Raw genomic sequence first — 288,358 nt, forward strand, 5'->3', positions numbered from 1 at the left:
CCAACAGCACTTTATAAGGATCATACACCATGACCAAGTGGGGTTTATCCCAGTAATGCAAGGATTCTTCAATATATGCACATCAATCAATGCAATACACCATATTAACAAATTGAAGGAATAAAAAAAATATGATCATCTCAATAGATGCAGAAAAAGCTTCCGACAAAATTCAACACCTATTTATGAGAAAAACTGTCCAGAAAGAACGCAAAGAGGGAACTTACCTCAACATAATAAAGGCCATATATGACAAATCCACAGCCAACATCGTTCTCAATGGTGAAAAACTGAAACCATTTCCTCTAAGATCAGGAACAAGACAAGGTTGCCCACTCTCACCACTATTATTCAACATAGCTTTGGAAGTTTTAGCCACAGCAATCAGAGAAGAAAAAGAAATAAAGGCAATCCAAATCAGAAAAGCAGTAAAGCTGTCACTGTTTGCAGATGACATGATATTATTCATAGAGAATCCAAAGATGCTACCAGAAACCTACTAGAGCTAATCAATGAATTTGGTAGAATAGCAGGATACAAAATTAATGCACAGAAATCTCTTGCATTCCTATACACGAATGATGAAAAATCTGAAAGAGAAATTAAGGAAACACTCCCATTTACCACTGCAACAAAAGGAATAAAATACCAAGGAATAAACCTAGCTAAGCAGACAAGAGACCTCTATGCACAAAACTATAAGACACTGATGAAAGAAATTAAAGATGATACAAACAGATGGACAGATATACCATGTTCTTGGATTTGGAAATGTCAACATTGTGGAAATGACTATACTACCCAAAACAATCTACAGATTCAATGCAATCCCTATCAAACTACCAATGGTATTTTTTTCACAGAACTAGAACAAAAAATTTCACAATTTGTATGGAAACACAAAAGACTCCGAATAGCCAAAGCAATCTTGAGAAAGAAAAATGCAACTGGAGGAATCAGGCTCCCAGACTTCAGACTATACTAGAAAGATACAGTAATCAATACAGTATGGTACTGGCACAAAAACAGAACTATAGATCAATGGAACAGGATAGAAAGCCCAGAGATTAACCCACGCACATATGGTCACTTTATCTTTGATAAAGGAGGCAAGAATATAAAGTGGAGAAAAGACAGACTCTTCAATAAGTGGTGCTGGGAAAACTGGACAGCTACATGTAAAAGAATGAAATTAGAACACTCTCTAACACCATATATTAAAAAAAAAAAAACACTCGCTAACACCATACATGTAAAAGCATGAAATTAGAACACTCCCTAACACCATACACAAAAATAAACTCAAAATGGATTAAAGACCTAAATGTAAGGCCAGAAACTATCAAACTCTTGGAGGAAAACATAGGCAGAACACTCTATGACATAAATCACAGCAAGATCCTTTTTGACCTCCTAGAGAAATGGAAATAAAAACAAAAATAAACAAATGGGACCTAATGAAACTTAAAAGCTTTTGCACAGCAAAGGAAACCATAAACAAGACAAAAAGACAACCCTCAGAACGGGAGAAAATATTTGCAAATGAAGCAACTGACAAAGGAGTAATCTCCAAAATTTCAAGCAGCTCATGCAGCTCAATATCAAAAAAAAAACAAACAACCCAATCCAAAAATGGGCAGAGGACCTAAATAGACATTTCTCCAAAGAACATATACAGACAGCCAACAAACAACCCAACCCAAAAATGGGCAGAAGAGCTAAATAGACATTTGTCCAAAGAAGATATACAGACAGCCAACAAACACATGAAAGAATGCTCAACATCACTCATCTTTAGTGAAATGCAAATCAAAACTACAATGAGGTATCACCTCACAGCAGTCAGAATGGCTATCATCAAAAATCTACAAACAATAAATGCTGGAGAGGATGTGGAGAGAAGTTAGTAATTTTTAAATAAAAGTGGAATTTTATTATGTCTCCACATGGATATTTGCATCTTGTTTGTGATTCATTTTGTCATTTTAGAAGAAAGAAATTCTTCATTAAATAATTGCAAGTACTCTTAATTTTATTTATACATTTGAGTTGTTTTATTCTACTTTAAAATTATAAAAATCATTCAATTATAATTCTACTTTTGATGCTACCCCAGAGATTTTCTATATAAAATAATGAACAGTTTGACAATGATTTCTTTCTTAATTTGCATCACTGAGGATAACTGAAGAACAGCTCTTTAATATTAGTGTAATTTATTTGTTATGCCTCAGAGGAACAAAAATGTACATTGTTACATATATTGCATTTCTATAACATGCTGCTTTGAATGAGGCTGTTTAGAAGATATTATGTATCATCCAAGGATGTTTTCTGAATATTTGTGTCTGTGGGGGAGGGTAGAGACAGTCAAGGCAGGTGTTGGTAGTCTCAGCCAACTGTTTGTCAAATGGCTGCACACTTCTATTTAGATTCATAGCATCATCTTAATATTCCCAGATACTTTAATGAGTTTTCAGTCTAATTAAATGTACAAGTTGCAGAGATCATTGGATGCCAGATTGCCGTGACTGGCAACAAGCTTTCTTTGTTCAGAGTCACATTTTACATCCCCTAAACACATCCATTTTTGGTAGCTTCATTATAGATGAAGTTGGATTTTATTTCAATTAAATAACTTACAAACTGTGAAAAAAACCTAAGTATACAATTAAAATCTTCAGGAGAGCAAATGTAAACAAAAGAGAGGAAATATAACAGTATCAAACAGGCAGGAAAACAGATGGAAGAAATGAAGAGTCATCAAAGTTCGATATTAAAATTTCATGCTGGAATGTCAGACTACTTTTGATAGTCACACCATGGTGTGACTACATGTTACTTCCATCTCTTGGTGGTGATTCAATAACACCAAATATATTTTTGCTATTATTTTAACAAGGTTAAATGATGCGTATTTCATTGTATGGTAACTTAGGTTAGAAGTCACTTTCGAAGCATCTTTTAAAACCAGCTGGAAAAATCACACATTTTTAACCATAAAATAGCTAAAATATGTCTAGTATTTTTTACATTTTAGGTTATTGTTTATACTTTCTCCATTTTAAATTGTTCTGGGATTGCCTGTGTTAAAAATAATTTATCATTTGTTTTCTACATATCGATATTGTATTAAAGATAGCCAAGTAGGTGCACATTCATCACAGGGAATCTAAGGAGGCACTTTAAAGTGCCTTGCAACAGGTATCTTGTTTCCATATTTCTCCTCAAATGCCAAGTTCATTTTTAGCTTGTCTCCTAATCAGGAAGATACACGCGGGAAACAGGATAAAATGTTCTCCATTGCCTTAATGTGCTCAAAATAAAAGGAAAAAAAAAGAGAAAAGAAAAGAAAAAAAAGAACACACAGAGAAGAATACAGGTCATAAAGGCACAGTATTTAGGTCAGCAATCTGTGGAGAGAGCCATTTCCAGGTTATAATGCCATGGGCTGCAGGGCTTTTGCAGAATGTATCAGAGGGAACAGAAGGTTTTAGGAAGGCAATTGAAAAAGACAGTTTAAAATGAACTTTGATCCACCTCGTAACAGATAATGAGAAATTTTTTTTCCAAACAGAAATAAGGATTCCAATTAAAAAATATCATGCCCAAGTACCAGGGTTAAACTAAGTCAGTAATATTCACATGAGGATCAGCAAAAGACAATCCCAATTAAAAAAGGAAGATATCTTTAGAGAAGGAAAATTTATTATATAAGAGCTTTATTATAGGTTGTTGTAAATAAATATAATTTAGCTGTATGTTACTGTTTATTTAGTTTTGCTGAAGTGTAAGGACTGAAATATTCTAAATTAATCATTTCTGTGACCTTTACAAGATTATTTTTTTTCCATTTCTTGGTGTGACACAATGATAATCTCTATCCATTGTGTTGATTTTCACCTAACCCTGTTGTAGGGTCTTTTACCATAAAAAATTTTTGAAAGTTATATATGAACAAAATAATTTTCAATTGTCTTATAGGAGATTCATTCTGTAGAAAGGAGACAACACAAGCTGTCATACATGGAGGAATGTCATGACCTACCATTTCCCTCTCTGTAGAAAAAGTAAGAGAGAACCATCTTTTGGAATCTGACCACAGGAATTAAGAAGATTCGGCAATTAATACTGGTAGAGTGCTCAAAGATTCAGGCGGGAAGGAAGAGGGATTAATGAAAGAAGAAGAAAGAGTAGGGGAGAAGGAAATTTCATCTATTCATTCATGGCTGACTCTTGTGTCTGCAAAGGTTCAAAAGTGCCTATCAGAAGGCTTATGTTCTTTCTGGTAATGATTTCTTTACTCATGTTTTGGGTAAGGCTCCAGTTAACAATGCCAGGCAGTACTATATTTTAAAGAATTCTTAGTACAAACTACGTTTCTCATTTTCCTCCTTTTCCTCCTCCTCAGAATATTAAATCAGGTAATCAGAATCTATGAAGGAACAGATTTGTATTCAGATTTAATTCTCACCGAATGTATTTAACTGAGAAGATTCGAAATACTGGCGCTAAAATCAGCTGCCCTTTATTCACCATCTACTAAGTTTCAGACACTGTTTTGAGTGCTTTGTATTTATTATTTCATTTAATACTTAAAAGTTCCCTGGAAGCATGTATTATTTTGCCAACTTTACTAAATAGGAAAGTTGCTCAGAGCTATTCAAGTTTACACAGCTGGAATGAAAATTGAATTCAGGTTTCATTAACTCCAAAGCCCTTTCTGTTAACATCACACACACACACACACATACACACACACACACACACACATGCACGCACGCACGCACGCCAGACTCACAACACATCAGATTTGACAACTGCCTCTGCCCTACTGGATCGTACAGCATTATTTTTAAGCCCAACTATTTTCCTCAAGTAGCATACATCACAGAATGTTATGATGGATTGTACAATACAAACCACCCCAAACATAAAGATCCCTGAACCTGCTCTTTCTGAATTCCTGAAATTCATCCATATTAGGAAACAGAAAGGCCACTTTGTCTTTTTGTCTTAATACTAAATAAGTATTCCGAAACTTTTGCTACTCCTGGAATTTCTCTCCTTCTTGAATCTTTTTCCCTCAGCTCCTGGGATACCACTATCTGTTGGATGTTTCTCCTACTTCCTGGGCTCTCCCTTTATTTAGTTTTTTGCTAGTTAACTTTATATTATTCTGGAAGCACTATCCTTGGCCTGATACCTCTACCTCTAGACAGCCAATTCCTGATCAACAATATTTATTTTCCTGGCCTCACCTAATGATCCTGATGTCTTTATCAAGTTATGACACAATTCTACTTTATATTCACTCAAAATGTTTTCGTTCAACACTCATTCATGCAATAAATTTTTAGGAAGATACTATTGTGTGCTAGGCACAGGTGTTGGCTCTGGAAGCAAGGAGCCACACACCTGCTCTCGAGAAGTTTGGATGTCCCATTGATAGCTCAAATTTATTATGTTCCAAATCAGACTCTGCCACTTTCTCAGGAAATATTTTTCTCTTATGTTCTCTACCTCAATAACTAATTTGCCATTCATTCATATTCTTAAGTTAGAATCTTAGAGTTAGTGTATCACTTAACTTACACATTCTATCATGTCAATAAATGCTACAGATTCTATCCCTCACTATCTCACAAATCCCTTTTCTCCCACAGCTACAGTTCAGACTCTCACCACTTCTCATGTGGATTCATCAGGAAAAGCTTCCTCTATCTCTCAGGTGGTTCCTGTGTTATCTGTTTTCCACACTAATTCTACAATGACCTTTCTAAAAAGCAAATTTGATCAGGACATTTCCCTGCTCAAAATCCTTGGGTGCTTTCCCAAAGCTTTCAGTGTAAAGTTCAAACAGCTTAGCATATAAAGCTTTACCTTATTTTCTCTCTTTAGATTGATTTCTCCCTTATATACAATCTTATATGCAATCTTTTCATACTATATACAAACTGTATCATGCAATTTCTCACTTCTGTGTATTTGTGCATTGTCTTGTTCAATTCAAACACAGTCACTTTATAAAGCTTTCTCTGAGCCCATCTTGATACGTTACAGAAATCTCTGGCATGCTTCCTTTTGCATTCAATTCACCTATAAAATCACTTTTGCACTGTGATTTAAGTAATTTATTTGATTATTTTACAGTTTGAATCATGAGTGTGTTGAATGCATTTGAGAATTAGAAAGTCAAGTTTAGGAATTTTACTTATATTTCTAAACCTATCACACATCCTGGGCCATGAAATCCATTCAACAGGTACTTGATAAAGTAATGTAAGAAATAACTGCACTCCTGATATGTGCTGTGCAGTTAGTCCAAGGTTTCATGTAAGAGTGGAACAGACTTGAAATTAAGTACACATACTGTTTCAGTTGGTGTCGAAGAAAAGCTTTTGAATAAAGCAATGCCATGTAAAAAGGAACAGACACAAAGATAAAATATGGAGTAATAGACTAATCTATTGAGAGATGGTGCCCATAGCTAAATGGCATGAAATGTGCAGTGGGACGGACAGATGAGATCAAATGTAATGAAAATCCTTGGAGATTGCTTTTTCTTTCTTTGTTTTCTTCTTCCACCATCCTTCTTCCTTCCTTCCTTTTTTCTTTTTCTTCTTTTTCTTTCTTTCCTTTAGCCGTTTCTTTCTATTAATTCCTTCTTTCCTTTTCTTCTTTTTCTTTCTTTCCTTTCTTCCTTTACATTTTTTTAAGACACATAAAAGAAGCCCTCAAAAGTACAATGTTTTTCCATTCCTTGATATCTAAGCTTTCAGTATTTATACAGTCATTTCTCTAGTCCATGTTGCCTGTCCATTAGCCCGTGTGCAAACATTTATTTACTTTCTCACCTGATTCACACAAAATGCAAATCTTTACACAGAAACTGAAATGTGGGGAATGCTGTTTATCCTGCTTGGTCCTGTTCTACTGTTACTTATTATGAATCAAATCTTGAATTCAGACTATATGGTCTTCTGTTTTACTTTGTTTCCTTTTTTCTGTTATGTGGATTATAACTTTAACTTGCCCTTCAAAGGTTCTTTCCTTAATTTTCAAGTGTTAGTATTTTGAGGCTGCTTGTATATTTATACCTGGTCTCTTACCCAAGATTAAGTTTTCTTTTTCTTCCTCTCCTCCATAACACTACCTTACAGAACACAGAAAGCTAATGTAGCATGATGCCTAAGGGCACAGTCTATGGAGCACGACTATCTTGGTTGGAATAATGGTTCTGATCCTTACATGATGTGTGACACTGTGGAAATTACTTAACATTTCTGTGCTGCAACAATAAAATAGAAATAATAATATGATCCTCATAGGGAAGTCACGAGATTTAAAATATTTAATATGTATAACACACTTAGAATAACTTTAGAAATAGAGTTAAGAACTAATAAACTTTATATTTTAACACTCGTTAAAATTATCACCTCTTGCCAATGACAGGAAGACAAAATATATAATTTTAAAGACATGTGAAGTTTATTTAAATACTTAGAATTTTGTACATTCTAAGTGTTCAAATAAACACTTGGTAGTTTATTTAAGAACACAGAACTAGGTTTGATAGTTCTGTTTTCTTTTTACATAAGCTATAAAAGTTTAACATTCTTCTTAAATGGTCTTTATACTTTATTGCTCATTAGTTGATTGCCAATGCAATAGCATTTTTCTTCACCATCATGAGTGACAGGATGTCAAGTGCAGGCATTTCAATACTGATGAAAATGGTCAATTATGCATCTTGATGGCTAATGAGCCCTTAATCAACAGTGCTAGAAGGTTTATGTGCATTCTATTGACATTCATCAGCACTCCCCAACACCCTGATATGATTAAGCATATATCTATATCTATATATATATAGATACATATTTAAAACAATTATTATTGGCAGGGAAGTAAAAGTCTCATAAGTTTGAATTTATATTTCTTAGAAAATAAATAGGTTCTATATTACTTATTCTTGAGTACCTGATTTTAGATATTATATAAGAGCTTAGTAATATTTTACTGTCTTCTATTTGAAGCAACTTTTTGTTAAGCAAGAGGGGCCACTGATAATAAGCAATGTCACGTCAATAATCACATTAAATGTAAATGGTCTAAATGTTCCAGCTTATTATGTAAATTGTTATAACTTGCAAAGAGTATTTTGACCTGGAAAACAAACATTTTGACCCAACACTTAAAAAGCAGAGCAAAAGTGCAATGCTATGTTATTTTAATTGACACACCTGAAAATTAAAGATAGCAAAAAGTTGAAAGTAAGAAGGTTAGAATAGAATTCAGGGCAAATAAATCCTGGGTACATATCCAAAAAAAAAAAAAAAAAAAAGAAAGAAGACACTAATTTGAAAAGATACATGCACCACAATGTTCACAGCATTATTTGCAATTGCCAAGATATGGAAGCAACCTATGTGTCCATCAACAGATAAATGGATAAACAAGATGTGAATAGTACTCAGCCATAAAAAAAATTAAATTTTGCCATTTGCAACAATATGGATGGACTTGGAGAGTATTATGCTAAGGAAAATAAGTCAGACAGAGAAAAATAAATATTGTATGATATCACTTATATATGGAACCTAAAAAATAAAACAAACTAGTGAATATAACAAAAAAGAAACAGACTCACAGATATGGAGAACAAACTAGTGCTTACCAGTGGGGAGAGGGAAAGGGGGAGAGGTAGGTTAAGGGTAGGGGATTAAGACATACAGACTACTATGTATAAAGTAAGTAAGCTACAAAGATACATTGTACAACACAGGGAATATAGACAATAACTTATAATAACTATGAATGGAGCATAACCTTAAAAATTATGAATCACTATGTTGTACACCTGAGACTTATATAATATTGTGCATCACCAATACTTCAATAAAATAAATAAACAATAATTTAAAAAATTTAGTTGCCATTAAAAAAAGAATTCAGTGCAAATAATAACTAAAGGCTAACTTGCATAGATACAAAATTTTGTGGAATTGCTCAAATTATTTTGGAGTTTTGTTTTTTTTTGTTTTTTTTTTGTTTTTTTGTTTTTTGCCGTACACGGGCCTCTCACTGTTGTGGCCTCTCCTGTTGCGGAGCACAGGCTCCAGACACACAGGCTCAGTGGCCATGACTCATGGGCCCAGCCGCTCCACAGCATGTGGGATCTTCCCGGACTGGGGCACGAACCCACGTCCCCTGCATTGGCAGGCGGACTCTCATCCACTGCGCCACCAGGGAAGCCCGGAGTTTTGGTTTTTAAAATTTGATTTGAAATTATGTAAAAATATGAGTTATTTCTTTAAAAATGTTTATATAATAAAACTATCCTTAGTTAACTATTTAGTTTTTATTTTTCATTCAGTCATATATATCAAAAAATATTTCATTTTCTTTACCTTTGGTACAACATTAGGACCTTCCCTCTTTGAGATTATATACAGATTTACCCTTTTAGTTTTAGTGCTTTCATGGCTATGTGGTTTATATTTTATGATTAAACCATATTGATTTATTTCTGTTTATAATAAAAGACATGCTGTTTTAATTTTATTGTTTTCCACAAATTATAGGACAGTCATATCAATATCATATATTGAAAATCTATCCTTCCCCAACTGATATATATGTGTGTGTATAACATATATTATAAAACCATATTAATTATTAAATACTAAATACACGTCAGTGTTTACTGACATTGTATACTACTATCTGTTTCTACACATTTTTACATCTCTTGTTTCCATCTATACATTTCAACACCAATATCACATTTCTGTTATTTTTTTACAGCTTTATTGAGGTTAATTGATACACAAAAAAATTGCATGTGTTTAATGTATACAATTTTTTTTTTTTTTTTTTTTTTTTTTTTTTGCGGTACGCGGGCCTCTCACTGCTGTGGCCTCTCCCATTGCGGAGCACAGGCTCCGGACGCGCAGGCTCAGCGGCCATGGCTCACGGGCCCAGCCTCTCCGCGGCATGTGGGATCCTCCCAGACCGGGGCACGAACCTGAGCCCCCTGCATCGGCAGGCAGACTCTCAACCACTGCGCCACCAGGGAAGCCCTAATGTATACAATTTGATGAGTTTGGACATTTACATACACTCATGATACCATCACCAAAATCTGTCACCTCCCAACGTTTCCTTGTGTTCCTTTGTTTTTGTTTTTGTGGTAAGAGTACATGAGATGTACCCTTTTAACACATTGTTAAGTAAACAACATCTTATTGCTAACTATAGGCACTATATTATTCATCTTGCATAACTGTAACTTTATACCCATTGAACAAAACTCCCTATTTCTCTCTTCCTCCATCTCCAGGCAATGGCCATTTTATTTTATGCTTCTACAAGTTGTACTATACATCATCTCACACTTGTTAGGGTGGCTATTATCAAAAAGACAAAAATGACAAGTGTTAGCGAGGATATACAGAAATTGGAACACTTGCACACTGTTGGTGGGAATATAATGGATCAACTACTATGGAAAACAATATGGAAGTTCCCCCAAAATTAAAAATAGATGACCATATGGTCCAGCAATCCCACTTCTGGGTATTTATCCAAAACAATTGAAATCAGGACCTTGAAGGGATGTATGCACTCCCATGTTTATTGCAGCACTATTAGCAAATGTCAAGATATGGAAACACCTCAAATGCCCATCAACAGACAAATGGATAAAGAAAATGTGATATGAATCTACGTATTTATCTATCTCTATTTCTATCTCTACCTCTATTTACCATGAACTGTCATTCATCTTAAAAAAGAAGGAAGGCTATCACTGACAACAACATACTTCACAGTATATTATTCTTAGCAAATTGCTTTGCATCCTTTTTATTTCTTTTTACTCTTCCTTGGTATATTTTTGAATATAAATTTATTTAATTTTTAACATAATACTTTGGCATACTGCCTTTTCCCAAGATGACTGAAGTGTCATCTCTCATCCAATATGCCTCTCTATAAAATTACTACTCCTCCTCACAAAGTATTGTATAATCCTCTCCCCTTGAATCTGAATGGGTTTTTAAATCACTTATAACCATCAAGACGTGTCAGAAATTATTCAATACAACTTCCAAGGACAGGTCATGAAAGACAGTGAAGCTTCTGCCTTTTTAGTTGAAATACTGGGATACTCATGATTTGAAGCCTTAAAGTGTCATTCCAATTGCCATGATCTCATCATGCTCTTAGGAAGACCAAACTAGCATTCCATAGAGAAAGAGAGAGGCTGCACTAACCACCAGCTCATCCAGCACCCAGACCTCACCATTACTCCAGCCTTAGCCACTGTTTGACTGCACCTACATTAAATTCCAGGACATGGCCATCCAGGTAAACATTTCCTGAATTCATGATCCACAAAAACCATGAGATATAATAAAATAATTGTTTTGTTTTATGTCATGAAATTTTCAGATTTGTTATGCATCAACAGCTAAGTGGAACAGAAGTGTGATAACTGGAATTAGGCATCTGATATAAGAGAAATAAAAAATGTTGGCACATAGGGCTTCCCTGGTGGTGCAGTGGTTGAGAGTCCGCCTGCTGATGCAGGGGACACGGGTTCGTGCCCCGGTCCAGGAAGATCCCACATGCCGCAAAGCGGCTAGGCCTGTGAGCCATGGCCGTTGAGCCTGCACGTCCGGAGCCTGTGCTCCGCAATGGGGGAGGCCACAACAGTGAGAGGCCCACGTACCACAAAAAAAAAAAAAAAAAAAAAAAATGGTGGCACTGCTCTTGAAACTGGATGGTTGATGAAAATTAAAAAAAAAAAAAAAAACCTGAGGAGGCTGTTGGTAAAGACTTGGAGGTCAGAGATGAAAATGTATGGAACAATGGATAAAATGAGACTTAAAAAATACTTATAGCTTTCCCTTAAATTATCAATCATTAGTTTAAGAATTTGATATCCAATCTGATTATAAGCAATGGATGGCCCCATACACACAGCTTGAGTAATTTTATTTTTAAATAGTTTTATCAAGTTGTAATTTACATACTGGAATTTTAAAAAATAAAATAGGGAGGAAGGAAGACAAGAAGGATGAAGGGATGATTATTTTATCAGGATTGAATCTGTAGATCAATTTGGGTATTGGTGAAATTTTAGAAATAGGTCCTTCAATCTATGAGCATGGAGTGTTTTCCAACCCTCAGAAGCAGGATGAAAAAAACAGGAACATGGAAGTGGCAGCTTCTCATTTTAAGAATATATTCTGGAAGCAACAATTCTTTTGAGTTGCCAGTATTGTTCAGAGTTTGGCTACTTGACCTCATCTACTACAAGGGAGACTGGGAAATGCAGGCTTGTGTTTGGTCTGCATTACTTGCATTTTATTAAGCTACAAACTGGGCTTCTGTGACTAAAGTAGAAGAATATATATTCATACTGTACAGTAGGAGTCTCTGCCTCCTTCTGTGTAGTACTGTTTTACGGAATCAGGCAGGGAAATCAGAATCATCTTCCTTCAGATTATTTTTGAGAAAAGCCACCATAGTGTGATATTACTCATATGTGTTTGGAAGGAATAAATGTTACAATCCATTATTAAACTATTCTTTCCTGCCTTTTATTACATTTCTTGAATGTTCCTTTAGTATACATCAAAGGATGAGTTTCCTGTTATTCAGGATTATTGGAAATATTTAGCATTTTCCTTCATGCTTTTCTAGCAAAAATAATTTGCTTCAATGATTTTTATGAAACATTAACAATCAAGTTTAGTTGCCTGATTAGCTTTATATTATAATGAAAATAGTTATGATTTTGTTTGCAAATATATAGAGATAATAAAGAAAAATCATAATTATTTATAATTATATTACAAAACATTTCATTGAAAAGTAGGAAGTTTCCATAACTGTGCTTTGGGGAGGAACATGGAAATGACAAATTTATTTTTGGTTATGCTGAGTTTGAGATGTTAATAATACATTTATTTGGAAATGTCCTATAGACATAGAACACATATTTGAAGTAGAAAATTGAGGCTCAAAATAAATGAGATTTTTGAAAAGCAGATAGCTGCTCTGAATGATTTTAAATCTCTTGATCTCTGTGAATTATATCTTAAGATGCTAAAAGTACTTTCAGTTGAGCCTGATAACCTTTTGAGAGATAGGCAATAAGTTATTAAACTGGAAGTACCACAAGTTAATATGAAGTAAATGAAGTTGTGACTCCACAAAGGAGAAAAACATAGTTTTTTTTAAAATTATTATTATTATTTTTTTTAGTTTCTGCTTTATAACAAAGTGAATCAGTCATACATATACATCTGTTCCCCCATCCCTTCCCTCATGCATCTCCCTCCCTCCCACCCTCCCCATCCCACCCCTCCAGGCGGTCACAAAGCACAGAGCTGATCTCCCTGTGCTCTGCGGCTGCTTCCCACTATCTATCTACCTTACGTTTGGTAGTGTATATATGTCCATGCCTCTCTCTCGCTTTGTCACAGCTTACCCTTCCCCCTCCCCATATCCTCAAGTCCATTCTCAAGTAGGTCTGTGTCTTTATTCCTGTTTTACCCCTAGGTTCTTCACGACATTTTTTTTTTAAATTCCATATATATGTGTTAGCATATGGTATTTGTCTTTCTCTTTCTGACTTACTTCACTCTGTATGACAGACTCTAGGTCTATCTTTTACAAAACAATCCATCCCAGGAAAGGTTATCAGGTACATTGTTAAAAGGATAATTTTTTCATCTTTAAAAATGCAATTAGAATCTTGAATCTTAAAAAGAAAAAAATAAGTGATTATCAACAGGAACAATAATAGTCATAACAGTAACATTATTTTGGGGGAAAATCACAAGGGAAGTGAAACACTAGCAAGACTGGCATTGAGGATATTCAATGCAGCAAAACAAGAGAGAAACATCCTGGGTCTCTGACACACCTGTGAGGTGAAACAGCAGCTGACTAAACCATCTTGAAAAAGAATTTCTTACTAGTCACTAAACATGGATGGGCTGAATGGAAATAACATGCCTCTGTATGTTGGCATGTGTTGTTTCTTAGGTAATGGGTCCCGGTTTTCACACAGCAAATTCCTATATATCCTTTGGATGAATTCAGGCATTGTTTCTTCCATGAGGGATTATTTAACCCTCAACCTAGGAAAACACCTTTACCACTCTCACAGCACCACACATAGGCCTTATTTTGGTGAGAACTTGACCATTTGCTTGGGACATTTGTTTATTTTGGTCATATTCATTTGCAGTGCCTAGATTTAGAGGGCAGGGACTTTGACTTTTCATTTTTGTCAGTAGCTTGAAAAAGTACTTTGCTGCTCTGTTGATGAAGAAACATGGAATGTGAAAGAAACAGCGATATTTTAGATTAAAAAAATCAAAGGACTTTGAAAAGTAAGAATTGAATGTCACGATAAAATGAAATACCAACAATTTAAAGGCATGTACATATATACACAAAGCAGAAAGAGCACAAGAACTGAATAGGAAATATATTCCTTAATAGCAGTGCTTATGAAAAAGTAAAGAATATTTAACTGATTTTAATCTCAAAATACTTCAACTGTGTAAAGTGAGTATTGCAATTCTATCAGTGTTTTAGAAACATGTCCATAAAAATTGTTTAATTCATCAAAATATTATACTTTGGTTAGAATACATCTAAATTGTTTAATACTTTATTTGATATTTTTGAATTGGTATTACAGTTATTTAGTACAAGCATCAAAAAGGATGTCAACAGTGGAAAGATTTCTGAATCACAATCCCTAATCTTTTCATTTTCCACCCTTCCCAAACTCTTCCTTGAGTTTCCTTATGAATATACAAGAAAATGTTATTATGGATTATCAACTCCTCCATTTTGTTTATACAAAAGTACATATATATATAAAACACATACACCTTGCTTGCTTTTAATTAGAAATATATTTTAGAAATAATCCCATCTTAATACATAAAATCTTTGTTATTTTTACGGCTGCATAATATTCCATTGGGTAGATGACTTGAATTTTATCCAGTACCATATTGATAAACATTTTGTTTCCAATTATTTGGAGTTATAAATGGTAATTTAGTAAAAAATATTGCAAATATTTTGTTTCATATGAAGTCACATAATCATGTAAGATATTCTTAGATGTGGAGTTTCTGAGTCACAGTGTGTGTGGGAGCATTTGTAATTGTAACATACACTATCAAACTGCCCTCTTAGTATCCATAAACATATTTTTGGTGCAATGCACATATCTTTGTATATTGTTCTATTAGGCTCTTGGTCATTTATAATCGTTCTGTAGAAGCTTCCAGCTTGTTCGAGAAAGTAATCTTTTTGGGATACAAGTTGCCACATTTTTGCCTTTTGCTATTTGTCTTTTTTAATTGTGTGTGTGTGTGTGTGTGTGTATTCCAGCTAGTTAAAAAAATTAATTAATTTTAGTACATGTGGTCTGTTTTTCAATCTTTTCATTTTAATACAAAACTTTATCTAATCAGAATAAAAACCTTCTGTGTTTTCCTCTAGCATTTTTGCTTCATTGTCTATTTAGATTTTTGATCTATTTGTAATTAATCTTGTTGTATAGTTTGAGTTATATGTCCAACATTTTTCTCCAAATCACTACTCATTTTTTACAGTAGTATTTAGTCAACTGTCCCCCTATTCTCATTGTTTGCAGATGTTACTGCTGGCAGAAACAGTTGATGCTCACTAGGTAGTCCAAATGTTTCCTTATATATTTCAGTCAGCTTTGCTATTTGGCCAGGGCCATATCTGTTTTTGTGTCTAAAGAGAAATACACAATTAGAATAAGTATCACTTTTAAGTAGGAGGTAGTTGAAAGCTGGTATACCTTACCCATTCCTCCTTTCTCATTTCATGCTAACTTCAAATGCCACATGTTCCAAGTTTCAGTTCCCAGGTGGCCAAGCCTCCCTCCGTCTACCTAGACCTCTGAGTAAGCATGCATAACAGAATCTTACCAATACAAGCTAGCCATGTACTGTAAGCAAGAGATTAAACCACTAAAGTTTGAAAGTTAATAACAGCAACACAGTCTCTCCTGCATGGAACACTAAGCACTATTTAGCATATACTAAAAACTCATGGATATTCAGACCTATTTCTGGATGTGTGTCACTGTGAGGAAAGAGATACCAAGATAGCTCTGGAGACCCTTTCCTTTCTCCTTTTTTAATAGCTTAACAGAAAACTGGGGGCAGGTTAGTTCAAAGTAGGAAAATGCCAATAGCATAGAATTCTAGAGTCTTTTCGACAAAGACTACTTTTTCAATCTAGGAGCTAGAATTTGGAAGCTTTTAGATATTTATCACTTTCCTTTTGTATACTAAGAGGTTTTTAAAAAATAATATTTGGTCAAACTGATGATATTAGTGCCCAAGACTGTGAAAGTATATTCTTCATAATAAAAATGATGCATCTGAAGTTTAAGACCTCCACCCTTTATAAACACCATGAATATTTTAAATATCCTTATTTATATTGAATTTTTCTAAAAAGATCAGTGATTAACATTAAGATTATTCTTCTATACATGGTTATAAATAAGTTGATTTAACCAATTTTGGACAGTTTTTGCATTCATGCCCAAAATTCATACTTTGAATTATGTCAGAGAATTTTAAAGTATATTTATCTGCATACATCTATGGGATACTAATTACCTTGTCTCCTAACAAAAAAATAAACCCAACTTTGAAACAAGGTGAACATCTTTAAATCTGTAGCTTAGAGTACTTGTTTTTATCTGATTTATGTTGTGAAAACCATTGAGAATTGAATGTAAGTTAAGTCAGTTTCCAAAGGGAAACAAACAAACAAAAAACTCTCAAAAACCACTGTACATTATTTCAGAGTTCAAAGATTCTATTAAACCCATAAGAGAGGCTTCTTGCCTGACTTTCTCCACCTGTAAAGTTAGGATAGCCACAGACAGTTCTCGAAAATATTTTGAGAAGTCCATGACACAACAAATCATGTTTGAGATAAATGTAATTATAGCCACTTCAAAAGCTAGAATTAAATCAAATAATATATATAAAACCTTTCAAAGAATCTCCGGGACATAGATGTCAATAATTATTATTATTATTTTAATAGTAAAAAATTCATAAGCATTGTGTACAAACTGAAATACTTTTTTAGGACAAGCACCAATATAATACGAAAACTTTAAAGTTATTTTTAAGTTTTTAGATGTAATACAGGTACATAATTTAAAAACATATCTAAAAGTTAAAAGGGGTGAAAATGTCAATCTGTTTTTTTTCCTCTCTAAGTTCTGGTTGTTGTATTCCACGAAGGATAAATATTGAGAAATTAACCTATAACGTATAACCACTCTTGTGTTGTTCAGATCGTTGTTTTCCTCCACCCTCAGTACTGTCTGTAACATTGATTTCATTCAAAACCAAATAAAAGACTAGCCATCTTTCTAAAGTCTCTAGCACAGACCTTTGTACTGGGGAAAATGGAACAAGAGAGAATACGGAGGTCATAAAAAGCTTTGCATCACTTGTTCTAAGGCTGATGGTTGAGAATCATTGGTATAAAAATGAAGAGTGAAACTGTTTATACATTGGTTTTATGTTTGATTTTAAATTATATTAGGTGTGAATGTTTTATAATTAATGATACTTTTATATATTCTTCCAAAATAGTGATTTGTAATGATGGTTAATATTAGTAAGGACAAAATAAATCATGTTCCACCTTGTCAGTGTCTTTGTCTTGCTTCTTTAAGTGGCTATCACTGTTCATTCCAAAATTTGGCCATTGCCAGCATTTTTAGGTTGATTTGATTTACAGCATCTTCTGCAGTTATATAATTGCTCTACTCTTGCCAACTATTATAAGATTCATCTTGTGCCTGTACTCTTAATTTGTTCTGGAAATTAGTTGGCATGAGTTTCACTCCTTTATTCTTATTTGATAATTTTCCAGATTCATCAACTAACTTTTTGCCTGCATTTTACTAAGTCCACTTTACTTTTTTGTTTTGATTTTCATGAACTTTATAACTTTCCTGTGAAATGTTCTACATCTAACTCTACTTCATTATCTGGAAGGAATTCAAAGCGTGAAAGATTAACTTATAAATTTGAATGTTGTTTCCATTAAAGGCTAATGATTATGTTTTAAAATTTTAACTGGATTTCATAGGTGTTTTTGCTTACAATACTTCATGCATTATATATATATTATATATTGCATTTATAAAATTAATGTAAAATATATGCCTTGTATGTAATATGTATTTTAACCTATCTATAAATTTCCTCTTAAAAACTAATTTTAAAATAATTCTTATGCTTCCTGTCTCAAATTTTTTTGCACAGCATAATTGTAAATCATTGATATACTACACTCCTAAAATATATATATATATATATATATACACTACACTTCTTCTTCCTCAATTTATATGTAATAACTGTTATTTATAAACTCACTTTAATAGTTTAGATTACTCATATTGACTTTCTCCATGATCAAAAAATGCCATATATATTCTAACTCTGTGAACACATATACATAGATTTTTATATTAAATTGATATACAAAATATTACCATATCATAATACTTTTCTGTTATTTCTTTTCTCATTCATCAATAACTGTTATTACTTTTCTCATATTGACAAACTTTTGCTCTATATTCCTATTTTGATATTGGCCCCAAGATACTTATCAGTATACAATGAAAATATAATTGTCCAAGTGACTATTATTTTTAATGTAACTGTAGAAGATAACAAATCATAATCAAAACTTACTTTATTTCATAAGAAATCACTTTAAAATGAAAAAATAATCAAAATTGTATATTATTTTTGAATTTTTCCTCATGAGTCAGATCTACTTAAAACAAACAGGCAGTAGATGGCAAAAGTTAAAACTACAAAATCTAGTGTAATAAAGGCTTCATTTTAATCCTGGCTCCATCATTCTTCAGCGGTAAACCACTCTGTCTTAATTTCCCTCGCAGCAAAAAAAGAACAGTAATAGAATCCCATCTGGGTTATTGCAAGAACAAATGGAAGTAATACATGTGAAATGTTGATATTGGTACCTGGTACCTAATTAGTATCCAGGGAATCATATTGGGTTGGCCAAAAAGTTTATTCTGTTTTTTCCGTAAGATGAATGAACTTTTTGGCCAACCCAATACTATGCCTATAAATTGTTACTAATAAATTGTTGTTATTCCTTGGATGGTATTAGAACAAGAGAGGTTACATGGTCCAAATATTAAATGACTACAAATTCTGATAGTCTGATGCACTAACCACACAATAGAAGCACTGGTGTTAATGAAGGAACTGTTAGTTTTAAGCGAAAGTATTGGATTGGCCTAAAAGTTCGTTTGTTTTTTTTCCATATCTTACGGAAAATCCCGAATGAACTTTTTGGACAACCCAATAATTTCTTCCCTAGAGATGATCCATAAATATTCAGTTCTCATAGTTTCAGTTGTCCTGTGTCTCTTGGACAGTACACAGATGGACACTGTCCAAACTTCCTTGTCTCATGCTTACTATTCTTGGATCCCACGACTTTAAAACTTCATCATACATTTATTTCTTGGATTGATAAATTCACTCATTCATATCCTTAGTCAAACTTTACTGACGTGAGAACCATTCTGTCTCTTTTGACTTTGATCAGATATATTATTTAAAGTTGATTTTACACTTTAAATCTTAGAGGAAATCTCACTTTTCTATCAAGTTTTCCCATCATTCCCACTAAGTTCAGGGACCACACTTATGGTACTATCAACCTGTGCAGCTCATTTATCTCCTTAGTACATAACACACAGCTGGAAATCCAAACGTCCTGACACAAAATACGTTCTTTCTGGACATAATTACTGATAAACAATATTTTGTGTAAAAAATTTGTCAGTTGCTAGTAACATTTTGTTAGTTAAACCAAACTAAGCTAACTTTCTTCTGTTGGAACTATCATTAGGCAATTTGGTTTTGTTTCTCCATTTAGATGCTTATTTTCCCTTCTACTTACTTAAGCACTTCATATATCTTGATCTACCCTTCTGAAGCATGTCTTTTATATCCATTTTCCTCTGAATGATTTATCTATCATACAATGTGTTGTAGTACTGGTGATTCTATTTTATTTTCCAATTTCCTGACATACATTATAAATGAAATGTTTTCATAGTTATGAAGCTATTCATTCCCCATCCTTGAATTTATCAGTATTCTTTAAAGATGTAGCAGGCAGTGTGACAACTGGAATTTTTCATCAAACGTTTACTTTGTTTACCCATATGTGAATAGCTAATAAAGAATCTCAATGCCCCTTCAAAGTAGCTTATGCATAGCTCTAAACAGGCAGACTTCCTCATCTTGTGGACATCTGGTTCTATGGCCTTTTACCTAATTTCAGGAAGAGAAAAGTATTTGGCCATAGGTCAGTTTTTTGTAAAACATTAGTTCAAGGAATTTAGATGAGTTTACCAATAGTTTGGCTCCAAAATAAATATAAATTCTCATGAGTTCATGAGGAACCAGATTAAGTTACCAGACTAGAAAAGTATAAAAGGTAAAATGACTTCAGAGGTGATGGCTTTCCCAAACTGAGGTGGTCTAAACTCATCTACTCCTGTGTCTTCTGACGTCTTGCTGCTGGGATTTGAAATAAGTCTGGATTCAAAGCCCAGTCTCTAAAACACTTGTTTATATCTTTCTCTAATGAGATCTTACAAATCACAATCATTGAAAAAAATCCAATAATGTATGTGATAATAAATAAATAACATCCAAAAATCAATGATTTAGAAATTAATAGTTAATAAAATGAAGCTCATAACAAAATGACATTAAAACTAATATCCAAATTACTTCTTTGATCATAAATTTTAGTCATTGAACTTTTCCAGAAAGCCATCAATATCCTTTAACATTTTATTCATTTTGCTAAGTAACTGAATTTGTTTTTTTTAACAAAATCATAATTTTTTTCTTTTTAAATCCATAGTTATAACTTTTTTACTCATTCTTAAATTTACCCAATTTAGTTTCCTCTCCCTTCTACATTTAACCTCTGCAATATATCTATATATTATTTATGCTTTACTTAAACAAATTTACAGTAAGTTTATTGCTTTTTTATAATTTTAAAACAACCCAGGGGAGGAACTTCAAGAGGGTGGAAGAGTAAGATGTGGAAATCACCTTCCTCTGCACAAATACATCAGAAATACATCTACATGTGGAACAACTCCTACAGAACACCTACTGAACACTGGCAGAAGACCTCAGACCTCCCAAAAGGCAAGAAACTCCCCACATACCTGGGTAGGGCAAAAGCAAAAAGAAAAAACAGAGACAAAAGAAGGGATGGGACCTGCACCAGTGGGAGGGAGCTGTGAAGGAGGAAAGGTTTCCACACACTAGGAAGCCACTTTGCGGACAGAGACTCTGGGTGGCAGAGGGGGCAGCTTCAGGGCCACGGAGGAGAGTGCAGCAATGGGGGTGTGGACGGCAAAGTGGAGAGATTCCTGCACAGAGGATCAGTGCGGACCAACACTCACCATACGTCCTAGGAATCCCACTACTGGGCATATACCCTGAGAAAACCATAATTCAAAAAGTGTCATGTACCAAAATGTTCATTGCAGCTCTATTTACAATAGCCAGGACATGGAAGCAACCTAAGTGTCCATCAACAGATGAATGGATAAAGAAGATGTGGCACATGTATACAATGGAATATTACTCAGCCATAAAAAGGAATGAAACTGAGTTATTTGTAGTGAGGTGGATGTACCTAGAGACTGTCATACAGAGTGAAGTAAGTCAGAAAGAGAAAAACAAACACCGTATGCTAACACATATATATGGAATCTAAAAAAAAAAGAAAATGGTCAGAAGAACCTAGGGGCAAGATGGGAATAAAGACGCAGACCTACTAGAGAATGGACTTCAGGATACAGGGAGGGGGAAGGGTAAGCTGGGACAAAGTGAGAGAGTGGCATAGACATATATATACTACAAAACGTAAAATAGATAACTAGTGGTAAGCAGCCGCATAGCACACGGAGATCAGTTTGGTGCTTTGTGACCACCTAGAGGGGTGGGATAGGGAGGGTGGGAGGGAGGGGGATGCAAGAGGTAAGAGATATGGGAACATATGTATATGTATAACTGATTTACTCTGTTATAAAGCAGAAACTGACACACCACTGTAAAGCAATTATGCTCTAATAAAGATGTTAAAAATTAAAAAAAAAAGTTTTGGATTCATTTATCATTTCCATAATTTTATTTTTATGTTTTTAAGCATTTCATTATTTTTGGCTTTTAGATTTAGTAATTTACATTTCTAGAAAGTTTCAAGCTTAACTTGTTATTTTTCTAATATTTTTAAAGTTTCATAAAAAGCTTCTTTTCTTTTTATTTTCTTAAATAATAAAGTCATTGAAAGCTAAATTTTTTCCTGTGAGCATATTTTCCCATAGCCTTTCATTGAAATGTTCCTCTTTTCATTAGTGTGTGGAGAGATTATAATTCACTTTGAATTGCTCCGTTGACAAAAGGATTATCTAAATGTGTATTTGTTAATTTCTAAGTATATAAATTGTAATAATTTGTATTATTTATTTCTAATTTTATTGATTTATAGAATGTGGATTTTTAAATGTCGAATTTTAAATATTTTAAAGATTTTCCTTGTAGTCAACTATAAGCATTTTTATCTGAAAATATCTCTAAGATACTCCAATTATATGTTTGACTTTTTTGTATCTAAATTTAAGAGTATTAACTTTTGGCTTGCTGTTTCTTATTATCTCTTGGATTGCCCTTTATTTTTACCCTTCTATAACATAATAAGTGTACTCACTTCAATGCCAAGGTTTTGCAGAAATAATTGAAGTACTTGTATTTTCATGCTATGTATGAATTTCCTACTATGAAGTTTTTTCCTGTTTCAAGAATGTTTAAAAACCATGGATAACCAATTTTCATACAATATCTCAATCATTTCAAATGTATATAATCACTTAGATTAAAAGGTTGGTTTCTCATTGCAAACAAGTTAAAACTATTTAATCAGATTTTAACATCTCTACCGCTTCATTTCTTGATTGTTTATTTTTTGAGTAGTTCTATAATAGTTTCCTCAAATTGACATGCAGATGACACGGTCTTCAAATCCTTGTATACCCACATGTATATTTATTTCACCATGTGAAATGTGTTTTTCATGTATTTTTCTATATTAAACTATTTATTGTATACTCTTTTATTTAGTTTTTGTCCATAATTAGTTTTAGATCAGTAAGAGAATAATAATTTATAATTGTAAAAGCTTCCTGTTGAATTTTTTATTGTTGTGAAAAATACTGTTTTATCTCTAATAATCTCTCGCGTTTAAGTACATGGATATTATCATAGTTACAAGTAGGTAAATTTTTGTTTGCTCTGTATCTTTTTTCTTTCTACTATTGTTTCATTTCTCAGTCTCCATTCTCACTAATTCACCTTTGGGTCTCAAAATCCTACACTCTGATTTACTTTAGTAAGGTTCTTTTTTTTTTTTCTTTTTAATCTTACTGGATCTAATATGTAAAACAAGTATTTAAAATTTACCACATTTGCATCCATGTATTTATTCCTTCAATCATTGTTTACTGAGAGTCTAATGGCAAGATTTGAGTGAAGTAGTGAAAGTGATTATTTGGGAAGTAGAAATGTTATCTAAAGCTTTTTGTTCTTATTTGAGATCAAATTACTCATCAATAACCAGCATAGTAGGGCAGATAAAAATTATAGTTCATAACAAGAAAAGTCTAACTCTTCAATGATCAATGATGTAAATCTAAGTAACAAGATTCCTTTCTTGTTTTAGGAGCTTCATGTAGCAAAAGTACTTTCGTTTAAATATGTTTTTATTGTTATCTCATTTTATATTAACAAAATTGTATCAACATTTCAAAACTTGATTATTTTATAATAAAACCCTATTCGTGGAACTATACGATTCTGTTGATTAGTTTGAGTCTAATTTACATTAAATTCAAAGCTGTTGCTAGAATGTATGAAAAAGTTTCCTGAAGGGGTCCATGAAATCAACTTTATTGAAGCATTTATAGTACTTATTTATATGCATCTGTTTAAGATGGCTGGAGGCTGAAAGAGACTAGAGATCATAAAAACCTTGTGTTTATCTAGAGTATGCCTATTTCTAAAATAAAGGAATTTATAAATACATTTTTGGTGTAAATAAAATATTTACTGCTTCATCAAATCGTTTTGGCTTTATATAAGCTACATGTCACAGAATCCTAGGAAAACAAGAACAGGAAGAAGAGAAAAGTACTGTCTATACTGGCAATGTGAATTCTTAACAGGCTTTCTAAAGTCTACACAATTTTAAGAATTCAAAATCAAGTATAAACTTATAACCCTAAATATGCATAACAAATTGACCTTTACAAATTAAAAAGCAGGAACAATTATTTTCTGTTTATTTTCCTGCAACTGATTTCCATATTGACCATCTGCCATTTATTGGAAGCTTTTTTTTTCTTGGTAACAGCTTATTTGAGATATAATTCACTTATCATATAATCTACCCAACTTAAAGTGTACAATTCAATGGTTTTCAACAATTCACCAATTTAAAGTGTACAATTCACTTTTTTTATGTATTCACAGAGTTGGGGAACCATCACCACAATCCATTTTACGACATTTTTGTCACCTCAAGAAGAAAATCTGTACCATTTGACTATCACTGGCAAATTACCCTAAGCCCCAAAGCCCTGAGCAAATATTGATCTCCTTTCTGACTCTATAAATGTGTCTATTCCAGGTATTTAATATAAATTGAATCATATAAAATGTGCTTTTGTAACTTTCCACTTAACATGATGTTTTCAAGATCCCTTCACGTTGTACTGTTTTTATGGTTGAATATATAATATTCCTTTATATACACATATCACATTTTGTTTAGCTATTCATCAGTTGGTGGATACTGGGTTGTTTTCACCTTTTAGCTTTTAAGAAAAATTCTCCTAGAAACATTCATGTACAAGTTTTTGTGTGGACATATATTTTTATTTCTCTTGGATATATATATATATATATATATATATATAGCTGGGCCAAATGGTAACTCTATGTTTACTTTTTGAATGAACTGCCCAACTATTTCCAAAGTGTCTGCATAATTATACATTCCCACCAGCAGTTTATGAGGGTTCTGATTTCTTCGCATCCTTGCCACCATTTGGTTTTACCTGATTTTTTTCTTATAACCATCCTGGTGTGTGAACTGGTATCTCATTGTGATTTGGGCCTGCACATTTCTGATGGCTAATATTTTGAGCATGTTTTCATATGTTTATTGAATATTTGTATAGCTTATTTGGAGAAATGCCTATTGAGATTCTTTACTCATTTTTGGATGATTTGAAGATATTTAATAATACATATTAACATGTATCTTAGACAAAAATTGCAATCCACCAATAATATCTCCTCAAAAGTTATACTTCTAACCTTTCCAAAATGGGTAAAACTTTGAAAATTAACACTACTTAATAAATTTAATATGAACAAGGGTCTATTTTACCAAAGAAAGCAGAATATGAAGTTTTAAATTCAATGATGCCTATTTAGAAGTAATCTCACATGATTTGGTCTTTTTTACGTTTTACTGAGGTGAAACTCATATAACATAAAATTAACCATTATAAACTGTACAACTCAGTGGTATTTACTACCTTCATAATATTGTTCAACTACCTCCAACATCAAGTTCCAAAATATTTTCATTGCCCCAAGAGAAAACCCCTACTCATTAAACTGTCACTCCCTATCCACTAATTCCCCAGCCTCTAGCAACCACCAATATGGTTTCTGTCTATCTTTATGAATTACATATTCTAAATATTTCACATAAGTGTAACAATACAATATGTGACAACTGTTTATAGATTCTTTGACTTAGCTTGACTTTTTGAAGTTTATTCACATTGAAGCATGTGTCAGTACTTCATTTTTATGGTTTAATAATATTTAATTGTATGTGTGCACCCCATTTTGTTTATCCATTTATCCATTAACGGGTATCTGAGGGTTTTGTTTGTTTGTTTGTTTGTTTGTTTTACCTTTTGGCCATTGTGAATGGTGCTGCTATGCATTTATGTCTGGCTTTGGTACCAGGGTAATACTGGCCTCAGAATTGAAAAGTGTTTTCCCCTGCTATTTTTTGATGAGTATATACAGAACATGTATAAATTCTCCTTTAAGTATTTAGTAGCATTTACTAGTTTAGCCAACTGACTTATCTCTGCATATAGTTTTTTAATGATAAATTCCATCTTTATTCTTTTTATAGATCATTTTAATTTTTAAAATATTTTTCTTGAGTCATCTTTTGTAGTTTTGACTTTCTAGGAATGTATCTATTTCACGTTAATTAAGCAATTTATTGACCTATTGTTTCATTAAGTTTAGCAGTAGTGTTTAGTTTTTCATTTCTGAGCCTAGTAATCTGTCTTTTATTTTTCCTTGATCAATCTAGTTAATGTTTTGTCCATTTTGATAATCTTTTTAAAGAAACAACTTTGTTGTTTTTAATTTTTCTTGGTTTCTATCCCATATTCTCTTCTAATTTTTATTATTTCTTTCCTTCTGCATATTTTAGGGTTAGCTTGCTCTTCTCTTTCCAGTGTTGTAAGGTGGAAAGTTAGGCTATTGTTTGGACATCATACTTTTTTTTAAATATAGGAATATACAACTATAAATTTCTCTGTAAGCAAAGCTTTCTCAGAAGTCGGTTTTGTTTTTTGTTTTGTTTGGTTGGCTGTACCATGTGGCTTGCGGTATCTTAGTTCCCCAACCGACTGACCAAGGATTGAACTCAGGTCCATGGCAGTGAAAGCGGGGAGTCCTAACCACTGGACCACCAGAGAATTCCCAGAAGTTGGTTTTTTTAATGTTATATCTTTATTTTGTATTCATCTCAAAGTAATTTCTAATTTCCCTTGTGATTTCTTCTTTGACCCATTGGCTATTTATGTGGGCTGTCTAATTTCCTCATGTTTCTGAGCTTCCCAATTTATTTTTGTATTGATTTCTAATATAATTCCATGTGCTTAGGGAAACTATTTTGTATTACTTCAGACATTTTAAGTTTATTGTTGTCTATTTTAAGACCTAGCTGTGTTAATCATGTTTTTGTTTGTTGTTTTCTGTTTCTTTTTAATATATATTTTCTGTCTTCTGATACTTTGACAATTTAGGACCTTGCTCACTTGGAAAGACTCTCCTCCCAGGGGTACCCAGTTCCTAGAGATAGTAAAAAACTTTCTCACTCATGTGCTTTTGCATATACAAACCAAACGATCCAGAGCCCAAACCCATCTACTTCTTTGATTGAACTCTCTATAGGTCACTATACACATTCCCTGATCACCCCAGGGCTGGGTATCAGACACTAGGGACAGACTAGTTTGTTTACCTTGCCTCACCCATTCTTTCCCACATAAACCACCATAAAGATTTGTGCCTACAGTTCTCATCTCTCTCTGTCTGCTGTGAACCTCAGGGTTTTCTCCTGTGGCCCTGCAAGATATGGCGTGTCCCCTCCTTTTGAATACTTTGAGTAATAAATTATCTTTTCAATGGCAATTCTCTCCTGATTCATTGGCATTACAATACCACAAAATTTTTTCTTTAATGCACTATATTTTAAATCACTAGCATATGTTATAAGGAGTATGTTCCATGTTCACTTGAGAAGAATATTACTTTGCTGTTGGATGGTGTGCTCTATTGATGTTTGTTGGATCTAATCAGTTTACAGTGTTTTCAAATCTTCTGTTTTCTGTTGATCATCTGCCTAGTCTTCATATCCATTACTGAAAGTTGAAGTATTGATGTTTCTAATTATTATTGTTAAAATGTCCATGTCAACTTCATTTCTATCAGTTTTTGCTTCATGTATTTTGGGGCTCTGTATTTAGGAATGAATATTTTTATAATTGTTATAGCTTCCTGATGTTTTGACCCTGTTATCATTATAAAATGTACCCTTGTATCTGTAAAAACATTTTAAAATCAAGAATGTCTGATATTCATATAGCCACTACAGCTTTCTTTTAAAAGCTGTTTGCATGATATATATCATTTTTTCTGTTCTTTTACTTTCCATCTATTTGTATCTTTGAATCTAAAGTGTGTCTCATGGAGATGGCATATGCAGAATGCTATCTTTTTTGAATCCTTTTGATCTCTCCCTTTTGATAGAATTGTTTAATCAATTTACATTTAAACTTATTATTAATATAATTTAATTTCTCTACCATTTTACCTTTTATTTTATGTTTTTCACATGTCTTTTTGTGCGTATGTAACCCTCCCTTACTGCTTTATTTCCAATAAGAGATTATTTTCTAATCTGACATTTTCATTTCTTCTATCATTTTTCATTATTTAGTTTTGAGTTATTAGTGATTTCTCTAGGGCTACCACATAAATCATATCAGATTCTGTTTCAGATTTATTCTAATGTGATACAGAAATGAAATGGGAGTATTAATATACATATTTCATCTATATATATTTCACCCTCAACAATATATTTTTATAATTATTATTTGTACAATTTTACGTCTTTTAAAGAAGCTAAGTATGGACAGCAAGTTTATATTTATAGCCTTTGTAATCTTAACTAGTTGCCATTTCTGTTTTCCTTCATTTTTTTCCTGTGGGTTTCAGTTACAATCTGGAGTCATTTACTTAGCCCAATACTACCTTGCTTTAACCTGCCTCCTTTGTGCTAGTATTGAAAAATATATTATATTTTTATATGCTATATGCTCAGCAATATTATGCACATATTATTTAATGTAATTGTTTTTTAAATCAGCTAAAAGAAGAAAGGAGATGAGATATGCATTTACCATGTCTTTTATAATTGCATAGTTGTCTTTATCAGTGCTTTTGCTTTTTCATATGGATTTGAATTACCATCTGGAATCACTTACAGAAAGCCTGAAAAACTTCCCATGGAATATTTTGTAAAGTGGGTCTACTAACTGCAAATTCACTTAGTTTTTGTTTTTCTTATAATGTTTTTATTTCACCTTCTTTTTTTAAGATGTTTTTTCTGGATATAGAATTCTTGATTGACAGTTTTTTTTTCTCTTTTAATATTTTGAATATGTTATCCTACTGCCTTCTGGCCTTGTTTCTGATGATAAATAAGCCTCTATTCTTATTGGGGTCACTTAGAAGTAGTCATTTTTCTTTTGCTGCCTCCTTGTTTTTGGCTTTTAGCATTTTTACTATGATGAGTTTGTTTGTGGACTAATTTGTGTTTATCCTACTTAGATTTTGGCAAGCTTCTTGGATGTATAAATAATATTTTCATCAATTTTTGGAAGTTTTAAGACATTCATTGCATATTTTTCTCTCTTTTCCTTCTGGCATTCCCATTACATGTACACTGTTGTCTTTAAGGTACCCAGCATTTCTCTGAGACTCTGCTCATTCTTCTTGATTCTCTCTCTTTGTTCTTCAAATTGCATAATCTCTACTGAACTATCTTGAAGTTAGCTGATATTTTCCCTGCTGTTTAAAATCTACTATTTAACCCATCTAATGAATTTCTAATTTCATTTATTGAATTTTCAACCTCAGAATTTCCATTCAGTTTTTATAATTTCAATCTCTTTATATATTTGATAAGACATTATCATATCTTCCTTTATTTCTTCTATTTATTTATTATATTGAAGTATAGTTGATTTACAATGTTGTGTTAGTTTCTGCTGTACAGCAAAGTGATTGTTATATATATATATATATATTTATTTATTTTTTTCATATTCTTCTCCATTATGGTTTATTACATGATATTGAATATAGTTGCCTGTGCTATACAGTAGGACCCAGTTGTTTATATATTTTATACATAGTAGTTTGTATCTGCTAATACCAAACTCCTAATTTATCCCTCCTCCCCCTTTCCACTTTGGTCATCATAAGTTTGTTTTTTATGTCTGTGAGTCTGTTTCTATGTAATAAAGAAGTTCATTTGTATCATATTTTAGATTCCACATATAAGTGGTATCATGATATTTGTCTTTCTCTTTCTGACTTCACTTAGTGTGATAATCTCTAGGTCCATCCATGTTGCTGCAAATGGCATTATTTCATTCTTTTTTATGGCTGAGTAGTATTCCACTGTGTATATGTACCACATCTTCTTTATCCATTCATCTGTCAATGGACATTTAGGTTGTTTCCATGTCTTGGCTATTGTAAATAGTGCTGCTATGAACATTGTGGTGGACGGGTCTTTTCAAATTAGAGTTTTCTCCAGATATATGCCCAAGAGTGGGATTGCCGGATCATACGGCAACTCTATTTTTAGTTTTTTAAGGAACGCCCATACTGTTTTCCATAGTGGCTTCACCAATTTACATTCCCACCAACAATTTAGGAGGGTTCCCTTTTCTTCACACCTTCTCCAGTATTTATTATTTGTAGACTTTTTGATGCTAGCCATTCTAAGTAGTGTGAGGTGATACCTCACTGTAGTTTTGATATGCATTTCTCTAATAATTAGTGAAGCTGAGCATATTTTCATATGTCTGTTGGCCACCTGTATATTTTGGAAATTAAGCCCTTGTTTGTCACGTCATATGCTAATATTTTCTCCTAGTCTGTAGGCTGCCTTTTCATTTTGTTTATGGCTTCCTTTGCTGTGCAAAAGCTTGTAAATTTGATTAGGTCCCATTTGTTTACTTTTACTTTTATTTCTTTTGCCTTGGGAAACTGACCTAAGAGAACACTGCTGTGATATATGTCAGAGAATGTTTTGCCTATGTTTTCTTCTAGGAGTTTTATGGTGTCATGTCATATTTAAGTCTTTAAGCCAGTTTTGAGTTTATTTTTGTGTATGGTGTGAGGGGGTATTCTAACTTCATCGATTTACATGTGGCTGTTCAACTCTCCTAACACCACTTGCTAAGGAAACTGTCTTTTCTCCATTTTATATTCATGCCTCCTTCGTTGAAGATTAATTGACCATAGGTGTGTGGGTTTACTGCTGGGCTCTCTATTCTCTACCATTGATCCATACATCTGTTTTTGTGCCAATAGCATGCTGCTTTGATTACTGTAGCTATGTAGTACTGTCTGAAGTCTGGGAGGGTTTTGCCTCCAGCTTTGTTCTTTTCCCTCAGAGTATCTTTGGTAAGTCTGTGTCTTTTATAGTTCCATATTAATCTTAGGATCACTTGTTCTAGTTTTGTGAAAAATGTCATGGGTAATCTGATAGGGATCACATTAAATCTGTAGATTGCTTTGGGTAGTTTGGCCATTTTAACAATATTAATTCTTCCAGTCCAAGAGCATGGAATATCTTCCCATTTTTTTGAATCATCTTCAATTTCCTTTATTAGTGTTTTATAGTTCTCAACATATATTCCTTTACTTCTTTAATCATGATTTCCTTTAGTACTTTGAATATCTGAGCCATTATTTATAATGGCTACTCTAAAGTCTGTCTTAAATCCAACATCTGGTTACTCTCACTGGCAGTTTATATTGCTTGCTTTTTTCTCCCCATGTATGATTCAGACTATTTTGTTTCTGTTCATGTCTTATAATTCTTGTTGAAATCTAGATATTATGTAATATAATGTAGTAATTCTGGGTTCTGCCTCACCTCCCATAGTTTATTATTGTTATTTGCTTGTTTGTTATGTAACTAGCTCTATTGCTTAGTAACATTTATCCACTTCTCTCTAGAGCCAGGGTAAGGGCAATTAAGTCAATAGAATTCTCAGTGTGCAGAGTCTGAGGTAGAATCTCTATCCTATGAAGCAAACGGGGCAGAAGAACCCACCCCCACCTTCAACACACACACACACACACACACACACACACACACACACTCTCCTCCCACACACCTATTGGCCTCACTCAGTCAGAATAGAGCTGCTGTAACAGGTAGTTGGGGGAATGATGAAATGATCACAGCCCTTCAACTAGGAGCTGGGGAAGAGAGAGTCTTGTGTTCTTGGCTGCACCTATTTAGAGTTTTTGTCATGCTGATCTGAGAAGGAAAAGTCATGGATTGTGTTTCACATGCCATAAACTATTTCTGTTCTTAACAAATTTTATGAGATGTTCTTGAGTAATACTTCTTAATTTGTTGGATGCCCTTAAAACCATTTCTAGAGACTTCCAAATTTTTTTTTAACAATTTTAACAACTTGGGGAACAGGTCCATGAAGCTCCCCTTTTACCATACTGGAAGGGGAACTTCTAGGGACATTTTTTAAGAGGGTGAATACTGAGAAAATTTAGAAAAATTGTGTTCAGGTACAGTTGAAGGGATCAAAGGGAACCAAGGGGCATTTCAATTTGTGAGCATAATTAAAATATATTATTTATTTTAACATAATGCTCCTCTGTATTTTACCCTCTGATATTCTGTTATGACCATTCTCTGCTTTATATTTTTCCCTCTATTCTACTAGAAAGCTAGTCGAAGCTGTAGCTTTTCATTTTATTTTAGAAACATTGCCTCAGCTAAAATAATCCAGTGGACCTTCTAAGCTACTAGCCATACATAGACATTCAAACTGCTCATTCACACAGCCAGCTGAGCCAACTCAGGATGCTGAATTATACATACTGATGGAAGACGTAAGGTGGGGAAAGAAATTTTGATCTGCCTCACAAAAAAAGTGGTTGAGTAAATGTCAGAGGGTCTATGAAGGCAGCACATATTTTTTTTAAAAAAAAGCATCAAAGTTAAAGTCAAGAGAATTGGATTCTGCTTCGAAGTCCATGATTAACTCTCTGAATTAATTTGGCTTAATCACTTAATAGCTCGTGGCTTGAATTTTTTAATATTTAAATTGTATGGTTGAGGTAGTTATTTTCTAAGGTGATTTTCTTCTCTAAGTTGTAAGAGATCACTCCTTCTGTAATTGTCACTAATGTCTTTTTATATCTGATCGCTTGCTGGTTAGGTTTACCTATTCATGAGCCATTCCCCCTTATCCTCAAGACAGAGGAATTAGTCTAATTTCTATTACTCACAGAAAGTAAACTAGACCATTTTAAATAGTCTCAAATTTAACTTTCAGAGTTTTCTATTTGAATAGTTGATGAGCACAAATAAACTAAGAAGAAATTATAATAATGGATGAAATATATTCACATAAGAACAAATGTATCTCATACTTAAATATCATCCTACACAGGAGGCAGGAGATAGATGGGCCCCAGGTTGAGCAGCTGGAGTTCATTTCCTGTGGACGGAAACTCCAAAACAGCAGGGCAATCTAGAGAGGAGGCTAAGCCCTGCCCAGATAAAAGATAAGAGACCACATATTTCTCATTTTTGAAGTCAAGGAAACCGTCCGGACTAGAAAGCTCCTTGGAAGTCAAAAGGAGAGCAATGCTAGCTTCCCATAGGCCTTTTTGGTGGAATCCATCTTGGCTGAGAGATGCATGCACACACATGGGAGGACCCTGAGATATACCAAATACGGACTCTGAACCAGGCAAATCAAAATAACTGGCCAAAGGAAACCTGGAAGAAATGCCCCATATAAGTGATTTAAACTACCAGGAGGGCACGACTCTCTCTCAGCCCACCAGTGTGTCTATCCACACATACTGTACTCTTTTTCCTCCTAATAAACACTTTGCTTGTTTCACTACTTTCTGTCTTTGTGGGAATTCTTTTCTGCAAAGCCGAAGGGCCAGGGCCTTGTCACTGGCCACTAGTCTAGTGGTTAGGATTCAGTGTTCTCACTGTCACGGCCTGATCTCAATCTCTGGCCAGGAACCTAAACCCTGCTTCAAGCCTCTGCAGGCTGAGGCCACCTAAGATCACAAACAGGTTAGAATATATTGCTTATCTCTTTTCATACTTCTGTGAATATATGTTCCCATACATCTGGGTAGCATCATTTTCAACTTGCATACCTAGAATAAAAAATGCAAAGGACAGTGTTCAGGGATATAATAAAAAAAAGTATCAGGCAGAAATATTGTTTTCAATTAGTTTACAATAAGACACAATCTAAATATAATATATTACATAAGTAATTGGTAAGCTTAAGGAGCATTAAATATGTTTGAATAATTGGAAATGATTTTATTTGCAAGACATTTAGAAATTCCTTTTATATGATATTTTGATTTGTACTGCATTCTGTCTATGCAGAGACAGATGTAGGGAAATATATTATATATACATAATATACATACTATCTATTAAAAATTTTAGCATATATTAATAATATATAAATGTGTAACATGCACATAATATATCAGTAAACTATTAAATTTTCACACTTTAATTTTACCCTTTGATATTCAACTTATTCTGATTCTATGAATTCTTCAGGGTAAAGCTTGTATTAGTGTGTAGCCCAATGTTCTTCAAAGTTTAGAGTGCCTTGGACTTCCCTGGGATATAAGGCAGTGTATAGAAAATCACCCACAGAAATATTTGTTCAGTGGGTCTGCAGAGAGGAACAGAATTCTGTAATTTTAACTAGTAACTTTTGAGAAACACTGACCTAGTTTTTCACGTTCCTTCAATTGCAAATGCGTTTCGATGAAAGAAAACAATAGAAACTCACCCTTCTCTGATTTTAACTGAAGCAAAAAATCAAACCTTTTATTTTTTGAGAATCAAAGAAAACATAACAATGAAAAAAGTACTTCTTTATTCTATACTTAAGGTACAATACCATCATGCATTACTTCTGTTTTATTTTTACTGTGAGGTTTTTTTTGGGGGGGTTGGGGGAGACAATGTATCTACTCTAAAATTCAGTTACTGCTGCTTCCCTAGATGATAATGAAATAGGATTTCTCATGAAGGGAATACAGATTAAAGTTCATTCATTTAATTTCATACTCAGAGTAAAACTCTTTAAATTTCTCAATATTTTGCTCTCATATTGGTCTAATGTCTCAAAAGATATTTTTGCCTTGTTTCTTTTGCAAGTTCTCTGTTAAGGTTAATAAAAATGACTGGCGATTTCTCTTGATATTTGCCATCTCTTAATTCCATCCCATTATTCCCATTTATTCCCTCTTGCACCATGGTAAAGTATCTCTTTCTGCCTCAAATGTTTACATATGTCAAATGCAGCTGCATTATTCTGTAGTGAATTGCTGAATTGCTGCTAGTGTGGCAGCAGTAAACACAAGAGTGATGAAACAATGCAATAAATAGGCCCTAACTAAGCATATACAAGGATTTACAAATGCAACAGCAAGATTAAAAGTCACTCAGATAAGAGCATTAGAAAGTCTTTGGCTGACCTTTCCTTAATGGGTGGTCATGTTTCAGGTCAAGAACTTTATTTCAGGTGCTTCCCTGGTGGCTCAGTGGTTAAGAACCTGCCTGCCAGTGCAGGGGATATGGGTTTAAGCCCTGGCCTGGGAAGACCCCAAATGCCTTGGAGCAACTAAGCCCGTGCACCACAACTACTAAGCCTGCACTCTAGAGCTCGCATGCCACAACTACTGAGACTGCATGTCATAGCTACTGAAGCCCGTGTGCCTAGAGCCCATGCTCTGCAACAAGAAGCCACCACAATGAGGAGCCCGCGAACTACAACAAAGAGTAGTCACCGCTCGCCACACTAGAGAAAGCCTGTGCGCAGGAACAAAGACCCAATGCAGCCAGAAATTAATTAATTAATTAATTAATTTAAAAATTATGAATGTAATCCCAAAGACAGCAGTTATATTAAGGCACCAAACTTTCAACAGAGAATGTCAATTCCAAATAATGTAAACAAACAGGACACTATGGGGCCTTCCCAGGACAGAATCCCTCTTCATGTCCTCCACCTGCCTCTTGTTTGTAGAAAATCTATGTGCTCCCAGGCCTCCCCTGAGTCAAAAAAGGATGGCTCAAGAATTAATGACTGAGGAGCAGAGTCAAGATGGCAGTGTGGGAAGATGCCAAGATAGCGTCTCCCCACAACTAGGGTGCCTGCCAGCTGTTGGTGGGGGACTCTGATGCCCAAGGAGATGGGAGGAGCCACTAAGTGAACTGGTAGGATGTGGGGGGACCGAGGGGGAGAAGTGGAGGCCAGACAGGATCAGTACCCTTGAGGCCAGGGAGATAAGGAGAGGTAGGTGGGAGGGACCATCCAGGAAGAGCACGAAAGAAGAGGGCGATTGCCTGGCCCACTTGGGCTGGGGAGCCTGCTGAGCTCCCACACCGGTACCCCCCTAAAGCCCCTCCAAGCTGCATGGGACCTTGGGTGCATAGGAGGGAGGCTGGGAAGATCAGGAGAGGCAGGCAGAAGGGGCCCTCTGGGACCAGAGGAGCAGGAGAGGAGAGGAGGGTGTTTGCCCAACCCTGTCAAGCCCACAAAGCTTGCTGGGCTCACAGGTGAAGTCCCCCGCCCTCTGAGACCAGGGGTAGGGCACACCTGGGCTCCTTCTGTTCCTTGAGCCTAAGCCTCACCTCCCACAGCCCTGACGGCCTTTTCCAGCCTTATGGGTCCTAAGCATAGGCCCCACCCACCACCTAAATCTTGCCCTTGCTTAGGCTGCGTCCTCCACAGCCAAGGCCTTTTCCCCCTTTTTTTTCCTCTTTTTTTTTTTTTTTTTTTTTGTTTTCCCTCCTCCTCTTTCTTACTATTGTGGTACTGATGTACCATCTAGTTGTTGACTCATCTATATTTTTATTTTAATATTCTTTCTAACATATCTGTTAGTTTCCTAGTCTAATTTTATTTTTTAGTTTGTTATTGCTCTCTTTTGTTGTTGATGTTTTGCCACCCCACACGGCTTGTGGGATCTTGGTTCATGAGCCAGTGGTCGGGCCAGAGCTTCTGTGGTGGGAGCTCTGAGTCTGGACCACTGAACTAACAGAGAATCTCAGACCCCAGGGAATATTCATTGTAGTGAGTTCTCACGGAGGTCCTCATCTCAGCACTAAGACCCAGCTCTACACAACAGCCTAGAAATTCCAGTTTTGGAGGCCTCAGGCCAAACAACCAGTAAGCCAGGAAAATAATCCCACTCATACAAAGAAAAAAAAAATGAGACAGCAAAAAAAAATATGTCACAGATGAAGGAGCAAAGTAAAAACCTACAAGACCAAATAAATGAAGTGGAAATAGGCAATCTACCTGAAAAAGAATTCAGAGTAATGATAGTAAAGATGATCCAGAATCTGGGAAATAGAATGGAGGCATGGATGAAGAAAATAAAAGAAATGTTTAACAAAGATCTAGAAGAACTAAAGAGCAAACAAACGGAGATGAACAACACAATAACTGAAATGAAAAATACACTAGAAAGAATCAATAACAGAATAACTGAGGCAGAAGAATAAATAAGTGAGCTGGAAGACAAAATGGTGGAAAGAACTATGGAGGAGCAGAATAAAGAAAAAAGAATGAAAAGAATTGAAGACAATCTCAGAGACCTCTGGGACAACACTAAATGCACCAACATTCGAGTTATAGAAGTCCCAGAAGAAGAACAGAAAAAGAAAGAGTCTGAGAAAATATTTGAAGAGATTATAGTCAAAAACTTCCCTAACATGGGAAGGGAAATAGTCACCAAAGTCCAGGAAGCACAGAGAGTCCCATACAGGATAAACCTTAGGAAAAACACACCAAGACACATATTAATAAAACTAACAAAAATTAAATTCAAAGAAAAAATATTAAAGGCAGCAAGGGATAAACAAAAAATAATATACAAATGAATCCCCATAAGGTTATCAGCTGACTTCTCAGCAGAAACTCTGCAGGCCAGAAGGGAGTGGCAGGTTACACTTAAAGTGATGAAAGAGAAAAACCTACAACCAAGATCACTCAACCCAGCAAGGATGTCATTCAGATTCAACAGAGAAATCAAAAGCTTTTCAGACAAACAAAAGCCAACAGAATTCAGCACCACCAAACCAGCTTTACAACAAATGCTAAAGAAACTTCTCTAGGTGGGAAACACAAAAGAAGAAAAGGATGCACAAAAACAAACCCCAAACAATTATGAAAATAGTAATAGGAACATACATATAGAAAATAACCTTGAATGTAAATGGATTAAATGCCCCAACCAAAAGACACAGACTGGCTGAATGGATACAAAAACAAGACTCATATATATGTTGTCTACAAGAGACCCACTTCAGACCCAGGGACATATATAGACTGGAAGTGAAGGGATGGAAAAAGATATTACATGCAAATGGAAATCAAAAGAAAGATGGAGTAGCAATACTGATATCAGATAAAATAGACTTTAAAATAAAGACTGTTAAAAGAGATAAGAAGGGACACTACATAATAATCAAAGGATCAATCCAAGAAGATATAACAATTATAAATTTTTATGCACCCAACACAGGAGCACCTCAATACATAAGACAAACACTAACAACCATGAAAGGAAAAATCGGCAGTAACTCAATACTAGTAGGGGACTTTAAAATCCTACTTACACCAATGGACAGATTAGCCGAACACAAAACTAAACAAGGAAACACAAGTTTTAAATGACACAAAAGACCAGATAGATTTAATTGATATTTATAGAACATTCTACCCAAAAGTGGCAGAATACACTTTCTTCTCAAGTGCACATGGATACTTCTCCAGGATAGATCACATCTTGGGCGACAAATCAAGCCTCGGAAAATTTAAGAAAACTGAAATCATATCAAGCATCTTTTCTATGAGGCTATGAGATTGGAAATCAACTACAGGAAAGAAAAACTGTAAAAAACACAAATAAATGGAGGTTAAACAATGTGCTACTAAATGACCAAGAGATTACTGAAGAAATCAAAGAAGAAATTGAAAAAATACAGAGAAACAAATGACAACAAAAACACGATGACCCAAAACCTATGGGATGCAGCAAAAGCAGTTCTAAGAGGGAAGTTTATAGCATTTCAATCTCACCTCAAGAAACAAGAAAAATCTCAAATAAAATATCTAAACCTACACTTAAAACAACTAGAGAAAGAAGAATAAAGACAACCCAAAGTTAGTAGAAGGAAAGAAATCATAAAGATCAAAGCAGAAATAAATGAAGTAGCAATGAAGAAAACAATAGCAAAGATCAATAAAACTAAAAGCTGGTTCTTTGAGAAGATAAACAAAATTGATAAAACCTTAGCCAGACTCAACAAAAAAAAAAAAAAAAAAAAAAAGGAGAGGACAAAAACCAATAAAATTAGAAATGAAAAAGGAGAAATCACAACTGACAATGCAGAAATACAAAAGATAATAAGAGACTACTACAAAAATCTATATGCCAATAAAATGGACAACAACAAAGAAATGGACAAATTCTTGGAAAGGTACAATTTTCCAAGACTGACCTAGGAATAATTAGAAAGTATAAACAGACCTATCATAAGTAATGAAATTGAAACTGTAATCAAAATCTCCCAACAAACAAAAGTCTAGGACCAGATGGCTTCACAGTTGAATTCTATCAAACATTTAGAGAAGAGCTAACACCCATCCTTCTCAAACTCTTTCAAAAAACTTCAGTGGGAGAAACACTCCCAAATTCATTCTATGAAGGCACCATCACCCTGATACCAAAATAAGAAAAACAAATCACACACAAAAAAGTATAGACCAATATCACTGATGAACATAGATGCAGAAATTCTGAACAAAATACTAGCAAACAGAATCCACCAGCACATTAAAAGGATCATACACCATGATCAAGTGGGACTTATCCCAGGGATGCAAGGATTCTTCATTATACGCAAATCAATCAATGTGACACACCATATTAACACAGTAAGGAATAAAAACCAGGTGATCATCTCAACAGATGCAGAGAAAGCTTTTGACAAAATTCGACACCCATTTAGGATAAAAACTCTCCAGAAAATGGGCACTGAGGGTACCTACATCAACATAATAAAGACCATGTATGAAAAACCCACAGCAAGCATCATACTCCATGGTGAAAACCTGAAAGTATTTCCACTAAGATCAGGAACAAGACAAGGATGTCCACTCTTGCCACTCTTATTCAACATAGTTTTGCAAGTCCTAGCCACTGCAATCAGAGAAGAAAAAGAAATAAAAGGAATTCAAATTGGAAAAGAAGAAGTAAAACTGTCACTGTTGGAGGATGACATGATACTATACATAGCAAATCCTAAAGATGCCACCAGAAAGCTACTAGAACTAATCAGTGAATTTGGTAAGGGTGCAGGATACAAAATTAATGCACATAAATCTCTGGCATTCCTATACACCAACAACAAAAAAACAGAAAGAGAAATTAAGGAAACATGCCCATTTACCACTGCAACAAAAAGAATAAAATACCTAGGAATAAATCTGCCTAAGGAAGTGAAAGACTTGTACTCAGAAAACTATAAAACACTGATGAAAGAAATCAAAGATGACATAAACAGATGGAGAAATATACCTTGTTCTTGGATTGGAAGAATCAATATTGTGAAAATGACTACAGTACCCAAAGCAATCTAAAGACTCAATGCAATCCCTATCAAACTACCAATGGTATTTATCACAGAATTAGAACAAAACATTTTACAATTTGTATGGAAACACAAAAGACCCTGAATAGTCAAAGCAATCTTGAGAAAGAAACACGGAGTTGGAGGAATCAGCTCCCCGACTTCAAACTATACCACAAAGCTACAGTAATCAAGACAGTATGGTAGTGGTACAAAAAGAGAAATATAGATCAATGGTACAGGATAGAATGCCCAGAGACAAACCCACGCACATATGGGCACCTAATTTACAACAAAAGAGGCACGAATGTACAATGGAGAAAAGACAGCCTCTTCAATAAGTGATGTTGGGAAAACTGGACAGCTACATGTAAAATAATGAAATTAGAACACTCCCTAACACCATACACAAAAAGAAGCTCAAAATGGATTAAAGACTTGAATGTAAGACCAGACACTATAAAACTCTTAGAGGAAAACACAGGAAAAACACTCTTTGACATAAACCACAGCAAAATCTTTTTTGAACCACCTCCTAGAGGAATGGAAATAAAAACAAAAATAAACAAATGGGACTTAGCTAAACTTCAAAGCTTTTGCATAGCAAAGGAAACCATAAACAAGACGAAAAGACAACCCTCAGAATCAGAGAAAATATTTGCAAATGAAACAACAGACAAAGGATTAATCTCCAAAATATACAAACAGCTCATGGAACTCAATATCAAAAAAACAAACAATCCAGTTAAAAAATGGGTGGAAGACCTAAATAGACATTTCACCAAGGAAAACAAACAGATGGCCAGAGGCACATGAAAAGATGCTCAATATCACTATTAGAGAAATGCAAATCGAAACTATAGTGAGGTATCACCTCATGCTGGTCAGAATAGCCATTATCAAAAAATCTACAAACAGGGCCTCCCTGGTGGCGCAAGTGGTTGAGAGTCCGCCTGCCGATGCAGGGGATACGGGTTCGTGCCCCGGTCTGGGAGGATCCCATATGCCGCGGAGCGGCTGGGCCCGTGAGCCATGGCCGCTGAGCCTGCGCGTCCGGAGCCTGCGCGTCCGGAGCCTGTGCTCCGCAACGGGGGAGGCCACAACAGTGAGAGGCCCGCATACCGCAAAAAAAAAAAAAAAAAAAAAAATCTACAAACAGTAAATGCTGGACAGGGTGTGGTGAAAAGGGAACCCTCCTGTGCTGTTGGGAATGTAAACTGATACAACCACTATGTAAAACAGTACTGGAGGTTCCTTAAAAAACTAAAAATAGAACTACCATATGACCCAGCAATCCCACTACTGGGCATATACCCTGAGAAAACCATAATTCAAAAAGAGACATGTACCACAATGTTCATTGAAGCACTATTTACAATAGCCAGGACATGGAACCAACCTAAATGTCCACAGACAGATGAATGGATAAAGAAGATATAGCACATATATACAATGGAATAAAAAGAAATGAAATTGAGTTATTTGTAGTGAGGTGGATGGACCTAGAGTCTGCCATACAAAGTGAAGTAAATCAGAAAGAGAAAAACAAATACTGTATGCTAACACATATATATGGAATCTAAAGCAAAAGAAAATTGTACTGATGAACCTAGTTGCAGGGAAGGAATAAAGATGTAGATATAGAGAATGGACTTGAGGACATGGGGTGGGAGGGGAAGCGGGGTGAAGTGAGAGTAGCATTGACATATATACACTACCGAATGTAAAATAGCTAGCTAGTGGGAAGCAGCAGCATAGGACAGGGAAATCAGTTCAGTGCTTTGTGATGACGTCAAGAGGGAGGATAAGGAGGATTGGAAGGTGGCTCAAGAGGGAGGGGATATGGGGACATATGTATGCATATGGCTGATTCACTTTGGTGTACAACAGAAACTAACACAGTATTGTGAAACAATTATACTCCAGTAAAGATCTATTAAAAAAAATAAAAAATAAAAAGAAATGTAACTGGGAATCACTATGTTGTACATCTATAACATAGAATATTGTACATCAACTATATTTCAATTAAAAAATAAATTAAAAAAATATGCATGAAAAGGATACACAATGAAACATCAAAAGTATCTTGAATGTAGAGTTACTTTGCCTGGATGTTGTCCAACTTATATGTTTTCCCATGTGGAATATAACAGAAACTAACAGAGTATTGTGAAGCAATTATGCTCCAATAAATATCTATTAAAAGAAAAAAAAGGCAGTTGAGGGACTTCCCTGACAAACCAGTGGTTTGGACTCCACGCTTCCACTGTGGGGGCACGGGTTTGATCCCTGATCAGGGAGCTAGGATCCCGCAACCTGCGTAGCACAGCCAAAAATTAAAAATAAATAAATAAATAAATAAATAAATAAAAGAATTAATGACTGAAAGAATGTGAACATGTACTTACAAAAAAACAGCAGTTGGGCTAGGAGAACTGGTAACAAGTTAAACAGTAAATCTGCCATAAGGTAGTCACAGAATCATTATTTCCTCACTGAAGAACATAGATAAGTTTCTGATTCACAGTCCTGAGTTGTTTTACGGATACTAAAACCACCACCAGATGGAAGAAGTTAACTAACTGCATGATAACCATTAGCACATAGTCCCCGGACTGGCTGGAACCTGAGGATTGATAATGTTAGCCCCTGTGACACACCCTGTTATGGCACCATAAACTAATCACAGAACTATGCATAAGCTGATCAGGCACCTGGGGACTCCCCTCCTTCACCTTGCCTTTAAAAGCTCTTCCTTGAACCCCATTGGGGAGTTCTGTCTTTTGAGCACTAGCTGCCCATACTCCTTGCTTGGCCCCTGAAATAAATGATGCACTTTCCTTCACCACAACCCACTGTCAGTAGATTGGATTTACTGTGCGAGGGCAAGTGGACCCAAGTTTGGTTCAGTAACAATAAGATCCTACAGGTTCTCCCATATCATGTAAAATTAGGAGATAAAGAAAAGTAGCACAAATAACTCAATTCCTGTTCTAGCGACTGAGTTACCTGGAACTCTCCTGATTCTTGAAAGTTTCATTTCAATTCTGTAGTTACCATAGTACATTGATAATAAATCCCTTCTCATATCAAGTTGAACTGAATGCCTGCCAAACACAGCTTAGATGGTTCTAATTAATTTAACTTCAATGTCATTTAAGTGTTTTAAAACTTAAATAGCATGTCACACTTTATGTGAAGTACTTACTAATTATTGTTTCCAGTGGTGGACCAACAGTGGGGCAGAGAGAGTGGTTTGTCTAAGCTGTGGGAAAAAAGAAGATGCATTGTCTATGGGAAATTTGTAAGCAGTGATAAAATCGATTCAATGTTGGCCTGTTTTATTTTTCAAAAACTCATTTTGTGTTGGTAATCTTATTAATATCACTGATTAAACATTCTTCCTGAAAAAAATCATTTGTTGGTCAAGACAACTGCTATAGTTAATACTGATTTAAAACATATAATTGAGCTTCTAGTTAGTGCATTTACGTTACTTACAGTTTAGTAAAAAATTGTAGTGCATGCAAACGTTAATTTAGAGAACTCCCAACAATACACTGAGCCCTAGACACAGCACAGCTTTGCCACATGAATCCCCATGAGAGAGTTAGTTCATAATATTCAGAATCATTTGAGCTCACTCAGGGTACAGTTCACAACTCTAAGCCTTGTGGTGCTCCATATTCCATTTCAATGTTTAGATATAAACAACAATAACACAGTGACTGTAAATACAAAGAAACAGAACTCTCATTACTTCCATGAAATCACTGTGAATAGCATTCTTTGAACTGGTAGAGTGCACTTTTTGGCAGTGTTTATCATTTTGTATTTATGTACTTTTTTCAAAAAATAAATTAATGTATTAAAAATCCTTTCTCTTTCCCATTTCTTATACTATATGATTACTTTCAATTATGTATATATGTTTCTTAATTTATGTATTAATTTTATTTTTACTCACATGATTATCAATATAAAATGTCCCATGCCTTCCTTTATGGCCATTGTTATTATGTCTTTTTTCATGATTCTTAATGAAGAAGCTGGTTAAAAATGATCTACTAACAAAGTGTCAAATATGCCCTGCTCCTTCTTCCCTAAGAAAATCAAGCTATGGGGTAGAGATAATACGAAAACATACACACACACACACACACACCTAAGTAAGATAAAAATATGTGGGTTAGCTGTGAAAAGTATGTTTCATTATTTTTATTCTTAAATTTATCCGAGTCAGTAAAATTCTAATATCTCAATATTTTATATCTAACTACTATTTCCAAAATGGCATGAGTATCTGTTTTCATTTTTATTTTCTTTATTTCTATTTTCTATAAGTTGTTTCTACAAACTCTTTTAAAAAAGGAAAAATGGCCACCAGCACCTGTCTGGTTTTGAGAGGCAAGATCTTATCACTGACAGCTAATCAATAAAAACAAATGAAAAGTAATAACATCAGACTTGAGAAGTAAAGTTTTTATTCCCAGCCTGAAGCGAGGGTTCACCAATATGCTAAAATCAATCAATCTTTCCCTCAGACTGAACCTAAATCCTAATCGCTAAATCTTTAAAAGTACCATATGCAGAGCACTCTGCTGCTTGCACTCAGAGCACAAAATAAAACAGACTGTCACTGCCATTCTCCCCGTTCAGCTCTTATAACCAAGACAGATGACTGTGCAGGATAAACCTGACCCTGAGAGTAGAGGGAGCAAGGCATCCACACAGCTTTTCTTGCTAAGCAGATTATAAGCAACCTCCTTGCACCCACTGTGATGAAAGTCACTCTGAGGTTTCTGAGAAGCAGGCAGTAAGCTGACTAAATGCAAAGTTGGATAGTGATCAAATACACTGGAAATAATGACCAAAGGGCTGGAGGTGGACTTGCATATGCATCATAATCTATCACTAATAAGACATGAAGCAGAGTGCATGCCTTTGCTGGAAATTGTTTACTTCATCATATGAGAGAAACAAAAATCATAAAAGCTTCACAATGATGTTTGGAAATTTTCTTGTATATTCAACTTGCATATATTTGATTCTTCAAAAAAATGTTAAGAAACCATTATTCTCTGCATGCACCTTAATTCTGCTTAATCATGAGTCTGCCCTGAACCTTGCCCTTTAGCACTCTCACAGAGTTGTCCTAATCATCCAACACAGTTAATTAGAGTATCAATGCACTTAAAGAAGTCAGAGTATGCAGTATAAAATAGGATATTTGGCAAAACTAATAAGACACATATTCTCATAAGAGCTCCAAAACAATCTTATTTATTTTATTCACTAATTCCTTCTTACATATAATAGAATAAATGTTTACTTACTTACCTTCACATGATCAGATTTCAATGACTAAAAGAATTATTTTTTTTACGTAATTTCTCATAGGACAAGTGAAATATATCATTTAGCAAATAGGATATTTTGCAATGACAGTTATGTCAAAAATTATTTCTCTGCAGAATGGGTAAAAAATAACTTGATTTTCTACAGTTCTATTCATTTTAGTATAGTCTGTTAATGGGTTAAGTTATTTAGCTTTCATTTGATCTTCTTCTGGCATTTTTTCCCTCCACCTCTGAGAAAAATATCAAAATTTTGATTTCCATTCTAGAGAGCAAAAAAAGAGAAAAACACCTTATTTCAGAGAAAAAGTGATTGCACCTGCAGCAATGTTCCTGACAACAAACAGCATGAAGAGTCCGCCTCTCTCTCCTTTCCAAGGTCTCCACATTCACTGTCCTGAATTTAGCTGTCTTAATTCTATTATGTTCTTCATAATTTGGCCATAGGATGGATTCAGAGAATCACAGGTTATTGGATCTAGGTAGGCCTGGAGAGACCATCTGATTTTATGCCCTATTATACCACTGAGGCACCTGAGGCCCAGAGAGGGTAAGAACTTTAGGCAGGGTCATAAAAATTTACTTTTCATAGTTACCTGCAATCAAACAGACCTAAATTTACCATCTAGATGCTTTTAGCTCAATCTGTCTTCTATTTTTCTATATCTTATCTATCTATCCATCATCATGTATCTACATAATAGTGTATATGTAATGACGGAGTACTTGCATTTACCCATTATTGACCCATTGACTTGACTTAATTCAATGGTAGCCAGGCTTTTCTTCCCTCTATAAGTTCACTCTTTAGCTTAAGCAAGTACAAAGAAGAATAGCATTCTCCCTTAAACCTCATTTGAAGAATTGACTGACTGCAGAAGAGAATATATTCCTGTTAAACACTTCTATTATGCCATCTCCTCACTTCCATCTGCTTGCCCCACTCCGTCACAGAGTGCTTGCTAGCCCTGCTTACACTTCCCTATAAAAGAAAAGCCTTTCTTCTGACTAATTTTGAGACATTTCTAGATCTAGTGTTCCAAGTATTCTCCCTATTGCAAGAGTCTTTTTGGATAAAGTCTCAAAAGGAGTTTCTACTCACCAGTTACCAATTTCTAACTTAATTCCTTTCCATATTCCTGTAGTATGAGTTTCACACTTTCAGTTTACAAAAACTGCCCTCTTCAAGCTCACAAGTCTGTTCTAATAGCCCTATTCTCAATTCTCAACCTGCCTGTACTCTTACAATGCAATTGTACTGCAACTGCCCCTTTTATATAATACATATCTTGGCTTTCATGAGAATAATATTTCTGCTTTTTCCTCATGACTATATCTAACACTGTAATATACAGGACCTTCAGTCCTTCATTTCCTTGTCTCTTCTGTTGATACTTTTCCTATTTGGTCACAATTGATCAAAGTTTCTTTCACAGACTCTTATTCTTGAACAATCATAGTTTTTAAAATCTGGAGCTTCCTTTCAAAAAAGGTTTACTTTTTATGATCTTCTGAGATATTTAAATTATAACTTTCTATCTTCATAGGTAAATATATAATCCACATGTTGACACTTATTCCAAGGTTTTGACCATGTAAGTCAAAATGATATTTCCATAGAAATAAATGAACATATGCAAGCTGCTGACAATGAGCTAAGGTAATCCACAGTAAGAGAACTTTCAAATAGCTTATGAAAGCTCTTATAATTTTTACAAGGTGTGGTATCTCTCCACAAATTTTTCTATATTGAACTAAGTATTTTGTAATTTCTTTGACATTCTTAAGTAGTAGTGACTCTGTGGCAAGTTCACTAATTTAGATACGGATTTATTCCAATATGGGTTGTAAATAATATCCTCATTGGAGCTACTCCACCAGATGAAAATAAATCTGTGAAATAATATATTTTTTCCTTCAGTAACTGTGTGGATTTTGAAATTTAAATGTCAGCAGGTTGTGACTACTTCCAAACCAAGACACATATTAGCAAGGCAACAACCATGTGCTTTTTGTTTTGTTTGTTTGCAGAATTATTTATCAAATATAGATCCACTGATCACTTGTATCAGGCTTACACATGGGGTATGTGTGTGTGTATTTTAAATACAAATCCTTGGGCTCCACACAGAACAGCTCAGGTATAATTTCCTGGATGGGGGCTTGAGTCTTTTTTTTTCATAGGCTGTTCTGGTGATTCCTCTATGTACCTTAGAGTATGATAATCACTGACATTGAAAAATGAATTAATTTAACTCATATTTAACCGTATCTAGAGCGTGTTAAGGGAGAACACAATCAGTGAGAAAGCATACTCAGCTTTCCATTTAGCCAAGTAAGGCACATCAGCTGTAAGTCTTCCAAGCTTTAAAATCCTCCACTGTCACTGGTCTCAAATCTGCTAGCATCTATAACAGTAAGGACCCCAGAAGACACAGCCATGGTTGCCACTGCTGGGTGGGGTGGCAGACACAGCAACAGACTGCAGGGCCCTGTTCACAGGTTGGGAAGTGGGCATGCTTCAGGTTTCAGTCCTTTCAGCAGAAGCAATGGTTCTAACCTTGCAGCTGTTTCACTCATACCACCTGAAGTCCTAGCCAGTCTTTCTGGACAGCATCCCCATGACCTGAGATGAATCATACCTCCCAACACCTCTTTTGAAAATGAAATGCAAATTATTATCTATTCAAAAGATATAAAATTTTGCATATGACATCTTCAGATCCAATGGGTAAGCTTCAGTGGTCTATATATCCTTTGAAATTGTCTGTACATTATTGTCAGTTCCTATGAAATTTTGCATTTCAGATTAAGAACTGTATCTGGTATATTTTTTTGAGTCTCTTAAGAATTAAAATGTTTTTCTTATTTCCTAGTTGGGCTAATAATTTTACATGTCTTAGCCTAAGTTTACTCATTTGAAAATGATGTTTAGCTAACCTCAGTCTTCCAAATTTATTAATTCAATTTATTGTTGTATCCCAACTCCTAATATATAACAGTGGTATATTAATATTGTCTAATTTGTATTGGATTAATCAAATGGAAGGCTAAGCACATGCTCTAGGCAGCAGCAAAACAGGCTCCAAAATGATTTTGGAATTAATTGGATATTAAATATATTTTTAAAAGAAGCCACTATGGGAAATAAACTATTACTAGGGTCTTTTATTTTTCTTACATATTAAACATTTTTGTCATTGAATTATAAATGGCTGCAAGAATCTCCACATATTTTTATATCTGGGGCACCTAAATGCCTAATCATATATATGCTAATTTCTTATGAGTAGACTTTTACTTAGTCATTTAATCTTTGATTATATCAGTAATAATTTATTATATAAACCTAACAATTAGTATTGGCATTTAATTTACAACAGATGCTCTAGCCATGACCTAAGGTAATATACTGTCATTCTGTACAGAAAACATTCATATTCAATTGTTTTTCATAAGTTAGCAGACCTGCTATTCTATTTTTGAATATATGGTCATTACTGCATAATACTGAATCTGTATAAAGCTGGCGAAATGTTATCACTTAAAATGACACAGGTTCTCTAATTATAAAATGGGCATAACTGATTGTTAAAATTTTACATATATTTATAGAAATAGTGAATAACCATAGGGGTTGAATTTAGGTAATTGTTAATGATTAAATCATCATTTAAAATCAAGTAAAAAGGTAACTTTGAGATAATACTATTTTAGTCATAGAAATCATAGATAAAACCTTCATGGTAAGCTAAGACAAAGAAAGGAAGGCAAAATATTAAAGCCAGGTGAAATATATGAAATATGGAAACTCCATATTATTGAAAGGGATATTCTGTATGCATAAATCATTTTAATCCAATATGTTAAAACAGGTTTTGAAGTTAAGACTTCCAAGGTTACATCAATAAGAATTTAACAGCAAAATAAAGTGAGTATCACAGAATATTACTCTACCATTTTTACAATACGAAGTAGACATTTTTTCCAATTTTATTTATTGATATTTCAATTCTTTATGATCGTTCAATTGAAGTCACTGGAAAATGATAATATACTTTGCATCCTATGTGTGAAACATCCAAAATGAGACATTAGATTGTGTCACTCCTTCCAAAGTAAAAATATAACATGATTCACATATGAAGAGTGCTACTGACTAGACTTCAATGTTTATTTTTATTACATATATAATCTTTTGCAAGGAGGTGATGAATTTGTTACCAATTATATATACATACCTCACCTTTTCCTTGTAGTAACCACTAACATAAATTTGTGAAAGGGATTATCATTATAAGGGTACAATCTACAGTAATAATTTCCCCTCTGTACAAAGTTAACTGAAAGCCACATGGGGTGACTTTTCTAAATGAGTTTGACTAGTATCCAATAAAATAAGAAAAATAATTTTAGCTAAGGCTTTTCAGAACTTAACCATGATGGGTGAATAATGGCTGCAAGCAGATGTCTAAAGCAAAGATGACACAGTTAACATGTGTATACAAGGTGCTAATGAAATGAGGCAATAATGTAAATGAAATATAAAGAAAATGAAAGTTTAATGCTAATATCTGGTATAATGTGATCTTAGTAAGCATTTTCAAATAATAAAAAGAGGGTCTTAGTATTTTCAGAATTGGCAAAAAATAAGATATTGTGGTCTGTGATAAATCTTTGTACACTGATATACACAGCAGAAAAGTGAAAAAATTAAAATGAGTGATAAATTAGGCAGTTAGCAATTATACATTTTTTTCTTTTTTTTTTTTTTCTTTTTTTTTTTTTTTTTTGCGGTATGCGGGCCTCTCACTGTTGTGGCCTCCCCCGTTGTGGAGCACAGGCTCCGGACGCGCAGGCTCTGGACGCGCAGGCTCAGCGGCCATGGCTCACGGGCCCAGCCGCTCCGCGGCATATGGGATCCTCCCAGACCGGGGCACGAACCCGTATCCCCTGCATCGGCAGGCGGACTCTCAACCACTTGCGCCACCAGGGAGGCCCCATTTTTTTCATAAAAATAAAATGTGCGAAACATCTGAGGCATAAAATATAAAATCTGTAAAATCAATACAAGTTCATTCACTGTACCCTCTCCCATTCAATGTACATTTCTACTTTCATCTATCTTCCCCTCTCTCTCTCTCACCAAACATCTTAAAAATCAGTTTATATTTAAGATCTTTAATTTCTTCTTTCCTATTCACTTTTCAATTACTGCAAAATTTTTCATGGTGCTCTCCTCTTCCTTTTAATATCCTTTATTCATAATTCCACATCTATATTTCCCATTTCAACACTGACGTTTCCAAATCTACAGCTTCATCATAGAACTCACTATTGAGTATCTGACCTACATTTTCAGTTTAGAGTACTATTAATACAAAAAAATTAACCTAATCTGAATATAAGTGAACAGCGTAATCACCATTTCCCCTTTATATTTTACAGCTTACCATTTCTCAAGTCATTATTAGAGGTCAATAATACTATTCTCTCTTCTCCTCTTCCCACATTCCATTAGTCATAAGGTGTGACTTTCTCTTTTAAATACCTATGCTTCTGTTTTTTCATTCATTCCATTAATCTTGTTTTAATTCCTAACTTTTCTAGGATTTCCTATCTTTTGGACCTCACAAAAGTTCAATCTATGCTATCAGGCTGATGTTTTTTAAAGACATAATGACCATATTCCTCCCTTAATATTCTTCATCAATCTACAATGTCATCATGAGCCTTTGGGATAAAACTATTTATTGTTAGTATCTATTTGCACAGTGAGTAAAATGTAATAGTTCATTGGAAATCCTTTTTTTTTCAGTATTATTGTAATCTCATTGATACTCACAGTTCAGTTAAATCTGGGGAAAATTAGAACCTATATACAAAAGCTCAGGTGGTAATAGGACAGGCATTGGCAGTAATGGCAAGAATTCTGCAATGGCAGGAACATTTGAACTGTGGACACTTTACTGCAAAAGGCTCAGAGGGAGAAAAACACTTGTAGATATGTCATGCCAAATGTGGGGAAGTCAGTATAAATTAGGGTAGAACAAATGGTAGTCTATCTTCTCGGCTGGGTAGTTATGTGTGTAATTAATGATTTTAGTCCCACCCTCATCACCAGTAATTCGCTTTTTCATTTGTTCAATAAGTACTTTTATGGATGTCTGTTATTCTTGGGCACCATTCTAAGCATGGAAATTCATGAGGAAGACATTTGAGTCAAGAGTAGAGGATTTAATGGAGTGGGATCATAGAGATATAGGAATAGGGTGAGGTGGAGAAGATCATCCTAGCTATTAAGGGTAGAAAAGGCTTTTCAGAGCAGTGTCCACTGCGTACAATGAGCAGAGAGACAAGTGTGACTGGAGTAAAAGGGAAGTCGAAATAATTTGCTGAGCTTTTTATTTGTTGGATTAAAACCTTAGAAGACTGGCCCTCAAGTTGCAAGACCCAGGAATCTGGAGAGTTAAATGTTTCTTCTTTCAGGTCCTATGTCCTCGGATATAATTGGAGATGATCTCAATAATCAACAATTATGATCCTAAAAGAAGAGTGCCAGAAGGACCCCTAAACACAAACCCTCGATATGAGAATTACAATGGAGGGGTTTATCTTGGTGAGCTGGAGGATTTTTTTGTTTGAATCCTCCAACATATAAATCTCCCAAGTCTCTGTGCATCATATCATTTATAATTTAGTCTTTTTTAAAAAATTCCTTCCCAGAATTGCTCTTCTTCCTTTGAGAATTCTACCAGTAACTCAAGATAGGATATTCTCAGTCATATTTTACTCCTCTCATGTATAACTGTTAAAACATCATATCTTATTGATTTCAACAGTAACATGTAAAAAGGAAGAACAAACCTGACTCCATATTGGATCTATTCCTTTAGCTCTAACCTTTGTGCTCTGTTGCCTGTGCTCACTCATGCTTGCTCTGCACTTTGGTAAAGAATGTTGCCTATCACCTGAAAGATACATGATAGCCTATTCTCTATGCCCTGCCTCCCAGCCTTGACCTTTTAAGGTATAACACTTTTCGATTCATATAAAGATTAAAAAAAATGCAGAACAGGAATAACATTTGTCTTGCTGGAGGTTTATAGGAACATCTTCACCAGACCTACATGGACAGCTGCAAGAACAAAGGATTATCACATCCCCTCCAGGGATCTGGCCTGAACCAGGAAGTCTGCAACAACCAGCCACACTCCCTCCCTTTTTAATATAAAAAAATTCTAATTCAGGTAAAATGATTCTTTGGACACTAGTTCACCATCTTCTCAGTCTGCTGGCTTTCCAGATAAAGTTGTTATTCCTTATCTCAACACCTTGTGTCTTGATTTTATTGGTCTGTTGTGCAGGAAGCAGTACGAATTTGGACTCACTAACAATACTCATTCTAATAAATACATTTTAAATATAATGCTTAATTTTATGAATAGGTAAGGGCACATATAATCAAGCTCCATGATCACATATTAAATAATAATTTTGGTAACCAAAATATAAATAGCATACCATTCACTGTTTTCTAAGTAGCATTTCCTGCTCTACACACAGGCTAATACTCCAAGGCACTTCAGCAAACATATCTGTGTTTCACAAAGGAATGACATTTTGTATAATTGGATACGTTTTCACAATATGCTGTGAAAGCTCTTAATACTCAAAATATGTAAGACATTGCCTTTTCTAAGTGTCTGAAATTCAAACATAAATATTTTGCCTAAATGAGGTCTTATATGAGATGTCAATATATAGTGACTTATCAGATTTTTCCCCTTATAACCAGCATTGCACATGGGATGGAAATTTTGATAAAAGAGATGAGTGAATAATCATATTTTGAGGGCACTGCCTCAGGTGGGCAGACCTCAGAGGGTAACTGGGTGTTATATATTAAGCAGCCAGTATATTAGAGGAAAACTCAGGACCTAAGTGGTGGCTTAATTGACAGGAGAGGAAAATAAGGTTTTAAGTAAGTTTTATTTAAAATTATTATTTTTGCAGAATATGTATTAAAGCAAGTGTTCCTTGAATGCTTTTTTCCATTTAGTAAAGAGATTTCCATCAGTAAGATAATATGACTTTGAATAGTAAGGTGGTTTTATATGGAGGTTTTAAGGGAAGAATGTTGATTTGGAGGGGCATGAAGACATATCTATGGGTTATCAAGTTTATCATCTTGCATTTACCAAGGTGGCTCTAGGGATGGGGACACAAAGATAGCTATGAGGGAATTCAGTGGAACTCTCTGAAAACTAGGATTAATGTCTACCTCCAGTGAAGCAGAGAAGGGAATGCTGATGAGACAAGTTTTTATATGAATATTTCAGCATGCCACTTAAAGTAATACTACAGACGATGTTCCTACAATTTGTCTTTCTTTGCCTCGTTTACTGTAAGCTTTGTGACTTGCACTTTAAATTATTTGCCCTCCTTGGAGATTTATGCTTAAGTTAAAATTTTGCTTAGTTATATGGTATAACATTGATTTTAAAATCCTTGTATTTCAAATTTTCTCCTTTGAGCACTTCTTATTACCGTATATTTTAAAAATGACTATGCTGGCTCTGCACAGTACTGTTTTGTTCTAACATGGTTTTTGTACATGATTTCAAATTGAAGTCATTTAAAAAATTGATTCTACTTCCCAGTGACAGCTCATGTAATTAAAAATAAAGTTTCTATGAAACATAGAGGATTGACATTGTAAAATACCACTTTAGTCATCAGGTCTTATTTATTAATACCTGTATTTTTATTTAATAGTCAGCTGTGACAACAACTTCAACACTAATGCCAACAACAAATAATTGTGTACTTTATTGACACTGCCATAAGTTTGTGTGTGTGTGTGTTGTGTGTGTGTGTGTATATCTTATGAATGTACATATATGTGGAGGTCATTTTGTACAAATTTTACTTGGGAAGATTCTGTGTTAGTATGAGTAGGCAGTTTCACATTTTCCACACTTCATAAATAATTCATACACTTACATCTTGTCCATTTCTGTTTTGTTTATTTAGCACTGTGATGTGATGCTGAGCATTATTGAAAGGACAGAGGTTCTTTGTCACAAGGGAGACAAGTTCTAGAATAAATGGTTGTAATAGTAATTTTGAGTTTCTCCAAAAGTAGAGATGAATTGAAATGACTTCATTGTCAAGAAAGTGATTATCATGAGCACTAAGTTCCATTTGTGACTGGACTTAACATTACAGAAAGGTTATGATCATATTAGCATGTTTTTCATTTTTATTCCTAATCAATCTTGTATTGGTAGTCTTTTGTGCTAATAATTGTCAAGATAAGTCACAGTGATGAAAAAAGGATTGGATGACATAAACTAATTGTTTAACACTAAAAACGTTGATCTCCTTTAGAAAGACATTATTTTATTTTTCAGATGCACAATATCCCCTAGAATGTTAAACAATGTCTCAATGAATGACTATGATTTAGAGTAAGACCAAAATAATTGTCTATGTTTAGCAATGAAACATCATCAGAAACAAGCCTTTTTTTTTTTACCTTTAAAGAATACAGATGAAACTACTTTATAGTACTTTAGGATATAGAATGAAAATAAGCACTATCAATTAATGTATTTATACATTATTATACCGTAAAAGAAGGACAAGACCAGTAAAGAGGAAGAATAGTGTAATAAAGCCTAATGACATATATAGTTATCAAATTGGTCTTTGATTTTAAAGAACCCAGAGTAAAACGTGAACCATGTAACACAAGATTTAGCTTACATACTGCCTCACCACCCTTTAGAGCTGGTACTAGTTGCAAACTGCCTTCAGCCATTTTATGTAATCATTGTCATGTTATTTTAATAATAAAAATGTCCTTAGATTATTAGAAATTGATGAGAACTGCTATGGTCTGAATGTGTTCCCCCTAAATCCATATGCTAAAGTCCTAATGCCCAATGTGATGGTACTGGAGGTGGGGCCCTTGGGAGGTACTTAGTCTGCGACTCAGAAGAGGGTCCTTACCCAACCATAGTAGTACCCTGATCTTCGACTTCCAGCCTCTAGAACTGTGAAAAATAAATTTGTTTTTTATAACCTAACCCAGTCTGTGGTATTTTGTTACAGCAGCATGAATGGACTAAGGAACTTTTTTCTTCTCCTCACTACGTCTCTAACAGTTTACATGGTACAACATAATAAAGTTTCTAACAGAATCCTACTGCCAATAAAAATAGGTAGCAGCCAACATGAAATCAGACATACAACCGGTAAGGTACCCACTTTATTTCTTTTGATGCCCTCTGATAAGAAACACTTTGTAAAAGTATCTATTTGAGTAGAATATAGCCATGTTCTTACAGTAAGATGAGACTCGTTATAGTCCGGACTTCTTATCTATAATTGATGCAGTTTGCTTTTTTGACAAAAAATTATCTATAATGTGACTTTTACTATTATAATATTAAAATTCATTGCTAAAGTAAGAGGCAAGAACAAATCTGACTCCATATTGGATCTGTTTCTTTTACCTTAACCTTTGTATTCTATTGCTTTTGCTACGTTAATCACTAAAGCAATGGTGCCTACAGCTTAAAGTATACATAATGGCCCACGTCTGGGAACCCTGTGTCCCATGCCTGAGTGTTAAGCTAAAATACCTTTGTTTAGCTCACAGGATACATCTTGACCTGCCCCACCTATGAATGGCTACAGGAAAGAAGAAATTAACATCCTTTCCAGAGTCTGGTCAGAATCAGGAAATATTTGCAACAACTTATAAACATTTTTCTTTACCTCCTCACCTCCCCCTTTCTGATCTATTAAAGAAACTAGCATCCAAACCTGGGCAAGATAGTTCTTCAGGACTCTAGTACACCATCCTCTTGGTCTGCTGGCTTTTTTGAATAGAGTCACTATTCCTTCCCCAACAACTCTTCTCTCATTTATTGACCTGTTGTGTGATGAGCAGTACAAGCTTGGCTTCTGTAAAACTAATATAAATTTCCTATACACTTTATTTAAAAAAAGATAAAATGAAGATTTTGTCATGATGTAAGGGAGAGATAAAAGAAACAAAACTTAATAGCATAATTATGCCTAAATTCTCAGGTATGACTAAACTGATACACATAATAGAGGTATACACCAATTTATAAGTGAAATAGTTTGTTTTAAAAAAATTCCTTTTGTACAAGATGTATAAGAAAATTTAAAAGCAGAGGTACAAGTGGACATTAGAGTAAAAGTAGTTATTGGGAAAAGTAACAAAGCACATGATTTAATTGTATATGATAAGAAAAAAGAAGAGCATAAGCTTAAATTTTGTCATGATAACATGTTATAAAAAAATGAGAAATCAAGTTGGAGGAGGAACATGAAGTATGCTATTCCTGCAGATGACTTGGAACTTATTTATAATTGTAGTGACAAAATAATTATTGATATTATGATGTAGGATGGTAAAATGATTAATTAGCACAGAAAACCTATCTTCTGTTTTGAAATCCCATAGTATACTGAGAAATATATCCAGCCTCCAGTGGTTAAAAAAGACCTTGGAGGCCATATTGTTTGATAAATGATAAAGAATAGAGGATTAACTGGGAAAAGAAGCACTGGGTGAAATGCTATGATTGTTTGTATGGAGAACTCTGGGGAGAACATCACAGTAAGATTGGAAAAAAGCAGACAATGCAAAAAAACATAAAAAGAGTCAATATGCAATTTTTACATTAATATTTTTTCATCGTGCTACAAATGTTTAAATATGCAGAAATAACAAAAATGAGAAATAGTTTGAAAATTACCTTTACTAATGAGATTAAATAATATTGTTGCACTGCATGTCTTTCCAAATTTAAAAGTTCCTGTTCAACGGAGTCTCAAAAATCTTCTTAGTCTTATTTGAGTATAAAACCTTTTGCAATTAGATTAAATTTGCATTCACCTCAAAGTCACTTTTTATTCCAATTTTTTCTATAAAGAGTGCTAAAACATTCTATACCATGTTTTTATATCATAAAGGTACGGAAAGCTTAAAATTAACAAAGCATAATTTTAATAGCATCCAAATAAGAACAATGTAGTTGTAAATCAGTGTATGTAAGTATATCCTTTTATAATGCAGTAGAACTGTACATAATTTTTTTTTTTTAGAACTTAACAAACTAACCAGGATTTAATTTAGTGATGACAAAGTACAGAGGAAGTCTGGTGACAAAGGACCCTGCATCTTCCTAATATTGATATACATATGTATATGTATGTGTGTGTATATACACCACTTGACGACATATATATGTATATGAACATGTGTATAACCCTAAAATATATGTAATGTATTTTAATATCTGTGTGTATCTGTATACATGTATACAGATGTATGGCTTCAAGTGGTCCAACCTGCAAATATACCCACTGTTTACCCTTATCTATAAAGATGTAAATGCCAGATCAATGCTGTGTGTTTCTATAGCACATAAGCCAACACTTTCTCATCTCTTTGCTCCTTCCATTGATACTCTTTGCTTCTGCCTTCAACAAAGAGAGAAATAAGGAATATGTGCATCATTCAATGCACCTAACTTGAGATTAATTAAAGACAACGTTGTTTTAGGCTTAGTCACATTCACGATCTATGTATAAGTTTAACTTGGAGAGAGGGGGAGATGATATCTCCAGCGGGGAGTGCCCTTGCAAAAGACATGGTGCTGGAGGCCTACGGGAATCTGGTCTATGGGAGTATATGTTACTCTCCTCTGTACTCACACTCTGGCCCACAGACCACCTTTCCAGTCTCAGTTGTGGGATGCCAGGGAGCCTCTGGAGTATTCAATGATGTCATCCTTGAGATTTGAGGGTTAAAGATTTGTAATCTCTTTGCTCACAGGTATGTTACACATTTCACAATTAAATGGTCTAAACTAAATTGTAAATGGGCAACTTCCTTCACCTCCATCACAGCAGTGTCAGGGCTGTGGGCCCTGTAGTCTGACTTCCTGTTCATACTTCCTGACCTTGTTCTTACCTGCTGGAAGATTTTTTTTTTAATTCCTGGTCATTCTCCTCCTTTCCTTTATTTTGGATATCCATGTGTTAAAGTATGTGTTTTTATTCTGAAGTTCTAACATTTGGGACCTCGCTGATCCTACAGAGACTGCTCCTCCTAGAGCTAGCTAATTCCTCCAGATACTTTTCCCCATTGGGTGTGCTTTTCATATGCAAACCAGCCATTCCAGAGCCCAGACCCCTCAACTACTGACTTTATCAAGTTCTCATACTTCAAGACCCTTCTCTAGATACCAGGCAACTAAGGACAGCCCCTGCACTCTGAACTGCACTGAAATTATCCAAACTAGCTAATCCTAAACCTACTTAGCCTGCTTGCTTCACCTGGCCCACTCCTCCCCATGAAACTTACAATACAGTCTTTGCCTACCATTCCCACCTCCATCCTTTTGCCTCTGACTCTACTCCATGTGGCCCTGTGGAGCATGGCATGCCCTCATCTTACAGAACCGTTAGTAACTATCTCTTCAACGGCAATCATCTGATCTGTTGGCCTCATATCAGGATACTAAATCCTATATTTTAAAACAATACCTGAAAGTGTTAATGAGATGATAAATATTAAGAATTTAACAAAGCAAATCAGCCCTTTCCAGAAATCAGGGTATCAGTGCACCCAGCCAGATGCAATCTTTAAGTTGGAACGATGTGGAGAGTCATGGACAGAGAAAGAACAATACCAAGGAAGGGCTGTCCAGGTGAGCAACTAGAAAGCAGGTATTTGAGGGGCCAAGGTGTGAGTAAGATCCCACTTACCTCCCCTGGTGGGAAACTGGAAGTTTCTTGAAGATTAATGTTGTTTTTAAATAATGTGTCTATGAAAACCATGGTCATTCCCTTCATCTTAACATGATTGATCCCTATTTTCCTTGAAGTTTCAGAAGACCTGACTAAGTACTTTGCATATATCTGGAAAATGTTACATTATTTTTAATATTTAAATTTAAATTACATTTAGATATTTAATTATTGTTAGTTGAATAAGTGTTATAATAACACTTAATAGTGAATATTTTTAAGAGTTAACTGTTTTAGTCCTTTGTGTAGAAAAAACTATTAAAAGTCTTCTGAACTGATTATGAAATTCTCAGTTATTCAAAGGAATGCTCTTAATGATATTAATACCATAGATAACATTCCTTGATTTGTGAAGTTTCTCACTGAGATTCTTGGTTACAATGTGTCATATATGAAGAGGGCAATGTAATGCCAAAACACCTGATGCTATTTTTTTTTTATGTTGGCTCAATCTATGGTTCTGACCAATCCAAATGGTGGGTCTTTCTCTGCACAATAAAGTATCTGAAAAAACAGTTTTTTACATGCTTCTGAAACATATTTTACTGTTTTAAATATTAAAAACAATGTTTCTGCTGAGACTTTTTACTTTCTTATGGACATTATAAATTCTGGCAGTAAAGCTTCAATTTTCAAGGAAGATGCTTTCATCAGCTGGTAATGAAAATCTGTTTGACTAGATCTTATTATACAGTTGACACATATTTGACACAGAATTGACACACAGCTGACACTATATGACACCCATTTGAGATCTTTCACTCTCTTGTACATTCTTCTCTAAACACTGTCAATGCTTAATGGAATAAAATTATTTCATCAGATTATCTTCCATAATTATACTTGTTCAGCTGAAACAGTATTTTTTTCAATATTATGGTATTTCCACTCTTATTTTTCATATTCTCTATTATTCTGAAGAAAAGTAACCTTCATCCTCCAGATGGTAGGAGTGTCTTATGCCTTTCCCAACTTTTTAAGCATATTTCCTTGCAAAATGTTTAATCTTGATTTTCCCTCTAATTAAAAAAAGAAATGCAGGCATGTTTGTAACTATGCATTTGTTAGTAAAATTATAAAACCTATTTGGAAGTATCAGTTGAAATATTATTCATACATTTTTTTCTTAGATGGCATTTGTAAAATGAAAACTAAATGTTTTTTTTTCCTATGTATATGCTTTGAATCACATGAATGTTGCAACTATAAGTAAAGACTGATATAAGTGTTTTGTATTGACAATAAAAATATACAGGCATCTCTGCCACTGGAGAATTGATTTTCCCTATTGAGCAAATCCTGGTATGTAACAAAATTACAGCCTTCCTTTGATGTATATATTTGTTTTCCTTTAGAAAATCATTGTTTATTAAAATTCTACAAAAAAATACTGTTAATATATGAGAGAATTGCTTCTAGGCACAGATAAATATAAAGGGCATTTCTCTTAGATTAATGTGTGGATGTATATTTAAAAGCTGTCCAAGAAATGAAGAAGTTCTCATTTTTCAAGAATACCTAAAAAATTCAGAGACTTGTGATTCTGGTCAAGATAGAATAATAGGAACCATCTTTAACTTTCTGAAGTAATTTAAAAAAGGATTAAAATATATTTTTAAATGCCATTCAGATACTGCATATCAAGTAGCCCAGGGCTATGATTTCTGTGAGAGGGGAAATGAATGAGACAAATCTTATGAAAACCCAATGAAAGTTTTGAGGTTCCAGGAAGGGAGGGGAAATATGGTGAACTCCCTGAGTTGAAGAGATGGAGTTGAGAGTCACGGGAGGACATGAGTTTTAGAGTTCGCAAGTCAAAGTACTGAAAAACAGAGAGTCAGAGGAAGGAAGGGATAGAGGGGGAGGAAAAGAGAGAGATAGAGAAGGAGAGAGGAAGAAAGGGAAGGAGGGAGGCAGGTTGAGAGAGAGGGAACTAGCTATAGAGAGCAGCAGTGTCCCTGGAGAATTCAATCATGAAGAATCAGCATATTTACATAACAAAACTGAGCCTGGGAAATGAACCACATGAAATAAGCAGAGGGAATAACTCCTGGAGCTCAGGCAAAGCCAGGAATACTTTCTACTTCAACCAGCCATACTGGAAAACGTCATCATTCAAGAGAATCCAGGATGGTTTTTCCTCAGTAGTGGTGTAAAATTAGCCCTACACTAACAGTTGCTTTGGTTCCACCTAACAAAACTTAAAAGCAAGACCCAGATGGATCAACTTTTTTCCAAGTATAACAAACCTTGTCCCAGAACAAAGTGAAATTCACAATGTATGGTACCCAATAAAAATTTATTATATGTGTATAGAAGCAGAAAAATATGAACTATAATTAAGAAAATATCAATCAATAGAAACAAATTGAGAAATGACAAAAATGATAGAATAAGAAGATAAGGACATAAAAAGATTATTAAATGTATTTTATATGTTCAAGATGGCAGAGGAAGGATTGAACATGTTAGCTAGACACATGGAAAGTACAGACATAGAGACCCAAATCAAACTTCTATAGATGAGAAATATAATACCTGAGATGAAAAATTCACTGGGTGGGAATAACAGCATATTAGAAACTGCAGAAGAAAAAATTAGATACTTTAAGATATACCAATAGATACTTTCTGAAATCGAAAACAGAGACAAAACAGTGAAATCAAAAAAGAAAGTAGCTGTGAGCTGTGGGACAACTTTAAACAGCCTAACATAAATGAAGTCCTGGAAAGGGGTGGCACAGGAAAATATGTGAAAAAGTAACAGTCATTTATTTCCTGAAATTAATGAAAAGTATAAATTCACAGATCCAAGATACTTGACCATTCCCAAATATTAGACCCTGAATAAAAGTAAAAGGCAAATCTTAATCAAGTTCCTTAAAATCAATGATAAGGAGAATATCTGTAAAGCAGTAAATGGAAATAAACACATTACATGCAGAGGAACAAAAATAAGAATGACAACATAGTTTGTGTTATAAATAATGCAAGCCAGAAAAGAGGAGACCAGTATTTTAAAATTACTTAAACACAAAATAGCTGTTGACCTCGAATCATATTAACAACAACAATAAACCTCTTTCTAAAACAAGGGTTAAATAAATATGTTAGACATAAAAAAGCTGAAAGAATTCATGACCAGCAAATTTGTCCTGCTGTAAATGTTAAAGGAGGTCTTTCAGACAAAAGAAAAATGATACCAGGTATGAATCAGTATCTGCACAAAAAAACTAAGAGCACTGGAAATGGTAAAAATATGAGTAAATTTAATTTTCTCTTATCTTTTAAAGTCTTTAAAAATAACTGACTGTTTAAAACCAAAACAGTAAGTGTATTATGGAGTTTATAATACATGTAGAAGTAAAATGAATGACAAAAATTGCACAAAAACCAGGAGAGGTATGAAGGAACTATAATATTGTAAAGTTCTTAAAATATACATGAAATGGCACAGTATCTCTTGAAGATATATGCTATTAACTCTAAAGTAACCACAGAAACACAAAACAGAGTTAGAGTTAATATGCTAGCACAACATTAATAATACTTAATACTGAAGAAGACAGAAAAGGAAAATGAAGGGAACAAAGATCATATGCAACAAATTTAAAAGAAATATGATGATAGGACAGATGATATATGATAGATTTAATGCCAAATATTAGAAACAATGATCACGTTATATGCAGATATTCTAAACAACCTAATTAAGAGGCAGGTGTTGTTAACTGAATTTAAAAAATCAAACTGTATGATGCCTAAAAGAAAACTAATTTTAAAATGTAAAAATATAAGTACATTATAATAAAAATATGGGAAAATATTTTCAATATTAATAATCAAAAGAAAACTTGAAAAGCTATATTAACATCAAACAAAATTGATTTTACAGCAACAAATATTACTAATCATAAAGAAGTGTATTTCATGGTGATAGGAATCAGTTTGTATTTGCACTATCTTAAGGGCATATATTTGGCCTCTGTATTTGTATTTTATAAACTGATCAATCGAATTTCTTCCTAATCCTGGCCTTTCCTAAGGAACTACCATGCTTAAGAAACAAATAGTATACCAAAGAAAAACCAAGTACATGGTTAGATTGTAATTTTTGCACTATATGCTCTGGGTTGAAATGATTGATTATCGTCTGTCCTTGCATTGCCATTAACATGTACTTGACATTCAGTAAAGAACAAAAAATTTAAAACCTCAGTCACCTTGCTAATACTCTGAAAACGTGCAAGCACTTTTTAAAAAATAAGGAGCGTGCAGTCAGCTTTATTGCAGTAGCAGTATCCTTTGCATACTTTTATTTTTAATCTTACTCACACACTCAAGGTTATGGCCCATTGTATCTGGTTTGTAAAGAGAATGATGATGGATATGAAGAAACTTATCCTGACTTTCTGAATAATACTGTTAGAAGCTGTCTCACAGAGCTGTTTAATTATGTAAGAGTGTGTGTAGGTGTGTATGTGTTATGTCTATCAAAATGGCCAATATGTTTTCACTAATCTTCCCTGTCCCTTATTAAAATAAACCATTTATTCACAGAGATGTAAACAATATTCCAATACAGTTTTCTAATGCTTGTGCAATTTATTTGAGCATAGGAGAATAAACACTACTTTGCATAGAATAACATTGTTGGACTGACACATTTAAGAAATTTGACTTCTAATATTGGCTTTACTATAATTTTGGGGTGTCCTTGATTTTCTCTAGGTCATCAGAACTTTCCTGGCTCTGCCTCTAAAGCAGTTACTCTTGGGATCACGGTCCACAACTATGGGGATTCCCTAGCAAGCTCTCCAAGGGTGTGGCATGGTCTCAGCTTGAGCAAACTAAGATATACATCATTGCTTTCCCACATCCAAATCCTTTCTCCTCTCTATATGCAATACTATGTCCCCAAAGATAAAACAATATTTTTAAATGATTTTCTTAATAAAATATGTGCATGAGAGGTTTGTCTCACTAACTTTTGATTTGGAGAGTTTTTATATTAATCCCTCAGTCAAAAAGAAGCAAGAAGAATTCTACAATTGGTATAATGATGAGTGAACATCTGATAGGAGAGACTGGAAAAATGAATGCCTGTGAATTAAGCACATGGGAATCCATTTTTGTCATAAAAGTTATATATACAAGATAGAATTACTTGTGCTATATATAAAAGTTTGTTTTACATTTGTTTTCATTTTTTCTCCTTAGTAACTTTTGCTCAGTAAAGGTCTTAATTTTCATGAAGCAAAATTTATATATTTTCCCTCTGTACTTTTTAGTGTCCCTTCTACAAAATATTTACCTCCCCAAAATATTCTTCTGTGTTTTCTTATGGAAGCTTCATAATTTTAGTTTTTCTATTTAAGTTCGTAACTCAATATTAAAATAGTATCTGTTCATGTTGTGACATGGAGTATCAAAGATCATTTCTCCTTTATGAATACTATTGATTTGCTACAACACCATTTGTTAAAGACTTTCATTTTCTCATATAATTGTCTTTTCCTTTGACCATAGATGTGTGGATTTACTTCTGAACCCTCTCTTCTGAGGAACAGAAAGACTTGTATATCATTTAATTTGTAATAACAAAAAGCTGAAAATAATCCAAAAGTCCATTAGGAAGAAAAGGGATATGCAGTAAAATCATACAATGGAATACTATTCAAGTAACACCAAGAAATAAACTATTAACATATGCACAATATGGCTGCATCTCAAAAGCAATGTGTTGACAAAATAGTCTAAACACTAAAGAATGCAGAGATGGTGATACAATTTATATAAAATCAAGTAGAAGTAAAACTAATCTGTAGTTTTGAAACAGAATACTAGTTGACTATGAGGGTTGAGTACTGAGTAACAGGGGCATTAAGATCTCTATCTTGATTGGGGTATTGGTTACACAGGTACATAAGTTTTTCAAAATGCACAAAATTTTACATGAAACGTTTGTCAAAACATTGATAAACGAAATTGAAGATGATTCAAAGAAATGTTAAGATATCACATGCTCTTGAATTGAAATAATTAATATTGTTAAAATGACCAGAAATTTACAGATTTAATAAAATCTCTATCAAATTACCCATGGCATTTTTCACAGAACTAGAAAAAATAATCCTAAAATTTGTATGGAAACACAAAAGATGCAGAATTGTCAAAGCAATCCTGAGTAAAAAGAACAAGGCTGCAAGCATAACACTCCCAGACTTCAGACAATACTACAGAGCTACAGTAATCAAAACAACATGGTACTAGGACAAAGACAGACATATGGATCAACAGAACAGAATAGAGAGCCCAGAAATAAACCCACACCCTTACAGTCAATTAATCTTCCACAAAAGAGGCAGGAATACACAATGGAGAAAAGACAATCTCTTCAGCAAGTGGTGTTGGGAAAGCTGGACAGCTGCATGTAAGTAAATGAATTTAAAATACTCCCTCACAATCTACACAAAAATAAACTCAAAAATGGTTTAAAGATTTAACTATAAGACATGACACCATAAAACTCCTAGAAGAGAACATAGGCAAAACATTCTGACATACATTGTAGCAATATTTTCTTAGATAAGTCTCCCAAGGCAGAAGAAATACAAGTGAAAATAAACTAATGGGACCTAATCAAACTTACAAGCTTTTGCACAGCAAAGCAAACCATAAACAAAATGAAAAGACAACATACAAACTGGGAGAAAATGTTTGCAAACCATGAAACTGAAAAGGGCTTATTTTTCCAGATATATGAACAGCCCATAGTACTCAATATCAAAAAAAACAAACAACCCAATCAAAAACTGGAAGAACTAAACAGACATTTCTCCAAAGAAGACATACAGATGGCCAACAGGCACATGAAAAGATGCTCATCATAACTAATTATTAGAGAAATACAAATCAAAACTACAATAAGGTGTCACCTCACGCCAGTCAGAATGGCCATCATTAAAAAGTCTACAAATAGGGCTTCCCTGGTGGTGCAGTGGTTGAGAGTCCACCTGCCGATGCAGGGGACATGGGTTTGTGCCCCGGTCCGGAAGGATCCCACATGCCGCGGAGCAGCTGGGCCCGTGAGCCACGGCCACTGAGCATGCGCGTCCGGAGCCTGTGCTCCGCAACGGGAGAAGCCACAACAGTGAGAGGCCCGCATAAGGCAATAAATAAATAAATAAATAAATAAAAGTCTACAAATAATAAATGCTGGAGAGTGTGTGGAAAAAGGGGAACACTCCTACTGTTGGTGGGAATGTAAATTGCTGCAGGCACTGTGGAAAACAGTATGGAGGTTCCTTAGAAAACTAAAAATAGAGTTAACCTATGATCCAGCAGTCCCACTCCTGGGCATATATCCAGTAAAGATATAAACTAACTTGGAAAGATACATACACTCCAATGTTCATAACAGAACTATTTATAATAGGCAAGACATGAAAGCAGCCTAAGTGTCCATCAACAGATGAATGGATAAAGAAGATGTGGTGGAATATTATCCATAAAAAAGGATGAAATATTGCCATTTTCAGCAACATGGATGGACCTATAGATTATCATACCAAATGAAGTTAAGTCAGACAGAGAAAGAAAAATAAAGAAAAATATTATATGATATGACTTATATACGGAATCTAAAAAAATGCAAATAAACTTATTTATAAAACAGAAAGAGAGACTCACAGACATAGAAAACCAGCTTAGGGTTACCAAAGGGGAAGGTGGGGGGAGGGGATAAATTAAGAGTAGGGGATTAACAGATACACATTATTATATATAAAATAGATAAACATGGGCCTCCCTGGTGGCGCAGTGGTTGAGAGTCCGCCTGCCGATGCAGGGGACACGGGTTCGTGCCCCGATCCCGGAGGATCCCACATGCCGCGGAGCGGCTGGGCCCGCGAGCCATGGCCGCGGGGCCTGTGTGTCCGGAGCCTGTGCTCCGCAACGGGAGAGGCCACAGCAGTGAGAGGCCCGCGTACAGCAAAAAAAAAAAAAAAAAAAAAAAATAGATAAACAACAAGGATTTGCTGTATAGCACAGGGAACTGTAGTCAATATCTTGTAATAATAGAAAAGAATCCGAAAAAGAATACCTATCTATATATGCATAACTGAATCATTTTGATGTACAGCTGAAACTAACACAATATTGTAAATCATCTATAGCTTAATAAAATTAAAATATATATATATATATATATATCAGGAAATAAATTAAATAAAAATTACATTATTTGAAATGCCTAGGAAAAAAAGTGTATGTCTATAAACAGATAACCCCATGTTATGCCCTCCATGTACCAGAAAAGCATTTACTAACATCTCTGATAGAATCTATATCTCTCATCCAAGAATTTCTATTTCTTGGTTATGAACTATTACTTAGAGGTAATTAAATAATTAGTGAAAATATGTTATATGAGATAGTTTATAAAATTTCACAAACAGTATATATATAATAAGTTAAAAAGGAAATTGAAAGCAGAAGATTATAAGTAAATAAAGTAAAACCAAAGTTGAGAATATGTCATGTGTCATATATATGACAAACATATGTGATACTATGTCACAAAGATACATATCATTAATCAGAAGCAGTTGAAAGATTATGGTAAAAATCTGTCTCTGAATTTTCTACTAGTCACCACAAAAAAGAAACACAGTCAGCTACAAGATTCACAAAGAAAAAAAAATATGGTTTGAAGTAAGACAAGCATTTTTTTTCTCGCTTTGAAACAGGACATTGAGTTTTTCAATGTGTTTTACCAAGTAATAAAATGGACAATATCATCAATCTCATCCGTAAAAATTTTTAGAAAATACATTCAACTCTTTCAACTATTCGTCTAGGTTCAACTATTTCTTTTCTTCTGATTTTGTCAATTAAAATGACATAATGTCAAAGTGTAATAGAGTGAAATTTATCCTTTGAATGAACAAAATATACAGTCTGAAGCAGTAAACCTATAACCCCTTCTAATGATGACTGTAATTTAGAAGGATGAGAGATTGGTGCTTTTAAAGCAGTATTGAGCATTTTTTTCCTTCCCAACTTAACATATAGTAAAAATTGAAGAACCCTGTTAAGACTGCATTATCTGCAATGAGCCCAGATGCCAATTTAGTCTAGGTCTGTATGGTTCAATATTCAGTGAATTGCATGATCACTGAATTTAAAAAAAAACAAAAACAAAAACAAAAACCCAGAACTCCTATTTTTTGGTGAAAATGAGTAATTTTAAGGAAACAGAATTTTCATTTCTAACCTATATCAAGATTATTAAGTTGCATCATCATTGGAGATATATTTTTCTACATACAGCCTCCAGAACATTGATTTCTTAGGGGCAAACTGCCAAAAACCTGACTCCCAAACAGCTTCACTAGTGTCACCATAAAACTATACCATAAAACATGACACATACTAGTCAGTGTCACCATAAAACATAAAAAGATATGTTAATCTTTTAAATAAGAATATTGACAATATACAAAGAATCATGTTTCCATGCTTCTGACAGATTAAATTGAGATGTTTATCTAGAATTTATTTTAAAAATACAATTATAACAACTTAGTTTTGTATCTATAATGCATAAGCTTCGTGTTCAAAAATATCTTCAAGTATTCCATAATTACACTCTTTAAAATTTGTAAATAAATTTTCTTATTAATAAAACATTTGGGTAACCAAGATAAAATGTACACAGTGTTATAATTAACATTTAACTGATTAAAATATACTGTGGGTAAGATGAAAAAATACAAGATGAGAACACAAAAGTGTTCAAGTATATATCATGAATTGTTCCAATTTCCTCCCTAAATGTCAAGTACTAACTTTACATTTTACATGGAACAAACCCTGGAGGGTGCTTGCTAATATACTTCTGAAATGACATTTTCTTAGTATGACCTTTCCTTCTAACAATAACTTACATTTTAATTAAATTGGACCATTTTCATTACATGCCAAATATCTCAGTGCCATACATTATCATCGTCCTTTGTCAGCACTGCTAGTTAAAGGTCATGGGCTTAAATAATTATTGAGATTAACAGAATTGGTAATTTATGAGAAAATGGCACATAGATGGTAGTTTTTCTTTCAGAAAGTGAAACTTTCTAATGTTTGAATAGGTTTTAAAGAAAGAATATAAGAATGAAATGACTCAGATGGTCATTAAAAAAAAAAAACTCAAAATTTGAAAGTGTCTATGGGCTTCTAAGTTTATATTATTTCTCCATATTTTCAGCTTAATATCTCATTTTTAAAATAAAGTTGTAAACATACAAGCTGAAGTAAGTTCTAAAAAATCCTATCTTTTGAGAAATATCGTGAAAAAGAAAGTGAAAACATAATTAATGATTATTTTCATCATACAATAATTCACAATTATAAAAAAATAATCAGAACAAAGTTACATGTAAAAATTACCATCAACAAATGCCTTGATTGCCTCTTTTTTTGGTTTTAATTAAATTTCATTTTCATTTTTAAAACTATTCATATGAAGTATCATCAGATAAAATGGCAAACTGTGAAAAAGACAAAAAAATATGACTCCCTGTAATAATGCAGCTGTTATTCAAGTATTTTATTTTAACATCCAAAAAGCTAACAAATAACTTCAGATTGTCAGTAAGGTACACAAAATTAAGATAAACCTATACAACTTGTAACTTCTTTTATTTAACTCTGTATAATTTTATGGATATATTTATTTTTACATAGTTATATTAACCTTTTAAAAATTAAAAAGTATTAATATTGTATAGTCAAAAATCATTCTATTACTACCACCCCCACCTCCTTTGTCTAATCCCTTCTTCCTGTAGAGGTAACTGTTGTTACTACTCTCTTTTGTACCTTCTCAAAGTTTATTTTTTTATGTATATAAGAGCAAATAAAAAGGTTCTTTTTGAAAAAAAATAGAAATGATGTGCAATGCAATGTGTTCTGCACTTTGCTTTTTCAACTAAATACATGTTGTAGTGTACTTTAAAGGAAAATTAAGAGTTTTCTTATCTATTTACTGCTTCATAGTTTTTGTTGCATGGATAGATTTATCATAACATATTTATTCAGTCTTCTATAAATAATCATTTTGACCTTTAAAAAATATAAATACAAGTAATGCTGGAATGATTAATCTTGTAGATAGTTATCTCACACCACAGGAGATCATTTAAATCAGTAAGAAAGAACAAATAATAAAATAAATAAATAATGTATATCAATAAATAGTTAACATAAAAGGAAATATAAATGGCTGAGCAACATTTGAAAGATGCTTAAGTTCACTCATACTAAGAGAAATTCAAATTGAAACCACATGAAGATACGACTATTTGCCTACAATATTGGTGAAAATTCACGTTTGATAACAAACATGGAAAGTAAAGATGTAAGAAAACAGATTGGGAAAGTAAGTGCTTGCACATGTTAATGGTGGGGTATAGAGTGAAACAACCACTGTGAAGAGCCATATAATTTTGTCCAAGTACTATATATGCATATATAATTTTATTCAATTGAATAAAATTACAAATGCATTTACCTTTTGATCTGGATTCCCACTTTTGGAGTTCTTTCATACTGGTGTAAGTGTGGGCGAATACACTAGTTTAGCTCATACGGGTTTGTTTTAACCAGAGGTTTGGAAGAATGCAAATATCCCTCAAGCAAGGGATTGTTTAAATCGTGGTATAGTTTATTTAACGGAATATTATCCAGCTAAATCAAAGAATGAGGGAACAAAATTAGATGATATGCAAGATATATATTATTAAGAGAAACAAGCAAGGTGTACAATTTTATATATTTTGTGGAAAAATAGGGGAATCAATATATATACTTGCTTATATTGTATAATGGTTTTTGCAAATGGTCTCAAATTCTTCAATAATCCTTCATCAAGAGATGAGATGCATGTATTCCTCCTCTGAACTTGGTTAAAATTGTGACTCAATTGTTAACAAGAGAATGTGTCAGAAGTGATGCTATGTTACCAAGGGCCAGCTTCATGGACATGCAACCTGTCAGTCACACAGAACCCTATGCATATAAGGGTCTCATGTTCAGTTTAACACTCTACCTTCATAGTCTTGAAATTCTTAAAAATTACTGAACAATCTGGGTCTGCATTTTCATTTTGCACTGGGCTCTGTATATAAGTATTGAGACTGGGTTATAACAGAGAGGCTACTTGTACTTTGTCCACTGAACATTCGCGCTTGGAGCCCTGAGATGCTAAGAATTCCAACAACCTTGAATACACTGTGTGAAATTCAAGCTACATACAGGGGCCATGTACAGGTGCTCTGATGGACCTCTGAGTCATTTGAGCCAAGGGGCAAAATTTGTGACTCAGTGAGTCTTCAGTGATGCCAGAAGCCAGTTGCAGGATTACGAGCCTTTGAGCTGTGTCTGGGTTGAAACTGCTAACACCATGGAGTATAGACAGACAATCCTTGCTGTGCCCTGACAGAACTGATCACATATAGATACTATTCAACTTAAAAAATAAATGGCTGTTTCAAGCCACCAGTTTGAGGTAATTTGTTATGTAGAAGTAGTAGCCAGAACATTTTATTTAAGAAACGCTGGAAAGAAACATAAGAACAAAACAAAAATTATTTATAGGGTATTGAGGTGGAATCCAAGAAAGGAGGGGCAGGACAAGGATGGGGGGGATATTTCTCTGTGTATCTTATATGTTTGGATCTTTGAACCAAGTGGGTGTATTTTTCTTCAGCAAATGAATAGAAATATGAAGAAAAAATGGAAAAAAAAAACTAAAGCTATTATTTTAGGATGTGTGGGTTGAAGAGAGCTTTCTGAATATATTTTGCTGAACACTTGGGATCCTTGGCTTAGAGAAAGCCTTGGGGAGTTAATTTATAACTCTATAGATAGTTCTAGAAATCCAGAGAAATTTACCTAACTACAGAGGAGTTTTTTTTTTTTTTTTTTTTTTTTTGCGGTATGCGGGCCTCTCACTGTTGTGGCCTCCCCCGTTGCGGAGCACAGGCTCCGGACGCGCAGGCTCAGCGGCCATGGCTCACGGGCCCAGCCGCTCCGCGGCACATGGGATCCTCCCAGACCGGGGCACGAACCCGTATCCCCTGCATCGGCAGGCGGACTCTCAACCACTTGCGCCACCAGGGAGGCCCTACAGAGGAGTTTTAATTTTACATTTCTCAGGAATGCTCATGACTTTGGAAACATCTCTAGTTTGTAAAAGCCAGTGACACTAGCGTTTATCTGACTTGAAAAGGTATATTTAATTTCAAAAGGTTATGGTGAGAACCCAGAAATCTTTCTACACTTTCTTCATGAAGCAAAGATTATTCTCCTTTTTTTATCTCCTCTATTTAAGAAAATATTATCTATTTTTCCCTACCCCTCACTTATGGATTTTCATGTTACTCACACAGGGTATTTTTCCATCTGTTTTCACTGCATTACCCCACTGGTACGGACTAGAGCAAGAGGGGACCTAGCATTTATCATTTACTATGAGGTAATACAAAATATGTCTCTGATTCAGAATACCTCACATGCACACTAAGGATAAAGTTAATAAACATTAATATTTAAAACCAACAGGATATATGTACATTTGATAAAAGTATATAAAAATTACACATCAAAAAACATATATTAGAGTAGAAGGTATTTCAAGGAGAGAAGCTAGTCTGACTTAAGGTGGGAGCACAGAAATAGATTCAGTAGTATTAGCACAAATTTGTTCTTGAGTGTTAGTATGATGGATGTTCTTTTTATTGTTTTGTTTCATAATGTGCATAGGTCTCATTATTTATATATAAAATAATACACACTAAATTAAAGTATATATATATATATATATATATTTTCTTCCAGTTTTATTGAGATATAATTGGCATACAGTACTGTATAACCTTAAGGTGTATAGCATAGTGATTTGATTTATATATATCATGAAACAATTGCCACAATAAGTTTAGTGAATATCTTTTATCTCATATAGATAAAAAAATAAAAGAAAAATTAAAAAAGTTTCCTTGTGATGAGAAAAAAATCTTAAAAAAAGGTATATATTCCAGAGTCAAGAATATGATCTGGCATGCACCCCCATGTTCTAGCAGTACTATTTACAATAGCCAAGACATGGAAGCAACCTATAGGTCCATTAACAGATGAATGGATAAAGAAGATGTGGTATATATATACAATGGAATACTACTCAGCCATTAAAAAAGAATGAAATAATGCCATTTGCAGCAGCATGAATAGACCTAGAGATTAACATACTAAGTCAAGTAAGTCAGAAAGAGAAAGACAAATATCATATGATATCACTTATATGTGGAATCTAAAATATAACACAAATTAAGTTATCTACAAAACAGACTCACAAACATAGAGAACGGACTTGTTGCCAGAAGGGAGGGAGGGGGAGCAGGGATGGATTGGGAGTTTGGGATTAGCAGATGCAAATTATTATATACAGAATGGATAACAACAAGCTCTTACTGCATAACATAGAGAACTATATTCAATATCCTGTTGCAAACCATAATGGAAAAGAATATATATATACATATATATATATATATATATATATATATACACATATATATATATACATATATATATGTATATATATATTCACTGAATCACTTTGCCATACAGCAGAAATTAACACAACTTTGTAAATCAACTATACTTCAGTAAAATAAATTTAAAAAAAAAGAATATGTTCTGGAATATGATCTGGAAGTCCAATTAGGAGATGACTGCATTTCTCCTGGAAAGAAAACATGGTGTCTTGGACTAGAGATATAAGGAAAGATAGAGATGGTGAGGCATGTTTAGATTTGAGACATATTCTGAAGATGGTTATAATAGTATTTAAAGAAGGATTGGATGAGCAGTGTGAAAGAAAAGTTTAAGATTACAATATTTCTCACTGAACAACTGGTTTAATAGTTTCCTAATTCATTGATATAAGCAATACTGGTGGAACACTTCACAGTTTAAGAAAAATTCTATTTATCACATATCTAATTTTATTAAAAACAAGATAATAACAATGTAACATGACATTTAAAATATAAATTCTCAATTGAACATAAAGGTCTGAATTCATATTGCCAAACTTTTTAGTTCTTCTTTGGAATATAGAGGGTGACTGAACAATATACATTTTGGTGATTAAATGGATAACTATTTTTACAAACCTATATTTCAGCCAAATATGATATAATTGCTTGTTGGATAAATTTCCAAAATTTCTTTTAAAATAGCAATGATAGAAATTATAGAGATTCCTTCAACTAAAATGTAGTTTCAAATACATTAATTGTTCAAGTTACAGAAGTTATTGTTTGTTCTGATGAGGTTTGCTTGGAAAGCAAAATACAGACTTAATTTGTACTGACTATTACTTTGTTCTATTTCTCTCTAGCCACACCACCCCCGCTCCCTGCCCACCCTGGCAAAAACACTTTCTTTTCTTCCTGCTTTTCTGCCTGCCTTCCTCACATTGTTTTCAATGGTTTTTCCTCACACTGTAAGTACAATAAGCAATTAAATATCACCTTCTACACTGTGACACTACCTGTTATAAGGTAATATGAAAACAGTGTAATTAAAACTCTGATAGATGACAGATGATTCATAAAATGACAGAGATGCAGCTAATTAAAAGTATCTAGATTTCCTAATTTTTCACCTAAAATATATTTTACTAATCCAGTTAGGCCCCACATATTATAAAATTAATAGAAATCAAGGCAAAAATTTATTCAGACATGTATATTTTCATATATATATATATATATATATATATATACACATAAACACATATACATTATCTGCATTGATATCAGTCATAAAAAATGAGAACTATATGCTGATATATAAACTCAGTCTCATGCAGAAAGTCACGGTTTATCTCTTTTCAATTATTAGCAACAAAGAACCCTTTAACGTTCTATATATTAGTCATTGTTCTTAATACAAGCCAAAAACCACTCCACTATTATAAAACTAAGCAGAAATATAATTTGTTAATGAATACCTACAAACTGAGAGAATTAATACCTGTCTGCAAAGTGGTTTTAGGAATAGAAATATTACATGTGAAGTGTCTTAAAGATAGAAGACAGTATTAATAGTTAGCATTTATTAGTTGAACTAGAATACTATAGAAAGAAATCATGGCTTACAAATGAATTTTATAACATAGTTCTAAAATACAGCATGTTAAAATAATTTCAAAAGGGTTGAATTATCAAGTACAACCCTCCCAATTACATGGACTATAGTCCAGTCAATTTGTAATGTCTTTATCCTTGACCTTGAAGGCAAATGCCATTTTTTTATAATTATGATAAAAAGCCATATCATCTCTATTCCTTGAGTGGCTCAAGATTACAGAAAACTTTACTAACATAAACTCTAAAAAATCACTTTTGTGTGTATGTACTAATACATTATAATATTCTTAAATCTACTATAATAAAAATACATCAAGAGACACAGTAACCTGATAACCAGTAGCCATGTCATTTATACATTTTTAAGGAAGATAGAATGTGGGTGAATACTGTAACAATTCAGAGTTGATCACCCTCTTGAGAATTGAATCCAATTTTGTTTTCTTAAGGTTTATGTTTATTATCTTATTAGGAATGCCCTGAGTGATAGCTACAAAAGGTAAAACTGAATAGACAAATTCAACATTGAATCAAGGGAATCTAAATGAAGATTACTATCTCCTGCATACTAGATTCCAGAGAATATAGAGAACAAGGGGAATAAACTTCATTTGACACACATCTCTAAACTGTTACCTTCTGAAATTTACACCAGGTGATTTGTCAGGGTAATCCTTAAGAAAGATTACTACAACAAACATTGCAGTACTCTAAACTGAATAGGATATAAGTCTGTTTGTGATAGATTGTGACTACAGACATGCTGTAGGGAGAGAGAATCCTTTCATAAATATTTTAGCCTGAGTACTGCAAAAGCCATCAAGTATATGATTGAGTGAGAAGATGTCTGAAATGCTGTTAACAGGAGAATAATAGCCTGCATTACAGTCGTATGGGCATCTGTGCCCTAGAACTAATACAATATTGATCTGGAGAAGTCATAAATGCAATCAACTCCAGTGATTTCCTATGAAGGTGTTTTCTTTCTTCTGGGAAGTTTCACAATTATTATTCTGTGAAAACCCTACAGAACTGGGATACCTATACTCTAATTTCAGTAGTGCTCTATTCCTAATAAAACTTGTAAATTCACTCAATTCCCATTTCAGATTTGTATACTTTATAAAAACTACTCAACCCACAATAACTCTATTCTTAATATTTATGAAGCAATTATTCTGTGTATCAATCTCATACACATACTATTCTTTCAATTAGATTCAAACTCTTTAGAGAAGTTACTTCATTTTCTTTTTTTTTTGGTGCACTTCCTAAACCCTGGTTCTTACCAGATAAAATAACTTGTGGATTATATGTGTGTAAGTATGGCATTTATACATATGAGTTTGTATTTATGTATGTAATATGATATATATACTACTCTTTATTTATGATTATTTAGTAACTTTTACCTATATATTCCAAATACATGCATTTTCATACAAGTAAAGAAAATACTATAAAAACTCTACAGAGTCACTTTGAGTTGGTCTGTGTCATTTAATTGTTCTGTTATCAGTATCAGTTTAAGCTTTCTGATTCTTCATTTCTTCAACTGTAAACTGGTCGTAAGTATAGATATATGACTCATAGATTTATATCTGTATATTTATATAGAGTTACATATTTAGGATAATAGATTTAAAGTTATTAGAAGAATAAGCAAAGTGATGCATATAAGGCACTAAACATAGTCATGTTCACACAGTAAGCTCTAAAACATATTGCCGATCAAGTGGGGTTTATTCCAGGAATGCAAGGATTCTTCAATATACGCAAATCAATCAATGTGATACACCATATTAACAAACTGAAGGAGAAAAACCATATGATCATCTCAATAGATGCAGAGAAAGCTTTTGACAAAAGTCAACACCCATTTATGATAAAAACCCTGCAGAAAGTAGGCATAGAGGGAACTTTCCTCAACATAATAAAGGCCATATATGACAAACCCACAGCCAGCATCGTCCTCAATGGTGAAAAACTGAAACCATTTCCACTAAGATCAGGAACAAGACAAGGTTGCCCACTCTCACCACTCTTATTCAACATAGTTTTGGAAGTTTTAGCCACAGCAATCAGAGAAGAAAAGGAAATAAAAGGAATCCAAATGGGAAAAGAAGAAGTAAAGCTGTCACTGTTTGCAGATGACATGATACTATACATAGAGAATCCTAAAGATGCTACCAGAAAACTACTAGAGCTAATCAATGAATTTGGTAAAGTTGCAGGATACAAAATTAATGCACAGAAATCTCTGGCATTCCTATATACTAATGATGAAAAATCTGAAAGTGAAATCAAGGAAACACTCCCATTTACCATTGCAACAAAAAGAATAAAATATCTAGGAATAAACCTACCTAAGGAGACAAAAGACCTGTATGCAGAAAATTATAAGACACTGATGAAAGAAATTAAAGATGATACAAATAGATGGAGAGATGTACCATGTTCTTGGATTGGAAGAATCAACATTGTGAAAATGACTCTACTACCCAGAGCAATCTACAGATTCAATGCAATCCCTATCAAACTACCAATGGCATTTTTCACAGAACTAGAACAAAAAATTTCACAATTTGTATGGAAACACAAAAGACCCCGAATAGCAAAAGCAATCTTGAGAACGAAAAATGGAGCTGGAGGAATCAGGCTCCCTGACTTCAGACTATACTACAAAGCTACAGTAATCAAGACAGTATGGTACTGGCATAAAAACAGAAATATAGATCAATGGAACAGGATAGAAAGCCCAGAGATAAACCCACGGACATATGGTCACCTTATCTTTGATAAAGGAGGCAGGAATGTACAGTGGAGAAAGGACAGTCTCTTCAATAAGTGGTGCTGGGAAAACTGGACAGGGACATGTAAAAGTATGATATTAGATCACTCCCTAACACCATACACAAAAATAAGCTCAAAATGGATTAAAGACCTAAATGTAAGGCCAGACACTATCAAACTCCTAGAGGAAAACATAGGCAGAACACTCTATGACATAAATCACAGCAAGATCTTTTTTGACCCACCTCCTAGAGAAATGGAAATAAAGACAAAAATAAACACATGGGACCTAATGAAACTTCAAAGCTTTTGCACAGCAAAGGAAACCATAAACAAGACGAAAAGACAACCCTCAGAATGGGAGAAAATATTTGCAAATGAAGCAACTGACAAAGGATTAATCTCCAAAATTTATAAGCAGCTCATGCAGCTCAATAGCAAAAAAACAAACAACCCAATCCAAAAATGGGCAGAAGACCTAAATAGACATTTCTCCACAGAAGATATACAGACTGCCAACAAACACATGAAAGGATGCTCAACATCTTTACTCATTAGAGAAATGCAAATCAAAACTACAATGAGATATCATCTCACACCAGTCAGAATGGCCATCATCAAAAAATCTAGAAACAATAAATGCTGGAGAGGGTGTGGAAAAAAGGGAACACTCTTGCACTGCTTGTGGGAATGTGAATTGGTACAGCCACTATGGAGAACGGTATGGAGGTTCCTTAAAAAACTACAAATAGAACTACCATATGACCCAGCAATCCCACTACTGGGCATATACCCTGAGAAAACCATAATTCAAAAAGAGACATGTACCAAAATGTTCATAGCAGCCCTATTTACAATAGCCCGGAGATGGAAACAACCTAAGTGTCCATCATCGGATGAATGGGTAAAGAAGATGTGGCACATATATACAATGGAATATTACTCAGCCATAAAAAGAAATGAAATTGAGCTATTTGTAATGAGGTGGATGGACCTAGAGTCTGTCATACAGAGTGAAGTAAGTCAGAAAGAGAAAGACAAATACTGTATGCTGACACATATATATGGAATTTAAGAAAAAAAAATGTCATGAAGAACATAGGGGTAAGACAGGAATAAAGACACAGACCTACTAGAGCATGGACTTGAGGATATGGGGAGGGGGAAGGGTAAGCTGTGACAAAGTGAAAGAGCGGCATGGACAGATATACACTACCAAACGTAAGGTAGATAGCTAGTGGGAAGCAGCCGCATAGCACAGGGAGATCAGCTCGGTTCTTTGTGACCGCCTGGAGGGGTGGGATAGGGAGGGTGGGAGGGAGACGCAAAAGGGAGGGGATATGGGAACATATGTATATGTATAACTGATTAAATTTGTAAAATTAAAAAAAAAATTTAAAAAAAAATAAATAAAACATATTGCCATTACTAGGAAAGGAAAAGATAACATTTTATAAGCCAGATTAAATTTCTTAAAATTCAGAATTAAAGTATCTTAATTTAATGAGGTTTAAATGCAACATCAAACTGTCAGACCATAATATATACTACTAATAATAATAACAATAATTTGTCATCTTATTTTTAAATTGATATCATTCTTCTCTAGATTAAAAAAATTGTACTTATAAATGGCTTACTTAGCAAAATTAGATATAATCGTTATCCCATTACTATTTTTTGTTATTAAACTGACATCAGAAATAACTATTCAATTAAAACTCCTAACATATTTGAAAACATAAGGAGACACCCTAGAAATTGTATATTGTAAAATCACCAAAAATAAAGGTTCACAAGGATACATATCTTTCCATTTGTTAAATGATACCAAAATATTATTGTTTTCAAAGATTATTGGATGCAAAGAATATGTATTTTCTTTGCATATATTGTGAGTATTTTATAGATTAAGAAAGCAATTTTCCCTTGACTCCTTCTGTAAAATATTTAGAAAGTTACAAAGAATTTTTAGCAATTTCAAGAATTTATGTTGCTTTGAACCAAAAAGGAAAGATGGACAAAATATTTTTAAAGTCAATTTATAGGACAGAAAAAAGTGCTTTGGTCTGTATAGTTTTTCCCCACCCCCCATTTAAGAAATAAAGACAATATACAATAAATAAGTCATACTTCAAAAGTACCAACAGGAATCCATGTAAAATAAATTTTAGTATGAGCTCTAAGAACCAGTAAGATTGAAAAAATGAATACATAGTTGCAATTATTGATACTTATTTGGACCCTATGAAATATATTGGGATATTTCCAAGCAAATATATATAATGCCTTGAGACATATAAACATAACACTGCACCTATTAAAGGGCAGAAATATTGACTATTCATTTTCTATAATATTTATCTAACATTTAATATTAAATGGTAATATTTAGTCAGCTAAAACCAATATGATATCTTATATTCTTTGCTAGTTAGGAAACATTACTGAAATGTTAGTTCACACAGCCCTGTTTTATTCTTTTATTATGTGCAATATGAATAAATGATTTCTAATAGATTCTTTCATTTGGTAAAAAAAGGGGAAATGTGCTGAATATTCTCCAACTGCCTTGTTTTCCTCCTCAGCCAGATTTATTATTTGCTTTCTACTTCTCTGTTATGTGCCCAGAGGGCTAAACTCGACTAACTCATACATGTTTCTCTATTGGGTAAGGTGGGTCCAGATAGTGGCCAGTTAGGGTTCAAAATGTAGAATCTGAGGTTGGGTATATTTATCATGTCCACCTACAGTTCCGTCTAGCCATTCTAGCCCACCTCTCCTTTCTCCTTTTTGAATTACTCCCATCAGCATACAAGCATACTCTCTTTATCTCCAGAATATTAAAAATAGATAAATAAACCTCTTAATCTCATTTCCAATGTTAATTACTATCATATATCTCTGACACTTCTGTCAAAAAATTTCTCAAAGAAGTTAATTTGCTATCTATAGCTCCTGTCCATTCATTCTTTCTTAATTCACTCAGTCAGGATTTGATGTCCATGTTCCTAAACCTGGTCATCAATTCTCAGGTCTTTCCTTACTTTGACCTAGCAGCATTTGATACTGCTGCTGTTGATAACTCCCTTCCTTCTGCATTTTCTTTACCTGGCTTCCACAGCACTCCTATGCCCATGGTAAATTCTTATCATTCTTAATTGCTTGATACTCTTTTCTCAGACTTTTTAATGCTGGAATGTTCCAGGGTACAAGTTCTGGTTCTTTGCTTTTCACTTTCTCTACTTTTACCATTCTAGTAATTTCATCCAGTGTCATGATTTTATTAATATAATCTCTTTATATATCAATGATTCTCAAATTTGTATACATAATCCAGTTATGTGTCCCAAAGTTTAGGCTCATAAGTACAATTTTCTATTAGATATTCACATTCAGGTGTCAAAAGTGAACTCCCAATCTGATCTCCCCAGAAATCTGACCCAGGATTATCTTTCCACAGTTTTGTTAATAGTAACTCCCTCATTTCCACTTGTTCCTCTATCCACCTTTCGTTTATACCCCACTGAATTCATCAGGAATTCTTTTGACTTTATTTTCAAAATGTATTTGAAATAAAGCAGATACCATCCTTATCTCCTAATGGGGCTTTACCTTTTTCTCTTATGTCTATGTATTTTATTCTCAACACAGTAGGCAGAGCTACTATGAAGGTTTATCAACTGATACACTTATGGTTTTGTAATTTTCATTATCTGTAGTTGGGAGACTATCCCTGTAAATAAATAAAACAAAGTACCTATTATATACTGGTTGGTGATATTTCAGGCAAAGTCAATAATATGTTTGTAAGACTGAATATTTTAATAACTATGTCAGGTCTAGAAACTCTAATGGCACCAAATCCATTAGAGTTTGATGATCCTGGGGCATTTGTTTCCACCTCTTGCACATAAGAGGAATTGTTTTTAAAATGATCATGAAAGATGCTTGCCTAGCTGTTGGTTGAACATATGAAGGAATGGGGAAACAGGGATACTTAATTTATTTATTTCTTCTTTGTATAATGTTGATTCATTTATTCATTTTATTACTTATTTAACAAATATTTGTTGAAGCATTACTATCATGTTACATGTACATTGAATAATATTAAAAGAAATATGAAAAATATACTAGTAACTTAGGTTAACAATAAATTTTTATTTCTACTTTATATTTCCAGATTTTCTTAAATTACAATCAAATTCTGTAACAAGTGATGAATTATTCCATTTTCATACCTAATCTTGAGATTATGTGACTTGTCTTAGCATTTAAGGAAAGTCCCTTTAACTATGAACAGAAAGTAAGTGTGCAAGGCTTTTTTTTGTTTTGTTTTTTTGGCCATGCCACGAGGCTTGTGGGATCTTAGTTCCCCAACCAGGGATTGAACCCGGGCCCTCAGCAGTGAAAGCAAGGAGGCCTAACCACGGGACCACAAGGGAATTCCAGTAAGTGTGCAAGGCTTTAGTTGAGACAAAACTGATAAAACTAGGAATCCTGCAACTTGGTCCCTAATCTTCAATTTGAACCCAATTCACTTCAAGAACAACTTTTATACACTATTGAGTATGTTGATGATACAGCTGCTTACACTTAAGATATTTTATTTAATACTAAAGAATAATCAAGTGAAAGCTAAACGCTCCATTTTATTATATACTATATAAATGCTTTATTTCCAAGTTTAATGCTCAAAATTCTTATGACAAGAGAGTGACCTTGATTTCCTATGTTTTTTCTAAGAAAAACCCAGTAAGCCCTTCACTATATAGTTCACTACATTGACATTGCCATTCAGTCAAGTCTCCCTAAGAGCCAAAATGGATAAAAACTTCAAAATTTTATATTTATATCTTGATTCACTCTGTTTGGATTTATCATGTTGTGACAAATTTATTACCAGAGCTTTGCCCACTCTGAAAATTCTGATAGTGTTTCATTATAAAATATAAAATATGTCTATAGGATCATACAAATACCCAGTGATTGAACGCAGTCTTTGCTAGGTAAACAGTTTCTATTTTATGTCCTTGATTTTATTTTTATGTGGTTTCTGAATTATACTCTGATAGCTTTTAAGATGGTATCCTATCTCTGCGCTTTCCTAATATTTTCATTATGTGTCGCTGAATAAATTTTGACATGGTTTTTAAATTGTTTATGAGCATCCGATAGTTGGTGTAAATGGGATCACTTTGCTTTGTGCTTTCTCAAGAAGTTAAAATTAGTTCAGCTTTTCTGTTCCATCTTAATGTTACAGTTCAAATGCATATTATATTGCATTTAATTAAATTCAGCAAGAATGCCACATACTATATCTTTTCAGCCAGAAAGTACTTAGCACACTGCAGAGATAAATGCGTCACTGAGCAATACAAAAAGCAGTTTTGTATTAGAGAAAAATACAACTTAAGAAAATTAAAGTTACTGACAAGAACAGCAGATGACCTTTATACATTTAAAGGAAAAAAATGTCTAGAACCATTTTATTTAACTTGACCTTGCCATAGGGAGATGAAAATTCCTTGACTGCTATTATCCATCCATCCAAGATAATTTTAAGACTTATTTAAAAATATTTTAGCAAAAAAAATCCTCTGACCTCCAGGATTGGAAATTGTGTAGAATGTTTAGCTTGAACTAAAAATAAATACTGTTGATTAGAACTTCCAGTTTGGCTATCTGTATAGAATGTTTTGTGATATTTTATAGCTATTCAGTCATGAAGTATTTGGGATATTTGGAGAGGTTCAGCTGGAATGACTCATCTAGAAAATTCTTTGGTTAGGAACTGCAGATCCTTGAATACAATATTTAGAAGAACTATACTTTACCATGTTTATTGGATCCAGCCTTAAATTTCAGATAGTGTGCACACAGACTGGTAATGGTAGACATATAATTTAATAGTCAGTGAGATCAATGGAATCAGAAATTTGATCTGTGAAGTGGCAGATAGCTTAATAAATCACACTTTATTATATTTCTAAAACACATCAGTTGTATGTTAATTATGAAGCTATGAAAGGAAGTTCACAAACTTTATGAAATTGATGAAAGGTTAAATTAAGAAAGGAAATATTTCTTTAATAGTATAACCAAGCAGGACTCTATGGGGCCTTCCAAGGAGAGACCCCTCCAAGTATTCCACTTGCCTCTTGTTTGTAGAAAAGCTTTAGTATCCCAGGTCTACCCTGAGTCACAGAAGTTTGGCTCAAGAGTTAATGATTGGAAAAATGTGAACATGCAGTAACAAAAACATCACCAGGGCTAGGAGAACTGTTAACAATTTAAACAATAGATCAGCCATATAGCAGAATCACAGAATCTTTAGTTCTCCTCAAAGGACATAGATAACAGTGTCTGAAGCACATTCCTGAGTTGTTTTGCAGATACTTAAACCCACACTATATGGAAGAAGATAACTGCGTGATAACCATGAGCATACAGACCCCAGACCAGCTGGAGCCTGAGGACTGATGACATTAATCCCTGTGACATCACCCTTTTACCTCACCATCAACGAGTCAGAGAATTGTGCAGAAGCTGGTCACTCACCCTGTGATTTTTTCCCTCATCCTGCCTTTAAAAACCCTTCCCTGAAATCCTTCAGGGAGTTCAGGTCTTTTGAGCATAAGCTGCTCATTTTCCTTGCTTGTCCCCATGTTAGGCCATCTTGCAATAAACTCTGTACTTTCCTTCACCACAACTCAGTGACAGTAGATTGGCTTCACTGTTCCTTGGCAAGCAGACCCAAGTTTGGTTCAGTAAAAATAGGATTGAGAAATTTTTTAAAATTGATTCAATTTATAACTTTTAAACTATTATCAGTGTTGCACATTATATTCTGGTTTTATACTTAATTGTACTTAATCACAAACCATACATTGCATGCTCTTTAAATTGTTTTGCTTTAATTTAGCTTAAGTCATATATACATTTAAATTTTTTTCCAAATTTAAGGAACCAATATTCATTGTGGGATTAACTGTGTTTCTCAAATCAAATGACTGGCACTTAACAGGAGAGTCATCTTTGGGACTATATTGAACCTTTCTATGTCTATTTGCCTTCTTGCCAAATGCCTAAAAGGGTTGCTATGAGGTTTGAATGAGCTATCATTTATTAAGAGCCTAGAACATTGCCTGGCAAATGTTTCATAGAATAATGTAAATTTCATTTATTTGTATGTTTATGACATACATAGTCTTTTCATTATCAAAGCTTTTATATCTTGTTTTCTATTTTGATTTTATTCTATACAACTATAATTCCTATTCAAATCCCTTCATATTTTTCTTAGAAATGTTTCCCAATTCCTCCCATTATTTTAAAGTTAAATGTTCACTTGGATTTAATCCTAGCCTCACTTCTCCATCTACATGCTCTGCTTAGAGGATGTCATACAATGTTCTGGTCTTAAATGCCATCTATATAACAGTAACTTGCAGATTTATAGATATCAATACAATCTCCACTTCTCCCTTGAACAACAGAACCATATATGGTTATATGTATTTCCATTAGTTTGTCAAATTGGCCTCTGAATGTAAGATGCCCAAATAGAATTCCTGTCTGGCCTCACTCTCCTCAAGATATGTCTTCCCCTCAATCTTCCCCATGTTTGTAAATAGCAAAAGCACTACTCTCCCTCAGTTGCTCACTCTGAAAACCTGAGATAGCTTGATTCCACTCATTCCTTCAGCCCCACTTAATCCTTCAAAGAGCTTTTGGACTCAACCTTAGAATAAATGCCTAATGTGTTGTCCTCCTTCCATCTTAACTATAATCATTATTGTACAAGACTCTTAGTTTTTATTTGAATTACTGTTAATAGCCTACTAACTCAATTCCCTGCTACATTCTGTCCTCTCTATAATATGTACTTCTTATAGAACATAGAGGGCTTTTCTTTTAAATGTTAGATAATTTTCCTCATCTGTTAAAACTCTCCAGGTTTGGTTTTATGCTTTTCTACATTTGAAGACTATTTTAGAGTCTAAACGTACATGATCTTCTAACTACCTATATTTCAGATTGTACCTCTGTGATACTGTGATTTATAATAAATATATACTTGGTCTTCCCAGTTTCTGGCAGAACTCCTAAAACCATTGGAATTCCCTAATTATTGAGAGTGACAGAGGTATCTTTTGTTGTGTGAATGAGCTGATTTTTTGAAAACACCTAAGGACAGGGGCTGATTGCCATGAAGCCAACCAACCAAGAATAGAGGGTTGGCACATTTAAGTCCCACCCCCTAATTTCTGGGGAGCAAAGAGAGAGAGGAAGTTGAATCAATCACCAGTGAACCATGATTTAATCAACCATGCCTATGTAATAAAGCCTTCATAAAAAGGAGGGAGTTCAGAGATCTTCCAGGTTGGTGAAACAGAACCTTTCCATATGCCATTATCCGTGCCCAAAGAGCACTGAAGCTCTTTGTTTGAGAAGTCGCCCTATGTATTTCTGCATCTTTTATATCCTTTGTAATAAACCAGTTATCTACTGAGTAAATTGGTATCCTGAGTCTTGTGAACTGCTCTAGCAAATTAATCAAACCCAAGGGGGCATCTTGGAGACTTCCAATTTTTGTAGTCAGTTGGTCAGAAGCACATGTAACAACCTAGGCTTCTGACTAGCGTCTCAAGTGGAGGGCAGTCTTGTGGGACTAAGGCATTAAACCTGTGGAATCTGAGGCTATCTCTGAGTAAATGGTGTGAGAACTGAGTTGACCTGTAGGACACCCAGCTTGTGTTGGAGAACTGTTTGCTTGGTATGGGGAACCTCCCTGCCCCACTCCCCACCCCCACATAAAAATTGGGTGCAGAACCCTTAGTCTCAAATCCCTTTCTCCCCTAGTTCAGTGATCTAATTTTGACAGCTTCCCTCCTGTCCCTTGGAAAACCCACTATGCTGGGTTTGCACTCTAAGTCATCACATCTGCAAATGGCTATAATTTTCCTCATAATTTTAAATGTTAGATAATATATTATCTAACATTTAGAATTATGCATATTTGTATGTTACAAAGGATATTACAAAGGTTTCAGTTTAGCGAGGCATACTTCACCAACTTTTCTTAATTACCTTCATATCCCAGCTACTTTCTGCACATCATCGGTTTTGTTGTTGTCGTTGGTGGTGGCTTGTTTGTTTTACTTCATAGTAGTACTTACTGAATTTTATTTGTTTACTTATATTTTGTGTCCCTTCTCTTCCTTCTGGATAGAGACTTTATATGTCTTGTTCACTGCTTTCATGTTCCCAAAAACATGAATAATGCTGAACTTACAATACTAACTTGATACAAATATGAACAAATGAATACAGGGATTCATTAAACATATTACATTACAAAAACTGATGCAATAAAAATGTCATAGATTACCAACTGAAAGTTTTCCAATATTTTTTGACAAAGCTCTATGTTTATTAGCATTTGAAACCTAGTTTTTTTGTTTTTTTGTTTTCTGTGGTACGCGGGCCTCTCACTGTTGTGGCCTCTACCGTCGCGGAGCACAGGCTCTGGACACGCAGGCCCAGTGGCCATGGCTCACGGGCCCAGCCTCTCCGTGGCATGTGGGATCTTGCCGGAGCGGGGCATGAACCCGTGTCCCCTGCATTGGCAGGTGGACTCTGAACCACTGCGCCACCAGGGAAGCCCTGAAACCTAGTTTTTAAGGAAAGTTTTTCTTCATTTGTAAGTCCTTACACCTATTTTGTTGACCAACGTGAATGACTAAAACACATTATAATGTGTCATTAAGAAAGTGTTGAGGACTGTGCACATTAACTCTGCTCACTTGAATTTTAGCTCTTTCATTTTTGAGTCTTTATCTTTCATTTGCCAAAGGGCAGATTCAATTACATATGGTTCTAATGTAAAGCAAATATACCTAAATTAGCCTTGCATTTTAAATTATTTACATTAATAAATTAGGGAATTTGAATGTAGGTAATACTCTATTTATAGAAAAAAATGTAAGCATTTAATAAGAAAAACCTTATAATACAAACAAACTTTTATTGAGTGTGTATGGTAGATCAAGTATGACTTTAAGTGATTTAACATATGTTAATTAATATTAACATATATCAACTGTCAGTCCCTTTGAGCTTGTATAACAAAATACCATAGACTAGGTGGCTAATGAACAAAACAAATTTATTCCTCACAGTTCTGGGAGGCTGGGAAGTCCAAGATCAAAGCACTGGCAGATTCTGTGTCTAAGGAGAGTCCACTTCCTCATGGATGGTACCTTCTAGCTGTAACCTCACATGGTGGAAGGAGCAGGGCAGCTCTCAGGGTCTCTTTTATTACAAACATTACTCTCATTCATGAGGGCTCTGTCTCTATGACCTAATTGCCTCCTAAAGGACCTACCTCCTAATTCCAGCACATTGGGAATTAGGTTTTAACATACGAGTTTTGATGGACAGACGTTCAGATCATAGCATTACTAATGTATTAAACATATATTAACTAATACTTACATGTATGATTTTTCAGATATGAACTAATGTTCACAAGAAACCTATAACTAATGTTACTCATTAATCTCTCTCTTACAGATAATGAAACTGTGGCATAGAACAGTCAGCTTAATTCTCCCACAATTACAAAACCTGTAAATGGAGAATTAGGATCAAATTCAGACATTCTGAAACAAGAGCCCATGGACTTCACTTTTAAGCCATCAGAAACATAAAGACAGAATCAATTTTGTACTTGTTGATTTGTAATGCTGAACTTTTATCTTACCATGCTATGTTACTAAGATACATATTTTTTCAATTGCCAAGTATTTCATCAAATTTCTTTTTTTCCATTATCCACCACTCAGAATCTCTACCATAAACTCTAGGAACATTTCTGATGCAATACGGATTCCTAAATAAACTACATTTGAAATATTAAAATATTGCACATGTTTTCTCATCTGTATATTTATTGACAAAGTCTAAGAAGAAGAGAATGTGATATTATATTTCTAAAGTAATTTCCGATAACCAATGTAATGTTTGCCAAATTGAAATTATATTAAATATAAATTTCAAAAGATACATAAAAGTAACCTGTTCCCTCTAATATTATTCTTTGAATTCACCATTTTGCACAGTGAATTTCTGCATCACAACCAAACCTTGGTGTACTTGGAGTTTCAATCTTCACAAAAATTATATTAGGAAGTAGAGGAGTTCTCAGCAGCAATCCATCAGAGATATCAGGAAAAGTGACTTTAGTATTTAAAATAATTATACTTAGATGCTGAGATCATGAGCCACAAGGAAAATTTTGGTATGCTTTTTTTTCTTATTTATAATTTATTAAATGTGATATATCTTCATCCATTTAGAGAATTCCTGCTGCTGGCTTTATGGTAGTATTTTGCATAGATTTTGTCATAGGTGACATTCATTTTTGTTACATACTTTATTCATGATTAATATGCAGATGTTTCTCAAAGCAAATTACCATTTATATTTGATAAAATGCAACATGTTATTTTTTGAAAGTTATGATACATATTTAAAAGAGCCAGAGTAGTATCTTCAGAGAGAGCTTTAAGACCCATCATTGTTCAATATATTTGTTGTATTTCTTGTTGTTCAGTTAACTTCACAGGCTGTAAAACTGGCCTTGGTATCTACTAGTCTTAGTACAGCATATAGCTAACAAAAGCTCTGCTTTGTGAACAGATGTAGGAGTCACAGCAGATACTTTACTGTTCTGGACTAAAATTGGATACCTTCTCCACACATTATCAATACTGTCTTGCATATATTTATGGTTGAATTTAATAAGGATAATAATCAAAATTAATGTTAGAGTCTGGATGTTATGGCAAGTTGTATTTTACAAGCTTTTTTTAAAAAAATTGTATCTTTTTTCTCCTACTTTCAATTTGTCACAATTACTATATATCTTAATCTCAAACTTTCCCCACTATAACAAATATACTTGGCTCCCAGGAAAGACAACCTTCTAAAGCTGATATTGCATTGAGTATTCTTTTTTCCTTTTTAATTTTAATGTTAATTTTCTAACCTAAATAAATGTTTCATATATCTTACTATCATTATAATTAACTACTTTATTATAGGTGAGGATTAATTCCTTCTATTTCATACCTACATTATGAATACTTTAATTGGAAGTAAATACAACTATATGATTCTCTTAACTTTCTAATGAGTACCAATAATATTATTTACTTCTTTGATAATATCTTTTTACCTGAATCTTGAGAGGTAAAATTTTAAGACACTTTGTTGTAAATTATGAGAACAGTTTTCTGGCATACTACATTAACTTTTTGGAACTTGTTAATTTCACTTGTTTTACTGTAAAACACAAGTTTGTTTTTTGGGAAGCTATGATTCAAACTTAATGAAAATTTAAAATAATATGAGTATCTTTCTTTCCAATATTTCCTATCAAAAGTGCCGAAGTTTATATCCAGCATAGCTGAAGATGAATGAGTCCTGGGATAAAAAAAAAAAACCTGTTTCCTTCAATATTTTCAATGGGTAATAGCAGACTAAAATTTCAATAGGTCCTAAAAACTCTTTAAATCATCCTTTTCCAAACCTTTTAAATTACAGTGCTTCTGTACTCCCTTCTCTCTTCCTGATTTTTTTCCTCTTCTCTCTTCTCCTCCTTCCCTTCCGCTCCTCTTCCCTCTCTTCGCTCTTCTCATCCCTTCCCTTCCTGTCTCTTTTTTTCTCTACAATTTAAAGCCAGTAAGCTGAGCACACACAGTTTATAGGTTACATGAGCTCTGGAGTCAGACTTATTGAGGTAAAGTTCTTGCTCAGTGCTGCAGCACTGTTGGCTTTTCTACTTTGTTAACAGGAGTAGAAATTTTATGATTGTCTTTTATGATGTTTGCATTCAAAACCATTTCAACAATGTTGTATTCGCTTTTATATGTTCTGAAAATATCCACTACAGGAGGAAGATATTTTGTTACTATTAGTAGAGAGAAAAGGGCAAGATAAATTGTTTTGATGACAAATCTGTAAGCAGTTTTACCTTCATTTTCTTATTTAGTCCTTAAAATAGAGCATTGAAATCAAAATGTCCATTATATAGTAAGGAAGGGAACTAAAGTCATCGGAAGCCAGTACCTATGGTATACTCTGGTTCTTTTTGGTATTCCAAGATAGAATTAACATAGGCTACTCAATATGCTCATTTGCAACTATCCTTGATTTCAGAAAAGACTGAAAAGAATATGCTTGTATCTACTTTCTAAGACTGTTTTTTTTGTCCAACAGTTTACTTAATCCAAGGTAATTCACCAGTAGAAAGTTAAATGGCATTCATAATATTTTTGGATTTTAGGACAAAATATTATATGAGATATATGCATTCTAAATATGTGAGAGGTAACTTATTTACGTTATAATTAGGTATTCTCCCTTAACAAGGTGACCTGACATTGTCAAGTATTGATGCTGTCATTAAAATGCCAGTGAAGTTGTGTTCTTTATTGCTCATTAGGAAGTCTTTTAATATAGCTGAAGTCCATTGCCACTAATTACTATCCTAATAGAATATGCCTATATACATATTGATTGCTTGAAATACACTTGCTTTTGGTAAGAAGAGAAATGCCCTGACAGGGATGCTGCCTTGGCTCTTCATGTTTTCTTTAAACAGCAAGGAGAAGGAGGATGAAAAGCAGGAGGAGGAGGAGAAGAAGAAGTGGGTGGGAGGAGGTGGAATGAGAGGAAAAAGAAAGGAGGAGGAAGGCAGGAAGGAAGGAAAGAAAGAGATATGGTGGCTCTGTATAGTATAAATCTCTTAGAGCAGTAGAGTGATTGAGCTGGTGCTGTGGTGAATGTAAAATGTAAACTTCCATTAAGTCATTTTATAAACCTATAAAGGCATATTTTAGTTCTCATGCATGCTTGTATTTAAATATCCACTGTTCCTGGAACCATTTGCATCTTTCTGACTCTGTTTATTTTGGCTAACAAAATTCCTCCCTCACCACATAAGGAAAGAATGTAAATAAAGCAAGAAAATAAAAAGAAGTGAAGGAAGGTAATTGGATAAAAGGAGAATACTCATTGGTATATACATGTTCTGCTAGATTCTAGTCTCAAGCCCACCAACAGCTTTCACATTATTTAAATTATTATACTCTCTGTTGCTATGGTTCCAACATATATAAAGTGAAATAATTGGGTGAAGTAAAATCATAGATGATTTTCAGTTGTACAATTATATTATTTTCTTTGACAGTCATTTATGATGACTTCAATATGAAAAGTCAGTTTAATGGATCACCACAGAGGAGTGAAACTTGTTATGTTCCAGTCATACTATATGGCCATCTTACTTTAACTATTAGCCCTATTGATGATAAAACAGTTCTTATTTTATTGATTAGAAAGTAAAGTTTAAGAGAAGTTAAACATTTTTTTCCTTGGCAATTGGACCAAAGATAAGGAGAATGCACTGCTTTTTGAAAAGTCTCAGTAACTTAATATTTTTCCTAAGGAATTAAAGAAAAATTCAGATTAGAGAAGGCAGAAGTAGCCTACTAAAGGTAAAACTCAGTAATAAACAGATCTTATCCACCAAGGTTTTTTGGCCCTTCATTCACTTTCAAGTTCAGAATTTTTCACAATGCAAATAAAATGATATTCTTAATATGAGGTCATTTTGGGATTTGAATCCAGGTGTCTGACTCTAAATACCATGCTCTCTCCACTGTAAGAACAGTTTTCAAACTATGTTAAATATTCTAATAACATCTGGTTCTATTCCATTTTTAATAGATAAACTATTTGTATAACCGAAAAAGTATATAACACTGGCCTATCAAATGTTAAGACCAACAGTGAGTCAAATTATTTTTGTGTAAAACTTGTATACATTCTTTCTGCCATCTTGGTATATATACACATTTGTGTGTCATTCTGTGTTGTTGTAGTCTTGTCCTGTTGATTTTTTTCAAAATTTAGTCTCAGATTCTGAGGCCAAAGAGCTTCTTATGGAAATAAAAAGTATTCTGTGAAGGAAGAAAGCAATTACTATAAAAGTATTTCTCCATGTTAAGGTTTTATCTAGCAACAATTTGGGGACATTTGCAATATTAAAACTATTATAGAATAAAGTCAGAAAATGGAGATTAAAATAGGTATGGGAGACCATGTGTCTATGAGTAGAAACAGCATAGCAATGAATGAAACTTTGGACAACATTAATATTAAACCTGGAAAAAACTTTGTATATCTCACAGATAATACCCAGGAAATACTTATAAAATGCAGAATCCCTAGAAAGTAAGCCAATTTAAAAATATTATCTTTTGGTTTTTCTAATCTTATTATATTTAATCCATCAAATTAAGTAGTTATATTTATATTCATAAAACACAAATATGTTGCCTATTATGAGTCAGGCCCCATCCAAGGTAATAAAATTAAAACTGCAAAAAAAAATAATGTATATATTGATTTCATAAACCATACATTCTAGTGATAAGAACAAGGGCAATTAATTAAGACAGACAAAATTCTATATTTTTTGAAAAGAATGGCATAAATTATTGAATTATAAAGGAAAGGAGAACCATTGTATCAAAATGACCTATGGGAAGAGTATTTCAAATATAGACCATGGAGTAGAAAGGAAATGAGTCTTTTCTAAAGATGAGATCATATTAGGTGGGGGAGGAAATGGTATTACATGAAGTCAATGGCAGGCAGAGTCCAGGTCATGTGGGACATTTAGGCCACAATTAGGTGTTTGGATGGTGTTCATAAATATTTTAGAAAGGTTCATGTTGGGTCATGGCAAAATATGCTTCCTTTGAACTCTTTATTTTTTAGGATAGAGAGTGATTCAAAGAATTGAATTTTAGGCACATAGCCTCTGAATAAGTAAAGAAAGTTCAAACTTTCTGAAATATTTTCCCATATCTTGTTTTTGTAATTGTTATTTATTTGCTAGTTTTTGGATCAGATCCAGTTCTAACTGCTCTTTCTCTTCAAATACTTTACATTAGAAATCAAGCATTATTTCACATTTACCTCTTTATTCCTAATGTTCAAAGGAAGGTGTGAAATTTTCTAAATATGATATCAATACATAGATGTATATTTCTCAGAGACCCAAATTTGTACAATTCAGCAATAAAATTATTCTTTAACCAGGAACCCAAGTTTATAAAGATCAACTTCTGATCTACTATATTTTCTTTATTCTCGTTTACTTGACTTGTAATTGTAAAAGCTGCCAGTAAGATTTTCTCTCTCCTGCTAATGAAAAATAATAATCCCAAGAAAATTTTAGCCTTTGCCATACTTTTTTTCTGCTCTCAGGGCGAGAAAACCAAGAGATTTAAATGAAGAGCATGGGGTGTGTGCACGCGTGTGTGTGTGTGTGTGTGTGTTCTTGCAGAAATATATCATAAAAGGATAAAAAATGAGATCAGTCTTATAGGTATCAATCAACTTAAACTACATTTACCGAGCAGGAACTCTGTATGATTTCCAGGCCAGTTATTATGGGCCATATAAAGATGTCCATGTGTTTACAATGGGGTTGAAAATAGGAGGGATAAACAGTAAAATTTACTGAACTATATCAGATGCTAAATCATGAGTAACATGAGTTGTTTAGTAATATAAAATATACAATTTATCTTATTTATTTAATTTAGTTTGCTTTCAATATTCTCAGATTCAAACAATTTGATGCCTCTAGAAATGTTATGTGACTTTATAGTAATCATTTTTGGTATTAATTTACCCTTCAAGTAATGTGCTTGTTTCCCATACCTGTTTCCCTTCTAGCATTTTTTTAATGCATTTCCATTTAAATTTTATGCTATCTGCATTTTAAGATTCTCCTATCTTTTTCTGGAATATGTTTAAAAATCTATATAAACAAATTTTCAGACTTAATTGATAGAAATCAATTCAACCATCACATGTATTAATTACAGGACTGACATAGTTTAATTATATTTCATTGGTAAATAAATATATAAATTAGAAAATTTTGTCATCCTTTGAAGGCATAAAAATTGCAGTAATAACTTACACAGTACCAAACTAAAAAACTGAAGTCTATAGAGCATTAAATACACTCAATGCCTTATGGCTGTAAGCACTAGTTCTACCTATCAAGTAACCATGTCACTGGCCAAAAGTCCCAGTCAGTGTCTTCAAGGGTTTAGTGTTACTAAAGGCTACTTACAACAGTGAATTGTTTTCCACTATAATTAATTCAGCTAGACTGAAAATACATAAAGGCAGGCTGAAGGCACATTTCTAATTCATGTATGATAAACATCATATTATAACAGAATAAGTATACTATGCACTATTAGTTTCCACATGAAATATTACTTATATCTGTGTTGCAATTAATGATTAAATCTATAAATAAAAACGTGTTCATGTGTACGTGTCAATGGAAATTATTTTTGCTAATAATTTTTCATTAAGTGATATATTAATTTTTATTATGCAAGATAAGCTTTGCTCCAGAAAAAATTCTGGTATCTCAAGAACTTATATAGACAACTGGGATTTAAAGTTATTTGCAAGAACTTAGAGTGATGAAATAGAGAATATAAAGGCAAGAAAGATGTTCCCAGGAGGGAAGTTCACTCACAACTCTCAAGGGATCACAATGACCTCAGAGGCCTATAGGTAATATAAATGTGTGAAGCATCTGGGTATGAGAAATAGATAGCTGTTTTACCAATGAACTAGACAGCACATCGGTCCCTTAAAGTATTCACATTTATTAAAAAGGATGAAAGCTAAACAAAACCATCCTGCTGGCCAAGTAAAATAAGTCAGCTGGCCATATTCAGACCAGGAACCAACAGTATGCAACAAAATGACAACATCAATCCTATATTTATGTCCATTTATGGACAAATATGCACATAAAATGATAATTATTGATAAGCCATCAAATTAAATAAAATATAAATACCTGTTATGGAGAGGGTATTTTAATTAACAAATGAGTGATACTCAATACTAACTCTGTAAGCAAATATACACTGTTGAAAATCATATGAACATGTTATTTCATATAAATTCAATATTTTCCTGTGTTTAAGTATACATTACAATACACTTGTCTTCCTAAGTATATCTATACTTTGATTTTTTTTCTAATGCATTTCCATTTAACTTTTATTCTATCTGCAATTTAATATTCTCCTATCATTTTTCGGAATATGTTTAAAAATATATACAAACACATTTTCAGACTTAATTGATAGAAATCAATTCAATTATCATATGTATTAATAATTCAAGCCTGGTCAGTAAGAAAGAACCTTCTTAGGAATTAGTTGCTAATGTATAAAGTTTAATTAATTAAACACAGATGTTATTATAAATTAGAAATGATTACATAGAGAATAAGTAAATTGTAAATAACATCAAAAACTATAAAATTGTATTCTCAAAGAAATGACTGATTATTACATTTATCAAAAATTACTCTGATGGTATGAAAAGGAGGAAGCATGGAACAAACAATAAGCAAGCAACAAACAAACATATACATTAAAAAAAATGTAGAGGCTTAGAAATTAAACTCGAGTAGCAGATATAGAGAGAATTACTCCAGAAAGAAGCAGAGAATGGACCTCCCAGAGTAACTTAACCATAAAGAAAAAGTAATATTTCTAGATTATCTGGGGTTTTTACATTGCATTGAGAAGACATTTTTATTGCTGAAAAAGAGCTTAAACTTGGATTAATATTTAGTACATAGAAAAGTAAACAAATGAAAAATAAAGACAAAGTATTTCTAGGTATAACAATATATGCAGTATGGATTATGCTAACCAAATATTATAACTAAACTGTGACAATAGAGGAAAGTGATAAGTGTGTGGTAGGAAAAGGTATAGGAGAAGGGAATATGAAAGCTGTATCCTAAATTTTGATAGAAGCAGTTGATATCAGAATATTAAAAAGAAATTTTTATATAAGCCAATTATATGTAACATGGAGATAAATATAAGGAAAAAAACCTAAAATATTTGAAAGCAGTTGTTTCTGAAAAATAGGAATCAGAGTTGGAGGATAAAAGAAAGGAACTGATTTTTCTTTTATTATAAATATTTAGATTATATTGCATTTTATAATTTTATACATATATATGTATACATGTTTGACTAAGTAAAGCATAAATTAAAAACAGAGCCCCGTTTTCAGGTTCAACAGGCAAAGGGCTTGGAAGTTGCTGCCAACATCCTTACCACAAGAAAAACTGCTGAACAAACTGAAAACAAAAACTCATGTTAGATCCACCAGAGACTCGATGTCACAGGAAAAGCTGCCCAGAGTGGTATGGTCTCCTTAACAACAGCCTTCCCTCAAGGGACACTATTTTATCAAAGCCTAATAACTTCCATATTTCAAGAACCTAATGGTAGCTTAGAGGAAGGAAAATATCCAACTCCAGTGTCCTCTAAACTTCTGGTCTTACCTGAGTCGGGGGAACTGAACAGCCCTTGCGAAGGTCACAGACCTGGGACACCAGCTCATTAGAAGACTGAGATCTAATCATAGGACTATAAGAATGTTTCTCCTTATACTATACCATACCAACACATCAATAGACCTTCTATACGATCACAGGAGATTACAGCTGAATGAATTGCAAGTCTTGCACCTTATTTATGAAGGAATATCTATGGAAACCCAAAGACAACAGACGAGGGAAAAACTAAGGAACTAGAGAATATTTTAGGCTTTGACACCACAGCTACAGCAAACAGTAATCACAGGTATACTTCTAGCCAGATAAAGATAAAATCTTATACTAAAGGCCCATTTATCTCAATTTTAATGCAATGTATTATGTGCAGCTTTAAACAAAAATTATAAAGCATGTGAAAAGGTGGAACAAAGTGTGAAGACACAAAGCAACCTTCAGAACCAGACCCAAATAGTGTAGAGATATTGAAATTATTAGACGGCAGTTTGAAACCAACTACGATTCATATTTTCAGGAGTCTAGTAGAAAAAATGGATAACATACAAGAGTAAATGGGTAATATAAGCAGAGTGATGGAAATTCTAAGGAAGAAACAAAAGGAAATGTTGGAAATAAAAAACACTGTAAAATAAAAAAAGAATGCCTTTGATGGTATCATCAGAATAGAGAGTGTAAAAAGGTCAGTGGTTGCCTGGGAGTAGGTTGAGTACAGGGGATATTTAGTGCAATGAATCTATTCTGTTCAGCACTGTGATGGTGAATACGTGTCATTATATATTTGTCAAAACTGTACAACCCAAAGACTGAACTCTAATGTAAACTACGGATTTAGCTAATAATAATGTACCAGTATGGTTCATCAATTATAATAAATGCACTGAGCTAATGGAAAATGTTAATAATAGGGGAAACTGTATGTGGGTTGGTGGGGGAGAGGACGTATGGCGATTCTCTGTGCTTTCTGTTCAATGTTTATGGAAACCTCCTAAAAAGTCTCTAAAATATAATCTATTACCTTAAAAAAAACTGTTTTTATATACACCATGCCAGTTGATATTTAAAACAAACCCATGATAATCTAGAATAGGAATTATTAACATTACTCAAAGAATTATCCAGGCTACCAGGTGGAATATTATAAAGGCTCTTCAAAATCAGGCATAGTACTGAGACTCAAAGTGGGTAAGAATATATTAAGTATATTTTAGTGTTTAGTAACATGAAAGTGGAGATTTTGAGAAAATTAAATAGATGTGCTGAAAAGATATTATTAGAAAGACTATCTAGCTTTAAGTTAGAATATTCTAGAAGTGAGCTAGAAGTCAGAATTGTTAGAATGGGTATGGAGAAAAATAATGGACCCATGTAATAAATTGTTACATTATATCACTTACCTTAAATTTTATATTAAATGTAATTTACCTTATATCAGAAATTTAGTACATATAGTGGACAACGGAAGAGAAATTTTTAGAATTAGAATTTGGTCTGATTGGCAGGATTGAGAGAAGCAAGTGTTAGTTTGAGAAGAGAAAGTAGTTTTTTAAGGGATTGTGATAAATGGATTTAGACACTTATCTGAAATCTTAAACATCAAAGTAGTAATATACTGCGTAGGAAGCTATTTCTGTGATCAATTTTAAGGAAAAAGTGGTGAGCAGAACACTGAGAATAAATAACTTAGAGGTGATATGAAAAACTACAAGAGCTACTCACGAAAGAGAATTAAAAAACAATTGTGAGCTAAGGTCTTGGATTTGAAGCATTTATTGGTAGGGCTAAAAAGAAGCAGTAATGAAAAAAAGAAGGAAATATTAGACCAAGATACAAGGTAGGGAGTAACAAGGTGATCAAGATGGCAATGCAGTACACTTTAAGCCTTTACAATGAAGGCAGAAAATAGTATTAAAGTAAATGACAGAGGACTGGATAAAGAAGTGTGGTACATACATATCTATAATGGAATCAAAAAGAATGAAATAATGCCATTTGCAGCAACATGGATGGACCTAGAGAATATCATGCTGAGTGAAGTAAGTCAGACTGAGAATGACAAATATCATATGATATCACTTGTATGTGGAATCTAAAAAAAAAAAAAGGTACAAATGAACTTATTTACAAAACAGAAATGAGTCACAGATGTAGAAAACAAACTAATGGTTACCGGGGGGAAGGTGGGAGGGATAAATTGGGAGATTTGGACTGACATATATACACTAATATATATAAAATATCAATAGATAACTAACAAGGACCTAATGTAGAGCACAACTCTACTCAATACTCTGTAATGACCTATATGGGAAAATAATCTAAAAAAGAGTGGATAAATGTATATGTATAACTGATTCACTTTGCTGTACACCTAAAACTAACCCATTGTAAATCAACTATACTCCAATAATTTTTTTTTAAAAGAAGAAAAAAAAAGAAATATCTAGATTAGATGTGTTAAATTTATCTTCTGCTCCCATCTCCCTCAGGCTCTCCCCTTTTTATTAAACTCTGCTTTCTCAGTATGCTTAATGTTTACCTAAAGAAGTGTTTCTTGGCAAAATGTAATCTGCACTTTTAATGGAGTCCCAAGTAACACTGAAGCTGCTGGTTCCAACTACACTTTTAATTTCAAGGTTCTAGAGGATCAGCTGTCACCAGTTTAAATCTCCCCTCTTTGATTTCCCCATAATAAAATTATTTCCCTCTTGTTATCGATATTTGAATTCCTTAAATGCTAGGGGAAAATATAGGATTGCCTCACAATTCTGAGAGTTGGAGTTTATTTTGAAACATGCAGGAAAAGGTATATTTTTTCTCTAATTATTATAGGGATGCTTTTTCACTCTACATGCAGATGCTATTTAGCAAAGCAAAGTAGAATTCCATATATAATGCTGTGATTTCAAAAAACATATAAGCATGCATGGGTTGCTTTGTGCCTTTAGTCGATCCAAATGCTAGATCCAGGCACTCACTTCTTTTTTTTTTCTACAGATGAAGTTTCTCTAACTATTGTACCTAATAATAAGAAAGCACCACCTGTCACCTTTGCTTCCTAATGAGTTCTTAAAAACCATCTGGGGGCAGCTATCTTTTCCTCTGAAAAAGCAAATAGCTGTCATATTGCACTAAATCACTTCCTACCTTGCTGAACCTAGAAAGCCTAAAAAAAACTTTTAACCTTGTCTATTCAATTTGTTAAATTCATTGCAGAATATTTTTTCTGTTATTACATAATTGAATATTAAATATAAGATTTTAGGTTTAGCAGATATTCCTCATTATCAATAAGGATAATTTATTTGTGCCTTTATGAGGATTATAAATCTTTGATGTACTCCCTGAGATTATACTCCAGAAACAATTGTGATGCTAAGAGAGCTGGAAGTTGGCAAATTAATAGAGTTCTCTTTAAGTCAAAATTATGTTGGCTTATGACGTCAAATTTAATTGATATGTTTTTCAGAAAACTCGATAAGATATATTTTTGGAAAAGTATTCAATAAAAACTCTTAAACAGTTTTCTTTCTTAGTGGAAAGAACTACAGAGGAAAAGAGAAACAGAACCTGGAGTAGAGTAGTAAACCAACATAAATAAACCATGTTGGTAGCTGAAAGTCCACCACTGTAATGTGTTTGGGAGACCTCTGCTCACAGGTTCATGTGTGTAATTCTTGAGATATAGAGCAGACCAATCGATTTTGTCCGTGGGCCAAATTAGATGAACATGGATAGCCTTTTCACATAAAATCCCCAAAAGACACAAAAGCATGGATTTAAACCCCAGAGATTGGTATAGAATAAAAAAAAAAAAAAAAAAGATCAATTCCTCTTGTTTCACAAGTGAAGAAGCGGTTTCAGTAACTTTTCCCTCCCATGACCACACTTCTTTCCAAATAACAAGAACAGCAACAACACAAAGCTTAGTTTCTTTGTGGAAGAGTACTATTTATTAATTGTGGTCATTTACAGCACATTTTTATCACTTGTACCTAATTACTTCTCAGCCATTGAGAGTCACACTTGTCAATACGAGTCAGATTAACTTCATTGTGAATTTTATTTGGTTTTCATTCTGAACTTTGTGTAAAGATGGTTAGCCTCTAAATTACTGACAAGCCCCATGCTCATCCACTATATTTTAAATAATCTCAAACTTTATAAATATTTAGAATACTAAGTGCATAGATTAATGACATGTTTAAGAAAGTGACTTTGCTGTCAACTGATAACCACACAGAACCAAAGGAGAAGAGGTGAGAAATAAAATGCACGGATGGGAGAAATTTGCACTTTCAATGAAACAGTAGCAGAAAACTAAAATCTAAAGAGATAATTTGCTTTTTCTCACTATCTAACTGAAAGTTTTCAAAAGATATTCTGGCAGTAAGAGCTAACCTTTTCGTTTCTTAAACTGAAGAAATCTTTGAATGGTTGAATTAGTCATTGGAAGCAACACTTAATAAGTCATAACTGCCAGGATAAATATTGCTGCACTTACCAGCAGTTCAAAACCTCAGTTTATGAAAGAATTTTTGCAAACACCTGTATTCACTGCTACGTTTTGTAATTTTAATTACACAGAAATGCACAGGAGTGTTAAAAGAAGGTTAGGTTTGGAATAATCTCCTCTGTGTATTTTAAATTTTTGTGCACATTGCTCTGGTTGAAAGTGATGCATTTATACTGACGTCCACAATACAGAAAAGCAGCCCTTTTGTAGTCATCCTGAGGAAGAAAACTATCTAATATTAGTATGCCTTTTAAAGTAATTTACAGTATATACAATGGATTTGCATTTTTTATTGTTGCTGTATTTTAACAGAGAATTTTGCAGGTATTCTATTTGGCATATGCTCCAGTGCATGTAAGAATTTTTTTTCTTCAACTGACAGATACTGAATGGAGTGAAGCCAATCAGTACAGCTCAGCTCTGTGACTCTAGTAAACTGCAATGATTCTCACGGGATATGCTAAGGTAATGCTAAAATAGGTTATTATAAGTCAAAATGTCTTTGGGCGAAACTAAATTGCTTCCAGAGACATTAAGGCTGCTGAGTAAGGTTTTTAACTTATTAAACATGATACCTCATTTCATACAGCTTATCGTTAATTCCTCTCAGTTTTTACTGTAACTTCCATTTTTTTATTCACTCATAGCTGTATTAGATCTTACTTATTTTTTAAACATACCTAAGTTGTATTACTTTCGTTGATTGGAGCACTTAAGAAGAAGGGATTTGTGAAGAAAATAGAAAGCATTCTCAGGGACCAGACATAAACAATGAGTAGGAAATAGACACAAGGCAAATAACTGTACTAAGGAGTGTTACATGAATGAGCAGTCATAGTAATCCCTATACTTGTTTGAATTCCTAGTATTTGCAAGCTATTGGATACATTTTGTCGGCAGTGTTCTAAAGTGTGCTATATGTATACAGTAATTTAGTACGAATGTTGTAGTTTGTGCCACTATTTGGTGTTTGTACCATTTTGACAATTTGCCGAAAGTTATATACAGTTGCTAGGATTTGTACTCCCGTCTACAAGGACATAACCTTTTCAATAGGTGAGGCTGCTTCTCTGATTCAGAACCAGTAACTTAATTTGGATGAAGAAGAGGCAAGAATCAGCAGCACACTGGGTTGGATTTAGTGAGCCATAAATGTGAAGGGTCACAGGAGGTGATCTGGTACACAGGGGAGCAGCCAGTGGTCAGGGCCCCATTGATACCTAGGGGAAGGTATATCATACCAAGATATTTGGAAATGTTCAAATGATTTATCACGTTTGTTATTTAATTTAATGAATTTATTTAACCATTTTACCAAGTGCTCTATTGACCCCTTGGAGTACCTACATACAATTTGGAAATACTGACATCATATCTCATTCAGTTTGTAGTCTACAAATAATAAGTGAGCATTAGTTCCAACTCAGGCAATGACGAAAACCCTACTTTAAGTCTCTCAAAGCAATTTAGTAATAAAGATGTGTATGAAAGTAGCTATAGAGAAAAGTAGATACTGTAACTTGTTTTAATATGTGTTGATAATGAAATCAAGGTGAGAGGAAGGAAATATTACTTGCATTGGGAAGTAGAGACTAGGTAGGGGTTAGGATAATTTCTGAAATGAGGCATTTGGGTTAGGCTTTTAATCATGTTAGAATTAAATTTAAAGGGTATGTGCCACAGTGGTAGAACAATATAATTTCATAATATATTTATGAATATAAGTTTAGAAATGCTAACAACATCTTTTATGTAATATATGCTTTTCAAAATACCAATGTGATTACTTATTCATTAGTTCAAAACCTTTCTGAGAGTCTATTTTGTGCCAATTACTATGCTCAGTACAAAAGATATAATGATGAATTTAGCAAATATGATATTAACCTTTAGGAGTCTAGTGGGAAAAATAAAGACCATTTTTAAAGTAATTGCAGAGTACATAAAAAAGTGAAAGTGAAACATGCTGAGGAAATATATATTTGACTTTAACCAGAAGCCAGAGGAAGACTCCCTGCAGAAATAGCATCTGTGTAGAACTTTAAAGCATGAAGAGGAGATGGTGGTGTGTTAGAACTGTGAAGAGAGAGTTTTCCAGATACAGGAGACTGAACTTGTAGTAACAGAGTCTAAAAGGAAAGCTTATCTTCAAGAAATCAAAAGTCCACTGTTATTCAAAGTGAAACAGAGCAGAGGGTTAAGACACAGTCAGGGACCAGATTTTGAAGGTACTTCAAGCCATTGTGTTCACATGCAACAATTTTAATTTTGAGGATTTGCTAATTATTGAATGAAGAATTGTGTGTGTTTGTGTGTGTGTGTGTGTGCATGTGTCTACACACATGTCCATTAGATTACATATGTTAATTTTGCCTTTCAAATCTTCTAAATCCTTGATATTATTTTAACTTCTTGATTTATTAATTTTATATAGCAGTGGTGAATTCTTCCTCTTAATTTTATGTAATGACCTTCTTTAAAGAGTAACTCCTCTAAGCTAATAGCTAGCACAGCTCTTTTTCAGTAAGCAGTTGCTTGGTGCAGCACACCCTTGTGCACCTTTCCCAAATGTTCTCATGAATACAAAGTACTGTAAAAATGCTTGATTATCTTTTGCAGTTAAATTAGTGATTTCTATTTTTCCTATATGTTATTATTTCTGTTTTCCCTTTTGTCCTGTTATTGTTGGATTAAGCGTTTCTTATGATTCCATTTTTGTATCTCTGTTATTGGTTTATTAGTACCTCTTTTTCTAAACATTTTAGTTTTTACTCTAGGGTTTATTCTATACATATTTCACGTTTCACAGTCTACCTTCAACTAATAAATGTTGACTCCCCTTTCGGATGAAGATGTGAGTTCTTCAGAGGTTATCAAAGAATACTGCACTACTGTCTTGGGGAATGTACTCTCTGTTTTTACAGGATAGATTTCTGGGGTCTTGTCAACAGAAGAAGGCTGCCCCTTTTTGATGGGTACCAATAGTGATTGTCTCTTATCTTCTTCTGGATCTAGTTGGCACACAAGAAATGTACTGTACGTGCCACATTGTATAATATATGCCAAACACTGGTAGCTCAGGCTGCCCACCTCTGCCCTCTCTCTTTATCCTGACATCTATGACTCCTCCAACCAGTCTCTATGGCTCCTCCAACCAGTCTCCTCTATATAAAAATCATAAAGTGGGAGCCAGACAACAGTCTCCATGCTATTATGTGTCCTAAACTTAAGGATATACAGGCCAAATTCTTTGTGAATTCAGCAGCATTTTGAGTATAGCTCAGGGACAAGCCCAGGGAAAACAATACATATTCATCAACACTTTATGACAAAGGTGGCATTACTTTTTTATTTAATAAGATTTTCATTCATGTAAATCATTTAGCTTGAACAAGAGAATAATTATCAAGGCATGTAAAATCATATGCTAGATAACAATTACATTGCCCAAATACTGGTGTAAGTTTTTAAAGGTGCTTTCTGGTTAATCTGATCATTTTCCAAAATTAAAATAATGTGTCAACCATGGTGATAAATAAATAAACATAAAAGTTACCTAAAGTACTTAAGGGAACCGTTGGTCTTTTTTGGCATGAGTTTTTCAAAACATATTTCTATTGTTTCCTTTCTTAAAAATATAAATCTTAAAAACTCTGAACATGCAGTAAGCATAATAGAAAGTATACAAACATCCATGCAGACTGCATATGTTATTGTTAATTTTGCAAAAATAAATGTAAAATAACAAATCCTTATAAATAACTAAAACATTCTGAAAAGGTGTCTACATTCTGAAACCACACATGCTTAGAGTTTTCATTAATAATAAGTTTATTTTAATAGTGGTCCAATGTACATATTCATATTTCTTAAAATTAATTATAAAATGTCATCAAAATTGTTTTTAATTGTATCATCATTTTATTTGAAAAAAAAATGGAGGAACCAAAGGAAAGGGAAAGGAGTAAAAATTAGGTAAATTTACAAAATCAATTATGTTTCTTTTGGATATGCAATACCAGATCAAACTCTGTCTTATAACACAACAATACATGTTTATACATATTTATCTCTATGATGTACTCACTAGCCAGGCTACAACTCCAAACTGAATGTTTCCATTAGGACAGTCAATCAACAATTGAAATTCACTATGAACAATGTAAAAACATCCTTCCTGCTTTCATTATTTTCATTTTATATTTTAATATGATATAGCCTTCAAAATCTGAGTCCTTCATTCTCTAAGGCTTCTTCAAATATCTATTGCACAATTTGTATCTCTATTCTTTGAATGTTTTTGGAATTCATAACCAATTGAACTCTATATGAGTTCTGTCTTTAGGTAGATTACAACATTACTGATGGTAGGAGTAAGTCTTATTTATTTCTATTCCACATAAATCTAATGTTTTGTGTTGAGTGTCCTCAATGCTCAAAAAATACCTGTTAATTGATTATTAATTAAAGAGTATGATCGTTTCTAAAATTGTTATTTACATTGATGGATACAAGTAAAATTAAGAGTAAAGCTACCTATAACCATGGAAACATGTTAAGATTGAGTAGTGTTGAAGAAGATTACGTGCATTAATTTGTAACATCAAAGATATGATTGAAACTTTATATCAATAAAACAAAACAGAAAATGCAGGGCTGTGATCTTAATGAGTATTTAATATATATTACTAGTAAATTTTGTACTACTTGAGGAACTTACAAGAGACAGTATGTCATCACATTTTATCTTTAACAGATATCACCATAAAATAATTGTACTTCCTGAAACCCTGTGTTTTCCTTTCCCAGAATGTAAGGTCACTTGCAGAAGCATATTTAACTATAAATAAGTGTAGTTTCCAAATTACTGTTATCAAAATTAAAATAAACTTCTGAACTGAAAGTATTCAAAATATACAAATGCTATTCTTCAGACAAATCAACACAGTTTAGAATGTAAGAAAGAATACCAGATGTTCCCAAGGAATAGAGAAATAAGTTATAAAACAGTAAGATGCAGAACACAGACCATGAAACAAAACATTAAGCAAACTGAAGAGCAGCTGTTGAGCTGTATTTCAAGTAGTTACAGCTCTGAATGCAATGTGCTGATATCAAAATAAATAGACAGATTTTTTTGGCAGAAACTGTCCAAATCATCAAATATATGAAAACTATGAAATTATCAAATCGAAGTAATCTAACTTGTATTGCCATGTAATGAAAGATAAGCAAATATTTGGTTTGATAAGTATTAGATCAAAGCAAATCTAAAATGCGTAATATATGAATCAGTAAAATAGCAATGCTATATCAGCAATTTTATAAGGACCAAAATATTTCATAAATAATACTAATATTGTATTTGATTTTATAATTTATTATAATATAAACAAATAAAATTATTAGTTAATTAATATAATTTAACTAATAATTGAATGGAAGGTTATTAATGTTTAATTGAACATTTGAAAATAATAGGAAAAATAACTTCCATACCTCATCATCCGCATATAAATTCTTTTACTTTTAAGCACTCATTAGAACCAACTACATAATGAGTGTTTACAGGAAATTAATGAGTTTGATGAGCTGTGGACTAAAAAATCCTGAAAACTAATGGATGTTTTCTATGATTTTTTTTCTGTTCTGCTCCTTATCTCTCTTGGTTTCATTATTTGTCATTTTCTTTTCTATTTTATTTCCATTTATTGAACAAATATGTCTTGGGTACCCAGGATAAGTCATGCCCTGTTTTAGATATTTAGGGTACATCAATGAACAAACAAACAAAAATTCTGCATGCAGAAACCTTTTATTCCCATAGAAGCACAGATTTAATAAACTTAGTGAATAAGTAAAATACATAACACATTTGAAGATGACAATTTCTAGTGACAAAATAAAATAGTAAGAAGGCTAAGGAATGTGAGAAAGGAATAAAATTTTTAAAGGTAGAGTAATCAGGTCACATTTAAGCTCAGTACCTTCCATCTATTATGAGAAATCCTTGCATTTATTCTTAGAAATTTGTTGTATTTCTATGGAGCCCTGATTATTTTTACTTAAGTAGTGTTTGGTGTATTTTAAAATCTCTCTATTGAATTTTATATTTCTTGCATTTAAAAATTATAAGTAGGTTTTTTACATATCTCCTTTTATCAAACTGTTGATTTTTTTTTATCCTTAATGGTTTCTTCTGTTTCATAAAAGCAACATCTCTTATACCTGGAGAATATCAACTAAGTATTTTACGTATTTCTTATAGAAAATGATTTTTATCTATATCTTATTATTACTGGGTTACAAAGGAAACTTTCCCTCTCATTTGTGATTTTTATTTTGTAAATATTTTATCATTGTACTAGTTGGCTCTTGCTGTGAAAACAAATTACCACAAACAATAGCTAAAAGCCACACATATTTATTATCTCATAGTATCTATAGGTCAGAGTTCTGGGCACACAACTTAGTTGGGTTCTCTGATTCAGTGTTTCACAAGACTGCAATCAAGGTGGAGCCAGGGTTACCATCACATCAGAAGATTTTCTGGGTAAAAATCTGCCCCTAAGCTTCCGTGGGTTGTTGGCAGAATTCATCTCCTTGTGTCTGGAGGAATGAGCATCCTTTTGTTTTTTTCTGGCTACTGGCAAGGTACCACTGAGCTCCTAGGGGCTTCCCAGATTTCCTTGGAACATGTCCCTCTCCACTGGCCCACTCACAACCAGGCAGCTCATTTTTCAAAACCAGCAAAGGAGAGTCATTTTTCTCACTCATACAAGTGTGACAGAGACTATAAATAGCATAACAGAAACATGAGGGTGACCTCACATCAACATTGCCATATTCTAGGCATAGGACCTTCTCATACTCAAGGAGAGTATAGGACATGAACTTGGGACTATTCTAGGGTTGGTTGGTCTGCCACAGTTTATAACTGTAAATGTTTCTGCTCAGCCCTGGTGGTTTTCAACAAGCAACACTCATGGGATATCCTTAGCTCCCTTCACTTTCAACTTACATATTTTGAGTACTGATCGCTCAAATACAATCCTCACATCAAATTACTTGTTTACACTACCAGGCATCCATAGACTGGTGTTCTGTGGTATAGCCTGACCTCTGACAAGACTAGGGAATAGATATAGCTTAATGAACTTTCTCTTACTAATATAATAATTTTAAAACCCTCTCTTGTTTTGATCTTTGCATTTTCATGCAACTATTTATTTTTATGCTGTACCAGGATGCAACATGTTGTAAAATTCCTTTCCACTTCAAACTTTATTATAAACATAAATGCCTCTAAACGGTTGCTAAGTTAAAAGAACTAACCTTGATAACTATGTAGAGTTTAACACATGGATTGAAGGTTGAAATTTTTTTCTAGTTGATTTACAAGATAGCTCCTACACACCACACATTAAATATGATTTCTTTATATTCTAGTTATTATATCCCCTGCAATCTCAAGTTAGAATGGAACAACAGGAACAAACCAATGTCCATCTCTACCTACACTGGAGCATCTTGTCTAATTACACATGAGAGTGTGTGCCTTGTAACTGAATTCCAATTACTGATGATGTGATTAGCAGAAAATTTCCCCAGGCATTTTTATTTTACCTTCACTTGAATTTATTTGCAAGTTCATGGATTGGATTGTCCTTTATTATATGTCATCATGGTCATTATAAAGGTAAATTGATAGGAGGTGTATTAGGCATCATATTAAGCAGAAATTTTTCCATTTATTGTTGGGCTTATTATAGTAATATATGGTGCTTATGAAAGTGTTTAAATTTAATGACTATTTTCAAATTTGTTATTTTACCATTCTGTATCTATGATTATAAGTTTAAAAAGCTCAATTTTTGTCATAGTCTCTGTCATATTTATTTTAATTGTTCATATATCAATGATGATCAAATTATTATAATTATTAATTGCCCTATATGTGTTCCAAGTTTTATTTACTGATTCATGTGATTTAATTTTATAATTAAAATAAAAACATAAAAACTTAGATTCATCTAAAAAGCAGAATTACAGATAGGGCAAATTAACTGGGATTATGTTTTCTGAACTTTCCTACTAGGTAGTAATAAGAAAAGTTTTCATAAAAAATAATGGTAAGCAATTATATCATACACTTCTCTTCAACATGTATATTAATAAACTAAATCATTAACTTGGGATTAACAATTAATGTGCATTTTAAATACTTCAAAATTTGATTTCAAATGCTTTAAACTGGACTTAATGTTAAAACTGAATGAATTTAGTAAAATTTTACAGTATTTTGATGTTACCCATTGGGCAAGAAGATCATACTAATATCCATCTGAAACCTGATTCAAATTGTGGGTCATTAGAGTGCTCTTCTCTCTTCTATACTAGGTGTATGAACAGGAGACTGTGAAGTTGAGGGTAAACATAAGTCTAAATCAAGAATTAAAAATACAACTTTGTGAGGAAACGTAACTTTTTATTAACAAATAATGTTAAAGTTGTTATATATTTTCACAGACGTGAAAACTATAATTCATTTGGGGTGGGGTGTTGAGTGGATCTATTAAAAGAACTATGGATTCCTTAAGAAAAAAACCAATGTTGCAATGCAGTTTTTTTTCCACTCTCTTTTATTCAGAAATTTTAAATCTACATTATTTCCTCTAATTTCTGACACATTACTGCTTTACTAGCCTGAAAAATATTGTGATCGTGTACTGTTCTTTTCTTGAGTATATCATATTTTTCCCTAACAGGAACAGTATTTAAATATTTGTTGGCAGCTTTAACAGGAAAGCACAGCCAGGAAAAGAAAGCAGGTATCATTCTACCATTCGTTACTCTGATTCTTTTTTGATAAATATTTTTAGTCATCAAATTATTTGCTGTAAATGGTATGGAATTCATCGTTATCTCTGATCTGATTTAAAAATAAACATAATATGCATCACTAAATCCAATACCCTTTGGGACTGAAAAAATAGCTCCATGTAGTTGTCTTTGAGGGCATGTTTTCAGTTACAAGGAGACCAAAAAAACCACCAAGGTATATCTCTACTTTCAGTTTAACTTATATATTATATCTTTTTCTATTTGTCTTAACTTTAACTTGGAGACTTACGAGGTGGTCTTTCTAAATTCTTTGTAATCTCCCTATTAAAGAATTATTGACCACATTTTAAACTCTACTGTTTCTGGAAATTATATGTTGCTTTATTTTCATACAGTTCACTTTGAATCTGGGAAGCTCTAATACATTTAGGGTGAGTGAAAATATAAATTCATGCCACATTCATAATCTTACACTCTCCTAGAGAAAACCATAGCATTTAGAATGCTCATAAATATCTACCAAAAAAAAAATTTTTTTTTGTAAGAATGACAGAACAAAGACTTAACCTATACAAGAAAATGGGGGATAGGGATAACTATAGATGCAGTGGAGATGGAAGAGACAGTAAGAGAATATCATCAATGACTACATGCCAACAATTTTTAAGTCTAAGTTTAAATGGGGAAATGCCTAGAAGAAATATTAACAAAACTTGATAATCGAGCCCTCATTTGTATAATTATTACTTTATATATAATGTGGTTTTTGTTTAACTACTTTCAAAGTTTTCTCCCTGTTTTTAATCAATTTTATATGTTGTACCTGTTTATCTTACTATTTTTTCCTGTCTATCTTGGTTTGGGCTGCTGAACTCCTTATATAAGAAGGTTTTTGTTTTCACAAAATTTGGGAACTTTCTACCCTTTAAAAAATATTTTTTTCTTTCTTATTGTCTCTGAAATTCCAGTGGCACATATGTTAAATGTTTGATACTGTTTCACATCTTAGTAGTGATCCTTTCTTAATCTTTTTTTTTAAGCTGTCATGCACACTGGATATTTATGGATTATTTTCAATTTCAATTACCCATTTTTCTACTATCTCCAATCTATTGTTAATACTATTCATTGGATTTTTTTTTACAGGTAGTGTATATTTTTGTTCTATAATTTATATACTTTTAAAAATAATTTTCCTTTCTCCACTGTAGTTTTCTACCTGTTAATTTATTATATCCATATTTTCCTTCAATTACTCAATTGCTAATTCCAATTCTTCTACCAACTCAGGGTCAGTTTGTATTGATCGCTTTTTATCTTAACTATAGCTTAATGTTTCTTCTTCTCATGCCTAGTATTTTTGTTTGTTCATTTTTACTTTAGACTAGGCACTGTAAATGGCAAATTTTTAGAAATGTTTGATTCTGTTATTTTCTTCTGTATATGGATGATTTTGGTCTATGTAATAGTCATCTTTACTACACTTATACTTCAAACATTGTCTTCCCTGTGGTTGGCAGCAGCTTAGGTTTTTCAATCATTTAGCTATTCCTCTCCCTTAGAAAGCTTGATCTCTCTCTAACTTATGTGGGACTTTCCTCTTTCATGACCCTTTTCTTACTAGAATCTGTCCCCTTATTTAACAACAGATCTGGAAGCTCTTAACTTTGTAACCAGCAAAACCATGTCTTTTTGCTGGATTTCTACTTGCTCTCTAGTGTGCAAACTTCATTGTGCCTTTATGCGGAAAGTCATATAAATGTAAATATTCTATTATACAGTTACCTTCTCTTAAGCATCTATTCATTTCTAGGTTTTTGTTTGGTTTTGTTTTCCTTTTGGTTACTCTCCAGTGCCTTCAGGTATTGGAATTTTTTTAAATGTACTTTGTTCACAGTTAATAATTATTTTCCGAATATCTGGAAACAGAACCCAAAGTCATGCATTTCATCATGGAAAATAAATCATTATAGTGCTTTTGTGTCTTCTAATATCTAAGAAAAGAAATCCTCAATGATTTCAAGCTAAGCTGTGTTATGCAAGCAAACATAATTAGAATATCACTAATGTGATTATAATTAATGTAGCACACCTGCAAAGTGATTACCTAAATCAGTCTAAATTAAATGTCCTAGATACTTACACATACCATAAACATAAAATTAAAACTTTAATGAAGTAATACCTTTTATATTTCATTTTGTTTGCAGAAAAAGAATAACTCATTTGCATTTGGAATTCCCAAAATAGTGATTATTGTTGCGATAAACATTGACAGTACCTCTAAATGTGCAATGAGTGTTATTTAATTTCATATATAACTTGAAGTACTCATAGGCTATTAAGAAAAATTGTTAACATTTATGGAAACGTAAGAGAAATGGCTTACTTTATGTTTAACATCTCCCCGGAGGAGGAAGAATGAGAGAAAAAAATGATAATGCTCACAGAGCTTTGGCTGTCTCAGTGTAATGCACAACATATCCATGATTTATATCTATTAATATCCTCAAACAATATTTCCCAATATAAAAAACAAGAAAATCCCTCACTTACTGGTGACCTATTTTACTACTTCTTTCATTTCTCTGTTACTAAGCCACCAAAAGACCCTAAGAAAAAAGATCTGTAACACTTTTTCATATATCATACACAGTAATATACCCCAAATGTGCTCTATGAAGCAAATGAAAAATAATACTTTTGTATTTGTGTTTTCTAGGATTTACAGGATTCTCACAACACTGTACACCAAAGTTTTCTATCACAATATATTTTATAGAGAGTTTTACTTGAGGAGGAATTTTTCACGTAGGAGCCAGAATATTCAACTTTTTCAAAATATTTTTAAATGGAACTTGTACTGTGAGGATTTAAGTTGCCTTTGTTTCCTCCCTGACATTCAGTAGTAAGAATAGCCATGGTCCAAAGTCCTTCTACATTCTCTCTGAATACCTGTCAACTTCAGCTTTCCTTTTGTTTTATGCATGCTACCCACTTCATCTTCTACTACTTACGCCTTATTAATATTGCCTTCTCTCCTTAAAAAACTAAAAACTATACTCTTCCCAGCAATCACTGCTTTAGTACTTAGTAGAAAGGAGATCGAGATCTTGCATTTACCATAAATTCTAGGTAGGACCTTGTTACCCAATAATAGACCCATTAAACACACTTTACATAACAATATAACAATCTGTCACGGGTTCTATATGTGTTTTTTTCTTTTCCTAATAAAGATTATAGATAGTTTTCCAGAAAATTTTGAGCATACAAATAAAACAAAATTATTGAAATTATGAAGTCAGCATACCAACATTAGAGTAGTGAGGTTTCTGAGTCTTTTGTTTTTTTAACATGTAGAGAAGCAGGGGGAAAAATCAGCTTCCCTCAGTTATCTTCAGTATAATCCTCTGCTCAAAATTTTCTGTTGAGTCCTTTAACACTCAGAAGCATATAACTAATAACATCTTTGGCAGTAGCATATTTGCTCTATGCTTTGGAAATCTAGATAAGAGTGATATTTATGTATGACTGATATGGGGTGGCAGTATACTTGGCATTTGAATTTAATACTGAATTTTAACATAATTTTAAGAGATATTTTTTAAAAAATGTATGTTAATGATTTATTTTACCAAATAACCAGCACCACTGGTATCACTGACTTTCACTTCATTCTTGGATTTCACTCTGCTGCTCTGTTCTCTCTCTGTTCCTCACCCAATTCCACCCCATATTTGAAATAGGAAGATAAAAGATAATATTTTGTTCCAATTGTGAGACACATTTATCACTAGGGAATTCTCATTCTTTATATTTAGGTATGTCCGACATTAACCTTGGATTTCACAGTTTTCAAGTCTTAAGCTTTTCAAAGATTTCTGCAAATTTCCTGATTCTTGAATTTTATATTTTCTCTGACTCTGCCTTCTGTGATATCAAATGTTACATTTTACCACCCTTCCGTAGTTGGAACAAAAGCTGAGCTACTATAAAAAAGACTCCCACAAATTCATTGGCTTATTGAATACAAACTGTTTATCTCCACGAAGCTGACCATATGAATTATCCAGGTCTGCATGCATCTCTACTCTAAATAACCTCTTAAGGGCCCAAATTTCTTCCATTGTAAGGCTGCATCATCTTCTAGGGCATTACTGTTGTCAGGCTGGTCAAAATATCACATTGTTCTATGTAGTGTTCTGTTGGTTGGATGGAGGAAAAGAGGGGAGTAAGTCCGTGACTTATGATTCTGAGGTATCACTAGCACACGTTACTTCTGGTCATATTCCACTGGACAAGTATAACGAGAAAGTAGGTAACAAAGTATTCCTGGAAAGCTTTGCGTTCCAACAACTAAAATTCCAAGGAAGAAGAGAAAAACAAATTTTGTGTGTGTGTGTGTGTGTGTGTGTGTAATGTTAATCGTCTCACCATAGTTGACCCCCTCTGACCACCCTTCTTCCCCTGCATAGAATACATTTACTCCCTCCGAAAGTGAGAAGACCAAAATCTCATATATTTATTGTATTCACTTGAAACTTCAAATATCTGGATGATGTACAAACCTCTGTATCAGTTTAGATGTGGCTTCTCATGACATCCCCCCAAGATTTAACCCACTTTCAATATATAGTAGCTCAAAACTAGTTATTCATCCCAATATACAGTGTTCAAATACTTTAGTAAAAACAGCCAATTAAAAATGGAAAGACTGGGAAACAGTTATTAACTGACAGTAATTTTAAAATTCATCTGGGCAGGAATTATGAAGCTTCGTACCATATCAGTGAGATAAATTATTTCCTTAGTCAATCTAGCCACCCCTGGTTCTGCTGTCTAGAATAATTTTATTATCCTTCATCAATAAAATACTACAGAATGAGTAATTTAAACAACAAATATTTATTTCTCACTGTTCTGGAGACTGCAAAGTATTGAGGACCTGCTTATGGTTCATAGATGGCCATCTTCTCTCTGTGTCGTAATGTGGTGAAAAGGATAAGAAAGCTCTCTGGGGACTCTTTATTTATAAGGGCTCTAATCCCATTCATGAGGGTGGATCCCTCATGACCTAATTACTTCCCAAAGGCTCCACCTCCTAATACCATCACATTGGAGGTTAGAATTTCAGCATATGAATTTGGGGAGACACAAACATTCAGTCCATAACATCCCTTATATTTTGTGAACTGTACCTTTGTCCTCTGTGAGGGTAAATAATATATAACCATATGTGTCTATTGTCCTCCATTATACCTTTTGAAGTAGGAATTGGAAACTATGCCTTGCTTCGTGGTCTTTAGGGTGGGCTATGAAGGCCAGGCTTATTATCTCTTTAATATACAATTTCCAAAACTTAGTAGGCTTCTACTCAATTTGCTTTAAGTCAGCCCTATGTGCTGGTAGTAGATCTACTGCTCAAGCTCACTTTATTTTTTGGTTTCTACTCTGCACTCATGTACTTTTCTCTCATTTAAGTGGAAGCTACCTTATGCCATTTAAAACAATAAACTGTCTGTGGGAAGGTACTGATACATCCTTATTTGATACATGGCACAGGGGTATCTCACCCCGCTTTTTTTTTTTTTTTTTTTTTTTGGCTTAGTAGTCTTAACAGGTCTTAAAGAAAATCCTTGAAGAACAGGCATATATCCTGCTACTTTGTAAGTAGGAACATTTCGTTTTCTGACACTATGGTGCGCCAAATCTGTAAATTCTTTTCCTTCTATTACTGCTTACTAATTGGCAACTTTTTACCTGAGCTCATGTCTTTCTTTTGCTACTTTGCTAGAGTAGCAAGGAGCAAACACTTACTCCTAACTTTTCTAGATACTTTCCCTAGAGCTATATCTCAAAAAGCACATGGTATTTATCAGTAAAAATTGTATCCAATATTTTTGCCAAAGCATTATAAGTCTAATCAACTCTAGAAGTCTAACTCTAGTTTGCAATAGGTTTTTACTTGCTGCCAACTTAGCCAATTCCAAATATTTTTTTGTCACATCAGCTGACTTCTGAGGTCAATATCTGTTAGAGTAAAGGAATAACTACTAAAAGAAAAAAAGAACTTTGTGAATAAGTATTTGAATGAACAAAATCTTCCTTTTTGTCTCAGCCAACGGTCCTGTTTTTAGGGAACCAGATTTCTTTCATTTTGGGTTTCTAACACCCTTGAGGGAAGGGGTTCTCAATGTGTAGTGTATAGAATGCCAGGGATTTCTGAGACATTTTCAGGAGACTTCAAAGTCAAAATAATTTTCATACTAATACTAAGGTACTATTTATCTTTTTATCCTGTGTTTATATTTGTACATAGGCATTGCATTCTTCGCTGCCATGCAACTACAATTAAAAAAAGCTTTAAATGCATAGTGTTGCTTAATAATTGCCTTGATGAAATAGTAAAATTATTATTAGTTTTATTAAATCTTTATCATTAGGTACACATCTTTTTAATATTGTGTGTGACAAAATGATAAATACACATAAAGAAATTCTGTTAAGTACTGAACAATATGATGGTTTTCTTTAAGTAAAGCATCTGTGTGATTGCTTTTGTGTTTGTGTGAGTGTGTTTTGTTATTTGTATTTGTTGTTGTTGTTATAGAAGACCAATTTTACTTGGAAAAAAAGACAGTTGATAAATGCACTTAAGTACACCCTGGGTTATTTGATAGATAGTAATTTTTTTAATTAACATTTTACAAGGAGAAAAATGACACTATTTGTTGCTAATAAATAATAGAATTTTCAAGCAAAAAAAGTTTTTTTGGAAAACTCAGATCTGCCTCTATGATTGTGACATCTTTCCAACACTTAAAGGCTTTTCTGATGAGATTGGTGGAGATATTAACAAATGTGAATGCTGGTATTACCTAAGGACATGTGTCAACATTGGAAGATCTATATAGTCCACTAAGCCAAACTTTTCCAAAAGAACACTGCACGATGTATCAAAATCATTGCTGTATGAAGTGTAATGTAACAGAGTGGGAAGAGTTTTTTGACAGAGTTCCTAATTTCACATCATGAATAATTTTTAACAAACTAGAGCTTGTGAAGTTTTGATGGAATATCAAAACTATTTACAATTATTGGAAAAGGCTGTGAAAAAATTTCTATTTGTCCAACTACATGTCTGTGAGACCACATTTTCTTCATATATTTTGACCAAAACAATATATTGTCATATTGCCATAAGTTGAATAAAGAATTAGAAATGAGAATTCAACTGCCTTCTCTTAAACCAGTTATTAATGAGATTTGAAAAAACATAAAATGCTATTTTTCTCACTAATTTTTCCAGAAAGATTATTCTTCATAAAAATGTGCCATTCACTTTTTAGCATGTTACACATTTACTGTTACTGCAAATGAATAAATATATTTGTATTTTAAAGTTTCTCAGTTTTGTTTTCTAATACTGCTGGTATTAATAGACATGACCTGAACAACATAAGCTCTTGAGGCCCTCAATGATTTTTAAGAGTGAAAGGAACCAAAAGTTTGAGGGCATTGGTGTCATCTGTGTGGCTGAACCTGACTCACATATACCAGATTATTGTTGTAGAGAGAAGGGGAAAGAGAGCATGGAGTAAGAACACATCTTTTCTCAAAGCTGGTAGTTACCAGTGGTTTACATTCTACCGTAAGAACCTAGACAATGGCCATATCTATGGATGAGAACCTAGGATATGTATTGCAGCTGGACAGCCAAGAACACCTATACACTTATTGTTATGGACTCTTTTAATGGACTGCTATAGCTGTCACACTTTTCACATGGCCTGACATGATAGAAAAATAACACTTTTTCCAGTTAGATTTTTCACCACACCCAAATGTATTAGTGGATAAAGTGGCTATTTCTTATTATTACATAGGAGAGAAGTGGAGAAAGGTATTCATGTCAAACCTCAAAAAAAAAAAAAAGACCTAAATTAAATATTCATCATCTTCAAAATTCCTTACTAGCTGCCCAGTCAACAGGCTATATCAGCCACTTCCTTCCTGCCTTTCTAAGTTTCCATTAGTGTGATGGTTAATTTTATGTGTCAACTTGGCTGGGCCATGGTGCCCTAATAAAATAGTATATGAGGAATATGAGAGACAGAGACAGAGAGACAGAGGGAGAGAGAGATTTTAAGGAATTAGCTCATAATTGGGGAGGCTTGGAGATATATATACATCTCCAAAATATAAATAAATAAATAAATAAATTATATATATATATACATGTATAAATATGTAAACATATTACAACAAAGTAATGGATATTATATTACATTGCTATTATTTTTCTACTGATATCTTTAATAAAAGACTAGCTTCTACCTACTCTGTTAAAAACGTAAATATGTTCAAATGAGAATTTAACTTATATTTTATGAAGGATTCATTACTAATACTCTCATTAATATAGTTAAACATATTCAACAATCTATTTAACACACTTGCACTGGAAATGTGCACTGTGTTGGTGTTTAATGTTTCTGATATTCAGGGATAAAAATGTGTCTATTGCCCAAATCTATCTAATATAATAAAATCCACTTTTCCTGTACTTTTAATTTTGTTTAATTTGAACACAATAAACATTTTAACATATAGAATATCACCTTCAATTCAATGGAAAAATCTCATCTTAGATGTCCTGTGAAAAGTTCCGTATTAAAAAAAAAAAGAAATATGTCTATCCACCAGTAGCACTATAGATTTTAAACACAATGTTTCCAACAATTATTGAATTAATAAGTCCAATTGCTGATGGATATAAATATACTCCGAGTGAAGAAATATGTCTGTCTACATTCTTATTGTCATTTCTTATTTTAGTTTCAACCAAAAATTATACTATAAATTCTCATATCGGTATTTTGAGTGGCACTTGGGATTGTTATTGAGCAAGACATTTCAAAGGCATCCATCTTTTGTATGGTTCATAGTTGGCAGATATGACAACTAGCTATTGGTATAGTAAAGGCTGTTTCGAAATATTCCATCCCAATGCCCTTCATTTTATTTGGCATGTTTGATGACATATCTATGATTTTACTCTCAACTAGATTTCCCTTCTTTATGCAATTATTTTATTAACTTTATCACTCTTATACCCAATATGCTTACACTCTGATGTGCTCTCTATTCTCAAGCCTTAACATTTCTATTTTATCAAGAATTCTATTTTTTTCTTAGTTCTATAAGTTTATCACTTTGTACCCTTCTAACATATGTTTCTGGTTTGTTTTGAAATTTCTTGTAGTTCTTTAGGATTGTCACTTTGTATCCTAATATACATTTCTGGTTTGTTTTCAAATTTTAACATGATATATAATAGTCTGCATATTTTTCACATTCTCTAGTTACATTTAAGAAATTCATTCCCCATAGACTACTTAGTTAAGCATATGGCTAACTGTAGAATTTCATTTTTATAATTTTACTTTTTCACATTTCATCTTCTAGCTACTTTTCTTTCTTTCACTTCAATTCCTGAAATAATTGTCATCAATTATTTTAAGCCATGACATTTCTTAAAGTTAGATTTTTTAGTGTCAATGTAACAATTTTTTTGTGTGTTTCACTCACACCTTGCTTAAACTGAGCTAAGTTGCAGTCTACTACAGTCTATTTGGGTCCCTGATTTAGAAATAGTATCTTTTTTGGTCCAATTTTAACAGTTTTTATTTTTTTGGCAAAACCCATTCAGAGATAATCCCATTTGGCTTTTGGTTATTTGACACTGGTTAGCTTATTTTGTGGCTCGGCAGAATAAATTGAGGATGCTATGGAAAAAAAGTACTAACATGATATCATGAACAGGTTGGTAATATAATAGTATCAGCTATAGAATATCTGGATTAAAATATCTGAAGATATTTTAAAAATTATTTTATTTGAATTGAAATATATATTAGTAAGTAGTTTAAAATATAGTGGCTCTATCTAGAAAACATATACAGAAGGCTACTGATAACATAATTTTATTATTTAGTCACCTTTAATATATTGTGATATGTTTTATGTAAATTTTATATGTAAGTAAAATGAAGAAATCATAAGCATACAACTGGATAAATTTTCACAAACCAAACACAATAAGCACTCAAATCAATAAATCAACATCACCAGGACTCCAGAAATCCCCTCGTACCTTTCCTACTTATATCTCCCAGGATAACCACTACCCTGACTTCTAACATCTTAGATTAGATTTGCTCTTTTCGGACTGTAGCTGAATGATGTTGAAGAGTTCATGCACTTTACATCTGGTTTCTTTTTTAATATTATGTTTGTAGGTAACATCCATATCACTTATGGAGTACTGGTTTGTTCATTCTCATTTTTGTCAATTCTGAATATTGCTGCTATGAACACTCTAATTGATTTTAGTTGGATAGGGAGTATGCATGTCTGCTGAAAATACAACAAGAAATAGACTTTCTGGGTCATAGCATATTAGTCAATTATTTTGTCTCTTTACTCACCAGCCACCAGTACCTGAAACTTGAAGGTATTCCACATCCCCAGTAACACTTGGCATTATTATTAGTCATTCTGACAAGTGTGTAGTTGTATTTCACTATATTTCATTTGAATCTTCTTAATGACTAATTAAATTAAATGCATGTTCATGCATCATTTGGATATTTAGATAGCCTCTCTGCGTGAAGTAACTTAAGTTTGTAAGCCTTTTTTGCTACTGAACAGGGCAGCTTTATCTTATTAATGTTTAGGAGTTCTTTGTATAGAGCAGATGTAAGTCTTTTGTCAGATACCAGTATTGCAAATATCTTCACTCAATGTGAGTTTTTTCACTCTATCAATGGAATATTTTGATGACCAGAAGATCTAATCATTCATATAGTCAGTGTTATAACTTTTCCTTTTATGGTTAAAGCTTTTTGTGCCCTATTTGAGAAACCTTTGCTTACCATTTGTTATAAAGATATTCTCATATGTTTGCTTCTGAAAGTTCACTGCTTTATCTGTCACAAACCAACTAAAATTGACATTTATGAATATTGATATAGGGATCCAATTTCCCCCCCCACAAAGGATCCAATTAACACAATTGGTCTTTATTGAAAAGATAATCATTTTCTCAGGGCACAGCAGTATTGATGATTTCATAAATAAGTTGACTCCATATGTGGGAGTCTGTCTCAGGATATTTTTTTTCTTCCATATTCCATTAATTTAATTTCTTATATTATTTCTGCCTTTATTATTTATTTGGGATTGAATAACATATTTTTTTCAGCTTTTTTTCATTTTTTATTAAGAGAAGAGGGTTAGATTTTCTGACTATATTTGTGTATTTGTTTATATTCTTTTAACTTTATCGGTGTTGCTTCATATATATTTAAGATTATTTTAGAGGACATATAGATAGGAATTTTAATATATATCTTCCTTTAGACTCAAAATAAGATGGCATATGATTTATATTAGGTTATCTATAATCCTTATTGAAACATATATGTGTGTGCATGTATACGTGTGTGTTTGGTAATTATTAGTTACTGGGAAAATAAATTAATGAGCAGTTTTTCTATTTATCCAAATATGAGTTTTCTATGCTTAGAATTCCTCACACAAACTTTGCACTTTAAATTTTTAAGCTATTTTGAGTTGGGTATTTCTGTTATGTGGAGTTGAAAGCATTCTAAATTGAATATTTGATTGTAGTATATTAGGGCAAATATTAGATGATGCTTTGTATGTTTACAAGCAATGCAGATGTGAGATCAAGACACCAAAACGTGGCAAGGAGTGGATATCATTAAACCTTTACCTTACAGAATCCATTATTGTTTGGGAGCAATAGAAAATGGTATCTTTGGGGATAATAGGAAACTAAATACTTGGGAGGGGTAATAATGGCCTCAAGCTGGGCACCAGACTTAGTGTAAATACCAACCTTCAGTATCTTAAGGGCAATTTAATGAAATTAGATGGAGAAGCCAGAATAGGAAAGGAAGACAACTGAGATAAATCAGTTCTTGGCAGGAAGAAAGTTTCAACTGATTAAATGCTTAATATGGCAGATACCCTTTTACACATCCTCAAAAATCATTTGGGACCACGTTTGGTAACAGGGAAGAAGAAAGTATTCATCAATCAAGTCATCAGGGGCTTAAACTATTATAATCTAGGTAATAAAATTTACTGGACCCTTCTTTATTTTCATTAGCTAGGTGAACTAGACATGTACGAGTGACAGAGGAAAACCAGATAAACAACAAATGCAAATAAATTAGCTTAACCATAAAAATCCATAATCTCCATTAAAAATATGTCTATACCAAATTTCAGTAAAACTATTTTGAAATGGTAGGAAGTAAGATGAAAGCATTTAAAGTAGAAGAAAAAGCATTTGTAGCAGCAGCTCTCATTTGGGAAGTAGGTTGGTGTGTTTGAAGAACAGAAAGAAATGTTAAAGCCAGGAGGATGACGGGGAAGAGAGGCGCTTGGTGTGAAATTACATTAGAGAGATTTTGGCCAAGAATGCATGATATTGCATGTTGTCATTAGTTTTAAATAAGATCTAAAGAAGTAAAAAGCTATTAAACATTTAGATTTGGAAGTCAAATAATTCTATATTTTTTTAATTAGAATGATACCTGGCTTTATCTTTGGAAGAGATGAGAAACAAAAAGGAACAACAGGACAAGTTAGTAGGCTCTTAAAATAATCTATATGTGTGGGAAATGGGATATCCTTACCTTGATTGACTTTGACTAGCCTGATAACAGTGAAAACTTGTGGAAGCCACTGAGTTAGGAGTATATTTGGTGTTAGAACTAATGAGAATATGTGAACTGTGTGTGGTGACGGTATGCCTGAGAAATATCAAGATTTCTATGTTTTTGACATTAACAACGATAAGGGCACAGTGGAGGATGGAGTGTTCTCTTTAAAATTTCTTAAGAATTTGGGGGGCAAGAGGCCCCTTTAAGAATCAGATTAAAATTCTCAGACAAATGCTTATATCTGAACATATTTATAAGACATATTAAGGTGTTTATGTCTATGTCCATAGAACAAGAGTTCAATGAACCCAAGTATGGCAGGTTTGCTATTAATTAATTAATAATACTGCTTTTGACGGATTTTTGGCTGTGTACATGGTTGCTCAGCTATGGATTTTATTTCTTAGCTACCCCCGTAAGTAGGGGCAGCTGTGCCACTAGGTACTGATCAATAGTACTTGAGTGAAAATGATGTGAACACCTACTGCTTTAAAATTATACAAATAAAGTTACTTTTGTCCCATGCTGTCCACTCTCTTATTCATATTTGAAACACAAACATAGCAGTGATCACATTTTGACCGTAGGTATGAATATAGCAAACTACGTTATAATGATGAAACAAAGAAATGGAATCTAGAGCGCAGCCCATCTACTCCTCTGAGAGTAGACTCTTATGTGAGAGACAAGCCACTAACTTAAGTCATTTTTTAATCACTTAGAAAAAAGCCTATATCTTAACAAATACCTATTGAAATATATGAAAAATATTGAGTTTACGTAGACTTTATGAGGAGAGATATTATAGCCTGAATCACATTTTCAAAGATCCCAGTATGATTAACTATAATTGTTCCTATTAATGCTTTGAAAATTATGTTGGAGGTGGAAATCCTTTAATATATAGATAATTTAAATCTATAAAATTCTTTATGGATTAGGAAGAAAACCAAAAACAACATGACAACAACAAAACACCAGCAACTAAAACTTCTTGAAATGGTAATATTCTCTTCTCTAATTTACCATAGCAATGTGTAAATTAGCTTTGGTTTTCATGTTAGCAGATAAAAAATCAACAGACCATCTTCTTCTGGACACAGATGCCTGCTTAATGAATTTGGAACTGGCATTGCCACAGGTGCACAGGGTCTAAGAATGTTTAATTGCTTGTTCTTGCAAAACCCTGGCACACTAAAGCCAATATGCTTTACTTGCATATGTCACTTAGAGGATCTTCCTCATTCAAGAAAGGCCCATACCTCTTCCACCTGCACATGTCAACATGTCATGAGAATAAGGTTGTTCTGGGCTTTGAAAGTGGTAAAAGAGTTTGTCAGTTATTATAAGAAAACTACAAGACCAAAGCACAATATTGACTGGCTAACTCCAGGGGCTCAGCTTTTTACCACTTATTCTGTTTCTCATCCTACCAAAGTCTCATCTCTGAGATGTCTGTAAGAGCTATTGTTAAATTTAGTTCTTGGATATTGCTTCTTGATCAATGCTGACCAATAAATTGTGTATTGTTTTTATGAGTCTATTTTCCATGTAATTCTGTATATTGCATTGTCTATTTACGTTTATCAATAATGGAAATCATTATAAACTTAAGCCTCAGAGCAGCTTAAGACATACTATTTCCATTTCATGAAATTATAAATGTAATTTACTAAACTTCTAGCCTAACCTTAGTAACTAAGATAGACTGAAGAAGTGAAATTGAGAAATAAAAACAAGAAAATGGTATGGCTTCTCAAAGATAAGTTTTGCTGTTTACTGATTTATAATGATTTTCACAGAAGGATAATAATACTGGCATTCTGTGACACTAAAGTAGGATATAATATGGTGTTATACACACATTCAAGTATATATGCATATGTACATAAATACACTGTATGATATACATTATATGAGTAATATATATTATGATAAATAATATCCATTAAGTGAAATGTATGCTCAGTAACACAACTAATCTGTTTAAATTTCTTAACCCTGTTAAAATCACATTCAATACTCTTCATAAAGCAGGTTATATCTCTTTTTACTTATATTTCTCTATTTGCTCTTTAATATTGATTTTTAAAACCTAGAATAATTATGGTATACCATATTTAACAGTATATGTTACTGATTTATGTTAAAATGTTTGTCTGTTTTTGGTTGCTTTTTCTCATCTGTGATTTCAAAATCAGACTTTAACCCTGAAGCTGGGTTCTAGATAGAGCAGGACTTCTAAACTATGACAGCACATAGGAATTACCTGAGGAGATGTGAAAATAAATAAATGAATATAAAAGACTGATACCCTGCCCCCATCTCAGATATTGATTTAATTGATAGGCTCAGTGCTGGCAGGTGTTAAAATCTCCTTCAATAGTTTTAACGTGAAGACAGAGATGAGAAGCATGCAAATGAAATATCTCATAGAGATGTACTGCTCCCTCTTCCTCTACACATTTTATGTGAACTCCAGAGTCATCTCTGGGCTTTGATCAGCACTATGGCAATGTTTCAGTAAAGACATGGCTGCACATAGCACAGCATGCAGTAATGCTTCTCAAGAATGGGCAACTGCACAAAAGGCAATCAGCAAGAACACTGAGAGCTTTAGGTGGTCGATAACTATAATAAAATCCTTTTTGAAGAAATATGTAATAGCTTAGTCACTTGGTCCAAATGACTTGAGTGCTAAATCACAGACAGCTGTGTCCATTATCTTCCCCATTGTTTCATTCATGAATACACACAGTGATAAAGTACTGTAAATAAAATTAATCACATATGCTTATGCACATAATAGGAGCCTGCTGAATGTTGCACTGTTTTGAATCTATGGATCTGTTGAAATAGTCTTTGTGGGTAAACATTCACAGATGGGCACATTTTCTCTAGTAAAAACACCTGCAAAAGGTTGTTGGAAAAGTTTCAAAAAACCTTGAATAATTTCAAAATTTATTTTACACCACCTGGTGATTGATGGCTTTTGCAGTTTTCTTAGGAAACCATGTACTAAAACATTATGATTAGCTCACTGATGCCATCAGAGGAACCAGGTAAGGTGAATATTGTTTCTATCTTTCCTTCATTCCTTTATGTATTAATTTTTTCCTTTCTTCACTTAGTCATGACTTACTTACTATATAGAAAGATCTCTGTAGATAAATGAACAAAGTGCAAATAATTCTGTTCCAATTATATTTCATTTAAATCACCCATCCTGATGAACAGAATTAAGTAATGCAGAAACTTGAACAATTATTTTACCTATTTTATTTATTGATCACTTGAAATAATCTTTTCCCTAGGCTTAGCATTGTCGCTACTTAGATTTTTCATTTGCTACTCAGATTTTCAGATATTTCCATTCCTGAATTAATAAAAAAGAAGGGAGACTCCTCAACTTATTTCCATTTACTCTTTCTTCACTACACTTAGTCTACCCTGATCCTATCATATATCCTTAAATTTACTATTGACTCATGTATGGATTTTGAAAACAAGTTATATTTAACCGTGTATAGAGAGGAGGCCTCAACAAATTCTGAATTTCCAAAATTGCTATGGCTACTGCCAAGTTCAAAAATAAAACAGGACCAGCAGCATATTAATGAGATGATAAACCCTCTCTTCAAATGTATTTTTATTTTATAAGTAAAGCTGTACTTCTGCTGTGCTGGAACAAAGCTATATGTGTTTAATACATGTTTTTCATTTTTCTTCTCTCTCTCTGAAACTTTTGACAAAACAAAGAAATGTTGTTGTGTTGTCTGTGTTTTATTGAATCTGTTTTGTGTTCTAATATCCTCCTTGAACATATGTCAGTTTAAGAGAGATTATGGCACATCCCTAAATCTCTGAAGTATATACCTTTGGGATGGGGGGAATTCATGAATAAATATTACTGAAAGGTAATGTGTTTAACTTCATTCTTGTCTGATGAATACAAATTGTAGTTCACCTTCCACCAGGAATAATATAAAGGACAAATGAAAGTTTTATTTTATTATATGCTTAGCATAAAGCTTTGGGCTATTAAATGTCAATTACATCACAAACTTGTAATTGTGATCCTCAAAGTAAACAATAAAAATATGCTATTAAATTTTATAGCTATAATCACAGTCTAAATACTCATAATGAAGTAAATGTTGAAAAGCTACACTAAGGTGAGCAGTACTACAAGAATAACTTCCTGTGATTTAGGAAGCAGAGCAACAATTTTCAAAAATAAATATCTAAGGTATTGTTACTTGAATTAAAAATATATTTTCTCAAATGGTAACTATCTTCTTAGCCTTTTTCTCAAATGTCTACAATAATCTCATAGACTAAGAATCCTATGAATTAAGATACTCAGTTTTAGTTACAAGATTTTTATTTCTACACATGGATTACGTATCATTTAAATACAATAAATTACAAAGATGATAAGCCCACTTAAAATCTTTGTTAACTGCTATTTTTCACAATGTGATAAACCAGATGATTATCAACTACAAGCTTCCAAGGTCTTCTAGAACATGCTTTCTGAAGATAGGGGAAAAGAAAAAAAGAAAAGCAACAGTAGGAAAATGTACTCTAAAACAGAAGTGAAAGTAACTATGGCATAGTTCCAAGGACTTTATATAATTTAATCCTAAGCAACAACTTTATGGAATTAGTATGCTATATAATTTTCATTGTTATTATGAGGACACTAAGCCATAGAGATGTTAATTGTGTTGCCCCAAGTTGTACAGCTAGCAAGCTGCCAGGTCAGGGTTCCATGCCTGGCAGTCTGGTGATAGATCCAAGGCATTTTCCAGGAGGATAGAAATACCTCACTATAAAATATTGAGCCATTTTCAGATATGACCCATTTGGGAGTAATCATTTTTTTGGTAAATAAATTATAGTATTCCTGAAGCTCTCAAAATAAGATCAGGATGTTTATAGGTAAATTACTGAGGTCTAAGTCTCTAGAATTAAAAATTTTATTGATAGACTCCAGTTAATATCAACTCAATCATTTGGGTTCCAACATTATTTTTTCATTCATTCATTCATATATTTAAGACATTTTTATTGAGGTAACATTGGTTTATATTATACAGTTTTCCTGTGTACAACATTATATTTCTTCTTCTATACACCCGACAGTGTGCTCACCACCAGAAGTTGAGTTTCCATATATCACCATACAGATGATCACCCTTTATCCATTCCACCCTTCTCCAAACCCCATCCCCTCTGCATACCACTATTCTGTTCCTTGTATCTGTTTTGTTTGATTAATTCATTTGTTTTTCTTGTTTTTTATATTCTAAATATGAGTAAAATCATATGGTATATGTCTTTCTCTTCCTGACTTAGCTCACTTAGCATAATACCTTCAAGGTCCATCCAGTGGGCAAGATTTCATCTTTTTTTATAGCTGAGTAGTATTCTACATCTACTCAGCTGTAAAATAGATGGTGGTGGTATTGTGTATATACCACATCTTCTTTACGCATTTATCCATTGATAAGCACTTAGGTTGTTTCCATATCTTGGCTATTACAAATAATGCTGTGATAAACATAGGAGTACATATATCTTTTTAAATTAATGTTTTTGTATTATTTGGATAAAACCCAGAAGTAGGGTAGTTGGATCATATTGTAGTTCTATCCTTAATGTTTTGAGAAATCTCCATACTGTTTTCCATAATGGCTGCACTAATTGATACTCCCACCAACATTGGATGAGGGTTCTCTTTTCACCACATCCTTGCAAACAGTTGTTTTTTGACTTTTTGATAATAGGCATTCTAGCAGGCATGAGTTGACATCTCATTGTGGTTTTGATTTTCATTTCCCTAATAATTAGTGATGTTGAATATCTTTTCATGTGCTTGCTGTCCATCTATGTATCTTCTTTGGAAAAATGTCTATTCAGTTCCTCTATTTTTTATTTTTTGTTGTTGTTTTTTTGTTGTTGATTTGTATGTGTTATTTATATATTTTGGATATTAAACCCCTATAGGATATATAATTTGCAGATCTTCTCCCATTCAGTAGGTTATCTTTTTGCTTTGTTGATGGTTTCCTTTGCTGTGTAGAAACATTTTAGTTTGATGTAATCCCATTTGTTTATTTTTTCTTTTGTTTCCCTTGCCTGAGGAGACAAATTTAGAAAGATATTGCTAAGACCATGTTAAAGAGCATACTGCCTATGTTTCCTTCTAGGAGTTTTAGGGTTTCAAGTTTTACATTCAAGTCTTTAATACATTTTGAGTTGATTATTGTGTACGGTGTGAGATAGTGGTCTAGTTTCACTTTTTTGCATGTAGCTATCCAGTTTTCCCAACACTATTGAGGAGACAATCCTTTCTCCATTGTACATTTTTTTGCTCCTCTGTTGTAAATTAATTGTCCATACATGGGTAGATTTCTTTCTGGATTCTCAATTATGTTCCATTGTATGTTCCATTCTATGTATCTTTCTGCCAATGCCATGCTACTTTGTTTACTATGGCTTTGTAATAAACTTGAAATTAGAGAGTATGACACCTCCAGCTTTGTTATTTTTCTCAGGATTATTTTGGCTATTATTAAGGGTCTTGGGTGCTGCCGTATGCATTTTAGAATTTTTTGTTCTATTTTGGTGAAAAATGTCCTTGGGATTTTGATAGGGATTGCACTGAATCTGTAAATTTCTTTAGGTAATGTGGATGTCTTCACAGTGTTAATTCTTCCAATCCATGAGCACAGAATATTTTCCCATTTGTTTATGTCTTCTTCATTTTCTTTCAACAATGTTATATAGTTTTCAGTGTACAGGTTTTTCACCTCCTTGGCTAAATTTATTCCTAGGTATTTTATTCTATATGTTGTGATTATAATTGGGATTGTTTTCTTAATTTCTCTGCTAGCTCATTGTTAGCATATGGAAGTGCAACAAAGTTTTGTATGTTAATTTTGTACACTGAAACTTTACTGTGTCCATTTATTTTTGTGGAGTCTCTAGGGTTTTCTATACATAAAGTCATGTCATCAACAAACAGTGAAAGATTTACTTCTTCCTTTCCAATTTGGATGTCTTTTATTTATTTTTCTTGCCTAATTGTTCTGGCTAACACTTCAAATATTTTGTTGAATAAGAGTGATGAGAGTGGGCATTCTTGTCTTCCTCCTGGTTTTAGAAGGATAGCTTTCAGTTTTTTACCATAGAGGATGATGTTAGCTGTATGTTTGTTATAAATGGCTTTTATTATGTTGAGGTACATTCCTTCTATACACAGTTGGGTTTTTGTTTTTGTTTTTGTTTTTCATATATTGTGGTTGAATTTTGTCAAAGCTATTTCCTGCCTCTACTGAGATGATCATATGATTTTGATCTTTCATTTTGTTAATGGGGTTTATGATGTTGATTGATTTGCAAATGTTGAACCATCCTTGCACCCATGGAATAAGTCCCTTTTGATCATGATATGTGATACTTCTAATATATTGTTGTATTTGGTTTGCTAATATTTTGTTGAGGACTTTTCTATCTGTGTTCATCAGACATACTGGCTGCAATTTTCATTTTTATGTTGTCTTTGTCTGATTTTGGTAACAGGGTGATGTTGGCCTCATTTAGTTAGGAAGTACTCCCTCCTCTTCAGGTTTTTGGAATAGTTTGAGAAGGACAGATTTTAAATCTTCTTTGAGTGTTTGATAGAACTCACCTGTGAAGATATATCATCCTGAATTTTTATTTTGGGGGAGCTTTTTGATTAATGGTTTAATCTCTGTACTAGTGATGAATGTATAAATTTTCTATTTCTTCATGATTGAGTCCGGAAGATTTGTATGATTTTAAGAATTTGTCCATTTCTTCTAAGTTGTCCGATTTGTTGTGTACAGCTGTTCATAATATTCTCTTATAATCCTTTGTATTTCTATGGTATCCATTGTAATTTTCCTCTTTCATTTCTGATTTTATTAGGACTTTCTATCTTCTTTCTTAATGAGTCTAGCTAAACATCTGTCAATTTTGTTTATCTTTTCAAAGAACTAGTTCTTAGTTTTCACTGATCTTTTCTATTGTGTGTCTAGTCTCTATTTATTTTGCTTCTGATCTTTATTACATGTATATATCTTTATTAAATGTATACTTCCTCCTTCTACTGACATTGGGCTTCATTTGTTCTTACCTTTTCAAGTTACTTTACGTGTAGGCTAGGTGCTTTATTTGAATTTTTTTCTTGTCTCTTGAGGTAGGCCTGTATTGCTATAAACTTCCTTCTTAGTACTGTTTTGTTTTATTTTTGCACCCAGTATATTTTAGTAGGTTGTGTTTCATTTTCACTTGTATTCAGGTAATTTTTTATTTCTCCTTTGATTTATACATTGACCTAAAAAAAGTTGTTCAGTAGCATACTATTGTGTCTCCACATATTTGATTTTTCCAGATTTCCTCTTATAGTTTATTTCTAGTTTCATACCACTGTAGTTGGAAAAGATGCATTAAGACCATGAAATATATATGAAAATTGAAGGGGTATATGGAATGTGATTTTTGATTGAATCAATGATTTTTAAATAGTTTACAAAAAAATTGTGTGTAAAATTTAAGAAAACTTTACCTTTGAGTTCAGATATATGTTTGTCATTGGATATGAGGCTTGGTATAAAAACACTGAGTTCTTCCTTATTGTATTTTTGTTTGCTGGAAGATTCAGGTCATAATGCTTTACAAATTTTTAAAAGTTTTAAGGCCAAAAACATGACAAGCATAGTCCTCAGATTGCTATGTAAAACAGAGTATCTCCATTTGGGGGTGTAAAGAGACATAACTTGGTATTTACCACTGATGATAACTTTAAAATTAAAAACACATGAATCTTATTTGTGAACTGTATGTTTTCTAGTACTGAGAAAAACAGATATACCCCAAGAGATTAAATATAATAAGGGAAATATCAAAATTAACATTTCCATGGTGATATTTAAAATAAATACTAAAATATGTGAGTGTAGCATTGGCTAAATTATTTTAAATACCAAGGGTAATGTTAGCACATTTCTTCCTCTCATGAAAAGATGAGTTTATATTTAGATTTGTAGAATTTCCTGCTATACACATGTAAAAGTATTCTGAAGAAATTAATCGAAACTATTAAAAAAGTTTTACATTTTTAGACCTTTTTTTCAGTCACACAACGTATTTAAGAGCCAATACTATAGAAGGAAAGGAAAATTGACAATTTACAGTAACAATATTCTTGGTTCTAATTAAAATTCCATAATTTCTTTCTAAATTAAAATTTCCCATTATATTTAATCTCATTAAAAATAAACTTTACCTCATTTAAAGAGCCTGAAATTTTAGTTTTGATGTAATTTTCATAAAAATGACACATGTTGAGCAGAGCTCAGCTACATTTTCCTAAACACTTGAAACTTTTTTTTAACATATATTATTTTCACTGTCTTTCCAACTCTTGGTTACTGTCAATCAGGAGTCCATATGTGAGTTTGTACATAAACCATAATCATAAGATCACTTTGAAAATTGGAAAATAGAAAACTTGTTCCTCAGTTTAATTCATATTTTCTATTTTTTTCTGCAATATAGATAAACATTAAAATGTAATTATTTACAAGTGTAAATATGCTGCACTTGCCAGTTTTGGCTCAGGTACATTCTTCAATTACATTTGTAACAGGTCCACAAGTTTAGTTTGGATATCCACATTTCCTTGAAGTACCCCAGGTGCTTTTTAGTAAACTGGCACCATCATTTTCTGGAATTTCTTGGAAAACCTGATTTTCTTAGTCTGATTAGTACTTCTCATCACTTATCCAGAGTGACTGGCTAAAGAGTGGGCAATAAGCCTGTTTTGTTGAATGAGACATGAGGAGAAATTAACTGCAGCTCTTGAGAAAGAATTTTCTTTCACATTCTGCAGAAGCTACATGGAAAGTGCTAGCATCAGAGCCTGCTGCCAGTAATTATGCCACCATAAGGAAAGCCAGCCTCAGAATATAGAACATATATTACAAGACAACAGGTTACAGAAGAAGAGAGTCTTTTTTTGATATTGTCAAATCTAGATCAACATTAAGTTGACCCAATATGTGAGCTTTTCAGTTATCTAGCGAATATAGGACAATTGTTCTAGTCTATTTATAGTATTCTTTTACTTACAACTAAAAAATTCTCCCATTTGTAGCTAAAAGCCAACTTTTTCTAAATTCTCTTTTTACATTATGATGTAATTGAAATAATATCTGTGAAGAAAATGTGTAAGCTTAGGAAGCTGATCATAGGTGGAGATAAATGTTTAAATTCTTTCATTCACCATTTTTTATAGAGGTTAAGTTTACACATAAAAAGTCTTATAAAATTGTTTTACTTCTCTTGGTTAATCTATTAATTCCTTGGAAGTGCTAGTGTTCATACATTTCAAACAGAGCAAATCAAATACTAAATATCATATTCAAGATCCTAACTTAAAAGAAATCATGTGTATTGAATAGGAGCTTTAGAGGGGTTAAAAATTAATTGATGATGGCATTTATTTACAACTTGCCTTTTCAGCATTGCAATAAAAAATAATCTAAACTGAAGAAGTGATTCTTTTGTATCATATTAGTGCATAAGCAGTTTGGCATCATAAAATCACAGTAACATGTTGCCTTCTAAAGCCTGTACTTGGAATCTTAAATTTTGTACACTGTGAAATTGTAACACATATAAAAGACTATTAGATTCTTGTGTACTGCTCTTTAAATTTGGTTAAACTTGTAGAGTCCTCTCCCTTCCCCTATATTTCTGTATTTTATTACATATTTCTGCACATTTCTGGTAATTATTTGAAAGCATGAATAGGTCCTACCTGTCTGTCCTAGATTTCAAAAACTCATCACTTATTAAGGGAAACTGGGCTAAAAATCACCATGTTTGTCTATTTGCAAAGATGAAGTATATTCTTTAAACTAAAAGAGTATTAGGATTAAATTTTATTGTAATAAGTATTAATTTACATAAAAATAAATGTACTTGAAAGAGCAGCTCTATTTGTATCTCCAAAACCCAACCTTTTTCTAATCTTCACTCAGTTGGTTTCATGTTGTGGATGTAACAAAACATATTTTAATTGCTTGAATTCTCTATTGGGAAGGCATGAACCTATTTGTGAAGCAGAAATAGGGACAAAGATGTAGAGAACAAACGTATGGACACCAAGGGGGGAAAAAGGGGGTGGGATGAATTGGGAGACTGGGATTGACATATATACACTACTATGTATAAAACAGATAAATAATGAGAACCTGCTGTATAGCACAGGGAACTCTACTCAGTGCTCTGTGGTGACCTAAATGGGAAGAAAATCCAAAAAAGATGGGATATAAGTATACATATAGCTGATTTGCTTCGCTGTACAGCAGAAACTAACACAACATTGTAAAGCAACTATACTCCAATAAAAATAAATAAATGAATAATATACTTCATCTTGTTAAAATAATAAAGGATAAAATATTTACATCGGTTTTCAATAAAAGAACTAAAAGCCTGGATATTATAATTATTTCACTACCAGGAATTTCACTCCTATAATCTGAATTGCCTAAGTTGTATGTAAATGCTAATATCAGTAACACTTTTAAGTGGAGCACTGTGAGGACTGTATCATATAATTGACAAATTATGTAAGTAATATGACTTGCTCTAAGTACAGCAAAAACTTTTTAAAGATAATTTATTCATTTCATACAATTTGAGCAATATACATACATATTGTATAAACTATCTATCTGAATATACACTTTCTTCTTAAAAATATAAACGAACATAATTTTATATTAAAATGGTACATTTAAAATTGATTCCAAAATCACATATTTGGATATCAATGTCTTTTCTTTTTTTTTCAGTTGCAAAACCCATTGATTTGGAGTCCAACCACCTGCTACAGCAGATGAGCACCTTTTCCTCTCTGAAAAGAGAATGCCTCAATCTGTGTCCTTTTGGCTATCTTCTCTCCCACTGCTATTATCTATTCTTTCTCTTCAATATGTAATCAGATTGACACAATTGCATTCTTCTCATTTTAAAAATATGTCCTCAAATCTCATCATTCCAAATATCAGTAGCAACAACAACAGCAGCAGCAGCAGCAGCAGTGACAGTAAAATTCTGTGTATCGCAATTCTTCCTCCTGTTCCCAATCTGAAGTAATCCTTCCTTCACAACAAATGTTCTCAAAATATTTGCCTATTTTAATTGTTTTGATTCTGTCATCTATATGACTTGCAATTGACTACACTGCTTTCTGTCTCAATGATCAGAACAGTCCTACTGCTGAATCAAACCATGGCCCCTGTGTCACTAAAACCAACCTTCATTCTACCCCAGAGTATTGTTCCTTCCCCTTCCATTCTTGAACTCCCATTTGCTCTGTCTTCTCTTTCACAATATTCTCATGATTTTCTTTCTACCTCCCTGAACCCCTATTCACAGTCTCCTTTGCAGACTTGTTTTCAACTGAAATACTATTGTAAGTTGAGTCACTCCAGGTTTGGACCTAGGAAGACTTCTCTTCTCAATCTATATCCTCTCTCTGGAAGAACTTACCCATATTCTTGGTTTCAAAATCCACTTACAGACAGAAAACTTACAAATGTATATGGTTTCAGATCTCTCCTCAGAGCTCCTGATGGAAAAATGCCTGTTTGGTATCTTTATTTGAATGTCTTTAAAACATTTCACACTGAACATTCTAAAGCATAACAAGAAAGTTTACATTCCCCTATGAAAACATCTTGTACTGTTACCCATTAATAAAAGACATTTCCAATTATTCTGTTACACAAGGTATAAACTTAGGAGATATTATTTGAACCTTTCTCTCCTTCTCTAGTCCTGCCAAAATCAATCTCAGCATCAAACCCTCTTGGTATGACCTAAACTATATCTATTAAATCTAACCATCGCTCTTGATAATATCTTCTCTTCCCTCCCCACAACCGCCTTTCCCTGCCTCTCCCTAACCACACACACAAAGTATTTCAAGTTACAAGTTACCATCATGTATCTTCTGGAATATTAGTTAGTTATTCCCCCAAATCCATTTTTCCTTTTCTACTTTATTACCCATTTCTGCATTGGGAATTCTAACGTGCAAGTGTGATGATGAGACCAAGCCCTTTATTAAAACATTTAAATGGCTATTCAGTTCTCTTAGACATAAACAAAAATCTTTAATATTTGCCTCATGAAATGCTGTGTGATTTGACTTCTACTTGTCCCCAGCAACTTCTGACAATGTGATACCATGATCAACACTAATGCTTTAAATACACTTATTGATTATACTATACATTCAGGAAAAAAGGAATAAATAATAACTACAACTAGATGATTTTTCATTATGTAATCACACATATACAAACACAATGTTCTTGAGAAACAGAATTGTTGAAAACAATTTCTAGGCCCAAATGGAGTTGCTCCTGCCTGGGGTGCCACATCAGCAAAGTTAACTTTCCTGTTCCTGTAAATGCTCCTCTTAACCAGAAACATAATATATCTAGTCAATCCCCAAACACCAAGCCAACTCTAGACTCTATACTTATTTCCCTGCTCCTTGAGCTTTCTAAAAAACGTCAGATATGCAACCCCAGCTTAAAACCATGCCCTTTCTCTGCACTGCTGATTCTAACACTCTGTAAAAGTTGCTCTTGACCAAACACCCCTCAGGAAGAGTACTCCACTGCTTGTGAGGCACTGCACTCTTCCAATCCATGGATTATTTTCCCTTGAATAAAGGACGTCAAACTCATTATTAAATTGTTTTATTTTTGTCATCTGACGGAACATCAAGCACCAAAAAACTTCTCATACTTTCTCCCAGTTACCATCTGCCTCTCTCCTAAAAAGTAACCATGTTGATTGTTAACACGAGAGATTAGTTTTCTCCATGTTTGAAATATATGTAAATGACATATATTTTGTCTTATTTTGTCTCCGGCATATCTCACTCAAGATGAGATTCATGTATGTTTTGTGAAACAAAAGTTTATTTTCTTTGTAGATTGTGGATGGGTATTTGGATTGCTTTGATATTATCACAAATAATAACATAACTAGCATTCTTGTACATGTATTTTGGTGCATATAGCCAGGGGGCTATGTTATTTATACAAGTAGGAGTGAAATTTTGGGGACAGAGTATATTTACACAATTATCTTCATATATGTTGACAAGTTGTATTCCAAAGTGGTTTTACCGATTCTCCTATCTATTGGAAGTGCACAAGAACTTCCATTGTTCAACTCGTATTTTTAGTATTTTTAATTTTAGTCGTCCAGTAGGATGTGTAGAAATATCTTAGTGTAGTTTCAATTTGCACCCTCTTAATCAGCAAGGATGTAGGATAGCTATTTATATGCCTGTTAATTATTTACATATTTTTTTAATACATGGCTGTTATGAGGTTAGGGAACTGTTTTGTTTCTGATTTGCTAAAAGTTTTGGTCATAATGGGTATGAAATGTACAAAGTGCTTTTCTAGCATCTACTGAGGTAATCATATATGGTTTCTTCTTTATTTTGTTAATATGATGAAATATTTACTGACTTTTTTTTTGGGGGGGCCACGGGGCATGTGGGATCTTAGTCCCCCGACCAGGGATCTAACCCACGCCCCCTACGTTGGAGCATGGAGTCTTAACCACTGGACAGCCAGGGAAGTCTCTATTTATTGACTTTTAAATTTTAAATGTTAAACCACCCCCAAATTCCTGGGTACATCTTTGGATTCAGTTCACTATTATTCTGCTTATAATTTTTACCTCAATGATTATGAGAACAATTGAGCTGAAATGTTCCTTTTTTTGTGGTATTTTTAGCAGGTTTTAGAATTGAGTTTATTCTGCCATCATCATGCCCCATATGCTTTTTTTTCCATCTTTTTTCCTCTCTTCACATCATTACCTGTGTATTTTATGTTGACTTGTCTCACCAGTCACAAATTTTCTCACTAAATAATTCCACTGCTCTACTGAATTTTTAATTTCAATTGTTTTATTTTGCTGGACTAACTTTTCCATTGAGTGTTCTTGTTTTTCTTTTCTGGTGGTAGTGGGGTAGTGGTTAGCAATCCACTGACTCTTCATTCTCCCTTTTTTTGATCCCAAATGTTTGGCAAAATTCTCCAGTCTCCATTTTAACACCTATTTTCTTTTTGTTGTTGTTGTTTTTTGTATTGGAGTATAATTGCTTTACAATGTTGTGTTAGTTTCTGCTGTACAACAAAGTGAATCAGCTATATGTATACATATATCCCCCCTCCCTCTTGGACCTCCCTCCCACCCCACCCCCCTTCCCATCCATCTAGGTCTGAATAAATCAAGCACAGTTATTTTAAAATCCATGTATGGTAACTTAATTATCTTATTATCTTTTGACTTTCTTGTCCTCTCCCCCCAATCCTCTACCTCTTCCTCCTCCTCCTTCTCCTCTTTTTGTATTTGACCCTTTCCATTAACATGATTTATGATTTTTTTTATTAAAAGCTGGCTATTTGGTATGGAAAGCTGTGGAGATAATTTAAATTCTTTCCAATGGTACCTTCCTCCAAAAATTTAATTTTGCTCTCTAACATGTTATTAAAGTACATGGAGATTAGTTTATGGATTGGGGCCCATTTGAAGCTAGATTTCAGCCTTTGTGAAGATTGGTTTGTTGCTTGATCCACCTTAAAAGGAAGTCTGGGATGTGATGTTTACCAATATTTCTCAACTGGTGAACCTTAAAATCCAATTTTTGACTATTCTTAGCTACCACTTTTGCAAAGGTTTTAGTCCCTTGGCTCTGTTCACTAAACACTGAAGAAAAATGTTGGGCTCACTTTAGTGTTCTTTTCTTATTGCCAAAAACTCTACCCCTCAAGTCCTAGTTGCTTTGACATCCCTAAACCCCAAGTTTTGTAGCCAGTCATCTCACGTAAAACTTCCCAAGTTTCCACTCAGGTTCCCAGCCCTTCACACTCAGATTTCTATTCTGTTTTTTATCATTTTGGAGATGCAGTGGTTAAGAACTGACAAATATTTCAAGGGAGAGAACTCTAAAACAGGCAACGCTTATCTTAGTGCATGTGCATGTCCCTTTTCTCCAGGATCCTGGCCTCTCCGGTCTGGTTGCCTTATGGTTCTCTAACACCTGCACATAGACTGTGTATGTGTCGACACACAAGTCTGAGTGTATGTTTTGTACAGCTTTTCTACGTGTTTTCCATAGGGATTGTTCTGAATTAATCTGAACAGTTTGTATTAGAGTTCTCCAGAGAGAGCCAGAAAGATATATATACATATATATATGGAGAGTGAGTGAGAGAGAGAGAGAGAGATTTATTATAGGAATTGTATCACAGGGTTATGGAGTCCTAGAGATTCTACAACATGCCCTTTGTAAGCCAGAGAACCAGAAAACCCAGGGGTGTAATTCAGAGTCCAAAGGCCTTAGAACTGGGAGGTGATGATTTAAGTTCCACTTCCAGTCCAAAATTTGGAGAACCAGGAGCACCACCGTCTGAGGGCAGAAGATGGCTGTCTCAGCTCTAGCAGAGCGAGAGTAAATTCACCCTTCCTCTGCCTTTTTGTTCTATTCAGGCCCTCAACTGGATTAAATGATGCCTGATTGCATTGAGAAGGAGATCTGCTATACTGAGTCTACTGATTCAAATGCGAATTTCTTCCAGAGACACCATCACAGACATACCCAGAAATAATGTTTTACCAGCTTTCTGTTCATTCCTTAGCCCAGCCAAGTTGACACATAAAATTAACGATCATACAGTAATTGCTGAAAGACTGACCCCTACTCATAAAAATAACATTTCTTCCACCATGACTGTTCTATGAATTGTTCTGCTGCCATGGAACATGGCATTCTAGTTCTCTTCCCATTCTAGTTGTCTTCCCATTCTAGTTCTTCCTACTGCCTCATCTAGTGAACCACTTCTTTTCTTCTTTAGTATTTATCTTATTCAATTTATTCCCTGTACTACTCTGAAAATTATATGCTGTTTCTCTATTGCTTTAATGGTATATATTTTAAAATAACATTTTACCAAGTGTAATGTTATCAATATTCTTATACTCTGTTAAACAATACAAAGTCTGTAACTGTTTTAAACCTGATTACCTGGAATTCAAAATTATTGTCCAATATTTAAATTCTGTTTTTAAATATACAAATTAGGTATAATTATTATTAGGCTTTAAATAGTCAACGTTTGGTTTTACCCTCTTACATATCAATTTTCTTATTGCAGCTCATAAAACATCTCTTTGGAATTATTTTTTCTCTTTATGCAATGAAAGTATATTATTGACAAATACCCTCATATTTTGTGAGATAAAAGATATGTTCATTTTGCCCTTGCTCTTTAAAAACTAGCTTCTCTAGGTCTAAACTTTTAAATTGATTGTAGTACATATTTCCTCTCGTGTGTGTGTGTGTTTATGTGTGTGTGTGTATGTGTTTAGCCTGATTCCTATAGGTGTTATTGAAAAGAGCTATATCTGTTAACTTTTTTTTTTTTTAACCTTTTTAGGTGACCATTTGTCTCTGGCTACTCTTTTATCCAATATTTTTTTTTCCCTTTGGTGTTTTCCTAGGTTTCTTTTTTTTTTTTTGAGTTTCATTATGAATTTTGTATTTTATATTGTACATTTCTTGGCAATTATGAAAATGCTTAACTAATATCTTTTTTAAAAATCATGTTTTCCATTCTATTATCTCCTATTAGAATAATATTATTATGCTTATGAGCATTCTCACATTACCTTTCATGTATCTTAATTTCATCATATTTTTCTAATTATATATCTGGACTATATCTTAATGTTTTTACATCTTTTTTCAAGTTAATAATTTTTTTCTTTTCAAGTTTATCTAGTGTGGCTCTTAAAGAGTCTGTTATGGTTTAATAGCATGTACTACATTTATTATTTCTAGAATTATTTATTTTTAAAATTCTCTTGGACTTTTTTATAATGCTTATTTTTAGTTTATCTTTTTAGCTTTTCATTTTGATTTGAAACGTATAAATTTCACCTCTATTATATTCTATGTAAAATTCCAAAAGCAAAGAATTTGTTTTGGATTGTTTTTACCCTGCTATCTCTCACTCATGGTTATCTTCTGAATGCATAATATGTGTTCTTGACATGAGTTCAAATGCTTGGGAAATTAATCTATATTATTCGAGTTCTATTTTGAATATGTGATCTTTCAAAGAGAATTTGAAAACACTTCTTCCAGTTGGCTAAGCGTAATAACAACTTAAACAACTTTATATAAAAATGCCCCTATGGAACCCTCCCACACTGTTGGTGGGGATGTATGTAAATTGGTGCAGCCACTATGGAGAACAGTACGGAGGTTCCTCAAAAAACTAAAAACAGAGTTGCCATGTGATCCTGCAATCCCACTCCTGGGCATATATCTGGAGAAAACTATAGTTCTAAAAGATACCATGGAACTGCAATATTCATTGCAGCACTATTTACAATAGTCAAGACATGGAAACAACCTATATGACCATCTACAGATGAATGGATAAAGAATATGTAGTACATATATACAATGGAATACTGCTCAGCCATAAAAAAAGAATGAAATAATGCCATTTGCAGCAAAATGGATGGACCTAGAGATTAACATACTAAGTGAAGTAAGTCAGAAAGAGAAATATAAATACCATATGATATCACTTATATGTGGAATCTAAAATATGACACAAATGAACTTATCTATGAAACAGCAACAGATTCACAGACATAGAGAACAGACTTGTGATTGCCAGGAGAAAGAGGGGACTGGGGACAGATGGACTGGGAGTTTGTGATTAGCAGATGAAAACTATTATATATAAAATGGACAGGCAACAACGTCCTACTGTATGGCACAGGGAACTATATTCAACATCCTGTGATAAAGCATAATGGAAAAGAATATGAAAAAAATGTATATATATATATGTATAACTGAATCACTCTGCTGTACAGTAGAAATGAACACATTGTAAATCAACTATACTTCAATAAAATAAGCTTTTAAATGCCCCATGAATTTTATTTTTAAATAGTTCACAAAAGAAAATGTAATTTCATCCATGTTATTTTATGAGTTGTCTTGTCTACAAATTAAATACAGATATTTTTTCCCCCTTCTACTCAATAAAAGAGTCAGGACAGGAAAGATTCTTTTAAGACAAGTTTTTCAAAATGAGTTTATTTTTTCCTCAGTTTTACAATGAAGATGTCTCTCTTTATGATTCTACTTTTATATAAGCACCCCCTATTAGATTCCCTAATATGGGCAGATATTATTTTCTGAATTATTTTCCAGCACAGACTTCAAAAGAGATGTCTAAATTTACTAGAGTCTAGCTGATATCCTGAGGGTGGAAGCTGCTAGGATTGAATTAGATAATACTGCACCGAATATTTTAGTTTTCCTTATATAGCATAAAAGTGTTACTGGTATATTATTGATCAACCAGGATCCACATTATCTTGGCTCATGTATATTTATTTAGGTGTGGTGGTGTGACTAAGTGCTGGACAATGGAACATGTGCAGAAGTGACACAAAAAACTTCCAGATCTAGACCTTAAAAATCTCTCACACGGTTATTTAATTATTTTTTTTCTGTCTCCTGGGTCACTGTCCATGTGTTCACAATGGCAGATCCACAAGACTCTAGGAGAGTGAATCCCTGAATCATCACCTAAAGCAGAGCCTCCAATATCACCAATTTAACTTTTCATAAATGAGAAGTAAACTTGCTTGTGTTAAGTCACTGATGTTTTAGGTTTAACTCTTATGATACTAGCATTACTTATCTAATCCATAAATTGGCCATTTTCAGTGTTGTAATAATCAATGTGGGAATGTCTTAATGTCAGGTGACAACTGCTAAGATTCATAGAACACATTGGTAGAGGCTTCATAGAACACATACGCCATAAAGTTAGAACAAACAAATACAGATCTATTGTAATAGTCATTATTGTTGATCCCCAATATTTCTGTCTCATTCCTCTTCTACATATGTATGTTACACCTTCTGGTCTCTTTGTGGTTGGATGAGGTCCTGAACTAATCTCGTCCAATAAGCTACAAGTGAAAGTGACATAACACTTCAGGACTAGAGCATTAATTAGACGGTGTTAGATCCTTCAAAGTTCTCTTTTTTTTTTCAACCACAATGACTGGCAATCTTCCTGGTAGTAGTTATACTTTGATTCCAGAGTAAAGATGTTACAAAGCAGAACTCACAAGCCACACAGTAATTTGACATGTACTATCAGTGAAATATAAAGATTTTTGTCTCATTCCACTGTGATATGAAGTGGTTTGATTCTACAGCATAACCTGCAGTATATCCATGCTAAACAATGCTGTCTGAGATAACTTAGAAGTTGCAATGTAGACTAAGTGCCTACTAATTTAAAGCTCTAGAAGAACTTGAAAATGGTATGTTTGAAGGATATTGGTGGCAAATAGCTGCACTTAGCAACATATTACATACAAAACTGTTGAGATTAGGAGGATCTGGTCTTTTTACAAGCCAAAATAAAATAGAACAAAGGGCAGAATTTTTGTGCCAGCAGAGTTGCAAAAGGTAACTGATTATAAACCAAAAATGTAAGCAATGAACTCCTAGTCCTTAGTGAGTGTCCATATGTAAGGAACATGACTTTTAGAATTACTATATGGAATTCATCACCAAACACTTACGTTGAACTGTTTTACAGAAAAAAAAATGAACTTCTAATATCTTAAGTCTCTGAGATTTGGGGTTTGTTAAAGCAGTTATTTGATTCTAACATGCTAAACCTCTTTAATACTGTATTCATTTTTTGCTTCTGATTACTCCTTATTATCTTAACAAAAATCACTATATTGCAAATATATATTTCCATTTATATTCTAAGAAGCTTCTGTTTTTTCCCCCACTGGGAGAATTTTCCAACATATATAAGTCAACATGTTAACAGAAATAGAAGTCTGTTCCTTCAGATCTTAGCAAATAATCCTTAATTCCGGGAAACCTTCTCAAGTTTAACTATTTGACAATCTATTCCAGTATAGCAATTATGTAAATTTAACTAAATCACTTACAGTTACTATTATTTATATTTATTTCAATTTACAATTTTTCTATTTAATTTCTCAATTACCAATCTACCTCACTTTAAGATCAAGGAAGCAGAGGCTTATTTTTTTCTTTTAATTTACTTCTGTATCTGCTGAATCTAGTAGAGTTCCTAAAACATGTAAAGATGATAAATATTTGTAAATAATTTATCTTAAACTGTATATTATTATCTCTTTTAATTCATGAACTTTTTATTATTATGGCACTCATTCATACAAACTGTTTAAACAATTTAAGTACAGGAAGAGAGCTTTGTGACAGGGAGATTCCAAACTCATATGTAAGAAAGCATTCACAAAAATATTTCAAATATTTTGAATGGTGCCAAATAATGCCAATTATGATATCAAAATCAAAACACACTTCAGTAAATGTCTATTTGTCACATCTATGTCCAAGGCAATATGCAGAGACTTAAGGGAAAAAAAAGGTACCAATGGGAAGACTTAGCCTCAACTGTCAATTTAATTAAAGTCAAAATAAGCATACTATAACTCTTAACCAAAGCAGAACATAGCAGGTAGTGCTGGAGTCATACAAAATGTGACACTGTATTATTACTCATCTTACTCATACACTTCTGTGAGTAAAAGGAGATGCAATTGACAACTACACTGGTACAACAGGCATAACCTGGGACTGATCCTAGCTAACTGGCAGCTCTATATTGATTTATGATATTATCATGGATTAATAAAAAAGTAAAGGAGTCCTTTCTCCTGAGAATACAAAACATGGGAGCTTTTTGGTTGTTGGTGGTATTTGATTTAGAAAAATGAGTAGAAGTACTAAAAGTAAAAGTTATTACAGATACACAAACTAGTACAAGAAAAGGTATTTTAGCCAAAAAAATATAGATTTCTATGAGCAATGAAAAGGTTCATTTAAAACACAAAGATGGATATTTTTACAAAGCTCCCAATCCTGATAGACACCAATATTATCCTTACTTTAAATTTGATCAAATAGAGTCAGAGAAATTAAAGCTCATGCACAAGTTGTCACAGGCATTAAATTGTATATTGAATTTTAGTCCCAGTGAAGATCTGTTTGGCACTAGAATAGGTTGTATGAGAAGATCGTACAGGATGTGATGAATCTGAATGCCAACCTAGTGAAAGAATGTATCATTTTATAGGCAATATTCAGTTAAAATTTGATTAGGGAATGGTGTGTGGTTTCAATAGCAAGATATTCATAAAATGCTGTGGTGAACTGCAGTTACAGAAGATATTTGTATTGGGGTAAATTTAAATGTTAAAATAGTAATATTCTCAATAGACATTGCTGATCTTGTGGGATTTGTTACTTTACTTTTCTTTGGAAAAAAATATTTTCAATCAGTACATGCTACAGATGCTAGTGTTGACAAGCAACAATTATGGATAGATAGTCAAAGTAAGGAATTCTCCTGTTTATAACCTCCCATATGCCTCATATAACACTATATGAACTAGATAAAATTTATGTCAAAGTAATTTCTCAAAATGACTAAGATTTTGGTTAATGCCTTTGATGCAAGAGAATAACACTTACATGAAAAATTACATTTAAATAATGAAACAATTAGAAACTCATCTTGAGATAATTCATGAATTGACTTAAAATATCAACTTTTTTACAAAAGTTTAAGAACCACAAAATACATTTTCATGTACTCCTTAAAGCTGGTTTTTTTTTTTTTTTTTTGCGGTACGCGGGCCTCTCACTGTTGTGGCCTCTCCCATTGCAGAGCACAAGCTCCGGACGCGCAGGCTCAGCGGCCATGGCTCACGGGCCCAGCAGCTCCACGGCATGTGGGATCTTCCCAGACCGGGGCACGAACCCGTGTCCCCTGCATTGGCAGGCAGACTCCCAACCACTGCGCCACCAGGGAAGCCCCTTAAAGCTGTTTTTTTAAAGTGTGCAGCATAGACCATCTAATTGAATATATATGAAAAGGAAAAAGAAACCATTTCTAGATACTAAGAGATTTTTCCTCTAAAGATCTAGATGTGAAGGAGTCTTCATATTTTAAAAGTGTGCAATATACCACTGTGAAAGGGTAAATATCCTCAACTTCAATTTTTCTAATTACCTATACGTTTTCTTCTCACCTTCCTTAGCATTGTGCTAAAGAAACTCTTAAAAGGAAATTTGAGTTATCATAATCTACAGTTTTCTTCCCATCCCTTTTATGATATACATGTCCACTGTCCTGCTCCCACATTTGTGTGCTCCCACACGCTCTCTCACCTGCTCCCACAAAGCAAAACACACTTTGGTCTCTATATCATACGAAAAATAATGACCTTTGGGACTTCCCTTGTAGTGCAGTGGTTAAGAATCCACCTGCCAATACAGGGGACACGGGTTCAAGCCTGGTCAGGGAAGATCCCACATGCCGCGGAGCCACTAAGCTTATGTGCCACAACTACTGGGCCTGAGTGCCTAGAGTCCATGCTCTGCAACAAGAGAAGCCACAGCAATGAGAAGCCCGTGCACCCCAATGAAGAGTAGCCCCCTCTCACCACAACTAGAGAAAGCCCACGTGCAGCAACGCGGACCCAACGCAGCCAAAAATAAGTAAATTAAAAAAAAAAAAAAAAGAAAAAGAATGACCTGTAGTTTTAAAAGAAAGCCACATCCATCCCTGGTGGCACAGTGGTTAAGAGTCCGCCTGCCGATGCAGGGGACACGGGTTCGTGCCCCGGTCTGGGAAGATCCCACATGCCGCGGAGCGGCTGGGCCCGTGAGCCATGGCCGCTGAGCCTGCGCGTCCGGAGCCTGTGCTCCGCAACGGGAGAGGCCACAACAGTGAGAGGCCCACATACCGCAAAAAAAAAAAAAAAAAGAAAGCCACATCCGTAATGATTATTAAATCCGAATATGTATTTCAAAGTGTTTTTGCTGCTAAAATGTCATTTAAACAGACACATGTTCTTGAAGTACAGTACAATTTTCAAGTTTGAAAAGATGTTTTTATCATTAAGTGGCTTATTAAAAAATTCCTACAAAAACCCGGCAAAGACATTTTATTTCTTCCATGAGGAAACAACCTCTTTCTTTAGTTCCTTTTCCACAGAATTTCAAAACAAAATTATTACTTATAAACATAGCTAGAATGATGGACGTAGAGGAATAGTATTCACTTACCTAAAATGCAGCTGGAGGAGGTCATGGAGAGGACATAAGGACTGGTTGCACGGAGAGGGGGACCCAGGCAATTCCACGACTCCACCATCGGTCTAGCAGCAGTGCCTTCCCCACATCCTGGTCCTCGGCACCTACTCTCCACCCACTGTTCCCGCAGCGCAGCCGCAGTGGTGCAGAGGGCTCCGCCTGGAGAGAGAGAGCGAGCTACGCGCTGTTGAGGCGTCTGCGCTGGACAGACAGGTGACGCAACCCTATTAAGGCCTCTTTATAAAGGCCTAAGCTTCTGGTTGGCGGGAACGGAAGTCTACTCGTCTGGTGGCCGCCAAAGACAAGCCTCATATGTACGTTCCCTTAATTATTAAAACTTAAAACCGCCACCTACCAGTGTGAGGTGGCCTGCCCCTTTCTTCCGTCTCTCCTTGCCCTCCACATAAGGGGGCCAGTTTCGAATTTCACCCCAGCTCCCCAGGTTGTGAGCCAACAAATCTGTCTCCTTCAGATTTACTTCTGTTCTCGGCTTATTTAGAAAAGGAATTGTGAGTTTTCTGAAATGTATATTTTGAAAATGCAACTTATTCCACATACGTAAAATTACAGGTGGGAAATATCTTTTGTTTCACTTTGATGTTTCAGATAAGTGTTTTTGAGGAGGAATTTATAAGAACTGAATTATATGTTGAAATTTAATAATTTCTAATAATAGATTGAGTAAACTGTATTGGAAGAAAAAGGGTGAAGACTTTGCCTTAATCATTTAAAATTATAACATCTCAAATAGGTAACTTCATATACTGTTGATAATAATTGAGTTATAATAGCATCCTGACTTTTCATATCTAATTCAAATGTTTCACATTTTGTAAATCATTCTAATAGCTCAATTTGCAGGACACCTATAATGTAGAGTATTTAATTCAAGGCCTTCTTTTTAACATATGCACTTACAACTGTAAATTTTCTCTAAGCTCTGATTTAGTTGTGTTCCACAAGTTTTGGTATTTGTGTGTTTGTTTTTCATTTCAGTATTTTCAGATTTTCTCTTGTGATTTCTTCATTGACCTATTGGTTGTTTAGGAATGTATTGCTATATTATTATTACATAGTTTTGATTTTTAATTTTTTTCTGTTATTCATTTCTAATTTTATTCCATTGTGGTGTGAGAATATACATTGCATTGTTCCATGCTTTTCAAATTAATTGAAAGTTGTTTTATGGCCTAGGATTTGGGCTATTATGGATTGTGTTCCATGTGTACTTGAAAGCAATCTACTGCTGTTTTAGGGTGGAATGTTTTATTGATGTCTGGTCTAGTTTATACTTATAGTTTTTAGTGTCATTAAGGTATTTTACTTCTTTATTGATCTTCTACCTAGTTGTCCAATCAACTATTGAAAATTGGATATTGAAACTATTATTGTTGTGTTGTCTATCTCCCTCAGTTCTGCTATATTATGTATTTCCCTTAATTTTTACTTCATATATTTAGGGGCTTTGTTTTTATGTGTGTGTATTTTTGTAATTAGTATATCTTTTTGATGGATTGTCTCTGTTACCATTTTTAATGATCCCCTTTATCTCTAATAACTTTTTTGTTTTGAATTTACTTTGATAGCAGTATAGCCATTCCATCATTTTTAAGGTTGCTGTTTGCATGATATATTTTTCCATTTTTTAAAAAATTTCAGACTTTTCATATGTTGAATCTAAAGTGTGTCTACTGTTGACAGCATACAGGAGGATCTTGGTTTTTTATATAGGAGGACAATCTCTGCCTTTTAAATGGATATACTAATCAATACACATTTAAGGATATAGTTTATATGGTTGTAGTTACATTTGCCCTTTTACATTTTGTCTCTCTATGTATCATGTCTTTTTTTCCCTTTAACTTTACTGTTCTCTTTTTGCTTTAAATGAGTATTTTCTAATATATCATTTTTAAATCCTTTAAAGATTTTTTAAACTATATTAATCTTATTTATTTTCCTAATGGTTGTTCTGGGGCTTAACATACGCATTTTAACTGATCTGAATCTACCTTAGATTTAAAAGAGTTTATTTCTGGTGAACAAAAAAGCATTTCTCTGATATAGCTTTATTACCCCTGCCCACCTTTTGTGCTATTAATGCTACATGTGGTACATTTTTATATGTTATAAACAAGAAATACATTTTGGAAATATTACTTTATATAATTTTATGTCTTTAAATATGATCAAAGAAAGAAGATCATGTGTATATAGACAGAATATGTTATATTAACCTTCTTAGTTACCATTTCTGGTTCTCTTCATTTGTTGCTGTGAATTTGAGTTGCTGCCTAGTGTCATTTCCTTACCTTACTCCAGTGCAGCTTTGCTTCCAACCACTGTCTTTCTGCTATTATTGTTAAATATATCTATTTTCTATGTGTTACACATCCTACAGTAAAATTATATACTTATTTTTAACTTTAATTTTTTTAATAAATCACTTTAAAGAAGAAAGGAGAAGAAATTTAAAATTATACTGTCTTTTATATTCACGTGATTACATTTAAGGGGTGTGTGTGTGCATTCAAATTACTGTCTGAGCCACCTGTTTTCAGCCCAAAGAACATCTTTTAGTATTTCCTGTAAGGCCATGTGCAATAAATGAACTCTCTCAGTATTAGTATGTTTGGAAATGTCTTGGCCTTCATTTCTGAAAGATAATTGATAAGTTTTCTTCTTTGAGCACTTTGAATACGTCATCCTACAGCCTTTTAGCCTTCATTGAACAATCAGTGCAGATACAGGGGTCATCTCACTGTTGAAGGAGCTCTGAACAAAAAGGTTCAGCAGTTTTATGGACTCTGGGGTCAGGAGAGGCTAGAAGTAGGAAAGTACTGGGTACCAAGTTCAGGTGGGATAAAACATCTTCAAGATTTCTCCCACCTCCCCAACTTTAGAAGGCTTTGGTAGAGGTACTGAAGAGGATCTTTGCTCAAGGTCTCAAATAAAGAGACCTAGGAATGAAGGCAATTGAACTAGGAATGCAAATACAAGAAAGAGCATAACCAACCAAAAGGGCCTGAGTCCTTCACTGCAAAGCACTGGCTGTGCACAAAGTCTGCTGTGAGGAGGGCAGCTTTCCCTGAGAGTCCTGCCTAGTAAAACCTTTGTAATTGCTTACAGTCAGTCCTGGAAAAATCACACATAGATTTTTTTTTTTTTTTACATCTTTATTGGAGTATAATTGCTTTACAATGGTGTGCTAGTTTCTGCTTTATAACAAAGTGAATCAGTTATACATATACATATGTTCCCATCTCTCTTCCCTCTTTCATCTCCCTCCCTCCCACCCTCCCTATCCCACCCCTCTAGGTGGTCACAAAGCACCGAGCTGATCTCCCTGTGCTATGCGGCTGCTTCCCACTACCTATCTATTTTACGTTTGGTAGTGTATATATGTCCATGCCACTCTCTCACTGTGTCACAGCTTACCCTTCCCCCTCCCCATATCCTCAAGTCCATTTTCTAGTGGGTCTGTGTCTTTATTCCTGTCTTAACCTTAGGTTCTTCATGACTTTTTTTTTTTCTTAAATTCCATGTATATGTGTTAGCCTACGGTATTTGTCTTTCTCTTTCTGAGTTACTTCACTCTGTATGACAGACTCTAGGTCCATCCACCTCATTACAAATAGCTCAATTTCGTTTCTTTTTATGGCTGAGATTTTTAACCAGTGCCAGACTCCTCTGTTATGGTTCTATAGATCTGAAGTCCAAAATTGGTTTTACTGGTCTAATATCAAGGAATCAGTTGAGTTATGTTCCCTTTAGAAAGCTTTAGGAAGCAATCCATTTTCTTTTCTATCTACTAGAGACCACCCATTCCTAGACTCATGGCTCCTCTCTCCTTTTCAAGGCCAGAAACATGGATCAAGTTTTCTCACATTACGTCACTCTAATCTTGCTTCCACCATCACTTCTCCAATTCTGACTCTTCCTCTTCTACTTTAAGGATACTTGTAATTACAATCAGCCCACCTGGATCATCCTAATTTCTCTATTTTAAAGTCAGCTGGTTAGCAATCTTAATTACATCTACAACCCCAATTCCCTTTTGCCATGTACCTTTACATATTCATAGATTCCTGTGATTGGAGCCATTATTCTGCCTACCATATTTGCATATCTCAAGAACCATTTAACTGTCCCTCGTAATCCTTCAAAATTATGAATATAGCCAAACCACTTACTTAAATTACTTATATCATCACCCACATGAGGTTTCTGTTCTTTATTCATGTCTCACATAAATATTCAAATCAAGCAAGCGTCTGTCTTATAATTATGGGCTCTTGTCTCAAATGGCCTTTCCCTGTCTTCCTTACCTCCTGCTCCTAAATTGCACCTCTGTGAGCAGATTTTTAGACTCTTGATGGTTACTCATATTATCAAAGCTCCATCTTTAATTCCATCCTAACATGGTTGCTATTTAGTATACCCTACGAAATTATGTCAGGACTTATTCCAACTTAGTCTCAGATTATATGCAGCACTGCTCATTTAGCAGAATTATGAAAAGACACTCCTCAAGAAAGGAACATACACAAAATCTCTGTATGTCTGTGTGTCAAGGGGATAACTGTATAAAATAAATAATCAGCATTCTGTCTCTGAGACAATGAATAAAGACAAATAAATTATATGTATGCAGTGTTGTTTGAGGTGTTTACTTAGTTTCATTCTAAGTATCAGTGGGGTCTGTAGTGATATCCCTTCTTTCATTCTTGATACTGGTGATTTGTCTACTCTTCCTCCCCCTCCCCCTCCCCCCTCCCTCTCACTCCTTCTTCCCCCAGCCCCCACCCCCATTTCATGACTCTGTTCTTCTCTTTCTGTCTCTTGGGTCAACCTCTAGAAGTTTATCAATTTTATTGATATTTACAACTAAATATACTTTTGGCTTTTTATTTTCTCTACTGTTTTTCTATTTTCTATTTTATTTATTATTACTCTCATTTGTATTCTTTCCTTTGTCCTTCTTGTTTTGCATTTTCTGGTTTTGTTTTCTAGTTTGTTAAATTAAAAGCTTAAATAATTAATTTTATAGGTTTTTTTTCCCCTTTGTATGTGTGCGTGTGTGTGTGTGTGTGTGTGTGTGTGTGTATTTTTCTCTAAAAAATGGATTTAGTGACATCCACAACTTTTGGACTTTTAGATCCATACAAATGTTTCATTATTTTCCAAAATATTTTGTTATGTTAAAAATATTTTTTTCTGATTGGGTTTCAGTTCTATTACAGTCAAACAAAATGCTCTCTATAGTATCAGATATTTTAAACTTTTGATATTTGTTCAATAGACCAGTGTATGGTCTATGTTTGTGAATAGTTTTGTGGGCGCTTAAAAAATATTTATGGATTCTGCTGTCATTGGTTGTAGCATTCCATAAATGTCCTTAAGTAAAGTTAGTTGATAGTGTTTTTCATATTTTCCTTACCCTTACTGATTGTTTGCCTACTCATTCCATTGGTTATAGTGATATTAGTGTTGAAATATCCAACTATAATTTTGGATTTATCTACATTGTGCCTTAGTCATTTCCACTTTTGCTCCATTTATGAAGCTTTTTATCTAAATGAATAAATATTTAGCTTTATTTTGTATTTTTGGTGAAATGACTACTTTGTCATTATGTAATGTCTCTTTTATCCCTAATAATAGTTCCTTGTTTTTAATTCTATTATTACTCATACTAATAAAACTACTCCAGTTTTCTTTTGAAAAGTTTTAGTATAGTCTACCTTTTTCATCTTTTTAAATTTTATGTATCAATATGTTTTTATTTAAGCTCTGTTTCTACCAGATAGCATGTAATTGAGTCTACAGTCTCTGCAATCACTTAATTGGTATGCTTAGATTGTTTATATTAAATATAACCATTCATAAGACTATATTAAAATATAACATTTTGCTTTAAACTTAATATACTTTTGGTGCTTCCTTTCTCCCAGTTTTCCAACTATGATTTGATTCATTGAGAATTTTCACTCAATATCTTATATTGGTTTATTTTTCAAATTATATTTTTAGCAAATCTTAATCTGCCTTTAAGTAATATTATACCATGTAATATGAAGTGTAAGAAACAATATTATAATTCCTCACTCCAGTGATTTGTAATATTATCCTCCCATACACCTGACAAATAACAAAATGACTGTCTAAATAACACTAAATAACACAATAAAAATAACAATAAATAAATAATTTAAAATAAAATAAATAAAATTAAAATAATGACGAAAACTGTCTAAATAACTTAATTACAAACTAGTAAAGTAAATATGTAAATTTAATTGGATAACTCTTCATTAATAATCTATTATATACAGGAATTCCATTCTGTTTTAATTTTTGCCCAAGCCAGTATTAATGTCATATTTTATTAAATGTTACAAATAATTTATATAAGAAATATCCCTTCTCATTTGAAACATTGTAATTAAGAATATTGGTAATGGGGCTTCCCTGGTGGTGCAGTGGTTGAGAGTCTGCCTGCCAATGCAGGGGACACGGGTTTGTGCCCCGGTCCGGGAAGATCCCACATGCCACGGAGTGGCTGGGCCCCTGAGCCATGGCCGCTGAGCCTGTGCTCCGCAAAAGGAGAGGCCACTACAGTGAGAGGCCCGTGTACCGCAAAAAAAAAAAAAAAAAAAAAAAAAAAAGAATATTGGTAATGTAGTTTTGATTTGTTTTTTAATTAGCATACATAATTTCAAAAATTTGGGGGGCAAATAAATACATTTATATAAAGGAGGAACTGTGTGTTCCTAAGTGGTTTAAATATACAGTGGATGAAAATTTGAGATCATAATATGGCTACTTATTGTCAGAAATTTGATACTGGAGCATGGACCCTGAGCAGGAATTATATTGGAGGGCCAGATGGACTTATGTGATGTTTTCTGTAACTCTAAAATTAGAATAAAACTTCAGAGGTTTTTTTTTTCTTCTTCAAATTACTTCACTTGATTTTGTTGAAGTATTTTTTTTCAAGCTTGAATTTTGATTTATTTTCATAAATTTTCCATTTTATCAATCATGCACCTATAGCCATAGTAATATCACCCCAATAGAGCCTTTTGCACATTTTTCTGATTTTTTTCCTTCAGGGCAACATTCTAATCACTATACAGATATCCATTAATTAGTGTTCACTGCAAACAATATTATAGTGCTGATAAGATAAGATAAAAAATAATAAAACAAAATTAATGTGGAAATAACATATCAGGAATATTTGCACTAATGATCACTGATCATTTACATGAGTTGACTCTAGAAATATTGCGTTCATTTGGATAGGTACTATAGGTGGGTGCAGTGGGGTTTTAACATTGCTATTAATGCTCAATTTATTAATCTGGCTTATATTTTAATTAATGTGTTCATTTATAATAGTTCATAAAACTCTCAATTTATTAACATGTGTTTTAAATATTTAATAAAATTTTATTTTTAAATTATGGATTATAATTTCTTGTCTAAAAATCCTGTCAAGATATTTTAAGTATGAACACATAATTCCAAAACTTTGACAGTGTAAGTTTTAAAATGCAAAAGAGGACTAAAATGTTTTTTTACATCTCTGCAAGTTATTATAATCCATTTGTAATATATATTTTCCAATGATTGTAACCAGGAGTGAAGAAAAAAAATTATCTGTGGAGATTTTATAAAATCTTCTAACTAAATGGACTAGAAAGGAAAAATAACAATTGGTAAGGTAGTCTTCAAGCATTTGTAAAATAAAATGAAGGAAAAACACTTCCATAAAGACAACAGGCAGAGTTGTATTGAAATGAACATTTAACCATTTACAATGCACAGACTAACGAGTTTATAGGAATTGTCCCTAGCAAAGAAAGCCTGTCCTACTCAAACAGTGTGGGACAAAAGAATAAGAGACACATTATGCTACCACGAACCTATGGTGTTTTGCACGGAAAATTGGAGTTCATGTCAATCAAAGCTGTGACATAACTCTTGGCCCTCAGAAAATGTTAGATGTTTTCAACAGGTTCTAAGAAAGTAGAGATAGGAGAGTTGATAGCAGAATTTCATTGTAGTATTCTCAATTCAGTGTATAAATTTGTGTATATGTTCATGCCAGTGTGTGAATATGTGTATGTTTCCATGATCCATGATGTAAATTTGCTATCAACGTGTTAATTGACTGTCTAGTTTTGCTAAATATTATACACGCATATAAATACACATTAAGTTAAATATCTTAAAGATTTCCTGTTTCAAATTATTTTTATAAACCTATATCTTTTGAATATGATTGCATAACATTTTATAAGAAGTATAGTTACATGAATTTACCAATTTGAGTTCTTGGGTCATGCACGTATTTTAACAGCAGCATAGAAGAGTAGGCTGAAATAGTATAACTAAGCTTTAAGTCTGTCTGAGAAGTAAGACCAATTGCTTGGATAGGATATCCTCCAGTTAAGGGAGGAGTTTCACACAATAGGCACAACTGTGGCTCAATATTTTGCTTCTGAATGGAAAATAAGATTGAGAGAATTAAAGTGATTTAAATGAATATTTCTCTGTCCTGATGAATTATTCTATTTTAGAAGTTTATTTCAGTCTAAGTAACTGAGTTTGATGATGATGATCCACCATCAGCCATCTGTTCTCACTTGCCTTTACCACAGCATCCTGAACTACTCTGAACATTTTTCAAAACATTTTACATTGTTCATGTTTTAGCTTTTATTTCAGGTTGCATTCTATCTAAAATCATGTAGAGTTCCTGTATTCTATCAATAAAACATAAGCAAAAATAGTAAGAATCATCCTATTTATTCTGCCAATATTGTTCATCAAATATTTGGAAAATACTAAAATTGATTCTGTGATAGATCAATTATGAATTCTTAAAAGGTTTAGAGAAATCACGGGTGCTATGGCATGATCTTTGAGTAAGTATAACACATGATACGTGTAAAAATAAAGATAAGAATGTGCATATATACACATATATACATATGTACATCCATTCTGATTGCTGTAACAAATTACCAAAACTTAGTGGCTTAAAACATTGAAAATTTATTATCTTAGACCTCCACTTAGAAGTGGAGGTCTAAGATAATTCCAACATGGGTCTCACTTAGCTAAAACCAATGCATCAGCAGGGTTATATTTCCTCCTGAGGCTGTAGGAGAGAATCTACCTCCTTACCTTTTCCAGCTTGTAGAGACCACTTGCATCCTTTGACTTGTGGCCCTTTCCTCCATCTTCAAAGTCAGCAGTGGCAGGCAGAGTCCTTCTCATGCTGCCATCTCTGTGGTTCTCTGTAAGTAAGAAAGATCCTTTGCTTTTTAAGGGCTTATGATAGATTGTGCTCACCTAGAATATCCATGATAATCTCCTATCTCTAGGTATTTAAGCTTAATTATTTCTGCACAATCCTTTTTGCCATGAAGTTAGCATATGCAACAATTCTGAGGATTAGAGTATGGATATCTTTTGGGGCCATTATTCTGTATAAATTGCTGTTAGAATATGAGACCTGTCTAACAATATCAAAAGTCATTTGATTCAAAATATGAAAAATCACAACTGCTTACTTTAGGCTTAAGGTAAGGCATTCAATTAATATTTTCAATGTAATATTAAGTAGGCATATATTTATTGGCCAAATATGAAAAGATTAACTATAAAAGGAAATATGGGCTTCCCTGGTGGCGCAGTGGTTGAGAGTCTGCCTGCCGATGCAGGGGACACGGGTTCGTGCCCCGGTCTGGGAGGATCCCACATGCCGTGGAGCGGCTGGGCCTGTGAGCCATGGCTGCTGAGCGGGCGCGTCTGGAGCCTGTGCTCCGCAGCGGGAGAGGCCACAACAGTGAGAGGCCCGCATACCACAAAAAAAAAAAAAAAAAAAAAGGAAATATTTATAAAATTGTCCATTAAAGTTGAGAATTTTGGTCACCAAAGAGCATTATTATGTAACTGAAAATGCAAGCTACTCATACCCAGATTATATAAGATGCATCTACAAGTCAATAATAAATGACCAGAAAATGCAATAGAGAAAAAAAGCAAAACACTTGAATTTTCACTTCACCAAGAATAAATACAAAATATCTGTTAGCATATATAATGGATCTCAATATTATTAGTCACAAGGAAATGCAAATTAAAACCGTAATGTTATACACCTACCTTAATACCAATTAAAAAAAAATCTGATGATACTGACTTTTATAAAAATGTGGAATGACTGAGACTTTGATACACTACTTTTACAAGTGTAAATTGGTACAAACACTTTGGAAAACTGTATAGCAGTTTATACTAATGCTAAATATATGCTTTCCTTATAAACCATTCATTCCCCTCCTAGCTATATATGTAACAAAACAAGCACCAATATCCACCAAAAACATGGAAAAGAAAGTTTGTAATTTATTTTTAGTACTTGTTTCTAATAGCCTCAAAGGTTAAGCAACCAAATCTCCATCAACACTAAGATAAATTGTGATATGTTTATACAAGGGAGCATTAAACTCAATAAAAAAATAACAAACCACTACTACATGCAACAGCATGGGTCAATCCACATAGAAACTGAAGAGCAAAAAGACCTACACAAAACAGTATATAGTATGTAACTGCACCAATATGAAGTTCAAAAACAAGGGTAAATCTCTGGTGATAAAAGCCAGATGGCAGTTATTGTTGTAGGTGGTTTATAGATGGGAATGTGAAATGAGAGAAGCTTTTGTGGATAATGTCTGTGATGGTGGTTACGTAAGGATATTTATGTGTAAAATCTTATAAAACTATATTACATCAAACATCAGTACATTTTAATCCATGCATATAATATTTCATTTAAAAATATAAAGAATCACCTGGAATGGTATTTGTTTGCTTTTTTAATGGCAATTTCTGGGGCCATCTTCCAGAGAGTCTGACTCAATTAGTCATGTATGAATACAAAGTCTGAGAGTTTTTTGGAAAGTCTCCTGGTGATTCTAAAGCATAGTTTGGATAGATAGCCACTTTTATAAAAATAGCTGGATCACTGAGATGTAATGAGACTGCTTAAGGACTAGATGAGCAGCAATTTGGCTAGGGGAGCAAAAATGATAGAATGCAAACGCTACAGGGGTAAAGGCACTTTGAAACCTGCCAACAACACTGGATAAAGGGATAATGGCCATAATGGCCAGTTGACACCATGCCACAACGCTGGAAAAGTTCCCAAAAGGCCCAAGCTCTCTGAAGTGACCAGATGTTTTCCAGATACTTTTGGACCAGACTATCATTTCCAGGAATTGGAAGATCATAGCATGCATGTTTAGCTTCCCATTTGTTTCCCATGCTTTCTAGTTGTTTTGTGGGTGTTCCTACTAAAAATATAAATTGGAAAAATAAGCATCTTGAAGAACAAGTTCATGTAAAATTAAGATCTTATAGTCCTGCAATTTCCTCTCCTCCCTCATGTGCTAGGCTTCTTTGCAGCCCTAAATTCCAATCTCTGTCTCCCAACAGTGGCTACCATTATTCCTCATAAGGAAATCAGATTCCAATGCAGTCGAATGGGTCATAAGGAAATCATATATTTAGCATTAGTATAAACTACTGTACAGTTTTCCAACTTTACTTTTACAATACCCAAACTACTGTTTTCCGTTCAATTTCTATTCCCCTGGATGAGAATTGGCAAATTCTCTAAAGAGAAAAGTGTTGTCCTCACATATCTCAGGTACTCAACTCCTTGACTCAAAATAAATAAATAAATAAATAAATTGCCATCAGTCACTGTATATATTGTTTCCAGGTATTACAGTAGTGGGAGAGGAGCAAAAGTGAACAAGCTTATATTCTTGATATACAAGAAAATACAATGTTGTAGTTTTACACTCTTCCTAGACAAGTAAAGGATACTAGAACAACATAAATTTCCTTTCTACTCATATGTTATAATGATCAATTTTGTTAGATAGATATAGAACATTACATAAGACATTGCTATTTTATGCAGTCAGTGGTAGATATATTTACTGACATATTTTCTATTTTAAATGATTCTCTTTTAATTTCAAATCTCTCAACCATCTGGGATAATTTCCTCTCTGCCTTTTGTATTTCCATAAGTACAGATGTGCTATTCATGAAGTATCTCACTTTATATTTGTCTGAAAAGCCTTTTACATTTTATTCTGTTTGAATAATATGTTCTTTGATAGAGAATCGGGACTAGCAAGTATTTTCTTTACTAAGAAAAATATCATTATATTGATGCTAGCTTCCATTGTTCCTTGTAAGATATCAGATTTCAATGCAGTTGTTACTTTTTTGAGGCAATCCAACTACCCTGCATTAATTTTTAAATTTCCAACTTGTCTTTGATTTTCAGCAGGTTTTCCTAGTATATGTATGTTTCCTGCTTAGTGTTTTAGGGCTTCTTGAACTATGTGTTTTTCACCCTTTTATATTTCCATAATTTAGGCTGTATTTTTCTTATTTTTCAGTGCTCTTTTCCAGTTAACCAATTATTTCCTGAACTATATCTTGTCCTTCCCATACTATTTTTGGTTTTTGTTTGTTTGTTTTTTGCATCATCTTCTTTGATTAAAGCATAACAACAAAATAAATTAATTTATATATAAAGAGCAAGACAAATATTTACATATTACAAATGTAAACATCTCTGTAGCTGCCACCTAATAAAGATAATTAAACATTTATAACACCCTGGTAGGTTCCTCTCTGCATCATCCCTGTCAATACCATATCAAAGATAAGACTTAATAAGCTTTATATTAGTCATCATAAACTAGTTTTGTCCTTCCTTAAATTCATATGAACTCCCACTCCAAAAGTGAGAAACCTAGCTCTCACTATCAATCCATTCACTTAATTGTTCAATTCTGGTATACATGTATAGCGTTGTCAGAATTGTTAACCAGGACCTCCATTGTATGCAAGTATGTAAACCCAACTGCAGTGTTTATGTACAGTTTAATTTGCCTTTACTTTTACAGACTCTTTTCATTTCCAAAGTTACATAGGTCAGCATTTTTTTCTCCTGTCCTCTTCAGTGAGGTTTCATACATGCATAATTCAGTTAAATTGTTTTTTCTCATTGTGCATCCCATCCTTTAATTCCCTGACCTACAAAATGATTTCTTTTAATTTACATACATTAAGGTTCACTCTGTGTGCTGTAAAGTTTTATGGATATTGACATATGCTTAGCATCATGTATCTACAATTACAGTATCATACAGAATAATGATACTGAATGGGATTATTTCAGCAACTGATATAATCTATTCAGTTGCTGCTTTTTAAATGCAATATTTTTACAAAGATAATGAAAAAGATTCATAATTAAATGCTAAAAGACTGTTTTTTGGAACATTTTATTAATACATACCAAATTGTTCATTTTTTTAGAGATGAACATTTATCATCAGTTAAATATAATTATTTTGTAATTGCTTTGTGGGTGGAATTATTGAAACATTGCCAAGTCAGGCACTATTTTTAAATGTGCAATAACTGACACATTTTGGAAATTTATAAATTTAGAAAAATAATTCAGATACAAAGTTAAAAATCAGGGAAACAAGAATATAAAAAAAATGGATGATTACTGTATAAGTGATTTTAACATTTTAACATCTAAGAAATATTCTCATAAAATGTTTAGTCTCACATAGACATACACATATTGACAGTAATTCAACTTGTGAAATATAAATTTTGCTTGTAGACATTAAAATTAATAGTTTTTTATAGAATATCTTATGGACACATCCACATCAATATATTCCTTTCATTTCAATTTCTTATTTTAACACTCTTACAACCCACACAAAATTCTAAAATTAAGCCCTTCTTAGCTACACTAATTCTTCTTATAAATGTTCATTAGGTTAGTCTACTATTTTCTACAAATTCTTCAAGACACATGCCGATAATAGTTTAAGTATATTCAATAAATTAATATGTTAAAAATATAAATTGTTAAAATGTATTGAAATGTGCTACTCAAAGTGCATTAACATAATCAAAAATTATTTAATACTAATGTTAAAAAAGTAATTTGGTTCATTTAGCTTTAAAAACTTGTATTAGAAAAGCATTTTGAGTAAAATCATCAAATTCCATGTAAAATATAAGATTGCCAAGATAACTTAATTCAACTTAAAATAGAAAAAAAAGTCTATGGTAAGTTGTTTTACATATTGCTAATTTATAAACCAACTCTTTCAAATTTCAGTTGTGGTTTTGTAATGTTAAAAATATTTGCATATTGAACAGATGCTATTAATAATGAAATCTGGAAATGCCTTGATGTGATTAGAATTCTTCTCCCTGCCCCCAGCACACACACAGCAAACAAAAGGTACTGTAAGGCATTTTTGATAGCAAGAAGCCAGGATTAGCAAGGGAAAATCAGAATGATAATGAACCTATCCGTGACACTCTAAGTTAAGGGAAGATTATAAGAAATCTGCCATCTTCCCCATTCTTAAAATAGTCACTGCAGCTACTTTGAAAACCATTATAGATTACTCCAATCAGTTATTTACCCTTTCCTGCATTTTCATCATTTCTTTTAAAAACACTTACAAGTATTACTCAGCATCTTTTTTTTTTTTTTTTTTTTTTTTTGCTGTACGCGGGCCTCTCACTGTTGTGGACTCTCCCGTTATGGAGCACAGGCTCCGGACATGCAGGCTCAGCAGCCATGGCTCACGGGCCCAGCCGCTCCACGGCACGTGGGATCTTCCCGGACTGGGGCACGAACCCGTGTCCCCTGCATCGGCAGGCAGACTCTCAACCACTGTGCCACCAGGGAAGCCCCAACATCTTTTTTATTTTACATTATTTTAGGCTTTCTATTATATTTGCTACAACCCCATCCACCCCCAAAGAAACAAGTACCTATTTATAAGGCATAGAAAACCATCATACTATTTTTTTCTGAAAATGAATATATCTACAAATATTGAGTTAATGAACAGACTGATTTTCACAATACTATAATATGTATTATTTTTTACAATGAAAGATTCTCCATAAGTCATTACATTTGTGGTCTAGTTAAATTTCTCACAATCCTTGACCAAGAGATTAGCATAAACACAGGGAGATACAAAGATGAGTACCAGAAGCTTACATTAACATGAAAAGCCTATTCAGATTGGAGGCAGCTATCTTCACCAATAAAATTTGGATATATCCAAAGTGTCTACAGTACTGGATTTCTTTCAGAAGTCAATATTTTTGGAGAATTACCAACAATTATAGCACAAGCGAGAGAGTGCATTAGAATTCTTGGAAGTAAGCCACGTGGATATAAGTTCATCTGTTTTACAGAATCCTAAAGTTAGAGAAGTCGATCACTTTTAATATGAGAAGATTTTCTGTCCACAAAAAAAAAAAACAAAAACCTGTCTTGAATTAATCTAGAACTGAGAAAAATATCTAAAAGTAGAAAGCATAAAGAAACAAATCCAACTTCAAAAAGAAAAAATAATATATATATATATATATATATATATATATATATATATATATATAAGAATTTGCAAAACTAAAACAGAACTTTGCAGTATTATTTGTTAAGGTGATAAGATTGAAAATACCATAGTTTAAAAATTACCATAAGCAACTGAGCGATGTACAATATTTCTTTCTATGTGAGGGGGTTAGTATCAAAATTCAATTTTTAAATGATTATATTACCATATTAATGGAAACATGATAATTTACACTAGCTTGGGCAGAAGCATTAGTAAGACAGTAAATCAGAAACTGTAGCAATAATATATGAGAGTCTTATTTTTCACAGCACTATACTGCCAAATTAAATCTTGGTTGGAAATTGATGTTCCATTTGATTCTATAATTATTGACTTGGCCATGAACTTGCTACTCACTGAAGATAGTTATGAATGATTGCCTAGCTGTTGCTGGCAGGTAGAGGGCCTGCAAATTGAGCAAGTTTCAACTTCTTATTTAAGATTCTCTGAGTGAATGAAGTAAAACTGGTAGCTGCTGGTATTTTGAGGCTTATAATAACTACAGAAACTTGGCCATGTACATGCAATTTTTTATACATTTGTAATTGAATACCATTAATTAAAAATTATAATGCCACTTCAAAATTGAAGTTACCAGATAGTCTTATATTTTTTTTCCTTATTATCTAAAAATCTATATTTTAATTGGTGGAAAAATTTTAAAAATGAATATTTTCCCATGAATTAATTTTAAAAGATGGATTAAGAGTGTAAACAAAGAATTATGTTAAAATTGTATATTTTTACAAAACGTGTGAGTGCAACGTGGTATTTCCTACAGAAATATGCTTGTCTTTTCTGTAACATGGAGTGAAATTTTAACCTTGCCTAGAAGAGAAGGGATTAAATTCTGAATGTAAATGTACCCAATGTGTATTTAACAGCACAGCCTGTAAATTGGCCTAATTATTTAAAACACATCTGAAATTATATTTTGGGTTTAAATCCTAAGCTTATTAATTTGGTTTAAATTTATATATTTGTATTCTAGGATTGGTAATGATTTTGCTGCAGCAGTAAAGACAAAATATCTTTCTGTGTATAGTATTGAAACAAATGATTTTTCTCTACAAAACATAGGTATTATCTTCAAGAAACATGTGAGTTACAACATAAAAGAGTATAAGGTAAAATAATTAGTAAATAGACAATCTATTCACGCCACCATCTTGTTATAGCAGGACAAAAGATTTTACTTTTTCTTGAAATTTAGTGAGCTCAGAAAAATATACCTCACCTATAGATGGTTTAGGATTTAGAATATTTAGGATTAGAGATTGTAATATTCTTTTCATATTATGTTAAAATTATGTGGAATTGAATATTGGCCTAATGGTTATTTCTCCAATAAGGGATCTCACTAATCTGTTGCATTTTCAGTAAGACTTCTATTTAACTTTCACATTCCCAACAACAAGCCCACTTCTAAGTTTTGACAGAAGGCTCTGAAGACAGAAGCAACGTACACTTCTGTCTGTTATGATCATCATTTGAATGATGTATTCACAAGTTGTCAGAGATGCAGCCATATCGCCTGGCATAGCTGATTATCATATCTTAGCAAATGAAGAGAGCCCTAGGGCATTAAGAACTCTCAACTATTAATACTGGTTTTGCCACAGGGCAGTTACATAAACTGACAGTTGGACAGAGGCATGCCTCCTTGCATACTCACGTACTGATTACCTCTGAAATATAATTAATATCACTAAGTTTTCAGTTATTCACAGTTCAACTTAAAAATCAATCTTTATGGAAGCAAAAAGTAGAAACAGATTATCTTGATGCTAATATGATTTCTATTACACTGCAATTTATCAGATTGAATACTTTAAACAAAAATTATGAAAATATAGTAAAATCAGTGATTTTTTTTTCTGAATGTGTCAACTGTACATTGAATGTGCTTCAAATTTTAGACTTGCAAACTGTGTAAGTTTTCTTACAAAAAGAATTTGGACTTAGACACCACTCAGATTTCTTTAATTAATTTTTTATTGTAGTATATTTGCTTTACAATGGTGTGTTAGTTTCTACTGTACAGCAAAGTGAATCAGCTATATGTATACATATATCCCCTCTTTTTTGGATTTCCTTCCCATTTAGGTCACCACAGAACATTGAGTAGAACCTACTGCTATACAGTAGGTTCTCATTAGTTATCTATTTTAAACATAGTATCAATAGTGTGTATATGTCAATCCCAATCTTTCGTACCACACCCTCTTTCCCCCTTGGTATCTGTATGTTTGTTCTCTAAGTCTCTGCTGCTATTTATGCTTTGCAAATGAAATCATCTATACCGTTTTTCTAGATTCCACATATATGCATTAATATACAATATTTGTTTTTCTCTTTCTGACTTACTTCACTCTATATGACAGTCTCTAAGTCCCTCCATGTCTCTACAAATGACCCAATTTCGTTTCTTTTTATGGCTGAGTAATATTCCATTGTATATATGTACCACATCTTCTTTATCCATTCCTCTGTTGATAGACATTTAGGTTGCTTCCATGTCCTGGCTATTGTAAATAGTGCTGCAGTGAACACTGGAATGCATGTGTCTTTTTGAATTATGGTTTTCTCTGGGTATATGCCCACTAGTGGGATTGCTGGGTCATATGGTAGTTCTGTTTTTAGTTTTTAAGGAAGCTCCATACTGTTCTTTATAGTGGCTGTATCAGTTTACATTCCCAACAGTGCAAGTCCCTTTTTTCCACAACCTCTCCAGCATGTACTGTTTATAGATTTTTTGATGATGTCCATTCTGACTGGTGTGAGGTGATACCTCATTGTAGTTTTGATTAGCTTTTCTTTAATAATTAGTGATGTTGAGCATTTTTCCACGCTTGTTGTTCATCTGTATGTCTTCTTAAGAGAGATGTCTGTTTCAGCCTTCCACCTACTTTTCTTTTTTTTTTTTTTTTTTTTTTTTTTTTGCGGTACACGGGCCTCTCACTGCTGTGGCCTCTCCCGTTGCAGAGCACAGGCTCTGGACGCGCAGGCTCAGCGGCCATGGCTCACGGGCCCAGCCGCTCCGCGGCATGTGGGTTCTTCCCAGACTGGGGCACAAACCCGTGTCCCCTGCATCGCCAGGCGGACTCTCAAACACTGTGCCACCAGGGAAGCCCAAATTTTTTTTTAATTTCTTTTTTATTTTTGGCCACACTGTGTGGCTTGCAGGCTCTTAGTTCCCCGACCAGGGATCAAACCCGGGCCCATGGCAGGGAAAGCACTGAGTCCTAACCACTGGGCCATCAGGGAATTCCCCCACCTACTTTTTGATTGGGTTGTTTGTTTGTTTGTTTGTTTGTTTTGTGGTACGCGGGCCTCTCACTGTTGTGGCCTCTCCCGTTGCGGAGCACAGGCTCCGGACGCGCAGGCTCAGCAGCCATGGCTCACGGGCCCACCTGCTCCGCGGCATGTGGGATCTTCCCAGACCGGGGCCCGAACCCGTGTTCCCTGCATCGGCAGGCGGACTCTCAACCACTGCACCATCAGGGAAGCCCTGTTTTTTTGATATTGATCTGCATGAGCTGTTTGTATATTTTGGAAGTTAATCCTTTGTCAGTTGTTTTATTTGAAAATATTTTCTCCCATTCTGAGAGTTCTCTTTATGTCTTGTTTATGGTTTCCTTTTCTGTGCAAAAGCTTTTAAGTTTAATTAGGTACCATTTGTTTATTTTTGTTTTATTTTCATTACCCTAGGAGGTGGGTCAAAAAGGATCTTGCAGCAATTTATGTCAAAGAGTGTTCTGCCTATGTTTTCCTCTAAGAGTTTGATGGTGTCTGGCCTTACATTTAGGTCTTTAATCCATTTTGAGTTTATTTTTGTGTATGGTGTTAGGGAGTGTTCTAATTTCATTCTTTTACATGTAGCTGTCCAGTTTTCCCAGCACCACTTATTGAAGAGGCTGTCCTTTCTCCACTGTATATTCTTGCCTCCTTTGTCATAGATTAGGTGACCATAGGCATGTGGGTTTATCTCTGAACTTTGTCCTGTTCCATTGATCTGTATTTGTGTTTTTTGTGCCAGTACCATACTGTCTTGATTACTGTAGCTTTGAAGTATAGTCTGAAGTCAGGGAGCCTGATTCCTACAGTTCCACTTTTCGTTCTCAAGATTGCTTTGGGTACTTGGTGTCTTTTGTGTTTCCATACAAATCGTAAAAATTTTTGTTCTAGTTCTGTGAAAAATGCCATTGGTAATTTCATAGAGATTGCACTGAATCTGTAGATTGATTTTGATAGTATAGTCATTTGCACATTGTCGATTCTTCCAATCCAAGGACATGGTGGTATATCTCTCCATCAGTTTGTGTTGTCTTTGATTTCTTTCATCAGTATCTTATAATTTTCTTCATGCAGGTCTTTTGCCTCCTTAGGTAGGTTTATTCCTAGGTATTTTATTGTTTTTGTTGCAGTGGTGAATGCGATGATTTCCTTAATTTCCCTTTCTGATCTTTCATTGTTAGTGTATAGGAATGCAGGAGATTTCTGTGTATTAATTTTGTATTCTGCAACTTTATCAAATTCATTGATTAGCTCTAGTAGTTTGCTGGTGGCATCTTTAGGATTTTCTATGTATAGTATCATGTCATCTTCAAATGGGGACCGTGTTACTTCTTTTCCAGTTTGAATTCCTTTTATTTCTTTTTCTTCTCTGATTGCTTTGGCTAGGAGTTCTAAAACTATGTTGAATAATAGTGTTGATAGTGGACACCCTTATCCTGTTCCTGATTTTAGAAGAAATGCTTTCAGTTTTTCACCATTGAGAATAATGTTTGCTGTGGGTTTGTCATATATGGCCTTTATTATGTGGAGGTAGGGTCCCTCTATGCCTACTTTCTGGGGAGTTTTTATCATAAATCGGTGTTGAATTTGATCAGAAGCTTTTCCTGCATCTATTGAGATTATCATATGATTTTCATCCTCAATTTGTTAATATGGTGTATCACATCGATTGATTTGCATATATTGAAGAATCCTTGCATCCCTGGGATAAACCCCACTTGTTCATGGTGTATGATCCTTTTAATGTGCTGTGAGATTCTGTTTGCTAGTATATTGTTGAGGATTTTTGTGTCTATGTTCATCAGTGATATTGGCCTGTAATTTTTTGTGTGTGTGATATTGTTGTCTGGTTTTGGTATCAGGGTGATGGTGACCTCATAATATGAGTTTGGGAGTGTTTCTTCTGAAATTTTTTGGAAGAGTTTAAGAAAGATAGGTGTTAGCTTTTCTCTAAAAGTTTGATAGAATTTGCCTGTGAAACCATCTGGTCCTGGACTTCTGTTTGTTGGAAGATTTTTGTTTTGTTTTGTTTTTGCGGTACGCGGGCCTCTCACTGTTGTGGCCTCTCCCGTTGCGGAGCACAGGCTCTGGATGCGCAGGCTCAGCGGCCATGGCTCACGGGCCCAGCCGCTCCGCGGCATGTGGGATCTTCCCGGACTGGGGCACGAACCCATGTCCCCTGCATCGGCAGGCGGACTCTCAACCACTGAGCCACCAGGGAAGCCCTGTTGGAAGATTTTTAATCACAGTTTCAATTTCATTACTTGTAATTGGTGTGTTCATATCTTCTATTTCTTCCTGTTTCAGTCTTGGAAGGTTGTCCTTTTCTAAGAATTTGTCCATTTCTTCCAGGTTGTCCATTTTATTGGCATTTAGCTGCTTGTAGTAGTGTCTTATAATCCTTTGTATTTCTCTGGTGTCCATTGTATCTTCTCCTTTTTCATTTCTAATTTTATTTATTTGAGTCCTCTCCCTTTTCTTCTTGATGAGTCTGGCTAAAGGTTTATCAATTTTGTTTAACTTCTCAAAGAACCAGCTTTTAGTTTCATTGATCTTTGCTGTTCTTTTCTTCATTTCTATTTCATTTATTTTTCCTTGATCTTTATGATATCTTTCCTTCTACTATTTTTTTTTTCTTCTTCTTCTTTCTCTAGTTGCTTTAGGTGTAAGGTTAGGTCGTTTATTTCAGTTTTTTTTTGTTTCTTGAGATAGGATTGTATTGCTGTAACGTCCCTCTTAGAACTGATTTTTCTTCATCCCATAGGTTTTGGGTCATCATGTTTTCATTGTCATTTGTTTCTAGGTATTTTTTTGATTTCCTCTTTGATTTCTTCAGTGATCTCTTGGTTATTTAGTACAGTATTGTTTAGTCTCCATGCGTTTGTGTTCTTTACAGTTTTTTTTTCCTCTCATTGATTTCTAATCTCATAACATTGTTGTCAGAAAAGATGTTTGATATGATTTCAATTTTCTTAAATTTACAAAGGCTTGATTTGTGACCCAAGGTGTGATCTATCCTGGAGAATGTTCCATGTGCACTTGAGAAGAAAGTGTATTCTGCTGCTTTTGGATGGAATGCCCTATAAATATCAATTAAATCTATCTGGTCTAATGTGTCATTTAAGGTTTGTATTTTCTTATAACTTTTCTGTCTGGATGTTCTGTCCATTGGTGTAAGTGAAGTGTTAAAGTCCCTCACTATTATTGTGTTACTGTCGATTTCCCCTTTTATGGCTGTTAGCATTTGCCTTATATATTGAAGTGCTCCTATGTTGGGTACATAAATATTTATAATTGTTATATCTTCTACTTGGATTGATCCTTTGATCCTAATGTAGTGTCCTTCCTGGTGTCTTGTAATAGTCTCTATTTTAAAGCCTATTTTGTCTGATATGAGTATTGCTACACCAGCTTTCTTTTGATATCCATTTGCATGGAATATCTTTTTCCATCCCCTCACTTTCAGTCAGTATGTATCCTTAAGTCTGAAGTGGGTCTGTTGTAGACAGCATATATACAGGTCTTGTTTTTGTATCCAGTCAACCAATCTGTGTGTTTTGGTTGGAGCATTTAATCCATTTACATTTAAGGTAATTATAGATATGTATGCCTCTTTACCATTTTCTTAATTGTTCTGGGTTTGTTTTTGTACGTCTTTTTCTTCTCTTGTGTTTCCTCCCTAGAGAAGTTCTTTTAGCATTTGTTGTAAAGCTGGTTTGGTGGTGCTGATTCTCTTAGTTTTTGCTTGTCTGTAAAGCTTTTGATTTCTCTGTAAAATCTGAGTGAGAGCCTTGCTGGGTAGAGTAATCTTGGTTGTAGGTTTTTCCCTTTCATCACTTTAAATATGTCCTGCCACTCCCTTCTAGCATGCAGAGTTTCTGCTGAAAAATCAGCTGATAACCTTATGGGGTTTCCCTTTTATGTTATTTGTTTGCTTTTCCCTTGCTTCTCTTAATATTTTTTTCTTTGTATTTAATTTTTGTTAGTTTGATTAATATGTGTCTCGGCATGTTTCTCCTTGGGTTTTTCCTATGTGGGAGTCTCTGTACTTCCTGGACTTGATTGACTATTTCCTATTCATGTTAGGGAAGCTTTCAACTATAATCTCTTCAAATATTTTCTCATATCCTTTCCCTTTCTCTTCTTCTTCTGGAACCCCTCTCATTAGAATGTTGGTTCATTTATGTTTTCCCAGAGGTCTCTGAGACTGTCCTCATTTCTTTTCTTTCTTTTTTCTTTATTCTGTTCCTTGGTAGTTATTTCCACCATTCTATCTTCCAGCTCACTTATCGGTTCTTCTGCCTCAGTTATTCTGCTATTGATTCCTTCTAGTGTATTTTTCATTTCAGTTATTTCGTTGTTCATCACTGATTATTTGTTCTTTAGTTCTTCTAGCTCCTTGTTAAACATTTCTTGTATCTTCTTGATCCATGCCTCCATTCTGTTTCTGAGATCTTGGATCATCTTTACTATCATTACTCTGAAGTATTTTTCAGATAGATTGTCTATTTCCTCTTCATTTATTTGGTTTTCTGGATTTTTACCTTGCTCCTTCATCTGCAACATATTTCTCTTTCTCATTTTGTCTAACTTACTGTGTTTGTGGTCTCCATTCCATGGGCTGCAGGGTCATGGTTCCTCTTGCTTCTGTTTTCTGTCCCCTGGTGGGTGAGGTTTGTCCAGGGCCTTGTGTAGGCTTCCTGATGCAGGTCCAGGTGAGAGGATCCCAGGAGCACCACAGGACAGGATGCCAGGAGGCAGGACCACCAGGGAAGTGACAGCAACCCCTGCTGTGGGAGGGTCCCAGGCCCAGGGCTTCAAGGGGTGGCTCCAGGTCTCCTCAGCCATTAAGATTTTTAATTGATGTAAATTTCGTTTGAACACTAAAAACAATGTTTTTCATAAAAAGATGTTTAAAAACAGGAGACTATCATATTTTATAAATGACATATACCAATGTTTAATTGTCACATTAAGAACACTTTTACTATATAATATTAGTATTTAATATTGCTTAAGTATTGATAGGAAATGTGAAACTGATGAGCTTGTTTTAGTATTCAAGTGATTCTTCGAGGGCCACAATAATTCATAATTTTCAATAATTACAGTTACATGATTGATTATAGTTACCTAAAAGATCAAGGAGAATATTGGAATCAATCATCTAAAGTATATTTTTACCTAAGTTTTATCTTAAATACTCTTTATATTCCATAGGGAAGTTAATTTTCTCCTATACCTTCTTTAATTTTAGGTCAAACTAAATATTTACTAATTCCTGGGATGAGATTTTTTAAAAAGTAAGTGGGCAGTTACCCATCCAATAACCTGGTTGTAACATGTATCTGCCTACATATTTAAATTCTAAATCCTTGAATTAATGATTTAGTATGATAATTATAACAATATTATGTTTAATTCTTTTTTTTTTGCATTCTTCATGCATAAAATTGAGCAAAAGCAAGTGGATGGAGAAAAGACCCTTAACTGTGATAATTCTTCTTCTTTATATAAATTTCCTCAAATCTTGGGCAAATCCACAATACCCTGTGATGCTTCTACTTTCTCAAATCAACTGTCTCTTTTAATCTTCAGGAATTATATTTTGTATCTTAATTCTTTGCAAAACTCCAGTATTATATTTGATGCATGATTTTACTTTGTATTTCAATGAAAAAATATAAGCAAACACATCTTAATACTCACCCTTTTCTTTCTAATAAATCTCTACTGATGAATTAAATTCAGTCACTTTAAGTGTCAACATAATTTATAACAGTTTATTGAGAGATAATTCACATACAGTATGATTTACCAACTTAAATTGGATAATTCAATGGTTTATACTATGTTAAAAAAGTTGTGCAACCATCATCAATCAACCATCAATTTTAGAAAACTTTTACCTTCTCAAAAAGAAACTTTATGCCCATTTGTAATCACTCCCCATTATTCCTTAGTCTTCTGAGTTCTAGACAACAACTACTATACTTTTTCTCTATAGGCATATTTTATACACAACATATGAATGGAATCATATAATATGTCACCTTTTGTATCTGGCTTTTATGACTTCTTTCACTTAGCATAAAGCTTTCAAGATTTATCCATGTTGTAGCATGTTATTTATTATTATTCCTTTTTATGCCAAATAATATTCCATTATATCAATATACCACATTTTATTTATCTATTCATCAATTGATAAGAATTTGTGTTGTTTCCACATTTTGGCTGTTATGAATAATGCTGCAAAGAACATCCATGTGCAAGTTTTTGTATGGACATATGCTATCATTTCTCTTGGATATATATCTGAGAGTGGGATTGTTAGGTAATAGTGTAACTCTGTGTTTAACATTTTGGGGAACTATCAGAGTGTTTTCAAAATAGCTGCATCATTTTACATTCCACCCAGCAGAAGTACATGAGGTACTAATTTCTCCATATCCTAGCTAATGCTCGTTGCTATCTGTCTTGTTGATTGTAGTCATCCTTGTACGTATGAAGTGGTATCTTGTTTTAGTTTTGATTTGCATTTCCCTGATGGCTGATTATGTTGAGCAACAGATTTTTATTGGCCATTTTTATATCTACTCTGATAAATGTATATTTAAATCCTTTATAGCCAATTTTTGATTGCATTGTCTTTTTATTATTGTTATTAAGTTTTTTAATATTCTAAATACAAGTCCCTATATGATCTGCAATATTGTCCCCCAGTCTATGGGTATTCTTTTTATTTTCTTGATGATATCCTTTGAAGCACAAACACTTTCAAGTTTGATTAAGTCCAATTTATCTATTTTATTGTTGTTGCTTGTGGTTTCGTTGTCACATCAAAGGAGACTTTGCCTAACTCTGGACCACAAATATTTACTATGTTATCTTCTAAGTGTTTTATAGTTTCACTCCTTACATTTAGGTTTTCCATCCATTTTGAGTTAATTTTTGTGCATGGTGTGTGGAACAAACTATTTTCTTTTTTTTTCTTTCTCCCCCCTTTCTTTACTTCCTTCCTTCTTCCTTCCTTCCCTCCCTCCCCCCCTTCCTTCCTTCCTTCTTTTGCATGTAAATATCCGATTGTACTAGCATCATTTTGAATTCTCATCTCCCATTATGAATTTTGGGATCAGTTTGTCTATTCTGTTAAAAAAAAAAAAAGCAGCTTAAACTTTGATAGGAACTGAGTTGAATCTGTAGATGAGTTTGGAAACTATTGCTATCTTAACAATGTTAATTTATCCAATCCATGAAATGTCTTTCAATTTATTTATGGAAATTTTAAAAAATTTCCTTCAATGATATTTTATACTTTTCTATGTATTAGGTTTATACTTTTTTGATAAATTTATTAGTAATTATTTTATTGCTTTTAATGTATTATAAATGGAATTGTTTTCTTAATTTTATTTTGGATTTTTCATTACTAGTGTATAAAATACAATTGATTTTTTTTCAATATTATATACCCTGCAGGCTTGCTGAATTAATTGATCAATTCCAATAATTTTAATGGGTTCCTTAAGATTCTCTGTATGCAAGATCATGCCATTTGTGAATAGAGATAATTTCACTTCTTTCTCTCCCATTTGAATGCCTTTTATTTCTTTTTCTTGCCTAATTTCCTTTACTAGAACATGTAGTACAATGTTGAATAGAGGTGGCAAGGACCCTGACTGTTCCTGATCTTAGTGGAAAAGCGTTCAGCCTTACCCTACTAAGTATGAGGCTAACTGTGGAATTTTTTTTTAATGTGCCCTTTAGTAGGTTGAAGAAGATCCCTTTTATTTTTAGTGTTGAGTGTTTTTATAATGAAAGTATTTTGGATTTTTATCAAATGCTTTGTTTGTGTCTATTGTGATGTTCCTGTGTGTTTTTTTATTCTTGTATACTACATTAATTGATTTTACAATGTTCAAGCAACTTGCATTCCTGGGATAAATCCTACTTGGTCATGGTGCATAATATTTGGTATACATTGTTTGATTTGATTCTGTTTATTGTATTCCATTGAGAATCTTTGCATCTATATTCATAAAGGATATTGTTGTTTAGTTTTTGTTTTCTTCTATTGTCTTTTTTCTTTGGATAATACTGGTATCTTAAAATGAGTGAGGAAATGCTCCTTCCTCTTCTATTTTTTTAAAAGAATTTATGAAAGATTGGTCAATTATTTTTTAAATGTTTGGTAGAATTCATGATGGAGACATTTGTGACTGGGTTTTACTTTATGGAAAGTTTTAAAATTATTCATTCAACTTTTGCATTTGTTATAATTCTATTAAGATTTTACATGTCTTCCTTCAGTGAAATCCTTATCAAAATGCCAATGTCATTTTTCACAGAACTAGAACAAATAATTTTAAAATTTGCATGGAAACACAAATGACCACAAACAGACAATACAATCTTGAGAAAGAAGAACTGAGTTGGAGGAATAAAGTTCCCTGACTTCAGACTATGATTAAAGCTACAGTAATCAAAACAGTATGATACTGGCACAAAAACAGGCACATAGCTCAATGGAACAGGATAGAGAGCCCAGAAATAAACACACACACTTATGATCAGTTAATTTACAACAAAGGATTCAAGAATATACAATGGAAAAAAGACAGTTTCTTCAATAAGTGGTGCTGGGAAGACTGGACAGCTACATGTAAAAGAATGAAATTAGAACATTCTCTAATACCATATACAAAAATAAACTCAAGACGGATTAAAGACCTAAATATAAGACCAGATACTGTAAAACTGCTAGAGGAAAACATAGACAGAACACTTTGCATAAATCACAGCAATATTTTTTTGGATCCATCTCTTAAAGTAAAGGAAATAAAAGCAAAAATTTAAAAAGGACTTAATTAAACATAAAAGCTTTTGTAGAGCAAAGGAAACCATCAACAAAACAAAAAAGCAACTTATTTTCTTTTTTTTTTCTTTTTTTTTTTTTTTCTTTTTGCGGTATGCGGGCCTCTCACTGTTGTGGCCTCTCCCATTGCAGAGCACAGGCTCCGGATGCGCAGGCCCAGCGGCCATGGCTCACGGGCCCAGCCGCTCCGCGGCATGTGGGATCCTCCCAGACCGGGGCACGAACCCGTATCCCCTGCATCGGCAGGCGGACTCTCAACCACTGCGCCACCAGGGAGGCCCGCAACTTATTTTCTTTAAAGGGCCATATAGTAAATACTTTAGGCTTTGTGGATCATACAGTGTACATCATAACTAATCAACTCTGTTACTGTAATGCAAAAACAACCATAGATATCTTGTAAATAAATGAACATAGCTGTCGTCCAATAAAACTCTATTTACAAAAACAGGTGCCAGGCTGCAACTGTCCTGAGGGTTGTAGCTTTCCAGCCTCTGCTCTACTTTATCATCAGCTTCATAATTATAAGTATTGAGTTGCCTCTGACTCCATCTGTCACTTCCTTCTTACCTCCCAAATCTTTCTACTTTCTCCTCCTGGTATGTCACCAGAAAATTATCCTAAATTCTCAAACTCTTCTTTGCAGTACCTAAAACCTGGCCCTCCTGTATGGCATCATTTCCAGCATCCCTCTCAAATGAAGGTGCCATATTATCCACATCTTCAGTTTTATTCCCCCTGTCCTCTTCAGTCATCAACTTGCAGGAACATGTAAAAACTACTCAACAGAAAGTCTACTAATCTCAAAGTCACTAACCAAAGCTTATTGTTTTCTAAACACAACCTCCTGTCTTTCTGTGATTTTTTTTCTCCAGTAACTTTAAATGTTTATATAATTTATAAAAGCTAGACTCCAATTCATTGGGTACATTTCACCCTACCAAGTAGCCCTAATACTTTATTCACATTCTTGCTTATCCAGTTTATAATCTGTAGCTGGGATTACTATATCATGTCCATATATTCACTAAATTACCTTATTCCTCTGTGCCTCACAAACCCTTATACTACAGAAGAGCCTTGTTTTTCTTCACTTGCACTCAAGCAGGGGAGTTTTGCTGGAAAGAGTCACACAACAAGCAAGAGGAAAGTCACTCAAAAATCATAATTTAGTGTCTTAATTGAACCTTCAACAGCTCCTTGGAAACATATTGCTGTCTGTGTGCAAACAACTCTGCTATAATCTTCAAATGTACCAAGTCTTTCTCACATTCTTTAAACCTCAAAGCCCTCACCCCCATTACTTCCCTTACTCCACTTAGGAGAAGTTCTGATCTACTGCCAAATCTCTGTTCACAAATGTGTTAAACTACTTTTACTGGATTCACTCTATTTCTTCTGCCTCTCAATTATCAATATATTAAAGGCTATGCCTCTCATACTAAGGCCAAACACTTCTCCAATCCTTTGAATTTACCAGAAGATTTGTCACTGAAATTTTAGTAATATTAAGAAATAGATCACCCTTTTTTATTAGTTTGAATTACTTGCTGGTTACTTATATCAGATGTCCTTAAATATAATTGTAATTGCTTTGTGATATACTTATTTTACTCATACTCCAATATAGCCCTCTCTCATTATTTCAACAAAGCGACTCCTGTTTTGCTCATCAGAGGCTGCTACATGACAAAAATCAGGTAGACCTTGTCTGTCTTGTTTCACTTAACCTCTTAGCATCATTTGAAAATGCTTAACACTTCCTTCTTCTTGATATAACATAATTATGGAAATGGACTGTACATGCCTCCTGAGTTTTAAGACTTTCTGAAGGAAGTTCCAACAGAGATCTCAGGGATGTTGACTCTTTAGTTCAACCATATATATGTATATATATATATATCCCCCCAAGGTGCCAGCTGTCTGTTATTACTCAAGCATAAACTGATTTAGTAATATGAATAACATGTAGATTTTTCATTTAGTAGATGAAATTCACAATTTAATTTTGATCAGCTTGTCTACTTGATATTTTTTATGTCAGGGGTATTACAAGTGATATAATGTATGAGTAGACATATCTTCATAGATCTTTTGGACAATTTTTATGACTTTAGCATCAATGAGTAGATAGCTTGAGTCTGAGAATGGCTTTTTAAAATCCAGGTTATGTGATGTTAACTCTTTAACCTTAAGTCATCCTTTGTGTGTGTGTGTGTGTGTATGTGTGTTTATGTGTGTGTGTTCTTTCAGAGGAACAGAAGGAGGCTCTAAAAAATATGATAAATGATGAAATTTAGTAAAAGATTCGTAGGAAACTGTTCAGTTCCTGTGAATACATTATATCCAATGAAGAACTTTTAAATATCTCTATAATCAATGTTAATGATTATAAGTAATCAAAGGGGTCAAAACTAACTTGTTAAGAATTCTGTTGCAAGTAACATCAGCAAAATGGTGGGTTAGGAGGTCTCAGTCCTCATGTCCCAATAGAAACATCAATTTAACAATCATCCATGGATAAATATACCTTTATGAGCCTCCCAAATTCACCCCACTTGAGCACAGAAATGAGAAAAGATGCATTGAAAAGGGTAAGAGAAGTTTCACTTTACCTCATCACCTCTCCCCCAAACCAGCACAGTTCAGCATTAAATGAGAGACCCTCGTGGAATTTCCTGTGGAGGAAATAGGGGGCAGAGTGGACACCTGACCTCCCAGCATTTCAGAGCACTACCCACAAAGTCTGCTTCTAATGCACCTCACCCAGGAGGCTAAGGGAATCAGCTGGACTAGGTTGTTAGGGGTAACTAAGAACAAAGAAAGGAGGGAGTTCTCAAAAACAAGTGCAGGGATCTCAAAACCTGGCCTGTAACCCCCAGCTCCTATAATCCAATAGCTGAAAAACAGACTACCCAATTAAAAAATGAGCAGAGTAACTGAAAACACATTTCTCCAAAGAAAACACACATATATATATGACCAGTAAGTATGTGAAAAGGTATGCAATATCACTAATCATCAGAGAATTGCAAATCAAACCCACAATGAGATATCACCTTTTACTTGCTAGGATGGCTACTATTATAAAACAAAGCAAAATAATACAGTACAATACAAAACAAAATAATACAGTACAGTACAAAACAAAAAAACACCACAAACACACACACAAATAAGTATTGATAAGGATGTGGAGAAAGGAAAACTTTGTAGACTACTGGTGGGAATGTAAATTGATGCAGCCACTAGAGAAAACTGTATTGACTTTCCTCAAAAAATTATAAATAGAACTACCATGTGATCCAGCCATCCCACTTCTGGATGTTTTTCCAAAAGAAATTAAATCAGTATCTCACAGAGACACCTGCACTCCCATGTTTATTGCAGCATTTTTCACTATGGCCAAGGCATGGAATCAACCTAAATATCCATTGACGGATGAGTGAATAAAGAAAATGTGGTATATACATACAATGAAATATTATTCAGCCTTCTAAAAGAAAGAAATATTGCCATTTGTGATCTGAAGGGTGTTATGCTAAGTGAAATAAGCCAGACTCGGGAGGACAAATACTACATCATCCACATGTATGAGGAATCTAAAGTAGTCAAGCTCATAGAAGCAGAGAATAGAATGGTAATTGCCAGGACAAGGGGATGGGAAAAAATGTGGAGGTATTGGCCACATAGTAAAAAGTTTCAATTATGCAAAATGAATAACTTCTAGAGATCTACTATGCAGTATAGTGACTATTGTTAACAATACTTAACTGTACTTAAAAAATTGCTAAGAAGATAGATTTTATGTTGTGTCCATATCATGAACACGTGCACACATGTACACACATACACACAAAAAATAATAAAGAGAGTGGGAGAGGAAATATTTGGAGGTGATGGTTATGTTTATGGCATTGATTGTGGTGATGGTTTCATGGGTATACTTATATCCAAAATCATCAAGTTGTATACACTAAATATATACAGCTTTTTGTATATCAATCATACTTCAATAAAGTGGTTAAAAAATCTATTGATACTGGAGATTTCAGTGAATCTTATGCAGTTATAAAGTATTCAGATGCAAGATGTGAATATAATTTTTAAAAGTTTTTGATCCATAAAAAATAATTGACTCAAAATTCTGAGACATTTCCACAAATCTTAACTAAAGACACAAGTTCTAAAGTAAGGAATCTAATATTCTGCCAAGAATTCACACTAAAATTTATAAAGGAACAGATTTTGTGAAATCATTTTGCTATTCATTCTGTGTGATGATGTTGGTGTATTGAATATATTGCATGTAAAATGATTCCATAGGCTAATTTAAATGTATGAAGGTTCTGCCATGGAGTCTTTATGCATATGTGCATGAATATTTCCTTATGTTATGCTTGGGTGTAGTCCAATCTCATCTAAGAGTGAAAAATGAATTTTGGGTGAAATTAGCATCGCAACCACAATACTGATCCTATCAGATAAGAACATTTTTACATATGCCTTGCGTAAAGTGAGGAAGAAATTTGTAGACTTGAAAAATGTAAGCTCATTCACAAAAATAAAGGAACACACATTGAGTGTTTGGCACTATGCAGATAATACTTTATGGGAGGGTGCAACCATAAGTTGGCATTTGAATGAATGTTTCTAAATTTTTCAACAGCTTTGTAGTTTGAAATACATAGTTTGATGTGACACCAAATCACAAGATGTAAGAAATACGTTATAGCTATGTGATAAAGAGGAGGCAGAATTGGATGGTTGAAATTATGAACACTTTATGAAGCTCTTGTATGAGAGTAACACTAGTAGGTTCTCAGTGATGTAAAGCTTAAATTAAAAATGTAAACCATAAATTACTTTACTACCAGGCTGCTGTGTTGTTTCAGCATTTCATACTGTTTCATATTCATGCCAGATTATTTTTTCATATTAAACAATGTCTTATCTTTGACTTATACTTATCAAAAATTACATTTAAGAATAATCTTCATTTATATAATTTAAGCTTACCAAGTACCTTATTATCTACTGTAACAATATATCCAAGCAGGAAATTATTATGGTTTGTGGAGTAGATCCAATTGAATATATCAGTAATTTGACATATTTTATTCATAAAATATAACTTTAAAAATATGTGGTAATTCCATTAAAGAATAAAAATATAATCATACTAGACAAATACATTCTACAGAAAAAACAGTAATGTGGTTTTAGAAAATTATATCATGAAACTTATTATAGTCATTAAATTGTACCAAAAATAATTTTTCTGTGCATGACATAATTTAAAGTTTACCTGTTATTTAAAAACATCTTAATATATCAATATAAACAAAAGATGCTTCTATTTCTTAGAATACATTTTATGTTAAAATAGTTTAATTTTACCAGTATAATAAAGCAAATGTGTTAGTCTTCAAATAAAAGTTTTAAAACTGTATTTAATGTAATTATATTTATTAATAGTTTTACCATTGCAGTGTCTCAGTTTTGGCCTTAACATATGATTACTTATTCTGTAGTTTTCTTTTTGGTCACTAAAATTAACTAATTAACTAAATTTGGTGGAGACTGAACATGTTTTATAGACTCCTGTACAAAATCTTTGAAATGGCATGAATTATAAATAGAAACTTATAAAACTGTAACTGCATAAAATAACTAATTATCTTATTTTACTAGAAATTCTCAGAAATATAGAAAAGAAGAAGTGTTGGCATGAAGCATGATATCACATCCATTATGTTTAGAGACATATGCTGGAAATCATGCTTTAAGTTGGCTGTTTTCCAAAGTGGTGGATATTAATAGGAGGAACAGACACAATGTCAGCTAAGAAGTTTGATAATGGGTACTCATGACTGACACTATACTCTCAACAGTTTTGCAGTACTTCAGAAAATTAAACATATATTTAATATATGCCCTTTCAATTGTATTACTAGGCAGTTACCCAAAATGAAAGAACAGGTCTGCACACACACTTAGGCAGAAATGTTCATAGTAATTTCACTATTAATAGTTCAAAACTGAAAACAAGCTAAAATATCTGAATAAACAAATTGTTTTATGTCTCTACAATGAATATTGATCTACCAAAAAAAGAAAGGAAATACTGTTGTAACCAACATGAAAGAGCCTAGGACATACTATGGTGAGAGAAAGAAATGACGCTCAAAGAAATATATACTGGATGCTTCCATTTATTTGAAATTCTAGTAATGAAAAATTAATCTATAGATAGAAAAAAAGATTATTGGTTGACTAAATTAGGGGTGGAATGAGAAATTAAGAAGTAGCACAACAGAATTTTTTAGGGTGAGAGAAATATTCTGTATCTTGTTTGTGTTGGCACTTAGGTGTATATCTTTATTAAAAATTCATTAAATTGTACAATTAAAATAAGAAAAAATATAATTGGATAGCGACAGAACAAAATCAAAAAAGTTTAAAAATAGACTTGTGACAAAACAGAACAGTAAATACCAGGACACAGATGAATGACTAGAACATAACATGGGAAAATAATATTTTTACTTTGAAGAAATCTTGCAGACACCACCTTAATCAAGCGTTCAGGTTATGATCGCCAATAATGTGTCATATTGATATTTCATATCCTTTGATATTATGATAAGAAAGTCACTTCACCTCTGTGATATTTTCCCCCCAAATCTATAATCCCAGAGTAATCATGAGAAAACATCAGACATAGTATATTTTACAAAATACCTGGCCAGCACTCTTCAAAAATACTGAGGTTGGGACTAATAAGAAAAGACTGAGAAACTGTAACAAACTGAAGTAAAGAGACATGACAACTAAATGTAACATTCTGGGTTAGATTCAGGATCAGAAAAAGGATTAGTGGAAACACTGGTGAATAAAGTCTAAGGCTTATTTTACAATATTGTGCCAATGTTAATTTCATAAAGTTTATAAGTTCACCATGGTTACATAAACGTTAACATTACAGGAAGGTGACTAAAGGGTATATGGAAACTATACTATCTTTGAAACTCTTTTTGTAAATCTAAAATTATTTCATAGAAAAAAGTTTACAACAATCACATCATTCACATTCATGAGAAAGAGAATGATTTGCAACTCTGTTCTTCACAAACATCCTATTTTACTTTCCTGCTTTATTTTCCTCCATGGTATAGAAGGGTCATCCAGACAACATGCCATCTTGATTTTCTTACTTATTTGTGTGTTGTCTGTCTTGCCTCTTCTAAAAGTACGCTCCATGACTATAGGGATTTTGTCAGTTCACTTGACTGTGATACCCACTATACCCAGATTTTGTAAATGTTTGTCTAGTTGAATTATTCAAATTAAGCATTCTATAGTTTAGAAATATATTTTGTGTATAACTATTTCAATCATTATTTTGAGGTTCAAAAAAGATACATATGTTGCAAAGTCCTAGTCAAATTTCTACAACACACTTCACAATGCACAGGATACATCTATTTGCAATTTCCCAGGCAAAATAAATTTTCTCGATTTTTATTGTTTTTTATATTGGATATTCGCCATTTCTGGCCAAATAATAGGCTATCACCAGTCATGGTTCCCATTATAGCCAGTTTCTACGTGTTTCAAAGAAATAGTTAACCATGTTGTTCTTGGTTTAAATGATTATAATAATTATGTAATAAAATGTCATATCATGGTGAATAATGAGGGTAATGGATAACCCTAGATTATGTATCATTTAGAGTAAAACTAGCATCATTATTATGAAAATGTAATTCCTTTAAAATTAAAGTTTAAAATGTTATGTGAACTGTGTTTTTTGCTAAGACTTTGATACATATTTGTTTCTGGATATGACAGCCAACTATAATGTACTTTTTTTGTTAAAGCTTATGATATTTTGTTGTCTACACAAATCTTTGACTTTTCACCCATACTTCCTTAAAATTAATTATGTTTGTTCTTGTTTTGGAGCATTTGATAGATTAAGTAGCTGTGATTTATGTATGGATCCTGAATGTTAAAGTTTATAAAATTGTCTCATCTATAAATTTAGTGCTAAATCAAATTAGCAAGGAGTGACAGAAATAAAATGAGAAATAAAACTCTAGCATAAAATAAGTATTATTTAAATTGATTGCAATGTTGGAAAATATTACATAATTTTCTCAACAATTATTTCACATCCAAAATAGCAAGAGACCTATTTAACACCCAATAAGGAATAATTAAAATATTGCAAGTGGTTTTAACATTTTTTGAATATGCTGTTTATAAATATAATTTTATTTTGAAATAATTTTAACCTTACAGAGACATTGCAAAAGATTAGAAGGACATATTCATTTAATCCTCAGCCGCTGCCCCTAATGTTAATATCAATTGTGCAATACAAAAACTAAAAACTAAGAAATTAATACCAGTACAATACTACTGTCTAAACTATGTATGTTATTAGGATTTCACCAGTTTTTCCACTAATGTCATTTTTCTGATATTGGATTGCAAGCTCTGGATCGCAAGGTCCAATTCAGGATTCCACTCTGTTTTAGTTGTCCTATCTTCTTAATCTCCAATCTGTAACAGTTCCTCTTTTGTGACATTGACACTTTTCAAAAGTATTTGTCAAGTATTGTGTACTTGACATTGTCGCTCAATATCTGATGTTTTCTCATGATTAAATTGAAGTTATATTTTTTGGAAATAATACCACATAGATGATGTGTCCTTTTCAATACATCATATCACAGAAAATATTATTTCAGTGTCTCTTCATTTTGGTGACATAAACTTTGATCACTTAGTTTAGATAGTATCTGCTACTTTTCTCCATTTCTACCATTTTTCAATTTTAAAATCAACACACACTTAGGGGGAGATATCTTGAGACTTGTGAGAAACAAAGTTATCAGAAAATAATGTTTATGTACAGTTCTTTTGGTCTTTATTTGCCACAGTTAGTTAGGTGAACTCTTTTCCTCTCCATCTCCTCAAGCACTATATGTAATTCATTTGTAACACAGGTAAATTTATTTACCCATCTACATTCCATTTTGAATTCCCTGCACATCATTATTGAACTTTTCAAATTTATATACACTTACAATTCACTCTGTGTTGTGTAGTTCTGTAGGTTGTGACAAATACAAATAGTCATTTACCTACCACCACAATAACATACCACTTAGATTTGTCAACTGGAAATTTCCCTTAAGCTGCCCCTTTCAGTTGGTCTCATCTGTACCTCCAATCCCTGGTAATCACTGATTTCTTTTCCATTTCTGTATTTTTGTCTTTTCTAGAATATCATATAAATCTAATCATATGATAAATAGTTTTATGGGTTTAACCTCTTTCCTTTAACAAAATGCATTTAATGTCCTGGATGTGTGAATTAATAATTTGTTTCTCTTTATTGCTGAATGTTATTATTCCATTGCTTGGAGGTACTACAGTTGACACATAGATTGTTGTCAGATTTTGGTGATTGTGGACAAAGCTACTATAAATATTCATGGACTTTTTTTTTTTTTTTTTTTTTTTTTTGCGGTATGCGGGCCTCTCAGTGTTGTGGCCTCCCCCGCTGCGGAGCACAGGCTCCGGACGCGCAGGCTCCGGACGCGCAGGCTCAGCGGCCATGGCTCACGGGCCCAGCCGCTCCGCGGCATATGGGATCCTCCCAGACCGGGGCACGAACCCGTATCCCCTGCATCGGCAGGCGGACTCTCAACCACTTGCGCCACCAGGGAGGCCCCATGGACTTTTTTTGTGTGAACATCTGTGCTCATTTCACTTGGGTTAATACCTTGGAGAGGGATTTTAGGGTTGCATGGTAGCTGTATATCTAAGGAATAGTTTTGAGAATGGTTGTGACATTTTGCATTCTCACCAGCAATGAATGAGTTGCAGCTGCTTTAAATCCTTAATAGTATTGATAGTGTCAGGTTTGATGATTTTAGCCATTCTATTAAGTGCAATATATACTGGTATTTCTTTACGGGTGTAATTTGCATTTCCTTAATACTGAAAGGTGTTTTGCACCATTTCATATGCTTATTTGCCATTCATGTATCTTCATCATTAATTTGCTAGCTCAGATCTGCTGCTCATCTTTAATTTGATTGATTGCTTTCTTATTGGTGTGTTTTATTTTTTCTCTATGTATTAAGTCCTTTATCAGATATATGCTTTGGAAATATTTACTCTTAATCTGTACCTTACTTTTGTCAGCATTCTCTTAACATCTTTCACAGAATAAAACTTGAATTTTCACGAAGTAAGTCCTTTTTTAAATTGTTTTGTTTTTGATGTCAGATCATAAACTCTTTGCAAACTCAAGATCAACAAGAGTTTCACCTAAATTTTAGAAGTTTTTTAGTTGAAATTTTGGTATTTATGTCTAGGCAATGATCCATTTAATGATAATTTGTGTAAAAGGTGTGAGGAATGTATATAGGTTTATTTCCATTACATCTCACAGAAAATCCCAAACAAAGTTTTTGGCCAATCCAATATATAGAAGTCAAAATGTTCCAGTAAAATTCTTGTGAAAATACTATCCTTTGTTTGTTGACTTGTATTTTCACCTTTCTCAGAAATCACTTAAATACATTTGCTTGGGTCTATTTATGAAGTCTCTACTCTGTCCCATTGATCTGTGTATCCTTTCAACAATACTCTCTTGAATGCCATCTTTTCTTTTTTGTAAGTTGTGATATAGTTAGAATGGGTCCTACACATATATGGTTCTTTTTATTTTCAAACTGTTTTAGCTATTGTATTTCTGTAATCTTTGTATATAAATTTTAAAATCAGTTGGTCAATAGCTACAAAACCTAATTTTAACTCAGAATGCATTGAAAACTATAGATCTAACTGAGGAGAATTTATATCCTAACAATATTGAGTATTCCAATCCATAAGCATTATAAATCTTTTCGTTTATTTAGGTGTTATCTGATTTCTTTAATCGACGTTTTCAGGTTTCATTATACATATCCTGCATATATTTGTTAGATTTATATCTAAGTGTTTCATTATTTGATGCTAATATAAATGGTATTTTATTTCAAATTTCAGTTGTTTGTTGTTATTATATGGAAATGCAATTAATTATTGTATATTGATGCTTTTATTCTGCAACCATTCTAAAATCACATTGATTTTCCTGTGAATTTAGTTTCTTCTGCTATTTTTTTTCTTTGCAAACTTTTCTTTTTTAATTAATTAATTAATTAAATTTTGGCTGCATTGGGTCTTCGTTGCTGCACGTGGGCTTCCTCTAGTTGCAGCGAGCGGGGGCTACTCTTCATTGTGGTGTGCAGGCTTCTCATTGTGGTGGCTACTCTTGTTGCGGAGCACGGGCTCTAGGTGCGTGGGCTTCAGTTATTGTGTTTCCCGGGCTTTAGAACACAGGCTCAGTAGTTGTGGCTCACGGGTTTAGTTGCTGTGCGGCATGTGGGATCTTCCCTTACCAGGGCTCAAACACGTGTCCCCTGCATTGGCAGGTGGATTCTTAACCACTGCCCCACCAGGGAAGTCCCTCTTCTGCTAGTTTTGTGTTTAATTTGATCTTCTTTTTCTCGATTCTTTAGGTAAAATCTTATATTGATTTGAGGTCTTCCTTTTTTTAAATAATATAAGCATTTTCTGCTTACATTTTCCTTTAATCGCAGCTTTGTTTCATCACTCATATTTCAATATGATATATTTTTATTTTCCTTTAGCCCAAAGTATTTGTATCTTCCTATACACTTTCTTTTTGACCAGTTAATTAATTAAAAGTGGGTTGTTTTATTTCCAGATGCCTAGAAATTTTCTAGATATCTTTTTGTTATTGATTCAGAGTTTAAATTTTTTATGGTCTGAGACCATCGTTGTATGGCTTCTTTTCTTTTAAATGTGTTGAGGATTGTTTTAGGACCCAGAATCTGGTCTATCTTAGTGAAAGGTTCATGTTCACTTGGGATGAATGTACACTCTGCTGAGGATCGGTTGTGTGCCAATTAGGTAAATTTGGTGGATAGTATTGTTCAGGTCTCCTGTATCTGTATAGGTTTGCCTGCCTACTTGTTTCATTCATTACTAAAAGAGAAGTTTTGAAGTCTGGATAACTCTAGATTTATTTATTTTCCTCTAAATTCTGTCAATTTTTTTTTTACCTTGTGTACTGAAACACTGTTTTTAAGTATGTACACATATTTCTCTAGCTTATTAATTAATTAATTTATTTATTTATTTTTGTGGTACACAGGCCTCTCACTGTTGTGGCCTCTCCCATTGCGGGGCATAGGCTCCGGACGTTCAGGCTCAGCGGCCATGGCTCATAGGCCCAGCAGCTCCGCGGCATGCGGGATCTTCCCGGACTGGGGCACGAACCCCCATCCCCTGCATCGGCAGGCGGACTCTCAACCACTGCGCCACCAGGGAAGCCCCCTCTATCTTTATTTTGAATAGTATTTGAATGGTATGACTTTTTCTCATCTTTTTACTTTATACATGACTGTTTCTCTAAGTTTAAAGTAGGTTATCAGTAGGTAGCAGCTAATTAGGTATTTTTTTAACCCAATCAATCTCTTTTACTTGGTTTGCTTACATAATTCAAATTTACTGTGATGATTGATATGATTGGAATAAATCCCTCCAATTTACTATGTATTTCCACTTTTTCTGACTTCTCTTAGCTTAAGTGAGTCTTTTATATGACTCTATTTTATCTCCTGTATTAAATATTTGTACATTTTTATTAAATTTTAAAGCAAGCATGAAATACTTATAATATGCTATAAAGGTAAAATATATTGCAATTAATTTGGTTTAGATAGCTCATTGTCTTTTAGCACAAACTAATTAAAATATTTTATCTTCTTTACTTCAGTTTCAGTGCTCTTCATTTCTTTGTGTAGAAATAGCTTTCTGTCTTGTATTCTATTACTTCTGACTGAAAACTTCCTTTGCCATTACTTGCAGTCTGCTGACAATAAACTATCAAACTTTTGTTTTTCCTTTTACTATTTAGACTATGAACAATATTGCATTTAATCTAGATGTCAAATTTTGGAAGAACTGAGTCTCATAAAAATGAGTATATCATCTATTATTCTATACCCATCCACTTAACATAGTTATTTGTTTTTCTCAATAATGTTTTGTAGTTTTCAACATAGATGTATTGAAAATTTTAATGAGATATTTTATGTTTCACTGATGCTATCATAAATAGCATATTTTGTCATTTTATATTTTCTATTCAATTATTGGTAGAATATAAAAACTCCATTTGTTTTTAAATTTTGTATTTGAATCCAGCAACCTTGATTATTTTTCAATCCTGATTGCTTATCTGCCTTTTTTTTCTGTAAAGATCTTGTAGCGGCAAGATCCATTTGTCCTTTCCAACATTTGCAACTTGTATCTTTTCTCTGTCACTGAACCAGTATTGTCAAGTGTTCATCATCGCTTTTTTATGGGGATGGGGGGTTCAAAATCCAAATTTTGGCTTTGTTGAATTTCTTTACTTCAAATTCATTTTATATCATTAATTTCATATCTTTATTATCTTACTCCTTCATATTTTTCATTATTTTGCTGTTGCTTATTATTGATATGGATGTATACTTAATTCATTTTCAACTTTCTTTTCTGTAGTATATGCCTTTACATCTATAAATTTCTAAAATATACTTAACTACATCATCAAACTTTTTTTTAAATTTTTATTTATTTATTTTTGGCTGTGTTGGGTCTTCATTTCTGTGCGACGGCTTTCTCTAGCTGCAGCGAGCGGGGGCCACTCTTCATCATGGTGTGCGGGCCTCTCACTATCGCGGCCTCTCTTGTTGCGGAGCACAAGCTCCAGATGCGCAGGCTCAGTAGTGTGGCTCCCGGGCCTAGTTGCTCCGCGGCATGTGGGATCCTCCCAGACCAGGGCTCAAACCTGTGTCTTCTGCATTGGCAGGCAGATTCTCAACCACTGCACCAGCAGGGAAGCCCCATCAAACTTTTATATGTTATATATTCATTATTGTTTAGTTCAAAATCTTTTCTAATTTCAGGTTATATCCTTTCCTTGACTAATGATAAGTTTGGGAATAAAATGCATAATTTTCAAACATATAGGGATTTTTCCAATTATCTTTGTGTCATTTTTTTCCAGATTTGCTAAAGAGATCATAATCTGTTCTGTATAATTAAAAGTTTTTGAAATATATTGAATTTTTGTATCTTAGAATATGGTCAATATTCGTTGATGTTCCATGTACACATGTAAAGTATACATAATCTGTCATTGATGTGTGTTCTATTTATTATTTTATTTTATTTTTCAATTACTTAATGGAATCCTATTCAAGGAAAAAATGACTTGCTATATTATATTGAGAGTGTTGGAGCTCTGGATGTAGTGGCCTAAAGATATTATCAATATGGTAGTAATTGATAATTTGTGACCACCAGATTGAATAATGAATGATTCCCCTAAAGGCTGGCACTGTATTGTATACCTTTGTACACCAACTCCTTGTATAAAGTCCAGCACACAGTAGAAATTTGATTAGTAGCGGTTAAGTTCAACTGAAATAACCATCTTCTGAAACTTAGCCTTTTATCACCAACTAACTTTTGAGCAAATACTTGGTATTGGGCACTATTTTAGATGTAGTAAAATACATTTGTAGTAGGCTTCAATGTAGAAAACAGTCCTATCCTCAAAAGTTCACAGCCTAGTAGAGGGGAAAGACAAATGTGTAGTAAAAATTGGATTTGGCAAGTGATACGCAGAGTTCTCAGCACTGACTTTACATTAGAATCACTTAAGTTAAAAAAGAAATCTCATGTCCAAGCTCTGCCCCAAACCATTTAAATCTGAATGTTTTGGAGCGGTTTGAGGCCATCAATATTTTGACATGTTCTGCCAGGTAATCCTAATCAGTAGGTGATTGAGAAATACTGTGCTGAGGCAAGCAAGTTGATAAAAAAAGGTGTTCATAATAAAACCTAGTAGTTATTTGATTTTAGTAAGGTTAGTTTTGTTATTTGTATTGTTCAGGTATTTATACATGTAACACATTTATGTTTTGCTGTTCTAGTCTTATTGACGCTGGTCTCTTTGACTAATCAGTTTTGTTATTACATGCATATAGATTTAGGCTTATAATATCATTCTTTGTCAGATTAAGTACTTTATCATTATGACTAATAGTTTTTAGAATACTCCTTGCTCTAAAGTCTGCTATGGTTGTACTAATATAATTATACCAATTTTATTATTTTTAATGCTTGCAATGATGTGCCATTTTTTGGAGCTTCTGCCTTTCTATTATTTTGCCTTACAGTTTACTAATTTGATCTTATATGTCTAAAGTGCTATTATACTCATACATTAAGTTTTTTATTTCAGACATTATATCTTTGTTCCAGAATGTCCATTTGATTATTTTTGTAGTATCCAAAGATTAGTTAAAATTTTCAATTTTTTAATATATTTTATTTTGTATTTTCTATTTTTATAGTTTCCTAATGTGTCTCAATATTTTATAACTTCCTTGAATATGTATATGAATTATTTTAACTATCGCATAACCCTAATATCTGAATATCCCATGGTCTTGTTCTTTCTTTCCCTTTCTCTCCCTTTCTTTCTTTCTTTCCTTCCTTCCTTCCTTCCTCTCTGTATTTGTTTTCTCTTGCTTTTATTCAAACCATCTCTGTATCTCTAGTTGTGATTAAGTAACAGACAGCATATATGAAAAAGTATAGAGAAACTTTATATCTCTCTGAATGACATTTTTCTTCTTACAGTGAAGTCTTTCTACTCTTTCTGACCAGATATTAGGGTCGTGATAGGCCATCCTGGCTGAATAAGCAGTAAGTGAGATGACTGGAAGCTAGTATTCAATTTTGTGAATGTTGGATTCATTTTTTGTTCACCCTCACCCCTTGTATCAAACATAAATTCTGAGTGTTAGCTATGTCTTCTCTTTCTTGGCAGCACTTAAATCTCAGTTGATAATATTTTGACTATTTTAAGAGCCTGCTGAAGACTCTCCTCAACTTCTTAGCATCTCTGCCACAGCTATAAATTAGGAAGGTGCTTCAAGGGTCAGTGTGGGTCCATGTCAATGAGCTTGTCATTCCCTTTCTCTCATTACTTGGTCCTACAAATCCTTGTCTTCTTGGTAGCAACCTAATGGCAAAAAAGCATCTTATTTACCATTACAGAAACTAGAAATTCTTATACTTTTTATATTGTCAATATTTAAAAAATTATATTCCCTGTAAATGAAATAAAAGTCACCTTTTTTTCTAAGTTTGATTCTAAAGATGAAAAAATATGAACACTTACAACATAAATATTATGTTACATATTATTTGTATTGTAGTATGGTTTGTATAGTTGGGCATTCTACCCTACATCACTAAGTTGATGTCTCTTGGAGTATATAATTTTTTTAAAATTTTAAAATTTTATACCTTTAAGGAATGTAATTTTTAATTATACACTTAACTAATATATTCATTTAGGTATGTGTATATGCATATGTATGTATGTATTCTTACCTTGGTGTCTTTATTTCTCTACCAGGGAAGAATTAGGATTGAAAAACAGATTCTTTTTTAAATTTGTTATTTTCACTCATATCTATCCTTTTCACTTTATTTCCTCTTTCTAGCCTCTTTTCCCTTTCCCATGCCATTTTCCCTTCTATCTTTTTTTTTTTTTTTTTTTTTTGCGGTATGCCGGCCTCTCATTGTTGTGGCCTCTCCCGTTGCGGAGCACAGACTCCGGACACGCAGGCTCAGCGGCCATGGCTCACGGGCCCTGCCCCTCCGTGGCATGTGGGATCTTCCTGGACCGGGGCATGAACCCGTGTCCTCTGCATCGGCAGGAGGACTCCCAACCACTGCACCACCAGGGAAGCCCTTCCTTCTATCTTTTAATCTTTACCTTCTTCTTCTCTTTGGGTTTATTTGTTTTGTTGTAGCTAGTAATTAATGTTTGTGAATAGGGAAACATTTTTTAACGTTGTAAAATAAAATCTAAGCTATGTCTATATATGCCTTAGAATTTGCTTAGATAAGTGTGTACTAGTGATCACAAAAAAACCATTATTTCTCTTACTGATTTTCAATCATCACTTGCCACTCTATTTTGAATTTATATGTAGTGTCAAATATTCCTTAAAGAGAGATCATATTTTGATTATATTTATCTTTGACTCAAAAACAGTCTGAAATTTCATTTCTTTGAATCTGTTATTGGGACTTTAAAAGGAGGGATTGTAAGAATAATCTTCAACTTTCCTTTAAGTTCTAAAATTAGTGTTGTCTCTTGAATTAACTATATGCACTTGCTATTATTCTTTCCACATGCTATAAGCAAGACTATCTCTGTCACTTGCTTCTTACCTGTATAGAGAAAATCCATGCCAGAGTAATTGTAAAATTGACTATATATGTGTATATGTGTGTGCATATATCAACTAAAGACACAGCTCATCTATTAAACAAAAATATTAAAGCCAATTATTTCTTTATCTTAATATTTTCTTTTACTATACTGCAGTGTTCAGGAAACAACAACATATATTTAGAATTTTGTAAGCATACATAACCGTGAGCACACTCATGCTTGGGATACTTCCATAGCTAAAACTCAATGAAAAAAAGACAGGAAGGTAACATGGTGAAGGAGTTTCAGTAGTCTGGTCACTAAAGTGTGCCTTTCTGCAATAAGATAAGTTATATTAATTTTAATCCAAATATGGGAAAGTAGAGATGCCTGAACTAATTGCTAGAAGGACATGAGAAAGCAGCAATGTTGTATATAGCTAAGTAGGCTAGTGTTGGAGAATTGGTGTGTCTTTGCAATAGTACCTGCCATGAATATTACCTGAAGTCATTTAATTTGATGTATAAGGTTTTTTTTAAAGTATTTTATTTCCCATTGAGATTCATTTTTGAGATAGTACTTAACTCAATCTATATATTAGGTACTAGATTTAACTTCTAAATTGCTGTTGCTCTTTTCCAATATAAAATACACAGTAAATAAAATACACCCTTGATTCTTCTAAATATATTTAAACAATGTGTCAGACTCTGAGAACAATTTCAACATTGGGGCCTAAATAATGCAGAGAGGACTTACAATAAGTAAACTAATTTCCATGAGGATGTTTGATTAATATATTCACTTATATGCATGAGTTTTAATATATTTGTTAAACATTAATTGCATTTCTTAGATAATATATATAATTGCTGGAGATTTCTTGAATATGCTTATACAGGTTTTAATTGCAAATGGCTTCAATAAAAAAGACAATAAATCTATCAATAAAGATAAATTTCTAAATTTGAAGCATAAATATTTTCTCACACTGAATTCCAAGTTAACCAAGCTTATGTAGTTGTGCAGAAAACCCATAATACCAAACTTTTTGTGTTCCTACTGTCATAATTTTGTAGAAAAAAATCTCTGAAGTGTAATAAGCAATCTTATATCTTAGTTAAATCACCCAGCTGTTTTCTCTTATTATAATTTTTCCCCAGGTAGTAGGAAGAACAGGTGGTTGGTTGTATGCTGGCACAAAGAGAAAGGAAAGGATGAATTTTTTAAAAGCTCTGTAAGTTGTCCCCAGTCATTTTTTCAAGAGTCACAACTCTTCCAACAAGAACATGTTTCTTTCTAAGCTGTTCAATTCCACCAAATTCTATTTTAGTCTATTTCATATCTGGGCCTTTGCCACAAACACAAACTGTTCTTGGTCAGTGTGTTAAAACAATGATCCAGAAACAGTCTGTTTGTGTCAGTTTTGAATCGAAATATATTCTGTATTTCTTGTTAAACTGCCAACCCTGTGGTTTAAACTCACTGCTCAAAACTTGAAAAATGCAAGTTCTTTTTATAATACAGGAATTTCTTTTAATTTTAAATATTTTTATTGACTTCTCTTTGCACCATTAAAAATCTGTTCAGGGCTTCCCTGGTGGCGCAGTGGTTGAGAGTTCGCCTGCCGATGCAGGGGACACGGGTTCGTGCCCCAGTCCGGGAAGATCCCACATGCCGCGGAGCAGCTGGGCCCGTGAGCCATGGCTGCTGAGCCTGCACGTCCGGAGCCTGTGCTTCACAACGGGAGAGACCACAACAATGAGAGGCCCACATACTGCAAAAAAAAAAAAAATCTGTTCAGTATCTAAAAGAAATTTATCTAAAAAGAGAATAAAATCTCACTTCTAAACACATATGTCATTTAAAATGATAAATAGCAGACATCATTGAAAATTTCCAAACTGTTCTAGCTAAATATGCTAAAAATATTGGGCTTGAGGTACATGAGCAAGTACATTTATCAGAAGTAAATGTTTTAGTATAGAGTTATTTTGCGTTATTGCTTAAGAAAATTTTGGAAAACAATATTTACTGCAAATATTTATTGCATATTATTTTTTTCCTAATTGGCTGTCACATGAGAAGACAATTACTATTGATTTTTGTAGGTTGAGCTTGTATCCAGCATATGTGCTACATTATGTAATTAGTTTATTTGTTCATTCACTTGCTTCTCTAAGTAGGTAATTGTATCACCTATAAATAATGACAGTATTTTCTCCCTTTTTATCTTCATGACACTAATTCATTTTTCTTGCTGTATATTGTTATGTGTAGACTATATCATTGTCCAGGATCAATAACTATCTATGTCCATTATTCTTGCAGTATAAAAAGACTTGCCCTCACCCTGTCTGAGTACTACATCTAGAGGTATCTTCAGTGTTCTGAGCCTGTGTATACTAGATAATATTTTATTATGCTCTTGTATTGGAGATGAATATAATATTCTGGTTTCAGTTGTTTCCAAACAACACGTAGCACAGGACTCTGATTCCATAAAAAATAAAAAACAAACAAGGTGCCCCAATAGTTATACTGCTGTCTGCCTGGAAGCACTTTATGGACTGCAGCACAGTCAGAGGGACCCAATCAGAGCACTGAGCTTTGGAGACAGTATGAATATTGGAAAGGCTGAGGCAGCTGAAATTCATGGGGCAGAGTAATAGAAAGAGCAGTGCATGAAAAGACAGAGCTCTACAAATCCGCTAATGTAGTCCCTTGCCTCTGCTGGGACTAGACATTAAATTGAAACTTCTCGAGACCAGCAAAGATATACAGAGGAGCTATAATCTAAACAATTCTAAAATGTCATGCAAGTTTCAGAGACATTCAAGTGTCAATGTGCAAGAATAAATATACTCCTTGACATTTAGGAATGACCTCTAGATGTATCAATATAGTAGTAGAAGAACTAAACTGGCCCTAGCATAAAGACTAAAATATTGATCTGTACCCACAAATATAAAAATGTCATAAATGTATCAAGCTAATCTTTAATAGCTTAATTGCCTGCCTAAGTATATTTCAAAACTTCTAAAAGCAAGACAACATAATCAGAAACTCAAAATTTGGCACTGTCTATACGCAGTAAGATTACTAGATATATACTAAAATCAGGATAATGCAGTCCTAAGAGAAATATTAGTCAATAGAAACACATCTTGAAAAGATAGTGATGTTCACATAAACAATCAACAATCAACATATGTTCAAGTATTTAAAGAAAAAATACATGAAAAGTTAGGAGAGTAGTGTAAGGCTTTTTAAAGGAAATTTAAAGATAGAAAACAATAAATTATATTTTAAAAATTACTAAATGGGCTAAGCAATATATTGGACACGGGAAATTAAAGAAAATATGAAGACACAGACATGTAAACCATCCTAACATGAGCTTTCCAATATGATAGACTCAGTTCACCAAACAACATTTCAAGTACTCAATAACCACACATGGTGTTGAGATGCTGCTTTAGATACTGCATATTGTAAAACATTTCTATCATTTCGGAGTCCGACTGGAAAATGCTGATCTGCATTAAAGCACAGAGAGAGAATGTCCAAAATAAGTAAATGCATAAATAAAATCAGTCTCAGTGTCCCATAGGACAATATTAAGTAGTGTAACATACATGTATTCAGATCCCCAAAGGATGGTGATGAGCAGAAAAATATTTAAGATAGAATAGCCCAAAATACTCTAAATGTGATGAATATTGTAAACCACAGGTCTAAACTAGCAGCAAAATTCAAGCACAATAAACAGGACAGACATCTACTGCAAGGGACATCATAACCTAAATCAGTGAAAATTAATGTAGGAGAAAATTATAAAAGCATTCAAACCTGAGAGAAAGAGAGAGGTTCATCGCCTACCAAAGAGAATTTAAAAAAAAGAAAAATCATTGTCTTCTCATCAAAATCAATGTTAGCCAGAACACAATAGAACGATATATTTAACAATTTCTTTAACAAGCTGATAAAAATGGGTTTGGGGGGGAACCCTGACAAATTAAAATTCTATACTGAAAAATCTTGCTGTAATAAATCAAAAACAAACAAACAGAATCAGACAAACAACAATGGAGGGGATTTTTCACCAGCAGACAAATACAATATAAAACACAAACGAATTTCTTCAGGTCAAAGTAAAACGACAACATACGAAACAACTTAAAATAATAAAGTCACCAGAAATGGTAAGAATGTGGTAAATATAAAGACTTTATTTTCCCTTTATAAAATTACTTTATGAAATAATGACATTAAACAGATATCCATCATCTTAAGTTATCTTTCTGTTCAAAAATCCTATAACAGATATAACATAAGCTTATTTGACTTTTTAAAACCTAGGTAGAATAAAAGTTGTCTGCCTTTCCCAGTGGGTCTCATCCTAGTCACCAGAAACTGTCGAGGAGGAAAAATAATTTTCTCTCTACCTTTTATGGTGAATTCTTGGCTTAGACCTCTTTTTCTTTAGGGCACATTGTAAATGGATAAGTTTATTTAAGTTAATAATTCTCCACTGTGGCTACTGTAATTCAAGATTTTCTTTGGTAGGATTAACCTGCTTGTTCAGCCTTAAAATTTTATTCACCTGAGGGCTCACATTGGACCCAGTCCAGCTTAAGTCGGACCCAGTCCAACTCTGGACCCAGTCTTGTTTCCAAGTGACACCCAGTCTGACTCCAGTGATTTCCAGACTCAGTCTAGGGGATGGGGGGAAAGATCAAATTTATAATGCAAAAACTGTGGAGATAGGTACCAAGAGGGACTGACCCTCCACCTTAAGAAGCAGGGAGAAAGCAGCGAACTCAAAGGGCTCAACTCAAGCCTAAACTGGTTGCTCATTGTTCCTCCCAGGATGTCAGGGGTCTCCTGTTTTCCTCTTCTAACTCCAGAACTGTTAAATGATTAACTGAAGCATATTAAAATTTTTAAGAGTTTATCTGAACAAAAATCGATTCAAATCCAGCAGCATCCAACCAAGCAGATAGAAAGGAGCTCTGAGGAGCTATACAAAATGATTTTTATAGACAGAGGGAGCAAGAAAAAGGAAGTTATACTAGGCAAAGAAGAGTGTTGGTTATTTCAGGGTTACTTTCCTTTAGGGGATGGTAAGGATCTATCAAGCTGATTACCTAACTGCTATTGATCAGGTGATTTCTGATTGACTGGTTTAAGATTTCATTTCTGGGGGAGCTAAAACTGTAATTAAATTATCAGTTTGGTGATGTGGGGTTTAGCATAAGCAACTCCACTTTGAACATGTCTTGTTTTTTAGCACTATTAACATTAATAAATAATCATAGGTTCAGATAAAATGCTAATTACCATTTTTAGATTATTCAGTTACCAGTAAGGACTTGCAAAGTATGATAATGACAACATTTCATTTTCATCTCCATAAATATCATCCTATTTTTAAAAGTCTGCAATTTTAAAATGGTATAAAGCTATACAATTATGATAGTCCAAATGTAAAATATAATTTTAATATGTATGATTGTGATTAACCTAAGCAAGTATTTTAAGTATTTCAGAAAGAAATATTTTCACTTTTTCTTCATCAAAGGCAGAAGGATGCATTAATTTCTCACTACATGCCAAATTTTCATCAATATACCACTTTCTCCTTTAAAAAATATATATTTCCTTTATTCTATTTCCTGTTCCCACCCTGCCCATCCCCCATTATCCTAGGCAGTGATTCTAATGTATTTGATAGCTATACTTTTTGAGGGTATATGTTTTGTACATGTGTGGTTATTCTCTCTCTATATATATATATTTTTTAAATAATTTTTATTGGATATAGTTGCTTTACAACATTGTGTTACTTTGTGCTGTAGAGCAAAGTGAAACAGCTATATGTATACATATATCCCCTCTTTTTTTTGGATTTTCTTCCCATTTAGGTCACCACGAGCATTGAGTAGAGTTTCCTGTGCTATACAGTAGGTTCTCATTAGTTATCTATTTTACACATAGTAATATATATATATGTCAGTCCCAATTTCCCAATTCATCCTAACACCTTCCACCCTTAGTATCCATATGTTTGTTCTCTATGTCTGTGTGTCTATTTTTGCTTTGCAAATAAGCTCATCTGTATCATTTTTCTAAATTCCACATATAAGTGATATTATACGATATTTGTTTTTCTCTTTCGACTTACTTCAGTCTGTATAACAGTCTCCAGATCTAACCACCTCTCTGCAAATGGCACAATTTCATTCCTTCTTTAGGCTGAGTAATATTCCATTCTATATATGTACCACATCTTCTTTATCCAATCCTCTGTTGGTGGACATTTAGGTTGCTTCCATGACCTGGCTATTGTAAATAGTGCTGCAATGAACATTGGGGTGCATGTATCTTTTTGAATTATGGTTTTCTCTGAGTATAGGCCCAGGAGTGAGATTGCTGGGTCATATGGTAGTTCTTTTTTTAGTTTTTTAAGGAATCTCTCTATGTATCTTTAATTTATATAAATGGAATCATGAAATGACTTCATTTTTTTAAATTCCTTTTTCCTCTCATCTCAGTTTTATGTCCATCCATGTAGTTTGATGTCCATTACTTCAAGTTGCCAATCAGTATTTCACAGCATTATTCAAGAAAAAATTATTCATGATACTTGTTAAAGACGGTAAGGCAGACTTTATTCAAGGTGAGCTATTGTGATAGGTGTAGGGACCACTGCAATGGGTTTTGCAGTGGGGGAGAGAGATTTTGCTCAACTCCAAATACCAGGAAAAGGAATTTATAGTCAAGAGTCTATGAGTGAGGGTAAGTGGATGGAAAATTACTAAGAAGAGCAATCAGGGATAAAAGGGTGTTCTGGCTAAACTGACCTAACAAGACTCCTGCTGACAGCAGGATATCACCTGGAAAATGGGGCAGGATAAGGAACCCAGTTAGATATTGAGGGTGATCAGATATGGAGGCTGGAGGATTCTGGCTAAACTGACTTAGCATTATTCTTGCTAAAAATTGGACAATTCAGGGATGTACACAGAAGTCCAAAGTTGAAGCCTTGTTTAAAATGAGCTCAGAGGAGCCTGAGTAGAGTTTGGTCAAGGACAGAATCTGTCAGCATTCAAACATCAGGTGTGGCACCTAATTGATATACTAGTATAATTCATATACCAGGTGTGGACACGTTGGTAATCTCTATGAAAATAAGTAAAGGAAAACCACATTTTAAAATGGAATCAGTGATATGTGCTTGAGCTCTCAAGGGCATACCACTTTTGCAGCATGCATAAGCAGCAGATAGAAGGAAGATAAGAATGTTACTTTTCTTCTGGTATAAGGGAGGATATTGATCATGTGGGAATTTAATCCTCTGCTTTTAGCCATAGCCTGCAACCAATTAGAAACCTCTACAACCTCAGACTCTTGCTCTTTTCCAGTGAACTTTTGTTCAAAACAACCCTTCCAATTTCCTCCTAAGACCTAATAAAAGGAACCCCCTACCCTTTGTTCTCTAGACTTGCCTATGTTTCACTATGTTTGTCTCTGCTATTCCCGAATAAACCTATTTTGCTGGTAAAGTAACTCACTATTTTATATCTGAGGTTGACACCTTCAATTTTATTTTAACACAAACAATACTACAATGAGCATTCACTGTTAACTTTTTAATATCTGTATTTATTAATATTATTTTGAAAGCACACATGAGGTCTTTGAACCAAAGTAGATTATTATTTATGACAAATCATAGACACTTGGTTTCCCTGAACACCAATTTTCATCCATGGGACAACACAATGAAAGGTAGCTCTCACCCTACACATATGAGGTCCATATTTTAGGCAACGAACCCACAAATATATATATATATATATATATATATATATATATATTTTTTTTTTTTTTTTTTTTTTTTTTGCTTACATGGGGGAAAGAGGCAGCTGTCAGCATTCACACTCTGAGGCAGTTTTCCTTGGCAAAGTAGTAATAAGTTGTCCTGGCTTTTTATTATCACACTTTAGTATATAAATAAATCTCTAAATGAGAGAGGTTTAGCTTCTCTAGACTTACAACCCAGATGTCCATCCCTTTTGAAATGTAATACCTATTAAGATAACTTCTGAATCCCTCCAGAGTTCTTGTTACTCAGCCATCCTTTGAGGAAAGCCAGGTCCATAGTCTGGAACTCTTTTATTCCAGAGGATGGGAGCAATTAGATATATTATTAGAGAGACAAGTGGCTACAGATCAACTCTTTTCTTAGGTGAAATGCAAAATGTTTCTAGGAAGTTAAAACAAACCTTTCTCTATCTTCATCATGTATCAATTCCTATGCCTCAGGAGGCTGAGACTTTATAAGAACACTGAGAAATCCAGAGAAGATTTATTTTTGCACATTCATGTATATGGAGTCTCATTGATCTTTTGGAAAATTTCTCTAGGCTATAATACATTCAGAAACTGGATTGATGGAAATTAGGTTTGCTTTCTAAAATTGCAATACCAATCTACAGTTTCCTCCACACCAAATCCATGGAATTTCTTGGCATTAACCACCTTTTAAATGCAAACCAATCAATCTAATGTGTGCAGTCATTGTTATTGTAATTTTGTGTCTCTCTTATAAATGACTTTGAGCATCTCTTCATATGCTTGTTAGTCTTTTGACATTTCTTTTTATATCTTTTTTTCTACTTCTTTTTTGGATTCATCTCCTATTTGTTATTTCTCTGCCAACTTTGTCTATAGTATCCTTTAATGAACAGAAGTCTTCTTCGTAGTCTTCCTTTTTTTTTTTTGGAATATGCTTGTGCTTTTGAGTTTTTGCTTAAGGCATTGTTATCCACAAAAAATAGGCCCTAACATCATTCCCATATCTTATATTTAATTAACTTTATAGATTTTCTGTTCACATTTTCACTTAACTCATCGTTAGTATATGGAGCCATGTAAAGATTGCTTTATTTTTCTTTACCTATGAACTTGTATTTTCAAAATTTTCTGCTCAAAAATGTGAACTCCTCATTGTTATACATTATATTATCTAGGCCTCTGTCATTACAATTTAAACAGCACTAACCCAGTGACTACACCAATGTCACTGTTCAATATGGATGTATGTGTTTATGAGCATATATTTATATAAATAATTGAATATATATGCATATGAGATATATATTATATACTATACTGTATATAATTATATATATATATAAATAATTGTCATTTTCATCACCTCCACCTGTATCATGCTAGCCCAAGCCACAATCATCTCTCATTTATGCAACTTCAGTTGCCTTACAATTGGTTTTACTGCTTTTACACTTGACCCTCAACTCTATTCTCCACTCAGCAGATTGTTTATTCAAACCATCCTTAATAAAATCCAAAGACTTCAGCTGAGCCTACCAATAAATATATAAAATAAACTGTTTTTTGGCTAACTTATCTTTTTTTAATCACTATTCTTCAATATTATTTGCATTACTAAATATCTTTTTATCCTTCAAACCTTCACACACACTCAAGCCTCAGGGGATCAGTATTTGCTGTTACCTCTGTCTGAAAACCTCTTACACTTAGATATTTGTCTGTTTCCCTCATTCATGCTGTCATGTACCCAAATTTAAACACCTTTGAGGAGGTCTTCAATAGTCTCCCTGTCTAAAATACATTATTCCTCATTTCCTATTACCGTATCTTTCCTCATTATACTCCTAGAACACATGAATACATTATATTAGATTTATATGTATTTATTTTCTTATTTGTATTCTCACTCTCTTTCTCTGTCATAAGTTAAGCTTCATGAGGGTGGAGATTATATTTTGTTCTCCACTATATGTCTTGTCATATAATAGGAACTCAGTGAGTTTTAAATGAATAAATTAGTAGATCTCCAGATGATAGGAAGCATACAGTTGTAAAGATTTGATCATACAGATATTAGAAAGAAATTAATTGAATACCAGTCTACATTTTGAATTCAAGCTTAGAAGGGAAAACACAGTAAAGAATAAAATGATAATTAGAATCCTAACATTTAGGCACTGGTTTATTGTGAATATCATTACTACTCTTCAAAACCAAAAGACATAACCTAAAGGAATATAAAAACAGTGGGAAAAGAATTATCAGCATATTAAATGATTTGAAGAACTGTTAAGTATATTGAAAATAAGGCACTAATAAAATACTTTAAAAGACTATAATTAAATTTATATACTTTAAATAATGTGTAAATATTTGGATATTTTATACTATTTGATGATGGTTGAATAAATTAGTTTTATATTTGTCAGTGTCATTGTTGAGAATTGCAGTATTCTATTCACACTTGCAAAGAAATCATAGCTTATTTAAAAATAGAGTATTGATCATGATTTGTTTAGTCTGTATTCCATTCAAATAGTCTTAATGTGTACTAAGCATCTACCTAGTTGAGTCAGTCAATTGCACAGAAATAATTTGTTTGCTTGAATCGTAGTAAAAAATGATATGCAAACAATGTTTTAGCCTATAAATATAATTACTTAAATAACAAAAACTTGTAAAACTTTCGCATCAAAATGTAACACAAAATATTTATCACAAAAATAAAACCAAAGGAGTGAAAAATATTAGAGCAACTATTCTTTCTCTCTAAGAACATTGACATAATTGTAATTTCTCTTTATCCACATTACATATACATGTCTCCTGCTTTTTTGTTTTCATTAGCTTGGGGTTTCATATTTGGAGGATATGGGTCATCTTTAGTTTTCATTATATCAGATGACCATAAATTTTGAAAGATTTGCTGGTTCAAAATGACTTTCAAAACCCAATTGGAAGATTATACTACAAAACATGACCAGGGACTGGAGGTTTCTCATGCTGTTTCCAAACAAAACAAACAAAATGATGAAGTGTACCTGCTTACAAAATCTTAGAACCCTGACTATGTACTTTACACACTTATATACTGATCTAGAAAAACAGTAGTTTTTTTTTTTTTAAGAATGAAGGAAAATTTAAATGATTTAATCACATTTGTTCTTTTAAATGATGAGGAAATACACTTTACCTGCAGTTGCTTATCGCATTCATAAGATGTCTTCTCACATTAACCACAGTTAGCACTTAACAGTTTACTTGTTTACTTATCCCTTTAATAAGATTGTTTTATTCACCTTTAGAAATCTCTGTTAGCAAAACTATATTATGCTCCAGGAAAGAGAAATGAAGTAATAAAAATTCCAGAAGATATCAGAGTGGTGTGGAGTTAATAAATTGCGTGGGAATCTCAACAGTGATTATACATTATTATGTTTATTTTAATTACTGATAGGTCCTTTGAGATTAACACTTAAATAAAGGGAGAAATGTTTCTTTATGTTGTGTGCCAAGAGGACTCATAAATAATACATTCATATTTGCCAGTTAGTACCTGAATTTTAATCAGTAACCTTCTGTCATGTAGTAATGCATTTATACATCTGTTATACGATTTATTATTTGCACCCCAATGAGTAATGAGCATGTCAAATCACATTATCTGTGATGCAAAAATTTTAAATTCCAAGAAAGATTTTGTTTCTTTTGTAGATGTGTGACATATCTCTTAAAATCCTGGGTTTAAATACAAGAATTAAGTATTATTCTCTACCTATTCCATCTATATAAAATTCTCTGTGTGCCATTCATGTTAGAAATGAGGACCTAGATATTAAACTTGAGATCACACACCTCTGAATTGAATAGTCATATTAAAAATGCAATCATTTATCTGAAATTAAAAGATATATTTACAGAAATATTACTTTGTATATTTATTAGGGGATATATATCTTAATTGGATTGTATAGGCTCACTTAAATATATTTATCAAAAATGTTAACATTTTTTATTATTTTGAATTCTCTTAATTACAAAACAAAAAAAAATGTATATTTTTAAAAATTTAAACAAGGGAACAGGAAAGTGATGAGTTAAAAATATTCCTAACCCCAATCCTACTTCATGGAAGGAAGTTGTCCTGTCCCCTTCCCTCCCAAAAAATACCTTCAAGATTTTTAACAATTTCCAGCTCCATCTCTCTATATATCATCCATCAGTCTGAATATATTTGGAATGATTCTAGAATGCTTTACATTAGATGGAAATTATATATTCTTGATGTTTATACAGAAGTAAAACATTAAAGATGACTGAATCTCATGACTTTTATTCCTAGTACTTTTCTTCCTTCATGCATCATCACTTCACTAAGGTTTTATTAACCACTCCTTGATTTGGTTTTCCAGGAAAACTATTATTTTTCTAAGACCAATTTGGCAATTAAAAATGTCTACAGGAGGTAGGTTGATAATGTAATCAAGTAGAGTGGCCTGAGTTTATCAATGCCTGTATTCCTATAATCTACTACATTCCTGAGCATTTCTTTCCATAGCATACAACTTCTATGCAAAACTTTTATTTTCAGAGGTTTATTAATCTGAGTGATTTCTCACTTTAGTCTTTCTTAAAATTAAAAACAAAAAGCAAGAAAAATAATTTCTACATTTTTACTTGACCACAATGTCAAGGACAAATTGGGAAAGGAAAGTACTGTGACAAATAAGTAACTATGTTTTCCATGCAAAATATGCAGCAACTGTTTACTTCTTTTTAAAGATAAGCCAAAGATTCTTACTTTGATTTGGAATCTATTGGATTGTGATTTTGGAAGCAAATTGTAATTTCTTTAAAACACTGTATGTGTCTAACATATATAAAATGAGTTAGTATTGAACTCAATTTTAAAGTTTATTGTATGAATAATTCTTCATAGTAATGTCAAATATATTTTTTAACTCCAGCTATGTGTATCAGTATAAAACATCATACTCCTAATATATTTTTTGTCTATATAATTCTTACTTAATTTATTTTAATTTTTAGCTGGGTCAGAATTACAAAAAAATCTTAATTTTATTGATCTTTTATTTTTATATATGAGATCTTTGTGTTTTTTTAATTTATTTTATTGAAGTATAGTTGATTTACAATGTTGTGTAAATATCTACTGTACAGCAAAATGATTCAGTTATATATATATATATATATATATATATACATATATATATACACACACACACATCTTATTTGTCATATTCTTTTCCATTATGGTTTATCACAGGATATTGCATGTGGTTCAATGTGCTGTAGAGTAGGACCTTAGAGCTTATTCATTCTATATATAATAGTTTGCATCTGCTAATCCCCAAATCCCAATTTAGCCCTTTTCCGCACCCTCCACCCTGCAACCACAAGTCTGTTCTCTATGCCTGTGAGTCTGTTTCTGTTTTGTAGGTAAGTTCATTTGTGTTATATTTTAGATTCCATATAGAAGTGGCATCATATGGTATTTGTTTTTTCCTTTCTGACTTACTTCACTTAGTATGATAATCTGTAAATTTATCCATGTTGCTGCAAATGGCATTATTTCATTCTTTTTTTTTTTTTTTTTTTTTTTTTTTTTTTTTTTTTTTTTTTTTTTTTTTGCGGTATGCGGGCCTCTCACTGTTGTGGCCTCCCCCGTTGCGGAGCACAGGCTCCGGACGCGCAGGCTCAGCGGCCATGGCTCACGGGCCCAGCCGCTCCGCGGCATATGGGATCCTCCCAGACCGGGGCACGAACCCGTATCCCCTGCATCGGCAGGCGGACTCTCAACCACTTGCGCCACCAGGGAGGCCCCTATTTCATTCTTTTTTATGGCTGAGTAATATCCCATTATATATATATATATATATATATATATATATATATATATATATATATATATATACACCTCATCTTCTTTATCCATTCATCTGTCAATGGACATTTAGGTTGCCTCCATGTCTTGGCTATTGTAAATAATGCTGCAGTGTACATTGCGGTGCATGTAGTTTTTCGAATTATAGTTTTCTCTGGACATATCCCCAGGAGTGGGATTTCAGGATCCTATGTCAACTCTATTTTTCATTTTCTGAGGAAGCTCCATACTGTTTTCATTAGTGGCTGCCCCAATTTACATTCCCACAAACAGTGTGGGAGGAATCCATTTTCCCCACACCCTCTCCAGCATTTTTATTTGTAGACTTTTTGTGTGTGTATGTGTGTGTTTGTGTTACGCAGGCCTCTCACTGCTGTGGCCTCTCCCACTGTGGAGCTCCGGATGTCCAGGCTCAGCGGCCATGGCCCACGAGCCCAGCCACTCCGTGGCATGTGGAATCTTCCCGGACCGGGTCACGAACCCATGTCCCCTGCATCGGCAGGCGGACTCTCAACCACTGCACCACCAGGGAAGCCCTGTTTGTAGACTTTTTAATGATGGCCATTCTGACTGGTGTGAGGTAGTACCTCATTGTAGTTTTGATTTACATTTCTAATAATTATTGATGTTGAGCATTTTTTCATGTGCCTGTTGGCCATCTGTATGCCTCCTTTGGAGAAACGTCTATTTAGATCTTCTGCCCAGTTTTCAGTTGGTTTGTTTTGTTTTGTTTTGTTTTGTTTTGATATTAAGTTGTGTGAGCTGTTTGTATATTTTGGAAATTAAGTGCTTGTCAGTCACATGGTTTGCAAATATTTACTCTCATTCTGTAAGTTGTCTTATCTTTTCGCTTTGTTTATGGTATACTTTGCTGTACAAAAGCTAGTAAGTTTGATTCAATCCCATTTGTTTACTTTTGCTTTTATTTCTATTGCCTTGGGAGGCTGACATACCTAAGAAAACAGTACAATTTATGTTAGAGAATGTTTTGGCTATGTTCTCTTCTAAGAGTTTTATGGTATCATGTCTTTTTTTTTTTTTTTTTTTTTTGCGGTATGCGGGCCTCTCACTATTGTGGCCTCCCCCGTTGCGGAGCACAGGCTCCGGACGCGCAGGCTCAGCGGCCATGGCTCACGGGCCCAGCTGCTCCGCGGCACATGGGATCCTCCCAGACCGGGGCACGAACCCGTATCCCCTGCATCGGCAGGCGGACTCTCAACCACTTGCGCCACCAGGGAGGCCCGGTATCATGTCTTATATTTAACTCTGTAAGCCATTTTGAGTTTATGTTTGTGTATGGTGTGAGGGTGTGTTCTGACTTCATTGACTTACATGAAGCTGTCCAACTTTCCCAACACCACTTGCTGAAGGGACTATCTTTTCTCCATTGTATATTCTGGCCTCCTTTGTGAAGATTAATTGACCATAGGTATGTAGGTTTATTTCTGGGCTCTCTATTCTGTTCCATTGATCTATATGTATGCTTTTCTGCCAGCACCACACTGTTTTGCTTACTGTAGCTTTGTAGTATTGTCTGAAGTCTGGAAGGGTTATGTATCCTGCTTTGTTCTTTTTCCTCAGGATTGCTTTGGCAATTCTGGGTCTTTTATGATTCCATATAAATTTTAGGATTATTTGTTCTATTTCTGTGAAAAATGTCATGGGTAATTTCATAGAGTTTGCATTAAATCTGTAGGTTGCTTTAGGTAATATGGCCATTTTAACAATATTAATTCTTCCAATACAAAAGCATGGATATCTTTCCATTTCTTCGAATCATTTTCAGTTTCCTTTATTAATGTTTTATAGTTCTCAGTATATAAGTGTTTTACCTCCTTGGACAGGTTTATTCCTAAATTGTTTTTTTTTTTTTGTCTTTTTTTTTGATACAATTCTAAAAGGAATTTTTTTTTTACATTCCCTTTCTGATCTTTCATTGTTAGTGTAAAGAAATGCACCTGATTTCTGTATGTTAATCTTGTATCCTGCTACCTTGCTGAATTTGTTTATCAGTTCTAGTAGTTTTTGCATGGAGTCTTTAGGGTTTTCTATATATAGTATCATGTTACCTGCATAAAATGATGATTTTACTTCTTCCCTTCCAATTTGGATATCTTTTATTTCTTTTTCTTGTATGACTGCTGTGGCTAGGACTTCCAATACTATGTTGAATAGAAGTGGTGAGAGTGGGAATTCTTGTCTTGTTCCAGATTTCAGCAGGAAGGCTTTCAGTTTTTCACCATTGAGAATTATATTGGCTGAGGATCTGTCATAAATAAAACTTGTATTATGTTGAAATATATTCTCTCTATACCCACTTTGGTAAGAATTTTTATCATAAATGGATGTTGAATTTTATTAAATGCTTTTTTCTTTATCTATTGAGATGATCATATAGATATTGTCTTTTCTTTTGTTGATATAGTGTATCACATTGATTGATTTGCATATGTTGAACCATCCCTGTGACCCTGTGATGAATCCAACTTGGTTGTTGTGTAACTATTTTTGTGTGTTGTTGGATTTGGTTTGCTAGTATTTTATTGAGAATTCTTGCATCTATATTCATCAAAAATATTGGCCTGTAATTTTCTTTTTTGATAGTATCTTTTTCTGGTTTTAGTATCATGGTGATGCTGGCTTTTTAGAATGTCTTTGGGAGTAAGGGGTTGAGAAGGATCAGTATAAGTTTTTCTTTCTATATTTGGTAGAATTTGCCAGTGAAGTCATCTTGGCCTGGACTTTTCTTTATAGGGAGTTTTTCTATTACAAATTCTATTGGGCTGGCCAAAAAGTTCATTTGGGTTTTTCTGTAACATGGAAAAACCTGAACAAACTTTTTGGCCAACCCAATATTTCACTTCTAGTGATCTGTCTGTTAAATTATCTGTTTCTTCTTGATTCAGTTTTTGTGGGCTGTTGTTTCTAGAAACTTGTCCATTTCTTCTAGATTGTCGAATTTGTTGGCATATAATTGTTCATAGTGTTGTTTTTTTGTTTTGTTTTGTTTTGGTATTTCTATGGTATCAGTTGTTATTCTCCTTTTTCATTTCTTATTTTCTTTTATGGCATCCTCTCTCTTTTCTTCTTGTGAGCCTGGACAGAGCTTTGTTAATTTTGTCCTTTCAAAGAACCAGCTCTTGGTTTTATTGATTTTTTTTTCTATTTTTTTAAACTCTATTTTGTTTATATCCTCTCTGATCTTTATCATTTTCTTCCTTCTGCTGATGTTAGGTTTTGTTTATTTCTCTTTTTCTACTTCTTTTAGGTGGCAGGTTAGGTTGTTTGAGATTTTTCTCTTTTTTTGAGGAAGTCCTGTATTGCTATGAACTCCCCTCTAAGAACTGCTTTTGCTGCATCCCAAAGATTTTGTATGGCTGTGTTTTCATTGTCATTTGTCTCAAGGCTTTCCTCTTTCATTTCATCTTTGACCCATTGTTTTCGTTTGTTTGTTTCTTGTTTTTCTGGGGGTTTTGGTAGCATGTTATTTAGTCTCCATGTAATCATTTTTTTCTCATTTATTTTTCTGTGGTTGATTTGTAGTTTCATGCCATTGTGGTCAGAAAAGATGCTTAAAATAATTTCTATACTCTAAAATTTGTTGAGGTTTGTTTTGTGCCCTAATTTTGTGCCCTAGTATTGCAGTCAATCCTAGAGAATGTTCCATGTGCACTTGAAAAGAATGTGCATCCTGGGGGTGTTTTGGAAGTAATGTCCTGAAAATACCAATTAAACCTAACTGTTATATTGTATCCTTTAGGATCTCTGTTGCCTTATTGATTTTCTGTCTAGAAGATCTGTCATTTGATGTGAATGGGGTGTTAAAGTCTCCTCAATTTCTCCCTTTATGTCTGTTAGTATTTGTTTTATGTATTTGAATGCTCCTATATTGGGTTCATATATATTGACCAGTGTAGTATTCCCTTCTTGTATTGATCCTTTTATCATCATATAGTGTCTGTCTTTATCTTTCTAAGTCTATCTTTCAACATAGACTTTATGGTTTAAAGTCTGTTTTGGAAATCTAGTTTTTCATATAAGTATATATTCTTGCTTTTTTTATATGAAACTGACATTTTAAAATATACTTTGTAAATGTTTGCAGTTATCTTTATTAATTTTTTTCTTTTAAAATATAAACACTGTACTTCAGTTTTCAACTGTGATGCAATAATTGATAGAAAACCAACTCTCTTGTAGTTAATGGCTAAAAATTCTGGCAATAATATAACTAAAGTAAAACACTTATTTGAAGCATTGGAGACTTTTTGAGGTTTGAGGAAGCCATCATTTGATGGGACCAAAATAACTTAGAAAACCAATGCACATTGAGTGTACATGCTGGTTTTGGTTTGGCTCCATGTGCCAATTCTTAAGCTGCAGAGGAAAGAAGCTATGGAGTCAAAGTTGCCAATGGGAGGTGATAATCCAACTGAGCTTTCAGGAATAATGTGGGCTGGAACAGGAAAAAAAAAATGAAGCTTAGATTTGCCAAAGTAGCAAAGCATGATGGGCCTAGATTTTAGGGATAAGGGAAACACAGGGAGATGTGGAGAACATACCACTCTAATATTTTTCTCTCAAAGATGTGTAAGGCTAGGCATTAAAAAATCTGAAAAGAGGTCAGACTTCTGCCTCTGTGAAGACAGAGTATTCATACTTTTCTGAATTCTCTGGCAATGAACAGCCCTGGGAATTATACATTAAAACAAACATAGAATAACTCTAAAACTTGGACAGAAGAAGGAAGACCAGCTAAGGAACTAAGGACCCAAGGAAAAACATAAATGTAAATTTCCTTGTTTGGATTTTTGCCTCATATACACTAGATTTGCAGTGGAAGAAGCCAGCAACCCAGAAGTGCAAACAGAGGTAGATAAAAGTGTCCCGACAAGAGCCTACTTTCTCTAGTCAAATGACAAGAAATACAGAAAACTAGCAAGACAAAAATAATTTAGAAAGTAAATGCAAAATACCACAAACACAAAAAATTCTGGCTCCATACTCACCCATGCCACGAAAGGCCAAATGAGAAACTTAGAACCATCCTACACTGCCTAGGTGATGTCAAAGGAAGCTGAGTAGGGAGCCAGGGACTTTTATCCCCACCAGGCAGTGACATAGTAAAGATACTATGGCTTTCTTTAACATGAATTTAGGTCAAATGGATATCCATTAGAAAAATAATGAATCTTAACCCCTACAACAGACATAACCTCAATTTTAAATGGATCATAAACCTAAATGTGATGGTAAAACAATAACGTTTTGAAATATAATCATAGGTCAATACCTTTATTAACTTTGAGTAGTAAACAATATATTAAACAGGGAATAAGTGTACTAACCATAAAATAAATACTTGATAAATTGAGCTGCATTAAAATCATGAACTTAGGTCTTCAAATATTACCATTAAGAGGGTGATTTGGCAAACTACAGAGTGAGAGAAAATATTTGCAATACATATGTTTGATAACATATCCTGTGCAGAATATATAAAGAAGCAAAATTAATCAATAAGAGAAAGAGGAGAAGTAGCCATATAAGGATGTATCAACAAGGTTGCTGCTGTAGGCAACAGGGGCTCAATTGATGTATTGGAAGCTGAATAATTTTTCATTCTCCAATCTTGAGAATTACAGTTGGGGAGGCGGGATTAACTGCTCCACGTTTTTAAGCTGCACTCATACACAAGGAGAAATAGTTCTGTTGTTGATACAGAATGCTTTGAGGGAGAATGTAGATAGATGCATGGCATTCCTGACACATTGTCAGTGAGAGAATGGACCTGTCCATAACAGCAGCAGCCCAAATTAAAGACTGAGGGACATGATGCTGGGCACTGATGAAGTCAGCTCCATCATCAGTTAGGTGCAGTGCTAAAAAAAAACAAATGAACTAAAGAGTAGAGGAGGGAATAATGTAAAAGATTACCCTGGACTCTTTGGTGAAAGTGCACAATTCCTACGTTTTCTCCCTTTTGGTCTAGTGTAACCATTATTTAGCTGTCCATGCAATGCAGGATGGTGCCTGTATTAAGTCACTCTTTCTATTTTTCATGAATTTTTATCATGTATTATATTTATTATCAAGTGTTATCATAGCTACATAAAAATTTCAAAGTAAAATTTGGACCTCAAACAAAAGAGGATGAATATTTTGAACAAGAATATAAATTAGCACTTAATATTTGTCTAATTATGGATATATATATATATATATATATATACACACTTTCAAGGCCTCACATACTTTTTTTAACATTCCATTTCACTATGAAAGTGTTTAAGGTATAAGACAAAATTAATGTAGAAAAAAAACCAGAGTTTAGCTTTTACATTTGTTTCTACCCCAAATATGATTTTAAAAAATATATACTCCATGTTTGTACATGAAATGGAATTACAGAAAAAAAATGTTTTACAAATTCATTCTTACCAGGTCTTTGTAAAAGCAGAAAGAATCCAGCAAGTTTAAAATCTTTAAAAATGTTAAGTATATTCATAAATTCCTACCTTCTCAATATATAGTTATCAGAGTAGTCTGTTCTACTTTACACAGATGTGTACTCTAGAGTTTGTGGCAAACACTTGTCAGTACACTTACATATGTTTTCCTTATAAAGCTAGAATTATTTAAGCAGGACATTTATTTTACACGTCATACTATTGACATTTATGTCTTAGCACTGATTACACATAACCACAGCAAATCGGGATGAGAGTCATGTATTGCTATTTAACAATTGTTTGAATTTATTTTTAGTGATTCTTTAATGATTGTAAACTCAAAACAGAAAGAACTTATGACAAAAATAATATACCAAATAGGACATATAGATGTAAGTTCTTATTTCTAAAATTTAGTAGACAAAGAAATTCTGACTACAACAATAATCTAAGAAGACTAAATTATTTTGAAACTTCATCAATGTCTCAAGTATAAATAAAAATTTTTCAGCGGTGAAAAGTCCTCAATAACATTGATTGAACCACATTTTTAAGGGCAAAAACAGCCATATTTCAACAGGGAGTTTAGACATTGATATGTTTATCACATGGACACCTTTCTGGTTCAGCTCATACAACAGTGAAATATTGCCTTTGTGAGAATTTACAACCATAATATGATATTCATAGCTCATTCTTTTATTTATTGAAGTCTCCTTAATACTAGCAAAGTTATAAATGGTGAATTAAATCACAAAAATGTAGTTGCAATTCAATCTAAATCTTCCCTTAAAGTTAAACACAAGCAAAGAAGGTTTGGAAAATGATTATCAGTAACAATTTGGTTTTATAGCTTAATAATTAATTTTATAAAAGTGAAATATATGAGATAAAGTTACTTAATTAGCTAATGCATTGGGGGAAAATTCTTCAGAAACTCAGAGTATGTATTTGAGGTGAGAAATCTACATGACAGCTTTTAGTGTGTGCAGCAGGGTATAGCTCTATACAGTTTTTGCTTTGATTATAATGTGAATCAATAAGGAAATCAATTTTGAAACAAAGTCTTAGAGAGAATAAACCTTTTTTGTCTATTAAATTTAGATAATATGATATTGGAAAGTTCACCCCTCCTTAACAGATTAACTTGTGCCTAAACAACATTCTAACAATGTGGAATTCATACTTCTTTTCCAAAATTATTCTTAAACTTCAACAAAAGTATTTAAAATAACTATAACTCTTGCTATTAACTAAATATTACATGTAACTAAATTCATTAGTAAGATCTACACCAAGAAATAGCTAAAAAATGTTTTCAATAAAATATTTTTTAAGAAGAAATTTAGTTATAGAAATGTAAATAAACTTAATTTTCTAATATAAAATAAAAATTAATAATTTTGATCTGGCTACACTTAGACACTATTCTTTGCACTACAAATGCACAAAAGACAGAAGTTTACCTAGAATAGAAAAGTGAAGTGTCTATAATTAAAATGAGAAAATAATTGTAATTAGGTAACAAGTTTTTATATATCTTAATCATTTCATACACAAATATTTTTGAAATTGTTGTAATTTATGAATTGATAGTAAATCCCATGATGTAAAAATTTAAATAGGACCAAAAAAGTGATAAAGTGAAATGCATTCTTAGCCACTATATACCTCAAGTGCCAAATTCTCCTCCCCAAATCTACTGTGATGAAAACAGAATCCAGAAATAATAATAAAAATTAAAATATATAACTTATGCTTCACAAAATATCCACATATACAGTTCTATGGAACTTAGAGAAGAAGAGGGGTATTGTATTTTTCAAAGAAGAATATGAGTATTAATGCATTTGGGAACAAGAAACAGCAAACATAAAACAGATCTTAAAAAACTTATAGTTAAACACAAGAAAAAAATAACATAGTACATAAGTTATCTAAATATATAATTGAAAGAACCTTCAATCTATCAAATGGAAGATAGGAAAAAAGGAACAAAGCAGGAAATTTTATTAAAAATGCCATATATGATAGTTGACATTAATCCTAAATTAATTCTAATAATAAATATTGATGTGATAAAACTTACAAAAGAAAAGAAAATCTCAGATTGATGATACAAGAAGTTGCTGCAGCAATAAAGAATCATTTAAACTTAAAAGATATAGGGGGGTTAGATAGCCTCATCCACCAGAGGGCACACAGCAGAAACAAGAAGAACTACAATCCTGCAGCCTGTGGAACAAAAACAACATTCACAGAAAGACAGACAAGATGAAAAGGCAGAGGGATATGTACCAGATGAAGGAACAACATAAAACCCCAGAAAAACAACTAAAAGAAGTAGAGATAGACAACCTTCCAGAAAAAGAATTAAGAATAATGATAGTGAAGATGATCCACGACCTCGGAAAAAGAATGGAGGCAAATATTGAGAAGATGCAAGAAATGTTTAACAAAGACCTAGAAGAATTAAAGAAAAAACAAACAGAGATAAACAATACAATAACTGAAATGAAAACTACACTAGAAGGAATCAATAGCAGAATAACTGAGGCAGAAGAATGGATAAGTGACCTGGAATACAGAATGGTGGAATTCACTGCTGCAGAACAGAATAAAGAAAAAAGAACGAAAATAAATGAAGACAGCCTAAGAGACCTCTGGAACAACATTAAATGCAACAACATTCACATTATAGGGGTCCCAGAAGGAGAAGAGAGAGAGAAAGGACCAGAGAAAATATTTGAAGAGATTATAGTTGAAAACTACCCTAACATGGGAAAGGAAATAGCCACCCAAGTCCAGGAAGCACAGCGAGTCCCATACAGGATAAACCCAAGGAGAAACGTGACAAGACACATAGTAATCAAATTTGAAAAAATTAAAGACAAAGAAAAATTATTGAAAGCAGCAAGGGAAAAATGACAAATAACATACAAGGGAACTCCCATAAGGTTAACAGCTGATTTCTCAGCAGAAACTCTACAAGCCAGAAGGGAGTGACATGATATACTTAAAGTGATAAAAGGGAAGAATCTACAACCAAGATTACTCTACCTGGCAAGGATCTCATTCAGGTTTGAAGGAGAGATCAATAGCTTTACAGACAAGCAAAAGCTAAGAGAATTCACCACCACCAAACCGGCTCTACAACAAATGCTAAAGGAACTTCTCTAAGTGGGAAACACAAGAGAAGAAAATGACCTACAAAAACAAACCCAAAACAATTAAGAAAATGGTCATAGGAACATACATATCGATAATTACCTTAAACATGAATGGATTAAATGCTCCAACCAAAAGACACAGGCTTGCTGAATGGATACAAAAACAAGACCCATATATATGCTATCTACAAGAGACCCACTTCAGACCTAGGGACACATGCAGACTGAAAGTGAGGGGATGGAAAAAGATATCCCATGCAAATGGAAATCAAAAGAAAGCTGGAGTAGCTATACTCATATCAGATAAAATAGACGTTAAAATAAAGAATGTTACAAGAGACAAGAAAGAACGCTACATCATGATCAAGGGATCAATCCAAGAAGTTATAACAATTATAAATATATATGCACCCAACATAGGAGCACCTCAATACATAAGGCAACTGCTAACAGCTATAAAAGAGGAAATCGGCAGTAACACAATAATACTGGGAGACTTTAACACCTCACTTACACCAATGGACAGATCATCCAAAATGAAAATAAATAAGGAAACAGAATCCTTAAATGACACAGAAGACCAGATAGATTTAATTGAGATTTATAGGACATTCAATCCCCAAACCGCTGATTACACTTTCCTCTCAAGTGCGCACAGAACATTATCCAGGATAGATCACATCTTGGGTCACAAATTAAGCCTCAATCAATTTAAGAAAATTGAAATCATATCAAGCATCTTTTCTGATCACAACGCTATGAGATTAGAAGTGAATTACATGGAAAAAATGTAAAACACACAAATACATGGAGGCTAAAAAACACGTTACTAAATAACCAAGAAATCACTGAAGAAATCAAAGAGGAAATCAAAAAATACCTAGAGACAAATGACAATGAAAACATGATGATCCAAAACCTGTGGGATGCAGCAAAACCAGTTATAAGCAGGAAATTTATAACTATACAAGCCTACCTCAAGAAACAAGAACAATCTCAAGTAAACAATCTAACCTTACACATAAAGGAACTAGAGAAAGGAGAACAAACAAAACCCAAAGTTAGCAGAAAGAAAGAAATCATACACATCAGAGCAGAAATAAATGAAATAGAAACAAAGAAAACAATAACAAAGATCAATAAAACTAAAAGCTGGTTCTTTGAGAAGATAAACAAAATTGATAAACCATTAGCAAGACTCATGAAGAAAAAGAGGGAGAGGACTCAAATCAATAAAATTAGAAATTATAAAGGAGAAGTTACAATGGACACTGCAGAAATACAAAGCATCCTAAGAGACTACTACAAGCAACTCTATGCCTATAAAATGGACAACCTGGAAGAAATGGACAAATTCTTAGAAAGGTACAACCTTCCAAGACTGAACCAGGAAGAAACAGAAAATATGAACAGACCAATCACAGGTAATGAAATTGAAACTGTGATTAAAAATTACCCAACAAACAAAAGTCCAGGACCAGATGGCTTCGCAGGTGTATTCTATGAAACATTTAGAGAAGAGCTAACACCCATCCTTCTCAAACTCTTCCAAAAAATTACAGAGGAAGGAACACTCCCAAAGTCATTCTATGAGGCCACCATCACCCTGATACCAAAACCAGACAAAGATACTACAAAAAAATTAAATTACAGACCAATATCACTGATGAATATACATGCAAAAATCCTCAACAAAATACTAGCAAACAGAATCCAACAACACATTAAAAGGATCATACACCATGATGAAGTGGGTTTTATCCAAGGGATGCAAGGATTCTTCAGTATATGCAAATCAATCAATGTGATGCATCATTTAACAAATTGAATAAAAAAAATCATATGATCATCTCAATAGATGCAGAAAAAGCCTTTGACAAAATTCAACACCCATTTATGATAAAAACTCTACAGAAAGTGGGCATAGAGGGAACCTATCTCAACATAATAAAGGCCATATAATGCAAACCCACAGCAAACATCAACCTCAATGGTGAAAAACTGAAAGCATTTCCTCTAAGATCAGGAACAAGATAAGTATGTCTACTCTCACCACTATTATTCAACATAGTTTTGGAAGTCCTAGCCACGGCAATCAGAGAGGAAAAAGAAATAAAAGGAATACAAATTGGAAAAGAAGAAGTAAAGCTGTCACTGTTTGCTGATGACATGATACTATACATAGAGAATCCTAAAAGTGCCACCAGAAAGCAACTAGAGCTAATCAATGAATTTGGTTAAGTTGCAGGATACAAAATTAATGCACAGAAATCTCTTGCATTCCTATACACTAATGATGAAAAATCTGAAAGAGAAATTATGGAAACACTCCCATTTACCATTGCAACAAAAAGAGTAAAATACCTAGGAATAAACCTACCTATGGAGACAAAAGACCTATATGCAGAAAACTATAAGACACTGATGAAAGAAATTAAAGAGGATACCAACAGATGGGGAGATATACCATGTTCTTGGATTGGAAGACTCAATATTGTGAAAATGACTATACTACCCAATGCAATCTATAGATTCAATGCAATCCCTATCAAATTACCAATGGCATTTTTTATGGAACTAGAACAAATCATCTTAAAATTTGTATGGAGACACAAAAGACCCCGAACAGCCAAAGCAGACTTGAGGGAAGAAACAGAGCTGGAGGAATCAGACTCCCTGACTTCAGACTATACTACAAAGCTACAGTGATCAAGACAATATGGTACTGGCACAAAAATAGAAACATAGATCAATACAACAAGATAGAAAGCCCAGAGGGAAACCCATGCAGCTATGGTCAACTAATCTATGACAAAGGAGGCAAAGATATACAATGGAGAAAAAACAGTCTTTTCAATAACTGGTGCTGGGAAAACTGGACAGCTACATGTAAAATAATGAAATTAGAACACTCCCTAACACTATACACAAAAATAAACTCAAAATGGATTCGAGACCTAAATGTAAGACCGGACACTGTAAAACTCTTAGAGGAAAACATAGGAAGAACACTCTTTGACATAAATCACAGCAAGATCTTTTTTGATCCACCTTCTAGAGTAATGGAAATGAAAAGAAAAATAAACAAACGGGACCTAATGAAACTTCAAAGGAAACCATAAACAGGACGAAAAGACAACCCTCACAATGGTAGAAAATATTTGCAAACGAATCAATGGACAAATGATTAATCTCCAAAAATATATAAACAGCTCATGCAGCTCAATATTGAAAAAACAACAACCCAATTCAAAAATGGGCAGAAGACCTAAATAGACATTTCTCCAAAGAAGACATACAGATGGCCAAGAAGCACATGAAAAGCTGCTCAACATCACTAATTATTAGAGAAATATAAATCAAAACTACAATGAATTGTCACCTCACACTAGTTAGAATGGGCATCATCAGAAAATCTACAAACAACTAATGCCAGAGAAGGTGTGGAGAAAAGGGAACCCTCTTGCACTGTTGGTGGGAATGTAAATTGATACAGCCACTATGGAGAACATTATGGAGGTTCCTTAAAAAACTACAAATAGAATTACCATATGATCCATCAATCCCATTACTGGGCATATACCCAGAGAAAAGCATAATTCAAAAAGACACATGCAACCCAATGTTCACTGCAGCAGTATTTACATTAGCCAGGTCTTGGAAGCAACCTAAATGCCCATCAAAAGATGAATGGTTAAAGAAGATGTGGTACATATATACAATGGAATATTGCTCAGCCATAGAAAGGAACAAAATTGGGTCATTTGTTGAGACGTGGATGGATCTGGAGACTGTCATACAGAGTGAAGTAAGTCAGAAAGAGTAAAATAAATAACATATATTAATGCATGTATGTGGAACCTAGAAAAATGGTACAGATGAACCAGTTTGCAGGGCAGAAGTTGTGACACAAATGTAGAGAACAAACGTATGGACACCAAGGGGGAAAACTGCAGTGGAGTGGGGATGATGGTGTGCTGAATTGGGCGATTGGGATTGACATGTATACTCTGATGTGTATAAAATTGATGACTAATAAGCACTTTCAGTATAAAACAAACAAACAAACAAAAACAACTAATACTAATCTTTCTTTGGCTTATTTGTATGGAAATATGTTAATATAAATGTTTCAGACATTGCATGAAATTTCTAAAAAATCTTATATGTTCTGGTATAATGTTATAAGTCATAATTCTAGTTATCACTTTAAAATGTATATCTCAGAAATAACTAAAAAAAGTAAAAATAAATAAATTAATTAATTAAATGAAGTCTTCCTTTAAAAAAAGAAAAAAAATAGATATAGTGGGGTTCAAATATGAAGGAATGGACAAGATATAACAAGGACAGATGACCTAAAAAAAGACTAAGTTACTGATGTCAGTATCATAAAATAAGAAAATTAAATGTTAGGAAAAAAATATCTCTAAAGTGCAAGTGGTTGGGGGAGGGATATAATCTGTAATAAAATAATAGCTCACATAATACTGCAATAAAGAGCAAATATAAATGTGGCAAAATAGCCTTAAAATATTTAAGGCAACAATTTTATAATAAAGTACAATTACAGGCAAACACCTTATCTTCATCTCTTAAATGGATAGCAACATTTTCCCACCATTCCTCTGTGCAAGATTTCCATGTATATAGACCATTCCACTTCCTCTTATCTAATCAAATCATCTTACCAGCACTTACCTTCTTTGTCTCCTCCATCATCAAGTTGTTTCTTCTATGTGTTTTTTTTTCCTATCTGCTAGAGCATTCCTATCAACATTAAAAAAAGGTTTTTTTTCATGATCTTAGGATACTCTTGACACTGTCTCCTTATTATATACAATTCTATTTCTTTGTTCCTTATGTTACAAAGCTCCTCAAACATCATTGCTATATACATTGTCTCCAATTCCTTATCACCCACTTTTTCTGAAGTCCACACTAATCAGGCTCTCCTTTCAAGTAATGAACAGAAACTCTAAAGTTAAGTTAATAATTGACTTATGCGTTGGCAAACTTAATGGCAAAATTTCAGTCCTGTTGTATTCTGAAATTAACAGGGCAATTCACTCACTCTTTTATATCTTATCTTTACTTATAAGATACCACCATTTTCTCATTTTCTTTGTACCACAGACTCTGATCCTTTACAATCTTCTTTGATTGTTTCTCCTCTTCTTCCCAACATAAGGATTAAATCTCTGCTACTGATTTCTATATAGGTTTATTCTCTTGATGATGTTTTTCAGGCTCATGACTTTAAATACTGTTTGTATGCTAAGTTATTCCAAGCTCAAACTTATTTGTTTAGAGCTTTCTTGATTTTTGATTCTCTGAGTGTCTAGTAGATATCTGGGAAAAAAATGTCCAAATAACTCTGATTATCAGTCTCCTTAAAAAACCAAAACACAAAAAATGTTGTCCAGTTTAGCTACTTACTCATCTCTGTAAAAAACATATGTCATTGACTTTTCTTTTACACCCATATTGAATCCATCAATACATTCTGTTGGCTTTACCTTAATAATGTAGTTAGAATCACACCAGTCAAGCATCTAAACGTGAAAACTACAATGTCGCAGATGAAAAATATACAGGCTGGAATTAACAGTACATTAGAAATTTAGAAGAAAAGATGAGTAACCTTGAAGACAGTAATATAAACTACCCAGAATCAAACACACAGTTTCAAAAAAATGAAAATAAAAAACAATAAAAAGACTATTAGTGAGTTTTGGTAGAAATTCCAAAGACATAGTATGAGTGTAATTGAGTCTCTGAAAGAGAGGAAGAGAGAGATGCAGCAGTGTGGTGGTTAATTTTATGTGTCAACTTGAAGAATATTTTTGAATGAGATTAACATTTATATCAGTAGACTACTAGTAAGCAGATTGCTTTCTATAATATGGAAGGATTCTTCCAGTAAATTGAAGGCCTGTAGAACAAAAAGATCTGCCTCCCTGAGCAAGAAGGAGTTCTTTAGCAGATGGATTTTAGCCTTCATTTGCACCATCAGCTCTCTTGGGTCTCTGCCTGCTGGGCATGATAGTAAAACTGCACCATTGACTCTCCTGAGTCTCTAGTGATTCTAGTAAAGACTGCTAGAGGTAGTTTGCTTTCAGCTGAAAAAGTCAATAATACACCTTCACTGTCCTATATTAGGGGTATATTAATTCTCCAGTCCTATATCATATTTAATTCGTAGGGATCTTGACCACCTTTCCCTGGTATCACAGTGAGTGATTCATTACATGAATGATATTATGCTGAATAGACCTAGTGAGCTAGAAGCAGCAACTGCTACAGACTTATTAAGGCACCCAAGAGAGTGGGAAATAAATCTGACAAAAATTCGAGGGTGTTCTACCTCAACGAAATTTCTAGATGGCCCTCCTACAACCAAAAGTTCCTTTTTCTTGGAACTCCTCTAGTGGGCCTCTTTCAGTTTTAGAGACAATGTATTCTTTATTTGGATGTGTTTTTTTGCCCATTATCAAAGTGACATAAAAAGCTTCTAGTTTTGAGTGGGGCCCAGGATAAGAGAGCTTTGCAAAAGTTCCAGGCTGCTATGCAAGCAGATCTGCCACTTCAGCCATGTGATATAGTGCATCCAGTGGTGCTGGAAGTGTCATTGGCAGACTGGAATGCTATTTGGAGTCTTTGGCCAACCCTTATAGGTAACTCAGAGTGCAAGTCCTTAGGATTTGAGAGCAATGCTGTACAATCCTCTGCATATAATTATTCTCCTTTTGAGAAATAGCTTTTGGCCTGCTAGTGGGCATCAGTAGAGACTAAATGCTTAAACAGTGGGCCACCAAGTTACCATGAAACTTGAGCTGCCCCTCATGAACTAGGTGTTATCTGACCCACTAAGCCATAAATTTGACCATGCATAGCAGCATTCCATCATCAAATGGAAGTCATCTATATGAGACTGGGCCCAAGCAGACACTGAAGGTACAAGTAAGTTATATGAAAAAGTGGCCTAAATGCCCATGGTCTCCATGCTTGCCATACCATCTTCTCTACTCCAATGTGTTCATCAGCTTGGATTACTATAACAAATTACCATAGAATGGGTAGCTTAAACAACAAACATGTAATTCCCATAGTTCTGGAGGCTGGGATGTCCAAGATCAAGGTATAGGCAGATTTGATTCTGGTGAGAGCCTGCTTCCTGATTTGCAGATGGCCACCTTCTCATTTTGTCCTCACGTGGCAGAGAGCAGAAAGCAAGGTTAATCTGTCCTGTCTCTTCTTATTTGGGCACTAACCCCATTTATATGAGGGCTCCACCCTCAAGATCTATTTACCTCCCAAAGGGCCCACCTCCTAATACTATCACAACGTGGTATAGGATTTCAACATATGAATTTTGGTGGGACACAAACATTCAGTCCATAATACACAGCCTGCACCTATTCCCTCATGAGGAATTCCTTCCATCAGTTGACAGGGAAGAAAAAACTTGGGCTTGGTTTACAGATGGTTCTGCATGATGTGCAGGCATGACACAAAAGTGAATAGCCTCAACACTATAGCCACTTTTTCTGACTTCCCTGAAGGACAGCGGTAAAAGGACCTCCTGCAAGTGGACAGAAATTCAAACAGTTTACTTAGCCTGAAAGGAGAAATGGCAGATGTGTGATTAAATACAATTTCGTGGGCTGTGGCCAGTGTTTCAGTGGATGGTCAGAGACTTGGAAGGAACATGACTGAATATTTGGTGACAAAGAATTCTGGGGAATAGGTGTGTAGATAGACTTCTCTTAATGGAAAAAATTGTGAAGATATTTGTGCCCCATGTCATTGCTCACCAAAAGGTAAGTTCAGCAGAGAAAGATTTTAATCATAAAGTAAATAGGATGACTTGTTCTCTAGATACCAGTGAGTTTTTCCCCAGTCACGCTTGTCATTGCTCAGATGACAAAATTGGCCATGGTGTCAGGGATGGAGGTTATGCATGGACTCAGGAAGGTAGACTTCCATGTACCTGGACACAGGTGCTGCTGAGTGCCCAATATGCCAGCATTAGGACCAACACTAAGTCCTTGATTTGACACCATTCCGCAGGATAACCACCAGCTACCTAATGGCAAGTTGATTACATTGGACTGCTTCTGTCATAGGAGAAGTCTTTTGTTCTTAGTGGAATAGATATTTACTGTGGACATAGATTTTCCTTTCCTACATGCAATACTTCTAACAAAACTGCTGTACGTGGAATTATGCAATGTCTTATTTACCATTATAAAATACTACACAGCCTGGCTTTTAATCAAAGAACTCACTTCAAAGCAAGTGAAGTGTAGGAATGGACTCATGCTCGTGGAATTTATTGGTCTTACCATATTACTATCCTGAAGCAGCTGGCTTGATAGAACTGTGGAAGGGCTTTTTGAAGACTCAGTCACAGTGGTAGCTAGGGGGCAATGTCTTACAAGCCTGGGGCAATGTTATCAGGAGGCTGTATAGGCTCTGAAGCAGTGTCTAATATATGGTACTGTTTCTCCCATAGCCAAGATACAGAGGTTCAGGAATCAAGGTGTGAGAAAAGGATTGCCACCATTCACTATTACCCCTAATGACTCACTAACAAAATGTTTGCTTCCTGTCACTGTGACCTTATGCTCTGCTGGCATAAAGGTCTTAGTTCCAAAGGGAGAAATGCTTCCACCAGGAATGCATTCCACCAGCAATTATTTCAATAAACTGGAAGTTAAGACTGCCACAAGGCAATTTTGGACTTCTCATGCCTCTAGATCAGTAGATAAAAGGAGTTATTTACAGTCTGGGTAATTGATGATGACTACCAAGGGGAAATTGAACTGTTACTCCACAATGGAGGTAAGGAAGAATATGTCTAGGATATTTGAAATCTCCTAGGGTGTCTCTTATCATTACCATGCCTTGTGATTAAAATCAGTGGGAAACTACAACAATCCAATTCTGGTAGAACTGTTATTGGTCCATACCCTCAGGAATGAAGGAAGGAAAGAGGCTTATTTCAATTTTAATTTTAACAAAGTTTAACTTATCAAATTTTCCTTCATGGATAATATTTTTGGTGGTGCAAAAATTCACCAGCCAACCAAATGTCATGCATATTTTCTGCAATGTTTTTATCCAGAAGCTTATGGTTTTACATTTTGAATTTAGGACTATAATGCATTTTAAGTTATTTTTTATGTAAGGTGTAAGGTATCTAGGTTCAATTGTTATACATAGGCATCCAATTGTTCTAGTTCCATTGGTTGAAATATCTCCTTTTTTCCATTGAATCCCTCTGTTCTTTTGTCAAAAATCAGTTGACTGGGCCTCCCTGGTGGCGCAGTGGTTGAGAGTCTGCCTGCCGATGCAGGGGATACGGGTTCGTGCCCCGGTCTGGGAGGATCCCATATGCCGCGGAGCGGCTGGGCCCGTGAGCCATGGCCGCTGGGCCTGCGCGTCCGGAGCCTGTGCTCCGCAACGGGAGAGGCCACAACAGTGAGAGGCCCGCATACCGCAAAAAGAAAAAAAAAAAAAATCAGTTGACTATGTTTATATGGGTATATATCTGGGTTTCTATCATGTTTTTTTGATCTGTTTGTTTATTCTTTTACCAATATCATGTGCTCTTGACTGCACTAGTTGTATAGTCTTGAAATTGGATAGTAAGTTCCTCAATTTTGTTCTTTTATATGATTTTGACTATACTGTGTCCTTTGCCTTCCCGTGTACATTTTAGAATCAGTCTGTGGATATCCACAAAATAGTTTCCTGGGATTTTTCCATTGCATTGAATTTGTAGATCAAATTTGGGGGAATTGACATCTAAAAATATCAAATCTTCCAATCTATGTTTCCAATCTATGCTCCAATCTATGCAAAATATGCCTCCATTTATTTAGATCTTTTTTTATTTTTTTTCAGTGATTTGTAGTTTTCCATGTGTAATTCCTGTGCACACTTCTTAGATTTGTACATAAAAACTTCATTATCGTGGTGCTATTGTGAATGTTATTTTTAAAAGTTGCAAATTCAGTAGTTTATTGCTACTGTATAGGAAAGCAATTCATTTTTACATATTAGCATTATATCTTGCAACCTTGCCAAACAAGCTTATTAGAGTACTTGGAGAGGTGTTTTTTGTTTGTTTGTTTGTTTTCTGTATATTCTCTGAGGTTTTTCTACCCTGAAATCACTGAAAATGAATTGAAAATAATTTCATCTGCAAATGAACACAATTTTATTTTCTTTTGTGTCTGCATCCTTTTATTTCTTTTTCTTGCTTTGTTGCCCTAGTTAGGCCTTCTAATATGATGTTGAACAGGAGTAGGAAGGAAGGCATCCTTGCCTTTCTCCCACTCTTAGAAGGAAAGTAGTTGTCTCTCACCATTAAGTATCATGTATCTATAGGTTTTTGTGTATAACCTGTTTTTCTGGTAAGGGAGGTCTATTCCTAGTATTTTGGGAATTTTTAATCACAAATACGTGTTGAATTTTGCTGAATACTTTCTATGCATGTTATGATTTTTCTTACACAATCTGCTAACCTCACAAATTGCATTTATTTATTTATTAATGTTGAACCAGCCTCCTATTCCTGAAATAAACCACACATGGTCATGATATATGTCTTCTACATTTGAGTTGATTTGATAATATTTTGTTAAGGATCTTTACATCTATGTTCATCTATAATAAAATTTGATAGTTTCCTTCTAGTTAGAAAAATGTTGATTACTGAAATATGAAAGAGATAATATCATATAAATTCATGTACTAAATAATAATATCACCATGCAAAAAATATGCTATTATGAATCAAACTAATTTCCACAAAAATTAGGTAGTACATAATGTATATGTTTTACATTCAAAAATTATTTTTAATGTGTCTATTATTTTAAAATACTGTGTTTGTATAGTGTATAAGTGTAGGAATTTCCTGGATGATGTAAAATAAAATACGAAGGTAGGGTAACATAGTTCAGATAAACATTATTGTATGGGAACAAAGATCATGCTCTAGAGTTAGAATATTTAAAGTGTGAATCCTGGCTCTAACATTGTATGAACCTTGAAAAATTCTTTGCTGTATCATCAGGTCAATAAAACAAATAATCCTATTTCACTCATGGGATTGTTCTGAGATTATATGACATAATGTTTTTAAAATCACCAGTATGGTTCTGACACATAATTATGTATATTCATTTACTCAGCAAATATTTATTGAATGTCTGTTCTTCTACCATAGTTAATCAGTAAAAATTGAAAATAAAGAAACCATTATTCTAGTTCTAAAGATGAATATGGTTAGTAATTATGAAAATGGTAATTTGATGAATAAAGGTTTGTGACAATTAATCAAAGCCTTTTGTGATTTGATTGAAAGAATGCCAGACAGAAACATTCTGCCTGGCAGAATGTTTCTTTCCAAAGTTTCAGTAATCTATGGAGTGACCACAACCCAACAACCTGAATTTTCAATTATTAGTCCTGAAATATGTGGAATTATATGTTTGGAAAGATGTTACTTTTGTCACAAATTGTGTTTTTACTAATCTGGATAAAAAATCTATTTTAAGAAATAAACTCAGTTTTCATACTCTATTATCATAATTGCCAAACAAATAAGCAACTGATAAATAAATCTAAACACTTTAAAATAACAAGTTTAAGTTATCTACATTTTAAACAAATGTATTAAACTAAATACAAATTCTTTGACAGCCTGATACTTCAATGAAACTTGAAAAGAAAACTAAATATATGAGCTTTTAGTATAGTTGAAGGGTTACTTAAACTAATGTAAAAGGGGACTGATTTAATCATTCTGTTGCTATGTATTCTTTAAAGTTCTTTATTCTGTAAAGCCTGAATTTTGACAATGATTTCACCTAATTTTGAATAGTTGAATTTTAAAATTATGATACTACATATAATAGTAGATATATTTGTATAAGGATGGAACCCTAACACATAAGAAAACTTAGAATACAGGAACCCTCAATAAAAAAACCCTCAAAAGACAGGTTGATCTGAGTATTAAGATGAAATGTCAGCACATTTATGACATCCAAAAAAAATAAAATAACAATTCCAAACAGAGAAGAAAAACAATTAAAATCAATTTACATGAAATGGTATATAAAAACATATACAAATAAATGTGATCTCATGAGAACTTACAAGTAGAGAGAAAAATATCTGTGGCATGCATGAGGTTAGTACAAAGTAATACATATGATTAGTTTGTGGCTTCTGTACCAAAGTAAATGAATAAATGAAAATGGAGCAAATTGTAGAGAATGTAGGAGAAAATATTATTACCAAAGTTTTATCTAAACAGTCAGATTTTGAGTGTGATACATACAGAGCTGAAAAAAATAAAAACTCTGGCTAAGGAAAAATATAAAAACAAAGCTAAAGACTTTGTTGTTTTCCTTCCTTTTCTTCAGATGTAAGTAATGAAGCACGGTCCAGATCGATCCAGTGGTTCCTACTCTAAATGAAGAGAATAGAAATAGATATTATCCATCACATTTTATTAGAAACCCCATGTCGCTCCTTATATTGCTGAACGTGGATCCACAGGCTTTATTCTAACATTTTCATTTGGAACCTGTTTTATATTTTTCATAGCACTACATAGGTGGGTATAAAAGCAATGAAAAACTATATTAAGAAAATTGATCATCGTTAATTTTGGGGGAATACTTTCATACAGATGTGATGCTTGAAGTATAACTAGACTCTAATTAGATCAAGAGTATAAGCAAGGCACTTAAATTAATGGAAACAACATAGAAAAATCTCTCTGACAGGTAGACTTCCTTAAACAGAAAGGAGGTTATAGTGGGAAAATTTTGCATATCATAGAATCCCAAATTTTCAGAGCTAGAAAAAACTTGAGAATTTATGCTAACTTCCCAATTTTCCTCAGTGGGAAGACTGACAATCAGACAGTTAAGAATTCTTCCATATAACACATAGGCAATACAGAAAAACAACTATAACTATGTTCAAGTTTCTTGACTCTGAGTCTAATATCTTTATACTCTCACCAAGGTGAAGATTGCAGGTTACCTATGTTTTGCACACCTGTGCACAGGTGACTTAAATCTTTTTCCTTATACATTCTAATACCCAAACCTCTTTATGAAGTGTGATTTATATTATTATATTAAAAGGAAAATTTTAATTCAATGTATTTTTTAAAAACGCATATTTTTCACTAAATATCAATAACTGTATGAAAATGAACACCTCTTCTTCCATCTCCTGGACCATAAGGTTTGCTAACTCTGCACAGCTGTAGAAATTTAAATAACTGGCATGTGGGGACAGGGTGAAATTTAGCCTTTTCAAGCAGATTCTTTTTTTTTTTTTTTTTTGCAATGACATATTGTCTCATCAACACATCTAGGAGCTTCTATTTTTGAAATGCTTCACTTATCACTTGTGGCGTGTTGAAATGGAACCTATTTTTTCCCCAAAGAGAACATTCCTTGCAAAGACAGATTGTCTCATCTGCATTAAGAAACTGTCCCTTATGAAATACACTGTCTATTGAGACAGCACATGTTTTCTCTCTGCAAAACTTGAAGATCTAAAGATTGGAACTTTTACTTTATTCTTGAATGATAGTTTTTTTGTGTCAGAAGCTAATAATTTAACTCTTTGGGTTTACATTCCTTATAAAACCCAATTATTATACTTAAAAAGGAAAAATTCATACTTCCATAAAAAGATACACACTGACTATAGAAATCGCAGATAAAACTTTCCTTAGGTAGTTAAGTGTCCTCCTTCCCACTAGACTATATATATATATATATATATATATATATATATATGTATGTATGTATTAAGGATCTCATGACAGATAAAGGAATTATGTTAAGTTGAAGAACGTACCAATGAGGAGATGCCGAGGGACTATGGAACTCTGTGGACAGTGAAGTTGTCCTCTCTTGCCATAGAAATGGTCCAATATCCAGCACAGCAGGAGCAAGCTTAGAGTCCAATAACAGACAGTCCAGGCTCATACCTCAGATGCACTATTCCCTGACTGGTGACATTGGGCAACTCACTCTATTGAAATAACTCTCGGTTTGTGTGTGTGTATGTGTCTGGGTGTCTGTCTGTGTCTGTGTGTATTTACCATACAGGATGAGGATAATAATGGCAAATAGCACATGGGAGTTTTGTGGGTATTGAAAGTGCTTCAGCATGCCATGAGCTTAGCATATACTGCTTGGAAAGGAGTAAAATCTACATATGGCTTTTTAATATAAATTTTTATTGAACTGTAATATTCATTTTGAAAATATTGAATTTATAATGAAAAAGCTCAATATATTTTGACCAAATGAACTTCATGTAACCAGCCACATAATCAACATTCAGATCAGAACAGCAAATATTCCTAGTACTTTCATGGAATGTTGAAATAGAAACTATTTTTTCCCTAAACCTTTATTACTTTCTTGGAGTCACTACCCCAGCAAGGGTAATGAATGTCCTGACAGCTAACTATCAATTTATTTAGCCTGTGTTTGATTTTCTATATAGGGAGTTATATAATATGGACTCTTTTTTGTTTTGCATTTTTCACCCAATATTTTCTGACTTGTACTCTCAAGTTATCTTGTCATCTCAAGGCATCTAGGACAGAGGAGGGGGCAGACAAATAAATAAATCTAGCTGTTTCTCAGCCAATGGTGGGGAAATTCAAATTGATACTTTTTCCTTTACAACATCATTCAATTGCAGGTAAAAACAGAAATATTTACCAAAATTCATAAAAGTTAAATACACAATTTTATACCATATCATACTGACTTTAAAATATAACTACAGCAAATAGTTTCAATCATACTAGAATTCAGGGAACATAGTACCTAAAATTACTTATAAAGAGAAGAAACTCTACTCATAAAATCTAGCCATCTAATAGAATAAAGCAACTTTAGTAAAAGTATCTAGTCTCACAAATAAAATTCTGCCTAAGCAATGGTCTAAAAATATAAATGGTGCAAATCATGTAAGCATAAAAATAGCAATTTGAGAATTAACACTTGTAAGTTAGAGGCAACAAGGAGTGTCAGTACCATAATCTCATTTTTCTTATTTAGAAATTAATACAAATTATATAGATTTGTTAAAGTAAATAAAAGAAATTTAACTCCATTATATAAACTCAAAATAATTAACCAAGCAACTTAAAAATAAAAACAAAAATATTAAAAATTAAGAGTTAGGCAGAGAAGGAACTTACTTCTACAAACCTATTTATATTTTTTGTTTAAAATCATTTAAAAATGTCTCTTTCACAAACAGATTGAAAGAAAGGGGATGGAAAAAGATATTCCAAGCAAATGGAAATCAAAAGAAACCTGGAGTAGCAATTCTTATATCAGACAAAATAGACTTTAAAATAAAGACTATTAGAAGAGACAAAGAAGGACACTACATAATGATCAAGGGATCGATCCAAGAAGAAGATATAACGATTGTAAATATTTATGCACCCAACATAGGAGCACCTCAATACATAAGGCAAATACTAACAGCCATAAAAGGGGAAATCGACAGTAACACACTCATAGTAGGGGACTTTAACACCCCACTTTCACCAATGGACAGATCATCCAAAACGAAAATAAATAAGGAAACACAAGCTTTAAATGATACATTAAACAAGATGGACTTAATTGATATTTGTAGGACAATCCATCCAAAAACAACAGAATACACATTTTTCTCAAGTGCTCATGGAACATTCTCCAGGATAGATCATATCTTGGGTCACAAATCAAGCCTTGGTAAATTTAAGAAAATTGAAATTGTATCAAGTATCTTTTCCGACCACAATGCTATGAGACTAGACATCAGTTACAGAAAAAGATCTGTAAAAAATACAAACACATGGAGGCTAAACTATAAACTACTTAATAACGAAGTGATCACTGAAGAAATCAAAGAGGAAGTAAAAAAATACCTAGAAACAAATGACAATGGAGACACGATGACCCAAAACCTATGGGACGCAGCAAAAGCAGTTCTAAGAGGGAAGTTTATAGCAATACAATCCCACCTTAAGAAACAGGAAACATCTCGAGTAAACAACCTGACCCTGCACCTAAAGCAATTAGAGAAAGAAGAACAAAAAACCCCCAAAGTTAGCAGAAGGAAAGAAATCATAAAGATCAGATCAGAAATAAATGAAAAAGAAAAGAAGGAAGCAATATCAAAGATCAATAAAACTAAAAGCTGGTTTTTGAAAAGATAAACAAAATTGATAAACCATTAGCCAGACTCATCAAGAAAAAAAGGGAGAAGACTCAAATCAATACAATTAGAAATGAAAAAGGAGAAGTAACAACTGACACTGCAGAAATACAAAAGATCATGAGAGATTACTACAAGCAACTCTATGCCAATAAATGGACAACCTGGAAGAAACGGACAAATTCTTAGAAATGCACAACCTGCCAGGACTGAGTCAGGAAGAAATAGAAAATATGAATAGACCCGTCACAAGCACTGAAATTGAAACTGTGATTAAAAATCTTCCAACAAACAAAAGCCCAGGACCAGATGGCTTCACAGGCGAATTCTATCAAACATTTATAGAAGAGATAACACCTATCCTTCTCAAACTCTTCCAAAATATAGCAGAGGGAGGAACACTCCCAAACCCATTCTACGAGGCCACCATCACCTTGATACCAAACTAGGCAAGGATGTCACAAAGAAAGAAAACTACAGGCCAATATCACTGATGAACATAGATGCAAAAATCCGCAACAAAATACTAGCAAACAGAATCCAACAGCACATTAAAAGGATCATACACCATGATCAAGTGGGGTTTATTCCAGGAATGCAAGGATTCTTCAATATACGTAAATCAATCAACATGATACACCATATTAACAAATTGAAGGAGAAAAACCATATGATCATCTCAGTAGATGCAGAGAAAGCTTTCAACAAAATTCAACACCCATTTATGATAAAAACCCTGCAGAAAGTAGGCATAGAGGGAACTTTTCCTCAACATAATAAAGGCCATATACGACAAACCCACAGCCAACATCGTCCTCAATGGTGAAAAACTGAAACCATTTCCACTAAGATCAGGAACAAGACAAGGCTGCCCACTCTCACCACTCTTATTCAACTTAGTTTTGGAAGTTATAGCCACAGCAATCAGAGAAGAAAAGGAAATAAAAGGAATCCAAATTGGAAAAGAAGAAGTAAAGCTGTCACTATTTGCAGATGACATGATACTATACATAGAGAATCCTAAAGATGCTACCAGAAAACTACTAGAGCTAATCAATGAATTTGGTAAAGTAGCAGGATACAAAATTAATGCACAGAAATCTCTGGCATTCCTGTACACAAATGATGAAAAATCTGAGAATGAAATCAAGAAAACACTCCCATTTACCATTGCAACAAAAAGAATAAAATATCTAGGAATAAACCTACCTAAGGAGACAAAAGACCTGTATGCAGAGAATTATAAGACACTGATGAAAGAAATTAAAGATGATACAAATTGATGGAGAGATATACCATGTTCCTGGATTGGAACAATCAATATTGTGAAAATGACTCTACTACCCAAAGCAATCTGCAGATTCAAGGCAATCCCTATCAAACTACCACTGGCATTTTTCACAGAACTAGAACAAAACATTTCAAAATTTGTTTTGAAAAGCAAAAGACCCCGAATAGCCAAAGCAATCTTGAGAACGAAAAACGGAGCTGGAGGAATCAGGCTCCCTGACTTCAGACTATACTACAAAGCTACAGTAATCAAGACAGTGTGGTTTTGGCACAAAAACAGAAAGATAGATCAATGGAACAGGATAGAAAGCCCAGAGATAAACCCACACACATATGGTCAACTTATCTTTGATAAAGGAGGCAGCAATGTACAGTGGAGAAAGGACAGCCTCTTCCATAAGTGGTGCTGGGAAAACTGGACAGGGACATGTAAAAGTATGAGATTAGATCATTCCCTAACACCATACACAAAAATAAGCTCAAGATGTATTAAAGACCTAAATGTAAGGCCAGAAACTATCAAACTCTTAGAGGAAAACATAGGCAGTACGCTCTATGACATAAATCACAGCAAGATCCTGTTGGACCCACCTCCTAGAGAAATGGAAATAAAGACAAAAATAAACACATGGGACGTAATGAAACTTCAAAGCTTTTGCACAGCAAAGGAAACCATAAACAGGACCAAAAGACAACCCTCATAATGGGAGAAAATATTTGCAAATGAAGCAACTGACAAAGGATTGATCTCCAAAATTTATAAACAGCTCTTGCAGCTCAATAGCAAAAAAACAAACAACCCAATCCAAAATGGGCACAAGACTTAAATAAGCATTTCTCCAAAGAAGATATACAGACTGTCCCAAACACATGAAAGAATGCTCAACATCATTAATCATTAGAGAAATGCAAATCAAAACTACAATGAGATATCATCTCACACCAGTCAGAATGGCCATCATTAAAAAATCTAGAAGCAATAAATGCTGGAGAGGGTGTGGAGAAAAGGGAACACTCTTGCACTGCTGGTGGGAACATGAATTGGTACAGCCACTATGGAGAACAGTATGGAGGTTCCTTAAAAATCTAAAAATAGAACTACCATATGACCCAGCAATCCCACTACGAGGCATATACCTTGAGAAAACCATAATTCAAAAAGAGACATGTACCAAAATGTTCATTGCAGCTCTATTCACAATAGCGCAGAGATGGAAACAACCTAAGTGTCCATCATCAGATGAATGGATAAAGAAGATGTGGCACATATATACAATGGAATATTACTCAGCCATATAAAGAAATGAAACTGAGCTATTTGTAATGAGGTGGATAGACCTAGAGTCTGTCATACAGAGTGAAGTAAGTCAGAAAAAGAAAGTCAAATACCGTATGCTAACACATATATATGGAATTTAAGAAAAAAAAAATGTCATGAAGAACCTAGGAGTAAAACAGGAATAAAGACACAGACCTACTTGAGAATGGACTTGAGGATATGGGGAGGGGGAAGGGTAAGCTGTGACAAAGCGTGAGAGAGGCATGGACATATATACACTACCAAACGTAAGGTAGATAGATAGTGGGAAGCAGCCACATAGCACAGGGAGATCAGCTCGGTGTTTTGTGACCGCCTGGAGGGGTGGGATAGGGAGGGTGGGAGGGAGGGAGACACAAGAGGGAAGGGATGTGGGAACAGATGTATATGTATGACTGATTCACATTATTATAAAGCAGAAACTAATAATAATAAAAAAATAAAAAAATAAAAATAAAAATGTCTCTTTTTATATTTTCTCCCTTCCTGATTTCTATTGGAATAAAGTTTTTACTATTTCACTATTTTTTTTTTTGCTATTTTGAGGTCATTGATTTTATTTTTCTTTTTTTTAATCTTTAAAGTTTAAAACAAATATTTAACTGTGAATATTCTAACAAATTTATAATTGCTTTTACAATTAATATTAATAATATGTCAATTTTAACAATTTGAGTGCCCTATTTTTTCTTGTATCTCAGGTGTCTTCTCAATGTTTTTGTTTCCTTTTTATTGAAAGATGCAGTCAGTATTTTATTTTGAGGGTTTTAGAGTGGTAAGCTACATTCCATATTTTAGTCATAGTTAAAATGTGGCCCTGCATTGAGTCTGGCTTGATCATTTACTAGCTTTATGACCAGAGGGTATAGTGCTCAAGGTCTCTTTACTTTGTTTGTTTTCTTTTCATTTTCAAAACAAAGATACTTATATTAGATGATCTTAAGCTCTCTTCCCTGTTTCTTAACTGACCCTTTATAGTTGTGTCTATGTGACCTTTGAAATGTATACATTTCTTCAAATTTATGTTTCTTTTAGTTGTGTTTCATCCACTCTACTGTCTTTGTAATGAGACAGTATATTTTTAATTTGCAAAACATATAAATATAGAAAGATATAAATATAGGTATAAACAAAGACACAGACATAGATATATACAGCTAAATCTTCCAATGTTTCCAATGAGATATTTTTCATAGACATCTGTTCTCATGTTACTTTTACTTGTTTTTATTTCATGAAGCCTTTCTCTGTCTTACTCATTGTCTCTAATTTATATTTTTGAACATCTTAAATGAATTTCTTTTAAAATTGTTAGATATAAATAATTCATAATCTATGTTGAAATTATGTGTTGATTATTTACATTGTTGGCTTTCTTAACATTAGATTTTTTTTTCATTAGATGGGACTTAATTTATAAATTCCTTTTTAATGGGAGAAAGTTGCTGTTATTTCTCTCTGTAGGTATTGTATAATTGCTTCCTCCTAATCTCTAATGAAGAGCTAGGTGTTATAATACCAGTTGATTTTACTCTAATTTTATGATATTAGGATATTATGCATCCAGTTACTGAACTGGTATACATTTATATATAGTTTGATCCACTTTTTCCTTTCTTTTCTTTTCCTTCTCACTCTACTTCACAGGAGTCAAATCTTCATTTCAATCTGACAGCTCTCATAGCCCCGTCTAGTTCCTTTTTCCCTATATTTTCCTCATCAGCATTTTTTCTAGTAAATATTGTGTTCTTCTAATCCCATTTTGGCTTCTATGTCACAGAAGTCCAGGACTAACCCACTAGATATCCCTTATAATGAACAAGTTATTGTACTTCCATCTTTTACCACTAAGAAAGAACAGTGATTGGCAGGTCTCTTTGGCTTATGGATTCAGGATACATTATACTGTCCTGATGCACTTAACAGATAAAATGAAAGAAAGAAATTTTTGAGTAGGTATGAGACAAATAGATGCTGATATGGCTTTGCATGATCTTACACTGCTAGAGAAATCTGTGGTAGATAAGGTTGTCTTTGCATAAAATCACACCTGTGATATCATGAAGAGTACTCTATGACCAGCTGTTACAGGAGGAAAATAAACCAAGTCTGATTTATGCATAGATCAATTCAATGTGTTTGTACAAGTTGACAGTTAATTTCTATTACACAATAGCCTCATACATTGTTGGCTCTAAAAAAAATGTGGTCAGGGTAAATTCTTCTAGTGTGCAACAATGATGATTCACTGCATTGGAGAAAGAACTGCCTGAAGTTAGGTTACAAATGGATTCCTATACTGTGACGAATGGTATGGCTATTTGGTCAGGGGCCTGGAAGGAGAAAAATTGGTAGATTTTGATGAAGAAGTAAGGAGGACATGGAGAAGAATTGTTATAACAAACCTTGGGAGTGGTTTTAAAGTATAATATGAGGATCACTATGTGTCTCATTAATGACCACTAGAAAACATCCCTTACAGAAGATGCACTAAACCAGGTGAACAGGTTGATTGATTCAGTAGCTTTCAGCTTCTGCCATCCTAGTTTTTATACAATAAGTCCACAGATCTCCATGCATGGTGGTGGATGGTGGATCCACAGTAAACGGTGGTAGAGAAAAAAACTGTGCATGGGTCCAATACCATAAGCTTCTTCTCACCAGTGCTTATTTAGTGACTGCTACTACTGAGTGTCTGATATATCAGCAGCAGAGATATTGTCGAGCCTTAGTATAATTTAATCCCTCAAGGAGATCAACTAGAACATTGGTGGCAAATTGGTTACATCAAACCTCATACAACTAAAAATCATTTTATTTAGTCTTTACTGGGACTAGAGAATTTTCCCAATGTGAGTTCACTTCTTTGACTCAGTATCTTTACTAACACCACTATGCTCACAGAGTATCTGATTTACTGACATTGGATCCCACATGACATGGACTCTGATCAAGTGATTCACTATATGGGAAAGGAGATGTGAAAATGAACACATAACAATGAGAAGAACTTACCCTTCCACATAATTACACTATCCACAATCTGCTGATTTTATAGATCAGTGGACTAGCTCCTTGATAGCTTGGCTAAGTGTCAATTTGGAGAGAAACCCTGTGAGTTTCGGGTACTGTCCTTTTGGAGCCAGTGTATATCTTACACTAATGATGCTGAGTCCTTAGAAGGTAGAACACACAGATCGAGAAACCATAGGTGGGTGGACATAGCAGTGGCCCACTCACCATTACTCCCAGGATTTGTGCTTCCTGATTTTGCAACCTTAAATTCTATCAGTCTAGAAATCTTCATCCCAATATAGGAACCAGGGGCACAGAAGTAGTCTCACTTGGTTATTTTGTGATCCCCGTGCCAAGAACCAATAGGGAAAGAAGGGAGTTGCATTACTGGTAGGATTATTGACCCTGTTCATCATGAAGATGAATGAGACCAATTGATATATTGACTGATATATATTAGGGTCAATCATGGTAATCTCATGACCTATTTTAACTCTTAAGTGAGAAATTACAATAGCCATGGCCTGAAGAAGGCATGGAAACCAGGGCATCATGCAACCAAATAAGCTACTTAGAAGGGAAGAAATGCTAGCTGAGGGTGAGGAAAGTCTAAAATGGATGGTAGATGGAGGAAAAATGAACATTACCTTGGGACTATAGGCAGCTAGCAGAGATTTAGTGCATCCCAATAACTTCTCCTTCCATATTGCTCCCCCTCAAATTATGATCATCCAACATCTTAAAGGAAATATAGCAGGATGGAATAAACTTAAAATAAATTCAAGTGGATCCAACCAGTGCAGGGGAGGGATATAGGGGATATCTGAAGTACTTTGTCCAGGTACCTTCCAAACTCTTAAACTGTTGCTCTGCTTCAGATTGCCAGTACCTGTGATTCACCTTAGAGACTGACCTTAGCATCTTGGAAGTGCTCTGTCCCCATGTGCAGAAAGCTGAAAGTGTCTGGGAATTTTTTATCCCCCAGAATTTATATCTGGCTCTTAATAGATGGCTGACAATTGTGGCAGTGTGAAAGCCCATTTCCTTGGCTTGAGTGAGTAAAAACTTTGGGTCTTAACCTAAATCGAAGAGTTCTGCAAAATCAGTGTGATGCTATATCTCATGGGACTTGAACTCAAATCACCCCCATGCTGGGCTTTGACCTGTTTCCTGTCCTGCTTTCTTCGCAACATTACTGATTTCTCACTTAATTCATTCTCATATAACTTGTGTTTCTGAAGAATCTGTTTTGTGATGACTTCTTGCAACGTGCATGGTAATGAAGGTAGAATTTTGAACAAGTTAGCCATGATCATTTCCTTAAGGAAACGTATTCCATTATAGTGCTTAGAATTAATGCAGTAAAGAAATAATTATAGATTTTAGTAACTTTAATGCACGTCATAAACAGCTGACTGAGATAAATAATAATTGGGTAAATTTTTATATAGAAAAATCAGAATCTGACAGTCCCATCTCTCTCCCGCTCTGCTGCCAAGGCACAGACAGCTGCTGTGTTCACTTCTAGCATAAAGCAGTGAGTGTGAATCCTGGGAATGGGGGAGGGCTGAGTCTCTATTGAGGAGAATTCTTCCATTCTCAATGGGTTGCGCATAATCATTCTCTAAAGATAAACTATAGTTACACCCTTTCCAGAAGGATTTTATGCTCCCTCACCTACAATCACTGGAGGCAGTCCTCTCTGTTAGAAATTGTACCCACATACAGGGAATAGGTATTCTCTAACGCAAATTCAAGCTGACAACCAATAATCATCAATCTAATAGGAAAACTCAGACAATGAAAGCAAAGTAACAATGTTCATCAATATATGAAAAGACAAAGGAAATCCCATTACAACAGACTACGCATTATGGAGTGGGAAAACATACCTGCAAAATAGCAATTGGAAAAAAAAAACTTAACTATATTAATATGAGGCAAAATATATAAAGTATTTATGTAATTGCATTATAGAAGATAAAGGAATCACTATGTAATGCCAGAAGGACAGTCAAGCAAGAGAATATTATACATATAAACTTGTATGCCTGCAAAAACAGTCTCAATATTTGTAAAATGGAAAGCTAAATAACTATATAATCAATCATGAGATAATTTCTTAACTCGAAAGGGAAAGTAAAACCAACCATATTTCATAACACACACAGAGATACACACAGACACACACAGATCCAGTGAATTAACTTCTATATGTGAAAACAAAACTTTAAATTATTTTGGAGAAAATATATGAAAATTATATTCTTAATTTTGGAATTCCTAAGCAACATGTCAACAGCCAACTTACATACACAAAATATGTAAATCCAGAAACCATAGAAATATAAATCTGTGTGCATGAGAAATGAACATAGATGAAAATATATCTCCAGATTGGGAGAAAGTACTTTTGAAACTTTCACAAATATATACACATCTCAAACAAACCAAGAAGAATTGTAACAAATAATGAATGGGCCTAATATGTCAAGAAACGCTTAGAAGAAGAGAAAAATATTTTTTCATGTGACAAAATATTCAAATATATGTGTTATATGACAATAACCATTAGATTGGCAAAATTTAAAGTGTGAGCCAAATTAAGCCAGGACAGTGACTTGCAGAAATGATCATTCTCATATATCCATTGTAGACAGCAACTGTGCAATATTAACAAAGCTATAGTTGCGTGAACATAAGAGAATTTACTACCTAACAATTTCTTACTCATGTCTACATGAGACCTGTACATATTTTCTAGACCCATCGTTTATAACACTTACAACTGGCAAATCATATATCTATTACCAGGGGAGTGGATAAATGATTAATGTTTATGTTTAATTAATAAATACCATATATATGCCCAATTAAACTTCATAAAAATACATGTATACGAATATACATAGTAGGATCTTTATAGTAGCAAAATTTTCAGGACTTACCTACCTATTTCTTAGTGCGTGCTTTGTGCCATGTACTTCATGGAACATTACATGTGTTAAGTTAATCTTCACAAAAACCCTGTGTAGTGAGTAGTTTTAGACTGTATCACAATTTTCAGAAGAGGGAACTGAGGCCCAGTGGGAACAAGTAACATGCTTAAAATTACTCAGCAAATTAATAGTAGGGCCAGGGTATAAACTCAGTCATTATACCTCTAGAACCCGTTCCTGTAAATACTGTGTAAAACATTCATTGAAAGTATAAAGGATGTACTTAGCACACTATATAGTATTTGAAAGTCATGAAACACTGCTCCATGTATTAACTTGGACTCATATCAAAAGGTTCATATAGACCAAAAAAATCATAGAGTAGAAACATAGCTATAGTATGAAACATGTACATAAAGTTTAAAAACATGCAAAACCAAAATCATGTAGTCTATAGATACATACATATGTATTAAAATAGAAAATGACCTAGGCATGACGAGCCATATTTAAGTATGATTGTTAATTCTAAAGCAGTATTGGGACTAGAGAGTCAGATTGGGAAGGGATAAACAAAGGCTTCAATAGTATTGTTATTTTTTAGATAAATAAATACTATAGATGAGAGGCGATACATTAATAATTCCTGTATAAAATATTGGAAATGTTTCATAATTTCACTGACTCAGAATGTCAGCATGCCAAGAAGTGGAGGCAAACAAGGCAAGGTTGAAAAGCTTCCAGGTCTGCTGTTTATGTTGGGAGCATTGGACGACAACCTGCCCTCCCACAGATGAGCTCATCTGAGAATGGGTTGCTCTTATATGTTTACACAGAAACCTAAACCAAGGGCAGTTCTCAAACAACATAGATTCCTAATAGTCTATACAGCTCCACATCATAAGAGGATGAATAAGAGAAAAAATGAGTAAGGCTTATAAAATAAGGGAAAATAAAGCAGCATTCATAGAGCTTAAAAAATAAACATACGTCTGAAAAAGACTTCCATCAGGGGGCAGAAGAAAACTTCAGGAAACTGTCACCTGTAAAACGGTATTACCCTTCTCATGTGATATTTAATTTGATTTGCCAGTGTATTTTTTAATAATTTTTATATCAGTGTTCATCAGTGATACTGGCCTGTATTTTTCTTTTCTTGTAGTGCCTTAGTCTGTTTCTGGTACCAGAGTAATGCTCACCTCTTAGAATGAATTTGGAAGTGTTTCCTCCTCTTCAGCTTCTTGGAAGTATTTGAGAAGGATTGACATTAATTCTTTAAACACGTGTTAGAATTTACGAGTGAAGCCATCTGGTACTGGGCTTTCCTTTGTTGAGAGATGTTTTGATTACTGATCAATCTCCTTACTAGTTATACGTCTGTTCAAATTTTCTATTTCTTCTTGATACATTCTTTATAGGTTGTTTCTAGGAATTTATCCATTGCATCTAGATTATCCAATTTGTTGTTGTATAGTTATAATAGTCTCTTATAATCCTTTTTATTTATGTGCCGTTAATTGCAACGTCTCCTCTTTCTTTTTTTTCTTTTTTCTTTTTTTTTTTTTTTGCGGTACGCGGGCCTATCACTGCTGTGGCCTCTCCCGTTGCGCAGCACAGGCTCCGGATGCACAGGCCCAGCGACCATGGCTCATGGGCCCAGCCGCTCCACGGCATGTGGGATCCTCCCAGACCGGGGCATGAACCCGCGTCCCCTGCATCAGCAGGCGGACTCTCAACCACTGCGCCACCAGGGAAGCCTTCCTCTATCATTTCTGATTATAGTTAACAGTACTCTTATGTGAACACATGTTATGTGTTCTTACCACAATTTAAAAAGAAGTGTATTAAAAACAAGGCATGCATGGAAAGTAGCATAAAGCTATAAAGTAAAGAAAAAGGATCAAATAAAAGGTCTCTAAGATGTAATGATAAGTCAATGGTATTAAAATAAAGAAGAAGGGAATAAAATGAAATAGATGTTGATGTGATAAGAGAGTTTAAAAGTGCATGGAAAGTCAAGTCAAAATTTTCCAGTAGGTGTTGCAGTGAGGCAAATTGTACAGTATTTGTTCCCTGAATTCAAATTATAAGAAGAGAAACACTAAATATTAAGCATTCCATTTATAACAAAATTAGAAAAAAGTTCCTGACATAGATAGCAATACTTTATTTTTTAAATGTGAATTTGAAGTATGATAGAGTTGGAAAAGAAACAAAAAAATAAAAATCAACTATGAATAGAGGAGATTTGAACAACATAATTAGACTGATGATTGACTACACATGCACACACAAAAATAAAGGTTGAAACAAGATAGAAATGCGTATCTCTCTTATAAAAGAAGTCTTGATGTAGGTGATAGAGGATTGATGTGGCATTCTAATGTGTTAAGATCCCAGACTTCTTTTAAATCATTGCTTTATTTAACCTAACATGTACTTTCTTAGGTGTTTGATTAGTGATCAATCTCCTTACTAGTTATAGGTCTGTTCAAATATTCTTTTCTTCATGATACACCCTAGGTATTCATGGTACCTTAGATCATGGTCCAAGATGGCTACCAAAGCCATCATGTCTATATTCAAGCCAGTCCAGATTTAGGAATCTACATAAAAGTATCACATCATAGTCCTTAACATCTCATTAGAAGTTAGGCATATGACCAAAGATTGCTCCAGGTCTGTCACAATCATTTTTTTAACTGTTGGTATCATAGAGGATTTCTACTGGTATCACAATAGGAGATGATTAACAAGTTAAAAAAAAATTGATTGTCTCTGGAGAAAAATGGTAGATGATGTGATTGAAGAGATGATATCACCACAGAGATGACTTTAAATGTGTTGGTAATACAGTAGGTGCATATCTGTTAGTTTTAATATTATTATTAATGATATTTATTTGCATACCTTCATATACGTGACATATAATAGTAATGCTGACTTTTAAGACACACAAACACTATATACTACTGTCCAGGTTATACCACTGCCCACGTTTCCCTTTAGGTCTAGGCACTTCCTTCATCAGCTGCATTAGCAGGGTAGTTGAGTGACTGATGTCTCCCAGTTGAATAGCTCTGTATAGCTGCAGCACACAAGGTCATGTCTTCATCCATATGTGGGGTGCCCATATCCACTGACTGGTCTATATGGACGAAAGGAGAACAATATAAAAATCTGACCCCTTTACTAAATGTCATCACAGTTCCAGAGCTCCCAGTAGCTGCTCTACTGAGATTTGCTGCAAAGCAATCACCATTCAACTCCTCCCTCCACCCAATCTTACTTCCTTCTCTTGCCCCAGGAGTTAATCCATAGGGTACCACCCCCAAATACAGTTCCTGCATGTAAATCTCCACCTTAGAATCATTTTTCCAGAAAACCACCTAAGAAAAAGAAGGTGGTGGCTAATGCTTGTATTATATGTTCACAAAAACTTAGTCAATTTTTAGATGAAACATTGCAAAACAAATTGAAAATGTTTAATGCCAGATTATTGATGAGCGCAGTTGTAAAAATGCCATAATTTTTTGTTTTATAACAATACAAGAATATTGCTTAATTTTCAAGTACTTCCCTATTAAAGATTTTGTTTGCAGAATCAAGAAAAGTCTACTATATTTCAATCAGCTCTATAAATTATAGGTATCACAGCTAAATTATTAATTCCCAAAGAGTGTTAAAATGCAAGACAGTTTGGAGGGAAGAAGGAGTGCTAAATAAATCAATGGTGATTTTAATAAACTAGAAGCTTTTAGGTACTAAATCTGTCTGCATCTGATCTGAATTGCAATTACCTGTCAAAAAGTCATCCATCATCACAAGCTCCAAACAAACTTTCTTGGCAGCAGATGTTTGAGTAAAGCTATTGTGTGTGGCAAATTTTTCTTCTGGTTTACAACATCCTCAAGAATGACAGAAATTTCAGGGAACATTTCCATACAACTCAGCAATAACCAGTTAGGTGGAAAAATCTTAGTTTATATATAAACCGTTCATTCACAACTGAATGGTTTGATTTCCATTGTTTCTAATATCCATAATCTTTTAATCTAATATTTCAGTATTTTCTAGGAATACATGGAAATGTATATTTTAACAATGGATTTGAATAAATCATTCTAATTACATAATTTTTTTTTTTTTTTTTTTTGCGGTACACCGGCCTCTTACTGTTGTGGCCACTCTCTCGTTGAGGAGCACAGGCTCCAGATGCGTAGGCTCAGCAGCCATGGCTCACGGGCCCAGCCACTCCGCGGCATGTGGGACCCTCCCGGATCGGGGCACAAACCCGCGTCCCCTGCATTGGCAGGCGGACTCCCAACCAGTGTGCCACCAGGGAAGCCCCACAATATTTTTTGTGTTAAAACTATCATAAGTTGTATTTGTATAAAATAATACTTTGTAGTCTTCATTAATAACTTAGCAGGGTTCAGGGGATATCATCTACAATGACCTTGATGAAAGCAAAATCTAGATGCATTATTGGTTAAACAGCAAACTACTGTTTCTAACCTTATCTCCTTATATTTATCCTTCTTTGAAAAAAAATATTGCCACTTTTTAGACTTTGCTGCCATAAAGTGCATTTCTAATTCAATTTTTATCTAAAAGTATTTTTTTATATAACTAAAACATACTGCTTGGTACATAGTAGATTTTCATAATTATTGGTTCATCGGTGATGCATACATTGAATGTATGGATGCTTCTTTTATTTTTTGTACATTTTAGTACTCATGGTAATATACTCCTGAAATTCTTTATTACTTTGTGAGAAAAAAAATCTGATATTTTAAAATAAAAACATGGAATAATATCTTTGTGACTTTAGGGCAAAAAAAAAAAAGATTTTCTCAGAGAAGTCAAAAAAACAATATGCATAAATATATAAAAAAATATAATAAAGTAGATTTCATAATTAAAAACTTCTGTTAATCAAAATATACCATCAGGAAAATAAATAAGCATGCCATAAGTTGAAAGTAAATATTCACAAACTGTATAGAAAGAGCTACAATTCAGTAATAAAAATATAAAAATTTTTAATAAACACATGAGAAAAATGTTTAAATAATGTTTACAAAAAGTTCACAATTGTCCAACAAACATGAAACATTCTTAACCTTATTAATTTTTGGACATCATAAATTGAAACCACAGTTAGATATCACCACACCCACCATAATGGCTAAAGTTAAAAAGACAGAATAGATGAAAAGATAAAATACTGGCAAATATAGGGAATACTGAAGTGCTCAACTTTTGTTGCTGAGCATGTAAAATGTTACAATCATTTTGGAAAAAGTCCTGGCAGTGTTTTTAAATATACATAAAACTAAATACAAAAAAAAAAAAAAAACTGTAAGCCAGCGATTTCACTCCCAGGCTTTTATGAAGTTAAATAAAACATATTTTATTTAATAAAATTTATTTACATATTTATTTATTTTTATTTACATATTTAATATGTAAAATAAAACAATAAAAAATTAAAAAAGAAAACAAAAACCTCAGCATAACTCACAATATCCCCAAACTAGAGATCAGTTGATTATACATCATACAGAATTGATAAATAAAACCAATGGTATATTTATACAAATAAATAAAAATAGAAAAAAAGAAACTACTGATATGTGAAACCAGACAAATGAAAGTCAAAATTTTGTTTTGACTGACAGAAGTCTTATAAAAACAAATTGAATGTATAATTTGACTCTCATGTAGTTCAAAATTAAGCAAAATTCATCTATGGTGGAAAAACTCAGAACAGTAATTGCTTCTCAGGCAGTGAGTGTGGTGATTGACTGGAAAAGGACATAGGAAGCTTTTGGAGGTGAAAATAATACTATTTTATTTAAGTCACTGAAGATGTATGCAACTGTCAAAACTCTGAATATGTATCCTTAAGATTTGTGCATAACATATATGTAAATTTCACCTAAAATTCTGTGCAATAATATTGAATTCTACTTAACAATATGCATGCTAAAATATTTGCATTGTCTTAAATTTACTTAGAAAGGTATAAAAAATCATGAAATGGTAAATGTATAGCAAGATCTATAAAAATGTGATGAAACAAGTATAGTAAAGATTAGTAAAAGGTTATTGAATGTTCATTCTAAATTATCTTTGTTTTGTGTTTGAAAACTTTCATAACAGAACATTAGAATAAATGTGGAAATATAAAGAAGCTAGGGGACTTGTGGTTTCAACAGATGAAGTAGCTCCATTCCTCCCAGATCCTCCCTCATGTAACAAATGCCTAAACATAACACAACAAGCAAAGGAAGACTGAATTTTGGAAAGAGGAAGGTGGACAGCCTAGGGACCTTAGGACTTCAAGAGAGACATGGCAATGAGTTCCCTGGGTGTCCTTATCATCTTTTATATCTAGCAAATAAAGCTCTACAGAAGTCCGAATTCCCAAAACGACAAAAGGCAGACCAAAATGAAAAAACAAATAAAAGAAAAACAAAAGGTTTGAAAAGGCTTTATACTCTAGCAAAACGATTAGGAAAAATGGTAGTGTAATGACAGACATTTTGGCAATAACCATCTCATTCCAGTGAAACACCAACAGAAAAAACTGGTACCACTCCTACTCATTGTTTCAGTTAGGCCAACTAAGTAATAATAATGTGATAATTAGTGTAATAATTAAAACTGAGCAGAAATCTATGAAGTAGGTAATAGACAAATGATAAAGAAAATTAAGAAAGACAAAAGTGAGTTCATTAAACAGATGGATAAAATTGAAAGATTGCTAACAATTCTGAGAGAAAGAAAGAGAGGGGAATATATGGACCACCTTATGACAAACACATTTCACAACTTAGGGAATATGAATGTAAGATAAAATAGGACATTTAAAAACCCTGTATACTGGCTAAAGAAAACAATTCATTTTCAAAAACATTCCCACAAAAAGCTACAGGCCCAAATAATTCGGTTAGTAAATTACTAAAATAAATAATATAGAAAATGTTCCAGGAAACAAGGGAAAGAATACACTCTATTTTTATGAGGTCAGCATTAATGTGGTATAAACACCAGATAAAAGTATTATGCATTATTTATAGATCAATTACCTTCATAAATACAAGCATAAATGCTTAACAATGTATAGGCAAATCAAATTAAGCAATATGTAAACAGGTTTATATATGATGACTAAATGCTGTTTTTCCCAGGAACATAAATTTGGATTAACATTCAAAAATTACTTAATGTATTTTATTATATTAATAAAAAAAGAAAGAAATAGCATGATTATGTTAATAGGAGAAGATTAATTTGACAAAGTTTATCACCCATTCTTGATAAATTCCTGAGGCGGTTAGGAAGAGAATGAACTTCTTCAATCCAATAAAGTGCATCTATTAAAAACCTACAGCTATTATCTCATATGGTGAATATAGTGATAAAATCAAGCATGTTGACTCTCACCATTTCTTTTCAACACTGTACTAGAGAAGTTATCCATTACATTAAAACAAAGAAAATAAATTAAAGACATATATATTGAAAAGGAAGAAGTAAAACCCCCTTTTCACAAATGAAATGGCTGCTTACATAGAAATACCTAAGGAATAAGAAGAGAAATATTAGAACTAGTTAGTGAATTTAGAAATGTTCCAGATAAAAGGTCAAAACACAAAAATGTATTGCATTTATATATACTAGCTTTAAACAGTTTGAAATTTAAAAAAATTCTAAGTCCCTTTACAATAGTATCACAAAGAATAAGATATTAAAGAGTACATTTCACAAAATGCTTTCAAGATTCCTAAAACTACAAATCATTGCTGAGAGAAAATAATAAAAACTTAAATGAATGGGAAATTATACCATGTTTATGAACTGGATACTCTATATTTAAGATGCCCATTCTTCCCTATATGATCAATGTTTTAGATCATTGAAAATGTTTCTCTCATGGGAATGAATAATCTTCTTACATTTATATTAAAAATACAGAAGTTCTAGAATTTCTGAAAGCAGCTTGTAAAATAAACACAAAGTTGGAGGATTTATACTATTGCAAATCAAGACTTTCTACAAAACTGATGTGCTATGTTTTCATGATAACTAAAAATTGTAAATGCAAAAGAATAGAGTTCAGAAATAAACCTGCAAATATATGGGCAATTGATTTTGACAAAGGTGACAAATTATTCAGTGAAGAAATTAAATACTTTTTAAATTGTTATGGAACAACCAGATATCTACATAGGAGAGAAAAAAGCCTTCTCTTCCACCATACACAAATAACTATTAATTTGAACAAGCTCATAAACCTAAATTTAGAGTTTAAAATTATGCAGCTTCTTTAAGAAAACAGAATATATCCATGGCCTCAGATCAGGTAACAATTCTGAAACTGAACTCAGAAAGCAGCAGTATTAAACATTATAAAATAGATCTCAATAAAATCAAAAATTTTCAAGAGGAACTCTCATTCATTGTTGGTGGGAATGCAGAATGATGCAACCACTTTGGAAGACAGCTTGGCAGTTTCTTATAATACTACACATACACTTACAATCCAGCAATCTTTCCCCAAATGAGTTGAAATTTTATGTCCACACAAAAACCTATACATGAATGTTCATAGCAGCTTTATTTATAATTACCAAAACTTAGAAGTAACCAAGAAACACTGCTGTAGGTGAATGAAAGAATAAACTGGGGTACACTAAGACCATGGAATATTATTCAGCACCGAGAAGAAGTGAGCTATCAAGCCAGAAAAAGACATGGAGGAATATTAAATGCATATTGCTAAGTGAAAGAAGCCAATTTAGAAAAGGCTACACACTGTATGATTCCAATTATATGACATTCTAGAAAAGGCAAAACTATGGAGACAATAGAATATCAGTGATTGCTAGGGATTCAGTGAGGAGAGTGGGAGCGATGAACAGGAGGAGCACAGAGAATTTTTAGGTCAGTGAAACTATTTTGTATGATGTTACAGTGGTAGATATCTATTACAGTATTATACATTTCTCAAAACCTATAGAATGTATAACAGAAAAAGTAAACCCTAATGTAAACTATAGACTTTAGTTGATAATGAGGTGCCAATATTTGCTCATGGAATGTAATAAATGTACCACACTGATGGTGAGAGAGGCTTTTTATGAGGTATGAGGGGATGGGGAATGAATAAGGGATACGTGAAAACTCTCTGCACTTTCCACTCAATTTTGCTTTGAACCTAAAACTGCTCTAAAAAATTAAAGCCTATTAATTTAAAAACTTAAACTTCTGTTAATCAAAAGACACTATCAAGTAAAGAAATAAGGTAGACAAAATAAACGCTAAATATTTGTAAAATACATAACAAAGAACATATTGCGAATACATAAAGAACTCCATCTCAGGGCTGAGATAAGAAAATCTCAAGGTGTACCTGCAGCATCTTTTTTCCCTAAAAAGTAACGAAATGCTCAAAGAAATGTGTAAAGCACAAAGAAGCCATCTTGAACAGACTCCTTCTGACTTAATCTAGGATAATGTGAATGTCAAAATATACAATGACAGAATGTATATAACCCATTGAATAAAAGAAGCCATTAGTCCTTATGTAAATATGTCAGTAATAAATAGAGGAAAAGAAAAAAAAACTTTTTAAGGTAGACTGCTGACTATATAAACAAAACATATGAGTGAAATGTTGATGAGAAACAGTGTATTTTCTTCGTTTCAAAATGGATTCTCTGATATTAGCTATCAGTTACAAAGGGGAAAATAACTTCACTATAGTGGGAAAATTCCTTAGTCCAACCACTAAACCTAACATCACCATTAATGAAATAAATCAAGTATCTTTCTTCCTGATATGATGTATCTGGAAAGACAAATAAATTTTTGCCAAAATGTATATAGACTGAATTTAAGTATGAAGTAATATAAGAAACATCCAAACTGAAGGATGTTTTCTAAAATTATTGCCAAATCAAAAAAGATGAAGAAAGGCTGAGTAAATATTCCAGATAAAAGGAGATTACTAACACATAGCAATTAAATGCAACACATGGGCTAAGATTGGATCTTGGGCTAGGAAAAAAGTATAGTTCTATATTTTACTTTGAGACAGTTAAAATTAAAATATACTGTCGATTAGATAATAATATTGTATCGTGTTTAATTTTCTGATTTTGCTAACTGCACTATGATAAGTACATTGCATATTTGAACCAAATACTTTGTTTTGGGGAAAAACACATGGAAATATTTGGGGGTAAATGGGAATGTTTCCAACCTATTGTCAAACGGCACCGTTCCCTTTGCCTGCTAGTGCCAGTCTGTAAACATAACTGTGCAAACTGAAATCATGCAAAGCCATCTTAGCAATCAGTATGAAAAATTACTAATGTTCTGTGACCTTTAACATTTTTGTCAATGCATTAAAAATTCTCTTACTTTCTCTTATAATGTATAGGGAAATTAAAATTAGTGAAACTAAAATTTATTTTATACATTGTAATTTAAAATGTTAGAAATATTTACAATTAAGTAATTTTACTTCTTTGCATAAAGTTTATCAAGAGAAATTTGAACATTGCTTTTTCTATTATTTTATCCTTTGCACTTTCAATATGGCAAAATATCTCTGAGAGTTTCTTTAATGTGACTTTTTTTTACTAGCATGACTTCTGGAACATCGTCATCTTTTTTGTCATAAGTGTTTGTCTCATTTATGTCCATAAATTTGCCTTCATTAATTTCCTCTGGGCTGCATACCTAGTCTCTCAAATATTGATAGAATCAACATCCCCATAGTCAGCCTCTATATCTTCCATAATTCCATTTATGTTCAATTTGAATTTCACTCTAGCATTATCGATTTTCATTTATTTTTTGCACTTTCAACTTTGTCAACCAATTTCCTCTTTCAATAATTCATTTTTATAAAATGCCATTTGGGTTTATCACTGGGAGATAAGCAAGTGCTACACACTTTACTATTTGTGAATGAACTGAATAACAGATACGCAGCGACAAAGTCCTGACAGACTGAAAAAAGTGACATGGTTAGTCACTGATCATGATGTACATGTGCTATTTACATGGTAATTTTTAGGACAGAAGAGGTAGCAGCGGAGTGTATACTTTGTGTGATTACATACAGTAAATATACCACAGTAACTGAAATCTGAACTTTGTTGTTGGGCCTGGTGTTATTTAATTAACACGTGGTAACTGAAATTCATTCTTATGGAAGCTATGTAAGTCCTCTTTGTGTGTGTGTCTTTGTGCCTGTGTGTCTGTGTGCTTGTGTGAACAAGTACATGTTTGTGCACGCAAATGTTTTTTTGCTGAGACAGTGAGAGACAGAGAGACAGAGAGAGAGAAGCAAATGGGGCAAAATGATGTAAACGATTGTTAATCTGTGTTAATGGGACTTCCTTGTACTTTTCTTAAAATTGTTCTGTAAGTTTCAAATCATATCATAATAAAAGTTATGATAATGAAATAAAGAAAGGAAATGAAATACTAGGTTCCTCTTTAAGAACTTTATTAATGTAATGGAATGTTTCTCAAATTACAGTTAAATTAAAAGGATCTTTGATATTATCAATTGTATGTCCCATTTGTTCCAAAATTGGTTTTAACCTCATACAGTTACTGCACCTGTTTCAGAGTAATTATATAGATGAGTCTTCTTGAAAATGGCACTTCTGCCCCAGGGGCATTAAAATAAATGTGAGTTAAAGATTGAGAATTCAGTTGTTGTCCATATATTATCATGCCATTTTAGGATTTTAGTGACATCTTTCTTGGTACTTAATTCAGTAACATTCTTAGTTAGGAAATATGCCTTTGAGTCCTTCACAATTTGAAGCAAAGATCCTTTTACAAAGATTGAAGAAGATATGCCCCATGTCTGGTATAAAAGCTAAGTATTATGTTTCTCAGGGATGGCTGATTTATTGATCTTGTTCTAGTTTCTCAGGACTGAATTCACAAATTTATTTAGTCCAAGCAGTGATAGTTCAAATAATTTATGTGTGTGTGTGTGTGTGTGTGTGTGTGTAGATATATATATATATATATATATATCTACACACACACACACACACACACATACACACACACACACATATATATATCTTCTAATTCACCAGGTGACAGGGTTTGGTTTTTTTTGTGGATTTTCATATATATATATATATATACATATATGAAAATCCACAAAAATAACCAAACCCTGTCACCTGGTGAATTAGAAGATATATATATATATATATCCTGAAATTATGGTGCAAGCCCGGCAATTCTTTATTAAAATATCCAAAATAAAAAATCCAGGAACAGGTAGAGAATATGAAAAGCTAAAGTGTTAGCAGAGATCTCAAATCCAGTTGGAGATTCTATTAGCAAAATACTAAAATAATAAATCAATCTGTTCAAAAGATAATATCTGTCACTTAATGCTACATTTCTAATGAGTAAAGTAGATGTGTAACAAGTTTTCCATTTTCCTAATATTTCCTAGGAAAGATTTGTTTCTCAACTTGATCATGTTTTCTATTTTTATTTTATTTATTTTTTGATCCAGTTACTCAATACTACAATCTGAGATATTTACCAGAAGCATCTTTTTTATGAATAGGGATCTGTCAATAACCCTGTTATAAATATTTCTTCTTAGTGCTATTGATTTTAACAGTTTTTACTTCATCTCCTGTTTTATATTATTTATGATTAAAAGCTATAAGCACTTTGGGACATAAATAATAGGAATTGACTTTAATATAATTATAAACATCTCAGTCATTTTATAAAATTTTTGATTTGTCCACCATTTGCTCATCTAAATATGTTTTCCTTTTCCATTTAATGCAAAAAAAATGAGTTGGGGAAAAAATAAATATGAAACCAAAAAGAACAGTGTGTAGAAAGAAAAATATATCTTTTTAACAACTTAGGAAATGAGGTCTATGCCAGGGACACTATTGTTCCCTAACCAAATCTCTGGCTGTGAGAATGGCTGCACAGCTTATAACTGAATCTCTTTCTAGGAATCAGATGAAGGAAGCTGCCTCATCGATATTTTGGTCTTCTCAGAGGAGAACTGGCAGTGTCTGGTTGGAGTGGGAGAGTGTTGAAAGAACTGAGCCTCTTGCTTCTAATTAATATACCTCTGGAAGGACCATCCCATATCCAGAGCTCTGATAGAATTGTCTGAGGGCACACATGTGACACTGTGTAGTTTGATTTCTCCCTCACGCACTCCTGCTTCCACAGGTGTTGTTCCACAGGACATGTGACAATTAAACCATCTGCATATCAATCACTTTCTAAGAGTCTGTTTTTGAGCAATCCAACTCAAACGGATAAGGATTTGATCCCTGAGAGAATTTCATTAGTATAACTGTGTTCTGACATTCCTTCAAAGTCTTTGACATTTAACACTGATGTCTAACTTTTCATGCAACAAATATCATGACTATGAGATACATCAGAAAGATATATCAGAAAGATGGAAGATGCTATCTTAGAGCAATGGTTCATAAATCTTATTTTTTTTTACCAGAATCCCCTGGAGAGCTTGCTAAAACTTGACATGTGGAACCCCACGCCCAGAATTTCAGATTCAAATTGTCTGTGGTGGGAGCCAAAATTTTGCATCTTTAACAAGTTCTCAGGTGATGCTGATGTTGCTGTTTTCAGGAACACATTTTGAGAGAGATGACCGTTAGTGGCTTTCGTAAAAAAAAAAAAAAAAAAAAGAATGGTAAATATCAGGAAATTTAATGATGTCAAATGAGAATTTTCATGAAATAAGAAATTATAAAAATTACAAAATATGGAGGACTGCTTTCTAACTTGATTTGAATATAAGTAGTTTATTTTCTCACTATATAAAACGGCAAAGGAATCACACTGAAATCTGCTGTCAGAGGAATCCCTCACTATTTTTAAGAGCAGATAAAGAAAAAGTTACTAGTATGCTGTAAGGAATACTTCACCATAATTATCATGTAGAGATAGGGTTGCTGCTACATAATAGAGGCAGAGTCAACTAACCAATGAATGTTAGGTCCATATTTTCTTCAGGCAGAACCATTTATTTTAAGACTTGATGCACAACATAGCAGACAGATTAACATAAGAAATTGGATTACATACTTTAACTACATCAAAGAACACCGTTGGTGGGGAAAATGGTGAGAGTAATACCATTAATAAACTCTACCTCACAAAACACTATATTGATCTTTCTGAAATAATACTTTCAAGGACGAAAATACGACAAACCATGCCATAAATTACCACAGAAAATTGTGTAGTTCTTTAAAATATTAAAATATATTGAGGTAGGCTTTTGCAAAATGTTTGGAGAGCTGCCAAGAATAGGTTTTGAAACATGATTAATGGGTTCATGTACTATTAGAAAAGTTTTATAAAACCATAATCATTCATTATTAAATACACATAATGCCAGACACTGCCTCAGGTATCATGGGTATACTGACAAATAAAGATGTGCATTATCTTCATATTACATACATAAGCAGACGTATACAAACACATACATATGGTTAGTATTTGTAATTGTTTTGAAGAAATTATTGTAAATCAAAAATCAAAACCTCATTTAAATACAAAATAAAATCAAAGGATAAAGGTACCTGCTGTTATAGGAATATGAGCTTAGCATAAGCAATATGACACATAGTGTATATTTAAAACATTGAGTGAAAGACAAGATCAAAGACATAGGAAAAATAGTTATACAAAAATATTTTTAAATAATATTAAAAGAAATATCAAAGAACAACAACACAATAACATTTATGAATCTGAGAATGATTATGAAATAGTTATATAACAAAGTAGTGATGATATACATAATATACTCTAATAAAATGCCAAGATAAGGGTAATTTTAAAAATTATAGGAGTAAAGAAGGAGCCATTTAAAAAGCCCATGAACCCTCATAAAATGTTTTATAAGCAATTTTAAAATTTTATTATAGACTATAGATTCTCAAGATGTGTTACCAAGGTTTTATTTTTTTAATTAAAATTTTAAATATTAAATACAACATAGTATTTTAGTAAAACTACCTGAAACAGTCAAAATATGGAAGTTTATTAGTAAGAATATATTTTATTAGAACTGGAGAAGTAATTAAAAATATGATAGGAAATCAAAAGGTTGAAAAAGATATTCTGAAAACTATGGTGATTATTTTGTCCACTAAGAAAGCCTCCAGGTAAAATCTGTATGAATTTTTTTTAAAGGTTATAGCAGTTGGGAATAGATTTCAGGGGATGAGTGGAAGCTTAATTGGAGCTTCTTAATATTTTGTTGTATTAAAATGAAGAATATAAATTTAATCATATATTTAGTTTTCTCTACTAATAAAGATTACATTTAACAATATATATGAAAATTAAATTGTGAATAAATACTGTTATGTAGGAGATAAATTTGAAATAGTATATTAATTCTATTATTTAAAAGTTCTATTTAAGTTTGTGTGGATGATTAAGAATATATGTTGCATATACTTGAACTTAGTCACAAAAATGTTTATTTAATCTTGATTTAAATTATTATTTTCTTAATAAGTTATTTTATAATTAATATTCCCTCTAGCTAGTGGGAAGCAGCAGCATAACACAGGGAGATCAGCTCAGTGCTTTGTGACCACCTAGAGGGGTGGGATAGGGAGGGTGGGAGGGAGATGCAAGAGGGAGGGGATATGGTGATATATGTATAGCTGATTCACTTTGTTATACAGCAGAAACTAACACATCATTGTAAAGCAATTATACTCCAATAAAGATGTTAAAAAATAATAAAGTAAAATCCAGGCATGTGTTATACATGTATTTTTTTAAAGTCTAAAATGAAAATTCTGTGTCTTTTAAATGGAATGCTCTGTTAATTTGTCTGTCATAATTATTGATATATGTGCTTTTTAACCACCTTTTGACTTATTTTCTATTTATCTATAATTAGGTTCTTTTTGTTTTTTTTCTTTACTTACCTATGTTATTGCTGCAAGTTTGATTTTAATTTGTTTTCTCTCTGCCTTTGCTATACTAGTTTGAGAGCTATATTTAATCTTATTATTATTTTAGTGGATATACTTCACCTTCTAATATTCATAACTAATTTAATAAGAATAAAGTTATTATCTTAACTGTAGTCTCACCAAAATATTTTTTAAAAACCTTAATCATTTACCACAAAATTACTACTGTTGTCTATTATTTTACTTTTGCCTATTTTTAATTTTCCCAACTAACATCCTCATCATAAATAAACACTAACATCAACATTTCACACAAAATGTTTAGATATTTTTCTAAATATCTTGTTTCAAAAACTATCTTCAGGGTTCTTTACATCAAATATTTTTTTCTCATGAGATTAAACGTTTTTCTTCCTGAATTAATTATTATTTGTTGAATGCATGTTGTTGGTGGTATTTTTTTGGGAGGCTTATATGAAAATGTTTTTAACTTGTCCCTTCTCCTGAAAGTTAATAGGCAGAATAATGCCCTTTCCCTGAAACATATGAGTATCTTAGATTACATGACAAAGAGGAGTTAAGTTTGCCGGTGAAATAAATCTTGCTAAACACCTGACCTTAATCTAGGGAGAGTAGCCTGCATTTTCCAGGTGGGCCCAATGTAATCACAAGAGTCTTTATAAGAGAAAGAGGGAGGCAGAAGAGAAGAATCAGAGAGCTATTAAGATGGAAGCAGAGTTGGAGAGATGCCGTGTTGCTGGCTTTGAAGGTGAAGGAAAGGGGCCGTGAGCTAAAGAACACAAGTGGCTTCTAGTAGAAGTTGGAAAAGGTAATGCAACAGATTCTCTCCTAGAGTCTACAGAAAGAGGTGCACCCCTGTTGAAACCTGAATTTTAGCTCAAAGAAGCCCATGTTGCACTTCTGAACAACAGACTGTAGGATAATTCATTTGTATCGTTTAAGCTACTGAGTTTGTGGTAACTTGTCACAGCAACAGTAGAAAACCAGTACAGATATTTTGGCTTTGCAAAACTTTAACTTGGTAGTTTCTCTCTGTCCTCTGAATATAATTTTCTCTTCTTTGAATTTTCTTCTCTTTGATGATAAGTAGTCTACTGTCTGTTCATATCAAAAGTGTTTTTGCTCTAGCTTATTTTAAGATTTTCATTTTGTCTTTCTACTATTCTGCATTTTTTGCTACAATTTTCCCATTTTTCAGTTGTGCTCTTCTAAAATCTCTTTTTGGTTCATTTGTTTCATTCATTCTAAAAAAATGTTTAACCACTATCTCTCAAATAGTTCCTCTAACTCTATTTTCTATATATGTTTTTCTAGGACCCCATTTAGACATTAGTTAGACCTTTGAATCCTGTCCTCCACTTCACTTTTCCCTATTTTCATATATTTTTTTTAAATTTTCTGTAGTACATTCTGCTTTATTTCTTCAAGTCCAATGCAAATTCATTAATTCTCTTGAAAGCTTCTATTTCATATACTATAATTTGTAGAAAACTTGTGGTGGAGTATTTTGATACATCTTTATTTTAGAGAAGTATTTGTCTCTGTCTCTGGTATCTCACAGGAACTTAGGAGTGATGGCAACCTGATAGGCCTCCAGGTGCTTTTAATTTTCCCTGGCTTAATTGGAACAAATGCAGTGCAGCTTCCCCACCCAGCCTGGCAGTATACACTTTGTTGTCTCAGAAAACTTCCATTCTTACTGAGTTTTCGTAGATCTCAGATTTCCTTTCAATTTTTATTTTAGTCTCTATGGGTGATTGAAGCAGACATAGAACCAAATCCAGCCCTCAAGAATCTTCCAAGGTCTGTAAGTGAAATTTATATTATAAGCTTTATGTGAGTGTGTTTTAAGCAAATGTGGTGTTACATGAGAGGCAATAATGTGTTGTGAACATTGTGGAAGAACATCCTTGAGATTTAAAAAATTCTAAATGTCCAGTTTAGTCAGCATTTTCTAATTTAACTTCATGAGTATTTAGGAGTGATGTACATATCAATCTTATTTAAAAGAGGAAAGTAAAATGAGAAAATATATAATACCAAAGGGACTTAATCATTATTATAAAATATTGCATTTTCTGTTCAACATAAAATTGCCACTACATAATACATGTGTGGCAGAACATGAATACTTCTGTCATTTTAAATATGGTTAATGTGGAAACCTTAACTTTGTGTTTGCTTACTTTTTGTTGATTCCTTGGATGGGAGAAAAATAAGCATTGGTCTTTCATCTTGCCTGTTGGCATATTGGAACTTTTGAGCCTTTTCTGTCTTTAAGAAAAGGGGACATCTTAAATTATCTTGACTCAAGGTATAGTGTGAAGTAAAAGCAGGATTTCATTCTCCATGGTGAGAAGATAAAGAGGGTGTTGGAAGAAAAATATGGGAGCTAACTAGGGCCCAAGCCTGGCAGCTGATTCAGGAGAAGTGAGTCAATAAAAGAGTGAGTAAACCAGGAAAATGATCAGAGAGCATGAGGAGTTGAATCCTCTTCCGAAGACCAATAAGACTGCATTTAAATGAGAGAACCCCATTTCCTCCAACTGGCATAAAAAAGACCTTGTGACTCTGCATCAGTGTCCTACTCATTAGTCACCCACCATGTCACATCATTTACTGTGAACTCCATTTTATTATCTCATTTGAAGAGATAGAACCCTGGTTAGATATGGGGGCATTTATGAGAAAATAAGTATTTTTAAAGTATTACTTTTTTTGTGCTAATTAAGGGGAAAACTCAATAATGGAATTAGACAAGAATCGAATATTTGTAAGAGCTCTTTTCTTTTTTTTTTTGCTATCAGTACCTATTCTATATTGGCAAGAACTGCATTTGTTCTGCCAATGAAAAAAACTAATCAGTCAATTTAAGAAAGAAATGGAAAACTTGGTTAGAGTAAGATTGAGGATTATAACCCAGGAACAGCCTCTTAGAAAGCTCTGAGAACTGTTTTTCTCATTAGAGGTCAAAACACAGGTGCACAGGTTTTTGAGACAGAGGGCTGTACATTACATGATGAAGATAGTTTGCATAGTCCAGATCTGCAAGTACAAAGTGGTGGGTCATTGTGACTCCTTACGAGATCAAGAAGGAGCGTTATCTTTTAAAAAGTTATCTTGTTGTTGCTAGGAGAATGTTGCTCTTTATGGTTGAGTAGGTATTTCTGCTGATAGGGAGGTTTGGCTGATGTATAATGCAGATATACAATGTACAGCCCAGGGGGTAAGGGAGGCTAAAGGGCAGAGAAAATTTGAAAATCCTTTTAAGTTTAAATTTTTTATGTCTTGCTATAGAATATGAATTTTTATTTCACAGTTCCATATGGTAATTATGGGAGACATTTGCCTGTGTTTCTTATGATTCAGTAAGTTGATTCATATAAATAATATCTTACATATAGTAAACACTCAATAAATTTTAGTGTTGTATTATTAAAGTCACATATTAAGTGGTCTCAAATTTTGGCTTGTATACTTATTTTTTCAGGAATAAATATAAATCTTTCATAGACCTATCAAAGAAATATTGTACTGGACAGAGTTAAGAAGGCAAAGAAAGCTTTATTCAAGACTAATACAGTAGGGAAGAGAGCGTGGACTCAGCTCTGCTGAAACAAAAGTTGGGGTTTTTAAGAGCTGTGGTGAGCTAGTGAATAAACACTGGGAGGTGTTAGGAGAGAGGTTGGTCAATATGATTAGTCCATTTGTGTTTGCTAATTGTCACTTTTTGAAGTTAGTGCCCTTATTGCCCAGTTTCTGTGGGATTACATTTCAAGGGGATCTTCCCCAGGTCCACGAGAAAGATATTCCCTGCATTGCAAAAACTGGCAAAGGCTGGGAGAAGATGTACACCTCAAAGGAACAGAAAACATAATTTACAAGTTTTCTAAAGCAAATGCTTTGAGAAAAGAGAGGTCAGGAACTTACAGTCGGAAAGAAGACAGTCCAAAATTTACTAAAACTGAAACAGTAAGGCCGTCTGTCTGGGCAGCCCATATGTACAAAATGGCAGGGGACAAAAGCAGTTTCTTCTGAATTATCTTGAAAATAACGACTTGTCCTTATACCAACTGGGATTGAAATATAGAATACCTTTGTGAACCTAACTGAATAATTTTAAAAGTTGAAAAATATAATTTACTCTAGATAAAAACAAAGTAAAACTAAAAAAATCTTGCCAAGTGAAAAGGTCTTTTGGAAATGTAAACATATTGTTTATCTGGGCTTATTTTAAAAGTACTCAAAAAGTAAAAAGCATAATTCTTTTATATCCCATTATTCTTATTATTGAGTAAGAAATGTTACTGATAAGAGAGATATGGTTCAGAAGCAGGGCAAAGTAAATAGAGGAAATATCAAAGTTAAAGCAAGGATTTCTGTGAACCCTGGTGAGCAGATAAATTATGCCTTTGTAGCATATTCTATATTCATCTAATGGGCAAAGCTTAATGTAATGGTTGCTTAATGTTTATCTAGATAGAGCAATGTGAAGATACTGCAGTAATGAGCTATTTTAAAGATTTTTAATGATAATCTAAGGAACTATGCTGATATCTTTTAATAGATTTAAAATGATTAAATGGAAAGTAACACCACATTAAAAGTGAGCTGGAAATCTATGAGGCATATCCTCAGAACAGTCATCAATCAAGGTTTTTTCCATAGCAGATGACTGAATGTCAAAGTAAAAGGCCAAAGTATGCTAGAATTTAAAATTAAATTGACAGCTTTCACTGGAAAACATATATATTGAAGTCAGGAAGTTAAAAACAATTCCAAGTGTAATCAGAAAAGTCTGCAAATGAATCATTTAGTAGAGGGATCATTGTCTATATCATAATGGCTTAACATATGATAAATGTTATGTAGTTGTGCTTTTTCTTAGGTGAAAGAGATCAAAAAATAAATTTAAATATATAAAAATAATATAGTAACATCAAATATTTTCAATTTTAATCTTTTATATTTGTTACTATATTTAATGCACATTTGAGTGAAATTCAATTTTTCACTTTGTAATATTACAACTAAAATTGTATAAATCTATTGTTTATAATAAATCAGTAACAAATATCAAATAATAATAAATCAAAATGTATCTCATGCCTGGGTTGGAATAGCGAGTCTGTTTAGTATTCCCCATGAAATCATTTTGCACGCCAATAAAGCACTTGATATGGCCCCCTGAAATATTCCCCAAATCCCATTTTGTAACCAGTATTATTAAAGATGGTATTATATATAAACATGCCAGCTGGAATAAGAATGTGTCACAGATATTATCTGAGCAATTGATTACAGCTGTGTTTGTTTTAAGACAAATTTATTTTTCTAAAATAACTTTTAAGTAAGAAATAATTGGAAATAAAATTAATAATATTTCTACTAATGGCTTCTCATGTGGAAAATTCTTCATATGGAATATGAGAACACTCAGCAGAGACTACATGATAGGTAAGTTAAAGCTGGTCTCCCTTTGGTACAAAAAGAATATATTTTTTTAAAGGAAGACTCAAGCACCCTATCATTATGATAAATATAGTCTTCACTATCACTGTGCAAATATGTTTAAAAAGGACAATTACTCTTTTCTGGTCTATTTCAAAACTACCACTTTGAGGGCTAAAAGGATTACATTTGAGCATTATTCTTCATCCTTCTCATATTCTTCCTCCATGAGCACACATAATAACTATACTACTTCAATCTTTTGAAAATATTCATTGCCATGCATGTATTTCATATGCAGAACAATATAACCTCAATTGATCAGTTATTTTTGACATAGATATTATACTCTATGCTTGAAGAAAAGAAATAGAGAGTTGAAAATTTTATCCAGTTAACATTATTTCTGAAAATAACTATTCCTGAGTGATTATGACTCTTCAAAGGTGTTAAAGAACAGTAAAATGAACAATTTAAAACAAAAAGAGTTCATACACTGGGAATAATAATCCTCACTGCAAAGAAGGAAAGAGTAATTTTCATAGTGAGTTATTTGACAAATCAAAACACTATTCTTAGTATTTAATAGGTTTCTTTCACAAAATATTTTTCATTATAGAACATATTTTACAATAGACTGTGTATATTTCAACAGAATACTCAGTCTGACTTATGGATAATATAGTTATTAAAATATTGAGGTAAAATATTGTTATGAAAATTAATCATCATCATAGTAATGTCAACTACTTGCACGGTGCTTTAATTATTTTAAAGTAATACATATACATGTTATTTAAATTTAATTTCAAAATAGCCACTGGAAAATTACATATACAAATATACACAGGAATAAAATTTTACATACATGTATAATTACTTTCACGTCGTAGATATTGTTTGGTTTTTGGTTTTGGCAAGTGTAGTGTCTTTCTCCTATTTGGTTCAGCTGACTAAATTCCCTTTACTCCCCTCCCTAGTAATTTTTTTAAATTAAACAATTTATTTTTAAGATATGATTGACATGTAACATTGCATAAGTTTAAGGTATACAACACAATGATTTAGTGCATTTGTATTGCAATGTAACTGCTACTGTAGTGTTAGCTAACACTTCTATCATATAACATAATTATCATCTCTTCTAGTGATGAGACAATTTGAGATCTAGTCTCCTAGCAAGTTTAATGTTTATAATAGAGTTTTGTTGTCTGTAGTAACTGTATTGTGTGTTAGATCTCTAGGACTGATTTACCTGGTAGTTGCTACTATGTACCCTTAAACATCTCTTCCATTCCCCTACTTACCCAGGCCCTGATAACCACCATTTCACTCTGTTTTTTTTTTTCAAGTTCATCTCTTAAAATATTCCATATATAAGAGATCATACAGTATTTGTCTTTCTCTGTCTGACTTATCTCACTTAGGCCAATGTCATCAACGTCCATTTGTTGTCACAAATAGCAGAATCTCCTTTTTTCTCATGGCTGAATAGTATTTCATTATATAAAATCACATCATCTTTATCCATTCATCCATTGATGAACACAGGTTGTTTACTTACCTTGGCTACTGTGAATAATACAATAAACATGAGATGCATGTATCTTTTCAATAACCTGCGTTTATTTCCTTTAGATATATTATACCCAGAAGGGGAGGTTGTTGAATCATATAGTAGTTCTATTTTAAATTTTTTTGAGGAACTTCACTTCTCCATAGTGGCTGAACCAGTTTACAATCTCAAGAACAGTGCAAAAGGGTACCCTTTTCTTCACAACCTTTCCAACACTTGCTATCTCTTGTCTTCTTGATGATAACCACTCTTACAGGTATAAAGTGATATCTCATTGTGGTTTTAATTTTTACTTCCCTGATGATTAGAGATGTTGAGTATCTTCTTATGTACCCACTGGCCATCTGCATATCTTCCTTAGAAAAATGTCAATTTAGCTCCTCTGCCAATTTTTTAACGGGTTTGTTTGTTTTTTGTTGTTGTTACTGAGTTGCATGTTTTTTTTGGTAAAGCTAAGTTTATTTAATTTTAAGAATATTTATTTATTTTGAACATATGTCCTTCCTACTTTTTTTTTGGTTATTAAAAGTCTTATTTAAAGAAGAGTGATAGTAGTTGTTGCTTATTGTTTTTTAATGTCTTTATTTGGAAAAATAAACATTGTTATTCCCTGATCATACCCTCCATTTCCTCCCACATTTACTTAAATTTTTTACTTATTTGTGAAATCTGAAAATCTGAGAACCAATGCACCATACCATAGATAAGCATAAAGCAAAAATATCAAAAACCTGGCACAGTTATGATAGGTATTAATTTTGATTTTAAAACTATTTTAACATCTGAAAATGGGTTTATTACCATCTATTACCATGTAGTTACTCTGAAACTAAGCAGTAATTGGTGAGATACTTTGTATAATATAATCTGTAGAAACTAAGAACACTTAGCTAAAGATATTCTGAAAATAGTTTGTTTATTGCAATAGGAAATATTTGTGAATTTGTACAAATAGAATATGTTTATAGAGTCAGTTCTTTCTAAGTCATCCTGAGTGTCTGTTCATTAGAGTTTTCCTATAAACCTTTATCCTACAAATGTCTTTGTGACTGGTGGTCTATTTGATGTTACCTTTTGGGAGACATTGTTTTTGTAAAATTTTAATTATTCTGTGTACATTTGTAGTCTGCTTTGTTCATTTAGAATTATAAGTATTTTTCTTTGTTATAAAGTGACCTTTGTAGACTTTATTTTATCAGAGTATACTTGTATATTTGATTTACAATGTTGTTAGTTTCAGGTGTACAGCAAAGTGATTCAGTTATACATATACACATATTCATTCTTTTTTAGAGAACTCTTATCTGAAGCCTGGGGAAAAACAAAATGGGCTATTTCATGTCACATGGGATAGGAACAGACTTTGTTGAAAGGCCCTTATGACTAATATCTGCCTTTTGCTTATTTGCACTTTCAACTTTTAAACTTTCAAAAAGATCATATTAATTCAGTTGGGTTCTGGAAAGGATATAGTAGTTAGCCTCCTGATCTTTGTGCTCTTTGGGTGTTGTTGGTGATTTTTTTTTTGATTTTTAAAATTATTTTTATTTACTAGATAAGAGGAAGAATCCATGACATGCCCATCTTTATAGGAAATCTTACTTTCCCTTTCCTATTATACTCCCTGCCAGATCTGTTGATCTAAAGATTAATAGAAATTGTCCATGGCTCCAATTCCAGAGCTGAGGAAAAGAAAAAAAAATCATTTGACCATTCAATTCCAGAGCCATTGTACTCTGTGGCTTCATGGATAATTTAATGGAAAATTGAGAGAAGTTCCATTTGGTACAGTCATACAGTTACCATTTTAAACCTGAGGATAGTAATTTTGAGTATTATTGCATAGGGAGGGATAAAAGCAGGAACTATCCATTGAAATAGTATTGAGTACTATGTAGTTCTTAAAAACTAAGCCATATATTTTAGACGTTGAAATACTAGTCATGAAGGCACAAATATCTTATTAGATAACCAAAGGAAAATCCATTTAAAGTGCAAAGCTTGCATTTTATCCAGGCACTTTCTTAAATAATTGAGGTGAAACATCAAAATAACCTTGAAGTAAGATTCAATGCCTATATAAAAGTAACTGAATCTGAAAGTTAAAAAGTTAAGAATACATCTAGCAAATTTTAAAGATTAAATATTACAGGCTAAAGATTTTTTAAAGATACTTTATAGATGAAAAATATAGGTATATTTTAAAAGTAATGTAGGCATATATGTCATTTCACTGACAACTAGTGTTGTCAATTTACCAAGTATTTGAATATTTAAAATTATATAAAACCAATTAAAATGTATATGATAGAATAATATAGGACTGTTTCAGATAATGTATGTAAGATTATACTTAAAGCTTTAAAGAAATAATTTTTTAAACTCCACAGTATTACCATGTTCAAAAACTCTGATTCTTCATGTGGTTAAAAAAAAAAATTGACAAGCCATTAAGATAAAACAAAATCTCAATCAATTGAAAATATGACCGCATATCATACACTAGAATAATGCATGGAATATTGTAAAGAGTCATACTTTCAAGCCAATTTGCGGGGAAATATTTGGCAACCACCTATTTGTATCATAAATTTACTAACCAAAACTTAATTGAAATAAAATTCACAAAATATGAAATTCACCAGTTTAAAGTGTGTACTTAGTGACCTAGTATATTCAAGATGTTGTATAATCATTATCACCTCTGTTTAGCTTTAAAACATCTTCATCAGCTCCAAAGATATTAAAACAATCAGTCCCCATTCTCCCCTCCACACAATCCCTAGCAACCACTTGTTTGCTGTCTGACTCTATGAATTTACCTATCATGGATATTTTATATAAATGGAATCATAAATATGTGGCCTTCGGTGTCTGGATGTTCTCACTTAGCATGTTTTCAAGATTTGTCTTCTTTGTAGTATGTATCACTACTTCACTTCTTTTTTTGGCTGAATAATATTTTATTGTATGTAAGTACCACATTTTGTTTATCCATCAGTTTGTTGATGGACCTATGGATTGTTTCTACTTTTTGGATATCGGGAATAGTGCTATTATGGACATACATATACAAGTAAATATTTGAGAACCTGTTTTCAATTCTTTGGGGCATGTACATGCAGTGGAATTGCTGAGTCATATGGTAGGTTGTGTTTAACTCTTTGAGGAACTACTAAAATTTCCACAACAGCTCTGCACCATTTCACATTCCAATCGGTGATATACAAAAGGTTCCAATCTGTCTACATCTTCCCCAACTCTTCTAATTTATTTATTTTAAAATTATAACCATACTGGGAGGTGTGAACTAATATCTCATTGTGGTTTTGATTTACAGTTTCCTAATGATTAATGATTTTAAACATCCTTTCATGAGCTTTAACTAAGAATTTTTAGGATCAGCTTTTTCACTATGACACTGCTAGTTTTTTTCATGGTGATGGAGCATTATGTCTGTTCAAGAAATTTCCAGAATCTTCACGAAAACTTATTTTAGAAATATATAATTTAAATGCCTATTAAAATCACCTTAGTAAAATTTAATGACAATAACCTAAAAGAATATTTGTCAAAACTATTTCAAGGGGCTTCCCTGGTGGCGCAGTGGTTGAGAATCTGCCTGCTAATGCAGGGGACACGGGTTCGAGCCCTGGTCTGGGAAGATCCCACATGCCGCGGAGCAACTAGGCCCGTGAGCCATAACTACTGAGCCTGCGCGTCTGGAGCTTGTGCTCCGCACTAAGAGAGGCCACGATAGTGAGAGGCCCGCGCACCGCGATGAAGAGTGGCCCCCGCTTGCCGCAACTAGAGAAAGCCCTCGCACAGAAACGAAGACCCAACACAGCCATAAATAAATAAATAAATTTCTAAAAAAAAAAAAAAAAAAAACTATTTCAAAATGTGTATAAAATGGATGACTAATAAGAACCTGCTGTATAAAAAATAAATAAAATTCTAAAATTCAAAAAAAAACTATTTCAAAATGTTAGATCAATAATAAAGTTTGATCATTTTGAGTATCTTTGAAAAAATACCTCATCAGGTCTTTTTTTAATAATATTATGTGTGTGTGTTAGTGGTGGTGGTTGTTTGCTTATTGAGCTGTGTAAGTTCCTTTACATATTTTGAATATTAACCCCTTATCAGATATGTGGTTTGTGAATACTTTCTCCCATTCCATATGTTACCTTTTCATTTTGTAGATTGTATCTCTTATTGTGCAGAAGTTTTTAGTTTGATGAAGTCCCAATTGTTTTTTGTTTCTGTTGCTTGTGTTTTTGTTGTCATATATAAAAATTGTGGCCAAGACCAATGTAAAGGAGTTGTTTTATTATAGGACTTTTATGGCTTTAGGTCTTACATTGAATTATGTCTCAATGTAGTCCTTTTTAGGTTCAATCTAGTTGGCTTCCTTTGGGCTTCATGAATCTGGATGTCAATTTTTTTCCTCAAGATTGAGAGTTTTCAACCATTACTGCTTTAAGTAGACTCTCTGTCCCTATATCTTCCTCTTTTCTTTCTGGGATTCCCATAATGTGTATATTGTTTCATTAGTGGAGTCCCATAAATCCTGTAGGGTTTTTTCATTCTTCATCATTTCTTTTCCTAGTTGCTCCTGTGACTGGATAATTTCAAATAACTTGTCTTTTAGTTCATTGCTTCTTTCTTTTGCTTAGTCAGGACCACTGTTCAAGCTCTCTATTGATTCTTTAGTTTAGTCATATTCTTCAGCTCTATAATTTTTATTTTGATGGCTTCTATTTCTTTTTTTAACTTCCCATTTTGTTCATGCACTGTTTTATTTTGTGTATCTGTTATTGTAGTTCACTGAGCTCCTTTAATAAGATCATTATGAATATTTAGTCAGAAAGTTCATAAATCTCCATTTCTGCAGGATGAGTTATTGGAGCTTTATTAGTTTCCTTTGGTGTCATATTTTTGATTCTTTGTGAACCTTGATTCTTTACATTGGTACTGCATATTTGTTTAAGCAGTGTTGTTACCAAACTCAGGTTCAGCTGCTCGTCACTCAAGAATCCAATACTGAGAGACAAGTGTTGGGTAAAAGGAAAGATAGCTTTATTGAGGAAGCTGGCAATCCTGGGAAGAAGATGAGCTCATGTCCCAAAGGACCAACTCCCTACTGCTGATCAGGGGGCAAGAGCTTTTAAAGGGGAGTGTCAGGGGTTTATAGCTGGGCGGAGGGTTCTATGTGCAGAACAGCACAGTCAGCTCTGATAATCATCCTGAAATTGGTCATGCAGTGGTCTGATCAGTGTCATCTTGATTGTTTTAGGTAAAGTTAATCTTCAACTCCAGGGTTGGTTTGTTCCCATTTCTTTGAGGCCAGTTCTTAGAGTTGTGCAAGATGTACCAGCTTATGTCATGGCTATAGTCTGGTCATCATGTAGTTAACTTCTTCCACCTGGTGGGGATTTCAGTATCTGTAAAACATCTCAAAGGATATGGCTCAGAATATTATCTATAGCCCATGAGGAGGAACTAAAAATCCATGACTTTGTTTACTGGCTAAACTATTATTATTTTGTCTTGTTTGACTATTTTCCTTTGTTTCTGCATTTTCTTGTTTCTCTGATTAAATTTATTCTTTGAAAGTTTTTCTACAGACAAGAGGCAGGCGAAGGACATGGGGTGGGGGGGGGCATCTGTCCTGGGAAAGCCCCATAAGGTCCTGCTCTGTTACAGTGTCATCTTCCAGACTTTACAAGTTCACTTTGGTAGGGAAAGACTCTCACCAGTCAGCTCACCTTGAGGTACTTCACAAGTTAGCCGGTAGTATCCATGAGCAGGTACTGCTTTGCTCGCTGACCAGATGGTGCCACTGGCTGAACTTCATGTTCAGGGGGTGCCACAGGCAGGGCTTTGCCAATGTGCTGGGCCTCAGGCCTTGCTCTGCAATCAGGTCGGGCCACAGGCTATACCTGAAGTTGGGCAAGACTCTAGGTTAGGCTTCATAATCAGTTAGGCAGTTGGCTATGCTCCACTATTCAGCAAGGTTACTTGCTGGGATCTCTGGAAGGGGCCTGCAGCTGTATACCATAGTTGGGTGGGGCTAGATACTATACTCCATGGTCAGGTGGGATTGCTATCCGGGCTTTCTGCCTGGGCAGACCACAGGCTGTGTTCAGGAATTGGGCAGGACTGTAGGCTAAGCTCCACTGGGTATTATTTTTGGACTGGACCAGGTTGGCTGATCTCTGTGATGAGGCAATAGCTCAGCAGTGTCTGGATGGTCTAAAATAGCCTCACCTTTATACCTGGGGTCGCATCTTTGACAGTTGGGATTGCTGAGACCTATCTATACAGAATTTATCATCCTCAAACAAGACATCCCTGGTTTATTCACATGGTGGTGGAAGGGTGTAGAGTAGAAAAAAAAAAAGAGCAAGCCTCTAAGCATAAGCAACTGTCATATCTCTGCTAGCATCATAATTGCTAATGATCATGAGACAAAACAAGACACAAGACCAAGACCAAATTCAAGAGGTGAAAAATGGATTTTGTCTCTTCATGGGATAAACTGCAAAATATTGTATATATTTTTTCAATCTGCTGCAAGGAATTTTAAAAATTTACTCACAAAAAATAAATCTAAGTAGGTTATAAATGCAATTATATTTTTGTATGCATTTGAATGTATTTGGACAAATGGTAGAAGAATAGATATGGCATATTCTGTGACTTTAATCACTTTATTTGTATATTTTCATTTACATTAACTCAGTGTGATGCTTTTATTAGGGGAATTGTTGGCTGTATGTAAAGAACATTCAAATTTCTGTTAAATAATAATTACTGTGTCTAATAATACAGAGTCCTTAAATTCCCAGAAGAAAAAAAAATGTTTATTTTTAAATGATATTTATAAGAAGTCTGCCTTTCCTCTTTTGGTAAATTTCCAAATCAACCAAATAATACAGAGGTAAATGTAATGACAATTTCAGTCTTATATCACATTTTTAATTAAGGGTTGTACCTGAACTTCTGTTGCATTGAACACTGCCTCAGTGTTTTGAAACTTCAAAGTGGCAGTCATAACAGAGTAGATAGTGCATTGTAGACTACTTTGACAAAGTGTAAATAGGATATCCACACCATGACTTACATTCTGGATGTCACATGTGTCATTGCATTTAGAGCATTAATAAAGGTTGTATTCAAAAACATTGGGGCAGGTTGGATAATAAACCAATGTATTTGAGCAGCTAATATGAATCATCTAAACTGTGGATACAAACAGAACGTATCAAACAGTAAGTGTAGATGAATCAAGCAGTAGATAGTAGAAATCTTTTAACAAAGATTAGTAAAATCAAAGACATTATCTAAAGTAGGATTATTATTTTTTAATTTATTTATTTATATTTGGCTGCATTGGGTCTTCATTGCTGCATGTGAGCTTTCTCTAGTTGTGGCGAGCGGGGCTACTCTTTGTTGTGGTGCGCAGGCTTCTCATTGTGGTGGCTCCTCTTCTTGCGGAGCACGAGCTCTAGAGTGCAGGCTCAGTAGTTGTGGTGCATGGGCTTAGTTGCTCCGTGGCATGTGGGAATCTTCCCAAACCAGGGCTCGAACATGTGTCCCCTGCATTGGCAGGTAGATTCTTAACCACTGCACCACCAGGGAAGACCTAAAGTAGGATTCTGAAATTGAATATTTGAGATTATTTGTGGCACCTGAAAATTTGTAATAATGTATTTATGGGGTTTTGCTGAATATATATTTGATAACATACCAAAATATATATTACATTGTCTGAATCATAATGTAAGTGTTATAAATGGTGCTTTATATTCTATTATGGAGAACAAAAACACAATTTCTTAGGGCAACTTAGAAAAATCACCAAGATCAAAGAGTCTTAGATGGAACAAGAGATGGGGTTAAAATCCAAAAACATAAAATAGAAGAGTAATGGCATCAAGATGAGATAAATTACACTATTCAATGCAGGGATCTAATAAATACTGTATTTGTCACCTCTTTGTGGGAAGCAAATTCAAGCATCAAATGTAGACTTTTTATGTGATGAAGTATATTTACTTTTATGAACATGGACTTTTGGTTCTAAGAGATTTTCTAGTCTAGTTATCAAAGTAACAGGAATTGATAGGAATGTTAAATTGACTTCCCGAAGTAATTTAGCTATTTAGAAGCAGAGCTGAAATCATAATTCACATCTTATTCTTACTTAGTGATATTTTCATTTAATTATGCTTATTTACAAATTCCAGATTGAATTTTCACAGTCCAACCAGAATAGATATTGAATTATTATGGAAAGTCAATTATATGTTAATACAAATCCCCAAGTGAAAATATTCGATTCAGATGACATTTTTCCTACTGGATAACATCCAGTCCCATTTCTAGCTAAATTATAATGATAGAATTGGCAGTTAAGTGTCAATTTCCATATCCCAAACAATTTTGTGTATTTTCTATATTTTAAAATGAAATTGATAACAAAAAAGATTGTTTAAAGTCAACAAAAAATGACAATTACATGTGGTTGACCAAATATAAGTACCATGGTTCTTTTCTTTAAAACTCCCTTGAGCTTAAAGGTCATATGGCAATAAAACTTTACTAATTTTTCATAAAGGCAGTTATGAATGTGGTAAAATCAACTTTAAAATCAGTTTCTACTAGTAAACAATTGTTTTATCATGTTTACTTTCTGACTCATAAATAACGTGAATGTCTAAAATTTTAAAAAAAGTTTGAACAAGAATCTCTGACACACCTTTAAGCCAAAATGACCACAGGATAAAAGCTCTGTAGACCTGACAGACTTATGAAAGGATTCCTATTTCAGCACTATCTTTTAGAAAATATATAAATCAAGTAATTACAATAACTTTTTTTAACTGACCTATAAGTTACTGGCAGAAAAATCAATAAATCCAAATGAAAAATAATAATGCAATAACCACACTCAGCTTTGACCTGAAAACATGTATAACAATCAATATAATAAAGACTCTGTAAACTTGATTTTTTTAAAAAAGGCTAGTGCATTCACATAGAAAAGTCATTTTGCCAGCTAAACATTCTCTGCTAATATTGAACATTCATTTTCCTTAGTTTTTAACATATTCCTATGTCCTGAAAATGCAAACATTATATTCTCAGTGTTCAAAATAAGCTGCTGGGATGAAAACACATCTCTGCAGTGATTATTATACATATATTATCCAGCCTGTGTGTTTGTAGGAGAAATATATATTTTTACCATTAGATATTATAAACTAACACAAATTTAGTAGACTGTTTCTGGAAAACTGGGAAAAAATTAAATTTTCATTATTAAGTAGCACTTTTAATTAATATAGGCATACTGTAATCTGTGTGTTCAAAACTATGACTAGCAGAAGACCCACTTGTCTCTCAGTAAATAAGCATTGATAGTGATACTTCAGATAAAAATCAAAAGGCAGCCCACTATATGCTAAACAGAAATTTATACAAATTGTACAACAGTTACATAATTCATTATCTTTAAATTTTATATTAAAATGTCCTTTAAAAATCCTCATAGTCAGGATACCAAAGCTATACCTTCAAATTTAATTCTATCACATAACACATAGGTAGATCTGAAAATACAGAGTAATCTCAAAAATATAATTGAGATTCATGATAATATATTGGTGTACACCATTTATGTTGAAGTTCTGTCTATAATGCATCCATTTGAATACTACCAATGATCAAAAATTTGATAGTTAACAAGATAACATCTTATCTGGACTATATCTAATAACTTTAGAGTATTTTTTCTTATACTATTGAGACATAGTATTATATAATTAAATACACAAGTGATATTGTCAATCCAACTGCTTTGATTGGGTTCTGCTATTTCCTAGTGTGTAACCTTGGGGAATTTTATTAACTTCTTTAGTTTATTTTGTTTGTATCACATCTAGGAAAGCTATTGACTCCTTGCTATGTCATGAGTATTCAGCATATTATAAATAATTTAGTTATAGTTTTATATGTTAATATGGAACCTATTATTATTGAAACTTCTATGTCTTGGTCTGAGTTCTTTTATTTATTGAAGACCTAGAGCATGCCTGAAGTAGAAAAGGACTTACATGGATAAATTCATCCTGTTTTCATGAAACAGGTCTCCCAGTTCTATTTAATTGAGGTTTCTGCTTACTAATTTTTAATATTTCCCCTTTTGATCAAGATCTTTCTCTGAAAGCATTGCTGATCAAGTCAGATTTTTCAGTTTCAGCAGTTTTTCGCCTCTCAATGCCAGGAAGTACCTTTTTTGGGTGTAGTGTCTCATGTTGGAGGGAAAGTACACAGATTGGAAACTACTGAGGTCACATTCAAGTAACAAGAGGAGGAGGGAGCACTCAGGTACTTTTTATCTAAAGTCCATATGTGATGAAGATCATAGACATTAGAGATCATATGAAGTGGTAAAATTCATATGATCATATCATCATGAAGTGGTAAGTCATCATCACAGGTTTGGTGACAAAATTCCAATAGGCCTGGTCCAGATATCTTGGGAAAATCTGTCTCATCAGATGTTGTTGCATCAGTTAAGGTTACTAGATGATGTTCATGTCTAGTCAGGGTTCAGTGCTTTCTTTAGGTGGGTCAATTTAAAATGTCCTAGAGCAGTATGAATAGGATTCCCTGAGTTGTTATTTGGTTCAAACCAGAGCTTTCTCTTTATCAAACCAACAATTTTAAAATTTCCAATCTTATCTTTCTTTCTCTGGGGCCAATTTTGGGGATTCTCTAACCAGTTTGTCCAAATTATCATTTGGAAAAATATTCTTTTGGATCATGACAAAGTTTTCGCTATTATTGGTCCCGTTAAGAGCAGAATTCCGTAGAGAAATATCAGCAGGGTGATTTGCTTTGGCTTCCAGAGAGTCAAGTCTAGAATGCCCTGGAGGGGAATTCCCTGGTGGCCTAGTGGTTAGGATTCCAGGCTTTTGCTGCCGTGGCCTGGGCCTGGGAACTGAGAACCCACAGCTACATAGCATGGGGAAAAAAAAAAAAAAAGAATGCCCTGGAATCTTAATAATAGCTAAAGTTGCTGGTAAAAGTATTGCATTCAGTAATTTCTGAATATAGGGGCTGTTTTTAATTTTATTTACCCTGGAATTAAGGAAGCCATGTTTCTTCTACAACATTCCAAAATCATGTACTACTTCAAACCATCAGTATAAGCATTGGCAGTTTTGTTCTTGACTGAAGTACAAGCTCATATAACAGTGTATAATTCAGCCTGTTGAGCCAAAATAGCCATAGGTAAAGATGCTGCCTCAATAACGTAAAAAGGAGTTTTAATAGCATACCCAGCACAATGTTTGCCACTGTCACCTTTTAAATAACAACCACCAATGAACCATGAGAAGTCAACGTTACTCAGTGGACTTTCCGGTAGATTATTAGGAGTCTAGAGGTGGTTTGTTAGCAGTTGTGAGGGACTTCATGCATGACAGAAGGGAAAATAGTAGCCCGGCTATGGTTATTATAAGAGTTATGTGAGGGAGGGACAGTTAACAAAGACCTCATAGGAGGTGAGGTGACTGGCTGAGTGTGAGGTTGAGTGTGATGAGAATTCAAGAGAGCTTCTTGTGTATGAGGTACACAAATGGTTAAAGCAGATTCCATTATAATTTTCTTGGTGGCCTTAACCAAAGGGGCAGTAACCATAATGTATCTAAGGCAAGGGGGTTATTCCTGTGTCACAGGGTCCAGTTACTGACTATACCACCTTGTGGGTCAATGGTGATATCTGTGTTTTGGGACATTTCTTCCTTTTCATATACAAAAAGGAAAAAGGGAATCTGAAAATTGGGTTACCCAAGGGCCAATAGACTCATCAAACTCTCCTTTAAGGCCTTGAAGTCTGCCATCTGGTTCTTCTCATAAAATTGGGTCAGGGTTGTTATGGCCAAACCTATATATTTTACTAAACAATAAGTGAAATTTATAATGCATTTTTGGTAATAACCAACTAGCCTGAAAACCTTGCAGTTAGTGCTTAGTTTTGGGTTTTAGGAAACTTAGGACACCATAAAGTTAATCTGGATGTAGGTCTAACCCTTGTTCTGATATCAGTTTTCCTAAATATCAACCCTGATGTGGGGCAAACTGCAATTTTTCTTTTGAACTTGTGTCCCTTTATGACTAAATGCTTTAGCAAGTGAATATTGCCTTCCTGTGAGGAGGGTTAGCCACATATTGTGAAGTAGAACCTCTAGGGGAAATTTATGTCATTCAGATCAGCCTTCAGGATTTGTGTGAAAGAAGGACTCAGTAAAACTCTGAGGCAGTAATGTCCAGGGGAATTGTCTTTCTTCCCAAGTTAAGGCAAAAATGTTGGCTAGCTTCATCAACTGGAATACTAAAGAATGCACTGCATAAATCAATTACAGTAAAGAATTTACCTCCGGTGGGAATGGATGTTAGCAATGTATGAGGGTTAGGAAAACAGGGTGTCAGGGGATAACAATATTATTTATTGTTCAAAGGTCTGGGACAAACCTCCACCCTCGGCCCTTAGGTTTTCTCACTGGCAAAACAGGAGTGTTACAGGGCTAGTAAAAGAGATAATGAGGCCTTGAGCCTTGTAGTTTTTTAATATGGGCTTTATGCCTTGAAGGACTTCTTTACTTACAGGGTATTGATTAATTCTGGGAAGAGGTTTGGAGGAGTCTATTTGAATTTTGATAGGTAGTGCACTGTGAATTTTTCCAACATGAGTTGGAGATTTTTCCCATAAGGAAAGTGGTAGCTAAATCAATAGGGAAAAATGATCAGTGTTTCCAGAATCTGCTTTAGTACTGTCAGAGATGGCAAAAATAAAAGTTGTCAAAAGTTCATTTAATTCACCTGGTGGGTTACTTTGACTACTGTCAATTTCTAATATTATTTTCCCCTTTTGGGAGAAAGAAATTCTTGCATGATACTTCTATAAAGAGTCTGGGCCTAATAAACAGATAGTGAGGAGGAACCAAGGAGAAAAGAGTATATCTGAGGGTCTAAATAAAAGGGAAGAGGTTCAGAGACAAGAACCTCTTGAGGTTCATTGGGGATCTCCACTATTTAAACTGTTTTAGTACTCCAAGGCAGGGGTTGTTTCATAATAATGGGGTTGAGCACCAAGAGTGTGGCTCCGGTATCATTTACGACTGAAAGAGATTCATCCCCAATCTGGAGAAATGTTTTTCATTGGAGTCTGGTCATTGAGAATTGGAAGGACATTGGAAAGGCAATTTAGTGGGCGATGGTGCCTAAAGCATTTAAATTTGTAACAATTTATTTTCCAATGTTCTGGCTCTTTGTAATAATAGCAGAAACTAGGTTTTGATTTTGTTTAGGAACCTTTATTTGCTTAAGTTGAAGATTAAGAATTTTGATAGTCTTTCTTGGAGGTGACTCATCTAGAGTAAGGAAGAATTGGTTTGCTAGGTTAACTATCAATAAATCTAGAGTGGACATCCTGGTCCTTTTCACTAGAAAGGACAAGTCCTGGCTTAACCCATTAATAACCATAATTAAAAGCTACCTGGGTGTAATCAACATCTGAAGGAATACCAGAATTTTCTTTAAAAATAATCTGAAGTCAATTGTAATAATTATGAACAAGTTAATGAGATTTTTGTGTACACGCCTGGATTTTATTCCAAGGAGCACGCTTTGGAAAGGCCCTAGGAATTGTTCAATGACATCACCTAGTGATTGCCCAAGGCTGATTATATACTAAATTAGTGGGCTGGTCTCCCAGTTGTAATTCTAGAGACCTTTCAGGACTTTCCCAATTAGCAGTTGTCATCCAATGCTGGCTGGGCCTGGTCTTCACTGACAAGCATATAAAGTAGTTGATATAAGTCAGAGAAACCAGGTTGATAGGATTGAATGACTATTTTAAATTCCTTAGCAAATCTTTGAGGTTCTTTGGTTATTTGGGGAAAATCTTTGACTGTGGCTCACAGCTCAGCTTTAGCCCATGGAGAATAAAAAACTATGGGTTTAACCTCTGGATCCTCAGAAAGCTTAGTTTTAAAGGGACAGGTTCTGATATGTTCAGAGGAAAAGGGAGTAGGGAGAGTTTCAGAGAAATGGCGTAGTTTGGTGAGAGAATTATTGAGGGGAAATTAAAGGTATAGTGGAGATGTAGGTGGCATAGAAGGGAAAGAATAAGATGACATTGCAAGTGGAGTCTGGCCAGAAGGAGATGAGTGAGAGAGAGAAGATGGTGCCAGAGGCTGATCCTGAGACAAAGAAGCCAAGGAAGCCTGAGGCTTTGGGACCCACTTTACCTTTCCTTAATTTTGTCTTCCCTCAGTTAATCTTAAAATCTTATTTTGAAGAGTGAAAATTTTAGACTCCTGATAACATTGGGAAGCCTCAAAATACCAATCGAAATAAGCATTTCATTCTCTTACGGAAATTTTTGAACTATTGTAGTCCAATTTGGTTTTAAGGGAATTAAGTTTGGGGATTTCAAAAGTTCCCCATAATGGCCATTGGTATTCTAATTGATCAGGTCGTTTTGGTCAGGTCGGTTCATTTAATTAAAAATGTGCATTGGAAGGAAAGAGGTTTTTAAACATAAAATCGGCTGGAGTCTGTCTGGAGGGGACACCCTAAAGAAACTTAGATAACTGAGCTCCCATTTCTCAGATGCTTTTTCTCAAGAGTAAAGAACAATTTTCAAACAACTCAAATGGCTTACAGCACAAATGGCTCAGTTCAAATAGCTTACAAGCCAATCTCAGCCATTCCCCCAAAATTACAACTTGGTCCCAGGGGAGCTAGGCCAAAGGCTTTTTTAGCCAGTCTCTAGAGGATAGCCCTTATAAAGGAATAGGACAGAGGCTGAAAAATTGGCAGTTTCACTTGACGCAGCCCCTTCCTGAACTTATTGGGCTGAAGACTTTTTCAGCCAGCTTTGATTGAAACAGTCTGATCTCAAGATCAGACCTAAGTGCCACATGTGTACTGGCATACAGAACAAGGCCTTAACCAGAAGGACAAAACCTTTAAATAGATACCTAATAAAACCTGAAGAGTTTCAAATTCAAGGAGGGCAAGAGCTCCAATATAGGAGAAAGACATCCCTTCAAACTTTAAATTCATTGAGAAAATTCAGTGAGAAATGATCGGCTCAACTGTGGGTAGTGCACGTGTTTGCTCACCAGCCTTGGAGCCATTGGAGAGGCCTTCTCTAGTCCCCATACTGGCCAGCAAAATGTTGACCTGAAACAAATAGCCAAACATCACCAGTAAAGATGGGTTTATTCAGCTCAGCAGAGAATTACCATATGGCGTCTGCAACTATAGTGAGCCATGTGCATGTCCCTACATGGCAAGGGAAGGAGAACACTTTTATGAAGGGGAAAAAGAAGTTGGGTGGGTTATAGTAAACAAAGAGTCCATGGCTTCTCATTGGCTGAGTCCTTGCCAGGAAAGACAAGTCTTTCTTCTTCCTGTTGGACTCTGCTACAGTCACAGATCACCAGAGCTTGCCCTTCTGGTCTCCCAACTCTAACTAATTAAGGTTACTGTTCATTAACTTTTTACGGAATATACATTAAGGATATTTAGGAATACTGGATTAGGCTACCCTGAAAAAAATGACAATTCAGTTGAGGTTTAGATAAATGAGTTGTAACTAGATAGGTGAAGGAGTTAAAATACATGGAAAAAATGCTTAAAGCTGTAATTCTTAACATTTGCTATATATTATAATTAGGAGAGTTTTAAAAATACCACTTTCTAGAGAGCAACTAAGATCTATGAAATCAGAATCTCTCTGGATGGGACCAAGTTATGGATGAATAACTTTTTAATGTGCCCCCAAGTGATTCCAATGTGCAATGTATAGCTAATTTTTAAAACCACTGAGTTAGAGGAATAAAAGTGTAAAACTTTAAAGAAACTATTTCAGATGCACAAAATACAGAATGGAAGAATAGTGTTATAGACATGTGAACACAAATTTTAATCTTTTTTGATAAGATTATTTCCATTATAATATAACAATTAAAGAAATATGATATAAGCTCTCTTTTTATCACACTTGTGGCTCCTAACACCTTTATATCTTTTCCATCATGACACCATTTCATGTATTTTCAATATACTGTTTGCTTTCTTCTGGACACATTCATTTGTTAATAATGTTCTTTTAGTGGGTTTATCAGAATATATCACAGTACCCCAAGTTGGGTAAGAACAGGACAGAAAAGAGTGAAATATATTTACCCTACTTGTCCCAAGCTGACAGATGGGTTTGATACCTAACAAAGTATGTTAAAATTATTGAAATAACCTTGAATTCAGTAGAATGATGTGAAAAAAATACTAAACTTGAAGACAAGAAACCATATATCTGAAATATTAACACCTTACATAATGATCTTAGAAATTAGTACCTACCATTTTAGTGTGTGAGAGGTAAAGTAGAACAGTGCTATGAATGCCAATTTGGGGTGGCCAAATTATGACTTCTGAGAAGTTGTCTTCTTTTTTTCTCTTTAGTTCTCTTTCTGTTATAGGAGGTACATTTTCTAAGGTTCTTTGCAATATTATAAATTTATATACAAGTTGGTTATACTATGTTAACACTCGGAATTATAATGAAGACTAATTGAAATATAAACATAAGTTTTCTTAAGCTGATCAATTCATCTAAAAAAAAACATATCCTGAAAAATACATTTTTTGACCTTGTGAAAGATAATTGTCCTCATTATGTCTTTGACTCTGTTTAAAAAACAAACAAGCAAAAAGCAATAGGCTATTAACTATGCTATATAAGTTACAGGATTCTTACAGAAATGAATCTGAATATGCTTTTATAATACTTTAAAACACACTTCAAAGAAATATAAAATAGTATAAACTAAGTATATTCTTTTGTGACATATATGATCAGTATTGGTGTTTAATTTTTATATGAAGATATTTTTAAGCATTCATATCCCAGAGACTATTCTAAGGTTTTACACTTACATACTTTTTTTCACTAAAATTCGATAAAATAGACAACATTATTAGCTTCATTTTACAGATAAGGAAACTCATGCATGAGAAGAAGAAATATACCTTGTCCAGTAACACTCAAAATAGGAAACAGTGCTTATTGAGATGTAGGCATCAGAGTCTATGGGGATTAATTATATTTCAGTTTTCCTTTCTGCTTGACTATTTTAATCATTGTCTTAAAGAAAAATTTGTTTGAACTATTAATAAGAAAGTATTAATTAATAAGATGCTATATCTCAACGAGGTACTAGTCACTAGGGTACGGTAATAAATATGAAAAAAATATGGTCACTCTCTTCATGGAGCCTGCGTTCTAATGTGCATCAGGCAAAACCAAGCAGACAGATGTAGTAGTAGTATTAAAGTTGAATATAAGTCAGAATATATGACAATATATGTGGGAGTTTATTTGATACAGGGTGATTACGAAAATGTCTTTCTAAGCAGAACTGTTTAAAATGAAATTTAAAGGACAAAAATAAGAAAGAACTATGAGGAGGAGGAAAAGGCATTTCAGCAAAAGGAAACAACAGGTTTAAAGGCTTTGTAACTGGACTTCCCTGGTGGCACAGTGGTTAAGAATCAGCCTGCCAATGCAGGGGACACAGGTTCGAGCCCTGGTCCAGGAAGATCCCACACGCCGTGGAGCAACTAAGCCCATGTGCCACAACTACTGAGTCTGTGCTCTAGAGCCTGCAAGCCATAACTACTGAGCCCACGTGCCACAACTACTGAAGCCTACGAGCCTAGAGCCCATGCTCTGCAACAAGAGAAGCAACCACAATGAGAAACCCCAGCACCACAACGAAGAGTAGCTAGCCCCTGCTCGCCGCAACTAGAGAAAGCCCGCGCGCAGCAACAAAGACCCCAAACAGCCAAATATTAAAATTAATTAATTAATTAATTTTAAAACATAAAGTATACAATTCAATTTAAAAAAAAAGGCTTTGTGACCAATATAGCTGTAGCACAATCATTGAGGAAGGCCTGAAATGGCGTATGATTGAACCATATATGGCCTTAAAAGATCCTCATAAAATAGTTGATTTTTATTTTAATTCCAATAGGAATCCATTCGAGTTTGTTATTGTATGTTCTGTCTTATTGTTGATTCAATAAATTTGTATGTATTTTATAAATTTCCTTCAGTGATAATGAATTAATTTTATCAGAAAAACATTGCCAGCTTTCTGGTTTTAGCTTAGACATGCGAAGAGCTTGGAAGTCATCACTCTCTTCATTAAAATAGAAAAAACTGGACAAACTGAAAATTAATTATTTTTCTTGGACCTGCTAGAGAACTGAACATAGAGCAAACTACCACCCTAAAATCTGGAGAGAAAGTTGTTCCTGGTGAATTTGAGGTTCTGGATGTCTCATCGCAGAAAGAATTCAGTGAGAGACAAAGTGATAGGTAAGGAGTGGATTTATTTAGCAAGAAACAAACTCCACAGACAGAGCTTGGGCCATCTCAAAAGGTGAGAGAGCCCCCACATGTGGCGTGGTTAGTTTTTATGGGCTGAGTAATTTCATAGGTGTAAGACCAACTGGCCCGAGGCAGGGGAACGCAATCAGATTCACAGGTTGCATCAGACCGAAACTCTCTGGACCACCCAGTTCCAGAAACTGACCAGGAGACATTCCGGACCACCCAGTTCCAGGAACTGGCCTGGGGACTTTCCACCCGGCCAGGCTTCCCGCCTTTCGAGGGGCGGGACTAGCGGTCCCAAGACTGATGTAACCGGCACCAGATATTGCCACAATACCCGAAGAGACCACTAAATAAGGAATACCCTGCGCCCTCCCAGATTCACCACACCCCTTTCCCTTCTTCCCCTATAAAATCTTGCCCAACCCTCGGCCGGGTGCGACTTCTCTAGCCCCTTTCTCTCGGACCAGTGAACCTCGCCCGGGAGAGCCCCCTAATAAAGCTCACTTGAAGCTTTCCTCTGTTTCGCGGTGCCGTCTGTTAAGATCTGACCTTACAATAGGCTAATGAGTGAGAGGATTATTCCAGTTATTTTAGGGAAGGGGTGGGGATTTCCAGGATGTATGTATTAAATGTATTTATGTAAATGTATTAAAATGAGCGTATATTGAGGCTGAAGGTCTACTGGAAGTCAAACCTTCCGCCATCTTGGACCTAGTTGGTTCTCACCAGTTTTTGTCATGTCCTGTGGCTATCTCATTCTTTTAAATGTTGTGCCCTGCCCACTTCCCTCCTGTTTCAAAGGTACATCCAATGAGATACAAAAACGAAGACTTTATTACCTGGGACAGAAGTCACAAAATGGTAGGAATATTTATATGGCAACTTTGATAAATTGCTGGAAGCTCACTGTAGACTAACAAGAGTCTGAAACTTTTATGGGCTTTCCCTCCAGGAACCCCACAGGGCTCTCACTGTGAGGATCCAAGAAAATTCCCTCAGGGCTCCCACAGGCAGGGTGAAGGGAAGAGGAAGCTTTGTGAAACATCTTGGTTGTTCTCCATAACAAAGGCTTACTCTCAAGGAAGAGCTTTGCCTGAGTTTAGGAAGTGAAATCTTCCACACTTATCCCTCCAGCTTTCCTGTCTCAGTGGAAAAGCACACAGTCAACAAAAAAACATGGTTTCAAGGAAATAGACTGTAAATGTTAGAGCTAGGGAAGTAGAGGGCAGGGGGCAAAAAGTACCATATCACTGAAGGAGGCACAGAACTCTAATGAAGACTGTGGCCAAGGCAGCCTTAACATTTTCCTCAGCTTGATTAAACCTTAGACAGGCTTCTTCTTGACTCGCTGACCTCTTTTCTTAGAGCATTTACTTTGCACAACTTGTATATAAGTTATTTTCCTGTCCCTTTTTAGATAAAAGTCTTTTAAAAACATCTTTTCAAAAGCCTCTTGCCAGAACTTTCACAAAGACCTGGGAGCCATCTCGTGGATGTAATCATTATTGAACTTTAGGGAATTTATTTCATCCAAGCTGTCATTTTCCTCACAAAGGTAATAATAGATCTAACTCATAGTGTTTATGAGTATTGAATATTATTTATACATTCAAAAATAAGAGCCCAGTAAACACTGAACAGTATTACTAGCAAATATTTTAAATGAAGAGATCAACCATTCAACAGAAACCAAATCCAATTTCATTATATCTGGGGCAGGGGGAAGGCTGTTAAACATATTTTTAAAGGTAACTGGGAATTTCAGAAGCGAAGAATAGAAGTACCAATATTCTAGAAAGGAAAGAACTATAGATTTGAAATTATTTCCTGAAGGTGTTTTTTCTGGAGGGGATTTAAATGGCCTGTGATAAGCCAAGCAGCCTCTGTAAACAAAAATGGAGTTTTAGTAGTCTTGTTTAGTTGATTTATAATGAAGTATTTATAATGAAGTATTTATATTTAAAGTTTACACAAAGTTCAATTACTGCTGGCACCCGCAAGTCCAGGATCTCTTAGCAGTGTTCATTCAGTCTGTTTTGTTGGGTCGCTTCAACCACATTTAAAATACGATGCAGAGGGGCTTCCCTGGTGGCGCAGTGGTTGAGAGTCTGCCTGCCGATGCAGGGGACGCGGGTTCGTGCCTCGGTCCAGGAAGACCCCACATGCCGCGGAGCGGCTGGGCCGTGAGCCATGGCCTCTAAGCCTGCATGTCGGGAGCCTGTGCTCCGCAAAGGGGGAGGCCACAACAGTGAGAGGTCCGCGTACCGCAAAAAAAAAAAAAAAAAGAAAAAGAAAAAATACGATGCAGACACTTAATCACTGAGACAGGAATGGAAGTTGCTGGAGAGACATGGACACCTCTTTTGAACTTACTGACATGAATCACACTTGCAAAACTCTTCACATAAAACTGCAAATCCCTTAGTGAATAAATTCATTTATATTATCAACTTTTTTTAAAAGACTGAAATAAAGGCATGCTTATAAATGCTTTCTCTGGGGAGAGTGGTAGGAATCATACTTACAGTTCTTAACTAGTAGGGCTAGTACTATTGATTTGGTGATAATATACCATATATATTTTATTAGATGATGTGATTCATTAATAATGGATTGATATCTTTCTTACTCTAGATTTTTAGAAGTCTACTTATTCCACAAGACATAACTTTTTGCATTTTTGAATTGGTTCTTTTAGTGTTAGGATGGATTTTATTAAAATAATATTAGATTTAATTACACAACAGTAATATAAAAGGGCAATTTACCTTCACACAAAAGTGAAACACAGTGCTATTCTGGGATCATAAATAAGAGTCCATAAACTACTACTTCTGGATTCAAGAGCACAAAATATATAGGAGTTCTAAGACATAAAGTCACATTTTTCTACTATAGAGTTGAATTAAATTGATCTAGTTTTATAGTGTTTGATACATGTACAAATATGATTTTGTAAAAAATAATAATATAAAATATTCAAACAGTTTGAAGGCATGTAGAAGATTAGTGTAACAAGGTTGTATGTAAAACATAATGTGGTGAATAATATATTTAGCTTCCTAATAGTGGAAATAAGATTTACAAAACTAATCATAATTTATAAATGGCTTTATTGCCTCTTCTCTGTCATTCCATTTATAGGAATAACTGAACATTATAGCTGCTTAAATGAGCATGCATGACAGGGTGAAACCAATATAAACATATAACATATACAAGTTTATGGATGCTGCATTTCAAGCACCTATATTCTCTTTGCTAGAGACATTTCTAACCCCTGAAAATGGTGGATTAGCACTTGAACTATCAAGAGACTGCCATTCCCTAAAGCAAAATTCTTAGGGAATAAGGAAGCAATAATCAGTATAAGTTATTTTAATATTTTGCCCCTAGAAAATGATTCTTTTTTATTTTGTGTATGTCTGTGCACAATCATGTGTTCGTTTAGATTTGAAGTTATTCAGAAATTGTATTTTAGTCTTTTGATATTATTTTCAGAAAGAAGATTGAATTAGTCATTATCATCATGCTTTGAGTCTGTAATAATCTGCTTATGCTTACCTATTTTTGTTCAACAAGGTTAGTTTCACAAAATACTATAGATGCCAACTACCTATCAGATACTTTCCCTTTCCTTTATTTTAAAGTTAAAACATCGATCTTAAATATAAAACTTATATAGTTATTTAATACTCCTCTGTATTATACTTTCATTTTGTTGTAATTTTTGTGTCCTGAGTATTAATTTAAGATTTAGATAAAAATCACTCAATATGTTTACTTATTATAGTTTTTCAGATTCTAATAAGAGAAGATAGTCATGTGACATTTGACTGCACAACTTTCAGTAGTTAGTAATATTTTAATATTTTTATGTGACCCTTTTCAATAAATCTTTTGTAATATTTCTGCAATTGATAAAATATTTGAAGATTAATACAATCTTTCTATACTTTTAAAGTGAAATAGTGTCTTTTTTTTTTTTTTTTTTTTTTTCCGTACGCGGGCCTCTCACTGTTGTGGCCTCTCCTGTTGCGGAGCACAGGCTCCGGACACGCAGGCTCAGTGGCCATGGCTCACGGGCCCAGCTGCTCCACGGCATGTGGGATCTTCCCAGACGGGGGCACGAACCCGTGTCCCCTGCATCGGCAAGCGGACTCTCAACCACTGCGCCACCAGGGAAGCCCCGCATAGTGTCTTTTTTAAATTTTTCACTAAATAATTGTACTGTTTGCTTTTACCAAAGAAATTAAATGAAAAATGGTGAGACAGATGTTTACTTTCTACCTTACAGAAGATGGGAAGCTTGTGTGGAGAAAAATACCTTTTAATTTTTTGGCAGTTTCCACTAAGTAAGGTATTAAAAATTAAACTGGTATATCATATAAATATTTCTCTTAAATATCCAATATAATATCAATTTAATATTTATGTATTATACTGAATCAAATATATTATTAAAAAACCAGGACATACATTTTCAGGTGTAAAACAAAATACAAGTGATATTTAAGAAGCATGATTTACTAGTCATTTTATACCTAGAAAGAAGAATTAATAAAAATTAAGATTTTCGTTCATATTGAAAAGAATGTTAAATATATTTATCTTCATATATAGATGAATACTGCTTTATTAAATATTTTAATGATGATGAAATTCATTTTA

Source organism: Mesoplodon densirostris, chromosome 1, assembly GCF_025265405.1.
Source record: "Mesoplodon densirostris isolate mMesDen1 chromosome 1, mMesDen1 primary haplotype, whole genome shotgun sequence".
Classification (NCBI taxonomy): Eukaryota; Metazoa; Chordata; class Mammalia; order Artiodactyla; family Ziphiidae; genus Mesoplodon; species Mesoplodon densirostris.